Consider the following 288,358-nt stretch of genomic DNA (forward strand, 5'->3'; position numbering starts at 1 on the left):
TCCAAATATAATGATCCTACCTTCTGATTGACAGTTTTCTTTAGAAAAAGAGATAGAACGTAAGACGTCTTTCTGTATATGATAGGGCTCTATGAAATGTCATTTTAACTGTGTAACCTTTCACAGTCCATAATGAATTTCTTGTTCTTTCCAGTCTTTCTGAATTACATGAAACAATTATTTAAAATACATCCTAAAAGATCAATTTTCCTCTTAGTACCCTTAGTATGAAAAATAAATCTTGCAGTGCGTTGTTTCAATAAAACAAGCCAAAATGGTTATAAACCCTTCCCTTCCTAATTCCACTTTGTACAGTGAGATAGACTGAAAAAATAATAAAGGAGCTTACCTTGCTAGCTGCCAAAACACACACAGGGCCTCCCGTGGAGATAAAGGACAGCTGTCTCTGAAGCCACAACAGCTCTTTCTGAGATTGCTTCAGTAACTCCTCCGTGTTGCCCGGCTTCTGCCCCATCAGCCCTTCCTGCATGACAGAAAATTTTCAGTTTCCATTTTCTCAAATATATGGTGATAGTAACATATGATTTGTTATAGGTGAATTTCTAACTAAACAAGAACATCTGCTCGAGCAATGTATCGATATTTGTACCTGTGACTTTGTGCTTAATTTAACAACCCTCTGCCACCTAAAAAGCAAGGTGTCCCTTCAAAGCATCAGCAGCACAACATCCTACACTTTGAGTGCCCTAATATTTCATGCTTAGTAAGCTTCCTCTGGCTATTAATCAAGCCAGATTAGGTTGAAGTAGCAAACAACATGGGCAATTCCAACCTTTGGGAAGTGGAAGAAGTTCCTCTTACATGATATGTTGCTGTAAGAAAGGGCTCAGAGATGCTGCTGGTAGGACACAAAATTAGTACAAGACAATGCTGAGAAGAGTTTGATGCTAGTATAGTAATTACAAAGTATAGGAATGCCACTCAGTTATCCAAAGTACAAGTTCATATCCTTAGTGAAAGTCTTAACTTGAGACTAAACCAGAAGTATTGTGAATTCAAACCCAAACTCTCTTCTACATGTGCTAATTTACAAAATATTTAATATCAATAAGCTATCTGTTTAGATGAAAACTGAGCAGAAAAACATTTTTTTTCTACTTGGTTTTAACACCTCTATGCGTAAACGATTTTCAATGTAACTGTTTACCAGCACAGTTAGATATTAAGAACAGAACTAGATTTTTACCTACCCTCAGGCATCCTAGCTGATTTTTGAGTTCCTCGCACTCCACTTGCAGCAGTTGGATCTCCAGATCTTTTATACTTTTGGATTGTTTGTTGATATTTTGCAGATGCTGGGCCTTAACATTGACAAAGTGCATTTTCTGCTTTAGAGGATGTGTTCTGGTAATTGTTTTTGTGATGACAGCAGTGTTATTGGATGACAATCTCAATGAAGTTGAAGGGCTGACATCCTGGTAAAGAGAAAATACATTTTTCATGTCATTTTTGCTAAAGCTTTGTCTGAGGGAAAAACTATAATTCAAATTCTTTCAAAAGTCATACTGTAAGTGCATTATTTGAAAATTTTCTTCTTCAGATCTTTCATTCAAACAGTAAGGGAATGAGAGACAATCTCACTTGATCAATCACCAGTAGAGAGATAAGGATAACACAAAGAAATGAAAAGCAGACAATTTCTTTTCGTATTTTTTTTTCTTCATTCAGTGGATGCCAGCCAGCCATGATCACTCTGACTATATAGATATCAATGTATTTACCACTTGATGGCAACATAGTGCTGCTGCTTAGCCACTACTTCTGGTCCTTCACTCATCATTGTATCACACAGCTAATTAAGAAGTTACCCTTGCTGCTGAATGTCCGCCCCACTTGGAAGCTGTGCTCCAGCTACATCTGAAATGCTGTATTCCAAAAACGCATGTTTGACCATGCTGTAAACCTGTCATTGGCAATCAGCCGTTATGCAGCCAAACTTGCTGTGTAAGAGTGGTGGAAGAAGCTGAAGCTCCCTTCTGAGACTCGGCAGTTCACAGCTCTATGTCCCAAGTCTTCTTGCTTTACACCCAGTAGTTACCTTACTCCTTGACTCATCCCAATGGGCTCTCTTGTGCAGTAAGATAGTACACCACTTGAGCAACAGTATGAGAACCTACCGCAGTGACACAGGTTGATTTGGCAATATAATACTCTGTGTCATGAAATAAATTTAGTTTTGATTAGGAGGGTCCATCTGTACTGTTAAAGCAAACAGATACTAGGTGCTTCAGTGTGAGAGCCTCACAGTCCTCCAGACATTCACAGAAGTTCTGCTGCTGAATACACAGCCGTTTTGCTAAAACAAAAGGCATTCCTAGAAGTCAGCATGATTGTAACAGAAATTTCCCTTCACTGAATCTATTTCTTCTGGCTTTTTTTAACCCAAATAGTCTAGATATCTCTATGTAAGGAAAATGCATAAAAAGTATTATTCTGTGCAGAAAATTAAGCTCTTCAGGTACCCCCATCAACTACCCAGATCCCATTTTTTGTAACATTTAGCCACCTTTCTCAAAATCCATTATCACTGAGTAAAACCTTTCAAAAAACAGTGTCCTCTATGTTAATTCTACACACCTAACAATTAATATACAAAGGCAGACTCATTTACAGCTCTTTCATTTTACAACTAAGCTCAAACTAAGTCAGGAGACAAAAAAAAGCTAACTTCTTATGACATGCTTGCAAGAATACCACTTCCAGCCTGGTATTACCACTTAAAACCAGTACATCATTTGAACAAGTTACTAATTTTTCAACACAGTCTACATGTAAGGTTGGTGTAGCTTTAATACAGAAATAATAACTTGCCCCAATTTGTGTCATACTCAGCTAAGAATATTAATGTGGTTGAAAACTGACATTATAATTTAAGATTGTGCAGGATTTTACTTATAGCAGTTAAGCATTCTTTTGGTTTCACTTTGCTTAAATTTTGTTCTTGTATTTCACACCTAATTTGAGAGGACAACTGAATTCTCAGTTCATTATAGTTCATTATTCTGTGATGTGCAATCCCCAAAGTCTATAAAGTACATTTTCTTATTTTCGTTATGAAAGATTTACCTGTTTTTCTCTTTTTTTCTTTTTTCCTGTTTGGGCTAGAGAAACAAACACACTCAATGTCATATTTCTCAAACCCACATTTTGATGAAGGCCCAGACACTGATCACAGGTGAAAAAACCAAATGAAACTTTCAACCGAACTGAACTACAGTTTCACAGTGAGAAGCTCCCTTTCTCTGAGTGTTTGCTCAGCGAGCCCATGACATGGCTCTTCCTCCATGTTGAAGCTCAGTGAAGCTCACCCAAAACCCCAGCCCTGCTCACTCCCTCAAGGGGACCAGGAGAGACCCTCCAAGGGCATAGCTGGCGCATCATTGCATCAACACGCAATAGTGTGATAAAGAGGTTTAGAAGCTTGAGTAAGCAAAGTCATTATACTACGCTAAATATTACAAGCCATATTTTACATGTAAAATGGCAGACACTAATATTCAAATAATTAAAAAAAAAAAGGATTCTCTTAATTTTGAATTAGTAACCATTGGAAACCTCTAAGACGAGAACTGTCTGAGGTAGTATTAGCAAAGAACAGCTGTATCTACTAACATTATTGTACCGTCTATCTTTCATGGCTTTTTTTTTTTTTTTTTTTTTTGTATTAGAAGTGTGAAAAATAAGAGGGGTGTGAAGTCTAGATTTCAGGTCTCTTAATGTGAACCTTGTAAACATAACTTTGCCAGATACACATCGCCCAAACATACCCAAACTTGGTGAATACTCAATAAAAATTTGAACATTAATTTTTAATATTATTTACATTTGTAATACACTGAACAAAAATCCATGAACTTTGGATTAGTTCAGCAGGATCAAAATTTGATTAGAGATACCCCAATTTTTAAGCATCTCCTGACAGCTCTGGTACTTCATGTAAAGGAAGACTAACATTTACAGAAGCAGTGGGACGCCATATTGAAAAAAAAAAAAAATGAAAAAAAGAAAAAAAAGATAATTTCTCAAATATTAAACAACCTGAAGGATATATGTATTTCATAAAAATGTAAATATGTCCCCAAGCAAGTCATATCAGCAGATACTCGTATTTTAAGAGCAACCTGAAATACTGCTATAGCTGTCAAATTATATATTTTAAGTTAGATTGTTCAAACATTTATATTAATTCTTTCTACTGCAGTGTGATGTGTTTACCTTGGCTGGCTGCCAGTTGCCCACCCAGCTGCTCTGTCACTCCCGCTCATCAACAGGTTGGGCGGGAGAAGATAAGACGAGAAAGCTCGTGGGTTGAGATAAGACAAGGAAATCACTTACCATTTACCATCCTTGGCAAAACAGATTCAGCTTGTGGAAATTTAATTTAATTTATTGCCAATTAAATAATTAGGTTTGGGTAGCGAGAAACAAAGACAAAAATTAAAACACCACCTTCTCCCCCCACCCTTCCCAGGCTCAACTTCACACCTTCAGTCCCAACTGCTCTACCTTCCCCTTCAAGGAAAAACCTGCTCTGGCACAGGCCGCAGCGTGGACATCTGCTCCCCCGTGGTCTCTCCATCGTGGCTGCAGGGGACTCTGCCCCGGCGCCTGCACCACCTCCTCCTCCTCCTCCTCCTCCCCCTGCTCGGAGCCGGGTGCTCGCAGGGCTGTTTCTCGCACTTTTTCCCTCACTCCGTGCAGCGTTTTGCCCTTTTTTAAACGTCTTTTCCCAGAGGCGCTACCACCAGCCTCGCTGTGGGGCTCAGCCGTGCCCGGCGGTGGGGCTGTTGGAACCGGCTGGAACCGGCTGTGTCCGGCGCGGGGCAGCCCCGGCCTCTCCTCACAGAACCGTCCCCTGCAGGCCCCCCAGCTGCCAGCGCCTGGGCACAGACATCCACCTGGTACGTACATTTAAAATATAGTCCAACAGTGCAGACTAATCATCAGAACATAACCTCTGCTGACATGGTCAGCATTCTTCATCTCCTATAGCAAAGTAGATCCCCGGCACAGCAGCCAGTCTCTCGGGGTGAGGGAGGTGGTACGTAACATAAATGAGATGCAGCTGTGTAAACCAGGTCAACTTGAACTGACTTTTCATTTTTAAAGCCAAAAAGGCTCCAAATTTTGAATGAGGAAAACTTTACTGCCCCAAACTGGAATACTGGCAGATACTTACAAACAGATCCTGACGCTGACCTCAAATGAATAAATCGGGTGTTACTCTCCAGCAAACACAATTTCCATGCTCTGCAACAATTAATTTTGTCATGAATGAAAAGACCTAGAAAACCTGAATCAAACTGTGGTGTGCTATATCTGCTAAATCTGCACATGAATATTGAACAGGCAAGTTTCTTCTATTAAGCATTAAACTGTTGAGTAAATGATACAGTAAAACGTCTGAGAGTTGCCAAACACTTAAGTGGTTATTGATTTTTTTAAAGCAATTTTTATCATGTTTGTATCTACTGAAGGGAGAAGCATTGAAAGCTCTGGAGAGCGAATCCATTAGTGAATAGAAAAGATGAATCAGAGTAAACATCAGATAAAGTTCCCTATCACTAATGCTCCCTAATATCATTGGAAAAGCAGTTTCTCTGTAGATAAAACAGGGTGCTCTGTCTCAGTCACAAGGGCATCCTCAGGTTATCCTCACTGCTTCCTTTTTCTATGCCAGTCTCAGACTCAGTCCTTTTTGGAAAGGTGTTGATCCCCCTCTTTCACAAGCCTCATGTGTAAACCCATATGCTGGAATAATGACAAAAGGAATTTAACATCAGAGTGTAATTTTTTTATTGGAGGATTACTTCAAATTGACCAATATTTTAAATTGGGTATCTTACAACGAAAGCAGTAAATCACTGTAATTAGTAGAGTAAAAAAAAAAAAAAAAAACCCAACAAAAAACCAAACCATAGTGGTGTAATCCTGTAACTGGTTAACATTCATAGGGTAACTCCTAAAATTGCAAAGAGTTAAGTCATTTGTGCTTGACCATAAAACCCAAACATACATATCAGGGAAGCAAAACATGAGATAAATCTCAGCACGTCGTGTGCCGGGGAGGGTGCAGATGGTCATTTCACCTGACATGTAGGCACTTCTGATTTGTGTCAGTGCTGTGACAGCTGTTTCAGCCATTGGCAGTAAAGCCACTGGAAGATTTTAGAGCATGTAACACTCACCTTGCTCTTAACATTTATTGAGCTACTTTTCTGGTTGCTTCTGCCCTCAGATCTGCATTGTGGAGACTTTTCAGATGTCTGTTTTATTTTCTTGCTGCCCTTTTTGGACTGCGGAACAAAATTCATCAATAGCTCATTAAAATATATTACAATACATCTAAAATGTCTCAGTGATTCTGTTAGTCTTAAATCAATTTGTTCTTGCATGGTAAAGTACAAGTTTCAAAGTTTAGACTTGAAGCTCAAGAGGGTTAATGGAACAAATTAGACGTGGCATTCAGTCAACAGCAGAGAACATAACATCTCTGTGGCAGAGCCCAGTTGCTAGTCCTGTGTCCGTGCAGTGCTTAGCAAGGTGTGAACTGTGCTGATGTTACAGAGCGGGAGACTAGATACCACTGCAATCCAAATAATAAGTAATATTATTAGGGCAATTTGTTCCTTGTATGGCATTTTGTCTCTTTGTCAATCTCGGGAAGAATCTTATACTGGGTTTATGTGGAAGATGGATAAAACAACAGGGATATAAGTAGCATGTAGTTAAACGGCAAATGGCATCAGATTACTCAGTCAAAAGAGGGCACTTTCTGCTACATCCCTGGAATTAAGTGGGATAAAGAAGCACACAAAGAGGGACCTTTTTTCCTTCTGCTGTTACCCAATACAGAATGACAGGGTACAGAATAAATATGCAGTATTATTTTAAGTGTGCTAGAGATTTTAGCACTGATTCCTTTTTTAAATCTCAAGGTATTGCTGAAATCACATGTCAATTTTACAGTATACTACATTCAATGTAAGACAGTCTTGTCTCCTAGAACTTACAAACTTCAATAAACAACATAAAACAGCTAGGAAATTGGCCTCATACCATATTGCTCAGTTCAAGGCAGTTCAGCACTCTTTCTTTTAGGAAGGTTGATCCCTCTTTCCTCTGTTCATGGATGTTTAAGGGAAACTTCGTAATGGAGTTTCCTGTTGTCCCTCACTCTGTGTGCTGTCTATAAGCACGGGCAAAGCAGCTGGTTTTTTTACTTTACGTAACATTTAATCTTGGATAACCAAGACCGCTCCCAGAGGGTAAATAAAATGACTGAGATCTCTGTTTTTCCAAACACCACTACCCTTATTTTCATCCTTTCTCTGCTGATGGTGAGTCAGGCTGTCTCTATTTGGCCAGCATGACTTGGCATTTTGTACTATTTGAGGTGTGGCTTTCATATTTGTGAAAAGTTGAACCTTGCAATACCAAGCAAGAAGCTGTATTCGGAAAAGGAAGTTTAGAGTCTATTCTTTTCTCTAATCAGCCCTCAAAATTATCTAATTACCCACCAGCAGAAGATGGTAGAAGAAAAAAGCAACAAAGCAAACCAAATCAAAAGAAAAAGTGAATTGGTTCTAATAAAGCAGATAGCTGCTTGGAATTGAAAAGAAATCTCTTACGTAGCTATTCTGCAATCACTGTCTGTGAACCAAAGGTGGTCATTAGAACTGCTTGTACTACAAACACCAACCATCTGTCACTGTTTTAGCTGTGACGATTTTGCTATATGCCAGGATGCTTGGGAGGGGGGATATATGCAAAAAACCTTACTACACGTGAAATAATAATCCAAAGTGTTTTGATGTGAATTAGACATTTAAAAAAATATTGTCATTGCTGGACCCTGAATAAGATGATCTACATAAGCCCAGTTGGTACAGCAGACAGGTGTTTCTATGTCTTTAGTTCACCACTGTACCTGGATAATAAAACCAGATTAAAATAGAAATAAAACTGAATAAGCTCTTGGCTGGAACCTGAGCTGGTCCCAGGTGTGGATAAAGTCGGCACAGCTCATTGCAACTGATGATGGTGAGGGCAGAAGGGAGATACTGCTAATACTAACAGGAACAACCTTCGCAGCAGCAGCAGTTGGCACTGATGCCACAGACTACCACCCCTAAGAAAAACAAAAAAGTGAAGGCTTGCTCAAGGGGGCCTTCTATTTCCCACCCGTGCTCACACCTTCTTTTTCCCTTTCTGTTCCTATAGCCTATCTCACCTCCCAAGAGTAGAGGAAGAAATGAGAAAACCATTTTGCCTCCCAAGCTCTCATTTCCAAACCAGTGAGGTCTGTGAAACCTCACTGCCCCCTCCTAAAGCTGTCAGATTTCTCTCAAGCTGCAATAAAATAATTCATTTTAATAAGAACATTACATACATATTCATGTTTTTCCCTTTAAATAACCACTATTTTACAGCAATTCAGTTCAGTGTTTATTTTGCTTCTATATGTTACTATATTGTGTTGTGGTGCTACGTATATCAATATGTAAGAACAGAACTTTTAAGATTATAACAGATGGTAATGAAATAGTTTCCCTTTAAATTACAGAAAACATATTTAATGCAATTAAAATAATTCAGATTTACTTTCCTAGTACTAAATAATAAGGAAGTCAATGAGGGCACTTATTTATATCTGTGTAGGATAAAAAGAATGCTCAATGGAAAACCAAGAAAAGCATCCTGGCCTACAGGTCTATGAGTCATTCTGTGTAGCACATGCTTGCCTATAGCTTAGCAACGAACCAACTTAGATGAGAAAACACATAGACAGCAAATACATAATCTAAAACCAACTCTTGTATATGGATACATGAATCCAGTTGGATTACAGAGAAACATAGAGACTTTGCCTTTATTTTCTTCAAGATCGCTTGAAGTTTACAGTAATTTCTGTTATTTCTAGGGATTAAAAAAATATATATATATCAGCTGTAAGTAAAAATACATTTCAACACTTGCTGAATTTTATCATCCTGTGATTTTATCTGTTTTCTTTCTAAGACTGATTTGTTCCATGGTTTTATTTGCCTCATACTGGAAGGAAAATCAGACCCAAAAATACACTAGGGGAAACTGTATAAATGGGAACTCTGACAAAAGCCTTATAAATAGCTTCAAAGTCAAGTGAGTGCAAGTGTGCCCAGCTGTCACGCTTTGGGTCTGAGCAGAACATCAGAGCTTTTCTCCCAGCTTGTCCTGGCAGAGAGTGTGGGTGACTCTCCGGGGTGGATCAAGTCTTCAGGCACAGGGCAAGATTACTGTAACCTAAAATTAGCCTCCTAAATTCATACATAGGCTGTCAACTATCCAACTTCATTTCAGAAAAGCTGATCACACAATATTCTGCTAAGCACTTTGAAAGCCTTTTGTAGAAACTCGCTGTAGTTCTTACAATGTTCTGAACTTAATTTTAGGTGAACTTTTTTTTTTTTTAATTTTGCCATCACTAACTATTGAGGAACTGTGTAAATACATGGTGAGAAATAGCTTTATATTGTAGGAGTAGACTAATGTACTCTTCTACACATGCAAATTAATTTATGTAAAAATAAAGGTACCGCTTGGTAGGCAGCTTAGGAAGCAAAGACTTTTTATGTGGGGAACATGAAAAGAAGATACAATTATTTTAACAATGAATGCCTAAAATGTATGCATCGAAGACCACAGCATCAGTTCACCACAAATGGTGATATCACACGTGGGTAATATAGTTGAAGACAGACCAGGCAAGCATTTTGTATAAACCATTATTTTGATGCCTTGTGGCAAACCCAGGAGAGATAGAGGCACATACTAAACTAGAATTCTTAATGTGAATTGTTTGTTGTGGGGATAAAAATATTTCCTCAACAGATGTGCAAGAAATAGGGACAGATTGAAAGAGCAGCCATGGCCTTCTGGGACTATGAGCTTGGTTTTCAAAAAACTGGATCTACAACTCACTTCAGGCTTACCGGGACACCAAAATTTACCTGCTATCAAAAGTTTCACAAGCTCTAGAGCAACTCTTCTTTGATAGAATTGGCATCATAATTACAGCCACAGAATAACCAAAATACCCCACCTTTGTAGCCAAAGGAGGTGTGTAAATGTTATGACCTCATAGCTCACAAAGAAGCTGCATTCTGGTTGTGCTTATCATCCATGTACTTTCTGCTTAAAAAACCATCTCCACTTTCTCCACAGCTGTCTACCAAATAGTAGTTTGGGTTTTTTTTAATTAATTAGTTTGCATATTAGAGGCATATCCTACAATACAAAGCCTTTTATTAACAAGGCTTTACATAGTTCCTTTTTATGGCAAGATTTTAAAAAAGGCTTATTTTTAAACACTTGCTTATAACCCCACCCCTTCAAAAAAACCCAGGCAAGTCTTCAGACAAATTCTGGCATGTCCTGGATTGGAAATGGTTACTCACCACTTTGTCTTCCTCTTGTTCTTTAGTCAAGGGCTTATCCACTTTCGAAAATGATTGATTTGCCTTGGGGGAATCCAGTACAGAATAGCCATGATCCAGAATGTGACTGATAGCCTTCTTCTGTAATAGACAGAAAAGTGGCTTGAGAGCCTTTAAACTCTCTAGAGAGAAGCCTAAATTGGTTTACAGGACTTCTGCCTTTATTAAAAGTCACCCAGCACCATTTCACTAGTTACAGCTTCAAGGTAACAGACATATTGCTTGGACATTTCTTCTTTCCTTTTTAAATGCTGTTGTTTCCTCCTTCCCTTCCAAAACATTCATGGCCTGTGTTGCATCTTGAATTCAAGCTGTTGAGATGCTGGGTGGGTATTCTGACACGCCTGTAAAGGAAATGGCCTTTCCCTTTCTCCTCCCAGGGATTTTCAAAAGACAACCAAGATATTTAGTCACAGGAGAAATAAGCGTGGCTCAAAGTTTCCCTTTTCCTCTAAGGACTTTTATTGCAGATGAGCAGTCAAAGTGCTTTTGAACCTTGGAAACTAGTGCTTTTAGTAAGACAGCCTCCCAAATGTTTGGTAGGTATTGTGAGACAGTAGGTCAAACTCCTTAAAAGCAGCAGCACTGTGCCTTTCCTTTTGGAGAGCAAGTAGGTTCCTGTCAGTACTCAGAGATTCTCCACCCAATGGCAACGGTGAAGTGTTTTATATCCAGTAACAATAGATTGTTCTTATTTTGGTATTTTTAACAGCTGAGTATAATGTCCATACAAGGCAGTATGCGCCAACTAAAAGCACAGTCATAGATAGAGTGAATCTTACAGTTTCAGTAGTTTTAGAAAGGAAGTAATTTTTGGCCCATCCAGAATTGGGACAGAGGTAAATAACATTCTCTTAGGTCAGCAATCTAAAATATCCATATCAGGTGAAACAAAATGCTGTGCATCAACACATAGCAACATTTTCTGGGGTTTTCTTTAACCGTATTTAAAAATTAAAGGTAAATTTCTACTGAAAACATACACTTGATATTTCAAACTGTTTCAGAATGGGGTAGTCTGGTGGCTGCAAGTTTTGCCCTCAAAAGGAGATGGTGCTTTCCACCTACCTTTCTGTTTTGTTCTGAACTGCAGGCACAGTGACTCAATTTGAGATGAAAAAGCCTAGAACAGATTTCAGGAGAAATCTCTGTACAGACAGAGCATCATGTTTCTCCTCGCTGAAGAAAAGAGCTCAAGAGTGAAAAGAGTACAATACACAGCCCCCAATCAGTTGAGATACATTTATATGCTGAGAAGCTAGTATCTGGCTTTCACTGCAGTGAATTCACAGACTGCTTAGCTTCAACAGCATTTTGCAAAAGACTATTTAAAAAATCCATCAAAAAGCGATTGAAAGAATATCTGCAGACTACATGCAAAACATAAAAACCCCATTGAGTTTTGAAATTCAGTATTCTTTTACTGTGAAAACATATCCAAAAATAAAATGGAAAGTGCATGGGAAAACTGAAAGTTGGAAAAGAAGAAAGAAACAAGGTCTCTTTCCTGGGAAGAAAAAATAATGGATATGTGTTGCAGCAATTCAGTACAGAATCAATGATTCAGTTCGAAAAGAAAAATCACTTCCCTTATCTAAAATCACGGGTCAGGCACCAAGCCACTGAGCCATGTATGTCCAGTTATGAGCCTTGTATTTAAGTAACAGCTAAAACCCACATTAGGAGAAGTTATTCTTGCAACATTTGTACAGAGGAATTCAATCTAAGCTTCCTGCCTCAGTTGAAGAGAGAAAGCAATCAGAAGCGTGACTGCTCCTACCGAGCACCACACAGAGCCTTCTATCTAATGTATTCTGGGTTGCCCAGCTGGGACTGAAAAGCTGGTGTCTACAGGATACAAATTAAAAGATTCATACTGAAGATGCAAATTCATTAATGCCTGTATTGCTTGTTTAATGATACCCTTACTGGCATTCATCTGCAGTCTGTACTTGTATTACACACTTCAGAAGGGCAAAAGGTGTGCTTTCTGTGGTTAACAGAAGGAAAATATTTGGGCAGAATTAGCAGATTTAAATTAGAATTGCGCTTACTGGCACAATAGATTAATGCACAAATTATTCATCTCAGGAATCACAGGTTTAAGTCTACTTCGCATGTAGGCCTGAACCAAGTACCTTTGAAGCTAACAAGAGTATTGCTGTGAATTTCAATAACAGAGGCTGTAGAAGTCCCTCCTTCAGCAGACAAGAAATCCTGCACAGAAACTAGATTGAAGCAGCTCATTTGTACATATACAGGTATTTCAGAAGCTCACTTAGCTGTCTCTTTATTCATAACTACTTGTAGTCTTCCCCACTATTTAAATGCATTATTTTTAGATTTTATTTCATAGCAACCATGTGAAACCCAAGACTATAGTGCTTACTAAGCCTTTTGAACTTTTAACTTCTACCATATTCTAGAATGGTCCCATGTTATGTATTTTAAATATACTCTAGTAAAATTAAAATATACTCCTCCTCATGCTGTCTACTTGCCTCAGAGAAACAGAAGGTAGGTGGGAGATCAGCCACCATTTGCAGCATCTCTTTAAGTCAGTGGAAATATGCCTATAGGAGTTGATTCTGAATAAACGGCCAGTCATACTGGAACAGAAACTCCAAGCCTTTAGGCCCTCCCTGAGATTAAGGTTTTTCTTATTGGTTTCTAATCACCAAGGACTACATCGTCAGCCATTGTAACCTGGATTAGCATCACTGCAGTCAGTGAAGCAATGCTTCATTGGTGTACCAAATGAAGATCTAGACTGTGACAAAAAAAAATGCATCTCCTCAAGGACTATATACTATTTCAGCATTGCTAATGATGTGCTTAAGAAGAATTGTCTATTTTAGCAGCAAGTTCACAGATGAGTAGGAAAATACTGGTGAAATTTTTATTAGCTACTAAAATGCTAATGATGCTATGCAATTCTTACACACAAGTGAGTAAGGCTCTTTAAATAAAAGAACCAAAAACCCCTTACATTTGAAACAAAATTATCATGAGTCCCAAAATGAAAATAAACTGCGAATTAAACTTCACCTCCAATAAGATAAATGCTAACAGAAACATTATTGGATCAATTCCTATATGTTAATACTATAGAAGTGCTCCTATAAAGCCATAACTGCCTTTAATAGGCTCAGCTTTATTTCACCCATAATTTATTTTGTTCCACATCACTTTGAAGAAGCCTGAACCTAAAAGCCTCCTACTCCAACCAAAGTGAGCAGGTGATTCTTATGTGACAAATGATACCCAGAATGAGGGCCCATATTTGTGCATTACAGACAGCTGTGACATTCTTCTAAACAAAAATCTACAAAGTAAATATAGAGGAAATTGTACAGCAATACCCTGAATTATTGAAAGGCTAGCTATGCAGAACAAACATAATTAAAGGGTCTCATTATCTTCTAAATAATCATTGTAAATAATGCTTTAGATAATTACTTCATTAGTTCTCAAAACACTGGCTTTTATTCTCCTCTGAGATTCCATCCACTAACTCTACTCTGAATAAATTGCCAAAAGGGAAAACCAAAAGCAGAGCAAGCATGTGAGCTGGAAATGCAATGTGTACTTGTTGTATGAACTGATTTAAACCCAGGATGTTTTGAAATGTCTTTTGTAAGTTTTCAGAAAGTTAAAAGCGGTTTGTTTTTTTAATGTATGTATTTTTTTCTTCATGTTGCTTTCTGATGCAGTTAGATTCATGTGGTAGCAGCTATATTTATCCATTTAAAGATGGTTGACAGCAGTGTGGATAGAACCAAGATTAGTCTATATCATGGATGACCGTCCTTAACTAAACACACATAATGCCATTTTTCTTCACTTCAAATACCGTAAGGTACGTTCAATAATAGAAGAGACTATGCCTCTAAAAGCAACAGCCTAAACAAAAGGAAAGCCAAAGACCAAGAGAAGAAATGGGTAGAAAATCTAAGACCTGCAATTAGATGGCTCAATAACTAAGGAAGCCCACATTTAGAAAAGTGAGTATCTTTTTTCAACAGAAGTGAGTACTGTCAGTAATTAAAGCAATGGCATGAAAAAGTGGCAAATATTTTCCCGGTCAGGTCGCAAGTCAATCTGTAGCACTGCAGAAGGCTGATGCTTACAAGTGACAGTATTTTAAAAGGCCTTTACCAAAAGTCCGTTAAAGAAATTAAGTAGCAAGAGGAAAATGGTAAGTCTGCAGAGCAAGTTAGCAGTCATCCAATCCATTAGATAGAAAAGGCACAGTAGACAAATCAGCAACACTTGAAACTGAGAAAAGAGAATTAATTTTCACAAAAGTGATTACTGAAATTTTGAAAAGGGAGATCAGCAGCTACTGCCTAGGGAGAACTGAGACACATTTTGCAGAGAGCATACTTTTTTTTTTTTTTTTTTAAATCAACTTATATGCTGGTGTTAGAAGAAAGAAGCAAGTTTTAAGTTCCTCTTCAAAGAGGCAACCTTGAGATACTTAAGTTATTTAAGTTAAAGGACATTATATAGACATTATTTGAGGCCAGACAGCTAATGTTAGGTAAATGTGCATGACTAGACTGATATGTGCCCTAATACAATGCTGCAGTGTATCAAGATTGAAGTAATAAGCATTAAATAGATTGTATTATTGCAAAATTCAGAAGCCTATGCTAAAGATGTTGCTAGGCATAAATCAATCACCACCAAAAAGACCAGAAAAAACGCATCCCAGAAATTGGTTTCCAAACCCTAGAGTAATTAGTAATTTATTTTTTTTTTTTAGGGAAAAAAAAGCGAATAGTAGAGGGGCAAGGAATCTCACTTCTTTCGCCAGTCTTTCAATCACTGTCAGAAGCTGAGTACTGCTAATTATGTTACATTAAAAAAAGACACACAAATCCAATGAAGCATTCTTCTACACTAGCCACTTTTTCTGCCATGTCAGCATTTACAAGCAGTTTCCACACGGCGGCGTATTCCGGACAGAACAGTCCCCCTGCAAGAGTCCCTCACCATGGGAGGCTGGTAAACCTCCACTTGTTTGCCAGCAATTTCCAGTTCTCCTCCTTTCTTCCAGTTCTCTTCCTTCCCCGCTTTATCACACTATCGACCACCTAACGAGAGACCATGGTACTCCTGTAGCGAATGCATAAGACATCAATGTTGTGAACTTACTAGTCTTTGTTAAACCATATTCTAATGGTTATGGTTTACAACTAAACATGTAATGCTATTACAGTTAGAACAAGAGGATTTGACTGCTAACTGCCCATGGGCTTCCTTGTTTGTGAAGTAAAGCTACTTCAACTGAAGCTGTCTACCTGCAGATGCATCTTCATGTGGTACCCTCAGCTGTCAGTACTTCACAGCTTGGAATGTAATACACTGAGACAACCAACCTCTTCCCCCCCACCTTGTATTTATCTAATCACAAAACGAATGCTTCAGTCAGGGCTTGAGCTTCGCTTAGATTTACAGCAACAATAAACTAAATTTCTAAGCAAGTCAGACTACCACTAATAAAGAGGCATGTATAACAAACTGATACTGAATTCAAATTGTTTTGAATTTTAGTCACCTGTGTGCAAATTGTTCCTTTCTTTTAAACATAAGCAACACAATTCATTTCCATGCCAATAGGAGGCATTAGCCCATTACAAAATGAGCTAAGCAGAATTATCCAGTATATATGGATTTAAACCTTGAAAATGTTTCCTTGCATCCCACGCCTATGTAGATGACTTAATTTGCTCATTTTTTGAAGATCTGACCTAGGTAGCTTACACTAGAAAAGTTAATTAAAAAAAAAAAAATCATCAATGCTAATAATGCCTTCATTGGTTTGTATCCATTTCTTCTTGATCTTTCCCATGCATTTTTCAGTGACTAAGCTTTTCATTCAGAATTAATGAAAAAAAAAAAAACCAAAACCCAAACCCCCCCAAACAACCCTTGTACAAAGGTCTGGATTTTTTTGTGTTTGTTGTTTTTTTGTTCGTTTAGATAAAATGACTATAGTAGTAAGGTCATGTCTTGCTTCAGCAGATGTCAAAGGTCTCATGGTATTTGCTATAAATGTAGAAGATACAGCATTTTCTCCTTAGGTTTAAACTCCTCTCCCTCAAAACTTCCAAATCTTCTCACCGACGCAGATCTGCAAGATCTGTCAACTGACCATTCCCCCACATGGCTGCAGCAGGGATGTTTCAGTGATGTACCTGCGCTGCTGCCTGTGACACTTTAGGAAAAAAGGTAGTTAGAAAAATAAGATGCACGGCAGGCATCAACCCAGGCAGGCCTGCTGTAGTACTCAACACAGTTTCAAGCGTACCATTCTACAACCTACTCCCCTGCTCATCGCAAGTTTACCCTTTAACATAAAGCTCTCAGATAAGTCAGAGCAATGAGGCAAGAGACCTGCTTCTGTCAAGGCAGCTGTTGGGAATGCAATTTTTTTTTGGAGCTTCAAGCTGATTTTGCAGAGGGTACTGTAGTTTAATTGCTCACACTAAATACAGTCCAGGTATCAGATCTTTTCCTTAGACTCGAGTCCAGATTGCTAGCTGTGCTTAAATCAGAAGTCCCAGGGAACAGCCTGGAAGAATAAAATTGGAATTAATTGTGTTTTCTGAGAGCATTTCTATCCAGCTGAAATTTACAGCATTAAATATACAAGGTTGTGAGGGAGCTCTAAATGAAAATGAAATGGTTTTGTCCACCCCATTGCCAGCAAAGGATTTGCTTTCCACTTTCCCAATATAAAACCTATTGATAAATTGCAAACAAAATGGGGTTTAGTCATACTTTTAAAGGATAGCACCTTTCATGACCAGCAGCCTGCTGTTTTGGAACAGTGACAGAACACAACTCAACCTGCCAAGTCAAGCAACGTTCTAGCCAATGCACAGCATCTACATTGTGGCCAAATTCCTGGAGGTGTGTGTGAAGCGTAATACTGGAAAACCCTCGTGAAAAGCTCTGCAGAGAGAAATGCTGATTAAACCAATCACATAAAATTGTTCAGAAGATGACCTATGAAGCTAACTAGCATTCTTCCAGACCACTGAATGAATGGGACTAATAGTAAAGGGTTTTGTCACTTTTGAATGCATCATTGATGGAGGATTACAACTAATGAGAGAAAAAACTCCTTCCTGCATCCCTATGTTCCCACAGGACAGGGCACCTCTTACTCCCAAGCTACTTCAGATGCTGGAATGCAAGGTTGCAATGGCAGTTTCTCTTCATCTGTGGGAAACCTTTGTCACTTTTAATGAGGAACCAAATTTAGACCTCATTTACAGCGGTGGATGTAACTCATGACTGCAAAGGGGTACACGTGGTCCGAAGTTTTAATATTGAAAGAACAAAACGTGCAGAAAATTGAAGTGTCACTACTAGTTCTTTCAGTTCAACTTTCTTCCCCGAGTCATTACCCACATTTATAAAGTGCAAGCAATGCTTTCCATGATAGAGTTGTGAATTTCTGTAAAGCACTTTGAAACCTGATATTTTAAAGCTGTCTTCACCAATTTGGACATCCACTACTTAACCACGCTCTAGATAAGAACTAGGCAATCCAACACTGCCAGATAGCTCTGGGGGGAGAAAAAATAAATTAGAAAAAAAAAACCCAAACCCCCAAAAACCCCACAGCTGTAGCAGAGTTACAGATCTTACAAAATCTTACAGGTAATTTTCCTTCCTCTGGCTAACATAATCTCAAAATACAGATGCCTCTTTCAAATAAAAAGTTCACAAAGTTTTACTGTCTAGGAAGATGGCAAAACATAAATCTCATTTAAAATTTTTGACAGTAACAGTAAATGGCATGAATTTTTAGACATTTCCTAGGAGTATTTCTTTTAACATTCTTTCATGCACACACACCAAAGGCAAAGACAGTCTTGTAAGCTGAAATGGGCACCCGAGTACAAACAGCGTGCTCTGCCACACAGATCCTGCGTGATCTTAGACAAGTCATTTCAGTGGCTTGGACGAACTACGACTTAATCTTTAATTCTACACGGAAGCAGAACAGCTCTGTAATAGCTCTTTAAGAGTGATTCTACAGTGACCTACAAATGGGAGCCAAGTAAAGCCTTGAACAGGCTTCCAAATAATTGCAATTCCGTCACTTCGATTTAGCAATATCTGGCTGGACAAAGATGTATTTCAGGTAGTATGAAGAAACTAGTCTGGTTATCTTTGTCGTGAAATACCATAGACAGTCACCCCCTGCGCCTTGTCTAAAGCTCATGTATTTTACATTTAGTCTAGAGTATGCCTTTCAAAATAACCATTTATATCCTTCAGTTAACACAACTTTGTTCCAAAAACAGGCCAAAGAAAAAAATTCTTCTCAAGGCCAGGTTCTCTTCTTAGGAATTTTTAGACTAGCAAAATGTTATTTTGTTTGATGGACTTCCTATAGGAAAATAATTCCTTAATCCATAGAATATTAAGAGATACTGTTCTACTATAAGAACAGTCATGACAGAAAAAGTTAGAGTTTTTTTAAAAAATAAATTCATTCTTATATTTAAAAGATTCAGTTAATCAAAGTCAAAGGTGTTTCAGTCTCTGATGTAGAAGAGTATGAGAAACTGGTCTGATCCCACCAGTGACACTGCTTTCAGCAGGAGGTTGCACAAGATGACCTGCAGAGATCACTTCCAACCTGAGTAATTCTCTGATTCTATGATATATAGATGTATACCATAGGCTCATGTCACAATTCAGGAAAGGAGGAAGCTTAAAAAAGAAGCCAAAGATTTCTTTACAACAAGCTGTCAATATTATTATACACACATTAATTCTTGCATGCCTTCTCATCTACAAGCCTCCACATCTCATTTCAGAAATTTTAGATATAATTCCCTTAACAGATTTACCCTATGTTAGAAACATTGATGAAGATTATAGAATAGCAGACTCTAAAAAGTAAAAACCTTGTAACTACAGAAGTTCTGTGCAATACCAGCAAAGAACCTTATCAAATACGTATTGAAGTTACCTCTCCATTTTCTGTAAGATTACATAAAAGGACTATGAATTGAGTTGTTACATAAACAGCACCTCTGTCAAGTCCGTATTCATTCTGACGTATTCTCTAAACTGAGTTGCACTCTGTTTTAGTTTAATGTTGTCCAGCTCAATTTACTGTCAATTGACAGTAACTGGCATGCGCTGACCCATTAGTCTCATGTTCTGTCTAACGTATGGATATAGGAAATAAAATTTTGTATGTAAAATAATCCTTGTTTTCTTCTGAACCCACAAAGTCTGCTATATATTGTTAGCTATTTGTATCATAACTTAGCCATTTTCCAGAACTATTTACTCTTGAACATCAAAATCCTTCTTTCCCCCTTTTGCAGTAAAATGGATTAAAATGCAGCCAATAAAAGTAACCATTCTTTACAATACATAAACACAATCATTTTTAATTACTTACCATTTCTATATATTTCGCTTCGTAAAAACCTTTATTCCAGAAGTACTTTTGTTCTTCAGAATCTAGCTAGAAGTGCTTATAAAATGCTCTTTTTATTCCAAAATGCTCATTTATAAGTGCTTTACTACTGGCAGAAGGACTTGGCATGTTTGACAGAGGCAGCTAAAAGAGGCTGCAAATGGCACTACATAACTGAGCAGCCAATTACTGTACATGACAGAAAAGACTGAGCTGATTCACAGGTGCAAAGGCTGACCCACTGACTGCAGTATGAGGAAAAATGCCATGGTTATTTTCAGAAGTTGCATACAAGCCACATGAACACAGCAAATCAAATTTAACATTGAGTAACCCAAGTCTTTAAACCTCTATTCACCCCCCCGCCGCAAAAAAAACCCCAAACCAACCCAAAACCCACATCCAAACTGTTCTCTCAAAACTACATTAAGCACAACTGTCTGAAAGGGTGTGGGTTTTTTTAAATAATATCATTTTTATACAGAAAAACCATCCCTCCTCATAGGCAGCAGTCCCCTCATTTCCCTTTGTCTTCCAAATTTTATTTATCAGGCTTGTATTCATCAAAACTCACGTAGTGCTATGCTAAACAAATCCTCCATTGCATAGAAACGTCTGTTCTGCATGTTACACTACAGAGCAAAGAGAAGCAGAATAAAGACAGATTAATTTTTGAAACAGCTTTAGTTCCTTCTATTGAGTTCATTTATGTTCAGATTCAGTGCTTTTTCCACAGGGGGTATGGCACTACTGTGAGAAGCAGCAGAGATACTGGCACTTAAAAATAACCTGAGTGTTTTGGTTGTACAGATCTTTGTAAGAACAGCCATTTAACATTTTCCCTATGCCAAGATTTTACTTTCTTGGTTTGCCTTTATGGACAACTTTGCCTTATTAATTGCCAGGTTCAACATTCTCGCTCCTATCCAATTTTCCCAACACCACAAAGAAATAATCAAACTAAGCATAACTGCTCAATTATCTTACAGTTGGCCAATTTCCAAGTGCTTTGGTATTAACTCTGCATGCATATCCTCACTGGTGTGTTACACCGTTACAGAAGTTGCAACGACAATTTACTTCTGTACAAAGATAGCACCGACTCAAATGAAAGCAAATGAAACCTTGGGCCTTCTTACCTCAAAATTTCTCCGAAAAAGCCCCCACACGAAAGGATGAGCACAACCAACCTTTCCCCTTTCCACTACCATATTGACACCTGCATTGCATTTGCTAGAGCACTGACCACCTGAAAGGCTCATGTACCTCAATATGTGATATAAGGAGGAGGAAGATGAGGGAGAAGAGGCACCAGGAGACGAGCACCAGCCCCTGTGCTGCCCAGTGCAGGTGCCAGCCGTTCCTCCCCACCTCCCATCCCTTGCAGCCACCACGGCTGACAGCTCCGAGCAGGCTGCTTGCTCCTGCTCGCCACTGCTGCTGGAGATCAGCATCGCCAGTGGGATAACACCACTTGGATAACACCGCTCAGTGCCACGCCAGCAAAAAGCTGTCAGGGTGGCAATCTAAACTAAGTTTAAACATCGGCACAGGGGGAGTGACTCCGGTTACCACCTGTACGTCAGAACCCCGAATCCATTCCAGAACTTCCAATTCTGGTGTAGGCAGGTAAGAGAAAGTTATTTTAATTCTGCACTGTGAAAGATGCACTTTTATGAGGAATTTTTGACAATACATGAATAGCTTTATTCAGATAAATAAATCCCATACTTTTCAAGTTTAATATTAAAGCAAAATTCCATGTGCATAGTTTAAATTAATAAATCCCATTAACGTCTTCATAATTATCGCTACACCTACTTTGATCACCTCTACACCTTTTTTGGTAAAATGTTTCAGGAAATACATTACCTTTACTCTAAGACCTAGGTATCGGTTGTTTGACATAAGTCGTTGCAAAAACATACCAGCCTTATTCAAACACTTACTGGAAATATTCACAAACGTCACAATAACATCATGAATACAAAAATAGCCACAAGATACTTGCTTAGATAAATTTATTAGTGCATAGGTTAGAGATTTACTCCCCTCCAATATTAACAGAGAAGTTCATGTGAAAAACAAGTTTTGAAACAAACTCATTGAGGCAGCTATATAACAAGTAAAAGTATGGAGTGGCCTATTCAAATTTCTGGTCTCTATGGGTAGATTATTGCATTATAAATTAAAAAAAAAAAAAAAAAATCAACATGATGGGATTTTGGGGGTCATTTTAGGTAACCAGCTGTTAAACAGAAGAACTGATTTTTTCCCCCCAATCTAATTTGTGTATCTGTATAAATAATATTTACTGATAAAAATCTAGAAAACTATAGAATAAAAATATATTTTACCTAGAACGAGTACTAAGGCAACCAAACTTTCCTTACTTTGCATGTAAACTTCCTCACAAACATCGGTGAGTGTTCTGGACTTAGAGGTAAAGAAATTTGTTCATTAATGAAGCCAAATGAAGACTTCTTTATGGCTGACTTGCAAAAAACCCAATAATAATATTTTTTCTTTTTTAAACAGGTTTGACATCTGAATAGCTCCAGCACATTCACAGTATATTTGGACAGCAAAGCAGGAATAGTCATACATACAATATAAATTGTAAACTTTGCAGAATTTCATTAAATCAGACTGAATTATAGTTTACTGAGTAACTTCGATCTCAGACACTTTCAACAAAACATTAAGTTTAAGGATTGTAACCTTTTAGGACCGAGTTATTGCAGTTAACATTATAGCTGAATGTTTGGAAACATTGACAAGTGTAGTTTTAGACTGTGTTTAAAAAGGCATACATTATACTTTCCTCTAATTCTCTTACAGTGTAAATATATCTACATATCTACATAGATATCCTTAAAAAATGAGAAGTCAAAAATTCAAGTTACAAATATTTTACACACAAAATACAAAAATAACCTGTAACATTAAATGCAGTTATTTGGTTACATTGGAAGTCTTTCAAGCTTTCAAGTCTTGCAAGCTAGCATTACAACCAGTACGCATATACTAAAACACTTCATATATGTTATATAACATAAATTTCATAACAAATCAGTGTCTTAGTTTGTATTATGTTTCAGACTTTTCTGAGGGAGTTTATCCCTATGTGCTATATTCACACATCAACATTAGCAAGCTTTTGAACAAGAAATCTTGACTTGGCTTCATACAGAAAAAAAGTGTGATTTTTGCCATATTCATATGAACAATAAGGCTAAGCTCATCCATCAGTTTCCTTTGCACGAGGATTATTTGTAAAATTATCTGCAGAGGTTCAAATTTGGTGTGCTTCATTACTGCATTCTTTTACCAGAAATGTTGCAACTAACTTTTTATTAGAAAAGCAAGGAAATATTTAAAGCAATTAACCTTAGTCATATTGAAAGGAAAAAAAACCAACAAAAACCAACAACAAAAACCAAAAACCACAACCAACCTGGAAAGTGTAAAAAACCCCCCCCCTTTTTTTTTCCCTTCTCAAGTGTAATGCAATAGGCAGACAGTTAAATAAGTAGTCTTTTCAGGATAAAATATTTTAGCGTTTGTTGGAGAAAAAATTTTTAAGTATAAAGCTTAGATAGGTTACAGTGACTAAATAATTAATACACTTAAAGACAAGCCTACATCTCAGAAAAGTTCACAAGAGTGCTAACAAAAGCAGCACTGGTAAGGTACTAAAATTCATGATTAGAATTATATTAGCAATAGTAAAAAAGCCAAACAGTCAAAACTCAATAGTCTCTCAACTCCCCTATTTAAACTGTTTATAACACTGAGATATGAAAAAAATCCTAAGTTACTTTAGTTCAAAACAATTAAGAGCAAGTTTCAGTCTTACAAATGTATAGTTTATGATGAAAATCCATTCATATCCTAATACATTCTTATCTTCATTTATGAGTAAACATTAAGAGCGATTTTGTTGTCATTTTTAACCATTAGTGATAGGTCATCATCATGGAACAGCGTAAGGCATCATTTATTAAAAAAGGTTTGGTTTTACTGAAGATGTATTTTGGAGTTTCTGAAGGTTTGTAACTCTTGGAATGTGCTTGCTATGATAGTGTTGTTGCTAGGATAATTCCAAGTATCAGAAGCAATACAGTTACACATATAATTATGAACATCAATTTCTGCAAAAAAAAAAGAAAAGTTGAGATTGAAATACCTTGTCAGATACAGAACTGTTTAAATACATGCATAGCCACAGAAAATTAATAATACTGACACCTAATCTGAGTGTTTGGGTTTTTTTTCTGAAGAATACTTACTGCTATTTCCTGTTGCTAGTCTTTCTTTTCTAACATACATGTAACCATAGTTACAAGATAGAGCTATCTGTATAAAATTTTTGTATTTTACTTCACAGAATAATTGTTATATCCAACTTCTGTAATTATCATTACATACAGAAACAGATGCAATAGTGAACATTTACTTATCAAGGTCAAGTCTAAGTACAGTAACATTGCTTACTGCCATCCTCCTTGGATAAATATTTGTAGCCTGCTCAAACCTTTACAACTGTACACTTAGTGGAATGCAACAAAACATCAGTAAAAACACTGTGCAGGTAATAGCTCAGAAAAGCTGCAAGGCGGGGGGAGGAGGGGAGAGATGGGTTCTACGTAAATGCATCAAAGCCTGACATACATTAGGTCAGGTATTTCTGACTATAAGCAATGATACAGTAAATCCTGTTATCTGCCCATAAACCAAAGCTGAGAAGAAACTGTAACATCAAAACTAAAAAATTCAATATTAAAGGAGTGTTAGTACAGAAAACTGAATTCCTGATTAGCTGTCTGAAATAACATTCTACTCATAGCACTTCATATATAGTTTGAAGATACTACATATAAAAGTTGAGTTTCTATTGGACTCAGAAGAGTTAACCACTATTTTCTACTTCGCCTGGCTAGGTGTTATCTTGACAAGAAATGGCAGGTTAGTACAGTGAAAATCTGAACATTGCAAGAATTCTCAAATTTATGTCCTAAAATTCCAGTTGGAATCTTTGCAGCCTTTCTTTTACAAACACATTGTTATTTCCCACTGTTTCATTTAGTCTAGCATTAATAAACAGCTTCAAAGTAAGAAATTTTAGGATGTTCTGCAAGGAGTAATAGCCAACTTCATGGATGTAGACATCTACTTCTATGAAAAACCATAGAAACCCCATTTGATAAAGTTCCAGGTGTAACTAGTATTTCACATCTCAGTGCAGACTGTTTGCTGATGTGAACTTTCAGCATAAAAAAAAATTTCAAAGGACCGCAAGACAATAATTGGATCTTTTGGTCTCATTTCCTTCTGCATTTATAAGTCTTATGTCATGATTGCAGTCTGTAAACTTAGCAGCTTACCACTAGATGTCAGTTTTCAATATTCACATGCACAGCACCTTTATAGCATGCAGAGAGAGAGAAGATCCACCAAAGCATCTCAAGCCTACCCCCTCCAATACTAACTGTACAGATATTAAGGGTTAGTAGAACAATACAAGTTACCAGAGCAAAACAAGAGCAAAATTAGTTGATTAGTTACTTACTGCCACACTGGCAGGAAGTCATGAATGCTGAGGTTATCCAAGCATCACCGAATACCAACAGACAAACCAATAATTAGACCAATTATGGCAATCAACACCAATGACACAATGATAATTATCCACATTTTCTGTCAAAAAACAAGGTGGTATTATTTTAACATAAAGCACATTAAGACTTGCATTTATTTTCAATATTGAATATAGTCAGTTTTTAGATCCACACTCATTTTTATTGAAGCCTGCAGTATTCTCAAATTGAGATAAATTTATCTGTATACTCTTGCTTGCATAAGAATAAACATCTTTAAACAGTGTTTACAGGTAAACTAGTGTGATTAATACCTATATAGTTATCAAAGATAAGAAAACCACCATTTACAAATGCATTAAGTGGACTCTTGACATTTCTTATTTTTTTTTTTTTTAAACATAACAAGCGTGTTATCTATATGTAGATATCTGTCTATCTATGTAAAGATATATTATTCCCTCAAATCCAACTCGCCATAAAAAGCCTCACAAAATTGCACTGCATCTCAAAAAGGGAAATTATAATGTCAGAGGAACACTTCATTCAATCTGCAATCATACAGTTACAAAATATAAATTACTTAGTAGTTTGATTTCAGAATACATTATTTGGCTTTCTGATGGGAAGAAAGATACTGAAACACAAAACAAGTTTCCATGCCAATGGAAAATGCCTGAACATTACTTTGAACTCAACTCCTCCACAAAATTCAGTGTCATGGCTTAACGGCACACACTTTCCAGTGGGAAGATCCCCCTAATCTAGTACTTTTACAAAAGTACAAAAGTAGTTATCTGTGAAAAGAATAATTACAGATGAAATTCTAAAAAAGTAAGTGTGCTTCAGCAAAACTAGTGATTTTATTTTTCCTGCTAACACGGTGATTTTATAGCTATAAATCCAGGTAAGTTTACCAGTGATAAAGATCCAAAACCCTTTAAGATTATTTAGACTGAATAATTTAAGGTATCATGGTAGTTGGTAAGAAGAACTTGTGAATTTATCTACTAGCATAATATATTAATTCTTCTTTTGGATTTTTTACACTTTGTAATGACAGCTTTTTAAGTGGAAAATTGTGAACATAGGTTTAGCTGTGCATTAATTGCTTATCCGTTTTTGTAGTACAAGATGTTTCTCTTGTCCTCTACTGGTAATAGCAATTTTTAATATTAACTATAACAAATAAATCCACATTGGAAATGTTCCGATTTCCTCCAGATTATGGGGGGGTTTGGTTGGTTGTAAAATCCTTTGGTAAATCTTCCTCTGTCACGTACTAATGTATAACAATGTTTTCTACTCCAATTTTAATTATCACAACTACAAGGAAGTAAAATGCATATATTAATTCTACCTTGATGGACTGAATACAACAACAATCAACTGAAACTGACGGTCGCTTCATACTGTGCTAAGTTAATACACTGACTAGCACAATTACAGAAAGATAGCATACCCTTCGTGCTTTACTTTGATATTTAACTGCCTTTTTTGTCTCTTCTTTTGCATGTTCCACGTAATCTGATGCATTCATCACGTTCTTTTCTATGTTGTTGATCATTTCACCCTTAAAATGAAATTTTGAAAAAAAAAAATTCGTTATTGGAATCCATGGATCCTTGGTTAATGAACTTAAGAGAAGAAAGGCTAGAGAACATCAACAATTATTTTAAACAAGTGAATAATGTACATATTAGTGGCTGACATTTTTTCTGCTTTGACATGTAAAGGAAAAAGGGAATGAGAAGCAAGAGCTCAAAGTTCTAACCAAACAAGGAACATTCATGGGGAAGGCAGGCATATTTCTCCCTTTTGCAGGAAAAAATACTGAACACCTGAAAACATACCTTTGAACGTGAGGTATGTTTTAACAGCCAAACTAAAACTGACATACTAAAGAGATCGGAAATCCCTGACGTGCCTGGAAGTGGGAAAGGATATTGACTATTTTGACACAAGGTTCAACAATTGCCTAAGAAAATGCACACATATAATAGCAAGTTCCAAAGTTCCTAAGAATTGAGGGTTTAGAATGTCAATACATAACAAACTCAAATTAATTATGATGAATGAAATGTGGTAATGAAATGGAGGATTGGTGAAAAATTACAGTAAGTCTATTACCTGTGTTTCTGTCCATCAGAAGAAATAATCAGCAGCAGTAAACAGCAAAGCATTAAAGAATGATGCACAAGTAACTTGTGTTCATTTCTAATTCAAAAGAAAACTGCTACCAATTTGCCTTGGCTATATATTTAATAACAAAGCAACACAGGACTTCTAGAACAAAACCCAGTTAAAAAAAAAATAAATAGTCCTTTTCAGGAAAGTTTCTCTCCTGAACATTATTCTTTTCACTTTCCTGCATAAGTCAAAGAATTTTAAGAACAGAAATTAAAAATATTTTGTTAGAGAATTGGTATATAAAGACTACAAATAGAATGAACTTACATACATGTCAAGACAAAGCTTATGAATATGAGACAACTTGAATGACTTGTCAATCCCTTTACACTCGTGTTAGTTATAACAGTAATCATACCTTTGTATTATGTGCAAGTTGCATACACCCTTGCTAACGCACATTTTATTCTACCACAGTAGTCCATTACCATGTCTGTGAAAATCCTAAATTCCCAAGATATTAGCCAACATTCCAAGAGAGTTGCTCTTACTTAAACACGCACAAAATGTTCAAGCATATTGCAATATAAGCATGTTGAAAAAAAATCAAGTATACGAACTCAAAAGAAAGTCTATGCTTAGTTATTCATAGCATTTACGAGTACATCTAGATTGTAAGTTTGTCTAAAACAAAACAAAAAACCTTTAGTGATTAACTTACATACTTTCTAATCACAGTCAAAACCCACTGTAAGTCTGTATTACCTGAACATAAGCAATTGTTTCTGCATATTCAAAGAGGAAGACCGGGGGAAAAAAATCCCACTTACATAAATGTGTTTGAATTGGTTCATTTACCTGAGTCTCAACAAACATTGCCATGTCCATAAACATTTCATGTAGTTCCCGTATGCTAGATTCCAGTTTCATAATATCCTTGTGACGTGACTCAATTTCATTCAGAGCTTGCCTAGTTATTTGAGAGTCTGATATAATCTTCGGGAGAACGAAAAAAGATATGGACATAAATAAGTAGGTGCTGACACACTTCTAAATAGCAGAAGCAGCAGAACAGGAGACATACATAACTGGACCAGAAATACATACATCAGAAGTGAAAATTGAAGGATTACCACTCTCTAACATTTCTTCCAGTTCCTCATCAGTGGTGGTCTTTCCAGCTAGGATAAAAACAACAGTACTTCATATAACATCACTAGTTCATTATTGAACATAAAATTTTACCATACCAGAAGGATGACAATTCAAAGAAAAATCTCATATTGAGTATTTTTCAGGATAAAACAATGTGGTGTTTAGTCATTACTGTCCTGGTTTCAGCTGGGATAGAGTTAACTGTCTTCCTAGTAGCTGGTATGGTGCTATGTTTTGAGTTCAGTATGCGAAGAATGTTGATAACACTGATGTTTTCAGTTGTTGCTAAGTAGTGTTTAGACTAAAGTCAAGGATTTTTCAGCTTCTCATGCCCAGCCAGCGAGAAAGCTGGAGGGGCACAAGAAGTTGGCAGAGGACACAGCCAGGGCACCTGACCCAAACTGGCCAACGGGGTATTCCATACCATGGGACGTCCCATCTAGTATAGGAACTGGGAGGTGGGGGCGGGGAATCGCCACTCGGGGACTGCCTGGGTGTCGGTCAGTGGGTGGTGAGCAATTGCACTGCGCATCATTTGTACATTCCAATCCTTTCATTATTGCTGTTGTCATTTTATTAGTGTTATCATTATCATTATTAGTTTCTTCTTTTCTGTTCTATTAAACCGTTCTTATCTCAACCCACAGGTTTTGCTTCTTTTCCCGATTTTCTCCCCCATCCCACTGGGGGCGGGGGAGTGAGTGAGCGGCTGCATGGTGTTTAGTTGCTGACTGGGGTTAAACCATGACATTACCAAGTGCTATTTTGCATATGAAAAAACCAGAAAATATCAAGTAATAGAAAACAAATGTAGACTCAAAGCTACGATGAAGAATTCCTGGTTGGTGGGAGGTTTTTTTGGTCAAATTGAAGAGTTTGATCAGAAACATTTACAATGTACATATGAACCTTGTTAAGTGGAGTGTTCTTCAGAAGGAAGAACTTGAGATACAGAGTATTTATAGAACATTCAATATTTACCTATTCAATTATGTCACACTGGTGCCTAATTTACTCGCTCCCAACACTGTGTGGCCAATAAAATCTTTACGTAAATTTGATTTTACCAACATAGGATTACATTCATATTCTACACAGAGAAGATGATTACCCATAGTGTACCTTCACTTCTACTTTTCGTAATACATCTAACAATTGATGTAGTTTATTATTGCATGTTTAAGCAAACTGAATCTTATCAATCACACTGGTATGACAAATGCAAGTGTTTTGAGTTACACAACACATTCAAGTGATTGTATTGTAATTTTAAAATTTACATATCAAATCCCTGTTCTTCCCATGTAAAGCAAGCTGAATATCTGTAATAACTTATATAATTCAGTCCTATCAGGTAAAAGTTAGTCTGAATACTACTTTCTGATGTTAATACCCAAGAATGCTGCAAAACCTGCTTTAAAATTTTTAGTGCTGAGGGAAAGCAGAAGGCTCTAATTGGGCCATAACAAGATGAACTTAAAAGAACCACGTCCTGAGGTGTTAGGGTCCCTTCTCCTCAAACATACAGGTAAAGAAGAATCTAACTTGCCTGATAAACTTTACTGAAATGTTGAATTGAACCATTAGCACGAGAGGCTAATGACAAATTTGAGAAGTCCATGAAAAGCAAAGTCTTCTTATAATTTGCCAACTTTTCTGTTTGCATTTCCTATTTCAGCAATATATGTATTTGCTTTTACAGGAGATATTCAAAAAGGCTAATTTTAGGTACAAGATGTTATGGTTTGGTGTTTTTTTTTTCATTTGTTTGTTTGTTTTTAAGACTCTTTCCAAGGTAAATGCTGTAGTTCAGAGTAGAGTTGTGTACCTTTCTGAATACTCCTCATAATAATCAGTGATGAAATAAGTCAAATGTGAGTCAGTCAACAAATGATTAGAGTACATATAACGGCAGCACTGATTTTATGTCAGCTGCATTTAACAAATGTTCATCTTGACAAAAATAGAATAGCATAAAAAGAGAAGTTGTCCTGCTTAGCATGTTAATTTTGGAATGCTTTCTAATAACACTTGCTATCTTCAGAATGCAGCTTTTCTTAATGTTTCATTTCAAGTTGCAACATTGGATATACATGAAACAAAGCTAAAAGGTTATTTTCTTTAATAATTTTCAATATAAAAGAAATTATTCAGTGAGTTTTGTCTATTTTCTTTACAGCTGTTCTGAAGAGTAGTATCAAAGAGTTTATGCCATACAATAAAATTGGTTTTTTCCCCTCACATGCTTCAAGATGTCCAAGATGTATGATGCTTTGTACCATCTTTAAGAAATAAGAAACAACGGAGGTACTAACAACACAATTCCATCTTTTTAATAAAAGTGTATTCAGGTCACTTACTTATCTCTAATTGTCTCTGTATCCGACCTTTGCTGCGTTCTCGAAAAAGAGTTTGGGTCTCGTTGTATTCCGTCATGACCTCCACAAACTTGTGAGCTAATACAGAGTGCTGTTTTTTGAGGATTTAAAAATATGGAACAAAAACGTTTATTTTTTTTTTTTGATACAGCAAATACTACTGCACAACAACTAAAAGTGGTATTTACATTCCAAGAAAACAGAACATGAAGTTCTGAAGCTATTTCAGAAAAGTGAAACTCATTCTCTGATTTACTAGAATCCTTTTATTTTCTTCAATCTTAAGCAATCATACCTGTGTTTTTCTTATCCTGAGGTCCACTGATGTCCGATTAGCATTTTCGCCCTGATCAAAACTTTGTTCAATAGCTAAGAACAATACAAGCACATTATGAGTCAACATTCAGTATAATTATTTAAGTGTAGCTCAGTTATTTTGTAAATACTATTAATTATTACTTTTTTCATGTACAAGCTCCCCATGTTTAACATTTCAGGGGGAGGAGGAAGGTGGCAGTTATATATAGAGAGAGGAATATATATAAATTTAAAATAATTTTGGTAATTGGTACAGATCTTAAAACACAGTAACTACTTCAATACTCTTAAGAAAGTCGCACTACTACTGTCTATTACTCTGGAGAAAGTTCAAAAGGTGTAACAAAATGGGCTGCTCTTAGAATTTAAACAATAAACACCATACCCCAGTGTTTATGGAAGGACAACAGCATATGGTAATTGTAATATAGTAACATTAAAACACTCAATATATTTCAAACCTATGCTACGCAATTAAGACATACTCACAGGGGAAAGCCACAGGAAAATTAGCTAGTCTGAATTTAAAATACAATAGGTGCTCTAGAGCAATTCCCTATGTGGACATTTACGCCATGGAGACTGTCTTTTTGAAGTTAATCTTTTTCCAAAACATCATGACCAAAAAACAGCATTTCAGTTGCAGAATACATTTCTACACAGAGAAGTTACTTTGCATTGTAATTTTCTAGGTTATTTCTCAAAGCAAGCAAGCTCTTTATCCTGTCCCACAAACTAGGCTGTGCTGAGACCTGATATTTATGAGCGGTGAAGCTTGGCAAGGAGGAATAAAGTAGAGGACGATACTGTTACTGACATGGGCTCCACACTAGTTGGCAGGGAGGTGGTTCTCTCTCTCTTTTTTTTTTTTTTAAAAGTTGTACAATACAATTTATGCATATATAATGCAGCTTTTAAAGTTTAGAAGTTCAGCTGCAATGCATTAAGTTTGTAACACTGCTACCATCCTGAATCATTACAAGCGACAGTAGCTTTATTTCTCCCCACAACTTACCCTTTAACCTGGCTCGGATTTTATTAGCAATCTTCTTTATTTCCTCATTTAGTTCTTCAAGTTCTTCCTTTGTTCCTTCAAAAAAAAGGTGTTTTTTTTTTTTTTTTTAGAACTGTTAATGATTGATAATAGTAGGCCAGCAACCATCTACAACTGTACCTTGCAATCTCATAATTGTATTCAGAGCAACCATGGAGAGAAGCAGCTTATTATACTCCTAAGTACTTTAAGTATTATTTTTATAACAGCATACTATCAGATTCCTGCTTCTTATCACAGGTCCTTACACTTGGGAAATGTTACTACCAAATCACCAACTAAACCAGGTGATAGAATATTCCACTTTTTTTTTTTTTAATATAACACTTTCAGGGTAATAATCACTTGCTGGTCAAAATGAAAATTCACCGAAGTCTATCAAGTGAAAATACAGATTTATCTCACATTTTTTTAGTTCTGTTGTTTATCACGGACTCATTGCTTTTACCCTTATTAACAACTGTACCATGCACTACCTATATGTTTTTGAAGAACACTATACAGAGTATTCATGAAGAACTTAACTAGATCTCCGTTACTGGGTTTACCAAAGGCACTAGATTCACAAGACCATATGTTACTTAGAAGCAATGTCATGTTCCTACACAGTTCAGATACATTATTGAGCGCAATTTTTAACACAAACACAATCCAATGAGCTGAGACCACAGATTTTAAACATTCAGATGAACGCTTGTTAAACCTGAGATTCATTGACTGTATATGGTCGTTAAGATAAAAAGCAGTCTGCAAAATCATTTGTAAGAATACAAACATACGCCCACCTATAAACAAAGAAAATAGGGGGAAAAGAAAAACTAACACCCAAAGTTCAGTTTTCATCAACAAGATGATAAATGTTAAGATAGCATTGCAACTTCCACAAAAACACCTCAGCATCTTTTCTTCCCTTTTCTTTAAACCCTGCCCACAAACCCAGGCATGCCTTGAATTAAAGAGTGTTGAGAACAGGAAAGGTTCCATGTTTCTGGGCAAGTCCCTAAACTTTTGAGTTCTCTGTTCAGAAAGCACATCTTTACTTTCAAGTTTTGGGGTTACAGCCTCTAAAAATAGGGCGCCAGCATGGAACTCTTACTACTGCTGAAGCAGCTGGCTGTAGTGGTAGTGTTAGATACAATCTTGCCCCTACTGAAGAGTAAAGAGAAGATGATGGCTCTACCATATGAGCTTCTGCCGACAACTTCAACATTTTCACAAATTAGAAGAAATACAAGTAGCCTCTAAGTTTCTGAAGACACAGTCAATTTCAAGGTACCATATTAAGCTGAGTTTTGGTCTAGCAAAGGTTTGGATGATGCAACAAATATTCTGAAAATGTATTTATTCAAATGAGACTTAAAAAAAAGGTAAAAAATAAGCAAATGAAAATAAAAATTCAATATTAAATATGGAAATACTTAAATAAATTAATTGTGTTACATTCTGCATTCTGAACACCTGAAGTTCTATTCCTATAGATAGCTAAAACAAACAAAATTTATTTCAGAATATCTATCCACACATATCTGAAATCTAAAAAAAGTGATACTCACTTCCTTCAGGATTTGGTGCTGACAGGATAATGCTGTGCTGCTTTTTTACTTCTTCCACATTTTGTGCTATTTTTGCTATATTATTTCTAAGTTCCTCAACCTAGAGGAAGAGAAATATGGCAATAAAAATGTTAGAATAATTCAGGGCAAAGATTTAAAAAAAAAAAAATCTTTGGTAATAAAAATGGTAAAGTATTTAATTGCAACATTTGTATGTATCTGACACAAATCCCAGCAGAAATGTTGACATTTAAACAGGCCGCATTTTTTTTTTTTTTTAAGAAAAAATTGTATTATTAATAGCAAATGTATTCTGTATGTCCAAAAACTTAAGTGCTGCTACTCTTAATAAAAAAGATTTTAAAATTCTGTAAGCAAATTCTTTGTTGATAGGGAGTGAAAAACACTTCCGTGCAGTAAAGACAAAAAATACCCCGAAATAAACATGCTAAAGTGTTACCAACATTTGATTTGGCATACCATTACAAAGCATATTGGGGTGTGTGTGTATGGAGATGAATTGTTAAACCTAATTACAGAAATTAAAAGGCATGGAGAGAAAACTAAGTCTTTAATGCATGGTGAAAACTGTAACTTTACCTGTTGGAAAAAGTCATCCATGAAGTGGTCTTTTTCAACAATAACTGTCTCCCCATCTTCGTTTCCTTTACACTGTAAAAGACAACAAAACAAATCTATGAAATAAAACTCAGGATACTGTTCTGAAACAACTATGACTTCTTCCACATTGCTACTGCATACGCATTTTTGTCAATAGCCTGCAAAGTCAAAAAAGTAAGTTTTCCTTTTATGAGGACTAATCAGAAACCAAATAAGCAGAGAGGTCAAAGAAAGTCACCTGACCACCGCAAAGTTGTGAATGCTAAGGCATGTACTCCTCTGTAAACAACTTCAGGACAGAACCAGTCCGTAAGTGATGCCACAGTTTTCATTACCTGTCATAAAAATTATTAAAATATGATTGTGCATATAAATGTTCTCTCACAGCACAAAGAAACTTCCACAGTGAGTCCCACAGGAACTGAAAATAATATTCAATTTACTGAGACAGTACATCAAACCCTCTCAAAGAATTACTAAGAGGGGTGCTGATGACTGCCTTGTGGTGTAATAAGCTAAACATCTAATGAAAGCTAGAACAAAAAGCTATCAACATCTGCTTACTAGTTTTGCCCTTGGGTGTTTTCAAGGCTGCCATTCCACACTAATTTAGACATAATTATGCTACACTAAACTATACATGCATTACATAATGGATAAACCCTTAGAATAGCAGCCAAGGAGGCAGAAGCTCAAATTGACAGGCTCTCACAGATCTCCAGGGCACACCGCCCAATAGGTTCCCTGAGTCACACTTCCCTAACCCTTGAGCCAGACCAGCAGAATATACAGATCTTGACAGGAACTGAGATTCAAATTTTATCAGAGGAAAAGAGAGAATTAACATGCATCATATAAAGGCAAAGAGTTCCAGCTTCCATGTTCTCTAGTTCCCTCTGTAGAGCACAGACTGTTTGAACTGCACTGAATCAAAGTTAGAACAAAATATTATTCTACTGTATAGTCAATAGGTTATCTGTTAGAAAAAACAAACTACAAGATAGGTATCATTAAGGGATTTTGAAGTCCAAGACTCCTTTTTTCTTACAAACCCCTCTGCCTTTGATCTCCTAACACCCACTTTCTGCTCCCAAACCCTGATCATCTTATCCAATAAGCCCTTTGTTTCTGGTTTTCTTACATTAGGCGAGATGCGTATTATTTGCATGACAATTCTGCAATTTAATCCAGTGTCAAACACTGCTATTATCTAATAAAGAAGGTTATACTCAATGAAGATCTACACATCAAAATCTAAGCAAGCCCTGAATCTTTGAGAAAAGTTATTACTTATACTTTGTGACAGTTCCTTTCCTGCAAATTCAGGGAGTGCATAAAGCCCTATGACAATATGTTTGTCAGAAATCATCTTTTTTTTATGCTCAGGGGAAGCCATAATGCCCCAACTGAAATACAGTAATTTAGATGTTATTGCTTCCCTGGACCACCTTCCAATCACTCATAGCGCTGTGTGTCATTAAAGACTTTTTGTAGTTACTTACTTCGAAAGAATGATTGCTAGAACTCAGTATTAGAGAATCTGTCCTTCGAGACTGTAATCAATGAACAGTCTTGTTTAATACAAGTAAGTGAGGAAGTCTGTGCCCAAATGAAGTCATGCAACTTTTACCCATTCCACAGACTGCAGTACTACACAGCTACCAGTTAGTTAATATTTAAGAATGAGCTACACTTTAAAGACATGTAATTTCATTAACGACATAAAAGAACACCTTCTGCCTATATTTACTGCATAAATAATAATTTTTCTACTTGTTTATAATCACATCCTATATTTAGTTAATTGAACTAAAAATAATGAAAATAGTTTCAGCTAAGAGATTCAGCATGTCAGTTTTTAGTTTGGTCAGAAGATCTTAGTAAGACATTAAACACCCGACTAAATCTTAAACAAATGAAAGATACAAAAATCTTAGTCAGAAGTCCTGTTTGCAGATGCTAGGCTGGAAGGAAGCAATCATGATTATCCACCCTGCAGTCAGTTCCACATTTATTTCACTTTCACATTTGGTTGCAATGACACCATTGACAAATCAATTTGCTGTCTACAATCTGTTGAAGGATTTATGGACAGCCTACTTTGAATATCAGCACTTGAGACACCCGATGACTTGTCAACCTCTGTTCTCTACGTTCTTAAATCATCACTTACCTAAAATACAGCTTATTTGCTAACTCTCTTAAACTTCAGTGATGCCCCTTCTTTTGACGAGCACACAATTCAGCTAAGAACTCACTTTTACCATCAAGTTTAGCAGAAACATATTGTTTCTCCTAGACCTCACCTCGCCAGTACAAGCAGTACCACAAAAAACTGATAAAAAGTTTCACGTCAACGCCAAGAGCAATCTAATCAAGTCTGTTTGCAGTTCATGCCTTGACCTTGGGACTGAAAGTCTGGGCCATACAAATCCATAAACATTCATAGACTTCTAAAATATATCAAGTTCCCTCAGAAGTTGGTTTGTATGACAGAATCCAGCTATTCAGACAACAGCATTTCTCAGCTCCAAGTAGAAGCTATGGTGATGGTTTATGAAACTTCTGACATTTCCCAAGCCTTATAGAATTGAAGGAATAAGTCTAGCTTGAGGTATCTTACCAAATTAATTATTGACCTTCGAAACTGAAAACAACTTTTGACCTAAACCCATGACTATTACTTGCCCTTGAAATTCTATTCAAGGTTAGTTATTTCTCAGTCCAGATCATGCGTATTCCTCTGGCAGGCTGCAAGGATAGTAACTGACCACCATTACCCCAATGAATCGGACCCAAGGAGTGGGTTACAGAGTGTTACAGTTTCTCCTTACAGCATCAGTGTTACCAGAAATTTTTTTATATCACTGTAGTCAATGAGGGCTTACAGAAGGCCAAGGAGATCTGTCATGCTGCTTTGGCAGGTCAATCATTAACATGCGGTTAGTAGCATTACCGTACAACCAGAAAAAAATCATATGGTAACCGTCTACAAGAAATTACTTTATGCTGTTATATCATGGAAAACATAGCTCATCTTCAGCAAATTCCATATTTGAACAAAGACTAATGTAAGAGCTTAACTCAGGAAAAAAAGAACTCAGTATTGTTTTCCTTGTTCTGAAGAGGTTCCTTTTGCATTTTTTTTCTATACTACCCAATTCTACCGATTTTAACTTTTGTGACTTTGTGGTGCTTCACTCATTCCTAAACAGTTTTGGGGGCACTGAGTGAATGCCCAAGAAACAGTTTACAAAAAGTCAATGCAGTTCTGCTCAAGTTATAGGTCCTTGGTTTTGTTTTTTGTTTTATTTTAAAAAAAAAAAAACCCTGCAATCAAATATAAATGTATTTTTCAAAGGTTATGTCTAAGATATCCTCAGTAACACTCGAGTAAAGAAATATAAAAAGCATGTATTTAAAATGATTCACTGATCAAGCAAGAAAAAATGGATTTCAATGGATAGCTCTGCACCCATTTCAGCATAACAAGATGGTAATTTTTGAGCAAATGAACAATGCACCCCAAACTTGAGATGTAAAACATCACGCTTAAGCAGAGGTTTACATATTACCTCCTTCTTAAATGATTTAACAACAATAACAAAAAAGTTTGAATGAGTTTTATTAACAGACCTTTAAAAGAGCATCTGGTTTTAATATCTGACACTAGCTAAATGTGCTGGACTGAGTGTCTGAACACAGATCCTACAGCCCTTTTAAAGCCATTTTAAGATGGACTTGTATCCGTGAACAGCAAACCATTGAAGGCTGGGAAAATATTTTACACAATCATTGCTATGTACTTGCCCTGTCTTTTTTTTTTTTCTTCCCTAAATATCTACTATCAACCACTGCTGAAAGCAGCGTATTGGATCAGAGAGAACCTTTTATTCTTCTTTTAATCTTACACTCATTTGAGCTCAAAATAACTAAAAGCAGTCTGGGATTTGATCAACTGTCCAATTAATTGTATTAAAGAACAATCCAAACAGCTGAAAGAAGTTCATTTTGGTCCGCTTAGAATAATTTAGAAATGACACTAAAATAATCCCCTAGAAGTGGACAAATACAATTATGGCTACTATATTCTGAAAAAGCATGTACTTCACAAGACTTTTTCTAGCTAGAAAATAAGAGGAAGCAAGATTATCTGAAGACCATAAAATCTGCACATCTTCAACAATTCCGTTCTCCAGCAACTGTTTTACTGCCTAAATACTGTGTATTAACAAAAATATAAAAAAGTTATGAGAGTTTTATGTTAATGGACCACAAACATTAATAAGTAACATTTCTCCCTCTTCTTTATAAAGGGAAACCTAGGAACAAGTTACAACTTTTAATGACAAAATAGTTTTCTTGCTGTCAAATAAAATCCAGGAACACACAAATGAGGACATGTATACTTAAATTAACATTTCTGCTAAAGGGAATAGCATATTTCATTAAAATGAGTCAGTGTAGACTGGCTAAAATACTAGGATCTCTTAAACTACTTGTGTACTACATTCGGTATTTGGGGGAAGTGGGGTGGATGTAACTTACATGTAAGGTACAAGCAAAGCAATACATAATGACATTCTTATATTAAGGGAAAGAGTCAAGGCATAGTTATTTCTGAAGACTTTGCAGGCCCAGACCTGTTTAAAAACCACAACATATATGCTCTACCCTTCACTTAATGATTTAGCCAAATATACAATGGAACGACACTAATCAAACTGAAACAGTTTAGAAAACAGGCAAATAAATGTTAATACATTATTTCTTCAGATTGTTTAGTCCTTTTCAAAGCCATCTTATCCATGCGTGATCAAGGATCACTGTTTCAAAGCATTTATGTTAGTAAAGGAAAATAACTTCTTAAAAACATGATCTTTTTTGATATTTCAGATAAAAACGTAAGATGGAAGTTGCTACTTCCATGAGTTCCCTGTGGAAATCAAGTTTTACAAAAGCCATCTCCCTTGGGTATGCAACTTTTCAAAACTTCAAGTCAACTACACACTTTTAAGTGATAAAACATAGACTGGATCTTCAGTAACTTCTACTTTCATTTGATGTTTAAATATTTTCTTCCAGTTAGAAGAAAACTTTAAGTCTCTAAGCTATTTATTAATTCTACAGGCAGTGAAAATTATGTTGATGAACATATGAAGCACTTCGGCAATGCTGACCATTGTGTTTAATATAGTAGCTTGCTGCAGTAATGTTTCAGTTAAAGAAGTAGCTTGTTGCAGTACAGTAATGTTTTCAGATGTCAAATACTGAAGCTGGCTTAAGAACCCCTATGTACGGTTGCTCTAAAAACTTTTAACAATATCTAAGGGGAGGGTTAGGGTTTGGTTAGTTGTTTTTGTTTTTTGGTTTTTTTTTAATTAAAAAACCATACAACAGACCACTGCTGCTTCCCGTCAGTCAGAATGAGGTCTACAAGCTTATGACCATAAATTAAAAAGCAAATTCAGATTACTGTTTGCTGCTTCCTCTTTCCAGGAAGCGTGCACCATCACTGAAATTTGGCACGTATTCCTACAATCTGGACGTGTTTAGAAACAGGAAAAGGGAAGAAGTATACCTGAAAGAAATTACACATTTCTTTGGCATGACTCCAAAACATCTTTCCTGGTAAAGATACTGTCATCTAATCGTGCTACAACTTTTCGGATGCCAATTCATCCCTTTGGAGAGGAAGACAAAGAGACTGGTAATTCCATCACTTGGAGATGGAGCTTCCAAAATGCATTTTGTGTTCCAGAAGACATGAACTTAATTTTAAGGTGAACGAGCCCGAAACCTGTATGCAGCTCAAGACAGACCAGCTTCTACATATATGTGGAGTCCTAGGACTATCACAGGAACTCCTGTGTGTTCTCCATTTCCATTTCTTTTCAGGAAAAAAAAAAAAAGCCAAATATCCTTTTATTTTAACCATATCCTGTTGAAGACAGACACAATGGTACCTCCCTCCAACTCTCCCTTACTTTTTAGGATACTGTTTTCAAAGCACAACTAAGGGAAAGGAAAAGAGCGTATAAACATAAGCAGCTACCATTTTGTAAACACGCGGAAAATAAAATCTACAGATAGCTTTACTGACTCATTACTGGTTAAACAGTTCCCAAGCAGATAAATCTACCCCACTACCCCACGGGCAGGTCGGATTATTATCCGGTTTATCTGTCATTCAACACGTTAACGTCTGAAACGCGCTGGAGGTCAGGAGGGCGCGGGGGAAGGCGATCTCTAAGAACCGGAGAAGCTCGAACTTCGCTGCCAGATCCCCAGGCTCCGACGCGCCTGCCCGGCTCTCGGGAGGAAGCCGGCCCCCTGCCCGAGAAGGCAGCTGCAAAACAGCGTGCGGCGGCCGCCCCGTCCCCAGGGACGCGGCCGAGGCGCTGCCTCCGCGGCTCCGGCGGCGGAACGCCGACCTTCCCGCCGCTGACCGTTACCTCAGCTGGCGATAACGGCCCGCACGGCCCTCGCGCCCCCCCAACCCCCCCCCGCCCGCCTTTGTCCCCTCCCGCCCCGCTCCTCGCCTCAGCCCGCCGCCGCCCCCCTTCCCCGGCAGCCTCCCCGCTCTCCGCGCTCGCCCCGCCGCTCCCGCCCCTCACCCTCACCTCTGCGAGGTCGGCCAGCCGGTCCTTCATCCCCGCAGCGGCTCAGCGACTCCCCGAGGCTTCCCCCGCCGCTCCCCGGTCGCTGCTGAGGGCCGCCCGCGCCCGGCCCGCTGCCGCCGGGGCCGCCTCCCCCTCGCTCCCCGCTCGGCCGGGCGCTGCGGACGGGCCGGGCCGGGCCGGGCCGCGCCACCTCCCCGCTCTCTCTTCCGCGCTGCGAGGGGCAGCGCCCGCGGCCACGCCCACAGGCCGCCCCGCCCAATGTCACGGCAACCGCGGGCCGCGCCGCGCATGCGGGGAAAGGGGCGGCGACGAGTATGCGTCCCGCGCCCTGGCGCGGAGCGGGCGGGCGCGGCAACCGCCCCCTCGGGGCGCGCGCCTCACGTCACGGCGAGGCCGGCAGCGCGGGCGGGGGCAGCCGCGCCGCGGTCCTGAGGTGATTCCTCAGCGGCGCCGGAGCTTCTCCGCTTGCCGGCGGCGGTGGCGGAGGAGAGGCCGTGGAAGAGCGGGCAGCCGCGCTAGTATGTGCGAAGCAGCGTGCGAGAGCGGTCCGGAAGGTACGACTGAGCAGAGTGTTGCCACAGAAATGTTTGAGGGGCGCTTCAAAAGAGAGAAATACTCCGTGTTGGAGAACTGGGGTGTCAGAGCGGTACCACAGGTACTTGCAAGGAAACTCCCAGCCCAAGGAAGCAGTGCTGCTAGACGTATCCCAACCAGAAATTACAATATGCGCAATTTTGGGAGACTATCGTGAAAGAAAGAGTTGCGATGCGATTATTTTTTGGTTGAGTGTTATTTAATTCTTTTCTGGTACATGATGTGGGTAGCCTGCAATCGGCCTTCATGTAATTCATGTTTAGTCCAAAAAGTGTACAGACCGCGTTCTCTCTTTGCTGACGCTTCTGCTCATCACAGGCCACAGACACATCCCTTTGCCATTTCATAATATTAAGCTATGGCTTGCAGCCTGCTGTTCACCCACAGAACAGCTAAGAGTGATCCATATCGTGACTGGAAATTAAAAGGAAGCTGTACGCTCCCGTTCCACGGAACAGAAGGTGACCCATTGACTTACTTTAACTCTTCAACTAAAGCAGGTTGACACACATTGCCTGTTAGTGATGTTTAGGGCTCTAGTAAAACACCAGAACTTTTCCAAAGTCCTAAATCTGTACAATAACAGGTACATCTTAAAGGCCTGGGTGCTTCTAGGAAATAGAGCGTGCACATACTATGGCAGGCAGAAAATCCTCAGTGGTATTGTGTTCATAGGTGCTTGCCAAAAAGTACCGCTGCAGACTGTAGTCAATTACCTGTAATTATTAGTATCTCAGTTCTATCATATATAGACTTTATCTTCTAGACTACATGTTCAGCAACTGTAAATTCTAAAAATGTTAGCTTTGGATACTGAGCGTAATAATCCAGTGCGTAATTTTCCTCATCTATTTCAAGAATTTTATTCCAGTGCTGGATCAGGAATTTAAAAGATCCTGAATTAGCAGTGTAAGCCGCTTTAATGACAGTAAATTGCTGAATTTTTGTTTTCTGAGAAAATTTAGATCTACATCTGCCCTTCATCATTGACCTAGTAGAGGCTTATCTTCTAAGAGTGTAGTCTCTTAACGAAACCTAGAGTCAAACATGTTTTACTTGGTGAAAAAAATGAATAAAGTTTGTCTTTTGAATACATATTTTGATTGAATTTTGCCACTGTATGATCCATTTTATCTATCCATGCTGAAAGGGACTAATTTCCTCTTCAAACCTTTTAGTGTAATTTCCTGTGTCGCCTTGAACACCAGTCTGCAGACCTCTGTTCCTGCTTGAGCTCATATTCCAGAGACATTTCCGCAATTCGCTGCTTTAACTGGGAAGTACAATTATGTTCTTTTTCATTGCTTGCCTGCATATATTGTTGCCTTCGTTTACAGTTTACAAAAGGATTTTGCTTCCTACTAACAGAGCAGTTATATTCAAATATGCTGTTTAGCAACGTGACTCTGTTTATCTCCAGTACTACCTTTTGTACCATTCCTCATTTGCACCTTTAGACACTCGCTTAGTAAGGGCTGCCTTTTACTTTGTGCGTTTATTTGCATCAGTGAGTTGCTAAGTTTGTTCACAGATGATCTGAGTCAAGATACAGGAAATGTAAAGATCTTTTAAAAGTAATTATTCTGCTGATTACCTAGTGATGTGTTATGGACTCTAATCTTTTAGATAGTGATCTAACACTGGTAATGAGCGCTTGGATGTGTTTTGTTGCCTTTGCTGAATGGGGTTATCTGGAGCAGCTGTTTTGTGGATCTTCTGAACTGAACACTTGCTTATATATGATGATAAAACAGATGAAAAAACTAGATTCCATGTAGTAATTTATCTTCATAAAAATGAAATAAATATTTGCCAGGAGCTCAAATGCTATGATAGAGGACTTTTAAATTAGAAATCTATTTTAATTATTCCTAATTAAAGTATCAATAGCATTACCATTTTGTTTGCAGGAAAAAAAAGTAGCTTTCTACTAAATTTGTAACAACGTTGAGAAGTTTCTAAAGTACACCTAGTGTTCTATACACAGTTACAGATTGCTTTTTTTTTTCCCAGAAGTGTTTATATTCTTAAAAACTGCCAAACACCCCTAATATGGCTTTATGGGTTCCTATTTATAAACACACGCCTATTTGTCAAGAAGAGAGGTGGAATTCACAAGGGTTTTATAAAGACAACATTGTGCTGTGAAAAATTTAAGATGAGTTACATGTTCTGAAAAATATCCTTCCTGACACCTAGAGGCGATCAGCAAAAATGCTAAAAGCCCCACAAACCCAACTCGTCTAAAAAAGGGAGGGCAAATTCAACAAGCTGGTGATTTTTTCCAACAAAGAATATCTTATGCAACATTTGGATTGACTTTACACTATCAAATAAGCAAATATTACAGCACAGCGCAGCCACTCTCGTAAAACTTTCCATATACATTGCATCTATGTCTGTAGAAAACGAACAAGAAATAAGCTATGTTTGTATATATCGCCTGCCATGAAGTATTTTCTATGTTAATTCAATCCAGAGGCATTTAAAAAAAAATCTTTTATTTATTCTAGATTATGGGGTGCACGAACAAATATTGTGCAGACCTCATAAAAGTTGTTTAAGTATACTGGAGTAAAAAAATATTAGAGACCTTAAAAATCAGTGTGAACCCATGAACTTGGTATTTACAGACCTATGCAAAACACTTACGTTCTCTGAAAGTCAGTTTTTGAACAAGTTTGTTCCACTTAAGTTTGGACTTGAGAGCTTGGAGCGCTATTCTAAATCCTGGGCTTACAAAAGAACTTTTACTTTCATTAATGCACTCTCTAGTGAATGCAGACCAGTTTGTGTGTAAAGAACTGAAAATAACGGTCACCAGGTACATTCAAGGAAGGTCCTTTTGACCACCACAGCCGTTTTTACCTGAAAGCTGTTCAATTAAAATCTCCTGCTGCTTTTACAGACCGCTTTATTAAACCGCGCCGGAGGCGGTTCAATAGCTTTTCTGAGTACCTACACGCGATTTTTAAACTTTGTCTGCAGGAGGAGTACCGTCAGCTGACTGAAGCGCTTTCTGATGCCGTTTTAACGATGAAACAGGGAGACGGCCGAGTTCCCTGAGCAGCTCGGCGCGGCAGAGAGGCTCTCTCTCAGCAGCCCTCGGGCTTTGCAGCAGAAGGTACTGCTTAGAACGGCGGGCTCAGCCCCCTCTCTGACAGCCGGGGGCTGGCGCCGGGCCGGAGGCCGTTCAGCGGGCCGGAACCCGCTGCGGCCGCCAGCGGGGCGTGCGCGCCCTCCTGCCCGCGCCACAAAGGAGCCGCTCCCTTTCAGCCGGCGGGCTGACTCTCGCCCGGCCGCTGCCGCCCGCGGAGGGCAGGACCGAGCTGCCCGTCCCGCTCAGGGGACGAGCGGCCGGCGGCGGCGGACAGACCCCCGCCAGCCCTCCCACACCCGGGGCCAGCGGCCGAGGGACGGCCGAGGAGCCGCGCGCCTGGCGGCCTCCCGCCCAGCCCCTTACCACGTGACGGCCGACCCCTCCCCCTCCCTGTGGCCGCGCGGCGTCGCTCTCCGGGTATTTGAACCGCGCTTCCGCCATCTTCGCAGCGCCCAGTCACCGGAGGGAGCGACGCGGAGAGAAGCCTCGGGAAAGGTAACGGGGTCGGGGCGTCCTCCTCTCTCTCTCCCGGCAGCGGGCGGGGGGAAGCGCGACCGCTTTAAGGAGCGTGAGCGGTGGGGACGGCGGTCACCGTTAGCTGCCGCCCAGGAGCGGGGGTAGGGGGTGGGTTGGGTTGCGGCGAGGCTGGGCCCGAGCGAGCGTTGCGGCCGCGGTGCCCGACCTGTGCCGCGTCCTTTCTTCCCCTCGCCCCTCGGCGTGGGAGAGGTAGGAGGGCAGGAGCCGCGCTCAGCGCCGTCCCGGCCGAAAGGGCGGGAGAAATCCGGGAGGAGAAACAGCGCGGGGCCTCCGACGGCCCGAGTCGGCGGGGGGGGAGGGGAGCTGCTGCGCGCTGCTCAGTCATGGTGGCCCACGGCGGGGAGGGCGCGTCAGGCCCGCTGGCGGGGGCCGGGGGGGTTAGGCCGGGGCCCGGCCGGGGGAAGGCCCCCGCTGGGGAGCCCCGCGGGACTTGCTCTGGGCTCTCCCGATCGGCAGGTCGGCTCTCGCGAGGGGCGGGTTGGGAAGGCCTTTCCGTGGCGCGAGGCTGGGGTCGGCCCGCGCAGGGGCGTCCGTTCGGGGGCCGCGGCCTCGGCCGCTCCCTCCGTTTTGGAGCCCGAAAGCCGAAGGGGTGCGGCGGCGGCAGCAGCCTGCCGTTATGGGGCTTCAGGGGTGGGCGGGGAGGCGCTGCCGCCATTACCGCGCGCGCTCCCGCCGCATGTGGGGAGACGTGGAAGGCGCTTCCTGCCCCATGAATGGGCCCGGGACCACGCGCGCCGTAATGCCGGGGGGGGAGGGGGGGGGGGAGAGCGGCGGCGTGGGCTGAGCCCCGGCCCCTCCGCCGGCGGCGCTGAGTGGCGCGCGGAGCACGCGCCTTAGGAGGCGGTTTGGGAACTGGAAACGGCGCCCGGCCCCTTCCGGCTGGGCCTTGAATCGGCTCGCCTGTTGTGAGCTCACATGCTTCCATTTCCCCTGCAGACCCAGCATGGCCGCCCAAGGAGAGCCCCAAGTGCAGTTTAAGGTAAGGGAGTGGTTTAGTCGTTTGTTGGTTTTTGGGTTGTTTTTTTTTCCCTTCAGTAGGAAAGTAGCACGAGCGACTCTCGAGTGCCGACGTGGATGGTAGGTTTGGTTTTGAAGTGCTGGTCTTCCCTTAACGGTGCCGTTAGTTTGTTGTTGTGCTGCATATCACTGGTACAAAAAGATTCCGTTGCACCGTGTCAGTCTGGTGCTATTTGTAGTTTGGTGTAATAAATTTTAGTGATGCTTTGCCTACAGAACGATTTTAAAATTTCAGAAGTGAAGCTCACAGCAAAAAGTGCTTAGAGTGAATTGGAATAGTCTGTTTTCTATTGTGTATTAATTGTTTAGGGAAGAAAACTTAAAATGTTTTGGAACAGCATTTTGTGGTGTTTTGTGTGTGGGTGGCTTTTTTTTTGTTGTTGTTATCTTAACAGTCAGAAATCCTTAAGACTGCTTCATGGCAGGTTGTTACTTGTGTTTCTTACCATGCTTGGCTAGAATGTTCCAATTGTTAGTAGTGCAGTTGTTTGGTGGGGTTTTGGGGGGGGGGGTTTCAGTTGTAAGATTACAGTGGGTTTCTCCAGTTTGGGTGCTTAAATGAGTTGCTCTCTAAGTGTGGTCACATTCAGGTTGAAAACTCCAGATATTCTTAATTCAGTCACTTGTAGTTTAGCAGAACCATATTCACAATGCATTGTAGCTTTCAGCTACAGGAACTGGATAAGTGTGGCTAGAGTTAGAGCATGATAGGCTTAACAAATTAGATCCCAATACAGTGAGTCATTGGGAATTCAGTCTTTTGTTTACAGCATCTTGTAGGACTAATGTCTTTGTAGTAATAATTTTTATTTACACTAAAACAACAAATAAATGTCTCTAGAAGTGTATTGCTCTGACTTTTTTGCCTTTATCTATCAACAGCTTGTCCTGGTTGGTGATGGTGGTACTGGTAAAACAACATTTGTAAAACGTCATTTGACTGGTGAATTTGAAAAGAAGTATGTAGGTATGTCTGAAGAAATGTTTGAGATACATGTTACAATTAGAAGTGCAATTCATGACTTGGTAACTGCACTGCTTTTTTTTACCACTATAGCAACGCTGGGTGTTGAAGTTCATCCTCTGGTGTTCCATACTAACAGAGGCCCTATTAAATTTAATGTATGGGACACAGCTGGCCAAGAGAAATTTGGTGGCCTGCGAGATGGCTATTACATCCAAGGTAAGATGTGTGTATATGTGGGAATATTCTGTACCTTTTACAGTTCAATCTTTAATTCTATTCATGTTGGCCACTCTGAAAACTGTCAGTGTGGCTTGCAGTGATGAGCTGGTTTCTGCGTCTTCAGACTCCTCATGTAGCTTCATGTAGTGATAATTTTCTTTGCTAGGCAACTTGTGCTGATGTAGGAGTATTCTAAGATTGTTTCAGTATGCTATTGCAGCCTTTGATATTAACGAAAAGTAATGGTGCACCTTAAATGACAAGATCTTGCTGATGGAATTCAGTGGTTAAGAGATGAAAGTATGTGCTTCAGTTAGTACAAGCTTATATCTGTGTTAACGTACTGTGCTGAGGCAAGAACTTGGAACACACAAACTGTGAGATTTTTAGATACGATGATGTGGTACATCTCCATCCCAGAGTCTAGTTGTCTTTCTAGAGAACTACTGATAGTGTCCCTTACTTCTGGTTGGCGAAGCTCTGTTCTGTGTGTACTTTAGTCACTTGCATATCTTTAAAATTTTGCAAGGGATTATTGGAGTTCAACATTGTTGCTTTTCCTTTAGAAGTATCAGGATCGAGTCAAGCCCCCGTGTTCTTTGAAAAGCTGTTTGGACAAGAGCATCCTGAGATGTGGACTACAAGCTCTCAACCTACCTGAAAGCTTCAGTGTCTGAGATTAGCTAAATAGGTGTTAACTGATTTCTGTCAAATATTTGTGTAAATCAAAGTGGACTTTTGTAATCCTTGCATATTCTTCTACCATGCAACAGCATGTTACTCAGCGGGACAGTTGCACTGATAAAACTAGCTGGTGTTTAAGATTGGGCACTAAAGATGTGAGATGACATGGTCGTGGGCTGAGTTCTGTGGGTTTGTGTGTTGAACTTGCTAACAGAAAATGGCCTCTTGGAACTGTGAAGCTGAGAGGGAAAAGTTAATGCAGACACTTACCCTAATGTGTGATTTCTATGGGTACCTCTTCTGTCTCCCATCTTACAAGCAAGTGCTTACTCTCCTGATGTAACTCTTGACTGTTCTTTTCTTGCAGCTCAGTGTGCCATCATAATGTTTGATGTAACATCAAGAGTGACTTACAAGAATGTACCTAACTGGCACAGAGATCTGGTACGAGTATGTGAAAACATCCCTATAGTGTTGTGTGGCAACAAAGTGGATATTAAGGACAGAAAAGTCAAGGCAAAATCCATTGTCTTCCACAGGAAGAAGAATCTCCAGGTATGTTTGCATGGGTTTGTAGGAATCAAATTTGTTGGGTCTGTTGATTGCAGTTGGGTTCTACACAGTAATCGAGTGTTCTGCCTTTGTCGCTACAGGCTGTAATACTTCAACTTTACATCCTATTGGCCGTTTGAACCTAACTTCAGGGAAAGGGGAGGTGATGATGTTAAAGATGATCATCACTGGTCTTTAGCAGAAGCTATGATAAGTTCTTAAAGAGCTTGTGTGCATTTGGCTTCCACTGCTCAGAATTTCATCAGATGACACAGAAGTGAGACTAAAGTAGGTCAAGTCATAGGAAAAAGATAGATGCACTGTTGCCTCCTGGAAGTTCCATCTGAGATCAGATTGGATCCCTTGCTTTTCAGTTACCAATTTCTGCCTATTTGCCTGAAACTGTACACTTCTAGACACTTATAACTGTTTCTGAGAGCATAAACAGAAGTCATGCGGTCAAAAAGAATACTAAGGTAAAAGTAGAGTTGATTATGTACATGTTAATGTTGATATGGCCTAAATATCAGTTAGATATGTCTGTCTGTTTTTTTTCTTTAAATAATGTATAATATGTACTTTTTTTTTGCAGTATTACGACATTTCAGCTAAGAGTAACTACAACTTTGAGAAGCCTTTCCTCTGGCTTGCTAGAAAGCTAATTGGAGATCCTAACTTGGAGTTTGTTGCCATGCCTGCTCTTGCACCACCTGAAGTTGTTATGGACCCAGCACTGGCAGCACAGTATGAGCAAGACTTACAGGTAAGTGAGAAAGGGCACGAAGGCCAAATGATCACCTGATAAATAGTGTTTGGACTCCTGGGGCAAATAACTGAAGAACAGTTCTTAAGTGTAACTTCTTTGTTCCAGATTGCTCAAACCACTGCACTGCCAGATGAAGATGATGACCTGTGAGGGATGAAGCTGGAGCCCAGCGTCAGAAGTCTAGTTTTATAGGCAACTGTCCTGTGATGTCAGTGGTGCAGCGTGTTTGCCACTTTATTATCTAGCTGAGCAGAACATGTGCTTAATCTTTGGGATGCTGAAAGAGATGAATGGGCTTCGGAGTGAATGTGGCAGTTTAAAAAAAAAAAAAAACAAACAAAACAAAATGGAAAAAAAAAAACCAAAACAAAAAACTTCATATTTTGGACCTGCATATTTAGCTGTTTTCTGGACTGCAATTACTTCCCCTTTTGAGTTTCAAATATAAGACTGCTGCAGTCACATCAGAGTTAAGAGTGTTAAGTGGTAAATCTTGTTTCTGTCATTCCCATTCTTTTTTGTTTAGATAATAAAGTTGTATTTCAAGTATCTCTAAGCAAGTGAACTTTCATGCATTGTTAGGAAAACTCTTCAAAGTGTCTTCTGTTCTTCAATTGAGGCTAATACTTGGTTGTCTACTGCATTTCTCATTCTCTGTTCTCCTTTTCCTTCTTGCTTCTCATGTTATGCTCCTCTTGCTAAATCAGAGCTAACAGTTAACCCTTCCTTGGTTTCCTGAAGCATATAAGTAAAGCACCTGAGGAAAGCTGAACTAACTGCCAGGTAAAACTAAAGCATTGAACACTTGACTGGTAAGTGTGACTGGATCAACATTCCCATGCAAATGGGAATGTTTGTGGTCTGCAGGGTATCGTGAGAGAAAAGTGTGTAGTTCAGCTTGCATATGCTACCATTAGATACAGTCTCTCAACTCTCTAACTTTTAATATGTTTTACAACATGCCTTCACAGAGCTCTGTATTTTTAGTAGCCAGAAACAAATGGCATCTAGGTCTGTTAGGTGACTTAAAAGCTGTATCTTTGCATGGAACATCATTCAGTAGAGCTATAGCTGATTAAAACAAACTCTCTCTAAGCATCTTAAAATTCACTAACTAGAAAACAGCTGTAGTTTGAGCTAAAAAGCTCTTGGCTACAAAACAGCATATTAACTACAACCACATTTATATAAATATCTAGACTTTACTGTAACTGCACCAAGTTCTTAATTTGAAACTAGCGTATTACAGCACAAATGGTGGAAAATGTCAACTTTTAACACTATCTTGTAGAGATTAATCTTGGTCAATATTAGTACTGCTAGTAAACAAAACTAAGTTTAAGATACCATTTTTCAGTAGTGTTTGAGTACATGAAGCCTTGAACTCTTCAGTTTTGTATTTTTGGTTTCTTAATAAAGTGGAGCATTTCATTTATTCCTTTTAACTTGCATGTTTGTGTACATAACTCCTCCTTGAATATTTAACTATTCAACTATTCTGGTACGTGGTTACAAAAACTGTGGACTATGATGATTACTTCTGCAATACTGTTGTAAAGGAATATTTTTTTTTAAGTTGATGCAAGTTGGAGTTCTGTGGTTTTGGGTTTTTTTTGTTATTGTTTTGTTTGGGGGTTTTGAGGGGGGTTTGTTTTGGTTTTTAGCTAGTCAATGAGAAGCTGAGTTGTGGTATTTAGGACCTGAAACTCATTAATGAAAATAAGGAATGTCATACACTTGGTTTGTAAAAAGACAAACTCCCACTTAACATTCCATTGAATCTTGCTGCATCATCTTGCTTTAGCTTCATGTTGTAGGTTCTTGGCTGTAGTGTTTACTAATTTACCTGTGCATATCTTGGTTAATACTGCTAGCTTGACTATCTGCTGCTGCTTTACTAGGTGTGGTAGCTTTTTTTTGTCTTCAAGCTGTCTCACTTCTGAAAACGCAGATTGGTTTAGAAAACTTCAGTAGTCCTGCAGTATTGACATGCCTTAAGAAAAAACAGCAGCACTGAAGTTAGATTTGTATTGTTTCATAGTGTGTGTATTGTTACCTTTACAACTCAGATGCTACACACAAGTACTAGCCTTAGTATGAGTTGCTACAAAACAGCTGAAAAGATTTATAAAAAGTGAAGTAGTTGTTTAAGGACTAGTATAACTGCTATGAGCTTTGCTTTGTAATCTTCAGTGTTACTTCCAAGTCCACAAAACCTCATCTCTGAAGTAGGCAGTAATACTAGTCCTGCTGTAAAGTAATCTCTTCAACTTGAAATGTTTTGGGAGTGGAATTAAGTCCACTTGCTGCTACAGCATTATACTTGGTTTGTCACGTTTGGTTCCTGTTAATTGTTGATTATAAATAATGCAGGTAGTCGTAATTTGCATGTGCAGATTCCTCAGTTGAAGTTTAACTGTAACACTTAGAAGAAGTTTTTCACTAGTTGGGGTTAGGGAAAATAATTTTATCTATTTAGTCAAGTAATGAGGAAAATAAAACTTGCGCTGTAAGAACCTCTGTACTAAATAGTCACATCAGTCTGTATTAGAGCTCTACCATTATTAGGACTGAATTGATGACTGAAGTCCTTCAATGCAATACCTACTTTGTTTTACTTGCTTGACTGCTGTATGGTTAGATCAGATTGATTGTAGGAGTTCTACTGTTCCCTACACACTGTTTTGAGTTTTCCAACACTAAGATCTCTGGTTTCAGATTGGTTTTTAGTAACTTGTCATTACAGACCATGCTCAGCTTTAAATTTTCAAAAGCAGGATGAGGTGCTGGGCCATTTACTGTTCCTAGTTTGTGATAAAGCTGTGAGTTTTTAAGTGTCCAAGCCTAGAGGGTTGTATTAAAAGAGTAGTTGGAGAACTAGTGCATGTGCAAAATAGGTAAGGCAAAAGCATGAGTTTGAGAAACTGTCAGAGGAAATGTTTTGCTACTTCTCACTGAACCTTTAAATGAAGGAGTATTAAAGGCCTCCTTAGGAAAGCTAGGGTTGCCCTTTGGCTCTTTCAGGATTTCAACAGAATCTTTAGAAACATCAGAGAACACTACTCTGCAACAACTGGAAACCTGGATGCCAAGAAGGTTGAAGTCTGCCCTTTGTGCTTGCAAGTTACAGTACAACAGAACTTGTCTTTGTCTTTTTCCTTTAGAAATAGTTCTGTTGTGTTGCTAATACAGTCTTAGTCTAAACTAGTGGAGAAAACAGTGCTGAGACAAATTGTTCTGCCTTCACCTTCCTAAAACAGAAATACACAGTTTGATCGAAGCCAGTTGTTTTCCTGACCTGAATTTGTAGTGCTGGTCACTTCCTCTTGCCTGAGTTTTGCAAACAGTTGATTGGGCCCACTTAAACCAGGATTGATAGCTTTTCAGTTACTTTTAAGAGATTGCTAAATCTGCTGCTTTGATCAGTTTGTTTTTACATGGGTGCATTTATTTATAGGCTGGTTTTGTGTGAGTATGTGTTGATTTTTTTTTTTTTGCACTGAGCTGAAAAGTTTGCCTTGAAGAAGCTTCTTATTTCTAGTGCAAGCTGCTCTATGAGCATCCTATGAAGGAGTTGTTCCTTGCATGTGTCCTGTAATACTTCTGAGCCTCTCTGCAAGTGGCCAAAATCGGGAAACATTTTCAGCTGGAGACTTGTGTTGAGAGAATATGAATGACTATGCTGTCCTAGGCCAGTAGTTTTTTCAGACAACACCCAGGTCATGATACTGGAAACAGCTGTAGTGATTCTGAGTCTTCATTGCCCTCTGGCTTGTTGGTAACTGTCCTTGTGGTGCAAGCTATTGCCTTTCCAGCAAAGAGGGTAAAAAAAGACTGGTTCCTCTTTCTGATTCAGAGCTTGCTCAGCTGCCTGACAAATAATGTAAAGGTAAACTTGGAAGAATTTTATGCTTGAAAGGAAGGCTTAATATGATAACCTGTTTAACAGACTTAGTGGGACTTACTGATGAGCCAAACCATAGCCTCTTGATATATCTAGTTATTGAATGTTGAGACATAAGGCATGTTATTTATACGTAGGCTCTAGCACAGAGCCTGTATCTTCTCAGGTTACAGATTTGAGCATACAAGGCAAATGCTTTTGATTGGGTTATGTGGGTAGTTCTCTTCTAGTTCACGAAGTGAACAGATTGTTCAGTGAGTGAATGACACTTTACCAAAATGCTGGTGTTCTACAAGCTATATCACTGAAATGGGCCAATGCTCATATGGGGGCACTAGTTTAGTATAGGAATAGGTTGCTTGATTTCTATTTTATTTTGGGTAGTCATAGTTGATTTCTGTCTTGCTGAGATCCTGGAATTCTGTCATTAAAAGAATCAGCTTCCCATATTTCTACTACTGGCTTGGAGGGGGGAGGGAATTGAAAATATGAGGACAAATTTCCCCAAATAATGTTACAAACAGAATTTCATGTAACACTAACAAAATTTTCATGTTTGATCCACTATCTCTGAAGTAATGGTTTTCATATATTTAATGTTAGTATTCAGAATTGAATTTCATCAGTATAGTTCCAGGTTACTAGGAGGCAATGAGCTGGGTTTACTCTCGGTTGCCTATTTCCATGTTGACACTTTATTAATAAGGACTGAAAAGGGCAGCTAAACCAAAAACTCTTAAGTGTAAAATAGACAGTCATAAACAGGAAGCTCATAAGGTGGTTGTGATCAATAACATCCAAGAAGAAAACTAACCAGTGTCCTTCCTGTTACGATTGTCTGAGTGACAAAATCACTGATTAAACTCTGAAGCATCAGGATCTTTCTAGATCTAGCTATTTAAGTGTTCTGTACAAAGTGTTAAGCTAAAGATAGCAAATCAAGTGGCTAATATAAATGGTTCTTGTTTGCTTTGAATTTCTTTTTCAGGTAAGAGCTTGCATGAGCCAGTACCACAGTCTGATTTCCCAGTTGCAATACTAATTCCTATTGCTACTACTTTATAAGCTTTTTCACTGGACAAAACTGGTGGTAACTTGCTGATGACTCTTTTTTGCATCTTGGTGACTTTTGAAAATAGTGCTGGAGGGAAGCAATGTGTATTTTGCTTATACTGAGAATATAAGAGAAAGTTAATTTTCCTGTCAGGCTGTTTTGATGGATTATGCAATAAAAAAATTTGTTAAAATTTACATATCTCAAGTTGGGTTTGCAGGGCAAGTATTTAGGGAAAGAGCTCAAGCCAAAGAGGTTTGTTCCATTTATAAATAAAAAGGTGGGTGACAATAAACAGAAATCTGTTTGTATTTTTTGGCATTATTCATTGCCTCTTGATTCTGCATCTAGTATTTTTATTTCTTATTTGTGTCTGGATCTCTTGTTTTACTTGAATACCTAAATTGATGTCTAGTTATAAAACTTATTTCAAACTATAGCAGGTGAGTACAGTAATTCTTCAAATATTATGTATAGAAGAGCTGTTTGAGACAAGTTATCTGCCAGTCAGAAGTGCAGAAGGTGTTGCCATATGTGTGAGGCTTAAACCAGATGGAAGACAGTAGTTCTCGGCTCACTAGCTGAATAAGTCTGATATAGCTTAAAAAAAATCTTTGCTATGGAGATGGTTACTTGCTATGGTTACTGCATAGTTCTTGTCTCTCGCTAGCAAGTAGACTGTGTAGCATCTGAGAAGATGGTAATCCCAGGCTGGAATGAAACTTCGACGGGAGCTCCATGAGGAATGCTGTTGTGGTACCAGTTTTAGCCGCACGGTGGGGCACACCGTCTGCGTAGCTGCTTTGCTCGAGTGAGGTGGTGTTAAATTGAAATGTACCTGTTGGGGTTGCACAAGTGTCGTGTATTCAAGAAGGAAGGAATGTGGATGCTGTAAGGTTTCTTAACAGTAGCAAATGGCTATAGTGCATGTGCAGTAGCAGATGCTAGTTGATAAAAAAATTTAAAATGGAGCAGGTAAGAGTTATTTTGTACAGTGTTTCCGTTTGTTACAAAATAAGATAAATATAATTGGACTTTTAAAAGGGCTATTTTGTCTTTAAGTTAAATCCACTAAGAGTGTGAAATAGACCAAGACAGTGAATTACAGGAGGATTTTTGTCATCCTAATGCTGTTAGCATAGCAAAGCTTAGGCACTGCCATCACATACTTCCTCATTTTTTCCTACTCTTCAGCAAATGTAGGTTAAAAAAAAAAACCAAACACCAGAGCTTACTATATGGAACCAGTCAACATCTTGATAATTGAAATTGAATTAAAGTATAACTTTATCTGGAAAAAAACCCCATCTGTGCATTAAGTGCTGATCACCTAACCTTGATGCAAAGCAAAAATCTGGTGAGGAATATGCAAAAATCAGATCTAGTACAGTACTGTGTCATGTAATTCATAGTTTGATCTTGTAGTCAAGTTACAGTATGAATAATGAAACAAATCGAAAGCTTGAAGGATAGGTGCCTGGAGTATTATAGTTACTCTTTTGCTGTAAAGAGACTGTAAATAAGGGAGAAAGATGTTTTTCCACTCTGACCTTCAGACTTGAAATTAGGATGGCTGGAAGAACTGCTCTGTGACAGTTTAGTTATGCTGGAGAATGCTATCTTTAAAAAGTTCCTCAAATACATTCTGCATATTTCATAGGTGATAAACTGCATCTGTGCTGTCCAGCTGAGGTCCCTGGTTCAGAGTGTGGAATAAGCAATTGACTGACTATTTACACAGACAAATTCCTCGCTGATGTAGTAGTACTCATGGAACTAATGGCAGCTATCACAGGAGATGCCCAGGCAGTGCGGCACAAAACCGAAGTGGCATCTTTGGAAGCATAGCCTAGACTGTTGATAAGAGAAAGCAACAAGCAAAATGTTGCATTAGGCAGTGAGATGACACCTCTGTTGTGAATGGCTGCACCTGTGAGAAGGAATATGAAGGAAAAAAGCAGGAAGAAGAAAGCATACACACAAGTTGGGCCACCAGAAAAGGTATGGAGAACAGATGAAGACAGACATAAATTATGACTAGAGAACAAAGTGCTTATATGCTAATAATGTGATAATGATTAATGCAACATTCCAAAGCATAACTAACTAGTAGCAATTATACTTAATGGAAGTCTGCTATTAGATATCAAACTAAATAGAAGAAAGCAGTAGGGGGAAAGAAAGATGACGATTGGAGAGGGAGGGGAAATGCCAAAACTCTCCTGGCAACTGAGAACTTTGCTAGATGGTTCTCCACTACAGAGAATTTAAAATAAGACCAGCTTGGTATCCAATGAATTGCAAGAACTCCCTGTACCCATGCATGAGAGAGGCTGATCACAAACCTGTGGAAAGCACTTTAGATAGCGCTGATGGGGTGTCATAGCAAAAAGCTTTAAAGAGAAGAAATGAACATAACAGAAAATAATTGGGTTTGTGCCATCACTAATCATTGTGCATAGGTCAGTTGACTTTACTAGAACTTCTGTGATTTAAATGGAAGCTGCCTGAGAAAATCTACCTTAGCACCCTGCAACTTGAAGATTACTTGTCAGTTAGAGCGTTTTGCCGCTTTCTTGTAGGTGAATAAGTTGGGGTTTTCCAGGTCAAGTGTTACTTCAGTAAACAGCAGGGACCTTTATTAACATGTAAAGGATAAATATGATTTAGACATGTAACGTATTCTGCGTTGCAGTCTGAAAGACTTACACCCTGGGGCAAGCATTTTTCCATTACTTGTTTTATTACTCCTTTCAGTTATTTCGGCTGACTACTTTTGCAAGTGCTCTTCAAGTGCTTTTGGTAATAGGCTTTTAAAAGGGTAGGTGTTGTCTTTTTGATATGTGTGGATACAGTGCCTTTTACAACTAAGACCATGTCCTGACCTGGAAGCTTCAGTACAACACATGAAACAATACTTTTATTTTTAATGTAAATCTTCTATATCAGCCTTGAGGAATAAATGTAAATGAAAACATATAGGTATAAAACCTTCTCTTCTGCCTTTGTAAAACTGATAGAAGAAAGTAATGCTATCTGCTTGGGTTAATTATGCTTTCAAAATTTATTTGTATTTTGGTTGCTGTTGACATCTATTGAGTGGACATTTGCTACTAGTGGTTTACCGCTAGCAGAGGACTAATGCTTTTATCTGCTCTGAGCAATGGATAAATCCTACTTGTAAATACATAGCATATATCACTGGCTATTTAAAATCTGACATGGTAAGTTTTGTAATGCTATTTTCACAAGTACTGGCTTGACTACAGAACTGTTTTTCTCATTTAATTCTACAGATGTGAATGTTGATGTGGTAGATATTCCTTGATGATTTTGTCTCCTGCTCTTCATCCCAGGTGACTTTGCATGTGCTAAAAATGGTTTAGAGCCCAAGAGAAAGAAGGGAAACAATCTCTTGAAAAATCAGTATTTCTCACTAATTAAAAAGGATCTGAAGAAGGTCACATCAGTTGTCTTTAGCTGCAAATGACATCTGAAAATGACAGTTAAGGAGCCTATGAAAATCACCAAGACTGACAAATCCTCTAGAAAAAGAAAAGGGATTTTTTTGATCTCCATATGATACCCATTTTCATAGTCAAAATCACATTTTGAGTGGTTGATTTTATTTTAGTTTGCTTTCCTCCAGTATGCATTAAGAACAGGAACAGATACAAATGGGACTTTTTTCTTTTGTTTATTGTTTTGAAAATGTGTTTTTAGCCAGTTCCATGATTCCAGGGTGTGTCTTGTGATTTCAGGATCTTTGGGATGGCTGTTGCAGCCAACAGATGTAAGTGATTTCTCTAGTCAGATTATTAAGCATTACAGCAGAGTGAGGAACAAACCAATAGGAGTCACAGTGGTCAAGAGAGTGCATGGAAGAGAATTTATGCTAGGGTTTGGTTTATGTATTGACCTTCTATCAATGGAGAGCTAAAACTCCAAAGACTCAGTATCTGAAATTGCGGGGCTTAGTCTGGATCTTAATTCTGGAATTCAGTTTTCATGCTTTTAATTAATGGGTTGCATATCAGATTTGATGACTCTTCAGATCTTAATAAGAGTGCAGATTTGGAAGCTACTGCCAACATTTTAGCCGGTGCTCTGATTTCTGCTTTTGCCACTTAGACCTAAAGTAAGAAACTACGGAAGACGGGAACTGTGTTATTCCCCATAGAATGAAAAGTCTTTAATATGTACATCTATAATAGGCTCAGATGTTCTTACTGAGAAGTAATTTGCAGATTGGCTTCTGGGTGTATTCTCCATTTGTGCTAGTAAACTTTTTTCACAAAGCAATTGAATGAAACTTTCATGGAGTTGCTTTTACCCAGAAAAGCAAGAGAGAATTAAGTAAGATTGTAAGAGAAAAACTGGGACAAATTCCAAAGGCGAAACTTTATCATGGTGAAATACTTCTGAATTAAGAAAATCTGACTACCTGAATGACACCAGAAAATATGCGGTTACAGGCACTGGCTTTTGGCAAATAAGATTTGGCTTAATCACATAAAAAAGAATTTGTATAATGTTTTATTTATACAATTACCCAATTTTATGTAAGCTTGATGTTAAGGCTCAGATAATCAAAGATTTGATTAAACTAAGTCTTTGGGATTTGCACAAAAGCCTAAACTCTTTTGCAAAAAATCAAATGTTTTCTTCAGTGTATGGAGTAAGATGTTAAAGGCACTACCACAATACAAAAAAAGTCTAATGAACAGGATGATACAGTAAATAGACAATAAAGAGTAATCCGATAACCATTAATTAGTAATTGGGACCTCATCCAAAGAAAACTTAAATGTATAATTTGCTGTTTGATGTTATTGACTTGCTTACTTGGTCTTTGAATCATCAGGCTCTTAATGTTTTCTTTCAGAAAGAAGATATAAATTAAGTCAGCTTAGCATTACATATAAAGCATGATAAAAGTATTTTCATCTGATAAGCCCTAAATTTTATTGCCAAAAAGCTGTATTTTGTTTTCTGGCACTGACCAGCAATTTCTCATTTTCTTAATTGGAAAAATATTTTTCCATGATAGTGTTAGCCTTGTTGAATTAGCTCCAGGGTTTTTGTTTGTTTGCTTTTTCTTCAATCTGAACTGTTCAGTTTGTCCTTTTCAGTATAATCAACTCAAAGAAAACTTCATGCAATATTTTCATGAATGTGGTCTACTTTCTGACTAATGTTGCCAAAGGATGTGTCCTAGGGACCAGAGTCACACAGTGGCCACTGCCACCCTTTGATCATCTTTTGTCAGTGTTGTGGTTTAACCCCAGCCAGCAACTAGGCACCACGCAGCTGCTGGCTCGCTTCCCCACCCACCCAGTGGGATGGGGGAGAGAATAGGAAGGAAAAAGGTAAAACTCATGGGTTGAGGTAAAGACGGTTTAATAGGACAGAGAGGAAGAAAATAATAATAATAAAAGAATTGGAACATACAAAACAAGCGATGTACAACGCAATTGCTCACAACTTGCTGATGCTGACCAGTTAGTTCCCCAGCAGTGATCTGCCTGCCCTGCCCCCCTGCCTCCACCTGCCCCCCCACCAACTCCCCCCAGTTTATATACTGGGCATAATGTCACATGGTATGGAATACCCCTTTGGCCAGTTTGGGTCAGGTGTCCTGGCTGTGTCCCCTCCCAACTTCTTGTGCCCCTCCAGCCTTTTTGCTGGCTGGGCATGAGAAGGTGAAAAATCCTTGACTTAGTATAAACACTACTTAGCAACAACTGAAAACAGCAGTGTGTTATCAATGTTATACTGAATCCAAAACATAGCACTACACCAGCTACTAGAAAGAAAATTCTAACTCTACCCCAGCTGAAACCAGGACAGTTAGATGGCATTGTGCAAATAAGAACTGTAATGCCTGAAATTCTTCTACCTATGAAGCTTTTTTCATAGCTTTTGTGGTTCTTCATGCATCTGAGAAGCATCTGAGTTGCTCATCAGCAGCAATCTTTGTGCAGGTGGATTCCTACCAGAGTTGGGTGCCTAGTTAAGAGCTCATGAAATAGCTTGTTACATCACATTTGATAGCTGCTCATTCAGCACTATGTTGGTGCTAGTGAAAGTCACAACTCTGAGAAGCTGCACTTTATCAAGAATCATCCTCACATTAATCACAGTAATACAGATGCTAATAAAATCTGTATGTATTTGTAACTGTTTCTTATGCTAGTACAACTTCTGTTTCCCTCCCATACCATGCATTCTTTCAAAGGCAATACTAGCTTGTATAGCCTGGACAAAATCTTTATGCATAATCCTTTCCCATAAGGTCTAGAAGGTCTTGCTTTTATTCTGGTGTTTTGTTTTGTTTTTGTTTTTTTAATTGAAATTGTTCTTTATAATTCCTCAAGGGTTTTTGTGTGGATATTTCTTTTGCTATGTATTGGAAATTCAAATTTATTGTATTTCAGGATTTGCACTGATAATCTTAGTGTTGATGCTAGCCAAAGTTAATATTGTTTTAACTATGAGGAAAAAATGAGAATATACAAATACATCGGTGATCTCAGAAGTCACGGAATCATGGCAAAATACAGTTGGAATGGACCAAAAGAACTAATTTAGCTCATCATCAGGCTGCAAGGTGAGACTGACTGTTTTATAGTATCTCTGACCAGTGTTTGGCAAGCCTGTCCTTCAGGACATCCAATAATGCAGATTGCACAGCCCTTTCTAGCCTTCACTACATTGTTCTACACTAATACCAAGCCTTACTACCTCTTATTCCTCTGCAATGAGTGTGGCAAAACAAATTTGATTCTCTTCGTATGACCTTCTGTACTTCCTGGCTTGTCACTCCTGACCCCTCTTCTGCTGGTGACACCCCCCCACCCCAAGCACACCAAATTATTTTTCTCAGGAAGGACTTGCTTAGTCATCTGTTTCTTAACCTGCATATATGTAGTGAATTATTTGTGTGTTATATTGTGTGTAAATACAGAACACGCATCCATTCATGTTTATTATTTTGACAGTTGTTGCACCTAAGTTTGAGACCCAGAAGAGACTGTTGTTAGTCTAGGCAGTGTATGAACCTTAGAAATGATGGCTCTTTCCAGGGAATTTAAAGCCTATGAGTTCATTTCTGATTGATTGAAACCCCCCCAAAACAAAAACAAAAAAATCCCAACCCAACATCTTTCCAATAGGTGACTTGAAAAGGTAGATATGAAATAAAATTAAATTTTGTATTAGTTCTTAATGCAGAAATAAGTATTTGAGTTCTGTAGCTCAATAATGTATTAAGTATTGCACAAAGAGTAATAGAAGTGAAGCTGTAGTGAGCTTTGGCATAGTGTAGCAACCAAAACCGATTAGATCCTTGGTTATAATAGATCATGCTTGCTGGCCTGTGCCACCCACAGGTTTTTTTGTTTCTGCTACTATAAGGGCTACAGCCACGCTTTTGTTGTTAAGAAAACATATTCTTAATTTTAACTATACAACTTTCTTTTCTCTTTCTAATAAAAATGCACTTCATGCATGGTTTATTCTTTTCAAAGTTTCAATGTAAAGAGAAGCAACCAATGCTGCTGACCAATTTTTGCAGTCCTAGAGAAAACTTACAAACCGAAAAAAACCCCTTCTGTTAAATTTGCTAGCTATTTGGTTGGGAAAGTGCTAAAAGAAAAGGGACCAAATATTTACTACTTTTTTTTTTTAATGTTCAAAGAAAATGGGTACAAGGTACTTCCTACTGTTGTTCACTTGTAGGCATCCACAGTTTAGTACACGGTTAACATTTAAAAGAATGTTACAGAGATTGTAGCAAATGCTGTCTATGGAGAGCTTAGTATGGTAACATGAGATGATGACACATCTGCAAGAATAAACAGTTTTCAAAATAAGAACTAAAACCCCCCTCAGTTGTATATTTTGGGTTTGCTTAGAATTGCAGAGTCTTGAGTTATGCAAGCACAGGAGGCTGTGCAATTTCTCAGTTTAAACAAAACTTACCATAGACTAGATTTTCACTGGTAGTTAAGTATAGCCCTGATGTGCATTATCTAAGGGATAACAATGAAAAGGGGTGTGTAGTTGTTAAATGCCTGAGAACAGACGCCATGTAATTCTTCCAGCACACAAGAAAAGTGCTATAGTATGTTACCACAGCTGTATCTGCGCTACATCCCATGAGGAAAAGAGAGGATTTGTGTGCTGGGAATCTTAAGAAAGCAGGACTCAGCCTTTTCTGCCTCTTCCTCATCCTATACATCAATACAGATTAATATAACGATGATACTATTTAAAATAATAAATTGTTGCTTTTTTTAAACAAGCTGGCAATTTAAGCAACAATCTTCTGTCTTTGAGTGAGATTTGTATTTTCCTGCTTTTCTCTAGAACCAGGGAGTTAGTGTTATGTCTTTTAAAGTGAATCTTCCATAGTTATTTTGCCAATTAGTAATGCTTATCATCATGATTTTATTGTAATACACCAAGGAAGAACACAGGGAAGGAAACATATTCTTCAATCTGTTTAAGGGTGGTGCAGCTGGCAAATGATTTTTTCTTTTTTTTTTTTTTTTTCCTGTATGAAGATGTTATTAAGAATTTGTTTTGGGCAGCCTGGAACAATGGCCATCTTTAGATGGTGTTAAATCCTAAAAAAAAAGGAGAAAATTGTCTTTTTGAGGAAGAAAAGGACTTATTTGCTAAAATTGAAAGAAGCTGCTTCAACAGCAGTAGTTGTTTTAAATAAGCAAAACTTGTGACAATATGACGAATGTGCTGGAACTACTAATCTAAATATTAACCAATGTGCAGTATTTTGTTCTGGATAACCAGTTCACCTGGATGAGCAGTTCTCTTCAAATCACATAATTATTGCCTCCGTTTTAAATTTTTGTTTATGATATAAATTACCTACACTATAAAAATGAGAGCTACTCAACTACGTGCTAAGTCTTTTGAGATACCTAATAAAAGGCATGACCTACATACAAAATACTTCGAGAGAAATATTTTCAGCCAATTCACTCTACTGATCGTTTTTAGTTCCCTTCAAAGAAGAAATGAGAGGTTGGAAAAGGAAAAAACCCAACCCTTCAAACTACGGTGCTTTTAAGTACTGCTAAATGCAAGATGGACCTGTCTGTCATGATATGGGGATAGCTTCTTTTAAAAATCAAAGTAGAAGTTGTAGTCTTAGTGACTATGGGTTGAGCTGGTGTAGACTGAGCCATAGCTCCTTTGAAAGGCTGAAATGAGCCATACAATGGAAGAGACAGCTTTTAGTCTGCATTGCAGACACTGATACCCACAGCCTTTGAATACAGGAGATATAGCTAGTAGAAAGAAATGAGTTTTGAACTCTCTTACCTATAAGCTGTACTGTCAATTTAACTCTTGGTCCTGGGTGTTTATGTTTGTTTGAACTGTGGTAAAGTGGCTTCAGTTGCAGCCAGTTAAACCTTAGAATGGGGGGAAAAAGGGTAATGGAGCAGCTGAGGGTGCAGTCCCTGGCTTAGGAAGGTGTCAGACAGAGGTTGTGGGACAGGGATGTGCAAGTCAAAGAAGGACCAGGTGAATGACACTGATTGCTTCTCCATCAAATGTTGGGAGTGCAGTTATCAGCAGGGACAGGTTCTTTATCCTGTATTGTATTTCGTCCTTGTACAGTAACTAGAGGGAGAGAGGACTTTGTTCACCAAGCCCTTGACCTTCCTGTTGAGTGTGAGCACTGCAAGAGTTTCTAAACACGGTGCCAAGGTTGCTTTTGTAGGGAATATCTCAAACTTGGTCTGAGAGCTAGTGCAAGACCTTCCCATTGCTATAGTCCTGTCCAAGGCCAACTTCATAGGTTTAGGAATGACTTTTTCATCACCAAAGTGATGATAAAAAAAAACAACCAAAACTCTTCATTGGTATGGGCTCACAATTCTACATTGGAATAAGATCGTATGAAGAAAAGGTAATAAACTGTGTTAGAGGTGGCCCCTTTATCTGTGAAACTGCCTCTGCTTTAGAGTTCTGAGAGTAAATAATTTATACTCATTACAAAAATAACTGTGCTGGTATAAAGGTGTGTATTGACAAGGTGGAAAGTTTGGCGCAGGATCTTGTTCTGGTTCCTTGTAGGTGTGCAAATCTAATCCAATTGCACCTATGTACATCTGAGTAGTTCCAAGAGAGCTGGTAGAGTTGCCCTAGATGTTCCCTGTAGCAAAGGACAGCTGAATTAGTTTACAAAACTGTGGGGGGTTTTGTGTAAGTGAATTAAATAGTCAGCTCTACAACTACTTACCTTGGATGTCTGTAACAAGCCAGAAAAGTTAGCACTAAAATTTCAAATTTGAGTGAATGGGTGTTGATATATCAGCTGTAATCACCTTGTTAATAATTTCTATTACTGGCAGAGAAATAATTTGACCAGGGAGTCATTTTAATCCAGAATATTTATTGGTGTATTAGTAGAGACTATGATGTTAGAGTAGTTTTACAAAATCTAGATGTCAGATTTATTCTTAAAATACTCCTAAGATGTTTGTTAAAACATTTCAATCCCAATTATGTCCCAGCTCTCTTGTGGGAAGTTAATGATTCCAATGAAAACAAAGAAAGAAAACTGTATTACAGATTGTTTGTCTTCTGCAGCGTAAAACATTCTTTAAAGGATTATTCTCTCTGCTTGTATTTACATAGTTAGCAATAAAGATTTTTAACTTGAGGTTATTTTTCATTTCCTGGTAAATGTCGGCTACAGCGTTTGCTAATTTTCTGTTTCAATAATATAATCATCCTGCTGAACATGAGGTGAACTGGGAAAGCTGAAACTGAAAGTTAAGTTTAATTATTGCATGATAGGTCACACTCACATTGCTGTGAAAGTGTTGCAACCAACATATAACGACTGATCTTTTATGTTAAACCTTTTCCTTTGAAAGCCTCCCCCCCCCCCCTCAAAAAAAAAAAGGAAAGGGGGGGGAAAAAAAGAGAGAGAAACTTGGGGCATATAATTTCCCAGTGCTGTTTGCAAGCCTCTGATTGCTGCTACAGATCATCAGGCTTTCTGTTCTGTTTAGGGAACTTATTCTACCTGTCAGCAAATGTCCAAGCTCCCTGGCCTTTTTCTTGCTCTCTGCTTAAGTGGGACAGAAAAGCTAGAGGCCTTTCACGCACCCCCCCAGTACTGTAACGGGGGGGTTACAGCTTTCTCCTTCCTTACTCCCTTAGTAGGGCCCCAGGGCAGCAGGGTGGGAGAGCTGAGCTGGGGAGAAACCTCTCCAGCGGGCTCAGCGCCGGCTGCCCAGTTACCCAGCATATGCAGACCTTTGTGCTTTTATTGACATGCGAGTACTTTAAATGAATGTTATTTAATCCACAGGTTCTTCAAGAGCAATCCACTGTGATTGTTTGCCTTCAATGTGTTGGATCAGTTAACTCTGGTTTGCACGCTAGATGCCTGGTGCTGCCTCTGGTCTGCGGTGGGAGCAGTGTGACTTTTCAGATCAGGTTTCCAGAAGATCACAGGAATAAATTCGGAATTTGTTTCTGCAAATAATCTCCAATGTCTGGTTGCAATTTGCTGTTTCCACAGAAATTTTTGGCAGTGAACATGTTTGCTTGGATTCTCACAATTGTTTTGGTAAGCATATTCTTTCCCTTGACAGGCCCCTCTTGGCAAATATTTCAAATTCCTGTCTTTCTCTTTTTACATTTTAGCTTTTCTCAGGATTTTTGGTGACAGCTCTCTATTATTTCTAAGGGTGGCTCTACTTGTCAGTATGTGATGCAGAATTCCTCCTCTTCCTTCAGGATATAGAGGAGTTTGTGGCTAACAGTAAAGAGGAAGGAGTATAAAAAAACCTACAGGGAAATAAGCAAAAGTCAGACTGGTTATAACGAAGTGGGAAGCTGAATTTTTGTAGGAACTGAAATTAAAAATTTTCAAAATTATTTTGTTGTCCTAAATCAGTGTTACAAACAAAATACTCATTTTATTTCAATACTGAAATTTTTTAATGTTAAACTTTGGTGACGTTGAAGCATTCAAGCAGCATGAATGTCTTTAAGGTTTCCAAAATTAGTTGTGATCTCTTCAGTCCTTCGACCCTGGAGTCCCTTCTACTTGCCAGTCATCTGCAAGGAACTAGTTACCTCCAGAACCTTCAGAAGTCCAGTATACATCCGGGGAGCCAGCTGGGTAAATCAGGGCCACAGCTACTATCAGACTTGCTGGGCTTCCAGCTGTATAATCTCTATATAAAGTGTCAGTGGAAAACTGCTTCATCCTGAAAGTTACAATCAACTCTAGCCAAGAGTTTGGTGCAGAAGTTGTGATTAAGAAGTAGGCATGTAAGAGGGCTAATATACTGGAAGGAATAGAGCTAAGAAAAGGGACCAGGCAAATATAGGCTGATATAAGGACCCGAAGAGATGGGACCAAGAGTCATGAAGTGGATGGGAGGGGAGGGAAGGATAACTAGGTCAGAAGATAAGTCCTAGAGGGGCAGTGGCATGCGTGGAAACAGGAATGCATGATCACTTTTCTATAGATCAGTATCTCGTGTGTCCATTGATTTTAGGGAGATGAGCTGCATGAGTAAGCATCTGGGGCTGAAAATAAGATCTAATCTACTGACATAGCTTTTGGCAAAAGAAAAGGTAAATAAAAGAATTTGAATTTTGCTGATTGATAAGCACGGTCTGATTCTGATTTTTAGTTCCTGATCTTGCCTGCATCGCCTTTAAATGGCTTGTGTGAGAATAAAGAAGGGGTGGATATGGAAATGCAGGGGAGAGATGAACAGGGATGGAAAGCTTATCAAATTTTGTTTAAAATATTACTCTTTCAGTTTATTTCACTGAAAATAAAAAAGAACTTGGAGGGAACTGAAAAGAAAATTTTGCCATAGAGGAGAAGATTAAATGAAGAATATTACCTAGTCCTAGCTGCTGTTTCTCTTTTACATATAAAATGATGGTTAATATATGTGACATAGGTCAGAGTGTAATTAGGAGGTTCTTATAAAAATACTTATATGTCATTACGTTTTATTTAAAAAAATGGCCACTATAAAAGTATTTTCCTAGTTCTTTTACTTGTTCTGTTGTGTAACTTTGAGAAAATGTGTGAAATGGCTAATGCCTCAGTTTCCCCTTCTTGATAGAGACGTAGTAAAATTAATCCCTCAGAGTGCCATGTGATTTAAGCAATATTTTTTAAAGGTCACGCTTCTTTAGACAGACATACAGTCAGTTATTTTAATAAATAGATCTTAGTTTTCCTTCACAAATTTCTGTCCAAAACCTGTTTTATTTTTCTTAAGCATTTGACTTATGAACACTTGTTCTGGCTTTGATTCTTCTTTAAGTATGCAGATTGCTAAGAGCAGTAATCTCTTTTTGCTGAACCACATTGACTTATTTCCACTTGTTCCTAGCTGGCTGGTGTTAGGACCCAGAAAAGAGACAGCAGCAACGTGATATAAATAGAGTACCAGAATGGGACAAAGTTTGAGAAGAAAGCATGACATCACTCAGACTTGCTCTCCACCCAAAAAGATCTGGGATGGAGGTGCAAACGTGAGCTGGACAAGCGAGGAGTTAGCAACTCTTTTCAGCTCAGTTTCTGAGGAAATAGTGAGAGTTATATGCCCTATGTGCTATAAGGAAGTACATTTTCTTGCTAGCAGAACTAAAACTGGCTTCAGATCTCTGACAATGTGAAAGTAATTGAAAGGAAAAGACAACCATAGGAAGAAGGTTGAAAACAAGATCTTTTCTTTTTGGCACAGATTGTAACAGAAATACTTGACTTCTTTCCGTGGAACAGTACAACTTTCGGATCTGATGCACATTTCTTTTAATTTTCCTCCAAGCACGGTAATTTATTTATAGTTAAATGAAGAGATCAAAGTGTGAAGCAAGCAAATACTACTTAAAGGGTCTGGAAGGATATTTTGCCACCACTGAAGGAACAGACTTCTTGAACCTGCATGGAAAATGTCCCTTTTAATGCAAAAAGTAGCAAAGGAAAACTTATGATTGAAATCTTACAGGAATTTGATTTCAGTTGTACTTTTAACCTTAAATAGACCATGGAGAATTTATTATCTCTGCTCTGTTGTCATTATTCTTTGCTGATTTTATTTCAGTACAAATATCAGGTAATGTTCTTAATATGGTCACTATTGAGATATATTTGGATTCCTCTTAAGTTTTGCCTCACTATATCTCATTATTTAATGTTTTATGTGCAGGTGTATGGAAACTATTCCCAGCTACCCAAACACCCAGGTAAGGAATGTTCTATTTACATTTTATGACAATGTGCTTAAATATTTATTTGCTTTTCTGGTTTGTATTTTTCATTTTCTGGTTTGTATTTTTCATTTTCTGGTTTGTATTTTTCATTTTCTTAGTAGCTCCAAAGAAACTGTGATCCTACGTTTGAATGTCAGCTCTGTATTAAAAATGTAATAGTGTAAAGTATCGTACTGTCCCAGTTATTTTAAATTCAGTAACCTACCTGCTAAATATTCTGCATAGAAATGTATTTGGAGAAAAATGGCTTGTATTTGATATGTAGAAAAATCCTATATACACTGTTTGTTTATTATTACTTTTTTTGAGCATGAGTTTCTGAATCAGACCTCTACACAGACTATTTTCTTTTTTTTCCTCAATGTCTTGCTGTTCAGCATTTTCAATTCAATCATTTACAGTTAGATATGCGAGCTTTTGTATACTTTGCAGTACTTTGGCATGGCTTCAAGGCATCTACCCTCCTCCCAGCCTTCATGCTTAAGTTTAAATCGGTTATAGAGCATATTAAGGATCTATCATCTGTTTTCAGTGTAGAAAAAACTTACTCAAAGTTATTTGGGGTCTCTGTGTGTAACTGCAGAATTCTTGTGTTTATATAAATAGTTTAACCTCAAGCCTCATGGTGGTGTACGAGTACAATTTTACTGCTTTACCAATTCATGTATTGCTTTGTGCTTTTAAGTTTTAACCATATGTAATTATTTTCAAATAAAATACAGAACAATGCGGAAAAGCCATATTGTCTGCTATTGCAGTAGCTTCAGCCCGATTAGTTTCTTTTGTTCTACCTTCACTCAAAAACAAAGAAATACAGCCTCATTTCCTATAGATGAGGATCACTAGCTTCTAGCTGATGGAACAATAATGGGGGAAAAAGCCTCCTGCTATAAGGGGGCAAGTTACCCAAAGTTTATTTTGTAGTATAGCGTGTGTGTGTAGGCATAACTGCGAGCAATGCTTTCTGGATTTGAACTAGGCTGTAAACAAGTCCTGTGATTTTGTTCTAAACACAGTGTGGTTACCTATTGAAAGGATATTGCAAGTATAAGTTGAATTCAAAGCAACAGGTATTTGTTTTCAGAGGTCTTCTCAGGGCTGATTGGCTGGAAGTGGGGTAACAACATGGCTTTATATAGTTCAGAACTGGGAGCTGGGAAAGCCACTGACATGCAGCGTGGCTCTCAGCAAGGCACTTTGCTGTATATCTATTTCCCTTCCCTTTTTTTCCCCCCCGTTTTTGTCCAGCTTTTAAATGTAAGCTCCTTAGAATATGGCTTCTCCTTATGAGTTCGACACCAACCATGGTAATGACTTTGTCGTGATGCTGCAGCTACTACTACTACTAAAAGATTTGTGTCATGTTGTGATGCAGTTTTTTGGCATCAAATAATTTTCTCCTGGGATTTTTCTTTTCTATTTTTCTCAGTTTTTTTCCTACCACCTCCCTTAACTTTAATCCGTACCTTTCCCTGATACAAAAGGGAGATGTTAATGGGAGCAAGAGATATTTGCATATAAGTACGCTGTGAAACAGCAGGCATGTTCTGTGCTCTGGAACTGGTAGTTTGATGAAAGTTGGGTGGAGGTATATTAGCACAGGTAGCCTATGTGGATGCTTTTAATACCATAGAAATTAATAACTTTCATTTCTTTTGCAGCAGCCAGGATATGTTCTTTGAAGATAGAACTAAGCACGTACCCAGATTTAGTTTATGTAAATGCAAAACACCTTGTTCCTATATCCCATTTCCTCAATGTGCCTTGCCATGCTCAGCTTAGTTGGGTTGCTTGGAATTTTCAGATGGGTTTTGTACATGCTTGTTCTGTATCATTATTCTCTTATGTTGTCGGTAGCTTTCTGCTTTTTTTAGCAGTTGTGCCTTTCTCTGTATCTTCCAAATATTCAAAAGAAACATATAGCCATAGAATCTCATCCATTTCTCTAAAGACATCCTCATCTTATCTATTTATGCTCATGCTAGCTCTCTGCAGGAAAACCTCTATGACAACTACAAACATTTCTAGTTAGGTGGGCCAACAACAGATCCTGGTCAATTATGAATCATTTCTTAGCTATCTTTGGTATAGCTGAGCTTGGAAGTAAGTCTAAGTAGTTCGTGTATCTTCACAAGATGCAGAGCTGCTTTTAGTTCCGTGCTCTCAGGTCTACAATTGCTTGTTGTGATGTTTAGCAATTTTCTCAGGTCTGCACTCTTAAAAAGAACCTTAGGGTTCTGTCCATCACAGCTCTGAAACTATACCACGAGGATGGAGGACATCAAACTGATCTCCACTGTTGGGGCTAGGCAGTTTAAGGATGGAAATAAAATTTTTGCACCTTCATATCCATAATAAAGAAATCCTGTTTGTAATCAGGATGTTAAAATGATAGAATAATTATCAAATATGCAAGCTGTTTTGATCTCAAGAGTGAAGAAAGGTGTGGGATAAACTGTAAATGTCAAAGGACACTGCTTGTGATTTGTTTCAGCTTGCACACTAGGTGTGAGGAGCTTTTGTATGTTATATGACAGCTGAAGTGGTTTTTAACAAACTTACCTCTATCAGCTTCGCACCTCAGGTTCTTGAAAGATTGCTTGGGAACGAAAAATGATTATAGGGCAAAGAACTACAGATACGGTGTAATATAAATACTTGCTCTCTCTGTTGTCTGATGTGTTATGCACTGGTTTTCCACTGGGTTTTGGAGAGAGGATAAGATTCCTGGGAGCTCTCTAGCATTTTCTACTCCCTTGAACTGCAGAGCGTTGAGTTACCTATGGAGGAAGCAGGAGCAGAAGTAGTATGCTATAGAGGCTAAACATTCCCCTGTGCATTCACTTCTCGGTGCTTCGTACTATCCACAGTGTGTTTAAAATCCTGGTAAAATCTTGAAATTACTCTTGAATGACTCCTCAACTGTTACTTCAACGAATGCTGCCTGATACACTAGCAGAGATTTAGTCGGAGATTGTTATGCATTTTAAGTGCAATTACAGTAAAAATCAGCTGAGTTTTAAAAACAAGTTTTCGGCAGTGGTCAATCAGATGATATATGGCTTTAATCTACTCTGCCATTTTGATTTATGATCTCGCTTATGTGCCATACTTGATTTACATAAAATACCTTGTTTTACTTAACCTATTGACCTCCTTTATTGTTCTCTTTTGTGGAGACTTATTACACTCCTTGTTGGTCCTTACTTTAACAACCTTTTCATCTGTGTTTCTTGAAAGGGTTCAAAGTTCTCGCATCAGCTTCCCATTACTGGCCACTGGAAGATGTGGATGGAATTCATGAGTTTCGGGATACGAATGGAGGTAGACAAAGGATTCGTTGACAATGGCAATAACATAAGTATTTGTGGCAGTTTGTAAGCACAAAGGGAGCAGGAGAAATGAAAGGGGTTAGCTTTTCTACCACAGCAGTTGAGATTTTTTTTTCAGTTAATGTTTTTGCAGTGCTCCCATTTCCAAATGATATTGTATTTGTGAACTGATTTTTATAGAGTATTCTCAGACACTTTATGGGCTGTCTATGCATTGTTAAGGTTATAAAGAGAAAAGGTTTATGATCCAAAGAGTCATTGAAATCACATTGTTATTAGTTGGTTTGGTACATGCATAACATGCACTAATACACTCAGTGACTGAGATCTTTGGCTATGCCAGCAGTGAAGATGCCTGCTTCTTTTTGCTTTTAGGAAGGAGTTAAATGCCCAAATTCTTCATGCAATTCTGAAAATTGCAGGTAGTATCTGTAGAAAAAGAAGTGTAAGCTCTTATCTGAATACTTCTTACTCATTTTTATCTGCTTTTGGGTGTTTCCTTAAAAGCAATATTGCAGCATTAGTTCAAATTCTTTTTCCAATAGGGCAAAATCAAGAGAGTTTTGGTAAGGCAAAACTCCCACTGGTTTGAAAGAGTCAGTTGTCAGGACTGAAGGATCCCAGAGGGAATGATATTAAAAGGCAGTCTGGTTGGATTCAGCAGTTTGCTGGTTCTGATGTTTCACATTAGGACCAAAAAGGGGGGTGGGGCTTCCTGGGGATGTGCAGGTGATGTAATTAATGGAGCTTCGACTGAACCACTGTATCCCATTGCAGCATTATGGGCTTGCAGGGCCATTCCTTTCAGATGAAATTTTCAGCTATGCTCTGCCTCCTTCTGAGGCTCAGAGGTCCCTTTAGTAATTTTCACACGAACTATTTTTTCTCTTCTGACATTTTAGCCAATTCCAAGTTAGGCTGATGTATATTCCCCAGTATTTCTCACACTATGGCTGACCACCTTGGCAGTTGAGCTAAACTGGTTTGTACTAGTGCAAGGAATAGCTGCTGTGTTACTACTGGTGACTGTAATATCTTCACCTGGAAAGATCACTGCAGAAGATTAAATCAGGATTTAGACCTTTACAACCTTATATGAAAAATGTTACAAAAGTGCAAAGTTATTGCTATTTATTGCACAAAAATGGCAATATCAATCTCTGTTCCTAAGTGGGAAAAAGTTCCATAAATATCTAAAACCTTTTATTCCAGAGGTGTTCAAGCATTTTAAGCTTAAACTTTGACACATCTTTCCACAAAGTTTCTTAAAGGAATGAAATTGGCTGACCAGAAATAAATCTGGGCAATATTCTGCTCCTGTTAGAGGCTGATGGCAGTATTCCTATTGACTTCAATAGAATCATAATTTTTCTTACAAAAGGTTACCATATGAGTTCTCTAACAGTGTGTTAAAGTAATTTTCCGACACTGGACTTCACATGTTTTCAAGAAGAGTAAAGCACTCCATATCTAGCACTGTTTTGGCACTCGTTACAATGAAGTTGTTTTGAAAGTGCTTGAAAGCGATATATAAAATATAGCTCTTGGAAAAATGACAATTGATGTTAGATTATTTTTCAAATTATGTTAAATTTTACATTATTACAGCAAAATTCAGAAATCTTTTCAGTAGTATCTTGGAAGAGATAAAGCAGAACATATAAAGTTCCTGATCCTACAAACCTTGACTTAGAGGAATGGGTCTGGCTCACATGAGCAATCTCCTTTGACTCCTATTATGACATTGTGTTAAATAACTTCATAAATGAGCCAGCTGCATGACTTTGCTGAAAAAAGTTTGGAGGACTTTGTCTCACTATTATTTGCAGAGGATGCCAGTAGTCAAAAGTCTTTTTCTCTGCAGTGCAATTCTGACAACATTGAATTCTTTCCTTAATGTTGTAGTGGATAGTTCAAATTCTTCTCAGCTGCTTATGTTGTATCTTATAATACACAGATATTATTTCAACTGCCTCCAGCAGAGGTTTTATGTATCTATCTGATATTCGACTTTGATATACAAGTAAAGTTTTCTTTATTGTTGTAATCTAATGCAAGTGACAATTTGCTTGTTTTTGATACCATCCTGATTACACAACTCTTCTGTTTATTGCTAGTCTTTCTTGTTTTCCCACTCATCATATCATGCAATTATTTTCATTCCATGTTCTCCTCTTAAATCCTTGAAGCATCATAATCTGTCCGTCATGTTAATCCATTTTATTTGTTGAAGTCATTGTGTGTGAAGCCAGATTTATATCTCTCAATGCGTTTGTGTTGTGAGAGTGTCAGCAAATTAATTTTTTGGTTATCTCAGCAGTAGAAGCAATTGAAGGGAAACAATCAACTTAAAATATAGCAAATAAAAAGAGATGTGGCCGTGTTCAGGTTTTTCATCTGACCCCCTTCCATGCATTTTTCTCTTGAGGTTTTTGGGTACATTCTGTTTTTTAAGAGCATTTGCCTTTCCCTTCTGGAGCTCAGTTGATCTAAATCCCAAATTACTGTCTCTCTACTTTCATGGGCTTTCCATCAAGCTCTAGTTGCCTGTCCAGGGTAAAAAATTACAGTGCGCAGGATACTGTTACATTATCAAAATAAGAAAAAAAAAAAGAGAGAATAAAATTTCATTGTCAGATATAAAAAAGTTGGGTTTTTTTTCTTACGTTTGTATGGAGTTTCTTGTATTTTAATTTGTGCCCATGGCCTCTTATCTGTTAACTAGATACAACTGAGGGGAGTGTGGCACTATCTTTACACCTCCCATTGGGTGTTTATACACATTGATAAGATCCTGAGCCCTCTCTTCTGCAGGCTGAGCAGTCCCAGCATTCTCAGCCTTTCACTGGACTTGCTTCAGTATGTCCATATCTCTCTTGTACTGGGGAGCCCAGAACTTGACATGAGACTTGAATTGCCCATAGCTTTTGCACCAGTATAATGATTTTTTTTTTTCTAATTGCAGAGTTCCTTACCAGCATGATTATATTTCAGAGCCCTTCATTTGCAGTTGTATTTTTTATAGGTTTTTTCTTCCTGGTTACTGTAAGAAAAAAAATGTTTTAGTGATACTGTATTTACTTAACTTGTGTAGTTAATGAGTGTAATATTCACATGCATACAAGTTCTTGGGAGAAGTGGTTGTATGATAATTTTAAAGGCCACTTGTGATTTGTGCTATGTTGAGAGATATGAACTGGTCAATTCATTACTGATTGTGTTTATTCATTGTTTTGCTTATTTGCTTATTTTCTTTTGTTGTTCCACCCAGCTCTAAGAATCCACAACTTCACTGTGCTTCCTTCCCATAACTCTACCTTTGTATATACCAATGACTCTGCCTACTCTAACTTCTCTGCAACTGTAGGTGAGGATTTACATATTTTTTTGTTCTGCATTTGTCAAGCTTGGATAGTTCTTGTAACATTGGATTCAAAGTTAGCACTGAGTTTTGGTTCAGGTGGTCAAGTGGTAACGGTCTGTTTATGCTTACATTGGCATACATTATTGAAAAAGCATTCCTGCAGTGTTACCTGAATTACTCTCAACTGCTGGGAGAGGTATCCCCATGCCAAGCAGCCCAAGGGAGGATGGGCCCCAGTAGTCCTCCAAAACCTAAAGTATTTGTATTAAACTTAAAAGAAACAGAGATGACATTTCAGAGGAACATGTAAGAACGTATAGGTTGATTTTTTTTCTTGTCTTTCAAGGTTAAAAGGAAAAGAAGCCATCTGGTTTTCACCATTTCATAGTAATTTTAAAAGGACACATTAAGAAAGACAAATGCAAGCAAATTTGCAAAGCCTGGAAGTAAGATCATGAAATCTTTGACTAACAGGTTTTTGGCTTTTTTATAGAAAAAGGCAAGCAAAAATCTGCATATATATGTCCTTTTAATGATTTTTTTTTTTTTAAACATCAACACAGCAGGATATAAAAGGGAGAATAGAAAATGACAACTTTCCGTGTAGAGACCTGACAGATTGGAAACTGGTTACATCTACACCACCATAAGCTTAAAGTCATTTAATTTAAGTCACTAGGATTGATACTTGTGTAGGTGCAATAGAAATATGACCTCTTCTCCACTTTACAATTAGATATTAACTGACATCTAGTTGCTGGAAAATCTGACCTAAGGAGAAGGATGGAAATGGTAGAACTGTCATTTGGGCTGCCCAGATACTAGGAGGTTTATATTGGAATACTAAACCCAATATTTTTCTACTCTTTAACAGTAAAAGTATGCTGGCAAATGTGAATTCTATTAATAATGAACTTCAAATGACCCTACTTCCTTTCAGTCCTTTCTTATCTGCTTTATAGACCATTTGCATAGTTCTCACATAATAAGATATGTTCAATATGAACATTAAAAAGAATGACATCAATGGCAAAGGAAATGCTATGGAAACAGAAATGCCTTACCTTATGGAATTTATTCTGGCTAGATTAACTTAGAAGTCAAGTGACTCAAGAAGAACTTAGAAACATTTGCTTCACTCCATAATTCACACTCAAATTTTTAAAAGAAACTAAATTTTATCTGTCAATTAGAGACAGAACTTGAGGACTTCTTTTTCAAAGGGAGGGGAAGATACCTGAAAACTGTGATATTTGTGTTGAGACTTGGAATGAACTAAGAAAATATTTGGACATACATTCACTGAAGGCTATGCCATGCTGTTGCTGTTTCCTTGAGTGGCATTATCCTACAGATGGACCAGCACTGTAACTGCTGTCCTCATGCCTGATGGTTGTCTACACACTGAAAATGAGATGCCCTTTTGCCCGTGTCCCCATTGCATAAAGGGATGCACCATCCTGAAGCAGTGACAACAGTATTTGTCATTATCACTCTAGATAGACGGTCTGTCCCTAGCACTGACTGCGCATCTTTGGCATGACTTGCGCTCTGCCCTGCTGTGCAAAAGGCTTCTGTTAAGTCAGGTAGGTATACAGTAACAAATACAGAGAGAAGTCCCTTATGTCCCACCCTTCATGTGTTTTAGACCATTTGTGTGCCTTCCTCATTTCCCCTTATGATATCGTTAGATTTTCAAATATTAAGCAGCACCTAGCTGGCAATTTCTGCACCTCAGAGCAGGGAAAGATTGTATTCTCATTGCTGGTGTTTCCCTTGGAGCAACTCTTCTCCTAACACTTTTTCAGAAGAAATTCTGGTCTTAAAAAGAAGGGTCTTAAAACCAAGGTCCTGAATCTTCACAATCCTTGCAGAATTGCCATCACAAGCAATGGTATTAACATGAAATTCCAACCTGAACAGTTACATTCTCTCTGCTCAGAAATAGATGATAGAATATTCTGTGGAATGCAGGCTTTTTAACACAGCGGAATTTTTTGATTGTGATTTCCTATTGTCTTCATTGTTAAATTTAGTCCCTCTTTTTACCTTGGGACAAATGAGATGAACTTCCCATCATCATCATCTGCCAGCTGGACTCTCAGACCTTAGTGAGGTTTCCTGTAGTAAACAAGTGTCACGTTCTTTTAGTATTAAGGCAGCTGCTTTAGCTAGTAGGACATGAATCAACGGTGCTTTTCTTTAGGAGGGAACACAAGAAAATCACAATCAAATCACAAGACAATTAGTCATTACCCATGTTAGACAAAGAAATAGCCTTTCCAAATGACAATGATGCCATACCAAAGGATGTCTGAAAAGGATACATTTTCTGCCTTTTGAATATAGCTTGTCAAGTATATTTCACTGATATTTTTTTTTTAATGAAAAGTGGCTTTTGATGACAAAATTTCCCTTTCTAAAAATGGAAAAAAACACTATTCTGTTACATTTTTGATTGGTTAAAGAATTTCTTCACTAACTCAGCCTAACAGTAAGACAGAAATACCTCTGTGATGTGTCTGGTATTCAGAACTCTGGAAAGCATAAGGTTTATTCAGATTACTTTGAAATAATTTTTGGGTGTATGGGTTCTGTTGAGCAGTCTTAGTTAATCAAGAATCTGAGTGACAGATATGAGTATAAATTTTACAAACTTGAAACTAAAGTTATCTGTATGGTTCTTTAAAAAAAACCAAACAAACAACAAACCACCAACAAATCCTTGCCAAACTCAGAGAAACCAAAAAGAAAAACAACAAAAAAACCCAAACAAAAGCAAACCTATAGCTGCGACAAGATAAACATATGAGGTGTAGGAGTCTATTAAAATCATGTTTCCAGGAAGTTTTGATTTATGTAAATGTTAAACTATATTTTGTTTTTCCTTTAGATATCATAGAAGGAATGGTGAACAAAGGAATTTACGTCACTGAAAAGAAAGGAGTTACCTTTCTCTTTTTTGGAAGCTATCAAAATTCATGCATTAGTAATCCAGAAGTTTGTGGACCTGAAGGTTAGTAAATTCATTAATTACTATTCACCTTTCTTTTGCTGTCAAATTATGTAATTTGATAGTCATTGTTTCTTTCTTCATTGGAATGAACTCTAAAATTCTAGCTTGACACTTTATTGACTTTTAAAACAATTGAGTGTTGATTGCTGAAAATTTAGTCTTTTCTAACTGCATTTTAAATTAGAACTAATCACCAACTACTCGGATCAATGATCTACAGTATAATTAATTCAAACTAAAGCAGAAATAAGCTTACAGTGCCCAAAATCTTGTCTGTGGCACCAAGATTAATTCCTACAGGAACTGCAGTTTGACTAACAAAGAAGTTGTCCTACAGGTTTCAAATTTAGGAGACAGTTTTTCAGTATGGCCTCTTGGCAGGAATGTTTTGGGGTTTTTTTTAGATTTATCTTTGGAGATAACAAAATTTTTAAGTCTCTGGTGTCTTGGAATCCATTCGTCCTTGTAGGTGCTTGAATCTCTTCATTCTATTTCTCTTCCCTTTCTTCTTCTTGGGCTAGGGTCATAAAATGACAGGTGGAATAGGGGGGCACAGGCTTGATGACGTGTCAATTATAGAAGATGATTAAAACTGTATATGACTGTCAAACCAAACATACAACTAGTCACTAGCATAAAACATTCACTAGAATTTTAAAATTCAGTAGAAGTGGAAGGATCAATTGAAAATCGTGGCTTTCTATACATAAACTCCAGCAGTCCCTAAGCTTAGGCAGTATTGTTAACATTGAAATTTCTTGCTTTTATTGATTTTGGCCATTTTTCAAATGGGTAACATTACTCGAAATAGGTTTTTTTTGTTGTGGGTTTTTTTTGTTTTTGATCTGCTAGAGCAAAAGCTGTGTATGAACTTCTTAAGAAAGCAGGAGAAACTCAAGAGAGCAGATGGTACACGGCTATTACCTGAGAGTATTAGAAAAAGTAATTCAGTATCCTACTGTAGGTATATTTTCTGATACATGTTGTATCTTTTCATGCTTTTTTTTATACCACTGCAAAATAAAAATCATCAGTAAGTCATATTATTTCTACATCTATAGTATAACATAATAATCGGAATAAGTTATTTTTATAGTACCAGAGAACTCCCAGTATCTCACAAACCAGAACATTAAAAACATAAACCACTGAAAAGTTTAGCAGATAAAATGTGAAGAGAAGCAATCATATAAACAATAAATACTTAATCACTGTAGCAGGTATTAAAAAAAAAAAAGCACTGACACCCCTTTATATAAAGACAGTGTCTTTGTTTTCCTACGAATCAAATAAAACCTGTGGCAATGGTAAGATGTAATTTTATTCAAGCCTCCTATTGCTTAAGCATGCCTTGATGTTTATTGGTTGCATTTGTGTGAAACTGGTGTTAAGTACATTTGAGCAGGGAATGCTTTCTGAAATGATCTTGGGATCTTTTCAGATTAAATATTACAACCTATGAAACAAAAATCCTAGTATTTTTTTGGGGGCTAAATTTGATAACATTTCAGAACTGTTATTTTGACTTAAGAAAACAAATTCTTGTTTTTTGAATGTTGAAACTTTTTTATTCTCTGCCTTCCTTCACTCTCAAGTAATTTTTTAACAGTGGTTTTCTGTAAGCAGTTTTGGGCTCATTAAAGTGGCATTTTCAGGGAAAAGAAACATTTGTGAAAGATGCAAGAGAACATTCTCTTAATCATTAGATTGAACACACTAGGAGAAGTTGGATTTAGTCAACATATGTGAAGCTGAAATAAAAAAATAATAATTAAAAAAGCAGCCCTATGTACCACATAGCATTCAGTAAAGCTGTGTGTTTATTGTGTGCCTTACTTAAATTTTTATTTTTAGTTTTGGCATTTCGTGAACCCAAGTGCACATAAGGAGGATTTAGATCCACAGTTTTCTTGTGGCTACAGGATGATCAGTAGCTACAGGGTAGTCCAATAAGATAGACAGTCAAAAAAGGGGGAACCCAGCTCCACTGCAGACATGCTGTATAACTTAGTCTCTATCTGCATCATTTAAACTTCATCTCTCAGCCTGTAAAGAAGAAGTAACAGCAATTCCATGCCTTTCAGAAGTGTGGTGAAGTGCTGGAAAAAGACTGAGAGACATTTTGATGGAGGAATCGCATTAATAGCAGTAATAGATTAACATGGTCAGCATTGGTCGCCCTTTCACTAGGGTGGTGAAGGATGGTGTGCAGATATAAGGGAAATGCATGGCTTTCTGGAAAGAGGGTTGGATCAGTGTTTCAACCTGTTAAAAAGTGTGGTAAAGAAGCTGAAATATGAACTCAGGCTTATCTGCTGATGAAGGTATTGCAACTTGCTTACAACAGACCTCAAATTCTTCAGTTGGGAGTTCACAGCATTTATAGCTTTAAACCCATATTCATCAAGATCTAGCAAACTGAGACTGATGATGTTCATATATTGATTGATTTCTAGGAGATGAATGATAATTGATTAGCATTTCCATGGTGGCTGTTTTATTATGTATAAAGCGTTTAGGGAATGGTATGTAGATTATGTAAAGTGATGGGTGCTATCATGAGGATAAACAGAAAGATCAGTTAGACAGGAAGATACTACATGGTTAAATTATTTATTCTGCAATAATATAATTTTTAATTTTTCTGCTGAGTTAATGTGAGAAAAACATGTGAAATAAAAAAAAATTATGTTCCAGAGAGTAGTGTGTGGGGGAATATTTCTGATGACTGTAGTGAGCTGTCTGAGGCTTTTCCATCTTTAATCATAAAATTATGAAACACATAAAAAAAAAATCTATGGTTTTAACAAGAAATGCACATGATGGTTTGAGGGCTTTGTTAACTTTTGCTGGGCTATCTGGTAGTAAATTGGCAATGTTCATACTGCCTGGAGGGCCTGCAGAACTGCTAACTATAAAATCATCCAGACATATTCTGACTACATGTCAAAATAGCATAGTCAGCAGGTTCAGGGAAGTGATTATGCCCCTCTGTTCAGCACTCATGAGAGCATATCTGAAGTACGACGTCCCGTTTTTGTCCCCTGATACAAAAAAGATGATGACAAGCCAAAGTGAGTCCAGCAGATGACTTAGGGGGCTGGTCAATATGACATGGGAGGGGAGGCTGAGGCTTTTCCTTACACCATGAAGAAAAGAGAATGCTAAGGGCTGTCTTCAACTACCTGATGAGTGGTGATAGAAGCAGATGGAGCTAAACAGTCTTGGAGATGCACAATGAAAACGTGACAGGCAATGCAGGCACATTGTAGCACAGGAAATGCTAATTAGATCTAAGGAAAAAAGTTTCTTTGCAATGTGGGTGGCCAAGCATCGGGATGGTTTGCACAGAGAGGCTGTGCAATTGCATCCATGGTGACATTAAAATCCCAGCTGAGCTCTGAGCAACCAGATCTGTCTCTGAAATTGGCCCTGCTTCTAGCGGGCAGTTTAGACTAGGTGATCTTCAGGATCATTGCCAATTTAATTCATTGTGATTCTTTGTGGCAAAACCTCTTCCACTTCTGTACTTCATAAACTTTTTCTCAACCTGCTCTGAACTCAGATTTTATTGTTAGCACTTTGTACTATAAATTCCGAGGTGAACATTTTTAGGAGCTGTTTAGCCGAGCTGTTTTCTTTGTAATTGCATTTGACTGCAGAACCTCTACAGCAGAGCCACTATGAACTTTTTGAAGTGTGAGGGAGGTTTGATTTGCTACTTGTGTTTCAGTCATGCCTATTGAGGTAACCTTCATTAAAGAAACAAACCATCTTAGAGAAATCATATTTCTTCACTAATGTGCAATCTGAAGAGCCCTTCAATTTTACAGTATAATAGTAAAATTTACTGTGAATTGAACAGGATTATTTGTGGACAAAGTTAATCACGTGCACTTGTGGGATTGCACTTGCATTTTGGGAAGAATTCTTTGATTTTTGTGTAGGTGGCGACCTCAGAATTTTGACTGTGGCTCTGCATATGTTGCTATCCCTTTCTTTTACGTTGGTTCTTTGCTTTCAGCACTTATTGGAGCACTGAAGTGTGAAAACACAGGTAATAACACGCTTAGAAGAATTAAAGTGTAATTAGCAATGGATGCTACTCAATAAGCATGGGCATGCTGGCAGCCAGTTAGCACATCAGTAGCTTGGAAGCAGTCAATGTACTATTTCTGGCTCCGCTGGCATTTGGTGAACACCAAAAAAAGATGTAGATGCTGGTGGAGGATATGGAAATATGAGAGCAACCTGTGTTTTGAAATAAGTGAAGTTCACAGGAGGAAAAGGGGATCATCGCAGGAGGATGAGAAGGGTATGGAGACTGGAGACATAAGGCATAAATCTGTTAAAAAAAAAAAAGACTTCATTACTTTTGGTGCTCAAAGATCTTTAGTTTTAACTGATAGAAGCTACTCAGGCAGTAATGATTGCTACTATGTCCTGGGTATGAGCATGTGATGCAAAACCAAGGAAGAGATGTTTGTTTGGTTTAAACTGTTACAGCATTGTTGATTTTAAAAATGCTGTCCTTGTTTATGCTAGCAGATGATCTCTCCTCAAAAGCATTCCCACTCTCTGTATTCTATAGATTTGGAAATTTTTAATGGCACTTGTTTTCATTAAAATCTCCCCTCACTTGCTTTCATCAGGAGTAACATTTTCCTTTTTCTGGAAGACTCAAGACCAGCAAGCTAAGTTTCTCCCTGCCTCCGGTGGACAAGTAATTTCCAGTGGTTTCAAAATCTGTTCAAATGAAGGTGAAGGCTCAGTGGAATTTTACACCCGTGGGAATGCAATGATGAAATGGAAAGCAAGCTTTAGTCCGCCAGGTAAAGTTTATAAAATTTTGTTTTTATTAATTTCTTTTTGTTATATTTTACTTTATTCTTGCAGAGAGGTGTAGTGGTAACAGCACAACTTCAGGAAAGAAGTGGATATATATAAAATGACTACAGAGCTCTGTGCTTAAGAATTTTTTTGATGTGGGGAGAGAGAGATAAAGTATGAACTGAAAACCCAGTGACATTGTATCATAGAACAGTTGCCATTCAGTAACAGTCCTTGGACCCAACTTCCAGTTGTTTCTGAAGTGGAATTCTTATTGACATCAATAGATTAACGAGTGCTTAGATGGAAACATAAGCAAAGAATGCAGGTTAATCCCTGACAGTTCTCAGTATATTCTAAAACTGGATATGTGTGCTGTCCTCTACTGCCTCCTAAATTAAGACTTTGTTTAGTAACTCTTTAACTGGATGTTTAGTGCTTTGGTCATTTTGTTATCTGTTGAGTGTTAAGTTTTGTATGCTATGTCATAGTATTAATAAACATTTTGGTATATCGCATATCTTACTGCTTCTATCTAAACTGTGTATCGTTGGGAAGCGGTATTACCTAGTGACTGGAACAAACTCTGGTCTTCTAGTAATGTCAATGACAATCACTAAGTCTTTTCTTGCCGTAATTTGACTACCTGTAGATTGGTAAAATAGGACTTTCTCACCTTGTAGTAGCAGAGTTTTATAAAGCTTAATAAATCAGTTTAGAAATCTTATTTTAAGAGAAAAGCTGCTGAATGGTAAGAATAATTCCACACATTTGTGGATTATCCAATCCAAGTGAAAATTAATATTATGTTTTCAGCCTCTCAAGTATAACAAAGAAACTGTGGCAACTTTTAATTAGTCTATTTGCTTGTTCTCCAGTTCTTGCAGTCCTTATGCAGTTCTTGCTGAACTGAGTTTTGAGACAGTATTGAAGAGACTTCAAATCTTGGCCAATAATACTTAGCAAGTGTAATTTATGAAACTGCAGTGAGCCCAAGTGAGAGTTCAAACAAAAGCTAACAGGCATTCTGCCAAAGTATGGGCTTCCCCACGGGTATAAAGATTAATATACATGACATCAGCATTCCATAATTCACTGTTAGCACTTCCAACACAGCTCTATAGCATTGCACAAGTCAGCAAAAACATCCTGAACAGGAAAGGCTCTAAATGGAATTGATTCATGGATTTTGCTGTGACTTTTAATGTTTTGCAGGTCCTTATTGGACTCATATTCTCTTTACTTGGAAATCAAGAGAAGGACTGAAAGTCTATGTCAATGGAACTCTAAACACAACTGATCCAGATGGGAAAGTTTTCTATGATTATGGAGACCCCAGTGCAAATCTACTGACTGGGACACAGGGGGATCAAACTAAGCGCTATGTGAATGGGGCATTTGATGAATTCATTATATGGGAAAGGGCACTCACCCCCAATGAAATTGAGCAGTACTTTACAGCTGCTATTGGTGAGTATATGCACTGTTGTCATAATTCATCTTCTGTAAAGATGCTGACTTAAAAATGTTTAGTGTGTAAGATTTGTGTGCATTTTACATCTTGCAGCTACTGAACGTAATTTTTAGAGGCAGAAAAAGTCAGGTATGAATGTCACTGAAACGCTCAGCTGTCTTTAGATGTGCAGTCTTTTCATCCTGGGTTCTAGCTCCTTCAAAATGTCATCAAAAATTACAAAGACCAGAAGTATCACACCACTGTTAGATCCCATAGGAGCAAGAGGAGAGGAGCAATAATTAGACTTGAGGCAGAACAGTATTAAGAAAGACTGACTCTGGATTTCTAACCTGCACTCTGGTTGTTGTGTAACTTGGATCCAAGTCACGCAGTGTATTCTAGCAGATGTGGATAACAGTGGTTATCCCTCCAGTTCCTGGAACGATAAAGACTTATTAACTCATGTATGCTTGTGAACTAGAAAGAAAGATAACAGCTGAAATGTAATGTAAAAGGCAAAGAATCGGGGATTAGAAAAAAGTCTTAGAAGACTGGCCAGTAAACCCTGTCAGTTAGTTGTTCTATGGATCTTTATTATAAACTTTTCACTACAAGAAAGACTGTTGCTATTAAGTGCTTGTGTGTGAGTAACAATTGGAAAACATCCATCTTGGGAATAAAGCTATGGGGCATCTGGAACATTTGGCTTCACTGGCAGTTTCCCTGGTTTCATTTATTCTTACTAGGTTACTGAGAGCTAAAGCAGTTACACCCATAACTCTTGTGCTTTTAAACCCATGGGAACCATTTTCACAACGTAAACTCTTTGAATAACACAGAACTTCTGATGCATGCCTGGAAAGGAGAATGTATGTGTTTGAATTCTAGGTCTGATTATAGCAGTCAAATATATACAAAATATATTTTTTCAAAAAGAAAATAAAAACTAGCTTATGTAGAATTGAAGTCACTGAAAAAGAAAACCCTCCATCTAGTATATAATGAAGCAATCTATTTGCTTTGCCACACAAGTAATAACAATTGTGCTCAAGCTTTTTATTTTAAAAAGTGATTCCTGTGAAAGCCTTAAAAAATTGTGATTGGGAGAGTATTCACTTGATACAGGAAATAGTTTTAAAATCTTAAAAAAAAAAAAAAAAAAAGAAGTTTTATTAACTTTATAATGTTCCGGTCATGTTGGAAAAATGCTTTTGTATTTGGCTGTTACATCTTTTGCAACAATCTAGGGTTACTATAACACTATCCAACTCAAAGCTACCATAAATCACATTCTTTGATTTAATGCAACTCAAGAAGAATGTTATGTTACTAAACTCAAGAGCAGTAGATTTTCAAATTGACCTGATCCATCTATATGTGTGCTCTGTTTCACTGTCAGAGAAGTATGACTTATATAAATACAGAGAACTCTTCCCCCCCCCCCGCCCCCCCTTGAATTCTTGCGAACTCACAGCAACCATCCTCTGAAGCCCTCTGCCCTCCCATCTTCACTCTAACAAATAATCAAGGCATCATGGAAAGCTCTTTCTACGAATGCAAATCCTGTTCAGGACTTAAGTTTCTACTTCTTTCCTCTACACGTTGGTTTGGAAAGAGTCTTACTGGGGCTCAAAATACCTGGTTTCAGGACATTAATGCTTGTAGCTAGCTTTTCAAACACTGCAGAAACAGTTGGGCCCTCAGACTCTGCTAAAGTCTAAATTTTTAAAGAGTTGTACAGAATTTTGCCTATATCCTACCTTTCAATCCCTGCTGATTTTTGGAAGGCTGTATAGCAAACTCCCTGATTTATACATTGAGATGTTCATACTGTGAGCTTTTATGAGTTTACTGCAATTTTGCATTGACACTAGATGTTTTTTTTCTTAAATCCCTAGTTAACAGGTTTTCAGGGTCATCTGGAACTATCAATTTTCTGTGGAAAATAAATTTCTAGTCTCTTAATTGAAAGTGAAGCTTGATGTGTATTTTCTAGGGGCTTAGGAATTAAAATGTAAAGGGATGCCAGGTATATATATATTTTTGTAAGTGTGAAGAATTTCAAGCCAATGTTATTTTAAAGTGCTCAGGTGATTTGGAGCACTTGAGAAATGTGGAGTATTGATTTTTTTTGCTTTTTCCTTCAAAGTAGTAGACCTATCAGATTTTATAAAATTTCCAATTTGATGGATGAAGTTAGAACATTCTCACAAGAAGCACTGGATATTACAATACTAATCAACATAGTAAACAAAAGTTATTCTTGGTATCTGTTTATTGACTTTGGAGGACTTAAAGCAGGGTTGAAGCTAGACTAATGTGGTTTGACATAAGAAAATTAACAGGACAGCTTGTTTTTTAATAGAATGAATAATCACGTTCCTTTTGGATCCATGAGAAAAATGTGTCCTATATATGCAACTGCTGTTTGATTGTGCTGAAATACCACACTCCTGGCAAATATAAATTCTTGGTAAGACATAGATTAGAAGAAAACTTTATTTCTCTATCACAAATGACCAATAAATTCCTTTGCACAGAAAGGAATCAATATTTTTAAAATGGAGCAACTGGAAACCATCCAAAATTGAGTTTATTCTTTCTGTCTTGACAAAACATTTATGGCATGTTCATACGGTAATTTTCAATGTATATAGTGCTAGTGGGTGACATTAGTAAAGCCTGTCTGATTAATAGCGACCTCACTGTTGCTTGAAATCAACTTACAAACACATAATAGAGACATTATCTATAATGTGCTCAAACTACCAATGAAGGTTGTGTTTTGACTCCTTGACCCCTGTTACTTGTTTTATGCAAAACTGGCATGACCCAAAAAGCTTTAGTATACCATCATTTCTACCAATGTTCTTTTATTTGAGGGTGCCTTAGTTTTGCTGCAAGTAACAAAAGCATTTCCATTGGCTTTGTTTCTTATAGATTTTTTTTTTTTCATGTGGAGAAGTCTTTCTGAACTTGCCTTTATGGGTGTGATTTTATTTGGCACTCAAGCAATTTAGACTCAAGATAAAAGTAAACATTAGCATTTGGACATCATAGCTGAGGCTTAAGTCTCATTTTTTCCAGTGCCTGCATGTTCCCAGTCTCAATTTATCACATACAGAAATACAGCAAGCTCATATATGAAATTGCCAGAAGTGCCTACAGGTGATTATTTATTTCGGATAAGACATAGGATTTTTTTTAAATTTTCCCTAAATACTTTGCATAAATGTTGGGGGAAGAGCTAGAGAAGGAAGACGGATGCCAATGTTTTAATTGTATAGTTGTCCTTTTTTTATTGACATATAACACTTGAAATTTCCTGTTTGCAAACAGAGGTTTAAGTCTTTAAGACTTAGACTAAATTGTAAGGCTTATCTATATAAAGATGACAAAATAAAATTGATGAGAGAATCAGTAAACAAAATGCTTTAAGCAAGCCTGTGTAGCTACAGTACTGCAAATAAGTAAAATGCACAGAACAGCACATAAGTTACTTTCAGTTAGAACTGATTCAACATGCACTGGGAATATCAGATTTGTTAATACTCTCATTTGTGTATGTATTTTCCCCAGGTGTGCAAGTCTGGCTTTCTTCAACACTTCCATGGTCCGTGATGACAACCACTACAAAACCTGTGGTAGGACAGTCCTCATAACTCTTTTCTATAATGTCAGAATGTGTATATATTAGAGTTACAGACCCTCCTCACTTTACAGTTTTCATTAATGGCACTTATTTTAGTACCCCAATTATAAAGTTTCAGATATGCATAGGGAGAATTTTTAGCCGCTGTGGGAATATAGGAGTACCACAGAACTCTTAATGTAGGACAGATAAAGGGAATTCATTGTTAAATAAAAATATTTTCTAGATTAAAAAAAGGGAAAAAATGTAGAAACTTCTGAAGTATTTCAATGAACTTTGAAGATATAGGACACTCAAAAACATTTTGCTAATTTTTCCTCGTTTCCTTTAAAATTGAAAAAAAATTCCCACCACAATAACAAAATTAGTTTTCACCTGTTTAGCAATGATGAAAATTTAATTTTTCATATGCAGAATACATACAATTAGCTGTAATCAGCCTGCTGCAGTGTATTTTCACTTTCTTGTGATCTGCAGTGTCAAAGTTCTATTAGTTTTCTTCTTGTTCACAGAGGCTTTCAGGAAACCATGACAGGTAGGACCTGAATTGCTAATGAAGAAAATGAAGCTGTGCCTCTATATTCGGTTTATCCTATCATCTATCTGTGTGCTTTCCTTTTCCCTTAGCTTATGTAGTCTCCTGTGTGTAACCACAGCAGTCTGCTGTGCCTCAAACTCCCTTTTGGGCTAAAACAATAAATAATGACTGCCCTATGGAATAATATCTGATGAGGTGTATCTCTCTCCTGTAGCTCTCTACAAATGCCTATCGTCCCATCATAACTAATCTGACCGAGGAAAGAGGGAACTTCCGCTCCCCCGACACCATGCTGGACTACCTGGAGAATGTGTCCTTCAGCTTGCCCAACAAATCCTTGTCAGAAAACGTTGCTCTAAGCCTCACAGAGGTAAGTGTCTTTCACAACTGCGTGTGGAGCCAGATGACCCTGATATTCCTCCAGAAGCTGGAATATTGAATGCAGCTTTGAAAGTTTTTGCTGATTGCAGAAAATACACAAGAAAAAAGCAGTAACTGTTTTAAGGAGTAGCAGAAGGTGAGCTTCAACCAGAGAAAATACTTTAAACAGCTCATTAGTTCTTGGGGATATTGCTTAATGCATAAATTATAAATACCTGGAACCATGGCCACATGTCAAAAATGATGATTTAGTTGAGCAGGAAACAGAGGAGGAGAAAATAATTTGTTAATTTTTTTTCAGCTTCAAGTGTATCCAATGAAGAATATATAATTCTGGAAAAAAATTCAGCATTTCTCTGTATGGCCCAGCTGATCGAAAGTGCAGCTGAGTTTGACAGTAGTCTGTCAGGTGCAGGACACAAAGACACTGTAATCAGGGTCATTAGGGTGGCGAAAGGGAGGCATACACGAGCTAATAGCAAACTAACCAACTTGGATGCAGGGAGCATTCTAGTTGTGGCTGTACCAATCTGGTCCCGGGTAACTGCCCAAGTATAAACTTGTAACTTCTTATCTTTGAGATTCACACCTGCACTAGAGAGTTAAAAAGTTATCAGTTAACTGCTGTCTGCCCAACCTTTTGTTAGCATTTATTGCTCCTGTAGTAAGCAGAGGGCAAGTCGTGCCTTTCCTCCGCTTCTCTTTTGCAAAGTCGTGCATTATTCTTGTTGGACTCTGCAATGGCAGAGGCACACAGCCTGCTCTGCCAGCTCTGCTTGGGAGGTGGAAAGCTGTGGGAGAGGACCTGTTTGTGATGGTGATGTCCTTAGCTTTTGTGAGTTAATAGCTTTATCTTGCACCGGGTTCCAGTCACAGCCAGGACTCCGGTGCAGATATATCACAAATCTCCACTGAAACTGGTTCATGGAAAGATCAGGTCCAAAGCTTAACTGAGTAATTTATTTTTGTTTAAGCTAATTCACAAAGGGAAAAAAAAAAAAAAAAGGGTGTTTTCTGCAGTCTGAGCTGAGGACAAGAGGTCATGTTCTGCTAACATAGTCTTCTGTAAAATACTGGGCATCTAATTCCCTGATTTCAGCAGGGTAGAAAGCTATTATTACAGTAATCAGCTCTGGCCTCAGTAGTGATTGTTCCTTTAAGCCTGCGGGTAATACCAGGGTGGCAAGGATTATTTACTCAGACAAACAATATAAATAAATGCTACTGAAAACTACATGGACAGCAATTGATAGTTTGTGTTAGAAGCCTGGCATCTGCAAACTGTAAAGCTTGGATTTCATGGATCATAGTTTAATATGTAGCAAAAACCCTTCTAAAAAGCTCTAATTCATTGTTTCCTTTGTTTTGCTCAAAATTTTGTGGGGGCTGTAAATTGAAAACGGAGCATCATCCTGTCAGATATCGTACCTGTTTCCCACATCATTTCGGTTGCCATTTGGTTGCTCATTCATGCTATCTGATGCTGCTTTGTGTGCCATGAAAGTGATGTGCAGACAGAAATGTAGGACATGATTATCTTTAGCAAAGCTATTTTGGGAAGTAAACACAAGAGAGTCCTGATCATACATACAGACTCTGTCATTTGTCTGATTGATGGTTAGGCTTTGTATTGTCTGCAGCTAATTCCCTGAAAGACGGGCACTGAGCATGCATGTGCTATTTACTGTGAAGTTATCTCTGTCCTGTTTGTCATATACCTCACAGCACAAGAAAATTTGATTTAAGTGATATGCAATAAACTTTCCGATTACTGACACTCATTTATAAATGCATTGCTTCTGACAAATCTGACTTGTGTTTTCTGTTATAATGCTGCTCTGCTCAGTAGCTCCAGCAGTCCTGCTTTCCCTCCCTTTCCAGTGGTCTAACACATCCTTTTTCGAGTAAATCTGGAGTGATGGTGTGACCTGAAAAGAGATGCTCACTGAATGCTCTGGGCAATTTGGGCTGGGTCCTGGGTTTAGGGTAACTTCTGTGCAGGCCAGGTAGAATTCTGCACTGAATGTTTGAGAGGGGCTGCAAGATTTGTGCTGCCCAAAAGCAAGCTCATATAGCAAAGCTCTATACATACTGCTCTATGTATTATGGCATGTAAAATTATGCTCAGAAAACTCTTGCAGCTTTCTTCCACATTTCGTGGTGGAACTTTCCTATATTCAGTTGATGTCTTAAAGACGTTTTAACAGAGAAGTTTAAGCAGGAGATGTCATCTATTTGTCATCTTCAGCAAGACTCCTTAGGACAGGGGCTGTATCGTGCTAAGCACTTGAACAGTGCCCACTATGATAGATCTTGACCTCAAAAACAACCTTTAAGTGCAAAAGTTAAGCAGATAATGAATTGTACAGGCAATGGGACCCAGATATTTATCTAGTGCTGTTGAAATATCTAGTCATCTAAGAATGAAAGAGGTATTAATGTCGTATGAGTTCAGATAAAATGGGAGAATAAGTTCACTTTTGTCTTAATTCCAGTGTTGTCATCTCAGCTGTAGGATAATGATTGCAGTTTGGGAGTTTCACAGTGGTGTCACTTCTAATAAATAAAGTATTACTTTAAAACTTCACCATACAGAACGTGATGAGAGTGCTGGCAGGTAGAGATGAATCTGTGACTTGAATGAAAATGGGCTTGTCATCTTAAAATAAACCTAAGAAAATCCTAGCAGAGATCTGCCTTGGATCCTTACCACGACATGTAGCTGATTAATAAAGAATCAAATAATATATTTCTATTTATCTTTTAGGCATTTTTAAAAGCTATTGAAGACTTTCTTTTATTGCCCAACTGGGTTGATGTACCAGAGGTAAGAGAAATGGGCTTAGATTTGTAGGTTACTTTGGTTGCATAATTTCACATGGATAGTAATGAAACTGGTTGCCTCTATTATTCATCTTGTTAGGACTTTTTGGCAGTATGACTTCCTTATTTTCTCATATGTCACTTTCATATTTGCAGTAAAGATCCACAGACAAAAAAATTATGTCATTTTCTTTTATAATGTGTTTTTGAGGGTTAAAATAAGTGAAATTTATCTGCTGCTGTTTCCACATATTTCAGGATGAATGAAACAAAATTGTATTTATAAAATAACAGATATTGTCACTAAATAAGTGTTTAATCACTCATTTTTAACACTAAACTTTGATATTTAAAAGTTTATATTTGTTTTGTAGACTGATGTTTTTCAATGGATGTGAAACAGGCAGTAGTGCTTACCTGTTTGGTGAACTGAAGCTTTGAGAGAGATTAAACCTATTAGAGGGAAAAGTAACTTGTATCAATGTTCCTTTTCTTCTAGTCTACCTTTTAGAGTGCAGAGAAATACTTGCAGGAGGAACACAGGAATTTCCTGAGATTTTAGTTTGAATCTTAAGGGAGCACAGATTTCAGAACAGAGAGACTTTAAACTGAGAGAAGGTGAGGCTAAAGTAAATTAAGGTCTCACTGAAGCCTAAAATGCTTTTAAGAAAAAAAAAAAGTCTAACTGTTTTAAGTTCTTAGCTTAAAATCCTTGATCATCTCTGATGTAAATAGATTTCAAATAAAATAGATTTCTTTTTCATTGAAACATGCATTCACTCTGAGATTTTATGGATCAAGTTTCAACCTGGAGGGTTGTTTTCCAGGGGACATGTAAACACTTTGAAAGTAGCTTTATACTGGGGACCATTTTAATAAAAATGAAAAAAAGGCCAAACTGTAGTGTCTCATCTTATGTTCCAATAAAGATACCTGATTCAGAGACCTGATACCAGTCTTTATCTATTGTCAAAATAACCTGCTCAGTTCTTGGCCTCATTCTACTGAATCCTGAGTATAATTCACTGTCAAATACTGGTGGGAGCGGAGAGTCATTTGGAGACGTTCTGTAAAACATAGTATTTTATAAGGTCAGGCTCTGGCTGGCATCAATTTGTGTAACATTTTATCCACTATATGTGGAAAAGGTTGTGGAGAAATTCACATTTGACTTTGGGTGGTTGAATGATGAGTCACACAGGAATTTAACATGGCGCTTTGGCATTTTGTGCTATGAACTGCAGTTTCTTTTGTTGTAGAGGCTTCTCTTTCTTCTTCCCCCAGACTGCTCACATATTTGGAAGCTTAATTCAAACTATTGACAGCGTGATGGCTCACATGGCGCGCAATCTGGATGAAAACTTGTTACCTCTAACTGTTGAGGGCACATCATCTGTGGCAGGTAGGATTCAGCAGAAATATTCTTTCTGGACTGTCTGGATGTCCTAAACTCTTCTGTGCTTGCAACTCCTCCTTTGCCAACATGAAGGAGGAAATCAAACCAGATAATTTTCTCTTTTGAATACAAAACAGTGTTTCAGTTGTAGAAAGATGACTGTGCAGTTAGTTGAGGTAATCAGCTCTGACTACCTGAACTTCCTTGAGGTTATTTGGGGAAGGGTTTAGAATATGAATTCTATGAAATTTGTCTAGTAATACTGTACTATACTAATAAGCAGTTAAAGAGCCTAGAGCTCTTATGCAGCACTTCGAAGTTGCAGATGCCTGTACGCTACAAAACCATAATTTTGCAAGGTTTTTGCAAAAGATTGCCAATAGTAGGAATAGTTTTGACCTTTTAGGAGAATTTTATTTTACTGCTGTTTAGCATCCTAGCACCCTAATTTCATCCGTGTCTTTGGATGCTGCAGGTAGCAAAGGTAATTTATCTGTTCCGGCATTCTGCTCTGCCGTGCTGAGACCTGTGCAAGACGGCAAATAACCCGAGCAGTCACCAGTACCATTAATCACCGCAGGTACTCTTGGACACTGGCATTCTCAAATGAAGCAGTGGAGGTCTGAAATAATGTCTTCAAATGTCAGTGGAAGAGTGTGTTATCAATCTGTTTTGCTTGCCCTGGTAAGCTCAGTGTTTGAGCATGGGTGAAGTGATCCATGGTATATTAACAGTACGCGTACCACCTTCTCTGTCATAAAGGAGACAGATATAAAAGGCAATTTTATACTCGGGAATTTACTATATTTTCTGCAAACATATGGGGTTTTAAGTTCAATACTTGCAATAGCTATTAGGGAAGTCTAGTTAAATAGTCAAGTAGGTTGTAGAGGCTATTGATTTTATCATATTTTTGTTTGGGTTATCACACAGATTACACCTTGGTCAAAATGCATCCTCAGACTCTGAATTTGTCCCACTATCGATTTCCATCTCAAGGACAGAGTTTTATTTCCATTCCCAGTGAAGCTTTTCATGAAAAAGGTAAGGAAAAATTTAAAGGGAGGAGCAGACTCTTGTGAACAGGGTATCCAAAAATTAGTTTGCTTGAAAACAGGTTTTGGTTTGCTTTGTTTTTCCAAGTAACCAATTTGGTCACTGGCTCTAAAGAAGCAGCAGTTGTCCTGTCATACTAACGAATGATTAATGTGGTAGAAGTTTTGTATTAATCTTGAATAACACAGCTGGGCTACAGAGACTGAAGCCATTTAATTTTTACATCTCTTTACGTAAGGGAAGCCATAATTTCATAAATTATTTTTAATCATCTGAACTGGTTATTTTTAAGAAATTCCAGGATGTCAGATCAGGTATTACTTAATACTTCATGCAAAGTCGCTCTTAAAATGTTGTATGAAAAACCAAAAAATGACAGGTTTAAGCAACAGCAGCTACAGAAACAGAATGAAGATGTAAACTAGAGTCAAGGCAAAAAGGCACAACTCAGAAATCCATACCTAGGCTAAAATTTTAATAATCTCAAAAGCAAGGTATGGCAAGAATCCAAAGCTTTAGTTAAGACTCTAAAATAACAATGTTTGAAGTCAATTATCTATGTTTTAATCAGGGTTTGAAGGAACCTATTTACAAAAACATCTACTTGTGTCCTCAAATCTTTGAAAATCTACCTCTGCGCCCTAAATTCCAACCCACAGAATTTATACACCCAGAGATCTTTCTGCAGTCACCTCTGTTGAAGGAAGGTTGGTCCCTATTCATAAAGTGCAAAGTTAGCTGCAGATAACCTGCAGTGAGAAATACTCTAATAATTACTGAACTGTCTACCTGATTTGTGATGACAGCTTTGTTTCTTTGCACTGGCAGGGGGCTCTGGCTGGAGACTTCACTGCAGGTATTCTGAGGCTTGAATAACTATAATTGCAAACCAACTTGTAATGCCAAAAATAGCATGCGAGAGGACTTTTTTTCCTATCCTACTTATAAAGTCTCTCACCATGCAGATTTTTTTTTTTTTTTCTTCAGAACATTATCATGCTTGGTATCCTGAAATGATCCAGCCCATTAAATGTTTAGCTCTTTTTCCAGCTAAAGCTCACTTCTGAGTAATTTCAGCCTTCAGGCCACACTTCTACACTGTCCAAATGAGCTAACCTAAAAATTTAGTATTCCACCTTAAACAGTTGACACTATAAATACTTGGAACCCAACAAAAGGGATTGTAAAAGACATCTGTGTGGCTGACACTTAGAAAATATGCATCTGTTTCTTCACTCAGATGCTGGAGAACCCATAAATACTTGGAATGCAGGCAGCAAACAGACAACCAAAGTGGAAACCGGTTGCCTGTGTTTGAGTTTCATAAACTGCCAGTTGATGTAGGTGGTGGTCAAGTAGCCTTGAGATTACTGTAGCTACCATTGAGACACTGACTCTGGTATGTCATGTGACCCTTTCTAGTGCTATGTGGGAGGGATTTAGAATTGACAACCGAGTGCTTTAACAACTTATTTTGGAAGTACAGTTGCACAGGGGAGGCATCCTTCTCTTTTACTTTTGATATCTGTCGCCTGTGCCGTACTGCAAGATGTTCATACTTTTCCACTTAAAAGAATAATCAGAAATCTGCTAAAGCAAAGATATAAAACTGTACAGAAGTCAAGGCTCTTAATTAACATGGAGTTTCAGGTCTAGGAGAAAAGTGTCTCTTGCTTACAACTGTTGCTCTGAGGACTAACCCCTGTTCCCTTTTTACAGCTTGGATTACCATAGTTGGCCTGCTTTACCATAACATGCATTATTTCTTTCATAATATCAACCCTTTGGATACCAAGTAAGTATCTTGGACGTCTCATGGTGTAACAGCTTATTTAGTACCTTTGTGATATACCTTTATAACAGTCAAGTCATTATCAACTGTAAATAAATTACAAGCCATAATCCTGATTCTGCAATATTGAGGACATGTAGTCATTAACTGGAGAGAAATTAAAGCTTCCATTAGAAGTTTTATTTAATGTTGTAGTAAAATAGATTCCCATAGCAACATGTTTGTCTTTCTTTGTCTTCTCCTTCTGTTCATCAGATCTGGTACTAGAATTTCATAATTTTAATCTGTCTCATGAAAGGAAATTACATCTTTTCTCCTGACAGATATAAAGATAAACCTTGCACTTAAACAAGTAAGAAAACGTAATATCCTTCTTTACATAAAATGTGAATCCTAATCCTAGAAACCTGTAAGGTGATTTTGTAACAGGAGACCAGGGAATGCATTAAAGACCTTTTATTTTATATGCTGCATCAATGAAATCATTAGCAGATAAGATAAAGTAAATGCAGAGCTGTATACCTCTCGGCAATACAGTTCCCCATGGAATTTTGCAAGGCCATTCATGTAAATCATTACACTTTCCTTTTAAGCTAGTATGACTTTAGGTTTCTATTTACTCTTCACCGGGGTATGTAGATTAGTTTACATTTTCTCTCAGTCTTTTCCAATCTGTGACTTTTTGCTGTGGTGTTTGTGACAGCAGAAGGAAAGATGCAGCATCTCAGCTGTCATGAATATCAAGGATTGCCTTCCTTTCTATACATACAGTTACACGGAAGGTCATGATCATGGGAACTCATTTTTGAACTTCAGGGTAAAGAATCCTGGCTTATGACCAGACTGATCACACTGAGATAATCACACAGCTATTACTAAATAGCATTTTTAAATCGAGTAGCAAGCTGTACTGTTGTTTACCCTGCTCTCTTGAAAAAAGTGCACTTAGCAGGTGGCTGTAAAGGAACCGTGTCATTAGTGTGCAATATTTCTTACTGACATGAAGAAATAGAAGCAATAATTTATGACAGCATACATTTTTCAAATAGGAGGATCAGTGCAATTTATTAAAATAATAAACTAAAAACTCAACTCCTCAAAGAGAGAAAGAGAATTAATGTGGTCTTGACTTAGGTCAAAGTTTAGCAAACACCATGTCAAATGTATTCTAATGCATTGTCATAGAGTCTACAGCTCCTGGGGCTCTGATGTAGCAAAATAAAACAGTTAAGTCATCTTTGTGTACATTCTCTGAATTTTGTGGAGTAGGACAACCTGGAGACCCATTCCTGTTCCACTGAGTTGTGTGTGGTTTTTAGCACTCATTTTCGAGAAGGAAGGATCTGGCCCTGCTGCAGTGTTAGAGAGAAACACAAAGACACTGGAGAAGAAACATCTCCTGTATTTCTATAATTAATCTAAGCTACCTGAACAGTTTGCAGTATGTAGTGCACTACAGAATCATGTCTATAAATTCTAGATGCAGATCTGTCCAAAACAGCACGTAAAAACCTGGTAATACAGGGAATGCTAGCTTGGCGATTTTCCCCTGTGGTATCAAACCCCAGGTATTAAAAAAATGTTTTAAAAATAAGTATGCACTTCTCTTCTGCTTGGTTTTCTTTTTTGTGCTGTACTATTATAACTTTTTTGCTTACATTTCAGTAGAATAACAAAGTTTTCCCAGAGCAGTTTATTTCAAAGACTTTCTTTTATGTTCCTTCTAGCACTGGGCTACTTGAACACCTGTAATTTGAGGCCTGTCCATTTTCTTCTTAAGTGCAATTTTTTTTTCTTTTGTGGTAGAAATCTAAAACCAAAACTCTTGGAGCTTTTGTGCTGTACAGGCAGATGACTTCTATTTTCAGACTACATAAATAGCAGTTTCTAAGGGGAGTCGGTTTTGATTCTTTACCAAAAGAAAAAAAAGAAATCAAAACTAAAAAAGGTTTTGAACCCAGTTCTGCTCCTGCTCATATAGAGTTTGTGTAAATCTGTAGTAATCCCACTGAAGGTAATTGGATGACAGACTTACTGCCATCTAACATGCAGGTCCACAGCGAAGAACGGCTTGCATATGCAAGCACGAAACACAGGAACACTGTTTCTTGCTTGTGCTGAAGTTTTTTCATGCTTCAAAATTCATCTAGCTCTCTAAAGTTAAAATGGCAGATAATGGGTGTGGAAAAAATGTCCATCCTGTTAGTCTGTGTAGGAGAAATCTCAAAATGTTGGATAGTGGTCTTAACATTACGAGTCCTTCTCTAAACTTAAACTTTCGTATCAGAGTAGCAAATTCTGCCCTCAGATGAATAAATTCAATTCACATGCTGGTTACTGGGAGCAGAAGTAATCTCTGATACTGATGGGTTTTTTTGTATTCAGAACCTGCGGACTGGTGCTTGGGGTTGTGCTAAATGAGTTCTTTTTTATTTGACCTTGCTGGGGAACTGAATGAAGTTATTGTTATGACTGACATGAAATTTCTTTTTTTTTTTTTTTTTTCTGAAAGAAAAATAAGAAACCCTTGCAAACAGGTGGCAGATGTAAATAAGGTGTTTATTAATGTGCTTTGCAAACTGGCTCTTTCCAGTGGTGTGCTATGTTTGGAAACCCACGCTGATGGTTAATTTGCCATGGCTCATATTTCTCATAGTAAATACCATTCATTCACATACTGAAGAGGTGGATGAGAGAGACCATCTTACTCCTCCACAGTTTCTTACTGATAGTGCAAAAAATTTTACCGTACAGCCAAATGGATCTTAGTTACTCCTAAATGTGCGAAAATGCCAAAGTCATAAGTTTTAGCTGAAAGCACAAATAAGAGTTCGTAGGTACTGCAAAATTACTTCAGCCTAGGAAAAAAAGTTACCTGGACTAATCAGATGCTTAGTCAAGTTCAGCTGTTTGTATTGTGACCTGCCTTACTCTCTAGCAAACCTAACAGGACATAATCAATTTTCCAAAGTAAAGCAATAAATTACTTCTAAATATATTCCTATGTGTATGTTTATATGCATTATATATAATGTATGTGTCTTACACGCTAATATGTATGTTTAATTAGACAGCCTGGACACCCTGCAAGTTTTCTCCTCCCTTAGGTTGCTTTGCTTAGTTAGATTATTTTTAGGTCCCTTACTTAGCAGGATTCTCTCTAATTATCTAAAGCATTTTCAGCAAGGCTTGTAAACCTTTGCAAAAGAGGAGCAGAATCAGGAATACTTATGGTATCAGATCTTCTAATGTCTAAAAATGTTCCCTATACTTTGTAGCTGTTGCTTCTAGTCTGTAGGATCTTTTGGGGCCAGATCTTGCTCCTCTATAGAAATTCATTGACTCAAATGGAAAAAGGAGGTCCTGTGTTCCTGTTGTTGTGGGTATTGTGGATGAACTAAAAAAATTTTGTTGTTCTACTTCTTTAATATATTTGTTTCTTTCCAAGGATTGCTGAAGCTGCTGCCTACAAAGGTTATATGATCTCAGCAACCAGTTATCTTATCTCTATCAAAGTGGAACCTCTACCCAAGTTGTCCCACTATCTGTCAGGATCTCCTCTTATTACCATCCAGCTCACCCACAAATTGGTAAGTGATATGGAAACTACCAGTTTAAGCTATTGTTAGGGCTGTTCAAAACTGGTGTCTGTGGTGACTTCTTTGTATTTCTCTTGTAATTTTTGTGGGCGTTTTTAGTAGCAATTCAGATGGCATTTGTGATTACAATATTATGTTTTTTCCAACCATTACACTTCTGTGACTTCTGTTTCCATCACTGCAGAAGGCTGATTAGTGCGCATGTTGAAAAAGAAGGTGAAGTGACAAGTATAGCTTTAGGCGTTTCTATACATATTGTTCTATGGATGTGTTTGTGCAATCTACAATAGGTTGGTATGAATTACTGCTTTCTTATTAGAGCTGTCAAAACCAGGAATTCACTAATGGTTTTTGCTTTTGGACCTAATCCACACCGAGATAACTGAGGTGTTTTGAATGTTCTCATGAATAAACCCAGAGAAGGAACTCCTCCAAGGGCAGATACAAGTATGATGCACAGAGCATCTCCTGGGATAGGAGTGGAGCAGGTTCGAATCCCTGTTCTAACGTGAACTGCCCTTTCTAGAGAGCAGAGCATTCTGAATCTGAGAAACAAGAGACAAGAAATATGAGAATCTGAGAAAACTTTGAATAAAACTTGTCTCCAACTGATCAAAGAAATTTCAGTTTCACCAAATTAGCATATTCCAGCAAGAAACTGGAAAAATAGCTGGGCTTGTTTGCTCTCGGAGAAACAGACATCTCTTTGTCTTGTCAGTGGAATGGAGAATAGTTGAGTTCAAACTCTGAGGTGCTGGCATGAGGCATGCAGCATCTATGACCTACTTTACAGCATTGAATGGAAATGGAAAAGAAAGATTTCAATTTTTAAATGTTTCCTAGAAAACATCTCTTAGATGTTCTTCTGAATATGTTATCATATTTTTCTTTCAACGGCTGTTTTCAAGCCAGTTTATCTTCTTCCCGTTGGGATTCTGATAAAGATGGAGTAGGCTACAGAAAACAAATATATGAAAAAACCCTAAGGCATAGAAATGAAAAGTGTTGTTTTGCTGACAGTTTTTCAAACTAAGGACTCTCCTGAATGTCCCCATTGGCCTCTTAGAGGCGGGCACTTGCGAAGTGAAGACTGTATTTTGTGTAGATCATTTATAAAAGGTACTTGGCTTTTTTTCATTCAGGTACCTCCTCACGCTTTAGTATGATGATTTACTAGCAGGTTCTTAAACAAACTGCCTTTTGTTTTTTTATGCCTGTTGACTTTCACTGCGAAGATCACTGGGATCTTAGTGTACAGATAGAAATTTTACGTTTATCATCTGTCTCTTTCTCTGTTTTAGTCAGCAGAATCCATGAGAATGTGGTATGAACATCTCTGTCTAAAGTATCCTGTGTATAACAGATACAGGTTGATTGGGAGTTTCAGGCTCTACCTAGAGCAGTGTGTGCTTTATATTGTGCATTAGGGGAGTGGCTGTTTTCTCTCACAAAGCTCTTACTGCTAATTGGCAATGCATTCACAGGCAGCCATCTATCATCTACTATAATATTTCTACAGCTACTTCCATTTTGGGGAATGATCAGGTCTTACTAATCATGCTAACACCTGTTCAGGTGTGACTTGGTTTTGGTTTGTGGTGGGGTATTTTGCATGTCTGTGTTTGTGTTTTTTTGGTTGGTTTGGTTTTTTGTTTTTTTAATTTTATTTTATTTTTTAAAATCTTCACGGGAAATGGGAAAACTTATCCCATTGTGTTACCAGCATAGAAAAAGTAGCTCAGTGCAGTCTGAAATCAGTCCCTAAATACATGTCAATACATTTGCATTTAAAGTTCTGAGAATTTTAATTATAAGGGGGGAAGTATTTTTAAATGTGTAGTGAGCATGAGCTTAAGCTCTGTTCAATAAACTGTACTGGGTTAATAACCGTGCTAGATTTTGCTCTTGGGCATACGACCCTTAAAGGAGATGGATAAAGCACAGCAGGTGCACTCCTCTGAAAGACAGGAAGCCCTTCATCTGCTTATTTACTCCCTCCAGTAATAATCTGCTGCTGGCTTTTACATCTTATTAACTGGTACCACCCTGTAACTTTGATGAGAAGTTTAAGAGGTGCAGTGAAGTTTTGCTCTACAAGTACAGTTAGAAAATTCACAACAATCTGTGGACTTGAATTAGAAACTTGTCCAATGCTGGACTAAATATCCATTTCTCCAGTGTTTTTCAAATCAAAACTAAATGCAACTGCATGAGATGTTTTCAATGCTTTTTCCAGAACCTAATTTCAGTGTTATCTGATGGCAAAGCACTTTGTATATCTCCTAGCTTGGTTTCTAAAATTCCTTTTAAAATTCCAAATCGGATGTAAAAAAACCCAAATGCTAAAACCTTTCAAACACCAAAACATTCTGAAATCATCAAATGTGTTGAAACAGAAAATCTGTTTTGACATCATAAAATATTTTATTTAATTTGTTGTTTACCATATTTCATTTATATTGTTTTCCCAGTGGAAGAGTGTAATCTAACGTCAGAATAAGTGTTTAAAAGGAGAACTATGCACAAAAGTTTGTAAAGAGAATTAATAAAGCTATAGTATGAGATCTGGGCAATGGAAATACATCTAGTTTTCTGTTCTGCTTTTCCTGTATTTTTTTGCTGCTGGTGTCAATTTGCTAAAAAAAGCTATTAATCAGGGAGCAACAGAACCAACCCAAATGCCTCTGGGTATCTTGCATATGGATTCCAAATTCTGTGAGTAATCTTTGGAAGCAAAGATATAGCTTAGATAGAAATACAGTGAATATTCGTCTGTGGGGAAGATGCATAGTAAGGAGTTAAGTAGAATGTGTGCAGCTCTGCTGAAGTGGTATATATATTGAATTTGATAGGAAGACTGCTTGCCTCTGACACCTATGGCTTTGGGAATATAATTTCTCTCCTGGCTTTTAATTAGCGGGTATGTTTAATATTAAGGAATGGGTGAATAGAGTATACCTTCCAGTTGTGCATAAGTATGGCAACAGTGGGCCAAATCTTTTCTCTTTTACACTGCTGTCTCTCCAGTGAATTCCATGGAATAATTTTAAACAATGTAAATCTAGACAACTTACTTGTGAATATACTTAAGTAAATTACTTAAGTAAATTTACAGAAGTAAATTCAAGTGAATTTACTTGAGCAGATTGGGAAATGACTGCATGTCTCTGAAAACTTTCATATGGTAGCAGTACAGGTCCTTTCTATAATACTACATATTTTTTCACTCTCTGAAGTGGTTTCATTTGATTGAGTATAATCGCTCATGAAATAGAAGTAGAATTTAAAATGTAAAAGAAATTCTGGCTGCAAGATCACTGTGTTAAAATATGTACTTTAAAATAAAGAGTAACAGTCAAGCTATTTATGTAAGTTTATGATTGAATATAATGATTAAACCAAGAGCATAAAATCTGCCTTAGAAACCTGTTTCATCCATTAAAATACTGCTTGCTTGCTTGTAATAATGGGAGAAACATTTGAAGTGGATACCAATCTCATTCTTATAGTTGCCTGTTTGTTCCATGTAATGTTCTTAGTTTAACAGAGGAAAGTGTAATAAGAAAAAGTAAAAAATAAGTCCAAACAAATAGTTTTTCTCTATTAAAATTTGAGACTGACTTTTTTTCAGTTGATCAGATTTAGTTATAGCTACTCCAGCGGAGTCTACTGGATGGATTTCACAAGTATAAAAATGCAAGGAGTGAAAAGAGAATACGGTTTCCTGTACTGATTGTAATGATGCTTGGCCCAGCTTAATAAAAATTTTAATTCTTTTTCTTCTAGTGTGTATAGGAAAAATGGCAATCATTGAGCAACAGAAAACAAAAGGGAGTAAAATAAAACATGTCTATTTCAGGAAAAAGTTACAAAGTGAAGGTCTGTGAACTGAATATCACTTCTTGAATCAAAACTTCACAGAGTATTTATCATTCCATAGCTGAACTCACTGTTGGTTAAATCTTCTCTTAGGCAAGGTTTCTCTGAAATTGTCTGCTCTTTTTACATAAGCTTTTAGGAGCTTTTGAGATGACTAAATTTCTCTTTCTTTTTGAAACATTGAGGCAGTACAAACTGATGCTAATATCTAATCAATTAGGTAAGAATGCAGGGAATATTTATAAATGACACGTTAATGCGTCCTTTTCTAGAGAGCACTGTGGGGCAGTGGGACTAAGAAGAGGACGTCAGTAATGACAGCCTTTAGGCCTTGATGCTCAGGCTCGCAGCTGGATTCTCATGGGAGCGATATTGCTGGTTGACATTCTTTCTACCAGCAGAGCAGGCAGAAAATTTTCTGGTCAAGCTTCCATTAGTGGAAAATGGTTTTCTGACTTAAAATAGAAATTCTCATGAATCAGGATGAGTAAGTCATCCCAATTTTTTCACAGGATAAAAATATTACTTGTTCAATTCTTCTTACAAAGTAAAGACTCCCTGTGGATAGGATAGACATGTATGTTTTACTTCTTATTGTATTATTTTTGTTTTAATTGTCATTATTCTAACAACAGTTCATTTTGTTGCACAATCCCTGAAACTGTTTTTTCTGTTACTCTTTCTTTTTCTTTTATCTGATGAAAATATTAACAGTTTTTAAAATATTGTTTTGCAAGAAGACTTCGTGAAGGATTTAAAATTACTTCTTTGCATAAGAACATACAGTGATGAAGTGTTTTATTTCTGCCATTGAGGAATGTTTATCCGCTCTTTCTATCCACAGTGTCCACTTTTATAACACAATGATATAGCTAGGGGCAGAAAGCAATTCTTATTTTCCTTCTCTGTAGATATAAGAGCTTTTCCTGTGATATTTGGAGATCATTGAGGGCTTTTTTGCTTGAGTCTTTTTACATATTGAAGAATTACATTCATGGATCTTTTTAATGACCGTCCCCTTTAAAACTACTGTCTCCAGCAAACAAGATAACAGAAATCAGCTACCACCTTCAGTGTGGGGGCGTTGATGTGAAGGCTGATGGTAATTTGCAGCTGAAAAAGGCTTAATCTTGACCTGTCCAGATGTTTTGTAATGAAGCAACAGTACATTTTGTAAAATGATTATCCTCCCAAAATTTCTGTTTCTAGCAAGATGTTTGTCATAGCAGGAGCAACTAGAGAAGAACTAACATTTCACTTTTATGATCCAAGAAATTACAGCACAGGGTAGAAATTTAGAAGAGATGAATATCAAGGCTGAAATGCATACACAAGATGCTCTGGCAAGTGTCAGAAGAGGCAACAGAGGGAGAAATGGTGTAAAATTGCACCAATATTTTGTAAAATCCATATGACTATGTAGCACAGACCTTGATCTTTGACCACCACTGACTTTTTGACACTCTCTTGGGGACAAAGTAGCTATAGAAGGCAGCTGGCCATCTTTCAGCACGTAGAAATACCAGCTTGGTGTAAATCCAGGCATATTTGGTGCAGAGAGGGTAAAGGACTGACTAAGGTGATGAGACAAAAAGGGAGCATTCATACCCTGGATGAGGCACACTGTGCTCACTGATCTTCCCCTACCCCCTACTGTTGACTGGCACCATTGAGAAAATTCCCTTATGGCTAGAAGAAAACTTTTTGTATGCTAGCTTCAACGTCTTTGAGGCTTCTGTATTTTTCTCCAGGGCTTTATTCTCCCTTTCCTTTTTGCAGAAGGGGAACATGTGCAGCTGCAGTTTTGGAGAATAATAAACTTCTGACTGTTACACCGTCTGTGTGAGGCCCTTACATGAAGATTACATGCAAATTGGAAATTCTTAATGTAGCTGGTTTTTCCCCAAATATGTTTAATGCAAATGCCATTTTAAGGATTTGATTCTGGGGAAAAAAAAAGTGCTTTACTAAGATACTACCAAGTTAGGACTAATTTAGCATTGTTCCATCTCATTCCTTTGCTCCATGTGGTTCATTTTAAGAAACATAGTGCTTAGGGAGTTGTCTGCCTGACCATGAAGTGTTAATCTTTCCTACCATAGTATTGCACTGAATCATTCAAACAGCTGCTTCTCTCCTCATTTTTTGACCTCTCTCGATCATTTCTCTGCTTTTGCTCTTTTACTTTCTGCAGTGAATGCTTCCCATCAGAACCCCACAGTAACCTGTTTCCTCTATGCTCCTCGCTAGAGTGCTTCGTCAATGAACCTTTATCAGCTTTTGCTGTTAATCCCATCTCATATTCTGTTACATTGCTTTCTCAAATCTCCAGAACCAGGAGTCATATGAGAGCACCAGCATTCGTTATTGTAAGTGCAGCCTGCGTGGCTGGGAAGTACTCTCTTGGGGTACTCCTTCAGAGATGGTAAAGTGCAGGGAAAAGACAGACCTCCTGCTCTCTTAACTGTGCTCCCAATATAAAAAAGTGCTGGTAGTCCTCTTGCAGTTCAGGGACATAGAGACAAGGTTAAGGAACACTTTCATCGGCCTTTAATGAGGCAATGGGACTTTTGCCTCTAAAAGATACCTGGACATCATCCTCTGTTGTCTTTTGCCTGGCCAGCAATGTGCCATATCCAAAGGTTTGTTTAACATTGTTACTGATGGGAAAATAAAATGAGAGAAGAACCAGTTCCCGTTTGTACACAAATATTAGTGCTACCATGAGAAAGACAAATCAATGTGAAGCCAATTTATTTTTATGGCAAGTTAAGTGTTGACTAATTCATATATTGATCGAGGAAAAACAATGACTTTTGCCCACATCTGCAGAACAAAGGTATAATTTTTCACTGGATGGACTTTGCCAGAAAAACTTGAAAAAAATACAGTTTAAACTGTGACTCTTACAGAGTGTACCACAATTAAGCAAAAATAAAAAATAATAATAAGCTTGTAATTTAAAAATGCGAAGTTTAGCACTTTGTTATGCAAGTTAAATCCTTGCTCTAAAGAATACAGAAAATCCATTGAGTTCAAATGAGAAATGAACATAGTTGCAGCTAATTTTCTTGCTCCTGGGCAACCTTAAAATACCAGTAGTCGTTATGATGATATACAGCATCTCTTAACAATACAGCAATAGTTCTGTATTGTTAATGTTATTAACAGAAACATCCCAGGACTTATTTTTTCCCAGGAATCCATTCTAAAAGCCTAGAAAGGCGCAGTAACAAAAAATATAGATTTTCATTAAGCACATTGAAGATTGCCTGTTGTAAGAATCAGGATTGCATTGTAATAAGCTGTAATTCATAGAAGGTTTCATTTCCACGTCAGAACAGACTTAAGCCTTTGGAGGCACAATACTTCCCCTGTTATCGCTCATTTGTTATGAAACAAGTCCTCGATATTTCTTTGTAAACGAGCCCTTTGCCTTTGAGGTGGATATTGCAACAGGAGCAAGGGCATCATGGAGTGATTGAATGTTTTTGGAAGTGTGCAAGTAAAGTTTGCTTTCAATTTTAAGTTTAGTTGCTGACTTTTATTCTTTGGGTATGTGGGTAATTTTATATGCCAGCTTCTGCTTAGTATCTATAAAATTACCTCTTGCCTAAAGAAAAGAGCTACTGGTGACTGGAACCAAGTGTTATCAATCTACAGCAAAAAGCATCTGCTTTTTCTCTTTCAAATTTCTGCTTGCAGCTGACAGTGCATCAGCAGTTGGAGGTCAGTCAATACCGAGCAATAACCTTTGAAAAATCTTGCTGACTTATAAACCCAGAACTGAATTCCACAGTTATCCTATTTTACAGAACGGTGGTGTCTTGTGCTACATCACTCTCTGCCTTTGATTGAACATTTGTCACAGGAGGAGAAGAGAAAATTGTGGGGTTTATATTTGACATGATCAAATCTAGTCCAGTGATGTAGATTTCTGTCCCAGCTGCAAACACAATTTTTAAATTCAATTTAGTTCCTCTTGTTTAAGTTCCTCATCAGTGACTACATCCTCAAAGCATCCCTGCATGTGGTGATAGCTTATTGCAGGAGTTCCAGCTAGTTGTGCTACATTTAATGAACTGTCAGGGTTTCTGCTCTAAAACATTGTATTTCTTTGCACAATGTTAATAGGGATATATACATATTTAAATGTTAGAAAAAAACGTTACTGAAGAGGTGAAGTAGCCAACATTCAGATGTTAATAACTTCGATGTTTAAAATTATAAACAGAAAAGTAACAGTAACATACCACCAGTCCCTAATCCCCACTGTGAGCATGGATCCTGTAAAATCTCTCTCAATGAGGTCAAGCTGTTTTGAAGTGGCAGAAGTAAACTGTAGCATTTAAAATAGCAAAAAGCTGGATTTACATTCAGAATGCCTGAACTATCTTTTTTTTTTTTTTTAAAAAAGGTTAGAAATAGTTTTGCTGATTGAGAATTTCAAATTCACTAGTGTCACACTTGGAGAAGAGTATGTTTTCAAAACTGTTTTGTAAAGAGATATATTAAATATAAAGGGTAAAATTCTGATTTAATTACAATCTGTGGTAGAACTGCAGACTCCCATGGGGCCAAGCTTTCAGTACTCACTCTAATGGTGTTCTAATGTTGCTTTCAGACTGGTATAACTCCGTTCTTCATTATTCATAACGATTTGAAGAGAAACAGAATCAAGTCCAAAGACTAAAAATAAAGATTTGTTTCAGATAGTTTGTCTGTTGATTGTACTGGCAGCCAGTGTTTTTTAGTGAGTAGAAATCTAATGCTAATGCATTGCTATCTCTCCATTAGCTACATCTTGAATAATCTATGTAGAAGTAAAAAGAGAAAGGACTTTCTGGATCCTCTGGACCCATTGACTTAACTCTAGGCAGGTTCAACTCAGTTTGTCTTCCAGATCAATGTGATTAGGTTTCAGATAAGTTACTGTGGTGGTGGGAAGTTTGAGATGTTCTTGTCTGTTTTCCTTGATTTGTTAGTTTGTTCCTTCACATTTCAGCCATGTCACATTGTACATCGTCTGGGAAGTCTTACACACACTGGCAAACTTTTAAGATCTAGATTTTCCTAAGCTACTTATCTTATTTTTTACTGTGTTCTCACATATGGCAAGAAGTAAATCAGAGTAGACCATGTACCTAAGTGCTGAGAATTGCTCTTAAGGCAGTTTTCTGTCTCTAACATCTTAGGTGTATCTCTGAGAGGCAGAATTGCCATGATACCACTTGGTGCACAGGACGAATCCTAGCACTTAAATGGGCCTATATTTGAGGAATACAGCAAAGACCCTCTGTACAAATAATTTCTCAAAATGCAAAGTTCTGTCAGCACGTATATTAAGTAAATAACCAGTAGAAAGTTCGCTACAAAATTTCTCACTAGTTATTTCAGCTGAGGTGCCATCTGCAACTCTATATTTATTTAATCTATTTTTTATTGCTTTCAGTAGCATGGGATCTGAATAACCTGTTGTACATTCTCCTTGAGATACTTTGGTGTAACTGTTGCCAGTTTTTTTGCACCAGTGCTGACTCCAAAATGTTAGCACTAAGTATTGAGGGAGCTAGGCTACTTTTATTAATTGTGCGTAGTTTGAACTCTGCTTATGCTCTTTTGCCTTTTAGATTGTGGGTTTACGTTTCTCGCTTGCCAATCCAAGACATTATCACATGCTTGTATTCAAGTTCCTAGACTTCTGGCATGTCTGCCCATGTCTCTGTGAAACCTCTTAAGCTTACAGGAATGATTTATATGGCATGAATGACCGATATTTAAATGCATATAAACAAATGATGCTTCACTCAGAAAATGGTAAATATACTACATCTATTTTTGTCTTCCTGATTTATGTTTTGCTGCCTTGGAAACATACGCAAAAATGTACTGAAAATGATAAGGTAATGAAAGGCTAACTGTTGTGAAGATGGAACATGTTTTGAAAAGAACAGGGTCTTCTGCGCTTACTCTGATTTCGAACATTGTTATAGAGAGGCCATTGGTTATTTTTTTTAATCCCTTGAATCACTTTTTTCTTTTTTTTTTTTTTGTGTGTGTGTGTCTAAAAGAATGCAAGATCTAGAAGGATATGGGTGGTAACAGGAAATTTATTCATTTGGATGTACTTCTAAATCATAGAATATTTAAAGTTTTTGAACATGAAGCTCCTCTATGTTGGCCTGCAGTTAAGAGGGATGTGACTAGGAATTTTTGAAAGTTTCATATTGGCACGTTACACACATTAGAAATTAACGATGAATGCAAGGGAGTCCAGTATGGTTTCGTGGAACTGAAAAAGCTTAGTTTGTGATAATGAGGGTTGAAAAGTTGTCTTCAGTTTTGCTGTTCTGTTGATAAAGAAGCAGTGGGCAGTTTCCAAATGGAATGAATGTATAGTTAGGAAGAAGAGGATTTGAAAACTCTACAAGTCCGCTTAATGCAAATTGATCCCCCCCCCCCCCCCCCCCCCCCTTTAAATGTTCATGATTTCTGCAGAAAAATGCTGCAAATATTGCCTTGGACCACTGAATGGGAAAACTAGAATATGATCCACAATCAGAGTGGAGTCCTCACAGCCAAAATAGAAAAGCGGGGAAGGTTGAGGGAGAGATACCAGTTATACAGTCTAGTAGAGACAAAGATTATTGCTCTGCTGCTTGTGACAAGCAGCATTAGTACAGAAATAATTGCACTGATTTTTGGAATTAATTCTACCCTTTTTATTAGGCTCCTGAGCTGTTGCATTTAACCAGCAATGGAAAAGCAAGGCACCTGCTCAGCACTGGTGTGATCTGCCTTTGCCTTTCCACAGTGGCATTTCTTCTAAAGCAAAACCAAAGTCACCTGATCCTGCCTTGTGGCTGTGACCGTACTTATTACAAGGCAGCATTATGGCTAAGTATAGGCTGTGTTACAGTAACATCACCAGTCTAAAACAATGCTTGTATTTAGTTCACACAACAGAAATGAAAACTTTGGCTTAGAAAATAGTGTTAATTTTAGCTCAGAAATGGCAGAGGAGTCATACTTTAGAGAAATTTGTGGATGGTAAATTTCTGGTTTTGCTTGCTTCCCTTCCCACTGATTGTTGCACTAGGCATTTTAACTCAACTCCCTCTGCTTTGCAACAGAGCTGGTAAGTAATGATATTAACAGCTACTAATAGAAGCTTGGAGTTGTTTTTCTAGCAGAAAATGTGCAGCTGCTAAAGAGGGATTTTCTTTTTTTTTTTTTTTTTTTTTTTTTTTTTTTGTTAAAAAACCTGGCTAGATAGAGTCCTTCCCAATATAAGAGGCTAACACAAGCTGGGTCAGCAACAAGATTCCTATTGGGACAGGGCCAGCCAAGAGGAACTGCATTTCAGTGACTCACCCTGAAGCTAGCTCTGCATACCTTCCTCCTCTGCAGTGACTCGCAATAAATTTCAGTAATCTTGATCTGTTCAAGCTATCATTTAATGACTAACATATGCTTTGAAGGGGAAAGTGCATTCTAGATGAAGGCAGGGTTTATATGATAACACTTTGAGTATGACAACCAGAGCATCACAGTTTAGGAGGGAGAGCGAAGAATGTAGCAACATGTTTTACAGGGTTTACTCACGTGATTTGAATCAAGCACATTGCTAAGTGCTTTGCTGAAGTTGGATATTAGAAAATGCTAAATAGGGAGAGAGAGAAGATGTGAAAGTCATAAATAGACAAATCCCATGAACAAATAAAATGAAATAGAAAGAAATTTAATTAATTTGCTGTAAACGAAATTTGGCTAAGTTTAAAGTTCTAATTCCAAGTATTAACCTGTTCTTCTAAAACAAATAATTCCTCACATTCTGCTTTTTAATTTATTTCTTTTTCCAAGGTTTTTCATTTTCTAAGCACTTTTTTCTTTGAGAATTGTTTTCCTCAGATTATTGGATTTTGATGTTTTGCTTTTATTTGTTCTTCTAGGGTTGAGTCTGGAGATGTTTCATGCATATAACTAATGCAGAGGGCTATAGAATATGCTTTATGTAAAGATCAGTTTGGAAATCCTTATGAAGATAAATGTAGAAAGTAATGTCTCAGAGGCAGAGATATTTTTAGTAAAAAAGTTATTGGTTAATTTCAGAGAAGGAAATAGATAAGTATTTCCAATATTGGTTAAGATAAATTCTCAGGTTTAGTTAGAGCGAATCTAATCTGGTCAACTGGTTGGGTTTTGTTTTTTTTTTTTTGCTTGCCATATCTGTGTATCTATATATCTATCCTAATTTAGTCAGCTTATAGCCTGCTGTTTATATATTTATATGTATGCTTAATGTTAATAATAAACTCCATATTGCTGAAAAATAGGCAAGACCTGGAGTGCTGTGCCAGGTAATGTGGGGCTTTAACTAAGCTGAGTACTTCCATAGAAGGAAGATATAATGCTTCTGTCCTAGAATTAAACCACTCCTTGTATTTATATTATATATGTTGCACTGTAGGAAGATCTTACGGGATTAGGCTCATGAAATGTACTTTGACAGATCACGTAAGGATTTAGGATGGAATTAATCCCTAGATACGCAGCTTATCAGCTAATGAAAAATGTCTAGTCACTAGCTTTTAGTCCAATGTTAAATTATTAACTTGATTATTTTGTATTCATGTTAACCAAAGAGCTATGAAATAAATTAATCCTGTATATTATGACTAAATCTCTTTGTTCAGTGTAATGATGTAATAACCGGTGATATTACCAAAAGTTTGGAGATTCTGCTGTGAGCTACCTCAGGACTCCCATCCTGTATAAATAGGAGGAAAAGGAGAGCTTGTGTAAAGTATCAGAGCGCCTTTTCTCCATGCATTGGAGAGATTGTTATGACATGCGTTACAGGTCGGTACGAAAAACCTCCATAAGATCTAACATTTTTGCAGTGTGCCCATGAGCAGTGGACACTTTCCTTTCATAGTCTCTCTGTGGCTATAAGGTAGAGGATGTATTAACTGAATGCTTGAGAAGATTTCTAATTAATAAAGTTACAAGGGGAAAAATATCCTGTGGCACTTAAGAAATGGATTGGTCCATGTTAGACTGCATGTGAATTATTCTGCTCTTTGACAACGATTTTTACAATAGACTTTTTATTAGCCTAAAGATGTTTTAAATAATTTCAATAGCGATAATTGCAGGAGCGCTGCTGTCTGTATTTTTCATTCCTTGTTTCTGTCTGCTGTGATAATTGATATCAAATACAGCTTGAATAGCCAGCAAAAGAATAAATTTGGAGAAAGCACCAGACACACCAGGGAATTTGGTTTTCCTGAGCGATGTTTGTAATTATTCAGCTACACTGATGAGATCTTACTGGTTCCCACTTGTTATTAGGGATGACAGTTCTACCCTCAAGTTGTGGAAATTCAGGTTTGGGAGAAAGTTTTGGTGGGTTTTTTTTTGTGGTTCCCCCCCCCCCAAAATAAATTTTCTTGATTTTTTGCATATGGCAGACAAATGATAATTCTTAGTTTAGGAGTATTCCTTAAAGAGCCTCAGAGCTGCATTGATTTTTCTTTGTCAGGGAAGTCAGCCTTGCAATGTAATGCCATTAATTATGCACTCCAACTAATTAAAAAGCTAGAACAGTATTGGATTTTTCAGTTTCACTTTCTATCTAGTAGTTGTGTTGTGGTTCATACAAAACTTTTCCCCTAGATTTACGTCAGTGTTAAAGTCCTGATTTCCACTGATTTCAATACATGAAACTGTTATGATGTGATGATCTGTTTTCTACTTCAATGGTCTTGTTTCTTCTTGCTCAAACTGGGGAGAAATCATGGTTATAGAAACTGGCTAAACGTTTAGTGGGATCAGGTTCTCATGCGGAGTCAGTCAGCAGGAGTTCACAGAGGTTAATAAAATGTCAGTTTGTACTAACTGAGGGCATCTGCTCCAGGAAAGACATTCTCAGACTTGGCCACAGTGGCCCCCCAAACGTTATTGTACAGCCATCATACTTCCAAAAAACTGCTAAAATTTGCAAAATTGTGACTACTGCAAACCTGTTGAACACTACCAGTAAAAATGTGTTTCACACCATTCTTTCAGACTGGCATATAAAAGCTTTGAAACTTAAAACTAACTCTTAAACTGAAGTTGTTTGATGAATGGCAGAGCACACAGACAGAGGAGATCAAAACGTTCCCTTTCTTGGTCCTGTGAATGCAGTGTTGAGTCCTCCTAAACTGTCACGAAGGAGCTGTGACAGCTTCACACACTTCTCCTTTGCAAGCAGTTGGGCTTTATGCAAATTCCTTCAAGGAGCAGAAATATTTACATTGAAAATCTGCCAAGAGTTAGACAAAGTGGTAGTGGGGGTAAAAGAGGGGTGCGTAAAGGAAGAAAACCATCCGGGGAATAATTTAATATAGCAGGAGAAAATATAGCACAAACACCAGTTCTGTTTCAGACAAGCATTACTTTGCTCTTGGGAACAGTTACCAGTGTGAGACAAATAGGCATAAATTCAGCATCCTCTGTGGGACTGAGTTCTCTTGCAAAATGGCCAAGTGCTGTCGACTCATTCACTTCAGAGCTTGGCATGTGATAAAGTTAGGTTAACTTTTAATCTTTCAGGTCAAAGCTTTTACTAAGTCAGGTTCAGTTAGATGCTCAAGGCCCATTTATTATTGCATTCGTAGCCAAACTGGCAGGAGCAATGAAGGTGCGTACCCGTACAGGCTGCATTCATACACAGCTGTGAGAGGATGCTTCTCAATGCAGTCATCCCCTTGGCATGTGCATGTTTCTGCTTGGAGTCATCGGAGCCAGTGTGCACAGCTGCTGCACCAAGCACAGGTCTGTGTCTGACAATGAAATTCCCGCTCTTAAATCCTAACTAGAGGTACGTAATTTGTCTAGCAGGCACTTTTCTGCCTTATTTTCCTTTGTAGATTTCTCTTTAGCGTTAAAACATACAGGAATGAAAAAGCAGCATAGGAATGACCAGTTGGGGGAGGTGAAATGGGATGCTGTGTGCAAATCATTTAGTATAAAAGTCCCCCACAATCCTCTGAAGGCAGCACAGAGGGAACAAGCTCCTTATAAATGTGTTATTAAGCCTGATTATTTATTTTAAGAAGTGTGTAACCTCACACTTATCTAATCACCTTGGAGTATGTGATGTCACTTTAAATCATGTATTTCTCGGCTAACCACACAAACATCAAACTCCAGTATACCCTGTGAACATCAAACCTGATGGAATGTTAGAAATATTTCCAGTAAAATGTGTAAAAAGAATTGCAGAGACTTAGCACTTTATTGTGGTAAAGTCTGTACCCAAGGGAACAAAAGCACAACTTCAGTATATAGTATATTTCTTTATTGTATATTTCCATTCTTCTGGCATAGTCTGCAGACTGTTGACTAGCTTTTTATTTCCCTCAACCTGAATATTTTGTATGTCCCAGAACTAGATTTGCATATTTTAACTCATTCTTTGGCTTTCTCTTGAGGAAAGTTAGAGCTAGGTAAATATTATTTAAAAAAAAAAAAAAAAAGCAAGCTGTAAATATTATTCCACTTAAGAAAAAAAAATTAAAGTTTGCTTCCTGCAACTATCAGCTAGCCAGCAGAAAATAAATGTACTGGCAAGAATATTTAGCAGAGCAGCAAATTTTACGTGGTTACTGAAGACTGTTCCTGGAAGGCAGACACCAATAAGCCAGATTTTTAACTGTGGCTCTTGACTTAAAATTGTGCTGCTTCAGTGAAGAAAGAAAGAATAATTCATGACTTTGGGGATCATCAAAGGGATTGGTATCTTGAATTTTACATGTTGTTGAAATGCTCAGAACAGATGTATATTCTGAAAAACCCATACAGTAAAAAAACCCAGAAAACTCAGCCAAATCCTGAATATAAAAAGAAAGAGTTACCCAGTAACTTGCTCATTGCTGCTTTGAAAGTCTATGAAACATCCCAAATTGGTTCTTTTATTATGCCTTAAGATCAAAGGTGGTGGCTGACCAAGCCACGATTCTCATGCTGTTTGGACCTTACACTGCCAGCCTGCAATCTCCTGTCTTAGTGGGAACAGAGTCCATGGAGACTCCTTATCCTATCTGAGAAGACCTAACAAGACTTTCTCCTTTGGTGTTAGAAAGATATTATTTATATAGTAATGATCTTAACCAATGCATAAGTATTTTTTAAAGCAGAGGTACGATGTATTACAGAAAGGCAACTTTTCTGGAGCCACATTTGTCTAAAGTAGATGTAACATCTTCAAGTTACAGGGTAAGGAGAAATGCTGAATTTTGCATTTCTTGCAAGCTGTGACATTTTTTCTTGGGTATCTACTATTTCTTTATGTTTTATACATATTTGCCTGACTCTCTGTCTTCACTAATGACATGTCAAAACCCCAGAGATTTACTGGATTGAATATAGTGATCGGTTGTATAAAGACAATCAATACAACGACTCTGTACCTGTACTCTGAAGTGCTACTTCTAAAAGAGCGCTTTTCGCTTACGCTTTCTTGTTGCACACATTTCATCCCTATCTTTGCTGGTGTGCAAGTCTTGCAGAACATAATTTTATTATTTGATATCTAAGCTTCTATGACTTTATCATTGTATTTTCTTTCAGATCATCAGAGAATTTCACTTTCATGCCACAGCTTTTTGTGTTGACTTTTGCAGCGTGCATCTTAATGCTAGCAAAGAGTTAGTTAGCTTCTGAATTGTAGAATATTAAGCCAAAATGTTAGAGGTTTATTTCCTGTCCTTCACACTAGATGAGGAGCAAGACAAAACTCTTACTGGACCTTCCAAGGGTCAAGAGATGGCAAAAGCAGTCCAATGACCGGGACATGGAGTTTCACTGACTGCTTTTCCAGTGGGTCCCTACAGCAATTCAGGAAAGGGGTAAGGCCAGATCCGTAAAAGTATTTGGATATCCAGTTACCCTCTATTTGGATGAAGCTCGCACCCTGTTTGCATTTGAAGACATGGGTCAGGGTGTGTTTCAGTAACACTTTTGTATTTTAACATCCTATACAACTGACATCTCCATGTTTGCTCAACAGCCCAGACTATCTGTGCAGTTAAGAAGAGATGTTAGTTCTTCTAGGATACGATGCATCTCATGCCAAAGTATTTGTTTAAAATGTATTGGCCGAATTAATCCTATTTGTCTCCACTGATATGAAGGGAACCTGGAGTGATAAACGCCTAGATTTGCTCAGGTAAAACCCACCCTATGTGTCTTACTTCAATGCAAAGTTATGCAGATCAGCACTCCGGGAAGTTCTCTGCGGTGGGCAATATGGTGAGGGGAGCAATAAAGATACATTAAGAAATTACAGGTACTATTTGTGCTTAGTGTAAAGACTGTACAGATGAGATAGGGAGATTTATATTTGTAATGATTGAAGTTTGGATTACTTGCTGAGAAAAACTTGCCCCATTTTGGATTTTCTGTAGTGTGCAATATTTAAGCCTAATGAATGCATTTGGAAAGATAGAGAAAAAATTTTTAAAAGGGAAAGGTACTGAGACTATGGAAGTCCTTTATTTTTCCTCATATTCTTTCTTGCATGACTGAACCAGATTTTATATGTTTTGATGATACTACAAATGTGACATTTCAGCCCAGAGCTATAGAGCCCTGAAAATAAAAACGTGTCTTGGAACCACTGATGGATCACTGACAAGGCTGGAGCTTCCAAACTAATGGGAAATGATGACAACCCCTGCATACAGATTAATTGTTTCAGTCTGAGCTGCAGTCTCTCTCATTTGTCTGACAGTATTCTTTATATGACATTGCCTCATAGCACTGGGTTTCTGAACAGGGGATAAAGATGTATCATCTTGCTGTAGTTTGTGCTAAGTTACAGGATCCAAAATTCAGTTACATAACTCCCGATGAATGGATCAGGGCTTGGATGCTGTTTTTTCCCCAAAGTGAAGGACCAGGTAGGAACCAGACTGAGCCTACCCTCTCAGCTGGATTCCCCTTTTGCACTGGGCCAGCCTGGGCTGGTCAGATTGCATTTGTGTTAGCTTAACCGTGCATGGTATGTGCCTGCCCGCACCGCTCGGCTCCCTGCAAAGGGGGAAGAATCTGCCCCATGCGAGGTGCCACCTCCTCACACTGCTACTGCTGGTACGTAACGGCAGCTCTTTCAGAGCAGAGAGATGGTTCTGGCTGCCATCCTAGCTGGCCCATAGCTGACATGCAGATCAGTAATTTATACCACAGTGATAATACGTTGTAGTGCCAGTAACTTTTTATAACACTCATAAAATTCCTTATTCCTGTGGGGAAACATTCATCCAGCGTGGGCAGTAAAATGATCACTTTCAGATGTCAGTGTGGACTTTTACACTGATATGTTGCCAACTATATATTAAGGTGACCAGATTTTCTAGGCACCAAGTCAAGGAGAAGTAGTTTGGAGAGATAGAAGGAGGAGGAATGTAGACCCCACCTGGAATATCATACAAGCCTTCAGGCAAGCCAGGAGTCCCCTCCTCTTTCTCACGTCTACCACCTACTCCTCCGTCTTATCTTGAAAGTCAGATGCTAAATGACCATATCCAGTAGCCATCACAACCTGCTGTGTTATTTCTTTTAAAGTCACTCTGGTTTATAATTTAATCTTTGCCCTACATTCCTTTGGTATAATCTGTGTAAGTATTTTCCAGGGTTCATTCTGTCCTGCTCATGCCAGCTACAAAAACTCCAGACTTTAAGAAAATGTTAGCAATGAGTCAGTGCCTTCCAATACAGTTGTGCCTGGTGGTGCCAGGCCAGGCTGGGGAAGGAATGCACTTGATGGAGAGCACCAGGCAATGGAGATTTTTTTTTTTTTCCTCCTGAAAATGTTATCACTGGACATGTGTGTCGAATAAACCAAACACAGCTCAAATATCACATCTGCTTAACCATTTCAATTCTGGGTGGATCAGCTAGTAATAATCGCCTTCAGGAAAAGATACTGGCACAACTAACTCTTTAGTACCCTGTTCTTTTTCAGTTTTCATTATGAACAGAAAGCCTCTTTTGAAATCCTTTTTGTTTCCTAGTGTAACAGAGTAAAAGCTATTTATGAAAACTTTAGGTTTCTTGCTGGGAGGTTATAGAGGCACAGGAGTCTGCCTGCTCTTAAGATTCCATGGTCAGTCACTCCTTTGAAATTTGCTTTTATGCTCTCATTTTTCTGATATTTTTAAGGTGTTTGTAAGCTTTTTTCTGATATTCTGCTAAGTGATTTCCTGTCTTTTCCACCTGAAAAATAAACAATTACAATATTATTGCAATAACAGATGTGCTTATTCCTACAATTAAAAATTGAAAAATAAGAAGCAATTTTGGACTGAAAGCCTACAACTACCTCTATTTAATTTCTCATATAACTAGCACCTTGAAGAGTTATGGTCTTGATTCTTGGATCCAAACTATAACTTAATTCCTTCTACTGGGTTTGATCAAAGATGGTGGGTGGGCTGTGATTGACTTCAGAGGATTTGATTTAAGCTGTTATCAATACACAGTTTTTGAAACCAATGGAAATAAGATCCATGAAAGAGAATTGCCATCTATATATAGAATATATTAAAGATTGTGGAATTAAGAAAGGGCTTTTGCAGTATCATTTGAGTAGACCAATACTGAAATAATGCAGCTAGTGTTCCTGTTTTGTTACTATATGTATCAATTCCTCACAGTTAATGTAATTACAGATTACACAGATCTCCTTAGTAGTATAATGGCTCCTCTCTGTTAATGGCATTTGAAACAGCAGAGCATCCTTGTGAAAAATCTTGTAATATACTGTGCTTTGGTTTTAATTAAAGATTACTCAAAGTTTATCTCCTAAAAATCATGAATAAGTAAGATATACATGATGTTTGATTTGAAATAGAAATAGCATCATTTTAGCATCGTCTGTTGAAAGATACATGTACATAATTCTTTATGGGGACAAGATCTAAGTTGGTATTTCGTTGGATTTTTTTTTTTTTTCAGACCAAATATCTACATAATATAACTACTATCAGATAGCAGTTAGCATGCTTACTTAATTCAAGTTAAGGACAGAAATAGATTGAGGAGTACAGCTCTGGACTGGCTTTATTTTCATTCATAGATATAATATTCCTAGCAAGCCATTATGTTGGAATCTTTAAGTATTGAAAAACTTGGCAAAGTAGACAAAAACTTAATTTATTAATAAGTCTTCATATTCCAGTACTACTGGCATTAAATTTCTTTTAGACAACAAAAGCAAATTAAAAAAAAATAATGTATTTTTCTACAGATGCTATAGAATGAAACTAATCTCAGGAAACAGCACATCATAAGGCTGTTAAGTTTATTGAACATGCTCATCATGAATGGCCATTATGCAGTGGCAGTCACTCAAATGTAAATTAAAACCAGATCTTCTGAAAGAAGTGCCTAAAATACAGCACGAACAGAAACAAGATGGGTTTTTTAAAAGCAATGAATATCCCAAAAGGAATAACATAGGAATATACTTAAACATGTCAAAAATTTCCTGAAGCTGGGAGTACTATATTTAGCATTTGTGGATGAAAAATACAGCAGAGGTTGAAATTGGGCTGAAAATTTGGATGGGGGGTATTTTCAGCCCAACTTTAGAACAACCACGTAAAAAGATCATTTCACTGTGAACCACGTTCCATGTTAACAATGGAACTGCATAAGAGACCCAATGTCTCTTAATCCTATACATTCTTGTGTAAGGTAGAGGAAGATGTTCTCTGGTTGTGTGTGGTCAAAATGTTGGCCTAAGGTCTTTGTTCTGTAGCCATGTTCTGTAAAACACAGAGCCTCTTCTCATCAAATCTGACAGCTGTTGTTTGCGAACAAACAAGGGCCTTGTAAAGTCTGTCTTAGCATCTGCATTTCATTTTTTTTTTTTCCTAAAACAGAAAAATACCCTTAAAGTTATATCAGTTGCAAAAGAAAGAGAGAAACTCCCTTCCAGGAATGTTCTGTCTTTGTGGCGGGTGGTAGCATATGCTGCATGCTGTCAAAATACGTTCTTGGAGCAGGAGGTGTAAACACGGACTGGTGAGTCAGCCCTGAATCTGACGGTCTGAATCTGTGCTTCCTCCAGCTAGAGGTGGAGGCAGGCAGCCATGCTCTGGTGGCACTTAGGAAATACCTCAGCTATTGTTTGACATTTGCCACTTTTGCTAGAGTATAGTAGGAGACCAAGGTCAGCTCCAACTCTTTTCTTCTTTTAGCTGCCCTAAAAATGGGAGTATTTACCTAGTTTAGAGAAAAGATCAGTTCAGACATTGTTTTCTGAAGGGATACCCATTAATGGTTGTGTCTCACCTTACATGGACATATTACAGTTCTAACATGAACATGTATTTCGCCAAATTTATTGTGACCTAAAGCACGTTGGTGAAACCTTTTCTTTTTTTGTCTTATGTTGGCATGACCTGATAAGGACTTTGGCAGTGGAGGGGTTGCATGAGAATTAGGTCTTTCCAATTAGTTCTGCAAAGAGACCTAGGTTGCTCGTGATGAATCTGTAAAACAAAGGACTTTTCACTGTGGTATTATCCTGCCTTTTTTGTAGGTTTCTTGGACCACCCACTGTGGCTAGAGAGTTAGATTCTTAGATGGTGTATTGGAACTGCAGTCAGATTGGGCTAAAACATCTGGAAAAAAAAGGTCCCTGGATAATTACTGAATTTTGAATAATTACCCACTCCATATTGTTCTTTGTATTTCCACCCGTTTGAACTGTAATGAGAGATCATCTCAAAGGTACAAAGGATTTTAAGACTTCCAGTGGTTCAGACATTGCAGGATGTTTCCAGGATGCTTAGTCTCGGGAGGCTCTTGGTTGAATGTGGGATGGCAACAAAAATTGTAAGGATTTTTTTTATTGGTTTAAGAAGGACAGGGGAGGCGACTACTTAAATACAAAGCTGGGAAATTAAGAGCAAGCATGCAGCCTGCACTATGGTGTGGAAGCATTAGTCATAAGTACTGCAGTTCTTTTTAGTCTCTTAGGGTATATGAATCTTTTGACTTTCCAAACGGGCACTAAAACATCTGTTGCTTCTTTGTTTATCATCTGTATTGTTCATCCTTCAGGTCAGAAAGAAAAATAATGAGGGCAACTTTTCTCAGTCTGGCCAAGTTCTGCCTTTTCCAGCCCTTGCAGTGAGAAAGACTTAACTTTCCTTGAGAAGGAAGCCCTAAGAAGTCTGACTCCGGGATGTGACAAAAAGGCACCTTGATTGGCACTAACTTCAATGTCTAACACTTGGGCATGCACTTCACCTTTTTGTAAAATTGTCACTGGCCCTGCTCCAAGTTCTTCTTTTATTGCTGGGTTTTTTTTTTAATCCAGGTGCCAAAGAACTGGTAGTTTTGTGTAATATACGGATGTACCCGCGCCACTCTGGTTCACCTGCAGATGGGAGGACATCCATCATCTTTCCTCTTATTTCAGGCCAAACCCCTTAAATCTAACTAGCTGTGGCAGAAAATCACAAAATACCAGTCCCTGTTTCCACTTAGGTAAGAAGAGGTATTTAGGCAAGGAGGGCCTGTCCACATCTCCTGAACTGTGCTGTCATGGAGGCCGTGGGACCAAACTCCAGGAACTGGAGAAACCAGTTATTGTGATAAAGGTGTTAGGCGCCCAGTGCAAGGAAAGAATGGGAAATATTTGCAAATAAAGATGTCAGTTGTTCATTCAGTCATCTATTTGCTTGTGGCAGAACAGGATGCAATCTGTTTCGTACATTGAAGTGCCTGTTCCCAAGGCACCTCACTCATTTGTTTATAAGGCAGAGCACATCTGTGGAGCTATACTGGCCCCCGGATAGCATGATTTCATCAGGAGTGGTGGAGGAAGGCCAAATGGGCGCTCTTGTTTTGCAGTCAGCCTGCGACTTTCCTCTTGCAGATCAGTGAATTCAGCTCTCCCAAGTAGGGTATAGGTTAGCTTTTTAAGGCTTTTCATGAAATCTTTCTCATTTGACACAACCAGCCACTTTCAATTACATCTGCACCTGCTGTTGAGAGCACAACAGCAAATACATGTCAAACAAAAAGACAAGAAATTACTCAGAAGAGCAATAGCCTGTCATGTGCAAAGTATGTTTGCTTCTTTACATCTCTCCATGCACTAAAACATTTGGGGGGGCATGGTCATTACAAATTAGAAATAATTTCAGGGTATTTCTTAGGAACACTTCCTTAGACAAATGGGTTGTTTGCTCATGCTAAAGTAATTTGCTATGTCCAGAATACATATATGCTACTGGGAGTAATGTGTTTCCATAAAAACCTTTGCATCACAATTTTGAAGGAGATTGATGATAAATTTTGTCTTTCATGAGTTTTACCTCAGTGTACTAACAACTTAGCTATTTGTTACTTCTATTTTCCATGTTGTCATATGCGGACATAGTGATAAACAAGGACAAAAAAATCCACAGTACCGAAATCACTACTGTCTGCAGGAGTCATGTACCTTTGTGAAGAGGGGATGTAAGACATAGTACCCTGATTTGAGCAAATGCTCCATCTGTTTTTCACAGGTGTAAACAATGGCATGTAGAGTAAGATTTTCAGAAATATTCTCTATTGGTCTGACTCTTCTCTGTATTTGGCCTGTGCTGACAAATATAGAAAACCTCTCTTTTTGGTGCAAGGTAGAGAATTCAGAACATGTCTCTGCCCCAGACAATGTCGTCTTCCATTCCTCCCTTTGGAAAAAGTAAGCTGGAGAAATATCTGACAGTGGTCACTGGGGAACGATATGGTCCAGGTAACCAGTTCTTCTGTCTCTACGCCACCTTAACCTCAGGAAATTTAAAGTAGAGTTAGTGTGCAGGATTATTATGGGGAGGGAGGTACATTCTCTTTATACTTGCTTGCCTCTGAGTCCACAATTTATAGTACAAACTGTACAGCAAGTCAGCAAAATGAATGTGTGGCATTAATTCACATGGACTAATTCTTTTCTAAGAAACTGGATTGCGCTTTAATGCTTCCTTAACGATTATCCAAAAATGTTAGTGATCCTGGTCAAAGTCCAGCTCTGACTAAAGTGTGAAATTAGCTGAATCACAGACCATTTCCAATAATTTCTAGAGCACAGGAAAAGATGTACTTGGTTCTCAGAAATGTTTGGGCCAGCACCACACTACTGTCATTTGCTCTTTACCCCAAATAATAACTGTTGTGCAGGCAAGCCTGCCTGTGTCAACGCAAAAACAGTCTATGTCATTCAGGGACCTGGGTTTGCTTGACTGACTAATGCTTTTTGCTGGTATAAATGACACCCCTATCTACTAGGAAGTTCTGGTGTCAGTGTCCTGGCAAAACCTTTTCAGCGCGAATGAAGTTGTCATCCTGAAATTCATGTTTACTGCTCTGCTCTCCATGCCCTGAAGCCCAGGGGCTGAAGTACTTCACAAAAAAATTTAAGAAATCTCCCAGAATTATGTTTCTCTGTGTTGAAGCTCAACTAAGATCCCTTACTTACGTTGCTCAGCTTAAAAGAAAGATTATACTGAAAGGAGCTGCCTTTTTTTTTTTTCTTTTTTTCTTTTTTTTCTACTTTGGAAAAGAGGAGTAGGGGACTTGTAGCTGCCCCGTTTTAATAGCCTCCAGAGGTCTTTGTTACTGCGCCCTCTCTTGAATAACAGTAATGCTTTTGATGAGCCGAGAGGGTGAGTTTTGGAGCTGGGTGGTGCTACCTTGTGCAGGAGGGGAGCAGGCTCTGCCCAGGTCAGAGCGGCAGGACCAGGGATGGCAAAGCAGCACAGGGCCAGAGGGTGATGCGGAATTAACTGTGCTATATGCTGAGGAAATGTTTTCCTTAACTACTCTTTTGTTCACTGAAACTCCTAAGTTTGGATGGGCTGAATTAGCTGTCATTTGCGCTGAAAGTATTGAATGGCTCTGGCTAAGTATTTATAAACCTGTGTAGTGTTTTTAAAATTGAAACATTTTATTTCAGTATTTAAAGATGGAATATATATTTTTGTTTTAATATGACATATTGAACCTGAATGTTTTCAGAGTGTTTTCTGCCTCAAAAATGAAACAAGATTGAATGTTCTGTTACATGCATGTAGGGGGTCATTGTATCAAAGAAGAAAATAGATTTTTTTTTTTTTTTTTTTTTTTGGACAATATAGAATCTCTCACTACAACGCCCTGCCCTGTTTGCTACTTTAGTCATTCTAACCAGACTCCTCAGCTCTTTGCTACACTTTGCTCATTCTCTGAGCTACCTTCTACTGGTCTTCAGGAGTTTCTGCTACTTTTCTGTTTCATGTTCCATGAGCAGCAACCAGAAAATGCTTGCTGCCTTTAGAAACAAAATGCAGACAAACCTCCCGAAAGGGCAAAGTTTGCAGGGTGTGTTTTTATTGTGATATCCAGATTTATAAAGATGAAATCTAGTAGGCATCTTTTTAGATTACTTTTGAGTATTCTTTGTGGGTCTCTGACACTTTGGATCTGGTTTTTTCTGCCATTTTCTGGGAATTATGATGGATTTAACTGAAAGCTATACTGAAACAAACAGTTTAGTAAGTGTTTCCATAGTATTTTTTATTCACCTCCAGTCCTTCTTGTCAACCTTGAGACAGCATGTTCATTAAGTTTGGTATATATGTTTGAAAAGATAAAATTAGTCTATTTGTATTGTCTTTCTTGCTGCTCCACATATAAAATAAGTGACTTCTGATTTTCTTAGCAGGACTTTTAAAATCAGACTTCATTTCCTGTACTGCATACAAGGATCTAGTCTGTATCAACAATAGCAAGTGTATAAGATAACTCGATTCTTGAATTAGAAGGTACAACATAGAAACAGTCTTTTTAGAGGTAAATAGCATGAAGATTACTGAAAGTCTGTTCACAACTCTGTGGAGGATATACACTAAATCTAGTTTGACTTGTTTATCTTGAATATTTGCTCAGAACAATACTAACCGTCTTTTGTCTGACATGTACATTTGACATCTGATTTCATACTAAGAAGAGATTCCACACTTGGAATGCAAACTAAATGAACTGAGCAGTTGTCTGACAGTCCTCATTGGGCATAGCAGACTGTTACATAGTCACAGGGATAAAGGAGCAATTCTGTTGTGGGAGAATTCTTCCGGAACTATTAAGTAAGCAAGATAATTCAGGAGAAATGGGGAGTATTGTAACCAATCCCTGCTGTCAGGAAAGGACTAGATTGATTAACTGAGATGGATCAACCTATTCAATGCCATCTGTATAAAATTACAAGATGGATAGGACTGAAGGAATAATAGAATGGAAAATAAAACCCAGTAAGGTGTAGCAACCCTACAAGGCCAAAACTTTGTGAAAAGATACATAATAAAGAGAAATGTATGTGGAGTTGAATATATTTCCACTGATCAGTGCTCATATTTCTGTCTGGAGTTTGCAGCTGTCAGCATCTTCAAATGTGTTCACCTTTCTGTACCTTCTAAAACAGGCTGAAACCTGTATGTATGCCTGCCTTTAGAGTCAAATAGGATATTTAATATGTCATCCCACAGCTGACAACCAGGTCTAAGGTGTTTTAAGGCACCAAAATGAAAGCTTAAAAACTTGCTGTTTACCAAATGCATAAAGAAAATAGTGAAGATTAAGTGGTTATCTGAGGAGTAAAACAGTTCAGGACTTTATGAAAAGAACTGGCTGTCAGAGCTGTTGGGTGGGATAAACCAGGCAGGCTAAAAGCTGGGAAGAAACTAGTCGCTATATGAGGTGTACAGAACAGCGGGCTATTGAAGAAGGTGACCTACTAGATCAGGTAAAGGTGTGTGGAGTGTATCCGTAGAAGGCTATTTTAGAAATTAAGAGCTGGTGGGAAATCTTGTGTAAAAGATATAGTAGGCCTGTTTCTTCTACGGGTAAATCCAGTTTCTTTTAAAGTATTATCCTGAGGTTGGTTTTGTCTGACCCTCTGTAGCTTATTGGAGATGAATTCATAAACCGCTTTGAAACATGATTTAAAAGAAGAGCAAAGAATAGTTACTGAGAATATTGTAGGGCCCATCAACCTTTTCCTTTTCTGTCTGCATCATCTATCCCTGAGGTGCCCTGCTATTCCTCCAGCAGAGTTGCTTTGCATCTCCTCTTATGAATACTTCAATTAATAGCCAGCTTTGCTTCAATGGCATAGCAGAGTAGTATTTTTAAACAGCATTTCCATATTGTCATCAATGCTTGTTTCATCAGATGTCAGTCATGTGAACTGTTATTTTACAGGGAATCATCAAGAGCATTTAACTTTGATCCAGTCCCCTCTTTGAGACTTCAATTCGTATCTAGGAGGAGTAAGCATCTGACCTGGGGACTGTTAACAGCACTAGCCATCACTACTGTCCCCTAACAATTTTTATTGTTAATAGTCGTTCATTTAATTGAGGTGGTGTTCTCTCTGTCTGGATGATCATCAGCCTTATTTATCCATGTAAAGGAGATAACCGAACTAACCTTTTTAATTATCATTCTCTTTCCCTCCTTTCCACTTTGTCCAAGACTGTAGCACAAGTTTGTGCATGGGCGGTTGTATAATTATAATGTACCTGTGGTTATCAGGCAGGTTTTCTGCCTTTCTACTCTATAATCCCTGAGTTCCCCAAGGGTCATCAGAGATCTTTCAGTGAGCCCCTTCTCCTAAAATCCCAAACATCTGGTTTACCAGTGAACAATTTTCAGACCTAAACACAACAAAAGCATTTAAGCTATGCTTACAATATTCAGGTTTTGAGGGCCTTTTGCAGTTTTTTGTTGTTAGGCTGGGGTTTCCTTGGGGGAAATTGTTGCATACCCTGCAAGAGATTCTTGGATCTCTACTTTACTGCAAGAGAATTGAGTGTTGTGCTTTGCTGTTTTGCTGACTCGTGACTCCACGGGGCAAATTCGATGATAACTAGGCAGTGGCCCTTATTAGGGTGTTTTGAAAACCGTACACAGTGTAATTCTGAAATGTTCTGACCTCAAAGAAGAACCCAAACAGTGCTCCAAGAATCAGTGAAGAGCCTTGGGAGTCAAGGATTAAAGGCTTTTCTGCTCTCAGCATTTCAGATTAGGCAAGTCTTTCTTTTCTCTCTATCTCAAATACACATGCTCTAACTGTGCCTTCATTTCTGGTGCAGTGGCTTACTCCCTGGAGACAGTATTCTCCCTGATGCAAGAACTCAATTGGACATCAGTGAGTTTTGCACGAAATCTTATGTAGGACAAGTCTTCTGGGCTTCAGTCAGTCAAAACTATGCAGTTTATTAATATGATGTAGTAGTGCAGGAATTAACTATAACAGTGTAAAGATTTTGTATCACCTTATTCTCTTGCTATTTAATATATATATATATTTAATATAATACCTTATGATGTAGACTGGATTTGTCTTCAGAGGTGTTTGGACTGGAACAGAGATGGATGAATCTTGATTCCAAAAAAGAAATGGAGAGGATTATACTCAAGTAGGAGGGTCCTGATTAGTGTACAGCTTCTCAGTACCTCCTCTTTGGAAGGCAGATGCCTACCCATCTCCATAGCTGCCTGCCTGCCTTGGCCTGTGTTGGGCAGCTGGTGCCTGCAGAGGACCATCAGGAAGGGGTGGGAATTCTGCTCTCTAGACATGTGGCAGCTATTTCCAGCATCGGTGGTATCAGAGGAAAATAACTTTTTTCCTAAATTATGATATTTTGTGACTTAAGTCTATTTGCGTGCGTAATTTGTCATATATTGTTACTGTGTTTTTTCTTTTCTTTAAGACTTTCCAAGATCCTCTAAGCCTTAGCTTGTCCAGTTGTTCCCCTGTTGCTGCTTATTTTAAGAACACATATGACCCATCCTGAGGCTGCGTTTGGGAGACTGAACTTCAGTCCCTTGCACAACCATCCATCTCAGGCACAGCTGCTAACTTAGTCTTCCTGCTTCAGCTCCTCATCCCTAGCATGAGTATAACTAGATGAGATCCCTGGCTTGTGTTATAGGGATTAAATGAAATAGTAGTTTTGAAATGAAGAGGATCTTTTAAATAGCTAGGTAAGGTCTTTTCTAATAAGATGGCATAATTCGATAGCAACTAGTATGTTGAATTCACATTGCACAATATTAGAAAATAAAGATCATGAGGGAGAATAAAACCCCCACACCCTGGTCTTAATTTATTTTAAACAGTAAAACAAATGAAACCCAATTAGGCTCATAAGTCATAGTGTGAACAGAGTCCAGAAAAATGTCAGTTTCAATAAATATGACAAATAAAAGTATTGGCATAAGCTCCAAGGATTTATATAATTGGAACCACAATAAGGCCTTCTTTAGTTGATCTTGAGACATGACTCAAAATGTGAAGAATGAGAAGATAAATACAAATAAAGGGATTTTTTTTTACTCTAAATGCTGAAAGGGTTATTTTTAACACAGTAAACATTTTCATTTTAAGTTAATGCTAGCTAGTGCATTTAGAAGAACTTCTCAGTGGGTTAGGACAACCAGCTGACGTATTAAAGATAATCTGTACTGAACTGTCATGGAGCTGCATAAAATAGATTATTATACTAATCAGATTATAATAACCCAGAGCATGGTTCACAGTCTTCATAATCAGTTCTTGGTAATGAGTTCTGCATTGCTGTTTCTTAGATATAACATTTCTGGACAGAGAGAATTTATTGTTCAGAATATAAACTCTACACTTTTTTTTTTTTTTTTTTTTTAATCTAGGCTATGATAGCAAAGTGATTGATGCACCAAGCAGTGGGGGCCAACTCAGAAAGTTTGTGACTGTCTTTTCTGAGAGCCATTTATTATGAGTGAAATACAACCCATGCAGATGAGTGCATCAAGGAATTACTTGTGCTTTACTTAATTGCTTCAACCTACAGACCTGATGGTTGCTCTTTCCAAAGGATATCACCTTTCTGGGTGGCTGTGGGTTTGCTGTTACAAGCTGCTGCACTGGCTTCCTGACACTAGTGAAAGAAAATCAGCTGTGGGCTTGGCTCTGTGCTTTCCCCTGTGTGTAGCTCCATGAACATCAGCAAAACTATTTTGGAGGTGTGAGACTCAGACCTCAGAGGCTGAAAGACCCATTCCAGAAAAGTACAACAGCATATATGTAGAACAACATTAATTTCAACAAGTTTTTGACCTGAAATACTTGAGATATTTTTCATCCTTTAATTAAATAACATCGGTGTTCAAATAACAAATGCTGCCCGTGAAAGAATACATTTATAGTCATTCAAGTGATCTCCACCAGAATAATTGGCCTACAGTCAAGCTGTAATTTGCCCTTTCAAGTAGATTGAATGATGTAGATTGATTTAAAAAATGGAGCTCCTTTTATTTTAGAAAATAATAGATGTTCATTTCACATTCCACATTTTAAAAAATAATTAATCATGAAATGTCATTTGGCTAATCTGAAATAGCTTCCTACAAAAATAAAAGGATTCGGCATGTAGCTTTAAGCTTATAATAGTGGGTGTGAGAAGTGCATATATGTAAGTTAATTACAGTCTCTGTGGCCTTATTTACAGTGAGATTTGTCTTGTCTTTGACTATTTCAAACTACATTGAGTTATTGCATCCAGAAACCTAGCCACAAGGTAAATTGCTCAAAGTGTCCACATCAGACTGCCTTCTTCAATTTCTGGTAGCGATAAATTCCCTTATCCAAATTGCCTCATTCCTACTCTGATGCCTGCTAATTGATAGAAATATCTGGGGAAAATTCCCATGCAAGAAGGGTCTGTGGTATTTTACAAGGTGGATTGCCCTGGGGTCAAGGTTCTCGGTGAGAGTAAACTGCTATAAAATATGCTGAATTTAGAAGAAATTGGCTTTCTTACACTCAGTTGAGAACATGGACCTTACTTTCCATTGCCTTGCATTTTGTGTAGCTATGTACATTGAGTACCGGTGCAACTCTATTCCTGTTTGGTAGCGTTTGAGGCTGGCCTTGCAGATATGAAAATGACTAGACAAGGCTCTGGGTATTTGTGCCTTTGCAAGATTTGGCTCATTTTTAGTCCTGTAAATATCCTATTTTTTTTTTTTATCTGCCCTTTAAATTTCTGTATAATCCTGACTTTTATTAAATCTCAGTGTTATACAAGACCTCTCCTCAATAGAAATCTGTTTAAATTGAAGTATTTAATTTGAGAAAATCATCATATTGTAGTGACCCAGAGCAATGAGAGCAGGAAAAAAGCTGACATACAAATGGCTGTCTTATAAAAAGCTAGGAAACGTACAAAAAAAATACGTAGAAAAAAACCTAAACCAAACAAAAGATTTGGCCAGCAAGTTAAATTATAAGGGTAAAGTTTAAACACAGCTGTTCCAGAAAACCTTGAAGGTTTTGTGGAATAAGGCAACTTCTTCAGTCCTGAAGGACTGACTATAAGAACTTACAAAATTTGAATAAAATTAATAAAAATGAAAACTATGTAAACCTTTGCTCAAACTCTGAACCAAACAGTACCTAAGTTTTACTGAGGTTCAAAAAGATATTGTTAACTTAAAAATACAGTGTAAGACTTCACTTCTTGATTTGTGTTTGAACTGGATGTAAATGCTATGAAAATAGCTTTTCATGTGGCATTTCTGGTTCGTGGCTAACTAGGCACTACAGCGAATCTAATGCAACTGTCATTCCCATGAAACTGAAAAAGATGCAGTTTGTGGGCCAAGTTTCAGATATGCTATAAGTAAACCATGCAGTTTTGGAGCAGTGTCCCAGATTTCTGAGCTTTCTGAAGTTAAAATAAGAAAAAAAATTGGAAATGATCTGCTTTTGGTAGAGTTCGTCTTTCTGCCAATGCACCGCTGTTCATTATTTTCCCTTTCCTATGATATGCCCACTCCAATTTTAAATTGGCTTTGTGATATAGTTGGATCAAGCTGAGCCATCAGAAAATCTGTCTTCACCCTAAGCAGGCGTTAGGCATCTGCCTGTGATACAAAACCAAACACCTGGAAGTTCTGGTTCTGTGGGGAGAATTCAGATGCTTTGTATCTTTCCAACTAAGCGTATAACTTCTCATAGTCTCTGGTTTGTTCTAACTCTTAGAAACAAAAGCACGGATGGTCTTGTGTCAAGCTTATTCAGTATTCACTTGTTTTTATTCATTTTACCTGCAGTTTTCTAGAGTGTTGTGGAATTAATGTATAAATTGCTTTTGTTCTTAATTGAAGTCCTGAATATGTAATCTGCTTTCTGTAAGGATAAATACTAAGATGAATCTATTTGCATAAGAAGCTTATCTTCATATATTTACTACATCCTTTTACTGCCTTTAAAATCCTTATGTATGGTCCCTCAGTTAGGGCTGCTGTGATACCTTTGATCGTTATGCTAGAGAACAGCAGCTGTGTAAAGTGAATGATTGTAATTACAAAAGGAGAGTGAAAAGATAGATTGACACTGACGAACCATTTGATATCTAAGATCAATTTCTGGATCTGGCATAATCTGCTTCTGTAACTTTAAGCAAACTATTTAAATGTAGTTGGTTCACTTAGACGAAATAAGAGGAAGTATGATGGATTATCTAAAGAAAGGAAATGCTCCATTATAATTCAGTGGCTCAGTTTTCTGTGAAATGGACACAATGATCTGTAAATTTTTTTTGTTCTTAACCATTCTTTTCTATTTAGATATTTGACTCTTCAAAGCTGAAACTGTGCACTCAGTGCTTGGCATATTGGCACTTAGCACAAATAAAGACTTGGAAAAGAGATTTTAGGATATATTGCTGCTGCATCACTCGTTGAAATTAATTGGCAGATAATTTATAATATTGTTTTTGAGAATTCTTCCTGTTCCAATACACATATTTAACAAAAACCAAGCAACTTCCCACCCCTGCCTTCCAAATAAGATCCAAGGAAGCCGCATTCTGGTCCCGCTAAAGTCAATGGCGAAGTTCCCACTGACTTCAAAGAGACCAGGAGTTGGCTGTTTATGTATAGATATTATTTTTCAAATAAAAGCAAGCGAAGCTGACTGAAAACAACTTGGGCAGCTCACATAGTTGCTGGTTCCCATATGCCACAAATATTTTACTATTTGGTTTGTATCCATTTCTCATCATAAATTTGAATCAGACATTTATTATTCAGCTTGCTAGTTGGATCTTTGGAGAAGAAACTGTTATGCAAAATAAATCACTAAGTTCTGCCTAAAATAATTTTCTTAATGATTTCATGTTTTTATCTAGACCTCTTGTATACCATGTCATGTGATAGGAAATAGCATACATCAAAGCAGCAGCCTCAATTTTCCTCAAGTGGCTATGTGCTTAGTTTCTGTGATTCATATAGGATTCACATATGTTTTACTTTATTATTATTATTTATTGTAACTTTGGACTCTTGGAGAAACTTCAGGAGAAAATTTATTCTTCTGTTGAAGTCACCATCTCAACAGAAAGATTTAACTTAAACTGAAAAATCCATTGCACTCCTCCTAGTTTCTGCTGGAAAAATTTATCATCTTTTTCTCTTTCCCAACTATTATTTACCCAGATAAAGAACCTGTATATTTTTATAGTGGTGACTTGTTCCTGCCTGAGCTCTCTGTAGGGAAATCTCAAGTGCTGGTGTTTCAGAGTTATCAGCCATACGCTCTGGTCTGTGACTCTTGGGCTGCTTGGATCTCGAAGCCCTACAGGAAATCTTTTTTCTTCACCACGTGAATCTCTGGCCATCTGATCTTACTGTGTGCCTGCTCTCATTCTTCACACTCAGAACAGTTCACAGGGAAGGCATTTAGAGACCAGGTGAGCTGCCCAAATTAATTTGTTTAGTTTAACTCAATTTTACTGGAAATAAAGTCCTGGCCAGCAACTGAACCAGGGGGGGTGGAACCTTTCTCCAATCCAGAAGTTTATAATACCTGTTATTTTAGTCCTTTTTACTGCCACAGATGAGATTGTTTAACTTACAGTTTAAGAGAAGTTTTGGGAGAAAAAGCACTATATATAAATGAAAGATATTATTATTACTATTACAGGGTTCTCCATAACTTTTATAGTTCATAGGCTGTCAGCATTTTCTTTAGAAACCCTGTATTTTAGGTGTCTACAGTTTGGCCTTGAAGTTGTCCTCAGAGTCAGAAGTTGAAATACTAGAAATAAGCTCAAAGCAAAGTTGTTCCCCTCTCTCCTTTTCTCATAAAATGAAAACAAGCATTTTAGAAACCTTTACATTACAAAGACTCAGATAAATAAATGACCCTGTTGGCTTCAGTCTTTGACATGCTCTAAAACTAAAAAATAACCTGACAACAAAACTCCCCTCCCACAACCAACCAACCAACAAACCCCAAAAGCATTGTTTCTCTTTTATTTTAATGAAAATCTCTGGAAGTCATCACCCCAGTGGGACTGATCTTGTAGTTTACATGAATTTGGTGGGTCTGGTCCTCTTGCCACCAAAATCAGTGAATGAACTCCCTATATTGGAAAAGAAAAAAAACTTGGGTAAAGCAGTAGGGTAACAGGGGAAATGTGCAAAAAGAAAAGTGACATGTATGACCTTAGAAATGTAGGTGATAAAAATGCCTGCAGGCTTTTTAGCTTATATGCTATGGAGAAACATGTTGAGCAGTTATGTTGTCAAACTTTGGACTGTGATAATGAATACCTGTGAGATACCAAGATATGTGTTCTGGACAAAGATTTAGTATGATTGAATTTAATAATTTGCTGTATTATATATAGGCTGAAAAACAAGAATGTGTGACACAGAAGAGAGATATCAAAATGTTTTGAAAATGTCATAGTATTTTTGTTCAAAATTGGGGACAATTGTTTATCACTCAGTGATTTCTTGGAGGAAATGGTATGGAAAATTAGGACGTTTCAATATTTTAATATTTAGAATTTCATGACATTTTTATCTTTCCAGTCCTGCATTAGACCAAAAATGGAAAAAACGAACAAAATTAAAACAACTCCTCCTACATCCAAAGAAAAGGTAGAGAGTAATATTTGTTTCATGTAAAATTTCAAGAAAAATAAGAAACAATTCTTCATGAATCTCTGATGAGTTTTCTGTCCGATGAATGAACTCAGCAATGGGTAATTTCACGCCACAAAACAATTTCATGGACAGGCATACATGTGATTTTCCTCTTCTTTGCTGTGTGTCTATGAGAAAGCTATCCAAATCTCCCTGGTAGGTAATATTATATTTCATCAGGCTTCTGACTAGACTGAGCACAGCCTGTTTGTGCGCTCAACATTCATAGCTGTGGCTCTTTTTTGGATGTGATCCTTTTTACTATCAGATAAACTGGAGTCTAATTTAATCTAATTGGAGAGAGTTTATTCTGTGAACAGAATGTATCTTCTGAGACTCTCTCTCTTTCCTGTGTTCATCCACGTGTTTGCGTAATTTCCAACCACAGTCAAAATACTGCTGGCATTGTCCAGAGAATGTATTTTAGTTTGCAGTTGTGTGCTGTGCCCAAACACATTATGTGTTTCAGCTTTAGAACAGAGTAAAAAGCAACACTATAGACATATGAAGGTAGAATTAGATGCCAATAGTTCTGTTTGAATAATATCCACCCTCTTTCAGCCTGACATGGAAGTATTCTCTCAAAGAAATTTTTGTGATCTCGAGGAGTGTGGGGAAACATTTTCTTTTGTTTTCATCAAATGGCCCTCTAAGAAAAGTATGTTTAAAAGCCACAAACAACCAAGATAAAATAAGCTTTTTTTTTAAAGGAAAGAAAATTGTAAATGTTACAATCAAAATGAATAGAAAAAAACCATTGCTTTTAATTGCGGGAAATCTGCACACGTTAGTTTTCTGAGGATATTTTAAACCTTGCCTCAGTCCTCAGCATGCCAGCAAACTGCTTTATATAGCTTGTGTCAGAGGAGCTGTGTTAGTAATTGATGCTGGGGAACTGGACACTGCCATGTCAGTGTCTCATGATTACTACGTTTGTTGGCCTGTGTGCATTATTAACGGTTGGATAGCAGTCCCCTGGTGTAACATACATTAAAGGCTGCTTGTGTTAATTACTAGGAAGAAGTCAGCGAAAGTAGGTATTTGGGATGTCATTTTTTGTCAGCTGAAGTCGGCGAATCCAAGTCTAGCGAGTGCTGCAACCTATAATATCCATATACCACATAGTTGTATGCTGCAATTTGCACAATATCTATAGCCACCTACAGTAATTCTATTACATGGGCTATGTTGCTATGTATGCTTTAATTTTTCTTTAGATTTTTCAGTATTTTACCATGTTGCCACAGAGGCAGAGGGATTGTTAGGCATCCAGTGAAAAGAATAGAGAGGAGCCCCGCGTTCCAATTCTTCAGCATGTGGTTGATAAAAAGATGCAATCTAGCCGCAATCTCATTTATATACAATACATCAAGGATGAGAGTAGATTACTGCTGTCTGGACTGCCCAAGGCTGGAATTAGTTTCACTGTTCCTTCTATTAAATTAAAAAATAATGTGATTGTTGTTATGATTTCAGTCCTTGAGGGCAGGAAAGACAGAGGAGCTAAAAGCAGTGCAAGTGGCATGAGGATTTAGGGAGAAACAGTATTTTAATAGCCTTGATTCTTCAAGCGTAAGACATGCATCCGCAATACAGATTACATCTAATAGCCCTCAATAGTGCATCAAATAGCTACTCAGTACGTCTGAATGTTTACATTTTGCCTTCAGATGTCTTCACAGGTATTTTATCTTTTTGTCTTCTCATGCAAGTTCTTGTGATAGTTATGTTGCATCCCCTAAATATCTCTGCTAACAGCAAACAAGAAGATCCTTATAATGGTGCAGGCTAAAGGACATATGTAATTTTGATGCCTAGGCAGCCCCTTCCTTTCTTTGGGAGACTCAAGTGGGAATGATGCTCATGTCTTTATGTGATGCAGGATCAGTCCCTAGGTTTCTCCTCTGTGATGTGCAATGCCTAAGCTCAGGGCAGATGGTTGAAATGTTCTCCAGCAACACTGCAAATTCCTTTTCACAGAAAAGTAGATTGTACTTTTGGGAAGAGGATACAGCTGGAACCCACGGAAGACATTAGGGAGTGGGAAGGGCCATTGCATACAGCAATCGCTTTTCTGTCTTGAACATTCCCTTACACAAGTTGCTCCTTTGAATACAGCAGCTCACATTTGTAAGCATTAGAGCAACCAGTATCTGAGTCAGTCAAACCCAAAATACTAGAAAATAGCGCAACCTGGAAAACCAACAACAACAATTAAAAGCAAAATGTACCTTCAAAGCAGGCCCCGCCTTTGTGCTGTTAAGGGCTCTGGTGCTGGAAAGCTCTTGTTGGGCTGGCAGCACTTTCCAGTAATGAAGTCTGACGGAATCTAAAGTCTCTGAGGGTGTTAATGAGGAATTTTGCTAGTCCTGTAATGGAAACAATGATCCAAAACTCCCTTAAATGCAAAGAAAGACTGTAACCGGCTTAAATGGGTTTGGGATTAAGCCATGAATTCCGTAGTGATGCTCACTTTATAGGCAGGTTGGGTTGGACATACAGACACTTTTTGATTTATGTTACAGTTCAGTCTCAGTTACAGCTGCGCTTACCCTGAAGCTCCTTATAGGTCCAGTGCAACATAAAGAGACTAAGCATGATGATGACACGTCTGTTTATAAAATTGCGTTAAAACTCCTTGCATTAAAAAGTCATACTGAACACCCTTAACAACCAGATTGTTAAAAGCTGCTTTTACAGGTAGGAGACATTAAAGGTTATATATTCCTGAAACATATTGACTCATCTGAGACATTGGATGTGGCCTTTTGATTTTGTTGCTCTTCCTGCTCTGCTGAGGTTGAATGTGGAGAGAACTAGGAGAGTTTGCCAAGGCAAACAATGAGAAGAGAAGTAGGAACAAAACTCCAAAAAAAGTCTGGTTGGATCGATATTTTGCTGGTGGGAAATAAGCAGAAATGAATCACTGCTGTGTAAAAAAGAAATAAGAGGCCTGGCTGTGTTAGTGAAGTCCTGCTGCAAGTGCTTAGAAGATTCCCTGAGCTACTCTTTGCCCTCCACTGTGTGCACTGTATGCATCTTACTTAAAATGTACCTAACAGGTACTGGGTAGCACCAGAGGTAGCTGACTGTTGGGCAACGCAGTTTGAAGAGGCATCAGTGGTAATCCTGTTGGTAAATAATGTTTCATATGGGGTTTTGCTACTTTTGAAAGTTGTGTTTTCTTTCATTCCTTTAATGTGAAGTACTTTTAGATGAATTACAAGCTCATCGTACACATGGCTGAGTCCAATAGGAAGAAAGGGGTGTGTTTTCCCTTCCCTTTTCCCATCTTTCTGTCCCCTTCCCCAGGCTCTTCTGCTTTTTGCTTCTGTGTAGCACGAGGAGGCCATAACGAAAGGCTGGCCATAAACTAGAAGGTTGCGTTTAAATTCTATTCCTTTTCTTTGTATGGAGGCTCAAGGCTGTTTCACTCTGGTGCTTTAAACTTCTGATTTATTAGTGGGCACAGCCTGGGCTATCCCCTCCAGTGATCATGGTCCCCACTAGGTAAATTGCAGCCTTATGGTACAGTTTTATGAGAGTGTTTGTGTGGTGTTCCCATTAACTGCAGCAAAGCCTTTTGTGTGTGCAGGGCAGTCCAAGAATTCCAGTGATAGCATTGATGCCCCTGATAACTTGCTGTGCTGAAGAGAATCTAAATACATCTCCAGGGAAGGTTGTTTTTCCTCTTTCTCCTATTCTTCATTTTTAGAAATACTCGATTTTGAATTACTTACCACAAGAGTTTGTGAAAGAGCCTCTCACCTACATAAGAAATTACTTTGCATTTTTTTGATGAACCACTTTTTAAGTATTCCTAAATAAGCAGTAGATGATATGGACATGGGATAGATGTGCATAGCATGTGTCATTTTGGGTTATGAGGATACTAAAAGTTCTTAACTTATAAGTAATGGTTGGAAGGAATCTCTTGACTTATTTGGACTGTGTATCACTGTGACAGGTTAACCATCATCTGTTTATTAAAAAATACATTTTTTTTTAAGGCTGCCAGCCATTTTTTAAAGTATTTATAAACTATAAAAAGGAAGTCTTAATTGGAAGTGTTGCCCCATTGGAAATATTCCCATGAACACTAGCAAGAATGTTTCCTAAAATAACATGTTTAGCAAAAGAAAGAAATCTCCATGCTCCATGGCATAAAGCATCCCAAACTGTCACCCACATGACACTGAAATAGTTGCTGTGATGTTCTGAGACACTGTGTTCTAGAACTGGACTGTCTTTCTTTTTTGATAACTCTTAATCACAGCAGAACAGGAATATTGTGCCTTGTACCTACTGAAGTCACTGGGAGTTTCCCTACTAGTTTAAGTGGGAACAGAACGGGTGCCTCTGAGCCCTATAAAACTACTGTCATGCAGCAGTTTGCTGAAGGCTTTTGGGTTTTGGTTTGTAATTTTTCTGAAGTTCTATAGAATTATCTTAGTAAATTAAATTTTGCAGTCAGCCATTTCTGTTTGTGTATGATTATAGTTTTATTAGATCTACAAGCAGTTCCCCTATTTAGGTAATATATTTTACTTAAAGAAAAGAAGAAAAGAAAAGATGCCAATTGATTTACAGGGTGCCTGTGTCACAGGAGCTTACTGGAATATGGCACTCTGGTATGTTGCTTAACTACTGGCCACTGCATCTTGTCAAGATGCTTAAAAATCCAGGTTACCACACAGTGACATTTCACTCAAGTGCAAGAAGGAGAAAGGAAAGGGATGTAGCAGCATTTCCATTGAAGGGAGAAGATAAGATTTCTCATTCTTTGCCCATTTTAAATTGTTGTACTAAGTAATTGACAAGCGAGATTGGAGATTTTGCAAAGCTCTAATGACCATAGCTGCATTCCTCAACCCATTAGATCAGTTTCCAGAGGGCCCTATTGCTGATTTCAGGAATCACGTGGAAAAACTGAGCTCCAGACAAACAGCACAAACTGGAAGCTGAGTAATTATGGAGGTATTCGAATTTATGGCAGAAGACGCCTTTATGTGGCACTTTGATATGCCCGGATGAATCAGCTGGCAGGCAGTAATACTTTATCGGGCTTCTTGTTCCTCCTCCTGAGCTTGCTGCAGTGTGCTTTGGGTTTGCTTTGCCCTCTTTCTCGTACAGCCACACACACTTCCTTTGGCTGAATGTTCGTATAAACTTTTAGCCGAGGAAAAAGAGGAAAAGCTGGTGCTATCTGCGAAGTGGCAACAGACTGAAAGGTTGAATGTACCCCTACTTTAAAACTTTCATCCTGGTTATCCTGGAAACACCCCATACGCTGAAAATTCAGAGCTCCAGCTTCTCAGAAGTGCTGCATTTATCGTGCTTCTGAAAACACAGCCTTGAAGTTGCCTTTGTATTGTTTCTGCAGTCCCAAGGGCTCCCCGGCTGGCAGGCAGAGCGGTGTGCCCAGGGCTCTCCAGCCCCTCTGCCAGCCCAGGCTGCCCGGTGCTCCCCGAAGCGCCGGCGGAGAGCGGCTGGCTGTGCCAACGCCGCAGCCTCTTCCCACTGGCCTTGTGCAGCCCATAGTCCTGGCAGGGCCAGGGGCCCTGGCTTAAGTTACAGTTGGTTATTTTTCTGTCGCTGCTGTATCAGCAACAATATCTCTATCTGCGTTATGTCTGGAGACATGCACAAAGCACCACTAACTTCCATTTTCTCCTCTGAAAAACGAACTCAGTGGCTTAGTCTCATATTACTCAACTTTGTAGCTGGAGTTAATGGACCAGGCCTAATTCCAGACTGGTTCTCAATTCGTTGGATGTGGCTGATGCACAAATCAAATCGTTCTGGCACTCTGACACTTCTTGTGAATGAAAAACGACACTAAACGAAATAGTTGTGTGAATTTCATCCCCATTCATGTAACAGACTGAAAGACAACTCATATTTGGCACGTGTACAGGAATGGGAGAAAAGATTCAAATCAGAGGAAGAAAAATGTAAATGATCTTGAGAGAGGGTTTGGTTTTTTTTTCCACAATGAAAAGGATGGGGGGGGGGGGGGAAGCAATTCAAACCCATGAGCTTAATCCTAGAAAGATCTAGTCAGGAGAGTATAATATCTTAATGGGATGTTAAGGTCTAAGAAATAGAGAGTCTTGTAAGAGGCAGTGTTACATCTCTCTGCTGCTCAAGAAGCATTACAGAAGAGTATTTTTGTCTCAAGATGAGGATTAACTGTAGACCCAACTGGGTGCAGATCTGGGTTGTATCTGAACAGAGCAGTCCTGCTCCTGTCCTTGCCTCCTTTGCCATGGATTCCTTGTCTCATTTATTGACTGTAGTTCTTAAGACAGCAGCTGTAGCTTATTAGTGTGATAGAAAACTTGCTTTTTTTGTTGGGGTTAATTTTCTTTTTTTCAGGTCATTTTAACTCTGTAGCTATATGTTTGCTAGAACTGGAACAAGTGAAGCCGTGGGCATGTATCTCCCCACCTGGAGTTTGGGAAGAGAGAAGTCAGGGGAAGAAAGCCCTCGGGTTCCCCAGGTTCTTAAGGAGGTATTCAGATGATCCACGGCTGTTATCAGAAAATGCCACAGTATTAGGCTGTGCATGAACACAGGCTTTCTACACTGGTCTTTGCAGACTTTAGCTGGATTCCCACTGTGCAAAGCATAACAAAATACAGGAGTCATATTTTAGTCTGAGACATTACAGACTAAATAGGTAGGATAATGAATGTGAAATGAAACACATAGAGACAGGAAAGAACCTGTGAAAAGTCACATGGGGAAAGTGAGTTTGGGAATAAAACCAAGTGTTCTGAATCCAAGTGATTTTTTGATTACACAGAATAAACATTCCCTTATCTCACCTAGTGGGCCTCAATATCTTGGCCTTAAGCAAGCATAAGTTTTTCATAATATTTTCCAATCTGGTTACAACAGTCTTATCGTAGAAGGATTGTGCGCTATATCTTTCTAAAAGTCTTTGTCATTACATGTGGCATTGCAACTGGAATGTTTATTATACTCTGTCATTATTTATACTCCATCGCTTCCATTGACTGCCTGTCCCACCCGCTCCCCAGAGATTAGCAGAGTCAGAGAAAGGATAAATGATGATTAGCAGCTAGTCAAGGGATGTAAGAGCTGAAAGGGTCAATATAAAACAAATGCTGCCACATATAATTCACAAAGAATGTGAGGCATTGCTTTTGAGAGGCAACATTCACATAGCCAGGATTTTAATGAGAATGGAAAATGCTAACATATAAATCCAGTCCTAGAAAAAAATATTAGCAACAAACATACTGAGTGGTAAATATTTTTACCATTAAGCCTGGTACTCTGTTTCTGACGTGAACTATTAAAACTCCTCCTAAAGCTTTCATCAAATCACGTCCTCAAAACACCCTTTAAAACATGGTCCTTTGTTTGGGAAGAAATGTTAGCAAAGGTGACTCTGCAAAAGTATGATGATAAACCAACTGAATATCTTACAAAATCTTGGTGTTTTTCAAAGCGTGCAATGCAGACCTGACCAAACTCTCACTGAATCTGACGAAGGGGCTTCTGACATCTGAAGAAGCTGGTGTTTTTCTTCAGGAGTACAATTTTACTCATATTAGCATATCTGTGTCATAAACCAGAGTCCCATTAAGTTACCTGCTGTGCACACACAAAACAAAAGGATTTTTGTGCCTGTCCCTTGAAGACCTTGCTCCTTGGGTGCTCACTTAGCTCTTGCTGCTTTGCTGTCACCTCTATTCCCCCTCATCAAGACTTGCTAAAGCCCTTGCTTATGCAGGTTTGTACATGGGAGACAGGACTGTGCTTCAGCTGGAGCCCTGGGTAAAGCCTCACCGGCTTAACTGGGCTCCCAAAGGAGGCTCAGGGAATCTTCCCCATAACTAGCAGCCCTGGCCCCTTGCCATATTCCTATTCCCATGGTGCCTTCTGTCTTTATCCTGCTTCATGGGCCTGTTTTGGCCATATCAGACCTCTTGCATGCCCAGACTCCCAAAGTTACCCATTCCCAGAAGCTAATTTTGCCCTTGGAGGTGAAGTGCAGGGCACTGAAGTCTTTATAAAGAAGATAAATGCATTATTCCCAGTTATTCCATAGACAGTCTATTATTCCTGTTATTATCACGCAGAGTACATGAAATCTTAATGTTTCACTGCTCCAGGCTGTCAAAGTCCTTGTGCTCTTCAAAAATAAGGATACAGACTTTGTTTGGTCTTTGTGCAGGAAAATTAGGACATCTTTGTGCTTTTTCTTTTTGTCTACTTAGAAAAGGTAATACATATTGATTCTTCGCTTGGAAATCTGTCTTGGGCCAACTACTATATGCTCCTTGTGTGAAAAATTGCCTAAATAGTCTCTAAAACCTCTTTCATAATAAACACAAGTGAATATTGACCGATCCTTCTTATAATTATGAGTTTCAGTCTTGTAGGAAACAGAGATGTTTGCTAATTCAGACTTCATTTGTGTTTTGGCAAAGTAGTATGTAAAACTGAAACCAAAAAGTGTCAGTGAAGCTTGCCATTGCTTTTGGGTTTTGTAGCTTTGTGTTGTTTTTTAATTCAGTGCAACTTCTTGCCGTTGCTGTTGCTTGTTATTTGTAGGTACCAAACCTCTGTTTTGCAGGGCTTCAGTTTCAGCTGAGCTTTGTGAAATCTAGTTATCAAAAAGCCAGGCATGTCTTGTTTGGGATATGGGTGACTGTACTGTGGAAATTGGAGCAAACACTCTCAAACACAGACTGCCTTTCTGTCCCGCTGCCCTCCATGAGCTGTGCGGCACAACGGGCAAAGTGCCCAACTCCTATCCAGCTAGTGCTGAGTTGTCCCAATTTCTTGTTTCTGATTTAAATTCTCCGTGCCCCAATAGCATGGGGACTGCGAATCACAACTGCAGTTTAAATGCTAAATCTGAATGTCTTGAATGGTTCTCATCTGATGCAAATGTTTCTCTTCTTAAAAAAAAAAAAAAAAAAGCCATCAGGAGGAAAAGTCCAAGCACTGTTTTGGAAACTAAGAATTGTGGAAATATTACCTAATAGGAAAAGTATTCTTAAAGCTGATTCTACTCTGTGCATCCCTTTAAGGGATTATGCTTTATGCCTGCCTTCTGGTCCCTGTCACAGCTCTTGTCATTACCTAGACATTGTTTCCTGTTACAGAGCTCTGCATTGGGCCTGGATAGTTGTATGGCAAAGGAATATATTTCTGCCTATGTCAAAATACTACAGGTGAATGCTGGGAAAAAAAAAGATTTGTTTACCTCTTTCATTAGGGTTCTGTTGGATTAGAAAGCGTGTCCATTTTTAAATAGCCTTTTCAATATCAGTCAGACCAGTTGTTTTCCTTTAGTAGTACTTTCGCATGAGTTAAGAAAAATAGAGGAGATTAAGAAAGGGTGTATAGAAGGAACATCTGCTTCTCGTTTTAGAAAAGCAAAACATTTTTAATATAATAATGCAGAGTAGCAGAAAAAGGCATAGCAAAAGGAAACAAAAAACCTTAAAAAAAGACACTGTCATCTATTTCATTATGCAGTTTTGGAAAGTTACCGTGAACTTGTATCAGCATGACCACAAACACTACTTTATTATGCTGATTGTAAGGAGGGTGGGCAAAAGCTGAAATGATATTTCATTCATCTATCCAGAAAGGCCTGTAAGCTTCTAGCAGCGTATGTGACTGGAATTTTGCAAGGCTGGTGGATGGTTTGCACATGCACCTTTATAAGTATTTGACTTTATTTGCATTAAAAATAGTGTTTTCAAGGAGCCTAGGAGTGCAGAGGCAGCATAAAGCAACACAGTCTTGGACCAGAGGAATGAACATGACAACCAGTTGCATTAATAGCCAGCCTTGGCAAGTAGTAGCTCACAAAATTAATTCCTGGAAGAGCCAGGCCAAATGCCCAGGTTTGGGGTAGTTTTGTATTTTTACGTTTGCTTCATCCATGCTCAAAGATTCCTTTCAACCTGGCCCATCTAGCTCAGATGTGTTAAAACAGATCAGAGCATAAAAGGCATAAACAAGATCTTGGTTAGGGGAGAATGGCCCCATGGGATTTGGTGTTTATGGCCTCTCAGGAATCTCCACTTCAGGCAGGTCTACCAATGAAAACAATGATAGATTTCCTTTTATTTCTTTATTTGTCAGTCTGACAAACTCTTCTTGAGCCCTGGAAATCAAGCTGCGTTTCTTCTGTTCAGTGTGAAGTTCTGGTAGCTCTGAGTGTGTGCTGGCTGCGAGGGGAGATGGCAAAAGTAGAAAAACTGCTCTGCAGGGCTTTGCATTACACGAAAATAAAATAAGGTCTTTTAAGCAATGAGCAATGAGTAACTGCTTCAACAAAGGCACCTTGAGTGAAATAACTTGCATTTTAAATTACCTGATTTAAATTAGATCTCTTTGGAGCCAGACTGCATTCATTATTTTTGGAGAGGTAGTATCTAGTTGGAGGTTACGCCCTGAGTCAACTGGAGGCAATGTGGACTGTCCCAACAAGTTTGATGACCCTGGCTCCGCGTGAAGAATTCTATCAATAACACGCAGGAAAGAAACTAGCTCTCACTTGCGCTCTCATTTGAGTTGACTTACTAACACTCAAACGGGAAAACACGTCCCAGGTGTTTCAGTATCAGTGACTTAACTTTGCACTCCTTAATCCATCCTTAGATGTCTAAATCACGTGCAGGTTTAGAGGGCTGTGTATGTATAATTTTTTTTTCTTACATATGGATATAACTGTTTAAATGTAAGGACATATTAAAAACATCTGACTGCTATATTGCTATTTACTTAAATGAGACTATTTCTAGAAAGAGAGTATTAATATTTTCACTTTGTCATTCTTTGGAATGAAACTGTGCTTTAAGGGACATGAGAAATCATTTTCTCACTTAAGCATTAAGGCAGCTTTTCATACAGATCATCAGTTCAGTCCTGTGTTTATTGGTGCTCACATGAGGAAAGGCTGCCATGCTGAGCCCCGTTTCTCACTGACTGGCATTTAAAATTTTTAAACATCAAATATTTACTGATGTAACTTGGTTGCTGCCCAAATTGAATTTCAAAGGTCCTTATCCTGCAGTTTCTATTTGTGTGTGCCTTCCACTGAAGTCAGCTCCATGCATCTCTAATGAAAATGAACCTTCTTTCTGTGGCTATTTTTCAACCTTTCTGTGCTTTCCATTTATTACCATGATTTACAACAATATTGCGAGTATTATTAATCTAGATTACAGTCAATGGGAGTTTGGCATGGTTTTACACTGCAGTACTGCATCTTAAATAGTTTTGGCTTCCAAGCTGAAAGAATTTGGCATGCAACTACTTGTCACCGCCCAGTGTTTACAAATACGTACAAAACACTCATCATGCCCATATATACCCAGGCCAAAGAGAAAGAAAAATGGAATAAATATATTGTTACATATTTGAGATCTTTGAAATTGAGGAATGTATGAAAGCATAGTCCATAGAGGATACGTGGCTTAGTACTGGCTGAGCAAGGTACTTTGTATTCAGCAATTCCTGAGTCCAGGCCTCAGCGCTGACCCACTGATGCTGTGCTGTGTTAACTGCCTGAGGGAACTATGTGAATGTAACTTCTATGTTAGGGTGGGAATTCTTTTGCTGTAAAATTAAAGAAAAGTCACTTGGGAGCTGTGCATGTGTGTTAAGGGAGATTATAATTTTAACTCAAAGGTTGCAGTCAGTTTCCATTGCCAAAATTGCAGCTTTCCTCCAGCAGTTTCATAAACCCCTGACTTTTATGCTATTTAGAACCCAAAGCCAGAAAGAAGAGCTATTACTGTTTTAACACTATCATGACATTGCACTTAGAGTACATTTAACAATCACTGCCCCAGCTTTTCTAGGTGCCATGAAGCCTACCTATGCTATAAGCAGGTAACTTGAAGTGGATCAAAGAGACAAGCTGAAGAAAGATGAGCACCAACTAATAGTTTCAGTTTCTGTAGATCATAAGCAACTGTTTTACAGCTGCATAGTGCCTGACAGCCCACACTGAGATCTGCAAGTGGTCAGATGCTGTCTTGGCAGCTGTTGGATGAAGCCTCTTGTTCAGTGCCATAAGAAAGATGGGATCCTGTTAAGAGGATGGCATTTTTATTTAAAGGGCTGCAGACTTGCTAGTCTAAGAAAAATAGCAAGATCTTCTGATGCTGTACACATTCAGAAGTAATCAAATTTTTTTGCTATGCACAATAATTAAAAAAAGAAAAAAGTACCAGGACAATTTCCTCATCTATTCCCTCCTCCTTTTCTTTCTCTCTTTAGAAAAATGCTGTGTAGTAGAGCAGCCAAGATATTTTTCAGTCTGTTGCTCACAGTTTTTTTCATTACTTTTTTTGTTCTCACACTGCTTGCCCAATACAGCAGCTGTTAAATGGAGAACTCTGAGAACTGGGGAAGGCTATTGGTGTAGCATTTGATTAACAATATTTTTGCAGGAAATTTATATGTCAACTATTTTTAACCTTGGGCAAAGGAAGGATCAAATCCAATCCATATTCAATTCCATATGGCAACCTTTTCTAATTTCGGATGCCTTTATAGCCTCTGATATTTCACTGTTTTTTTCCTTTATATTGTTGTCTGTCAGAGTCTTCCACCCTTTGTGATATCATGGGATTTTTTTTTTTTTTAACTGTATGATTGAGCCATTAAGAAATACATTCAGTGAGCTTTCATGTTGACCCTGGGAGCCTAACGTGTTTTGCTTGTTGCTTCAGTAAGCGTGTGTTGGCATAGCTCTGTTGACAACAATGAAACAACTAATGGTCTGGCTTTTATGCATAACACACTATAATTCCCTATTCATAGGCTAAATTAATTTTTGTACAATTTGTAACATTTTTTTCATTACATATGCTAGTTCCATCTTAGGGTGAATCAGTCAAACAGACTCTAAATTAAAATACTTTGGTGATCTAAGCCCAAGGTCTGTTGCAATGCAGTTTTCTCACAGCTTGGAAGAAAACAGCCAATATAGCCACTATAGAAATGCGTGTTTATTCTTTCTTTCTCTTTCTTTCTGTCTGTCTTTTTCCAGGGAATTGAGTAGATGAATGTAACCTTAAAGTTTTAATTTTCTAGGTAATTAGGAGAAGTAGATCATATAAGGTGGAAAGTCAATGAACCATGTGGCCCTGAATAAGTCACACTAACAGTCAGGATGTCAATGTGAAGACAGGAAATCCTTAAATTAGAAGCATCATTTTAGTCTCTAATTCAATCCATAAACCAGAATCAAAGGTGCTTTTGATTCATACACCTGTGAGAATATTTCAGTGGGGCTGTGAACTGCACAAAAGACACAAGCATACTGATAAGAGGCTTGTTTGTCTTAGTGCCTTTTCTCACCACCTTTGAAATAATCCATGTTATTCTTGAAGGTTAAGAAGACAAGGCTTCAAAACCTCTGAATTAGACAAAATGCTGTATTTTGTAAACAGAGACAAGTGAACTCCAAATTTAACTCAATAAGGTAAATTGTCAACTGCTTTGGACGAGAGGAAGTCCAACACCCAACACGTTGGGCTTGGAGCTACTGAGTTGAGATCAATGGCACAGCTGACCCACAGATTTGTCCTTCTTCACATTGGAGAAAAATACATGTTGAATTAGAAGGTGCGCACCCTCCTCCCTTGGTGGCCACCATTATGTAGCTAAATACTTGCTTTTTAAATTCGGGGGAGGAGAGGAGAAACAAGCTAATCTCACAAAGGTTCACCCCACCCTCTGCTTGGCTTCTCTTCCTTGGCAAGCCTTCCCAGCAGCAGCTGGCTGACTGTTTTCCTTCTGCAATTTTGTTCACGACATTTCCTGCAACTAGGTTTTCCTGAAGGTTTCCAGCAGTCCTTTCAGCCCCCCACCCCCCTTTTTTGGCCTCTTCACCCACTAACCTTGGCCTTGTCCCTAGTTCCCAGCAGTGTAAGTACCGTATCCCCATCACACATCCGTGCATATCCTCTGTATGCTCTCAACACATACAATGAGTTTCTGTGGTTTGCTTGTAAGTCTGACTAATTTACCGAGAGTCAGTGGTTAGTGTAAGGGATGCTGAACAGCCATGATATAAATAGAGACAGTCCTTCCTCGAGATCCCTGCTCCATCAGATTGACATAGAGTTTGCACTGTTCCTCAGTGACAAGAGGTTGCTTTCCTCTTTTAAGGTAATTCTGTTTGGAAGAAGCTGCATGTACTCCTCTCCACGCAGAAGGACTGATATAAAGAACCTAGATTAGGGAGAACTGAAGCACACATCCTGGATTACTTAGTGTGCTGGTACTTTCCTTCTACACACTACTGAAAGCTGCATAAACTGTCCTTTCACAGGCTTTTATAAACACTCAAGTGACTCAATCTTTTAGTGTAAAAGCCTACTTGTATATTAAGCTTTCTGTTATCAATGTCATTAAATCAATATCCTCAGTGCTACGGGATCCAAGTCACATCTAAGCTGTCACACACAGTTTAACTTAAGAAGTGCAGTACTGAGGTACAGTCAGTTCATTTTTCATAGACAGTGCTTTGAAGTAGAGCTGTTGAAGATCACAGAGGGTTTATTCCTTGTTGTAGCCAGTTTCTTATATGTTGGGGGCTTTCTATTCTAATGACGGTTTTGTTGCAGAACTTCAATGAGGTCTGAGAGGATGAGTATTTTATGCAGTTATAAATGGCACTAAAAAGCCTTGTGAGGTCTATGTCGTGTCTGTTAAAACATGGGACATATTCTTTAAGAGAAGTAAATAGGCAAATTGGCATGGACCCTTCTTGTATATGTATTATTTATCTATTCTTTTTCCATGTGGGTACGCACACAATTCTGAACAGCTCACAGACTATAGCCTCACTTGGTGTAGTGTTTTGTCTAATGAGTGACATCTGCGTTTAGAGTTAAAGGTGCAGAAAACCAATAATTTGTCTCTTGCCATAGATGCTTAATTGAGGGTAAAACATACATTTTGAAGTACTATGTCTTCTTCCAACCTGACCATGCAGTGCCCTTTCCATTTAGAGCATTAAGAATCAAGGTTTATCTAGAGATACCTTACAAATCAGAAATGACAGTTATTGTACAATCTTATCTGTTATAACAGCAGATCTCTCTCTCTCTCTCTCTCTTTCTCTCTCTCTTTTTTTTCTAAGCCACAGTTTGTCTGTCATAGAAGTGAAGTAATTTGTAATACAAACTGACTATAGATTCTTCCAATTGCTTACTTCAGGAAAGCTATAGACATGATGGACATAACATCATACAGCATAATGGGCAAACATTATGCTACATGCCCTTGCTGCTGGTAAAACAGAATGAACTCCGCCAACAAAACTCTAAATTAACTGAAGTTGTGGAAGGCAGTTTTCTAGCCATGGGTTATGGATCATTAGTCTTCAGCAGTTTCTGAGCTAGTGCTCTTCAAGAATACTCTGAGCAGCAAGAGATGGCATTAAGGGAAGGAATCAGTTTCAGAAAGACACGCTGTATTTCACAGGTGGTTTGTGATTTGGAAGGTGTGCAGGACCCCTGCCATTGTTAAAGGTGAGGCTCGTGGTGGGGCACTTTCTGAAAGGAACGGGAAGTTTGGAATTGGTGGATCTATCAGGGAACATACCGGTTTGATCCCGAAGCCTTGCATGGGGCCTTCACAGGGCAGCCAGCGATGGGGAAGGGCTTTCACAGGTGAGGAAGGTCTCCTCTGTATTAATTAATGTCATATTCTTGGGTTTACTACATCTCTCTCACCACAGCTGGAAAGAAAGTGGCATGAGCAGATTGGGGATTATATCAGTGAGAGATTTCCTGGTGATAAGGGATGTGAATCTTGTCCCATTATCACTTCCCAGTGTGGCACCCTTGTGAGAGTGTGAGGTTTTACTGTTTGCTTTGCTCCCCTCGTGGAAAAAGCCTACAGGATGTCACCAGAGTCAAAGGGGAAAATAGAGACCCTCGGCAGATAAGTGGCAGTCTTTTCTCTTCACAAAGCTCTGCTTCTCTGAATACCTAATTTGCAATCTCAGCTGTTTCTATGGTGAAGGCTTAGAGAAAACAGAGTGAGCCAAGGAACTAGAAATTTTGTCTGGAGATGTTGCTCAAGCAGATAAGAAAATTCCATTTATGTTATCCAGAGATGTGAGTTTAGAAGTAGTAAATGGCCTTATCTACAGCATAGCTACTTGAAGCATGTGGAAATCCAGTATGAATGTGTGAATGTCCTGGGTTAGGCAGAAATGCTTTGTTATCGCTAGTAAGGAGGGATCTGTGCTACCTTGTGCCTGACACTTGTTGGACTTGTGGGAGAGGACAAGGAAAATTGCATCAGGTACTTCTTGTACTTGGTTGAGTTTCAGCATGATGAGGTGGTTGGGTTTTTTTTTCTTCTTTCTCTAAAACAAGGAAAGGAATGCTTGCTTATCTTTCAGCTTGACAGCAGAATTGTGTTGCAATAATCCTAGGGCTGTTAATTCACCAGTGATTTGTTTATGTTCAAGATTCCTGTAATTAAAAAATTGCCTTTAGGTGGGGTCTAACACGATTTGGACTTTGGGGATTTACGTATTAGGTTTGAACAGATCCTGGAAATCCTCTGGTTTGCATATTTTGTCTATAACAAACTATTACTTCACTCCAATATAATTTTAATTATTTTGTCATGAAACTGGTGTAACAGAGTAGAGAATAGGGTCTCCAAGCTTCCTGAATGGAGGAGATTGAGTTAGTGGCTACATCTGTTTATGGAAGGTAGAAATTATGTCATTATAATGCTAAGGTATGTTAAAATAAAATCTTGAATTATGGCACTGCTCTTTCAGTTTGATTGTATGTTTTAAAATAATCACTATTGTGGAAAGAAAATGTCTGTGAGTTGGTCATTGTAATGCACATATTTCAGTGTTACTAATCCTAAAAATGTGAGATTCTTATTACCCAATGAGAACAAAAGCCAATGAAACCAAATATATGCTGAAGAATAATGCCCCAATCCTGCAAAAATGAACACATATATGTTTTCTTATATACAATAAATAATCCTGGTTTGCTATTTACTTAAATGGGATACAGATTTCTTACTCAGTGACATGAGTTTAATCCCAGTATTTAAAATTAAGACTGAATACCAGCCTTTGCATGTTTGGAGGTTGTGTTAAAGCCATGAAGACTGACAAAATTTGCTTTCAGTTATGGTGTGTTAATCTAGAATAAGTCTAGTGAAGTTATTATAACAATGAAAATTTAAAGTGGTTGAATAGTGGAATTTAGTCCTTTTTAAACATTCCTTCAGGGTTTATATTTTCTTTCTTGCAGACTCCCAGACAATACAGCCAAGCACTAAATAAGAGTAACAGAGTTCATCTTTACTGTGCATTTCTGGACTATAGGTATGTTACATAATTTCAAATTCTTTAATATGGTTTAATTAAATTACATATAGTTTGTGATGCTATATATTCTTGTTCTCTTCCATTCATGGAAGTAGTTAAAGAAATGGAGCCACTGGTTTACAAAAAACACAGTCTCATAGTGCCTTCTTACCATAAATAGGAGACTTGTTATTCTCAGACCCCGTGTTAGGTAGGTAATTGAGAGACTGAAAAAATTTTGGAATCAAAACAGCAAACTGATAAAAATTGTGCTTATCTTGGTTCATGAGTATGTCCACTTGGGCAGATGCTTGGATGTTTTAAGATGGCAAACCTCCAGCAGAGCCATTGTTTTCACTGGATCTGTGCCTATGTCACAACACCATGTGTGATCAGTATTTCAGAGCTGTGAATTTTGGCCAATGCATGCAACAGGGAAATATTATGCCCCTGAACGAAAATTAGAATAAAAGGGGCATAAATATCACCTTAAATTTCACTCAGAAAATAGGAACTATGGAAAAGCAGTAGCTTTTTTTTTTTTTTAGCTCTGAATATATTTAATCTGGTTTTGATTTCCAAATATGCTGCTCTTACTGAATCAATTCAGAAAGAATACAGATAGTGAATTTTGAATTTCATGGGTGTTAACAGTTTTTGAGCCATAATGGTATAAGCTTAATTGATGTAGCAGTGGCCCGCTATGTTGTGATCCTTCCTATCCGGCATGCACATGGGAAGGTCACTGTAATTGTTTTATTGAAGTTTTGTTTCAAGTATGTTGAACTGTCCCAGCTGTTGGCAGTTACTCGTTGTTATGGTTACTCACAAATTACGATAAATTAGGAACAGGTTTTACCGAAGCGAATTAATATGGTTGGGCCATCGTTCCTATACTGTTTTCCACTGGGGCTTGGGCCCTTGAGGCTTTGCCTTGGGATAGAAACTGAAATATGAAATCTGTCCTTCCAAATGAATTTTATTTGTGTCAAGATGGTCTTATTCCCTAGTGCATGGTTGTTAAAGAATAAGCAGTTGGTTTCTGACCTACAACAGACTCTCTCTGAGAACTCAAAGAGGTCTCAAAGGACAGAGGAATGGTAATACCTATCTTTAAAATAAGCACCAAGAAAAATACAGATCACTCAGTGTAGCTTCAGGACCCAGAATAATATCAAAAGTAATAAGTGGTTAAGAAGCAGGTAGTTTGGGTGGGTGACCCACGGTACCCGAGCCCCCTCGGATGTGTGGCTGTGGCTTCTGTGTCCCCACTCTGCTGCAGGGCTGTGAGAGCACACGGATTTCTGGGTTTTCCTGGCTCCAGGAAGAAGCAAACCCATGCGGATCACTTTCCTGTGCAGCCCTGGGACCAGGACACACCGTATCCTCAATGGAGCAGGAGCTGCTCTGGCTACCCCTGAGGATGAAGTGACAAAACCCAATTGACGTGGATGGGTCACTAGAAATCACTTTGACAGGATGAGTGGGACAGTGGATAAGGGAGAGGCATCAGATATGATACACAGACTTTTTTGACTTTTGCGAGATTATTGACTTGTCTGATATTATCGTTCTCAGAATACAGAAATTTGGGTCTAGGTGAAATGCCATAAATGGGTTGCACAATATAAAGAAAAAATGTAGTTATCGTTCATTGGTTATAAAACTGGGAAGAAATCTCTGGAGACATTCATGCAGGGGTCTGATCTGGGCCCTGTTCCAGTCAATATTTTCCTTAACTATTTTCATGATGGAATTGAGAAGACACTAGCAGTGTTTGTGGATGCTTGAGCCTGAGATGGCTTTCAGACCTTTTTATCACCTGTATAGTATAATGCATGTCAAATTAACCTGGTAAGATGCATTTTGACAGAGATTATGTTCCATTTTTGTGTGCTTTGCAGCAATGGAACTGGTGTTTGGTCTAATGAAGGTTGTGTGCGTGAGAGTGGGGACCTCAACTACTCAGTGTGTCTTTGTAACCACCTCACTAACTTCGCCATTCTGATGCAAGTGGTGCCTCTGAAGGTAAGATTAAGCAAAGGAGTAAATCTGTCTGTTAAAAATGAAGCATAAATACATCAGTTGCATCCTCACACCACATCAGCAAGTGATTGAAACTGGGCTCATTTTTGCCCAGCTCAGATTTATTCCGCATCTTGCTTTCTGGGATGATGTTTCAATACTTCTTGACTATATTTATGTTTTAAAACTTTTGGGAACCGAAATGGAGCGTGAAATGATACACATCTGTGGTAGGTGGGAATTCTCTTTACTTTATGCTCACCCTTTTGGCATGATTTCTTAAAGTACTAGGCAGGAAAAGCAGTAGAGGACACTGTACAGCTGACCCTGGCTTTTATGATTCGTTTTCAAGACAGAGACAGCTGAGATGTGGCTGTTTAAGGGTTTTGGTAACTAGATTTGTGAAATACGGACAGCTGAGCTTGAAGCCCATGTGAAGCAAGCTCTGCTGCCAGCTGGCCCCTACCATTGTCTCTGCCAGCTTTCCAAGTATCTCCTCACTGCTGTTTCTTCACCTTGTTGCCAAGCAGGGGCTTGTGTGGAAAGAGCATGAGAAACAAAATGATGCTTTAGTGTTGAGTGAGAGTGAACCCCTTATGTATAGTTTTCTCTATGCTCAGTTCCTTTGACCAAAGAGTTATCAAGCAAGCCTCTTTTCAGCTGGAATACGACACTTTCCGTGTTTATCCAGGACCTTATGCTTCTTATGCATACTCGTCCCTGGTTTCAGATGAAGTTTTGATAGCAAACGCATTGCTCTCCTCACTAGACGTTTTCTTCTCTTCATGATACCTTACAATGCCTTGAGATTTCCTCAGAGCTGGAGCAGAGTGTCTGCTCCTTGCAGGTGAAGTGCTGGTTTGTCCTGTTGAAGGAATCCCTCTCCAAAACTCAGCACCAGGCAAGGTCAACCCCATCCTGGATCTTAGCAGACAAACAGACAGCAATGCCATGAGCGTAAGAAATACGTCTTTACCGCTTTAGTTGGGTGTGCTACCATCAGGGAGGATCCAATGGAGGTGGTGATGAAACCCTGCTCAGACAACCCTTGGTTAATAAATAATGAATGTATAATAGAAATAATTTACAAACCGTACATTTAAAGAAACGTTGACTAATTGTCTGTCAAATTTATACTCTCTGGTACATTCTCAGCTTTCTACAGACATCATCCTAATAATATAAATTGACAGACTGAAGAAGACCTTCAGTAGGAGTCCTACTGTCACATTTATCACTGTGTGCTGCTAACAAGCGTTGTGTCCTCTGTGGTACAGCTAGAGGGGTTTTGTCAGCGCTGTTGACATGGATGCATTGACTACATGGCCATGTCTCAGCATCCTGTTAATTGGTTTGAATGACAGGTTTGCTCTTCTTTTAGGCAGTAGCTTTGCAGAGCAGCTGCTGCTGCAGGATGGGCTGCGTGTGCTCGTGAAGGCGGCACAGAGGTTCCTGCAGCTAGCTACAAAAATCAGCTTATAGTGTAAGGGAACTCTAATCAGGGTTATACCACTGAGCAGCACCAAAGTCTTTTCAAGGAATGAATCATCCCAGACTGCTCTTAGTAGTTACTGATTCAGTAATACTGTTAGCACAGCTACTCACCTGGTAATCCTGGTTAGATGGTGTAATGCCATCAAAGTCAGGGTCACAGTTTAGAACAAGATGGTCTGCTATCCAAAGAGCTTAATTAACACCCGCAGCCCTTTGTATTACTCTAACCACTTGAAGATGGGGGGTAGCTTGTTCAGGTCACCCAGTTTTTATCTAACTGCTATTATCTTTATTAATTGTAAAGCACCTAATGACCCAGCTGGTTTCCAAGTATCATTTTTCTAGGAACTCTTCCTACTGATAATAAAATACAGCTTTGCCTGAAGAACTTCCCATCTTGTGAGACAAAAGTAGCATGGGAGAAATGTGCTATTATTAACCCTGTTTTAAAGAGCAGTATACGGGGATTTAGCCAGGATTAAACAGGGCATCCACCAATTAAATGCCATTTAAAGATTAGTCAGTTCTCCACTGGGGAATAGTTCTGAAAGGTCTAACTTCCAAATAAACAGATTTGAGATTGTCATGATTAATGGGATGCTGCAATAAGTTTTAATATTATGCAATATTAGTAATCGGAGATCAAAGATATTTCATATCAAAGTCTTTGGAATCAAGCTTTCCTAAAGAGATCTGAAATGCATAACTAGGAAAGGCTGGACAGGAATGGACTGTCCAGTTCCTCACAGTCATTTAATGGTTCTATATCAATATTTTCTACCTTCTTAACTTTTTGGTCTAATGCATTTGCATCTGCCAAAGTTTGTGCAGAATGTTTTTGCATTGCTTTTTTTTCCCTTCATGATAATTTAGAAAACAAAATGAAAGTGCTGCTGAGATGTTATGTGGATGTGCGAGACACACAGATAGTCACTTTGATGCATAAAAATCTTCCATATGTGACATAGTACTGTAGAAGTCTGTATAAAATAGTTTGGTATTTTTGAAAGGAAGCTTAATTCCCATCATCTTCTGTTGTATTTTGGCCCCTTCCACCTAACATCCCACTTCTGAACAGCAAAAAGAGGGAATTTATAAATTTTTGGCAGGAAAAGTGAAACGCTGAAGGGTGAGAGGAGTATTTCCAGTATAGAGTCCATATGTTCCTAGTGCAAATCCATGACAATTCAAAACGCTTGCTGCAGATTTCAGTGGAAGATTGTGCAGGCTAGGGAGAAAATATGCATTCATTTCTAACCTCTTAAAGTTCACCTAAAACCAATTTTTGCATGCACCTCAATAGGCAGAATTTATAAATGCATTGTAGTACGGAGAAATTTGGGTTCACTGGTCTGAGGAGCATTGAACCTGAACCGTGCCTCAACACGACTGCTTTGCACTGCCCTCCCATCACCTGCACAAGCTTGATGTTACAGCGAGGTGGCAATGAGAGTGGGCCCATGTGGAGTCTCAGGTAATGTTGCCGCTAACAAGCCAATGAAGGATGCCATCCCGTCAATGTGCTTTAATTCCAGTTCCTCTGGTCTGGCGATTATGTAGTCCCTCTCTCAGAGTTTATCAGAAGATCTCATCCAAATCTTTGATCAAGACATACCCTTTAAATTGACTGTTTAGGATTATCTTGTGGTACTAATTTTTTTAACCAGTGAAAAAAATCGGTATCTTCATTGTGTAATTGGCATGAAGTTAAGATTCGAGCAAAGACAAGCCGCCCGGCTTTTGAGCTATACAAGCAGACTATGCTCCATTACAAATTCCTAAAACATTTGCTAAGTATTTGCTTCACATGTCTAAGCAATAGAGCCTACTGAATCAACTAGACAACTGGAAACTTCTCCCAGGCGTCCTTGGAACCCTGTTAAGTAAATGTTAAAATGCTGTGGATTTTAAACACATATATATGTTTATTCACCATGTTCTGAAATTCATGAGCCAAGGTTCAAAGGGCCCATATAAATCACCCATTGGAATACTAGATTGTCAGTGCTCTAAGAAATTGTTGCAATGATGTTATATTTGATCTTGAACTTTTTTTTTTTTTTTTCATAAATGGCAAGAGAAAAGAAAAAGAGAGGGTGGGAGTATACAATTGCCTACATTTGAACAGTTCTATTTATATAGCTATTATATATCTGTGGCCATATAAATAGAACTGGATGAATTTTTTCCATGTGAACACGATTTTTGACAGAACATTTATTTTTTGTCTAGATTCTGTTTCTTACAAAAAGGGGTCTGCTTTTCATGAAAAATATAGATAAATTATTGGAAATGGATTGCCTAAAAACTGGAGAGGTTTTCATCAAAAGCTGTATTTTGGTACAAAAAACGTGACTTCATTCTTCATGGGAATTCTACTTTAGGTGCTTTGTACTTCCATTCTCCTATGGAAAGTATCATTTCCCTTTCTCTCCATCGTACAGATAAGTGCAGCTCTCAGGGTAGCACAAACAGGCAGACACCCTCTCCAAGGGCACCATAACAGCCTTTAACCGAATGCACAGGTCAGCAGAACAGCAAACCCAGGTATGAATAGTTCTACCACCCCTTGCAGAAAGGCAGGCAGATGTACAGAAAACAATAAAAAAAAAAGAGGTGGTTATTGACAATTCTAAAGGGAGATAATGCAGACCAGTATATATGCAGCAGCTTCAGACCTGGAAGAACATCCCTAGGGAGAACACTGTTGATGTGGAAATCCATGAACTTTTGAGACAGGTTCAGTGAGATTAGTGTTCTGACTCTCTCAGCTCCCCTTCATGAGATTGAGTTTCTTTTTTGCTTAAGCTCCCCCCCTTCCCCAAACATAAGCTTTCCGTTAATGAGACATTGCAGTTTTTTAAAGTTGCTGTTCACAACCAGAGAGTACAGCATACTCTCTGAGTTCAGAAGGAGCCAAGGTGTCTCTAAGCAACAAATACTGAAAATAAGTGACCTTCCTCAGAAGTAACTTGCCACATTAAATATTTGTTGGTGAGCATTTCTACTGACCAGAGAGCTGAGCTTGTGTGATAACTATTTGTCAAAGAAGGTGACATTTTCTTCTGAGTTATGCTGAATTTGAGCAAGAATCTCCTTGCTTAACTCCCTCTCTTTGTTTCTTCACATGGTTAAGTCTAGCTTTATGCACTTACAGAACAATAGCACGATCTGGACCTTGTCAACTTTGATGCACTGTGGACCTGCCCCAGTGCCTCCCTTCCTGCTAGTACTGGTCCAGTTCATTTTCACGCTTTCACCAATATCCAGCAGATCTCTATGTATGTTTACACAGTTTGTGCATTTCTTGTGGGCATAAAGGCCTTTATGTATTCTCAAGATTCTTTATTATTGCAATTTTATTATAAGGTACAGTACTATGTTAATAATTTATGCACCTGGCTTGGGGAGGAATTACAATGTCTCACAGAGATTTCCTTTTGTTTCGGTGAGACATTCATAGGAACAAAATTGTAGGATATCTCGCATCTGACGGTGCTTTCTCTTGAATACTTGAAGTATTGCGAGATAAGGAATGCTGACAAATTGTTAGACGTTTATGGAGCAAACTGTCAGGTGGGTCTAATTTCCAGGGAGCATAGAAATGCAAGAAAGTTCTTAAGAACAAGCTGCGAGTTCTTGATTTTTCTTCTTGATCTTTACTCAAAACAGGTTAGATTAATTCATTCACTATTCTACTGTATGCCAGCTGGAAGTAATCTCCAGAGACTGAAATCAGCTGAGATGAAAAAGCATTTTTATTCCAATATTTCAGAGAAAGAAATTGAAAGAGAGAGGTCACAAAGAAAAATTTTAAATTCTGGAATTTTAACTTAAATGTGAAAAATGAACCTCCACTCATATCTGTGTGCTATACAGCAGTGTGTGGAAAAAAAAGAACTTTGAATGCTGTGAATTAGCTAAATCTGAGCTCAGATTACAAGTGTAGTTGAACACTAATCCAGATTTTATATTAGTTTCAGCAAGAGCTTGAACGCACTAAAGTCACAGTGATTGTAAAAGAACAGTATGAACAATACTGCTGATTAGCTTGAGAGCCATGTATGCAGTTTAGCTGCTTTCAGTGATGCAGGGCATTTACAGTTGTAACAAGTTTATTTCAGGAATGAAATAACCATCTTGGAAAAACTTACAACCATGTGGAGCTCAGATGTCAGCCTGGCACTGACCTGTTAGCCTGCTGATGAATTGGCCCATGTGGAATGCCGAAATTATTTGTGTCTTTATCACTCTGCTGTTATGTCTGTATCATGGCTGGCCCAAATTCATGCTTGCTTGCTGAGATTCATTTATCATGTCGGTTTTAACTTGAGAAATGGTAGTATTTATTTGGAGTTTTGGAGATTAGTGATCATCAACTGGTTTAAATGAATAAATAAGTTAATTGAAGGTAAATTATGACTGAAGATGAGCAGAATGTTCCTGTTCAGCCAGCCCTTGATTACCTTCTTGAAGTTGCATGGATGTAATTAAGGTCAGCACACGGTCAGAATTTGGAAACTCTGTTGAGAAGTCTTTTCACAACTCTGATCAAGTTAGTAAGATTTAGAGTTTTACAGTTGCATATCCCCAACAAAACATGTCAGTGGGACGTTCAGAATAGTTGTGCAGCTATTAACTAATTCATGTACCCCTCTTCTGGGAAACTCATTGCGCTGACCAAGCTTCTCTTTCTGATGCAGGAAACTGAGGTAGAGTAAAAAAGTCCTTTATAGAAAATCATTGCTAAAGCTGCACTCTTGGGGGTTCATGTCTGTCCTTCTCCTTCCTTGATCCAGAGAACAGTGTTCCAGCTTTTGCTTCATCTGGTGCAGCCAGAACAAACCTGTACTGCCAGCTGCCCTGCAATGTTATAGTTAGGGAGACAATGGTGCCTTAATATCGCTGCGGTAGGAAAAATAAATAATCCATTTAGTCTGATGTGTTTACACTGTTTTTTATTTGCTGCTTCTGGAGAAAGTCCAAGCAGAGGGCACGCAGGGTGATATGCTCCCTGTGGTGCTTTTCTTGTAGTACTGTAGTACAACAGTCCTCCGCTGTGCTGCAGGCTTGAACCTGGACAGGAACAGCAGCGGATGGGAGATGAGATGTTCCCTCAAGCAGGCATCCTCTGCTGGCGCAAAGCCTGGGGAGATCTCAACCTGCAACGCCATCTCCTGCACCCAGCACCCAGCGGTACCTCCTGCTGGAGGGGAAATCGCTGGGGGAGGGAGAGGTCCCGTTCCCGCGGCAGGGGGGGACAGATGAAATCCAAAGGAGAGACGTGAGCACAGTCAGACAGAGGGATGTCACAAGGTGCTTCCTAGACAGCAGGAATCAAACCTAATGTGGATTAAGCCACATTTCAAAAGCATTTCAACTCCAAAGAAAATTCAGACGCTATTATTTTATTTTGGGCAGCTTTACTTCCTCTCATCAGTCAGTGGGGCCCTATGCTCCTGCCAGGAAACATGCCAGCCATCTGGCAGTTTTTATTTTTATAGTGATCCAACAACCACAAAGCATGCCAGGCTATTTGTACCATCTGCCACATAAATGTCATTTCAACAAAAGGATGGTGGACACCTGGGGACCCAGAGTTCAAAAATCATTTTAAAGGGGAAATCATTGTCTTCCACAGCAAAATAGAGTTTGAGGTTTGTGTCCCCCTCCCCCAAGTAACCAATGCGGGACACAACTGTAATATTTATGGCTCTTAGACCATTCTCTTAAATTGTTTTGGGTTTTTTTTCTCCTGTTTTTTCCTCTTTCTGTCTTTTCCAACTGTGAGGATATAAAAATGACTAGTATAAAGTTCACATGTGGATGGACATTTCCAGCAAAGTAATACTGTTGTACAATCTGTGGTAGAAATTGTTCAGGTTTTTAAACATATTTTCTGCATTTCTAAAGCTAGAAATGACTTTGTTTTTCATCCTGTTTGTAGCTCTTGTTCCATAATTCAGAAGGGAGGATCAATCAATATAGTTCAAGCTGCCTACCAATGGCCCTGAAAGCAGAGAAGTGTTTATAAAGGGAAAAATATTTAAGAATGTCTGATCTTGCTGCTGGAGCTATAGAGACAATCCACAGCATCTTTAGGGAGCCCAGGATTTTGAAAAGGCTTGTGGATTTGGCTGTGAGGTTCTATTTACAAAAGGAAAGACATCCCAAATTTCTTCTTTGGGGCAATATGTGGTTTTTTATTTTATTTTTCACTGTTAGAGCTGAGTTTGACAGCAAGTTTTGACGATGTATGGCTGACAGAACAAAATGCATCTATCCATGTTTATAAAGGCTGTTTTGAAAATGTCCTAATATTGTGAAATGCTTTAAAAATATGGGGGATAGGTGTGTAATTTGTAAGTTTGGAGCATTCTTTTCATAAATCCAATATTGCATTTATTAATCAAACATTGCACTCAGGGGGCATTAAAATAGCAATCTGAAATGATAACCTTTTGTCTTAAATTTTTCAGCCAGCTGAGGTTTAGATTATACACTCTAATAGGACAATGAAATGGAAATAATGTGGCATTCTCCGATTTCTGCTGTTTTGTAATTTTAGTATAATTACTTTTCTCAGCATGCTTTTCATTGCTGGGAACATAAAAAGAATAATGCCTTAGTCCAGTAATTTTTCTTTTGTGTTGCATATTTAAAAATTGGATAGGCATTGCAATTTTTTTGGTCCTTGTTTTTTACCATTGACAGTTTATTTAACTGAAGAGATCTCTACAGACAGTTTAGACAGCCCTTACCCATCAGATGAACAAAGACAAATCAGCCTATGTGTTTATTCTAGAATTGCTTTGTAAACTTTCTTTGCTCTTTCTCACTCTCTCCACTTCCCCCTCCATTTTATTGCAGTGAATGTTGTCCCCATGGAGGAACACATCCCGCTGATGTGTTCACAGTATGATTGTGCATCATATTTCTTTTGTCCTTCCTATGCTTATGCTCATCTTTCCTGAAAATTGAGCACTCATCTTGATTTTTAACTCAGAGCCGTTGTTCATACTTTTGCTATTCCATTCCTATGCCAGTACAGCTCTGTTGATTTTAATGGGAGGAAATAGGAGACTTTTTGGTTCTGTCCTTAATCCCATAGAATTACATGGGAAAAGTTGGACTAATGATGCAGGAGACTAAACCCCTCAAATTCCTTAGAGAATTGTTTGGCAGTTACTGAATTTCACTCAGCAGAGAAGAATAAAAAATGACTTTTTATTTTGGAAAAGGACAAATATTTAAGAGCACTGTAATGGTCAAAAGAACTCTTTTGTTTGAGGAGCATGAAACAGGACTCTATTTTAATCAGAATACTTAACAAAATAAAATAGGCTTCCCTTCTACGGTGAAAATGAAAGCACTGAGCCATTTGGCAGCTAGGTCTTCTTCCTGACTAAAGGATTTCCCCATGCAGTATAAAAATGTTATGATACTGCACCTTTATCCATCACTGTTCTCTGCTGAATATCTTTAGACAGAGTCACTCTGTACTCTTGAGTTCAGTCTGTCTCCAGTATTGGCCTTTTTATACGCTTTCTCCCCAAAGCGCGCTGTAGGGGAAATTCAGGGCTGGATACCTGGAGACTCTTGGCTGCAGTGCAAGCCACAGCTAAATGCAGTCCTGAATAGAAATGGACATTTCTGAATCAAAGCCCAAGCCTGGGATGAGGGAGGTAGACATACTAATTGTCATTGAATTTTACTGGGAGCTGGGTATTTAATTATCCTCAACTGCTCTGAAAAATCTCAGCCTCAGAGCCTGGCAAGAGACCATCATTTCTCTGCCTGCAAGAGCCTGCTGGACCCACGGTGGGTTTTATTCTCCTCGTAGCCCTCTCCGATGGACTTTGGTTTGGTTGTTAATTGGAGAATAGGATGAGTCTGCTCTTGCTGGAACCAAAAGTAGAAAACAGATGTAAAAGTCTTAGGTGTATGGGCAAAAGTAGCTCCTTCAGTTTTCAGTTTCACAGAGGATAGTCTGCTGTAAATATCACGTTTGCCATTTCTTGAGAAACACTGCAAGTCTTAGGCCTGAAATGAAGGCAGAAAAACCACACTGCTTAGTGCTACACAAACAGAGATGATATGAGGAAGAACTTGCAAATAACTGCTTTTCTGATCCCCAAACTTTATTATAGTACCACTTCACAACTTGAGTCCTTCCTCCCTGCCATGCTTCCTTCAGGCTTCATTTGAACTAAAAACTTGCTGCATGAGATTTATAATGAGCAGATTACCTACTGTTTGATGACATCTTGCCCAGAACTACTTTAAAAGACGATGTGGGCTTTTAAAAATACTAATTAGTACCTTGGCAGAGATCTTTGGAAAATTCTAAATTTTTCATGTCACAGTGAAAAGTTTTAAATAGGCAGCCACCAGGCTGGGCTGGCTGTACGAAAACGTACCTTTAATCCTGAAAAGCCCCTTTTGTAGCACTTTATTGCTGATCACTAGGAGTAGTGGAGTTAATAGAGAATGGGAATTCAAAAGCAGTTCTGCTGGAAATGGCTGATAAAGATGATTGCACTGCAAAGCGTGACTCTCAGAGGCCTTTTTTCTCTAAACTTGCAGTATCTGATACATTGTGGCTTGAGAAAAGAAGTGTCTGAATTAAGTTAGACTTTTTTTTTCTGTGAGAAGGGATTGTGCAGTGCCATTAAGTATGGCCCCACCAAAATTGTTCCTGTGGTCTCAGTGAGTAGACTGAGCCTCCTGAACTAAACACAGATGTTAATTTGAAAAAACCATAATGTTATGTACCTAACAAAGTGCTTGGCAAGCTGAAGGAAAACAGAGATTTGTATTGTTATTATTGTTTGATATATAAATAAAGGCCTCACTGGACTGAAATTGAATTTCAGCAGCCTTTCTGGAGGCAATTAAAACCATTAGCTTCATCAGCCAAGGCCAGCGTTTTAATGTCTCTGAAACACTCAGGCTGCCAAAGTTAATTATTCATCCTTTTCTTAATTGGATTCAGATTGCATTTTAAAGGTGCAGCTTCAATAGGGTTGGCTGAGCCTTAATTTTTCACTCCTACATCTCCTCCCTTCCCTTCCCCCAAGAAATGTCTCATAAGATATTGTTTCAAGCCTTTGCAGAAGGGTTTGAGAGAAGATTTCAGCCCAGGCCAGCGGCTGATTGTCTCGTGGCAGATCTCAGTTGGTTCCATAAACAGGGTAAAAAACATACATCATTGTAAGGAACTTCATGGTAGGAATGCTTCTTTGAGATGGAAAGCTGACCAAAAGGGACAGTAAAATATAACTTGCTCTTATGCTTGGACTTAGGGCAAAATACAATTGCCATGTTTTACATTTCCACCAGTAAACAAATAACTTTGGTTTCATAAAATGTATACAGTATATAAGCACATGCAAAAATACCACATTCTGTGTTCTACCAGTAAGTAACAGTAAAATACGAATGATAGGTATGATATAGTCCTTAGAGTGCAGGCCTCTCTTTTTAAGGCTGTGAAACAAGTTTTGGTTCAAGAACTTGTCTTTTTGGGGAAGAAGATGAACTGCTTTTCAGAAAGGAGATTTCAAAAGTAGTTTAGACAATGAAATTACTGCTTTCGATGGCTAAATTGTGAAGTTGTAATTTGGTATACGGACAAACCCTTTCAGGATCAGCTATGACAAACCTTAAGTATTTGAACTCAGCCCTTTGTCTGATGTGTTGCCTCTAAAGACAGACATAGAGGGATATTTTGCAATATGTAAAGAAGAAAATTTTAGACTAGTACTTCCCCAAAATGCCCCTTCCTCTGGAGAAGGCCAAAAGTAGCCCCTTTGCAAAGCAGAAAACATGCAGTCAACTGCCTGAGAGATGGATAATGAGAAAAAGGGACAGGAGTGCAAATTTCACACAAAAGAAGGGGATGCCTGGAAGGGGACACTGAGCAGAGAGTGCCCTGTATTTCCCAGACAGATGCTCTGATCTGACCCGTTGCTATTTTGTGTTCCTGTAGCCCATCTAGCTTTTTGATGGGTTATTGTGCTGTGTTGTATATACAGTTGCTCATTAATGTTACGTAAATAAGTAGGTTTTCTGTTCTAGATACAGATCAAAAAATTTTACATGTACTGAACAAGACTTTCAGCCTCAGCTGACCTTTTCCAGATACTCCAGAGATGAAAAGCACCATCCCATTATAATACTATATTTTCATCTTCCTGTGCAGTTATTTTTAAACAGAGGAGTTAGATGTCACTCATTTTTTTGTTATTAACAACATCATCATAAAGGAAAAATATATATTTGGAGTCTGAACTGGTATCTTTCCAGGATCATTTCTCAGGCCATCCGGTTGCCTGCCAGTTTCCAAAATAAAAATGTGGAGCAATGGACTACTTTTATGAGGGAGAACGAGGGCAAGACAATAGACTATAATATTGCAGATGGATGTAACTACTGAAACCATCAGATCTTTGTCCATTCTATTAGCGACACTTGCAAGGTAAAGGGTGTTACAGCCTAAACTAAAAGGGTGGGAGCTTTATATGGAATATGAATTTTTGATTTGACTGTTTGTCAAAGGTGAAACTGAGAAACATCTGCCTTTCAGTGTTCCTGATTACTAACACTCATGACTGCATGAGCTTGTTTCCTAGCTTTTCAGCTTGCTGCAGAGTAAGAGAACGACCGTATAAACTCAAAGAAGCAAAACCTTTTAGAAGAAAAGAATAATTTAATGTAGATTGGGACAAGCGTGAGAATCAGGCTCCTGGGACTACTTCACAGATTGCTCAATGTTTTATTTGGTACTTTTTAATGCGTTTTTCTTTAGTAATAGCATTACAGCTTGATTAGCATTTTTGTGCTGACTACAAGATCATCCCAAATTACTGTCTTATATTCCATGTCATGCACAAAGTCTGAAAATTTTCAAAAAGACAAGCTGAAGTAAGATGAAATCAGCTCATATCAGAGCATTGGAATTTATAGGAAACTGTTTCTTAATTGATGATGCACAATGCTTTGACAATCCAGGTATTTCTAAAAAACTGCATGCTTGTTATCCTTTACAATGTGAACACAGACACACAACATCCAGCTGTGTTGTAACAGCTGGGTTGTGAGAAGTTAGTAGAGACCTGATATTTTAAATACAGGTTCTCTTCGCTCCTGCACCATATACCTGTATTTAGAAATGAGGCTCCACACCCTGGAAATCATTCCAGGCCTTCTTTTCATGCTGTATCCTTCCCCCTGCAATTCATATCACCCATAGAAAGGAGCTGGTTTCACCGTCTGGAGCTGCTGTAGACAGGGACTGCTCTCTTGTACCCCTCCAACTTGACAGTTCAGTTTGAGAACAGCTATCGCAGGCTCCACCTTCTTCTTAATACACAAAAAATGGTTCAAAACTACCTACGGGCTTTCTGTCCCTCACAGTAGGCAAGATGAGAATGTGAACTACAGTGACGTTGCTTTTGAAATCATCGTTACCAGACTGATGTGGGTGTTGATTTATGAGCGTCATTCTTAAAGCATCATCAGATTTTGGTTGCATTTACCAGAGCAAGAACAATTTCCAGTTCATAGATGCAGGGACCTATGTAGGTTATTTTACGTTTGAATTAATCTTCTGTATTTTGTTGATAAGGGATTTTTTTTTCCTTTTTCGTTTCTAAGTAATACAGGCTCCACTTGGAAGACCTTGATTCATGTCTTGTCTTGCCCTGCAGAGGTTTCTGGAGGAAGACTGAGCTAAAACCCAGAGAAAGACTTTCTTAGAGGCATGTTAGTTATGATAGAAATTAGTTAGAAAAAGATGTTTGTGTGATTATTATCTTCTCTTGGATTATTACGGAAAAAACAAAGGCTTTGATTTTCGCCCATTTCCACTAGATGGATCCCCTGTATCTTCTGTACTTGTATGTGATAGAAAGACATTACCTTTCTTTTGCAGATCTTATCCGCCTTTGCCAGTGCAAACACTGTGATAGACCACTGTAAATCTAAATGAGCACTGAGCAGCTTTGACCTCTGTAGGGAACATTTTCTGGCTGCAGGTGTTGGGAGTGAAAGGAGTGAAAGAAAGCCTTGAACTGCTGAGAAATACTTATTTGAGTGACTTGAAGCTGGAAAAGCTTCCTCTGCTCCCCTCCTCCCTCTGTAGAACTGCAAGCCACCTGTAGCAAGAGAAAGGGATGTGTAGTGGAGCAATCAGGAAATAAGGTCCATGCATTTTGGACATGAATATCCCTGATGAGGAAATCACTTCTAAACTGTCCAATTTACCACACAAGTTATTCCTATTACAGGAATAATCTGTGAAGAATGGCTATACATGGCTTCTCTGGGGGATGAGGGACGATAGGAGCTCTTTTGTAGAAATTATATGGACCTTTTAAGCTGGTCCAGCACACAGAACCCTTTTGTTTCTGTAACTGATGCTATCCAAGTCAGGGAAAAGAAATGTGTCTTTGGCTGAAAGAGAAAAAATACTAAAGAGCTGCATCATATTTCCTAGGAACTGTAACACCATAGCAACAGTTGTCTTTCAATGCTGCTGCTGCATCGCTTAATAGTTCTCAGATTGCTAAGCGAGCCACAATCTATTCTGCTGTAAAACTTACTGCACGTGAGCCGATGCTCTTGGCAGATAATTACAAGAAATATGTACATATAAACCACATAATTTTTGTCTATCTTTAAAATTTTTTTTTCTCATAACCACATGGCATGTTATTTCTCTCCTTTAAAAGAAATTTTAATGGGAAGTTTATTGGTAGAACTGTTGAGTTTGATAATCTCTAATGAAATACTTTGTTTGGGGGGGAATTTTTATTGTGTGTGGGGAAAATAATAGAAAATCCCGAACTGTGAGAAAGGATTATTTTTTATTAGAGAGAGTTACTGTAAAAAAATTGGAAAATATATTATTCCTTTTGGTATTTTTCAGAATAAATAAATATTTAGAATGAGTTTTCAGCTGGGAATTTAATTTATAGCGAATAGACATTGAAATAAAAACATAGTATTTCAAGCATCAAAATTAAAGCTTTTTGATTGACCACTTTTTTTTTTTTTTTCCCAAATGTTCAGTTTATGAAAATGTCAACTCCATCCAAATTCAAGTCAGGAAAAATGTTTGAAAATTCTTCTGAGATGAGAAAACTTTTTCCTGCCTAGCTCTGTTCTACTTATTATATATTAATACTGCTTGGCTCCCTTTGTTGGGTGTGGCTTTTTTGTCATTCTTTTATGAGAACTTGCATGGAAAATTAAAGCACACTTTCTGATTAATTTAGGATGAATGATCAAAACACACTGCCCCTCACCCATTGAATCTACCCAGGTTTTAACATAGATCCTGGTGTTGGGCACTATGGAGTTAAGGATCAAATGTTCATGAAAACTGAATTACTCTACAAAAGGTGCCTGTAGATAAATAAAGAGGCTGAGACGGGAGGCTTACAACCTGACTGCTCATGCTGGGTCTTTTCTGTGGTTTTCCATTCTGCAGATGTCAGTCCAGCTCCTTCAACAGGCACTGAAAACATGATGCATTAAACAAAACAAGTGGGCTATAAATGGCCTGTGATTTATGGGTTACCTTGGTGTGTCTGTTCTCACTGCTGTGAAGCACTTCTGGTATTTGCACAATGATGTAAATTATTGCAGCGTGAGCGCATTAGCAAAGTGCCCTGTGAGCTGTGAAAGATCCCATTGCTGACATTGTTTGTGCAGCCCTATAAGACGCTCTAATCTCAGGCTTGATGATATCGCAGCAGCAAAGAAACTAACATTCTGAGGAAATACTGATTTATGAAATAAAAGAGACAACCAAAATGCCATGGGCAGGTGGATGCCCTGGCTGTGCGACTGAGTTTGGAGTTGGCTCTTCAGTTCCTGTGTTAAAACCAGCAGCGAATGATTGTGAACATCAGCTTATATATGGGCGGATGGAGGAGGAAACGTGATGTGCAGGGGGGCTGACCTGTGGTTCTGTAGTGTAATAAATCAATTAATAGTTTTTATTTCTTTTTTTTCTTTGTGTACAGCTAACAAGAGAACACCAGGTGGCCCTCTCCTCCATCACTTACATTGGCTGCGCTCTGTCCATCTTCTGCTTGACGATCACACTGGTCACATTTGCTATATTGTCGTGAGTAATTTTAACTTAATACCTGCTGAGCAACTATCGTGCAGAAAGCCAAGCAGTGCATTTCAGGCCACTGGTTAGGATCCCTTCAGGTGCTCAGGATAAAACAAAGGCTATTAATTCTACAACCTTCCTTAATTAGATTCTGCACATGTATTTGTAACAGTTGGTTGGTTATTTCTAAATTACTTCCATTTCCTGAAATGGGGTGGTATTTATATAGCAAGCTATTTCCATCCTGTGAGGGATTTTTGGACTTTTTTTTAAACTCTCCATGTTTTGCTATAGTTCAGGAATCTTGCAAGGAGACTGTAGGAAGGCTTGGTCTGGAGATCAGAGCAAGTACAATATGAACAAGGACTGCAGGATCACCTCCTCTTCCCCCCCTACATACACCTTTGGATTGCTTGGAGTGTACAATCAGTACTTCTTTCTGCTTTTCAACTGTCTTGTCTGTAAGGCAGTGTGTTTATAAAGGTATGTCCAGAAAGGAAGGCTCGGTCAACATTATCTGCCTCACTTCTGTTTCATACAGCTTGTACGCAATTACATCATATAACCCACATTTATTTTCAAATATCTTGCTGTTCTCTGTTAGGCTAGTTTTCTAATGTGTTGCTTTAATAGGATGAAGGACACTACAGGCAGTGTGAAATTCACTCCATGGCTTATGTTTAAATCCTCTGGATCTCTGTAGCCTCCTGCCTGTAACACGGCAGCCCCTTCGAGGGATCTCTGCGCTGGGAAGGTTTCTGCCACAGCGCACTTAGGGTCTTTATGCCTGTTTATATTCCAGCAGTGACAACTGAGTTTGAGGCCCAGCTAGGCTTGATACAAACACTTCTTAAAAAGCTTTCGTAGAGGTTTCTGTCTAAATAAAAAACAGAAAACCTGACAACGGGTGAAGTAACTTGTCTGAGGTTGCAAAGCAGATTGGGAGCACAGTGAGGAATGGGATTCTTGTCTCCTTTCGCACACTAAACCATATTCTTCCTACACAGAAGTTCAATTTTTGATTTCTGTGTCTAAGCATGTCTTTTGGACATCCTGTTAAGAGGCCAGTTTCTAGGAAAAAGGGCTTGCTGAAACCCAGTTGCAATGTTTGTTTGTTCCAAACCCCGTATTATTTCCAAGTCTCAAGATCTGTGTTGGTCATACTTGGATTAAGTGCTAACGCATGGCAAAATCCACTCTAAATAAGTCCAACATCTGCCTGTCTGGCATTGCGCTGTTGGCGTGTTTAGGCTAAAGGGAAAAGGGAATGATCTGCTCCATTTTTGTCAAAGTGCAAACCTGGATGTTACAGTCTTTAGAAAGGAAAAAGGAGCAAAAGGAGATGGTATCGCTGCAGCGGGGCTGAAAACTCAAGAAACTGGAGGCAAACAGGAGACTTGGAAAGAGAGCTTGGACCCAGCTGACTGTCACAGGGTTAAGCACTCCACCTACATACAGGACCATTCAAACTGCCAATTAAAAATAATTTGATTAGGTTTTCACTGGAGAGCAAGGCCTCATTAAACAGCTGAAGTGAAATTTTGCAATGTAGTGTTAGATGACCATGAGGTAAGCGGAGAGGAATCTGGCAAGTTCTTTGCTACTTCGCGTACTGGCAATGACGGCTGCTTCCCAGGACGGCAGTTCTGATTGCCTTCTGGGTAACGATGTTCCAGTCTGCAACTACATGAAGTTCCTTATTAGAAAGCCATTGGCACCAGGCAGCACAACTTGTCTCTTTGAATTACTTTTAGGACATTGATACTTCTCGTTGTCTCCCTCTTCACTCCCTTCTAATGAAGCACTGGCTACAACAGTGCTGAAAGAGCAGGGCTGACAGCAAGCCATCGTCTGCACTGTCGTCTCTGTCACCCTGCTGCAGGGGGCACGCACCATGTGTCACCAGCAGTTGCAAAAGTCATCACCATCCAGTGTGACAGGACAAAAAGATGGGAGTGCCTACCGTTGTGTGGAGGAAGCACTGCCATTCACACAGCCAAATGGTCCAGGTCTCCTGAAATGATTCAAGCTGATGGGAGGGGCTGGCAGGCAGTAGGGATTGAAACAGAAAACCTGTTATCACTAGTACTGTTCTTTCTTTAGAGAGAAGAATAAAATGCAAAAGGCCTGAAACGTTCAGATAAATGTTTTTGTTTGCTTTCTACTTCCTATTTCTGGATGAGAACAGAAACACGAGGTCAGAAGACTCCCAGGAAAGCATGTTGTTGTCAGATTTCCAGCTGGTTTTTACAAACCCAAGAGAGAGATGTTCAAATGATGCTGTAATCAAGGTCAGGTCTCTGTCAAGATAGACACTGCCCATCCGTATAAGTAGCTCTAGTTCCTGTGCTCAAAAACTGATAATAGTAAATTCAATATTGTAACCAATGTCTTTTCACGTTCCTTTATTTCTAATATAGGCAAATACCAACAAAATAAAACCAGAAACTCTGTGGCACAGGGTAGGCTAGATGGTGCAAGGTGCAGTATACTTTCTGCGAGGCGCAGATCTGACTTCCTTAACAGTGCAGCACCATTCAGGATCAAGCCCTTTGTTAATATTCTGTCACAAGTCATTAGCAGAGCTAGTTAATGTGCAAATCAGTCTTTCTGCTGCCTTCAGGATGGCAGCAGAATATCAAGGAAACCAGTTAGGTACCACTCCATCCTGGTGGAAGGAGTGCTCAAAAGACACCCTGATAACCCCCTGCCAAATGAATGACCAAAAGCCAATCAAAATGCTTGCTGATATTTCATAAATACGTTTGTGCTTCTTGGAATACCGTTTTATTCATGTGTCTTTCTGTCTTCTGTCAGGTCTGTCAGCACCATCCGCAACCAGCGCTATCATATCCACGCCAATCTGTCCTTTGCTGTCTTGGTGGCTCAGATCCTGCTTCTCACCAGCTTTCAGTTCAGCCCTGGAACGGTAAGTGCTAAAAAGAGTGACTGGTTTTTTGTGAGGCACCTCCACGGAATGAATGCCACGTGCCACGGGCAAGAAAGTGTCTTGCATGTGAGGTCTCCTATTTTTTAACATGCCTTAGCCAACAATGACATCCTAAAACACTGGATAAAGCCTTCTGTGCATCCAAATAGTGTTATCATAGCAGCTGGCCATGTGTGGAAGTTTGCAAAACTGAAAGAGATATGCACCCATCAAATGGAAAAAATCACCATAGTAATGGAGTACATTTCAGTTGTGTGTTCAAATAGCATGGCTGACTTCTGCCTGACATGATTTATGCTTTCTCTCATTAATTCTCTGTATTGAAAACTGTAGAAATTCTGTATTGGAGAAAATGGTATGAATTTTGTATTTAGGTAAGGTATTTGTATTTCTGTTAGGGTTTTGGGTTGTGGGGTTTTTGGGGGGGAGTGGGGATGGTTCTTTTTAGTTGTTTATTCTCTGCTGTGGTACAGTTTGCCTTTTTTTCCCTCATTAAAAAGTCATCTTATTCCTTTTGGAAGGTAATGAGCTTCCCGATGGAGCTGTGGCAATTTCTTCTTCTTTCTTGGAGAGCAAGACAGGAGGTCTTTGGTTTTTGCTCATAAAGTCTTATTTGTGCGGTAGAATATGCTGTTTTTCTGAACAGCAGATTTATTGATCATGATCTCTACTCTGGAAATTTAGATGATTTTTAAGTATCATCCATGTTTATTTGACCTGAGTAATAATCAGTGAGAAAGGTATAGCAACTATTGCTTAATCAGCCAGAGGTGGCAGAAAGCATTACCTCTAAGTATCGCTGTGTAAGAGTCTAATCCGAGATCCTCAGTATCGTAAAACATGTATATACTTCTCTGGGCATCTAAGGCAACCACTTAAGCAAATGACAAACACCTTCATATTGCTTATGTGGTACTTAAGCTCTATGCATGTATAGGCTTTTTCTGTCTGATCACGTAGATCGGAACTTGAAATTACAGATTGATTTTATGGATCTGCTACTACAGGTGGGAATTCCTTATACAGAGTACCAGGATCTAAACCATTAAAACTGGTGTCTAAAACAGCTGGGTTAGATGAAGACAAATATGCCAAGTTAACAGTATTACATACCGGTAAATCCAATTTATTTCCACTGTTGTGTTTAAAAAATGTTATTTAAAGTAACATAAGGTCTGTTGATGGAAAGTCCCACCTGCAAAAAGCAGAAACAAAACCTGATTTTAAAATAATCTTCCAGTGTGCTCTGTTTTTGTAATGGTCAAAACTTGGCTACTTTAGTGACCAGCTGTTTCTCCATATTACTTTTGACAAGCAACGAGCAGTTTCTATTAATCTTTTATTCTTTTTTTTTCTCAGTACAAGTAAAGATGAGGTTTGCACACTCTTCGTTTTGCAACAGCCACTTTCATTTGTATTCCACTCAAAGGGGATCCCTTGAACATCTGTCCAGTTTATAAATAACAATAATGTCTGGTTTTACATAGGCTATTATTACCTGAGGATCTAAAAGCACTTTGTAAAACTAAGTTCATACTCTTTTGCTGCTTAACATTCAGGTAGGCTCTGAATGAGTAAGGTAATGTGCAAGGGAGAAAATGGCAGGGAATGGTTTAGAAGGAAAATGAAATAGAGACAGTGGAGAGCAGCAAAAGATATAGCTTACAACTGAAGACAATGGAAACCTGGCATTAATTGCTGGAAGGACATAGGCTTGACGGCAATAAAACGTTCACTTGGCATAACAGGGTGTCTTATTCTCACAGTTTTTCCTTTTTCACCCATTCCAGATTTTCAGACAATCCAACTGAGTCACTTCAGATAACGTGTAAAAGCCTCTTTACACCTTATCAAGGCCAGGGTCACCTCCAGTCTTTTAAAATACTATGAAATACTAGTTGCGTTTCCTGTTTTTAGTTGGATGTAGGTAGATCCAGTGTTCTCCAGAGACCTGTCCCAGTGTCCACCTACATTTATAATGCGCCTTGTCCACACACAGATGTCTTGCTTGTTTAGCTAAGCTTGTGAAACGCTCACATAGACTTAAATTGCAGCTTAATAGGTGCATATTTTCATTTCTCTTAAACCTACTCAAAACTTACTTTAGTTAAATTGAAACAGTAGCACACAGAAAGCAAGACTTGTTTTATACCACAGGCTTTCCGAAGTGAAACACTTCACAGAATCCATGGATATTTCAGCCCTATCTCCTCTGTAACAGCAGTAATTGTAGGGCACAATACTGTAAAGATCTTAAAGTTGAAAAGCATGATATACATACTCTCTGCTACAATTTTATTTTTATTGTTTTAACCTCTTGGGATCAGGGGTGTTGTGATTCATCCTTTTATTAGTCTCATGTCCTTATCTTCTGCATGCTCTGTTCTCACTAGCTTTGACATCAGTTTTAATACCTTTAATTGCTTCTCTAATTGGACTGCTAAATGGTAGTTTACAAAAAGAGGGAGGCAGTATTTACACTAGAAGGTATAAATTTGTTAATCTTGTGCCTCTGCCAAAGGTGGGTGTATCTAGTGCTAAACAGTTTACAAGAGCCCTTGCTTGAGAGGGCAAGTGGTACCAGTTTGCTTGAGGAAATACAGTGCAATAGGGAATGGCATCGTAGAAACAGGCCCTGAGCTGGCATCGCTTTCTTGCGTGACTGCCTTTAGACTCTCCATCCTTTTCCCATCTCCGTCTCTAGGGGTGTTTAGTTTTTGATTCCGGTTATGGCATACAGTATTCCCCTGGTAATTTCAGTTGTGTTATTTAATCATTTACACTTTATACTACAGCAATTTTCCTTTTGTAGAGTAGGAGTAATTTTTAACCACAAAACTCTATTATTCCTGAAACCAGGATATCTTTCTTCTAGAGAAAGCAAATATCTTTGCACACAGCATTTTCTTCCTATACTGCCACGTCCCTAAGATATCTTTGCTATCCACGTGCCAGTCTAATGACTTCCTTTAGACTTTCAGCAATAGGTGGATTTGTTTCTTCAGAGACGTTTGCTGTCTTAGTTACTTCCTCTCTGCTATAGAATAGAGCGCACCATTTTTTTTTAACAGAATCCCAAACAGCAGTGTGCATTCAAAAATAATTAACCATCTTTAGGCTACTGAAGCCTTCCAAAGACCCGAGCATGTTTGTGGGAGAAAGTGAAGTATTATTTAGACATAGGAAAATTAAAATTGAAGTATAGTGTCTTAGGCAGTACTGTGTTTTTCCAGCACAACTGGAAATTTTAATGTGTCTACTATTTGCAGTTCTGCATCAGTGTATTGAGCTGTTTCTCACTCAGTACTCCTGCACGGCATTGCTTAAAACACTTCCAAACAGAGAGATGAAATGAGCTACTTTTGTTTATGATATATGTATCTGCAGAAATTCAAGACTGTGTATCAAAGCAGCACACAGCTTGCAAGGAAGGGCATTTTCGGAGGGTTCTGTATAATGCAGTAAGATTGCCACTTAAATTAAAACACTATTATAAGTTGAATTTAGAAAATTTACCTATCTGTTTTAAGACTGTCCTCAGTAAACAAATGACAATTATTTTCTGAGAGTCTGCTTTATTTTCTCAACAACTATGACATGATAGGCCTTGCTACTGGCTGGACTGATTTTTCTATTTCCACAGACTCACAAGTAGTCAACTGTAAGAGTAACAGTAATGAGATCTGTCTTTTTACAGGTATTCTACCAAAAGTAGTGTGCATTGTGTGATACAGCAAGGGACACAGGCTTGTTTTTAATATGAAAAGCCTCAGCTTTTCAGTGCCTTTTTCAAGAAGGCAATTCTGTCATTTTAGAGTATCATTTTAGAGTATCTTCAAAGTAATAATTAAGGCACAAATACAGAATGAGTAACAACTTTGCTATGGATTTTATGTAAAAATCTGCAACTCGGTATTATACAAAATTATATACAGACCAGCCTCCTGCTACTTCACTATGTTTTATTTTTCTGCTGGTTTGTGATTCATATTATTTCTCTACTCAAAAATTGGAAAGTATCCATTTGACAGAACTAGTTTGTAAGTCAGCTTTATGTTGCATTTTTATTTCCATGGACTAATCTTCTTGTAGAAATCAAAAGGCATTGAAATGGATTTAGCCTTATGATAAAATTAACTGGAAAGGTTTTTACAGTTTTTGTCAATAAGCAAATCTGATTTAGTTATATGTCACCGAACATCACGACATACTAAAACACTTACAGATCACACTTAGATGAATTAAACCCAAAGTTGTTGCTTTTTAATACGTGTAGTCACAGTGGGTTTGCATTAGAATGTTCTTGCACTAGAACAGAACCAGCTGAGTACAAGTGAGAAGGTACGGGAAAGCTTCAGTTTGCATTATACTATCAAGTCCCAATGTTTTAATTTCCATTAGTGTACAAAATCCCAAACCATCAACAAAAAGAATAAAATGCCAGCACAGGGCAGCTAAGCTAATGCAACGAATGGAACTAATGATTAACATCTGAAGACCACCGTGGCAGCAAACTGGTTCTTACTGGTAATGTTTCCTCAGCACACAGACTCCACCTGCCTGGATACCTTACTGTGACTTGTCCAGGTAAGGAAGGGAAACCTTGAAGGAAAAAAAAAAAAAAAAGTCTTCCCATTTACATGGACTGCATGCAAGCAACCCCTCTGAAATTCTGTAGGTGTCACAGAAGGGATGTTACAACTACAGAGCAGAATGACCATCATCAGTATGCTACAGGATGCAAAACTGAGATATAGCTGGGCCTCGTTCCAAGAGCATGTTTAAAATGTGCCTTAACTGAAAGCAAACCAACCAAGGTTATCTTGTGGTAAGATCATTGGCAGTCACATCTGTTCAATTACTGTATGATGAGCGAAACCACTTGTGGTGAGACATCCTCGAAAAGCAATTAGTGGGGAAAGGAGAATGTGCTGTGCAAATACGTGAGGAGTGGGGAAGAAGAAAGGATTAGGTTTTCCTGTTTTTGTAAGGTAGGCTGATAGGAGACTTAAAGAAAAATGTAAAGATCTCTTTGAGGAACACCTTAAGGAGAAGCCAGGTCTGAAGTCCAGACTGCATTTCCTGTAGCGCACAGTGGGCCATAAGCACTGAGGCGGGTGTAAACAGGACTCAAGAGGATGTTTTTACTTCTTGCTGCATGGCCTTAGTCATGGCATTCCTCTCTTTTGGGGCAGCATTTGTTTCACTTCAAAACATGTTATAGTTTAAATTGAAACAGATAGTCCCATTTACACCAGGTGGGCTCACTTTCTAGATGGTATTCTTCTGTTGCTTCAACAACAGAGTATGTATGTGTTGTATTAGCTCCTATTTCCATAGTCTTGGTAGCACATAGTGAATAAAGAGCTATCAAGGAGTATTCAAATTGTCTGTAAACACCCTACAGAGAAGACTTTCAGTTCTTCGCCTTATTCACTAGATGTGTTGTTGTCAAATATGACTTCATATACAGCTGGTACATATTTCAGTCTATGGGAAATTGAGAATTCAAACAGGCAGGCAAACTAGATGCCCACCATAGAGCAATTAGGACTCAAGAGGCAATGATAGCTTGCTATAATTTTTTGAAATGTCTATATTAGTATAGCTGATGGAGGAGCATAGGAGACTTTTACAGAATTCCTAACCCAGACAGAAAGACACTGGAATACAATGTGATTTAATTTCTGTGTTGTCCTATTTTTGATATGAAGAACAGCCAAGCAGTAAAGCCATATGGCAAAGTGTAACTAAAGAACAGGTTCAACATGGCACCTTGTTTTAAAATTTCCATGTTTTGCTCAAGCTTAATTGATCCACTGACTTCCTACCAGTTCTTCACAGAAAATGAGGATTGAACTATGCTGTTTTTTCTACCATCACAGAACAGGGAGCAGGGTACAGGACAATGCCTGTACCCCCACTTCTTTGACTCTCCTATATTTACTACAGGCTCAGCAACAGGATGTCAAGCCTTCAGTTTTGAATTCTTAAATACTTTGTAGACTTTAGTAGGAGTATTACTCCTTGTTTTATAAACAAATAATCAGTTGGGATTTCCACATCATGTTTGGCAATGTTTTTTGGTTTTTTGTTAGAAGGTAAGTGGATTTGTTACTCTGAAGCTATCTGAAAATGCTGTAGAAAAATGAAATTCTCTAGTGCTTTGTTTTTAAGATTGTTTTGCTCCAGTGATTTAGCATTTACAGTGTAAATGTATACAGAAATAAAAAAAATAAATTGGAAAAGCAATGTGACTGCATCACAAAGAATTAATGTATTAATTTTTGTTCTCAATTTAGGTGCCTTGCAAGATCTTGGCCATTCTCCTTCATTTTTTCTTCCTGAGTGCTTTTGCATGGATGCTGGTAGAAGGATTTCATCTTTACAGTATGGTGATCAAGGTATTTGGGTCAGAAGAGAGCAAGCACTTATATTATTATGGAATTGGATGGGGTAAGCATTTAGTAGCTGCTTGTTTTAAGCCTCCTCATTGTAGGATAAGATTATATTCAGAAGCATATGTAAAATGGTCATCTTATGATCATAGTTCGCCTTACTGAGAGTAGGTCTGTTGGATAAGAAAATGCATAATTTTTCTGACTGTAATCAGACTTTAAAATGTAGAGTCTCTAAACCTAATTCCACTGCAGTGAATTGCATCACCTCACTAGGCCAGATCACATCCTTAATTAACAAATCAATAGCAAGAGTGTGGAGGGAGGTCTCACTGCACTGATATGGTCTTTTTTGGCTCTAACTCACAACACTGGCTTATTCTATCTGTATTCTGCAATCAATACATAAAAATTGGTGCAGTAGCACAGGAGTATCACAAGACTTCATCAGTTGATGTTTTGTGCCTTGAAATCCTTAGATGAAAAAGGCTGCACGGAACATCAATATTATTATTAAGAATAAAAATGTAGTCCTATGACACAGGAATCTCGCAGATAACAATTCACAGCTTTTTAAATGTGGTAATGAAAGCATAATCTGTGTGCATATTGAGGAGTCGAAACTGAGTATTTTGTTCCAGACTCTTCACAGCAGATGAAAGCTAGCTTGCTTTCACTGTCCTGGAAGAACAGCAATGATGCTTGACAAACATTTAGAAGAAGAAGAAAATCTCATACACTGAGTCAAAAGGAGAGATGTAAAAAGATAGCAAAGGAATATATAAGTAATGACAGATAATTTCAAAAAAAGTTAAAACATGCATTAGCTTTCCCCCAAAAAATTCATTTGGAAGCTGAATGAAAACCAGTTATACCAATAATACAGACCCACTGCAGTCATAATTGGAATATTTAATACCTATTGGCACCATGCAGATCTGGGTGATAGTAATGCTGTTCACTTATATATTTCAACAGCTGCCTACTTGTCCTTTTTTTAACATGGCCTTTTAATTCTGTACATCATTCCTCTCTGTTTTAAAATCTCCTGCTTAGCAGTTCTGTCTAAGGGCCATTTGATACAGCCCTCTGGTGAACACAATATCTGCTAGATTGAGGGGACAAACTGCAATTTGGTTAGAAGTCTTTTTCTTTGCCCTCATTGTTTCTCTGTGACAGGTTCAAGAGTATCATATACATGTGTCCTTACCCTGGTTGCTTTAAGATAGTTTTTTTTTCTCTTAAGGAATGGCCGGATTGCATGCCAAGAATACACACCTTAAAGATTTGGTTGCTGAAAACATTTGAAAGCTGTTTTGCTGAGTTTTTAGCAGAGCTGTGTAAAATAGTTCCTCCCCCCCCGCCCCCGAACCACTACTCAAAACAGGCTAAGTGGAGTAATTGATCTTTTTCATGCACATAGACCCAAAAGTAAGAGAACCTAGACAGGCTGAGGGTTGAAGGCATTGGAGATTTGTAGGTTCTTCTAGCTTCAGTACTAAATGTAGAGAAACCTGCTGATGTTAGAGAGGTTTCTTGTGGATTTATTTAATCCAGAGCTCATGGAATACAAATCCAAGCGGATCAAACCAAAGAAAATGTTCTCATAAGCCCCTGAGAACTCTTTCTCCTTCAGAAATAATATGTAAAAAGTCACAACTGTTAATATAATAATTAAGAACTGGATTTTAATTCACTGGGGTATTTGCTTATAGCAGATGCTTTGATTAACTCAATTTACAGTCAGTCATTAATTACCTTATGAAAGTAAATTAATGATTTATATGTTCCGCAATGCACCTTTACCCTTTTTTTCTGGCATTTTGTGTAAGGTTTGTTTATTGTAAAATAGCAGTGATCTACAAAGTGATTTAGAAGACACAAGGATAAACATGGCATCTGACTGTGATAGACTAGTACTAAATGTTGCATTTTGCCACATTTTATTGCAATATGATTGCTACCACTCAATTAGTAGTAATTAGCACAATGAGTACATAGCCTGTTGGTACATAACTCAATGGAATGTTAAATGTGGTTACTAAAAAGTCTCTTCAGTGGTATTTTGAGTAATGCTTTGGAGGATAATCCCTCAGGCCCAACAGTAGGTATTTGTCATCAAAATAGATGTATGTGGCAAAATACAGGAGGCACCAGCAGTAGAAGGTTCTATATCAGTTTTCTTGGCAAAGATTGTGTAAGAAATCTGGTGGCATGCTCTGTTTCTTAAATGTAGCAAAGGTACTGTTGGAGGCAGATAGTGGAAGACATTATCCGTATAACAGGAATACATTTCTCTGTGTAAACCTTTCAAAAGCCCTTTTTCGACAAATATTTTAATTTTGGAAAGCATGTTCCAATTATTATTCCTACAATGTCTTGGAAGAAAATATGTTTTCTGAAATCCAGTAAATCTACCATGTTGCTGGGGAAGTAGCATGTATTGCTTTATTTTCTCCATATAGCTCAAAGTATTTACATTTGAATTAAATATTGAATTTCCTTAATCATATCTGACATCACGTCATTGCTGCAAGTGTGTCTAAACATTGCTGAAATAATTTAACTAGGCAACTGTATTCCAAATTGTTTATCTCTTGATAAGTATCAGGGCAACCATCATTCAGTCAACAGCATCGCAACTCACTGTCTGGTATGTAACTCTAATGCTCATTCAGTTGGTAATGGTGTTGCTGAATAATGATGTTTTTAGAGATAAAATCCACATTGTAGTGTTCACTGCTTCAATGCTTTAAAGGACACCCAGGTTTGTCAGTTCCCAATTTTCTCTTTTGTTACCATATTGGCACTGAATATGAATAGAAAGGTTTAAGTAGAGATCAAGCGTCAGTACTGCCTTCAGCAGCAATGTGTGCTCATGTTCTATGGGGTACAGTTTGGGTTGTTCTTCATGAACTTGATGAAAGTACAATAGAGAGAAGTTATATATATTCCATAAAATTCCCACATCTAAATAGAAGTCTTGCAAGGCTGGGGAAAGAGGCTAAAAGGGTTTTGTCCTAAAATTATTCTGTTTGGCTCTTAAAATGAGGGTAAGTTTGCTTTGAATGCAACTGTCAAAAGGAAGCAGAGCATTCTTGTGCCATCCAGAGACCATAATAGATACTAATTTTTCAGTATCTAATAAAAATGGCCATTTTTCTACACTTTGGCCTAGCTAATTATTATACTGACCAATGATGGTTGAAAGAATTTGAAGACAACGTCTCATCTCATGTTAGTCAGAACAGATAGTTCATTTCTTCGTTCTTTGCTTTTAATTGAAGTGTGAATGCATTTGACTTTTGCAAACTCATAGTTCCTGGAATAATGACAAACCCCAGTCCTGAATTTAAAAACCCAGACCCACCATTCTTATTTAAGCAGAAACACTGGGCGAGGTACATGTGTAAAAGTTTGCAAAGTCTGTATTAATGACAAATCGAAACTTGAGGCAATGAGAGGAGATAGGGACAAGGAACTCTACACTGAGTATCACTGATCTCCTAACATCTGTTGAGATTTCTGAGAGATAGTACTCCTGTAAAATGAATTCAACAGTAATCAGAGAGACAGGATACCAAATGTGCAGAGTTGATTGAAGATCCTGTGGATTATCTTTAGTCCCAAGGGTGCTAAAATTACCTCAAAGACTGCAGTTGTCAGAAATCCAAAAGAAGAGCAATCTGAGGAAGGTGATGGTATTCTACCTTTAAAACTACCTTGAGACTGATTGGGGGACAAAAAAATACTTTGTTGCCTTGGTGATTCAGCATAACACACACAGATTATTGTAGCAAAACTTTTCCCACCTACCCATTTTTAGGAAACTGATGATACAGTCTGTAATACTGAAGATTTTGCTGTGGCACTTTGGCCTTAACATGGTTTGCTCTTTCAGACAATCTCCTTTCCTTTAGAGACTGCCTTAGAATGAAGATTTTGTTCTGAGCTCTCAAAAGACCTACATTTCCTTATTTGCTGTTTCTTGATGTAGTCCCGGACTTCTGCATAGATACAGTGTAACGCAGCAGAAGAAAAAGTAAATAATAGAAAATTAACTTCTACAAAACAAATGGGAATTATACTTTCCCCCCTCAAGTAAAGTACATCTTTTCAGTATTGGAAAGAAATATACTTTCATTTGTGTCTAATGCTTCATCTTTCTCAATAAATTACATATTTAGCATTTTAGAATTAATGTCCTAAAATTGCTTTGAATTGTCTGCCACAGAGTTTCTGTAGCCTGTCTGTTTTTTTGCTATGTATAGAAGACACAGAAGCTTTCAAAATACAGAATACAGATTTACAAGCATTTTCCATTTTATTTATCATTAGTGCCTCAGAAACATAAAGCAAGTGGATTAGATGTGAAGTTTAATGCTGAATAAGAGGACGTAGCTGACATTCTTTGTAGGCTTTACCCTAGTGACTGTATATGGGCTGTATTGAGGGAGAATTCTGTCTGAGCAAGGACTGTGTTATCGGGCTTCCTGTGCCAGGTATTAAGAGTTTACACCTGCTATGCAGGCTGTATTTTGATGCCGAGTTTGGGAGGTAGCTTTAAATTAGCTGGCTTGGGGACCCAGAGAACTCGAGCCGCAGCAGCACAGGGCTCCATGTGGGTTGATTTACCCCGTTTGAATGTGATGCTGTATTGCTCTAGGACTACAGAGACATGGATGACACCAGTGCCATAGATCAGCTGCCAGAAAAGTGTGCTAGAACATTTTCATCTGATATTGTGCTCTGGAAGGCACAGTCTGTTGCATCATAAATTTGGCTATTTGGAGTAGGGTTGGTGAGCATATTTGTAGCATCTACTACCTGAGAAAACATTCAGATACAGTAAAAACCCATAACCATATTTCTTTCATGGATGATAACCAGTGCCATCACAACATTAACATTACCTGTTATGGGTGTAGACTCAACTTCACAGCTCTTATGTGATTATTACTGACAGAAGATTAAGCAAACACACTTACTTTTGTGTATAATATGTAACGCATATGAATTCTTCAGTCCAGATCAAATCTTATGATCCCCATAGGCTACATGTATTTTTTTTTAACCTTTATGGAATTTATTGCATGGTTGTTTCTTAAAGAAAAAATACTCCAATTTTACTGTAACAAAACCTTGATTCTGCCTCCATTGCCCTTATCCATTTAATATCTTGTTAATGCAAAGAAAAGGCAAACACTGCACTGTAGGCTGCAGACCATTTTATTCTCACTGACTTAACAGCTCTTTTTATGCAGATGACTGCTCTATGCTTCATCTGCATAAGTTTTATTATCTTCCAAAGGAAGTCTGTATTTAATTTTCTTCTTCACTGCCATTTAAAATGGATAAAGAGTCATGCTAAATCCTTTGAATATCCAACATTTGACTTGGAAAAAAGAGGCAGACTGAAAGTATAAGGGAGAGTTAGTTGGGCACAGGTATTTTTGCTTCTGTGACAAAGTCCCTGCCGTGGGAAGACAACTTGCACCAGAAGACAAACAGTGCCAATCAACAATGTCTACTCAGCAACCAAAGATGTGATTGGGAATGTGTAGGCATACCTGTGGGACCTTTAGTCCAGGTGGCTCACATATCCATGGCAGACCGAGTTTCAGCAGATAGGCTTACGTCTGTGCTTAATTGCTCTGTTGAATATAATTATTTTTTATTTTGTTCAAATGTGTGTAGGAATTGCCTTTCTTAAATAGACAAATGTGACAGTAAACTCAAATCTTGCCTTTGCTTAGGTCTTGCACAAATATTACTTACAAGGAGTTATTCCTGATTTGGACAAGCATGGGAGAGCAGAATCAAGTTTATGGGACATAAAACTCCATCCTGCAGATTGGATTTCAAAGTCTAAGACCTAAACAATGCCTGTAGATGCTGCTCCTGAACTACTGAGTATCTTTCTTGTTTATAAATACAAGGTGCTTCTAACCACAATCATTACAGAATGAAAATACTTCTTCCAAAAATTATAGTTCTGTCATTACAGGAAAATTTTACAGAATTTTATGGGGATGAAATTGGTAAGACTAAGCAGAAATTGCTTGTCAGAGAATTTTGCAAAGCCTCATGCAGAAAACCTGAAGAATTTAAAAGAAAATTGAAACTTTAAGCTATCATGTCTAATACTCTGTCTGGGACCTGGTTATTAAATTCCTTAAGATGATAAACCCCAAACCTTCACATTTTATTAAATCATACGAGAATTAACAGACAATAATTTAATATTTAAAGGGATGAGGTTTTACTATATTCAGAACTGTTGGCAAGAAAAACCTCGCTTCCTCTCCAGCTCCTGCCCTGGAAAGCAGTGTGAAAGTGGCACCACAGCATATCGCAGTGCTGAGGGCCAGAGACACGCAGCTCGCCCTGACAGCAGGACGTAATTGTCTGCCTTTGTATAATTCCTGTGTAATTCTGTAAAGCACTCCTCCACCTCCCAGGATGCAGCACACTGGAACAGTCAAAACCCATCTGGAAACATAGTCTTATTTTAAACACAGAAATCTTGTAGAGCTATTACATATTTATGTCAAAATAAGACTTGGTTGGGCATCTGAGTGGGATCTGAATTTGCTTCTGTCTCTTCATAACTGTCTCTTGCTGCTGTGTGTGATGCTCTAGATAAGTCAATGTTGCCATTTCTGTCCTCTCATCTGCTAGCCATGCAACCCTCTGAGAAACTCAACTTTTGTTTTCTAGATTGTTTTGAATTCTTGAACAAGGTGCACTTACTTGGGGGGAAGGTGGTTAAAATAAGCCTGATACTGCTCCACAGGATATCACTGCTTGAATAGCAAGAGACAGAAATGACATAAACAAAAAACAGGCTGAAAAAGGACTATGATTCTCAATGAAATTAGCACTAATTCAGTATGACCATTAAACTAGTGCTTTATTGAAAAGTCATTTTGTTTGTCTGACATTAATTGATTAAAACATGTTGTATTACACAGCTGCAGGAGGATGTCAAGTTAGACTTAATTCTAAAATTACTCTGAGCTTGCGTGGTTTAACCCCAGCCAGCAACCAAGCACCACGCAGCCGCTCACTCACTTCCCCCCCACCCAGTGGGATGGGAGAGAGAATTGGAAGAAAAAAAGTAAAACTCGTGGATTGAGATAAGAACAGTTAATGGAACAGAAAGGAAGAAACTAATAATGATAATAATAACAATAATAAAATGACAATACCAATAAAAGGATTGGAATGTACAAAACAAGTGATGCACAACGCAATTGCACTGACTGATGCCTGATTAGTTCCCGAGCAGTGATTCCCCCCCCGGCCAACTCCCCCCAGTTTGTATACTGGGCATGACATCACATGGTATGGAATACCCCTTTGGCCAGTTGGGGTCAGGTGTCCTGGCTGTGTCCTCTCCCAACTTCTTGTGCCCCTCTAGCCTTCTTGCTGGCTGGGCATGAGAAGCTGAAAAGTCCTTGACTTAGTATAAACACTACTTAGCAACAACTGAAAACATCAGTGTGTTCTCAACATTCTTCTCATACTGAACCCAAAACATAGCACTATACCAGCTACTAGAAAGAAAATTAACTCTGTCCCGGCCGAAACCAGGACAGAGCTGTTCCGTTGTCCACATGAAATTTAGCTGAACTTGCAGGCTTTACTTGAAGACATACTTTTGTTACTAATATTGCCACTGACTTTGCCTTTTTGCAGGCTGCCCACTGGTGATTTGTGTAATTTCTACAACATCATCCCTAGACAGCTATGGAGAAAGTGGCAAGTGAGTATGAAGATGTCTTCACTCCATGTGCAATAAGGATAAAAAATCTGATGGGGAGAAAAATTCATAGATCTGTTACCAGGGCCGTAAAATCATAGAATAGAATCATAGAATCATTTAGGCTGGAAAAGACCTTCAAGATCATCGAGTCCAACCATCAACCATGCCCACTAAACCATGCCCTGGAGTACCCTGTCCGCTCGCTTTTTGAATACCTCCAGGGATGGTGACTCAACCACTTCCCTGGGCAGCCCATTCCAATGTTTGACAACCCTCTCAGTAAAAAAATTTTTCCTAATATCTAACCTAAATCTCCCTTGCCTCAACTTGAGGCCATTTCCTCTCGTCCTATCTCCAGCCACCTGACAGAAGAGACCAGCACCCACCTCACTACAACCCCCTTTCAGGTAGTTCTGCAAGATCCTGCTGAGGAGTAGGGGAGATAGCCTGCAAAAGCACGACTGTTGTATAGGCATATTCTTAGACCTAGAAGCCTCAGGTTTGCTTTTCACTGCTGAGATGATGCACAAAAAGCTCCAGAGATGTTTTGCCTGTTTTTCCCTTTTGCTGCAGAGGCATAAGGCCTCATACAGTGAGCTCCCTGCTTACCTCATGCACAGAGTAAAGCACAGACTGAAACATTTCTAACAAGATGACAATAATCTTTGATTAAAGATATTTAATCTTTTGAAGAAAACTGCCGTTAGAATAGATATTGTTAAAATTTTTGAAAATTAAGTTCCTTTCTAATTTGGAAAAAGAAAAGCAAATTTATCTGAAAAAACACCATAGGATTCAATTCTACCATAATGTAAGCAAGGGATTTGGAGCAAGGGCTATTTCTGTGTGTGTGGTAAACTGGTTTATATTGTCACTGCTGTAGGAAAGACGCGTGAAGCTGACAGCATGTTTCCCAGCTTCTTCCTCACCACCAGCCAGGCAAGGCAGGAAGGGCTTCAATTTGTCTCTTGCTACAATGACAGTGCTCACAGCACTGAAATGACTGCCTGTGATACAGGGTACAAGAACAACAAACAGCAAATAAAACACTTCCTTTCTTCCCATCTTTCTGCCCCTATTGCTATTTGAAGACGTGCTGGGGCAGATAGCTGTCACCGACACTCTGCAAGATACAAATCAAAATGAGATCCTGCCTCAGATTCCCCGAGTGTGAGCGGAAAAGGAGCTCCTTATTGATGCTCTATCCTGTCTCTTGCTTTTAAAATTCATCCGTCTTTTTGCACCCTCTTTTAGTCTCTTTTAATGAAGAACATTACTAATTAAATGTCCGTGTGTTTCAACTAAAATCATTCTGATTTTTCTCTGCAGCTGCTGGCTTTCGCTAGAGAATGGAGCAATCTGGGCTTTTGTGGCACCGGCGTTGTTTGTAATTCTGGTAGGTAAAACCACGGCTGCTGCTGTTTCTTGTTGCACGTCTGTGTCAGCCACACAGCAGGACTAGCTGAAGGTCTGATGTCAGTCCTTGTGCCAGGCCAGCGAAACATCAGAGATGAACGGTCCAGAATCACTTTGCTCCTCCTCTGATTTTTGTGTTGTTGTGTATTAGTTTATGCATATTAATTCTCACACTATTCATTTCGCTATTCCAAGAAAATAATACAACCTAAAATACTGGGACAGCCCTCTTCTGAAACAGCCCTGTTGGGGCCATTAATAACTGAGTGGAACCAAGTAATCTTCGGAGTTTTAGTAATTCTCAGATCCCCCAAAAGAACAAATTCTGTGGCTTGTGTTTCATATACACCAATAAAAGTTGAGAGGCTGATTCCACCCCACTGGTATTTTAAACTTTTGCTTTTGCAAGTGCCCTCAGTGAAGATGATCATGAGCAGAGTTTGCAAGCAGTCAGCAGCTAGCAGGAATTGGTTAAAACAACGACATGAGCTGCCACACTTTGGGTGAACTCTGCGGAAGGTAACAAGCTGCCTCCACGCCTGTCTTCTTACAGTGATAAGGAATTTGTGCTAGTCCTCTGATATTGCATTCGATGTCAGGTACAGCAGTTTGTGTGGCTGATCAAGGCAGGGCTGTTAGGATGAGTTTGCCAGGGTTCGGGTGGCTGCTGCAAAGACCTCTGCCAGCTATAATGAACATCGTCTTTCCAGGGGAGGGTGCAGGTTCATGGCTCTGATGCTGATACACAAATGCTCTACAGCAGTTTAATTATGCCCACACGTTAAATTACAGTGAGTTGTAGCATAATCACTATGATTACTTAAGGAGTCAGGGGTGTTTGCAGGGATTAAGTGGGAGATTATTCCTCTTCAGCACTGTTTCCAATACTTTAATCGATCAGGTTATCTATGATTTTTTCTGTGGGTTATAATGGCAGAGTGACAGTATGAACATGGAATAGACTCACTGGTTAGTGAAATCAGGTTGTCTTTAAAGCTTTACTTAGATTGTAAAGACACAAGCCCAAATCTAGACCAGAGTCTGTCTGCTGTGGTGTTTAAGGAGGGTAAGGTAAAATAAGATCCTGACTACTTGCATGGAGGAACATCAAAAGGAGCCACTGTCTGTACCTTGTAATTCCCTAAGAAAGCTAGGATTTCCATGCAAAGCACAAAGAAACTCCCCCAAATTTCATCACACAGAAAAACCCCACAAATCCTGCTCAGAAGCCAAAGGAAGGGAGGAAGGAGAACTATACATATAGAACTAGTGTTTACCATTGCATATCTCTATAACTATTTGGCAAGCAGAAGGTGGCTCCTTGGCTGACCTTTTCCATCACAGACAATTTTACCCTGCGGCTGAGTGGACATCCTAACGTTTGCCTGGGAGACAGAGAAATCAGCACCTCTTAGAGGCAGCCCAGCCCAGTCCAGCGTCTTCCACCCAAGATACAGCCTCTGAAAAACTAGGCTATATAAACATATATTTAAACCCCAATGAAAATAGTTGCTATATTGATGTGACAGAAATTGTCTCATGTTAGCATTTTAATCAAATTATTAATGGCAAGACTGAAAAGTCCCTGTGCAGTAAGGGCAGAATTTCTTTTACCTAAGTGAAAGCGTGTACCTGTAAATAAGAAATGTTGATCACTGGATTAGAGCTGGCTAAACAGCTCTGGCCTTTGTTCCAACAACCTTAATTCCTTCTTGGTCTGTACCTTGGACCTTCTGTATGTGAGTTTATATTCAAAGATATGTAGATATCGATGATTGAAGAGCAGTTAAAATAATCTAATATTCAAATGTCTCCTTCTCGCATTAGCACTTGCTTTCTGGCCAGTGTTCAGCAGCAAAGGAGGAAATGAGATGCAACCAGTAAAATCAAATCTTTCCCAGCTGCTGTCCAAAGATGGTGTTAATCAAAACATGCCAGAGAGTTAAATGCTTACTCACCTGAGTGAGCATAGCTTTCAACAATTTGCATGCGTAGCTGCTTGCCACTGAAAGTAAGGGTTTAACTGTCTGGCTCTCACTTGTGATATATAATATTTGTGTAGCTCAAGTTATATTGTTGCAGGGATACAAATATTTTGAGAAAGAGAAAGAGTGAGCTCACAAGGTTGATCCATGTAGAGCAATTTGTTAAGTAGTCTAAACCAAGCCCTGCCCAAAACAGCAGCAAGCTAGCTGACAAATTATTCTCTCTGGGCATTGAGTATGCTAGCTGAAAAATGTGTTAGTGCCTATAGGGAAATAACAAGGCTAAACACTATTTTGTGTGTACATGTGTGCCTGTGCTCTCTAAATAACGAATTAGCCACTAGTTGCAGGAACTAGTGTTTAGCTCTGAAAATACTTCTCAAAAAGCAGTTTTTGACTACTTCCATCTACAGTTCCTCTCTGCCAAGAAAAAGGATTATGCTGTAAAGAAAACAGGGAGACTGCTCTTTTCAACTCCTGCTCCCTAGAGACTAGGCAAACACAGTCTACTTTTGTCCTGTCACAGCCTCACAGGCAATATAGACATCACGGAGCCTTAAACCAGAATGATGTGGTGGGAGTGTGACTGGGAAAAAGTACTCACACATACTTTTCTCGGGAGTAATTCACAGAACCTCCCAGCCCTGTATGAATTCCCATAACCAAAGTGCTCTTTCCTTGGAGTTTGAGTCAAGGGATGTGATGAAGGAAATAGTTCCTTCTACGTGTAGGTCTTTTGGCTTCTACCTGCATCTTAAGGTTTAAAGATCACTCTCCTCCATCCCCCAAACCACCTCGCCCAAGCCTTTATAGCATCCTCTTAAGGCAGCTTCGCAAAAAAATTGTTGCAATTAATTTGAAAACCAAACTAATCTCAGCCAAAGTTGGCCTAGGACATGTCTTCGATGGAAAAAACCCAACTTGACAAAGCACCTGAATTCTTGGAACAAGACATTAAAACTTCTGGCAGAAGGTTTTGTTTGTTATCAACCATCTGCTGCCTTGGTGTGTTTCCATAGATATGGCAGAATTAAGGAAATTCTGCGGAAAGCATCTATGTACATGGAGCAGTGGGTGTGCTGCAGATAATCCATTGCGGGGGGCGGGGAGATATAGGGCCGCAGTGGCAAGTCCTTTCTATTGTTTTCCATGTAAGTAGTTATTTTCCTGGTGTTTTTTTACAAGTCTTTTGGATAAACAGCATTTTTATGGAGCTAAATGATTTTCATTAGCATATTGCTAACAGTTCTGTGCTGTGGGGATGTCAGCTTTGTAACCAGTGTCTTTAGACGGGACTCCATGGAACTTGGGTCCCAGGCTGAGATTGCCATCACTGTCTTCAGTTGGTACTTGCTTATGAATATTCAATAATAAAAAAATCCTCTCCCTTATACCTGCTGATCATACATGATTTAGTAAGTTCTGTTGCCTCATGGTATTTATTCATACCTTTATGTACCAGTGCAGAATTAGGATATTTTCCATACATTGAACAGTATCTTATTCTGCAGGTAGGCCCACTGATTGAAAAGTGACAATTTGAGTCCCTTCTTAGACATCATTCATCATGGGAAAAGGTGACAGAATTGGACACATAGTGTTTAAAGGCCCTGAGACAACAGGATTCCTCAGAGTCATTGAAATCAAGTACATACTTAAGCGCTGTGGTGGATTAGGGCACAAATGAACAGACCACAGCTGCTAAGCTTCTCATTTTTTCTTATTAGCACTCAGTTATGAGCACTATTACTATTTTAAAATTAAATCCTTCATTATTTTAAAATTAAATTTCTTCTTACTTAACCAACAGGAAAGCATGCAACATTTTTTTGAACAAGGGGACAGATTGTAAGAAATTAAAAATTAAGGATTGATATTAGGAAAGAGTAGAAGTCAGGGATCTGTTACACTTGATATTTATTATTTATTTTCTTGTGTATTTCCTTTCCAACCTTGAAGTTTTGCTCTGATATTCAGCTCTGACTGGTGTGATACTATGTGCATTAATATGAAGTCATGTACAAAGAAGTCTAAAATAACTCAATTTAGTCTATTCCATCTGTAGTTGCTCTGCGATAGCTAAAAGTGGAATCAGGCTGTCCAAAATCATTCTCCCAAATTTTAACATCAATCTACTTTAATCGACTAGCTGTGTTTGGAAATGCATAATACCCAGTAGTGATTTCTGATGTGCCCTAGCAATGGGATTCAATTGCAACAACTTGCAGTGTTGGTGTGCTACCACTGATGTCATGATAAGGATCAAATTAACTCACACCATGAGAGAGTATGTTAAACCTCGGATTGGAAGAGTCGGTTATAAATCCCTGTACCATTGCCCGAAACTGAAGCGGAGCCTAAAATAGTTTGTGGTTTTAGAGGAAAACTGGTCAAGGGATTTAATTAAGGCAATATGTTTTATCCTTTTTTTTTTTTTCTTAGTTCCTCTGTGCTGCCAAGCCTTTTCTTGGCTAGGATGCAGCAAACCACATCAGAGGGTTTTACACATGGGATTTCTGCACTGTACTAAAGAAGAAACAAAAATCTCATGAGACTTGGAGGAAATCTAGGTGACACCCCTGCAAAAAAAACTAAGTGAGGGAAAGAATTTGTCTCACTGTATCTGGTCTGAGGAAATTTTTATGGGAAAAGATTTTGAAAGAGGTCCTTTTTAGTCATTTAACTCTCTTCCTGATCTGACAATCTTTAGTGAGATGAAGTTGTCGCTAGAGCGAGCCAGAGCTCCCTGATGTCATTGGGATCTTTCCATGGGCTCTGGTGGGCTTTGGATCAAGCCTACAATAACGGGAACTGGCAGCTCCTGCTGATTTCGCAGAGACTTGCGAGTGCCTGAGGTTGGACAAGTTGCCTTGAAAGGAGTCCTGTGAGTTAGGAAACAAGCACTAATGTTACTAGCTATGGTTTTTTTAGAAGTAGAGTGTGGCCAGTACCTGCAAGCAAAAATACTCTAAGTTCCTGTGTAATTTTAAGGCAAAATAACTGCAACGGTCAGGTAATCTGGCCTTTCAGAAAAGTATAAAATAGGACCTATATACAGTTCCCTTATCTAAATGTTTATTCTCCTAGTTTGAACATTCTGATATAGATTAAAGCATGATGAGTGTTTCATCAACTAAGCATTCTCCTATTCAGCTCATTGGCAAAGTATTTACGTCAGATGCCAAAAAAATCACTGGAGGAACAATTCAGTGGCTGTATTTTTGTTTCCCATTATAAGGGCAGTGGAAATACCTCCATGCTTTAATTACTGAAACATTAACAAAGGAAGACATTTGTAGCTAATCTGTTTATTTAGGCTGGATGAGATTACTCTAATTTCTCAAAATACCTAAGCAGTAATTTTAAAGTGGTTCAGGAAATTTAAATATAGAACTTCGGGACTTGAGTGTAATGGTTCGTTGCTAATTTTACAAGTACCTTGGTTTTTATCAGCAGTGAGATCACAATGTTTCCTTCTCATCTTTTAAACATATTACTAATGCACCCTGGAAATGCACACTGTCTGCACGCGAGGAGAAGCTCAAGGCCTTTTTAAATTTCCACTTTAGACCATCCAACATACCTAGGAAATTAATTTCCAATTTTATTTCTTTTATATAAAGAAGTTAAAATTCAGCTAGAAATGCTGGATAGTTTGTGCTTTAGAAAACCATCTAATTTGTCTCCTTTGAGACTATCTTGCTTGTGCTGTTTTCATGACCACATCTTAGGGTTCATGTCCAGTTTGAGTGAGAGCTTGCAAGATTCTCAGTATTCATTTGTCGGTGCTTATTGTTCATAACTTTCATTGCCTGTTGTAATATGTAGGAAATTCAGAATTTGAAGAATGAGGTTTCATCTTTTTTTTTTTTTTTTTTACATCATTGGATTTTTGGGGGGAGTATTTTAATACACGTTATTTAGGCATAATCTGCATATTTTTAAAAATGCTGTGCAGAAAGCAAAATCTAGGTGTGCCTAAAAAGAATTAGGAATGGTAGAAAGCTTTAGGGTTAAGCGCTTGTGAGGCTGGCAGGAGTGTGCTGTTGTCTGCAGTCATCAGAAAAAGGGATCATGGAGCAACTGTGCCAGGATGAACCTGAACTGTCAGTGAGACATCCACGAGGAAGTGTCAAAAGGGGAGACTGGTATTTTGGATAAAAGACTAAAAAAGGCTGCTGAAAGATAATGTGTCAGGAAAGAAGTTAAGGGTACAGAGAGGCATTTTCTGTGTAATTCCCATGAAAAACTGGAGTAATGATGATGATCATTTGGTGGACATGCAGCAGAAAATTGGAGAGTTTGGAGGAGAAGAGAGAAAGAGAAGAGAAAGTGTAATTTGTTGATGTTCATTGTTTGCTGCTTCAGTCAATGCGTATATTTAGCATATAAATGGGTTTCTCAAAAATGCTCGTTACCACCTCTAAGAATTTGTAAAAGTTATTTACAAAATATGATTTGGTGGGAACAGGAAAAATGATCCCAAGACCATTGAATTTCACCTGTTATTCGTCTCTGTAAAGCTGACTGAACAACAAGTACACTTGTAATTGAAAAGCTGTCAGATTCCACAGGGTATTCTTTGGACGGGCTAAAAAGCCGTGGCAGAAATGAACTATAACAGCCATACTCCTACTTTACACTGGGTGATGGTCTGCCCTTGGAAATCTAAAATTAAGAGAGTGGTCAGAAGGTTTGAAAAATACCAAGGAAATAATTATCATCGAAGTAAAACATTCTTTAATTCACTCTCTCATCCTTAGAATTAGAATATTTATGTCAAAATAGAGTATGATTATTGAATTTTAACTGAGCAACAGCACTAATTTGAAGTCTTCTCTTTCTTCTTGTTCTGTAGTTCAGGATAGTTTTGTTCTGCCCTTGTTCTTAACTTGATGCTAAATATCAGCTTTGTAGCTGATGTGTAACTTTGGACAGGAAGGGGGAAATGAGGGTTTCACCTTCACATTCTCTCCTCTTTCTTTTTTTTTTTTTTTTTCCCTTTAAACCCAAGGTCTTTGCACAGCAAGACAATCTTTGCCACATATCCTTTAAGTGATAAAGATTTCCTTCTTTCTTCACCTGTGGCTCGAGAGCAAACTCTCTTTTGTTAAGACATTTTCAATGTTAGTCTTTTCAAGATTTCCTACTTTTCTGGTGGGAGTTCTTTTCATTTCATTGATGTTTCTGCTGGGCCTGACATCAAAAAGAGCAGGGCTTTTGAAAAGCAGAGTTCAGGCTTAACATATTTTCCTCATTGCTGTTTTAGAATAATCTTGTGCTTAAATTGCAAGCAGACTTTGGTGAGAAACAGGAATTGTACACTGTGAAGTCTGGCAGGAAAGGTGCTTTCTGAAGTCTGTGCAACATGCAAGCACAAAAACAAAGAGCACGCAGACACATGTCCCTGTTCACTGAAGTTCTTGTCTAATTTGTCAGCTGGTAGTAGATTATTAGGGTATTTATTTGTACAGTAGGGATCCTGAGCACTTCTTTAGCTTTGAAGCAATGTATCAATCGAGCCTTATCCGAAACAGGCAAGGATTGTTCCTGAAGGAAAGAAAGCACGAGCAAGAACTACCCACTGTGGGAAGAGGGAAATCCATTGACAAGGGTCAAACTATACCAGTACAAAATTGGAAACCTCTGTTGCTGAATAAATACAACACACAAAGTTCCTATTTTCTGTTGTACTTGTACAATAAACTCCTAGGGCAGTTTGCACCTCTGACACGGTCAGTACTTACTTTTCTGACCAAGTCTTGCTCCTTCTCTTTCAGGTCAATATTGGTATTCTCATTGCTGTCACAAGAGTTATCTCAAGAATCAGTGCAGACAACTATAAGGTCCACGGAGATGCCAATGCCTTCAAGTAAGTTTTTCTCATCCAAATTATATTATAACAAGTTAATAATATCACACTAGCAACATTGTATCATAGAGATCTGTATCATGGACTTCTCCCAGAACACTGATATCATTCCTCTTTAATAAAAAGCAAATAATGGTAAAGGTAGCATATCATTCTCTTGAATGCAGCCAGTTAACCTATATTTTATGAAAGCCAAATGCTGCACAGGATGAAACCTGCAGCTCAGCATGAACTAAAGTGTTTTCCTACTTATTACAGTCTCCAGCATTTGCTGATTCATGATTTTCCCTTCTATTAATGGAGACTTTCCTCTTCCTGCTATATTCAAAGATACATCTCACAGAGCATGATTAATCTGTACTGGGGTATTGCAACTATTCTGGTCCTTCAGAGGATAAACCTTGTTTCTAGCCCCAGTTCAGCATAATATTTAGGCATATGCTTATCTTTAAGACTCTCTTGATACCGCAAAGCACACAGACTTATGTCGGATTTAAATGTGTGCTTAAATTCAAGCGTGTCTTTATATCAAGGAGCCTTGAGACTCTTGGGATGGTGGCCTCTCTAAAAGCGTATCGTCTTTAAAATGCTGTGCCAGCAAGGTTAGAGGGGAAATGTAAGGTAGACACATCACTACATCTGAATACACAAGGACAAATTCTGATTTCTAAAATCTATAGGAATACATATGGGTAGCTAAGAAGATAATTTAATATACTGAGTTTAAAATAAGATGCTGAATATTCCATTTTGTGTTTCCTAAAGATGCTTTAGTCCAAATGTAAAAAGGACACTGTGTACAACTCAAGGAATATGAAACTTAGGTAGAAGAAAAACGTGATGATGGTTTGTGTTTAATGTTTCTGAGTCACAGGCTATTGTGTGATAAGGATTTGGTGTCACTGCTCTGAAATGGTATTATAAAGAATAATTTTTATGCTTGGATTACTTATGTAATTTTTAAAATGCCATTAAGTTTTAAATATTGGTGACAGTCACCTAATTGAAGTTAGTTTAGTTATCGTATACTTATCCAACAGGAAAAGAAAAAAACAGTAAATAAGTCTACACAAAAATCTATAAGACAATTACATTGTAGAGAAATGAAAAGACTGGGAATTAAAATAACTGTTTCAGGTTTGGCTGTGTCCCTGTGACCGTCAGAAATACAAAGGAAATGCAGAACATTAGGAAGCAATAACTGCATATTGTCAATGCCAATTTGTATACACTATTAGAATTATGAAGGCAAAGGAACAACCTCCATAAGTAGAAGAGGAGCTACACAGATTGCTCTATGTACTTAGATATTTCCTTACTTCTATTACAAAGAATTGATTCAATACACACTGTACCCTGCACACTAATATAAATTAATTTTTTAAAAGAAAACTATGTGTGTGTACATAAGTAAAACAATTTATGAATTGTTGGTCTAGGAATAAGGTGAAATCCATTTAATCAGGATTATGTGTTCTTAGTTCAAATATTATCAGCTGTAGATTTGGAATGGTGGGGCTCTGTACTGAAAATGTGACTTCTCCAGACACCCTGGCTAAGAGATGCTCCATGTGCCAAGTAATTTTTACAACACAGTTTTAGGATTTGACCTAACAAAAGTGATGGTGGTGGAAAAAAATGATAATCAATAGGAAGATATATCTGGAAGCATTCAATTGTTAAATTATTGGTTAAGCAGAAATATGCTGTGCTAGAACAGCTTTCCTCATAGAACTAAATTAATTCAATAAAATATAATTGAAGGTAAATAGAACATACAGAATAGATCTTTTTCTGTAGATACCATTGCAGAAATGGGTCCTCAGAAGAAATTTGAAATGAGAAGGGCATAAATAGCTGTTCAAGTTAGATCTTAGAGAGTATTTATACCCTGATTCAACATAGTGGTGAGGCATGATGCAATAGAGTTTCATGTACGGAGGATGTCATGGAGAAAGTAGCAGGTCTGTTGGAAAAAAGAGAAATATAAGGCCTTTGTAACACTGGATTTCATTTTCTTGCCATCAGTATTCCTTATACAGGTAAGAAATTTATATGTCTAGTGTGAAATCATTCTGTCCATGTTACTGTTTTCCAAAAAAAAGAAGAGAACACGTAAAAGACAGTTCTGTTCTGACAGCTGCACGGGAAGTGTTTATCATAGTGAAAAAAACATGCCTTCAACCACTAAAGGATCCTAGGTGTTGATTAGAGGTTGTTAACATGTGAGAGTGGATAAGCACAGCAAAACAAATCAGTAACAGAGAGCCCAGAGAAATCAGAAAAATGCAATAAGCTCTGTAGTTTCTGTCAAGTCACTGTCAGCAAGTACTACAAGGTAGGTTTTGAATCAACAAGTTCAATTGGCTTAAGAAGGAATCACTGACGACTGCAAAATGCTTTGCGTAATATGAGCCTTAAATGGAGGGCCTGTCAGACATCCATCTGAATAGTGCAGTTCATTTGATATTAGCTATGGGGGAAACTGCAATCTGTTAGAAAGAATTTATCAAGCGCTGCTTAGAAACACAGCTGAATTAAAATAGCACAACTTGATTTTGGTGAGACAAGAAAGCACTTTGTCACCATGTTGCAGTTGTTTGCTGCAGTGAAGTGGTACATAAGGCAGAAGTGGGTTTTTTAGGGCTGCGTTCATGGTTTCAGAAAGCCAAAGACAGAAAATGAGAACTGCAGTGCAAGGAGCCGTGGAGGGCAAGCCTGCTCAATCCAATAAACTTGGGAGGGGAAAAAAAGAGGGATTTCAGTGCTGGCTTTTCAAGCTGGAATGAAATTTAAGTGGAAAGCGCAATGAGAAACAGTAAGTTGCTGTCTGCAACAATTTGGATGATAGCACTTAAAGAGCAGGGTTTCGAAGTTTGCAAGTGATAATGAACTGAAAGGCATAGGAAAAGTGGCTGGAGAATGACAAAAGTAGCTGTGGCAGAAGCGTGAGGGAGGTTCCAGCGCCAGCTTGCCTTTCCTTGGTAACTCAGGCCAATATTTATATCTGCCTTTAAGCACCTGACTGAGAGGCCTCACACTTGCAGCTGTTGATGAGTTCAAATACGAACAGCCATTGTAGTCTGAACATCCCAGCCTACAGGTTTTACAAAACAGGCTTGTCATCAGGCTTGCCTCTTGCCAGGCTTTGCGGCCAAAGGAAAAGTTTAATCATGCTGACAAGGACTTACTTCCATTTCTGCTGGCAGCCTGGATGGGATGCCACCCGACCTGGGTTCATCTCCCCTAACTTTAGAGCTCAGAAAAGCTGACACCACCTCCACCTGAACTCCTGATCCATGGAGAAATGGGTGCTTCGACCATGCAGTTGATCTTGTCTGTTAAGTGTTCATCTCACTTGCCTTAAAAGTTCTGATTTCTCCTCAGTAACCGTGAGGGTAGCCTCGACTGCCCAGCTGGTACTCAGATACCATCTCTGTGCATGTCTCAATCCAGGTGTGATAACTCACACCTCCTAGGCATCAACCCATAACTGAGCAGAGATTACCTTAGGAAATTGTCAGAACAAAGTTGCAGTTATGAGCCATGATGATATCAGTTAGAAAGGATATTTATTGTTAAAGAAGTGCTAGTACTGTACCGTATTTAGTTTCCCTAAAGATTAAGTTACTTGGCAATACAAGCGGGTATTACCAACAAGGCTTGTTTCCCTTGGCAACAGACAGCAATAAACTGATGTAATTATTTAGAATTGTTCCTGATTTTCCATATGCAACAGGTCCTCTCAAATGCTGACTCAAATGCGAGTACAGAGTATGTATCAGGGTGAGCCAGTGCTCTGAAGGCAGCATCCATTGAACTTCATGTTTAAAGGCCAAAATAGAATAGAAAGTTGTGAACAAAATTCCTTTTTTATCATAAAAGTAATTAATTATTCATCTTCCCCATTCACATTTCGCCCAGTATAAAGTGCAGTACATTATGGGCTGATTGACTTCTTCAGGTTCAGATGTTGCTTGTCACAATAGAGATATCAGACAGCATCTTGCTGAACATTTTATTCTAGTTTCAGACATACTGGTGTGGATGTGTCTGTTTGTTAGTTTGTTTAAAGTAAATAATAATAGCATCCCTAAAATAAAAGATAGGATAAACTGAAGAAGCAGCATAAAAGGGTATGTTTATATGATACATAAACTGCAAAATACCCAATAACTTAAGGCAAGATGACTATAAGTAATTAATCAGCATATGATCAGAGATGCTAATTAATGCATAATAGATTCCTGTGACAGTCTGAACAGTAAGTATTTGGTCATTGTAGGAATTTTTGTGTGTGTGTGAAAATGGTCACTTTTTTAGCGTCTGGAACGTTAATTCTGTGAGAGCAGTTTACTGGTAAGAGCTGAGCAAAGAATTATTATCAGCCCCTATTTACTACTTGAATTTACTTAAGAACATGCTTGTTGTATTGTTTTCTGAAGCATATTGAACACATGTATAGAATATGAGCTGTTTCACTTAGTTGTGATTGATTATATTTGAATCTTTTATTAGGCGATTAGCTATTGACTATCAACAAAATAATTTTGTGTAATAATTCACATGGTGCTTTCTGAGAATGTTTTGCATCCAGGGAACAGATTTTCCACCAAAAAGCTAATTTGAATGTTTTAGTTTATAGAATGCTGAATCAGATACCTTGAAACATTTAAATGCATACATACAACATTTGTTTGCATTATCCATTCTTGACTGGGCCCTCTTTTAGGGAAATAATTAATCATATGTTTGAGTTTAAGCATATGAGTAGTCTCTCTAAGCTTAATGCAATTAAAGCAGATTAGTTTAATGGAATTGCTCATGTGCTTGAAAAAGCACATGATTACATTTCTGAGTTATGGACAATTTGAACTCTTTTTCTTACTTATTTCTGCTGCATGTAAAGTCTTAATTCCACTCAGTGCATTCATTAACTCTTATTAGGATCTAAATAGCTTTTTTCTTGCTGCTCTACCCCTTCAAAGTCTGACTGCTGTGTTTACTTGGGAAGTTACTTCTCTGTTACAGTGAGAAAAGATATCTAACGTGAGTGTTTTAGAAATGAGCACATTTCACTACCCATGGGGAGAACTCTTCCCTGATTAAGTCTGTCACAGGTAGTCCTTTGATTACATGAGTTACCTAGCTCCTGGATTACAAGGGTTAAAGTTTACTACAATTTTCAAACAACTTAGTTTTGCACTAACACTAATATTAATCATAGTAGAGGAAGAAATGCAAAGCATGTCTCTGTTGCAGGAGTAGTAGTTTTAGTCTAGAAACAAAGGTACCATACTTAGCCATACCACTGCGCTTTCCCATCTAGTTCACTTTTGCATTGCATTGTCCAGAAGAGACAGTTTCATTAACTTTTCTTGAATAAATTGCCAAGTCCAACTCTTATTGAATACTTTCTCACTCTCGCTCTGAAGTGGTCCAATGAGTTGGAAAAAATCTCTATCTTTTTGATAAAGTGTACACTTCAGAAGCTGGTGAACCAGAAGTGATAGCTATCATAATCATCCACGGAGAAAGCAATTACGACAAAATTAGAAATATTTCTTAGCTTTTTACCCCATTCTTTCTTTCATTTTACTCATTTCCTTCATCCCTCAAAGCTCAGTGTTCACTCAGTAAAACAATAAAACAGCCTCTTAGTTCTCTATTGAGTGTAGGAAAAACATTTTTTCTGTTTAGTTAAATTAATGACTGAAAATTGGAACAAATGGCAGTAGCTGCAGTGCATGGGAGCAAAACAGGGCTTAAAGGGAAGCTCAGCAGGGCAAGCAAGTCATGTAAGGTTTTGTGTTAGTTCATTCAGCATTTTTTAATATAGCATAAAGCACTTTGCATAAAACTGAAAACAGTATGTAGGTTTAATGCAAACCCATTCCTTACTTTGGTTATTTGAAAAAAAAAAAAATCTGTACAGAAAGATATTCCCTTTGACAGATAGGAATACAAGAGGGTTGTTCTCCAACAGGTCATGATGCTGCAGACATCTGTATGGTTTAACCGTATAATTGACCATTCCAAAGCACTTTGCAAAGCCATCCATTATATTCCTGCAGCACATCGAATGTACTGTGGCAAATTGCTCATCCATTTAATCAATGATCTGTTCCATGCCATGACTCTGCATCAGTATTTTGCTTTGTTTATAAACATACCGCCTGCCTTTCAGCCCAGTCACCTTTTGTCTTGGATATCAATCCTCCGAGTTAGTGCTGATAGCTTTGGTGATTTTAACGTCAAGCATTGTTCTGCAAGATACTGTGTATTTGTTGCATTTTGTTCTTGTAATTCCATTCCTGTTTGATGTCATTTGGTGTCCAAAACCTTCTCTTTCTAAGGATTATTTGCTGCTGTTCATTTTCACAAAGCGTACTTGTCAATCGTGGCACTTGAAGCTCTTGTGAGAGATCTCCTGCCAAATGAGATACCATAATCTTCCTCCATAACTAAATTCCACCCCTTTGTGATACCATTAGAGAACTTCTTTTCTTTTTAATTCCCCTTCCAAGAGGTGTGAGGAGCAAGTTACAGTCTGCAAACTCTTCTGAACGTCTACGGGGATTCAAAATCCATAGCACTAGAAAATCCTTTCTGTGCCTTTCTTGGTGGCAGATGCTGCAGTGCAACACTCTGAGAAATGGAGCCCCTGCTTTTGTGTGCTCTGTTGGAAAAGAAAAGATCTTCTCCCATTTGCTGAAGGAGAGCCATCAGTTAGAGCAGCGTGGCAGGCCAAATCTGCTTTCAGCAATTCCTTTTCTTGACAATTTCTAATTGTGTGTAAGGAATCATGTTCATTGAACATGGCTTCAAACAGCATGAGTGATGTACCTCATGGAAGCTCTTGGAAGGAGGAGAGTTGACTGGCAATAAAGGAAATAATTAAAATGAAAGTATTAAGCAACGACAATTAGTGAGCTGAAGTGCTACTGCCAATGATAATGTCTTCAACCTAATTAAATTTTTGGCTCATTGAATATGACAAATACAAATGCAGTTTGGGTATCTCGTTATTGGCTATCTCTATAGACTCAGAGTTTTAGACTAAAAATACATGGGTTTGAATGTTGCCAAAGAGAGTATTAATGAGGAAGTGCTAATCTTTTAGGAACCATAATGACAGTAATGGCAGTGCTTTCTTTACCACAGATGCTAAGAGTCATAGCACTGGAGGAAGGTTCTAGGCCACGTTGTGATTTTTCAGGCGCATTTCAGGCACGTTTTGGGAGGAGTAATAAAAGCTTGAAAGTATGTAAAACATAGCTGCAGAGAGGAAGCTACTCTGCAAAACCACAGAAAAAGGGACAAATAGTAATAGGCTTAAACTGATGAAAAAATCAAATATCTTTAAGCTTCCAATAGTGGGAGGGGAGTTGCAAAGCAACGGAGTTGATCACCTGGAGAGCTGCTGAGCTTTTGTTTTTGAGCTGTTTTCAGAAGTGGTTGCACCAATGTCTGTCACGGCTAATTCTGGTGCCAGGAGCCACAACTGATCCTGTCTCATGGCTAAGCTGAACAAGATGACATTGTGAGCCTTTCCACAGCTTATTTTTTTCTTGGTTTTCTCCTTCTAAGCCAAAATTGTCCTTTGTGGGAATTATTTTCCATCTGTCATTTCTCCTTAAACAGGATTTACTGCTCAAGGGTGATCAGGGCCTTTTGATTGTGGGCTCCAAAGAAACAAGCAGCTCTGATACTCATGTGCCTATTTCTTGTGTTAGGAAGAGCAGTAAGACACAACATACAGGTACAAAATATACCAGGAAAACTTGATATGTAAGAGGTGCTGGATTTTCTGAGTATAAAGATATAATACTTTTCATTAGAGGTGCTTAAGCATGTTTGGTTTTGTATCTGAATATCAGGATAGAATGAGGTTTATTAAAACCTGGTTATTAAATCCCTATGATGAAACCTTGCTTTGAGCACAACACAGTCTGTAATGGAAGGGAAGGTTATGAGAGAAGGGGCCATACCAAGCCACCCTTCAGCTGTTTCTCATCTTCAATGGCTAGAAACCTATGTTGTGCTTATTGATCTATGGTTGAATCAATTTCTTGATTCCACCTTATCAGTCCCTGATAGACACTAAGAGCAGTCGCCGCAGGTGAAAGCTGTTCTCTGCAGGAGCTTGAGGGTGCAATACATTGACACGGGGCCTCTTTAAGTCACATCAGGATTTATACAGCATTTAATGAGAACAAAATTCTCTGCTGGCCCCATGCCTAAGGTTGGGTCATTCCAGATGAGTCTTTTGTGGTATACAAGGTGCCAGCATACACAGCAGTCAGGTCAAAGATGCTGTTAGCGATATGATATTGTGACATATGGGAACAATGCAGGTGTGGTCTCGCCTCCCTCTACCCCCCGCCAAAGTTGTCTAACGAAAGCATGTCTTCTTTACTTTAGAATTATAACAACAGATAGTTTCAGCTTTTGAAAATCTACAGTGAAAAACAGCTTTGGAGTTCACATTCTTTTGTTTTAAAAATGTCCTAGTTGTTTTTAGGCTTCAATCTTTTAATATCTGATTTTAAGCCATGAAAATACTGGTAGGAAGAAGACAATGTTATGAGTCATAGCTTTATGCCTCGTACCAGAGTAACAATTAAATGCTGGTCGTTCATCATGAAATGGTACAATTCACTGGGAACAGCAATAACTTCAAGAGTTTGCTTGAACTGCTGCATTTACATCCTTGGTCCAATTTATAATCCTAGAACTCTATGTCAGCTTTATGCAGAATAATAAGACAAATATTATAGTTATGCCAGCACATAAAGTAAATGCTTATTTAAACATGCACCTTGTGCAGAGCTCTAGGCAACCTTGTAAATCACTACCCAGTCTGACACAGCTCTTAGCTAAATGTGATTTACATATTTTCCCAACAACGCGCTCTCAAAATAAAATTAAATAAATGAAAAATATGGGTAATTGCAATAAAGAAAAGGTCCTATTTTAGAATCAAAAGTCCTTTTTAACTTTTAGATACTATCTTCAGGTAAGTAATAAAATGTCATTACCTATAGATATGTTACATGTGTTTTGGAAATAGAAATTGGAAATTATTCCCAATTCTTTTCATTTGAAAAAGATGCAAGGCAGAAACATATATTTTAGTGAAAGAAACTGAATAAAAAGCACTTTTCTTTTGGAACAATATTAGAAGTAATCAAAAAGGCAGTTAAGTCAGATGGTAATTGAAAGCATGAGGATGTCAGGGATAGTGAGATTTTCAAAGTGAGATGCTGTCATCACCCATGAAGAGCCATGTTCTTTAACTCTACTGTGTGTATTATCCCCAGTGAGTCTCACGTAGCCTGCCCAGCCACCCTTCCAAGTTACTTGCCTCATTTTAAGAAAGATATTAAAAACCTAGGGAATATCCAAATACAGTAACAGAACAGAGAAGCCTTGGGTGTTCTCATGTGAGTAGAGATGGTAATGATTCAGATGACTTGTTCAAAAAAGTAAGCAGTAATAAGACAGGGATAAATATGTATGGAGCCACATAAAGGAGCTTGTCATGAGCTATTGTCTGAGCCCGCTGTACAGAATGAGAGAATCAGCAAATCCTCAGCTCAGAAATTAAAAAAATAATTGACCACAGAGTCTATTTTTCATTTTCATAAAGTATATGGAACCACAACCGTACCCAATACTGCAGCATCTTACTAAAGCAAAGGGCTTGAGATGGTTCCAAAAAGCCAAAAGAGCCTCGGATACAAGTGCTAGTGTTGGGGCAGCTCCCCAGCAGCCATCTGCCTCCAAGGCTAGCCCGCACCCCACGAGACAGCTGGCTGGCAGCCTGCAAACCTCCTGCTCCTGGAGACCTCTAGAATATTGCAAAGGAGTGAGGGGGAAAAGAGGAGGGGACCGGAGCCTGGCACGACAGAGCCTGGATGCTGTAAGGAGGTTAGCAGGGAAGTACGCAGATTTTTCCATATTTTCCATTTGCAAGCAGGTCCTTGGGAGAAGGCAGGAATCAAACCAGTTAGCAAAACATTTTGATTTTGACAAATTAGAAAACGGGGTTTTTTTAACTTTTCTGACTGGGCTTTTCTGCAAGTAATACAGCATCAGCTATGACATTAACTTTGATAAACACAATAAAAACCGTATGTTGCCTGGCTTCTTTAATGCCAGCTTAATAAGAAATCAGGTTCCTCACATTACAGCATTGCATAGCTGAATGCTTTTCTGCAGTTTGTGTTATCCTCCAAAGCAGCAGTCACTAGCAGTTTTTAGAAACCAGACAGCAAGGCAGCGTGATTGTAGTTGTACTTCAGCAATTCTTTTTTTTCCCTTATGTACATTTGAGACAGGCGATCAAGCAAGTATACGGCTATTTATTTGCCACTACTGCAGTTAAAGCTCGTATGAACCATTACACAGAAAATTACTTTTCTTTCTCAGTTTATATGCCTGACCTTGATAGCTTTGCTGTTCAGTGGTACCGTTGCCATGGAAATGGGAGAATGATCTTTCTGTTGATATCATTGCATAATTAAGGGTCACTGAGACTGGTTAGGTCAAGAGATCATTTTCAGAGTTCAGCTCCTCAGGGGATGAATGTTATTCCACAGAAATTTTGTGCATGGGTTTATGTGATTGTTACTTTGTCATCCTAAATTAAACCAGGAGCCCCACTGACTTTAAGCTAAGAGCCAGAAATATTTGCCAAAACTACAGATTTCCAATAAACCCTGTCTCTGTGAGGCTGCTTTTTCTGGGTGTTCCCAGGCATACAGAACTACCAAGCTATGAAGTTCATTGCCACTTGTCAGCTGAACAGTGGAAACTGCCTGTGTAATTGCTCTTGACCATCTTGAATTGTGTGTAAAACACAATCACTTATACTGGTAAAAGCCTCTGGGGATGGAAATTTGAGTCTCTCCAGGGTGTAGCTAGCTCAGAATTTTTTTTCCTAATGGCTTCTCTTAAAAAGCTTGACATTTCTACAAGGGCAGTTTAAGAAAGGACAAATAGCAGCCTGTCCTTCTCCAGTGCACATAGACAACAGTTTCTTTCTTCCCCTGCAAACTTTATACTGAAAACCTGTACCATTTTTGACAGGCCACATTTTCTAGATTACCAATCATTTTTGTTGCTTGCCTCCAGAGTCCTTCCAGAGAACCACACTTTTCTTGAAATCTGATACCCAAACCCCAAATTGATGCTCCAGCTCAGACATCACCAGCATGGCACACAAAGTAGGGGCTACTTCATATTTTTAACATATGATATTCCTGGTTTGACATCCCAGAGTAAGGAAAAAAAAAATTGTAGTGGGGTTACATCACTGGCTGCATGTTTATGTCTTAAAAAAACAGTTTCATAAACTGTATTTCATTATTATTATCATTAATTAAATGAACCGAGCTCCATGTTAACACCTAATCCTGTGCTTTGGACAACTCTTGAGATGTTTAGGGAAAAAAAAGGCCCCATCACATTAGCCTCCTGGTCTGGCAAGCCAAAATAGACGTACGCTGCCATACTGTTCCTGTTTCCTTTGCCTTTATTTTTACACAGAGATTTTTGAAATGTCTGCCTGCCTATAGTTTCTGGCTCTCTGAGCAGGTCTACATTTTTGATATACCCTTCCTTTTTCCCTGCGTGTCCTTTCTGAACGAGCCGTGCCCTTTCATATCAGTATTCCAGTCATGTGAATTCTTCCCTCAAATCTCCTGTTATGTAAGGAAAAGCGAACAATATGAGGTCCTTTTCATAACTTCTGTAATTTGACGATCCCTCTTTATTAGCACTGGGTCTGTCATCTTGGTTTACTGCCGGGAAAGCAAAGATTTTCACCGCATGATATAATGACTATAAAAAGGATTCAGATGGCTGTAAATAGCGCAATAAGACTAATTTTCAGTATATTGTTTCAAGATGACTTGCAGAGATTTAGCCAATTAAAAATAGTAAATGTTGGGCTAATGTAGATTCATGCCTCACACAGACAATATACCTAGGGATAGTCTATACAGAAAGCTGTCATGAGCTGGAAGAAGTCCTGCATTGGGAGCTTTGAAAATGGATAAAACAATGGAGACTGTAGTGGAAGAAATAATTAGGTGCAAATGTTGGAGAAAAGTAGATGACATCTAGCCTGGTCCATCTGGCACCCACAGGCAGGATCTAGCCCTTTGGGACATTTTCATTGCCTTGTCCTTGGAAGAGACAGGTAATGAGTTTTCTGGGAATAAGCTGTTGTAACAGATTCCTTCTCCTGGGCTGACTCCAAAGCAGAGCTAGGCACTAGGTCCCCGTTAGAAGAAGGGGGGGGGTCTGAAGGAACATCTGTTTTCACATATGCAGTGCATCCAGAGCAGCCAAGGTTAGATTGTCCTATTAATATGTTGCTCCTATAACTAAGTTTATGGTCATATTTGGCAACTAATTATTTAGTACCTTTGTCTGGTCTAGGAACAGAAATAATACCATAACCATTTTGAACCCAGGACTAGCTCATGGCTAACTGTATATGGATAAAACCAAATCCTCCTCCATAGTTTTTGTTGTCTGGTTGTGAGAAAAAAATGCTGCTCTTTTCTTTGGTGCTTGCTCTGTAAGGTGTAAACTGAAAAAACAGGAGGACTGTTCCACCTTTGGAAACAAACCAACGCTTAATAATAGCATGCTATATAAAAAGACCTGACCCTTTAGAACATTGTAATTTATTTTCTTTTTAAAACAACAAATTAATCCCTCCAGACTTCCCAGTCAATCTGCTTTTGTGAGACTATTAAAGAACCCCTGAAGTGGAAGTGGGTAATATTTTCTTGTCTTTTTTCCCCCTCTTAAGTCCTTTAAAGTAATTCCAGGATCAGCTTTTAAGGGAGAACCAAACACTGTGAGAAATAGGGAAGTGAACAGTTTGTGTTCAAGAAATCCATAAATCTCCACTATTGTAAGGATCAGGGCTTGTTCTTTTCCTTTTTCTTTTACGTTGCTTTCATTTTCTGCATGGTTTTCTGAGAATGTGATTATGTTGGCTTCTTGCCGTGGTCGTCAATAGCAACTGCTGGGAAATTTGTTCTGTCACCCATTACTGGAGTCTCCCCAAAAACTTTTTCAGCAGCCACATTTTTTGGACTTCCAAAAAATTTAACATGTGACTGCAACAAGCAGTCAACCCTTTAGTCTACCTGCATTTTAATGAAATGCTCCATTGATTATGAATTTATTATAAAGCATTGTACGCAAAAGGATTGTATCATTGTTCACCTATGATGGTACTCAGCAGATCTTAACTGATCGTGTATCTGGAAATATTTATACTGCATGTTCTTTTAGAGGTTGCTATGGGAAAAGAGAAAACATATTCTGTTACACTGGGGCTGTTCCTGAGGTTCAAGTGATGCTTCAATAGAAGCAGAGCATGAAAAGAAACAGAGACACAGTGTTTTGATGATAAAGCACAAATACACAACAAGACTATTCACTAGCGAAAGCTCCCAATCACCTTTTAAAAACAACAACTTCACTAACAGCAGAGAAGCTTTTGGGTGTCTTTTGGGAATGAATTCACGTATAACTGGGTATCCTGCGGTACAAAGCCTTTCAGTGCAGGTACTATCCTTCCTCTTCCAAACCCAATTATTAATAGTCCTTGGTTAGATGTGGGACATTCTTCTACTGTGAGAATAAGCTGTTGTTATTTTCTTTGATGACTGAATGGCAAAGTTCAGTGGAAAATTAGCTCTAACCTTGGGCTTGGGAATTGAGAAGCAGAGAATGCTGTCTCAGCAGCAGTGCAATGAGAGAATTAGTGTCAAAAAATGTTGGAGAAAGGAATTTTGGAAAGAGAATGGAAAAATCCCGCTGAAAATTCAGTTCCCCTGGGAAAACTGTAACCACAGAAAATTCAGCTTTCAAGGAAATTACATTTTAATTCTTTATATTCTTTTAATAGCTTGCATTACAGACAAGGAGAAGGACAAGTTTTAGTTAAGTACTCACTACTTTCTTTAGGAAGTAGGTTTTTTTCCTTTTGTAGTTTTAGGATCAAGAAGTGATGGAGGTGACATGGGACTTGATCTGTGGGATGCCTTAGCAAGGCATGGATTCCTAAATCCCTGGTTAGGTGCTGAAGTCAAAAGTTAATGCTGCTAGCCCCTGGAATTGCCTTCTCAACATTAAAATTCTTAAGATACCCCCACTTCTGGTCATGGCCATTATTTTGTCAGGCTTGATGGGGGTTTGAAGGGAGACTTGGATTTCAGTCCCTGCTCCACTGAATATTTAATATAAAATAAGAAATGTTAATAAAGCAAGGATTAGGTAGGACTTCTCTCTCTCAGGAGAGTGCCTTACGACTAATCTGTGGAGTACATCTTCTCTCTCTGACCCACTGAACATTTAATTATTTAATGTATGTTGAACAGGTTCAATAAGCAAGAATGAACATCAAGCAGGGAGTCAAAATGCTCTTCTGGAAAAAAGGGAACTGCAATCCCTTAGGCAGAAGAGTGATTTGAGCCCAGACCTCCTATATTCTGGGCAAATGTTGTATCTACTAAAGGCAGCTGTAGCTTTTGGGAAAGACTTATGAGAAGTGGCACTGCTTTGGCAGCATCTGCCTTCTTGTGAGGGTCTGTGGTGAGAGGGCTGGGTATTGTACACTGAGCATAACAGAAAAGGAGTAATGCCACTCCCCTTCCCACTCACATGATAAAAATCAATCTGAATTTAGTTGCTGTTGCTGCATAGATTTTTTTTTTTTTTTCCCATAACTACAATACTTTTGACTAGCAGCATCTTCCCTGGATTATAAATGGCACCCACTGGAAAGCTATGATCTGAAATGTCTGCAAGTATTTCTTATTCAGTTTCACAATGTCACTTCAAAGGGGCAAATAACATTTGGGAAAATGGGAAATGGCATCTGCAGTTACCACTGGGTTTGTGGTTCTTTGGGTTTGGGGGTTTTTTTTGTAATTTATTATAGTTGTGCCTAGAAATCACTCAAGATTAGGCTAGGAATGGTGTACATGCTGATTAAAAGACATTCCTTGTGCCATCAGCCTTATTGTCTATATAGCCAAGACAAAGTGTAGGAGGAGAAAAAGGTGCATGTATATTTGCAGGAGTTCATGAGCTACTGCTCAGTGGCAGGAGCAGAATTAAAATCCATGTCTGTCCTTTCTGAGACAAGAGCTCTACTCCTTAGATCAAGATGTCTAGCAGAGATCAGAGTAATTTCATTCTGAAAAAAACCCCAAACACTTACTCTCAACGTCACTTACATGCAATGTACGGAGTAAATTGGTTGCTAAGTTAGAAGGGGTCCTGAGGGATTTGACTTTCAAGCCTGTGCTTTGGCTACTCTACTGAGCTGCTTCTACCACTCACAGTGCATTACTCTACTGTGACTTTGTTGGTTTTTATTGAGGAGTGGAAGGGAGCTTGATCCTGTAGACTCCAAATGATATCAGTGGCTTTGGACTAGCCCTGGAGACTGCTGTGTATGTTTTCATTGCTGTTCACTGCTTAGTTCACTAAAAAAGATGAGTCGTCATTAGTATTCTTCCATTTGTCTATTCAATGTCAGTGGCAACTCACCACCTAAATAGCTTAGTATTGGTTTTGCTCCTTGGAGAATCAGGTAACAAAGTGAGCAGCAGCCCACAGCACTCCTGAATTCCATGGTCAGAAGAACTGCCATTCCTCAGACACCAGCAGGAATGAAAGCCTGAGTGCTGGTCAGAAGGCATAGACAAGGTGTTTGTTAGAAGCACTGCTGAACTTGAATGAAAAACATTTTCATTTGTAGTCAGAATTGCTGCTTGTGGTTTCCAGCAGCTCTCCAGCTTCCAGCTTAGAGGTTAGCGAACAGCACTTGTAACAAATGGGAAACTGAAGCTAAATTCAACTTGTCCCAGCATTAGTCTGAAATGTTAGTTATTGCTTTTGGGGTGTGTTTATTTTTTGTATAGAGTACAAAGGATATTGCTGACAGTGGCTAGTGAAGAATTTAAGAAACAAGAGAGAAATTTCAGTTAAAAGGCCTTTTTGTCAAGGTGACAATTTTGCTGAATTGTTGTGAAGGATTTTTGCTTTTTTAGACAGTGTTTCCTCCAATTATTACACAATATTGGCTTTTGGTTCTGAATTTAGTTCTTACTTCAGCAGGCATCATGACAGAAAAGTGGATGTCAGAAGCCTCAAAAGGGTTAGTGCTCCATATATAACCAATAAAATTGATGTGTGAATTAGGGGTCCCTTTCACAGAAGTAATAAAGTTTTCTTTCTGCAAGCAGTGAAATTTCTTTCTTGTAGCTGTCAGTGTAGTCGTTCTGCATCAGTGTAAGATATCGACAGTGTGCTCAGGGCAATAGCAGAAAAGGGCAGAGATCAAATAAGGGGAAGGGAGTAATCTCAGTTGAGTAGAGCCATTCGAAACCAATTGCAAATATAATAAAACTATAAGGCCCAACCCTGCTCTTGGAAAAATGTTCCTAGTAGCTTCAGTAACAGTGCAATGATTTTATATGGTGTTGATAATGAAAATACGTCTCAGAGGTGCCAAAACCTGTACTTCTTGCACACTGGGACTTCAATACAGCTATGATAATTATCCAACTCAGAAAACTTCCCTTCCTCTGCTGATTGATTAGTGCACACTTCAGGATCTCAGCTGGTGTAAAACACTAACAGTCTGTCTCTGAGCAAGATACACAGAAAATATCAAAATCCTGCACTGAAGTGAATGCTAAAACAAAAGCAACCAAACAAAGCCAGTTGAAGAAATTTGGAGTGGAAGATTTCTGGTGAGCAAGGTTTACTTCTCAGGAATTAGAATTAAACTGTAAGAACAGGAAAAGGGAAGAAAAGTACTTTTTTCAACAGGAGATTTAAAGGGTGAGTACATGTTAAGTGGACAGTTTGATTAACAATGAAAAAAGTTAACGCTGTTCTTGCAAGAAGAAAAATTTCCTAAGGATTTTCAAAGGACTCCACCCTGCCCCCCCGACAATGGGATTCATACACAAGTGCTCAGGTGAGTGGGATGATATATGAAATTATAAGGACCAGCAATGTCTGCAGAGCAGCCTCTGCAGATCTGATGGCAGAGGATGTGGCACTGTGCAGTACTAATTCATTGCTGCTTGCTTTTTGCAATGAACAACCATGCGAATCTGAATGAAATCAAGTCATGCCAAAGTGGTTCTTGGTGAGTGCTGCTTCAGATGTCTCTGCAGCCCAGCTGAAGAGATTGCTAGTGTTGGGGCAGCGTGAGAAACAACCCTAACAGTAGACTGAATTGATAGATAGGCTATGTACAGCTAGTAATATCCCAAAGGCTATTCCAATTTAATCAGACTCGAGATATTTTTGTATTTTCCAGTTGTCTAAGTAATAACAGGTACATACTTTAAAAAAAATATATTGGCAAAAGGAAACAATAGAAAGGAGAAAAGAAAACTTTTGTGCTGGTTTTGCTTTGCTCCTAATTAATTCCAGGACTGATCACTCAGTGTGTATAGATGCAGAGAGACAAAGAGCTCACCAAAATTAATGCTATTAGACTGCAGAAGAGTAACAATATCTGAGCTTTTAAAAGTGTATGTGAGAAGCAGGCTGTTGGGTTGCTTTAATTTCAAAGGCCAGAGCATAAGAAGGGGCATGCAGGAGAAATTTAGAGGGTCCTTCATAAGGCAGTGGCCATTTTATTTTCTGACACATTAGGATGCAAGGACAAGGAAAGATCTTAGCAAGGTTTATGAAGTCCTGGTGGGGCTGGACCTTAATATCTGCAAAGACTTGCTCCTGCCCCAAAGTATTGCTTCTTCATGTCACCAGTTTCATAGACAATATAAAGTTCAAGCAACAGTAGTGACTTTTTTTTAAGTCATGAAGTATTCCTTCTCCAAAAACAACATGTATTTGATTATGCTTTATATCTTAGTGTACTAGAACTAATCTACTAAAATATTCACGTAGCAAAGAAAAATGGGAATAAAAAAAAGTAAAGTATGTGTAGTGTGTCGGAATTAATGTGCCTAGTGGAACATTAACTTTTGTATTTCTAAGATTTTTTAACCTTACCACCTTAATGGTGTTCTGACGCAGCATTTTACATTTAGTATTTTTCTTTTTTAAAGTTCAAAGACAAAATAAAATAAGGATGGGAAGGGGAGGGGTAAGTGGAATAAAATAAAAGAGGACCAGGAATAATAGAGCTGAGTCCTTTGGTCAGTGAGTAAAGCTCATAAACACCTTGAACTAATAATTTCATAGGATGAAATTCAGAGCATACAAGCATAGAAAGCTATGCAATAATTAGGCAAAAAAAAAAAGACTTAATGGGATTTAAGTGATACACATGCAGAGCTGACCCTTAGATAGTCTTAAATGAATTTCACCCTCATATGGCTGCTCTTCTAAATGGATGTGCATGAATCATTAATACATTTGCAAGAAAAATCCGACGTCTGTATTTTGTTTTCATTTTTAGCTATGTATTTCTGCTGCACATGTGCTAAAGCCTGTGCTTAATAATGAGCAGTCTTTATTAATACATGATTTTTAAAAATATATCAGGCATTTGTGATGTTAAGGGCTCCTGAAAATCCAAACTGTAAGAATGATTTTGAAAACATTGAAATTGAGTACCTAACTCTATTCTGCCCCCAACTACAAATTACAGATGAAGCTTTTTATGCTCTGCCTCAAAAAGAAATAACAAAAACTTATTTTTTGGCAACAAACCAGCTGGGGAAAACTATATTCCAAACCACAAATTTTATAAAAATTGAGAGTGTGAGAACAAAAGAGAAAAAGAAAAAAGGGTTGTTTGTAATGAGGACAGTTTTACAAGTGTAGCTGTGTTGGGCATACTAATGACCTCCTGTATCAGGTTAGAGAGGACATCTAAACCATCATGGAATCTGAATGTGCCTAATCCATCTTCCAGGTGTTCGTGTATCCTGCCCCCCAGTCTGCCCCGAGCCTTGCACAGATGCATTTTCCTGAAGGCACAAGGGCTCTGTAGGATTATACAGGTCTTTCTGCACAAAGTTGATTGCAAGAGGTGGTCTGCTGGCTGCTCCCCAGTGGAGCACATCTTATGTTAGAGTTAAGGTGATGAACTTTAATCTTAACAGAGAAGAAACTCCAAAGCATCCTTGATTCCTGAAAATAAACTTGTATCTGTTTTTTTAAAATTGTATCTTTTACAATGCATTTTTTTAATTAAATAGGAGAACTCAAGCTTTAAGGTATTCCTTCATTTTCTGGCTGAACAAACTCTTTGCAGAATTGAATTCAATTGTGCAGAAATATTCATGGCCAAGGACATAAAGATATGAATCAAAACAGAAAAAAAAAAAAAAAAAAAAGAAAGATTCCAGATTCTTCCCCACCCCAGATTTCCCTATAAACCTGAAGCCTATGCAGTTCTTCAACATACACTTTTAATCAAGGATATAACGAAGTGTGTGCTCAGGTCACTGAAATGAACAAGATGTATTGTCTCTAAGTTTAATTAAAAGATTTCTTCATTGAATTGTGTTGTACAAAATTCTCATTTATTTTATGTTTGTTGTAATTACAAGTGGTCTCTTGTCATGCAGCTCTATGCACTTCTCTCCTGAACCTATACTTTAATCTGTACAAGGGGGTAAAAGGCATAGGTAGGACATTAATCTCCCTAAAACAACTTTCTCTATTGCATAGGTTTCCAGCTAAACAGAAATCCGCTAATTTCTGAAAAAATGTACCTCTAGGGAGCATGGACTGACCTTTAGTTTCTCACTAGCCCTGTTCCCTTTACTGCCCTCTTGGCTTCTTTATCTATAATCGTACCATAGACTAAATTCACTGAAAGATTTTAAACACATATTTAATTGTAAGCATGTGCTTAAATCCCGCGGGCTGCAACAGGAGTTAAGTAAGTGTTTATAAGTGCTGTGGTAAGTGGGGATTAGATCTGCCTTGTTGGTTCAGGATGTTTCAAATGTGGACAGGTCCCTTCTGTGTGCTTTCTGTCTTGTACCACCAAAATTGTACTCAGCTGCCCAGGAAGAAGAGTTTGTCCTCTGATAGCTGTCACTGAAAATGTGGTGCCTGGGTGTGCAAGGGTTTGACGTCTATTCATCTTTGACAGGCAAAATTGTACCGGGCTGTCGAGTTAGTAATGCTTTGACAGCAAGAATGTTTTGTCCTGTGGGATTCACAGGGTTTTTTGAGTGATTACAGAGTGGACAGACATCATGAATGCTTTTGGGTTGCCCAGTGCTGTGAACTAGATGTATAGCACTTACTGGGAAAAAAGTGAGTGCTGACTTATTAACTCCATTATTGGTCACCTGGCCCTGCTCTATTTTACACCTGCCTTTACCTAGTCAAATTGATGTGAAAATGAGCTGTAGAGGTGTTTATTGTTTTAATCAAAAAGCCAGATGGATGAGGCTAAGAACAGAAGGACTGCCATCTCGGATTAAACCAGATGGGCTGGGGATCCATCCAACCCTGTATCCCCACTATAAAGGTCAAACAGAGTGATTCTTCTCTGAACACATACTCCTACCTTTCAGCACACAAAAGACTAGGGACTTCCTGCACAAGTGGCTGCATCTGAATTGTCACATTCAACAATCCACAACAGAACTATCTTCCGTGAATTTATAGGATCCTTTTTAGAGTCCATAGCATCCTGTGGCAAGGACTGCCATAGAGTGATCCGGTTGTCTTCTGTCTTTTTTTCTGTGATTACACTAGAAACACTCTGTAGGGTTCTTACTACGATACTCTTGAAGTCAATATTAGAGGCTGTATGCAGACACAAAAGTACAATTCTTTAGAGCAATTCATTAGCATGAATCAGAGATGATGCTCTGAGGGCTTCATAAGGAGAAGACGATTGTGTGGAATAAGCAATAATCTTTGTGAGTTAAATTTCGTCAGTTGTGCCTGTCTTTCTTGGAAGTGGCTGAGTGGTATTCAGTTGCAGAGAGAGATATTAGCAATGTTTACATCAAAGCAGAAAACAGATGTAAGTATTGCCCATACCTCTTCTATGGGGTCCTGAGTGCTCTGTGAGGTTTGTCTGCCCTTAATTCCTGTTGCAGATGAAGGAAATAAGCTCCTCGTAGAAACTTCTTTGGTGTTTAATGTAGAAGACTATGAATACACTAAGGAGACCTAACTGCGATCTTACAATTCTAAACGCAATGCCTTTGTTTTCTCTGTGGTTCCCTTTGTTTACTCTTTATATAAAATCTGGTACACAGAATTCAGCTGCTGCAGAAAGCTTTCCATGATCATTTAATTCTCTGGTATACTACAATTTCCTTCTGTCTTCTGCTATAACAAACATCCTGTACATAACTCATTAAGGCAAAACAAAAAATCCCTCTTATTTTCTCAGTGCTATTAGCTTTTCAGCTGTCATACCACCTTTTATTGAAATTCTGCCAAGTCCTCCAAACTAAGCAGAGTGAAAGTATATCAGTAGGGACCTCCAAGAAACACATGCTATTTCAATATTTGACATACGTTTCTCTAAATCAACTCTGAACAAAGCAGAATAATACCAGCATGTTAGAGGATTTGCATTTGGCAGAGGTACATCACGTTTCTTCCCATTTGTGGTGACTAAAAAATCCCAAGTCACTTTCTATAAGAGAAATACTGTGTTGTCTTGACTCAACTGTGGTGCTGAGCAAATGTATTTTGGATGTACTATATAGTGGGTTTAGTTTTTCCACGTGATGCTGCATTTGTTCTCAGTTTCTGCCCTCTGTTTTTGACTCTCACATTTGACTCCTCACTGACAAAACGATACTTCACTGTAAGCTGAAGATATGACTGCAGTAGTTATATGACCATCTCTCCATCTCTTCCCCTGCACCCTCAGTTACTGAAGTTCTGTTATCCCCATTTTTATAGATAAGGAATGAGTAATTAAGAGACTTGCCCATTAAAAGAATTTTATGGTGAAGAGAGTCATACACACACTGCCTTGCTGCCAGGATATAATTGATAAACTCCCTGGTGTGTGGGATGAAATTTGTTTAACTGTCCCATCACATTTCCTATTTTCATTTTCTCTTTCAGACTAACAGCTAAAGCCGTTGCTGTTCTCTTACCAATCTTGGGAAGCTCATGGATCTTTGGGATTTTGTCTGTCAATGCCCACGCATTAGTATTTCAGTATATATTTGCTGTTTTCAATTCACTACAAGTAAGTACCTGGTGGGAAAGTTTATGGCTACTGAACTGCTGCTGAGATCCAATAAATGGATCATAAGCAATGTTTTCACATGCTTGTGTTTATTGGATTTTTTCTATGTTCCTTTCTCTATCTTTTAAGTCTGTGCTGACCATACAGTGCTGGCAATTGTTTAGTCTCTATGAACAGAACTTTTATCCCACTCCTTAGTGTTTCCAGTAGCAATAATTAAATAAATGAGACAGTAAGCTTGAGAAATGAAATTCATTCTTCCAGCATCATGTACCACAGCCAAGATTCTTCAGCAGAGATACCAGAACAGTTTTTCAGTGTCAGTTTGAGGCTTCATTACTGAGACTAAATGAAAGCGAAGAGAAGTCTGTGGGAAAGGTGCATCATAAGGAGAAAAGTGGAGCTATTCTGCATGCTGCACATGACTCTTGCATGCAGGCAACTAGACCCTCATCTTCTTAATACACCAATCCAGAAAAATAGCTCTGTCCAAGAAGGAATGTAAGCATCTGCTTAGCCTTAAGCAGACATTTCAGTAGAGGCATAAATCTATAGGTGTGTTATTATTCTTTCCTGAATAATGGTTACAAAGGGGAAGAAAAAATGAGCTCCTGTAAATCCTTTTTTTGTCTCAGGAACAAATAGCACTATGGTCACAAAAAGAATGCAACAGAGTTCTCCCCATAAACTGATAAGAAAAGTTCCAATTTTCATCCAAAATAAAAACATGTTTGGCTGAATACTCCCCAGAAGAAAATAAAATTATCTGGGGAGGGAAAGGGGATGGGACCTTTTCACTTTCCATTGGACAAAAACCCCAAAGATAGCAAAATTCTGTTGTGCTAATACCTTGCTTTTCTACTGTGAAAAATATTGATCTGGTGTTTCCCAAAGAGCATCTCCCTCTGCCTTTATCTTTGCAAGCACAGACAAAAAGTTCTCTTGTTGTCATGAAAACAGAATTCCTGCTTCTTTTCAGTCAGATTTCTCCTTTAGCACCCCAAAGTTTAGGAGGTGCTGTTTTACAAGAAAAGGTCCAGACAAGCCTCATAGCAACCTAATGCTGCAAGTTTCTCCAGTTTAACATGGGGCAGAGTTTGGCCTAGTCTTCAATATTTATAGATCTCCAGCTACTCGATACCTGCTTTATACAATACTGCAAGAAATAAATTATTGTATTTCATTCTTCACAGTCAGTTTTCACCCTTCTCCTTTTTATCTGTTTTCAGGGATTTTTCATGTTCCTGTTTCACTGTCTTCTGAATTCAGAGGTATGTGACCAAATGGTGTTAACAAATTTGGTGTTGCCAAATTCAAGTCACACGAGTGTAAAACAAGAAAAGGCTTTCCCCATTATTGTTGCCTGCTATGCCACTGATTTCTTTTTTCTTTCAATTAATACATGACTGTTAGTGGCTTTGTGACTTGTGGCATTTTGACCCATGCTTGACATTTATTTTATTTAACATAAGAAAGGTTTAAAAACAAGAAAAAGATAAGAGAAGGCAGCTCAAGACTAAGCCCCTCCTGAGGGCTGGAGGGGCTGGGCAGGGCATGGGCTGTGCTGCTAAAGGAGGATGCTTAAATGTTGGGAGCAGGACTTACTCTGGCAGTCCCCGTTGGGGGGCCTCCGGCTTTGTTACATCTGCAGTTCCAGAGAGGAAAATAAATATTATTTTCAGCAAAACATACTTTTGGATGTCGCTCATGCAGTCCTTAATGGGAAACCAAACAGAGTAGAACCTATTCCAGGTATTTTTCTTGGCAGGAAGTTCAGGTTTTTCTAGCAGACCAAGAGGCATCTTTTTGCATTAAGGCTGTCTCAGAGCAACTGGGGTAAAGCCAAGGCAAGGCTGATGTAAATGGGGCTTGTGGAGACCATCTCTGCTGGGCCTGGATCTTGCAGCACCCTCTCCTCCCATGGCAGATAGCAGAAAATGCTTAGCAACATGTATTACTGATAACAAAAGTTTCTTATGAAAACCACTTCCAGCATGCTGGCGGAGGGTGCTGCTCAGTGAATACCCACATAGCTTTGATTCTCCTGCAGCTCTTTCTTCTGGATGCTATTAAGTAGCTCTGCTCCATAGCCTGCTGCTTCTTCCTATGCAACAATAGCACTCCAGCTCTTCTGTGGAGATGTTATTATTTATTGATATTTGCCAACCTATTCAGTCGCAGAGCATTGATATGAACTTTGCTACAATCAGTTTGGAGAGTCAGGACTGACTATGAAATTCTTGATCTTTATTGAAATCAACTGATGTTAAGCAGGCAGGTTAAAGGTAAGGAGGAAAGGTATTTCTTTATTCTATTCTGCCCCAGGCTTAGAAAGCTTTCTTCCTGCTGTCAAACTTCAAATGTCTTACATCAAATACAGATATTTGAATTGCTGCCACTTTTCCAGGAACCTCACGAGAAATTAAATTCGGAAACTTTTCTGAATTTGTATTGCCAAAACCCAGTTCACATATAGCTAATATGAACTGCCATTTTTTAAGAGCAGGTCTTATTGGCTCCATCGTATGCTATGCATATCTAAAATAAATTCTTCAGCTAAACTGCGAGAATTCTTCTTGAGAATTTCGTTCTTACCATAGAGGTAAAACTCAGATACTGTAAAGAGAAACCTGCAGATATTTCCAAGTGATTGGGTAAAAAAAGAGATCTTTATTTGCAGTGTGGCTGGACAAGAAACGCACACATGTTATAAAGAAGCACAGGAGAATGGGTCTGATGGGGACCTGAGCAGCCTCTCCCTCGGCACACGTCCAATGCACCAGTGTCACCCTTGACAGCTCGGTCATCAAAGCCCCTTGACTGCTTTCAGCAATTTGGCTCTGTGCCTCACTAGCCTCACTACTGCCACTCCTATATTGTAGTTTTCATCATTCTTACTGCAGTCTGATCTTCTTGTTTCCTGTTTTAGCTACTATATGTATAAAGAGTAGATAATTCCCTTCCTCTCCAAAGGAAAGGGAAGACTTAAGACATACCCTCTCTTCCCCCAGTCTCCTCTTTTGATTAAACAACCTGAGCTTCTTGTAACATGTGTTTGCTTGACCTGTGATCACCCTCACTGCTCTCTTCAGGGATGTCTCCAGCTGGTCCCTGTTTTTCCTGGGATGCTGGACCCAGTACTGTTGCTGAGGCCATGCTAGTGTAGAACAGGGAGGAAAGATTACTTTCAGAAAGATTTTTCAGACTATGCTCCTCCTGACAAGACGTTCTTTATCACAACATCTTAACGCTGGTCAATCACTTCCAGCCAGTAGTCCTTGATAAATCTCCCCTACTTGCCTAAAGAATGATCGTCTCACCATCTTTTCTTTATGCAGCTGATTATTTTCACCTTGGTGCAGAATCTTCCTACATCTATAGGGAAGTTCATCCAGCATCTTGAAATAATTTCAGTTTTCAAAAGGCTGGCAGCTGGCTTAAGTCCTTGTGGCATCTGGACACCATCAGGGCTGCATCAGCTCCAGGGCGAGCCTGCCCAAATCGGGGAGCTTGTGGTCCAGCCTGGGTGTGCTGGTTTTGGCTGATGTGCTGGGGTTAAACCACGACACTGGGGCTACATATTTAGTTAGAAAATGTGAAAGTGTCCTAGTGAGCTGCTGAAAATCAATATAATGGCACTTTATGAAATCGTTCAAACCAGAACTGCAAATACTGGGGGTGTATGCTTATATGCCCTGCAATTTGGGTTTTTCTGCTTTTATTATTTTTTGTCTTTAACATGATGAACGCTAATACAGTCATAACTTGGACATCTAGGAGGATGGGATAACCCAAATAACATGAAAATGAAATGAGAAACAAGTGAGGTTATACAATGCTTCCTATTTAAAGTATGGGTACTTGAAAAGTAAAGTTAAATTTTAAAATAAAACCATAAATATAAAGAAAAATGTGGGAGTGGATTGTTTGCTGTTTTTTAATACAGCGATGTTAATGTGGAGGAAGGATAATGGGGAAATGATTGTAAGCTACATGTGTGAAAATAAACACAACTTTTTCAAAAGAAATCTTCTATCTGGTTTCATTTTTTCCCCCAAAGGTTAGAGCTGCCTTTAAGCACAAAACCAAGGTCTGGTCCCTTACCAGTAGTTCGACTCGCAACATCAATGTGAAACCTTTCAATTCAGACATTGTAAGTATTCCTCCTTTTTTCTTTTTTTTTTTTTTTTCCCTATTGTACTTGATAGTGTTCCACATTAAATTCTGTTAGAAAGAACAGGACACAAGAAGGCACCTAAGTATTTTTAGTACCTAACCTAACGTATGGTATAGACAGGTGGAATCAGCAAGTATTAAGTTGGAGCTACAATATCTGTTTTGAAAGCAAAGGACAAAATTCTGCCTTCTGGTAAATTATCAAATAAAAGTAAACAAAGGTTTATGAACTCTGGAGTATGGTTCAATGAGACTATTCTCACCAATTGTCATGGACTTCATATTATGCATTCAAGCAGCATTTTGGCAATGTATTTGTCTGATGATGATGGCTTTTTGATAGGGCGCTTTTACATTTAAGCCCGAGGAATAAACTCTTAAATAAGTCAACACGTGAATATGCTTTTCTAGCTCTCCTTAAATTGTCTTGAGGCAAAAGACATTTGTTTTTTATAAAGAACCAGACTTCTGAAGTGATAGGTGTTATTAAGTGATCGCTGCCAATCACCTTAGATCCTGGCAATAACTGTTTAAAAATCCTTTATGGCATATGCTCTCAAGACACTGACAACGCTGTAATGTGAATAGATGTTTTCAAGCTTTTATTTCATCCAGACAAGAGTGGTTTAGCAAAAGAAATAAATCTATTTTCAATATTATTTTGTTTTCCAGATGACTGGGAACAGGCCAGGCACAACCCCCACAAAGCTGAACACCTGGGATAAAAGCACCAATTCAGCCAACCGCATTGATTTATCAGCAGTCTGACAGTAATACCAGCTTCTCGGTGCAAATCAAGCCATACATTCAGGAGCTCTGACACAGTGTACACCAGTTTTTTCTCACTGTTAATACCAGTAGAAAACTGCTTTTTTAATCACTGCCTAATAAATGGGAAGTTGCCATATTGTTTCATTGAGTAAATAGCCCTCATCTGCTTGCCTTCAAAACTGTAACACATTCTACCACCTGGCTATTAGCAATATCTGTAAAAATAACTAGCACAAATATACACTGGATGGTTTTGTCAGCAATGATGAAAACACTAGGTACGCAAAAAGGGCTTATTGCTATCTGAATCATTCCAGCTCCCAGAACTGAGGAAAGGCAACATACCTCTGGAAAGATGGATTTTTATGCTCTAAAATGAAATGCTTCCCATTGTGATGTTGTAATGGGGCTATTCTGGTCTTGCTGTGCACTTTCAGTTTACATTTATTACCTTACAGAATCCAATTATCGAAGTGAAGCTTATTCAAAATACATAGTGTGATGATTAATTTAAATGCTACAAGGAAGCCAGGACTTGAGGGAAAAGCAGGTTCCAGCTACTCAGCTCCCAGCATGGGCGTGGAATTAGCAAAGCTAATATATACGTATGTCTCTATGCTTATAAACAGCATATGTAATGTAATACTTCTATACATGGCCTATCAGTATTTTAGATATTCCTGTTTACATCATATCTATAAAAGGCAGAAAAGGCTAAGGTTGTCCTATAGCAGTCCACAGCATTTCTATCGCTGATTTGTGACTGCTGACATATCGCAATACAAAGTATTTGTATTGCTTTGCCTGAAGCTTTTGGATGCAATCAACAACTGTCCATCAAATGCATTTGACAAATGCACTGTAGTTTTTGGAAATCAAAACCTGGCACTGTGACTTATCTTTCTCCTTTTACTGGTCAAATCAAGACACTGAATTCCAACCACAAAAATGTAACACAATGATATACTGTGAAGACAGCCAGACTACAAATAAGCCTATGTATTGTTACCTACAGACATCTTTTAAATAGGTCTCTGCAGAGTCTTTTGTGGTTTTAAATTCTGCTCAGCACTTAATAGCTTCTGCTTTAGTACTGCTATGAAGTATCTTTAAGGAGAAAAAAACACTGTAATTTTTCTTTTGACCAGTGTTTTGTAGGTTCTCAGAAGTGATGTTTGGAGCACAAGGGGATGCAATCTTGGCTGTGCCAACGCTGCACCTTTCCAGCTGGGGGTAAAGCAGACCATAAGCCCCGGAGGTGGTCAGAGCCCCTAAGTATGTGTCTCGCTCTAGGATTTACTCAGCAGCCAGGGTCTCCAGAGCAATTTCCAAAGATGAGGCCCCCTTTGCAGAGTGGCTTTGCAACCATGTCTCCTTATCCCCAGCTCTTCCTTGTTTGCAGTAGCTGTCTCCCTAATGGACTGCGTATACTGGTTTTCAGGAATCACCAAGGTAATTAGCTTTCCTAATACACTGGGCTATCAAAATACTGCATAAGGAGGGAAATATGCAAATCTTCAACCTCATTTTTTGCTAAGAGGTTTTGTGTTGTTTTTTTCTTTTCTTAATTAAAAGTTTGTATCTTCAGCAGCTCAGACCATTTCTGGTCCCAGTGAATCTGGCAAGCTATCTGCTATTGATTTCCAAGAGAAAAGGTATTTGCACCCTAATGTGCAGGATGGAAATTGTTTATCGGATAGTGGATTTGTAAAAAAGAAAATAAAAGTAAATTGATCTTTAGGGAACAGGAAACATCCATCAATTAGGACTGAATTTAGTGAAGTGTTTCATCCAAAAGACAGGGATTTGAAAGTTTAGAAAACATCAATGCATTTCACTTTTGACTGATCCAAAACAAGCTTTCTCCATGTTTCCTTCCTGCACTAAGAAAAAATGATCTGTTTCAGTTCGGACCAATCTTTTCTGCCTTCTCCCCTTCCTGGCCAAGACTTGTTGGTATAGTCACCAAACTGAAATCCCACAGTCCACCCAAGTTTGTCCATGGCTACAAATGAAAATATTCTACAGAGATTATCTTAGTTTCACCAGATATATGCTGGATATATGCAGCTGGAACAGAGCAGAATGTGACATACTGCATATCACACATATACATGCATGAAATATATAGGCTTCAAATCTTGTGTTTCCTATTGCTAAATAACTCAAATTGTTGACAGCTAACTCTAAAAGGTGGGTCAGTAAAAGCTAAATATCTTAATGGCTATGTCTTTATTTTGGCTTTCACGTATGGCTTTTTCCTAGCCTTTTCTACATGGGACTGTCTTACAGCTGTGCAAATATATGGGCTTTTCATGGCCTGAGAAAGATTATTTTTTTCCCCCAAAAGACACAGTAGAAGGAGCCCTCGGAATGTATGGAGGAGATTGTAACAGAACAGTACTGTGATAACAGAGTTCAGTGTTTGTATTGTGTGCAGACAACATATTTAAGTGTATTTTTTATACTGGAGCATGCGGTTTTTTGTTGTGCTTTTTTTTGTTTGGGTTTTTTTTGGTTGTTGTTTTTTTACACTGTGACCCTCCTTGATAATTTCTCTTACAGTCATTGTATTATAGCACAAACAGTGCTGTGAATGAACCAGAGGACATATAAAAGCATTTTTAAAAAAAAAAAATCTTAATTTTTAAGAACATTCCTCTCTACACAATTTTCATTGCCTTCATTTCCTCCTGTCCTGATGTATATTGGTCACCTGTGTCACTTACCAAGGTCCACTTGAAAAAAACGTGCGACATACAAATGACAGTACCAAATGACAGTAGTATAAAGGGCTAAATCTGCTTTTCATCCAGGTATAAAATATTTTAAAATTGTTCAACAAAAATAAGAAAAGCATGAAAATGTTTTTGGTTTTATACTTTAGAATGTGACATAGATGTATTATATATTGAGGGAGCATTTATTATCTTGCATCTACTGAGATCCACTGTGGATAACCTGCATCCCATGCTTTAACTTTTGAACGTTACTTGTGATGAAGCAGTTTATCTTGTTGTTTATGTCAGATGAGGTTAAGAGCTAGAACACTGTATTTATAATATGAGGTTGGGGATGGGGTTTCTTCTGTTTTTGATAAACTAGTAAAAAACCCATGAAGTACAAATGTGTTCCATTGCCATCTAAGTCCATTCTTTTTGTTTGATTCAATGTGTTTTTGTTGTTACTGAATGCCGCAAATGTACTGAATAAGAAATGCTCAAATGAATCTTTAAACAATCTCTTCCTGTCCTCAGTCTTTTGAAGCCTGAAAATCTTGCAGTTTATTTATGGGCTTGTATATAGCAGCTATTGCAATATTTTTTTCAGGACAGCATCATTTTGTCAATGGTATGAAATCTTAATTGAATGAGATGTGAGTTTTAAAATAGGTAATGTAGCAAGAATGACTTTGCCAGTAAGTAGTAAAATAATTTAGGTTTGTTGTTTTTTTCCCCCAAATAAATAAGAAATCTTAATTTCCTAAAAGAACTTTGTATTTGTCCAAATTATTCTTTTGACATGAGTTACAAACAACAGCATAACAATTATGGCTCCCTATGAGTACTATTGTTGTGATTAAACAAGCAGAGCTTTACTCATATGAGAAGTCCTACTATATGCGTCAGGTATGCCTAGGTAATGGGCAGACAATATTTTTGTATTAAAGTTTATACCCACAGAATATACCGAGGAAAATCATTCCCTCCCCTTTAAGAAAGGAGCCTATCTTACCAAGCAGCTGCTGCAGATTATTTCTTCTAACACAACTTTTCCAGCAACCTGGTCAAGGTCAGTTCCTAGGTGAAAAAATGACATTTATAGATGGGACGGATTCTGTCTCAGACTTAGAGGGGAAACTTGTCATTCTACCAAATCTCTGAATATAGCAGCTCTCTACAACTACCTGAAAGGAGGTTGTAGCGAGGTGGGTGTTGGTCTCTTCTCCCAAGTAACAAGTAATAGGACAAGAGAAAATGGTCTCAAGTTGCCCGAGGGGAGGTTTAGATTGGATATTAGGAAAAAATTTCTTCACCAAAATGGTTGTCAAGCATTGGAACAGGTTGCCCAGGGAAGTGGTTGAGTCACCATCCCTGGAGGTATTTAAAAGACGTGTAGATGTGGTGCTTAGGGACACGGTTTAGTGGTGGACTTGGCAGTGCTAGGTTAATGGTTGGACTCAATGACCTTAAAGGACTTTTCCAACCTAAATGATTCTATGTTTATATATATATGTGTATATTTATACACACACACACACTTAGATATATACGTGGACACACACATTTTACATATATAAATAACACTATAATTAAAAAATATATATACATCTTTCAGAAGATGTATATATACCTCATATATATACCATATATATATTTACCACACCAGCATCATCTTGTCCTCTGTTTTCTGTGGTGGGGGACAGACAATTTGCTGGATCGAAGAGGGCTGCACACACAACAGTTAACTTTCCATGGCAGTTTGCACTCTCCTGCAGCCAAGTAACTGTAGCAACCATCCACCGCCACCAACTATCCATGTTTTGGATGCCTGGGAGCGCAGGCATGGTCGGAAAGGATGGTGTTTCAGAAATGCCAGGGGTTTTGTCATTGCTCTGCTGTTACCCTACTGTGTGACCTTCAGCAAGTAACTTTTCCTGACTATGTGTTTATCCCATTAGTGAAATGAAGATAATGATACTGCCCTCTTTTTTAAGTGCTTTGAAACTCACAGTGACAAACAGAGCGTTTATTATTAAACACTAATGCTACAGAGTAAGTTTTGTTCTTTCACCTGTTGCTGGCTCCAGTGCTGAAGACAAAAGCATTGTACAGTGTGGCCCCTAACCTTCGCCCTGTCCCCCCAACCACTGCATTACATATTTATGCTCTGCTGTGTCCTGTTACAATGGAAAGCATCTGTTAATTGCTACAGCATTAAGACAGAGATTTCTCCACTTGACTTTTTTCTAACAGCTGCAGAGATGTCCTTCTTACTGTGCCTGCAGAGTCTAATGTACACATGGGAGCATCCTGGCATGTGGAGTAAGTAGGGCTAGCAGGTCCACCTGCCACATACGCTGCATCAGAGCAAAAGCAGGGAATGACTTTGATGATGCCTCAGAGCTGCATCAGGTAGGTGGGATTCCTCTTTACCTTCAGGACAGCCAACTTGTAGCCTTACCAGCAGAAAGAGATCATCTAGGATTTAGTACAGTCAGTGCAGAAAACCAGCACAAGGTTCAGGCCTCACTTGAGTGGCTCAGAGACTGAAGCTTTGGCTCTAGGACTAGTTTCAGGCTATAGCAGGGCAATGGGTCATAATGAAGTACATTACAAAACTTGTGGGTTTTTTTTTGACTAATGCATATTGCATTAAAACTTTATTACTACTACACTTTTATCTGAAAATGATCATGTATATCCAGAAATGTTACATCTCAAAGAACAAACAGCTCCAAAAGCTTATCATCATAGAGGTGCAATTCAGTAGACGACGTGTTTTCAAGGTTAAAGCTAGTTCTATTATGATTAATAGGCTGCCAGCTGCCTCCTCTATGTTCCATAGCTGTGTAGATGTGGTGGGGTGATGATGGGAAGTTAAATAGGAGGGGAATTATGTGATGAAGAATAACTAAAGCAATTATATCCTGAAAAATTAAAGATTGGAATTTAGATGAGAAAGGTGTTTCATCATCTTTCAATACCTATTACAAAGAAACCTTCCTCCCTTTGTATCCCTCCAAATCATGTAGCAAGCCATACCTAAAAGAATCTTTTCTTGCTATTCTGTGAAACGTAGAGGGTATTTTTAACATTTATCATTCACGACAGAATAATAAATTAGATAATTTTGGCACTGATTTACATCATGTTTGCCTTTAAAATATTTTCATTATATCTATGTTATGCTTGGATGACTCAGTGTAGTATGTCATGGATAGTTATTGCTATAATTGCCCTTGTTCACACAATTTTCTTTCTCAATAATCCCATATGTTCTTGGAATTCGGAGGCCATATTTCATCTTGTCAAGGGTGATTACAATACTGAATGCACCACTGACATCAGCATATTCACCAGGTGCTGACACATGACAGAAATATTGAGTCATAAGGGTGGCTTTGAGGCATTGTTCAGTGCATCTTTACCAAACAGCTTCCTTGACCAGTTGCTAATTTACTAAGGGTAATTCCCAATATAGTAGTTTCAGGCTGTCTAATTTACCTGTACCAAAGGCAACTGAAATTTTCTCTCCCCATAGTATTTTCTGGGGTTACTGTACAAAAGCAGGCTTGACTGGGCATTGCATGTGTTTCTTTAAGCATGCTCCAAGCTAAGCATTTGTTTATCTCTACTTACAAACATGGAACAATGCATAAAATAGTTCACGCCAAAAAAAAAAAAAAATTGAAGCACAATAAGCAACTCTGTCACTGCAAAAACTTTAAGTTTTAGTTTGTGCTCATAATTTTCTGGAGGAAAAAGCACAACAAACAGAACAAAATTTTTACCCTCCCAAAGTGTCTCAAGTTAAGCAGCAAAGATGGAATGCTCCTTGGAAAATCTGGGATTTTGATAACTTAAAATTCATATTATGTTGACTATAGCATGTTTCCTTCTGGCATTTGTCTTTCAGATTCTGCACAGGTCAACTAAATGTGAACATGTCTTCTCACTTAGCCAGTCATGTATTCACTAATTTGTCATATTTTGCCATCTCCAAAAGAAAAAAAAAAAAGGAAGGGGGAATATGGGCACGTGCTCATAGAGGAAAAAGGGCAAAGCTCAGTCCTCATACTGACCCGTGGGTCTTTCATACTTTCTGCTGATGACTGCATGGGAGGCTTTAGGATCTGAGGCTTAGCATCTGTGAATATTTGTGCAGACAGCTTTCTGCAGCAGCAAAGATCATAAATATAAAGAAAAAAGTGTCTGTGGGCTATGTTTCACAATTGGTGAGCTGAATATTGTGCATTTAGATTGTTTATTATGCATTAAAATCTCAGATGTGTAGTTAATAGAATACACTGCATGTTTACATATCAACCCAAAGATGTAGGGATATTTTTCAGTCTTATGTTTTTATATGCCTAAAAGGCTGCTCAGTATTGCCTGATAATAACAGCAAATCAACATACAGCATGCAAAATGTCTCTCAGAATTAGTTCTTAAAAGCCAGACTATCCATTATTTGGTGATGTTATAAATAATTTCTTATACCTTCAAACTAAGGGGATATCAAAACTGGTTGCTGCTTATCACCTGGCAAAAAATTAGTTTAATGTTGGGAACTCTCTAAGCAGCTTGCCTAAGCCTTTACTGCTCATCAGTTGTTAGGAACAGTGTTCAATCACAGTCTGAAAAAGAAAAGTTAAAGATGTCAAAAGTCCTGTGTAGGGCTAACGGTACACAGAGGAGTATCACCATGCAGGAGATGTACTTTGTGTGGAGAAGAAAATAGTTTGAGTAAAATGTTGATAATACCAGCAACTAATAATTGCCTAAATCATGACAGTGTGAAGGAGCCATATCTGAAGATCCCATATCCAGAATGAGTTGTTCAGTGCTCTGGAAATACTGACAGCCAAATCTCCTTGCAATATTCGTCTTTCGAATATGGTGGTTATACACACACACACGAACCTCTACTGAACAGAAGAAATTTTGCATAGATACGCCCATCAGCTTCAGTGAGTCTTTGCAGCAGTCTGCTGTAGAAAACATTTTTCTGCTTTAACTTGCCCCAACCAGCTGGGGAGGCTCTAATATTGGATGCAGCTCCCAGCAACACTTTCATCGACCTCCCCTCGACGCACCGACTGTCCACGCATCGGCACCAGATCCCGTGTGAGTGCTGACATTCTCACCAACCTCCCACATGCCTTCAGCCAGCAAGCGTGTGGCAGAGCACAGTACCACACAGTGGTTCTCACCGAGAGCCCCTGAGCGTTACAGCTGCTATATGGTCAGCACAAAACCCCATGAGACGTTCCTGCTGCCAATCCTGGATGTCTGCAGGGGTTTCTGCAGCACGCTGCGTTGTCAGCTGTGCACACACAGAGACACTGGGCAAGACAGGGGAGGTCAGATGGTGACCCCCTCCCATTTGTATCAGTAAATGCTTCATCATTACCTCACTGAACAAGCACATCTCATGTGCAGAGCTGTGTTTTTGTTCACAGTATGTGCATGGTATGTATTATATTTCCTGTATTGTCCTGTTTTCTTTCACTGCTTATATCATCTTGAGGAGAGACCCTCCCCCGGTTAAAATCAAAGATTGCCCCACAGTAGATGGAATTTGCACCGCTTACATTTTGCAGGGGAGAGCACAGCATTTCATTCTACAGAACAGCTGCAGGGCCAGGATATTTTACATGCCTTGTACCTCCTCTCTGCCACAGTGTGGTTGCTGCTTCTTTCCATAATACTATCAAGGAACTTCCTCTCTCTCAAACCCATTAAGGAAAATGAGTAATCACAGAAAAAGTCACGTCAATGCATTTGTCACAGGCAAAAGCCACACAAGTGAAACAGTGCGGTCTTTTCTTTTTTTCCAGTAGGGGAGCAGGAATCACCCAGAGTGTCACAAATCTGGATTTCTGCATTCTGTTCTACAATGTAGCTGGAAAAAATGTGTGAAAGCCACTCTCTGCTTGTCTGAAGGGTCTCTAGTGTACAAGGCATTTCTGTCAAAATCAGTTATTATTTACACTTACTGAATTGCCTGCCTCAGACACTCAATACAGGATACATTTGTGCTGCAAAATAAAAATAACTCATGCTGTGCTCTGCCATCTTAAGAGAGAGCTTATTTGGATCACAGTAGCCACTTAGGAGGATTTCAGTGGACAGTAAAGGGTAATAGTTGCACCATGACTTCAAGAAAGTCACTTCTATGAGTAATTTCTCTTTGAATCCATGGCAGTTGAAATCAAAGGACCTTCCAAAATAACTTATTTTCTAGTCTATCAACCGACTAGACCCATGAAAGGAGCAGGCACTACCAGCCCAGGCACTGAAGAGCCTGTAGTCCAGCACTTGCTGCCTTGTGCAATTACAGCTCTGCTCTGGGGCTCAGCCTTGGATGAGAGCAATGCACAGGTGTCTAACAAAAGTCCTCACAAAAGCTTGCACAAGGAGAGGGACTTGTCTTAGGCAACTGGAAGAAAGCACGAGGCAAGGAAAACATCCTTAGGTGTTTTTTCTGCAAGCACAGCAGTCTTGCATTCAGGCTGAAGCAAGGCTCCCCACCTCGAGCGGGCTCTCCAGTCTGACACAGCACCAGGTACCTGCTCTCCTGCAGCAGTGCAAATGGTGGCACATCGCTCACTCACCCACACCCTGCATCCCGCTCTGCTGTCCTCTTCCTTCAGCCACCTACATCCTTCTGCAGAGCTCACGTGTGTGCAGAGCAAACTTTGTGAAATAACAGTCTGTCTTTCCGCTGTAACTGTTACATTAGCCATAACTCGTGATGACAAAAACCAAAACATTTTGTAGAGCAACTTTTAATAACATCTTCCCATTAAGAAAATGTTTGGTCCAATGAACATCTAACACCTAACTGTTCTTTCTACAAGAAAAATGCAGTCCCTCCTGGATGTGCGTCAGTACAATAATTTAACATGGAAAGAAATATCAGATAATTTTCTTCCTACATATCAAAGCTCTTCATTTAATAGAGCTATTTTTCAGATAACAGCCTCAGTAATGGCACTGCAAGAAATGCTCATTGGGAAGCTCAAAACAGCTAAACTCCAGTTTCCTTCTGTGTACTATAATTTGTGAAACATTGTACTTTCCAAGATGAGAAAGTAAGAACTTTGAGATGCAGTTTAAGGAAGAAAAACCCAGAAAACTGCCATGCAAAATGAGTAATACAAAAGCAGGCTGCAGCCTTATTCTTTGTTTGGGCCAAGGGCCATGGACAGCAACTCACTTTGTAATATGGAAGTGATGTACAAAGTACACCCTGCATATACACATCTTCAAACTCTCCCTGGTTGCCAGCACGGTAGGAGCCTGGCCAAAAATATCTGATTTCAGTCAAGAAACATCCCTGCAGAAACAGTGAGACACACAGGATCTGCTAATGGGTCAGAGTGCGCATTAACCCCTCCTTTTCAGAGGAATGGAGCTACCTGCCTCAGAGGGGCAGGGGTGATGGGAAGCGCCAAAAGGAGCAATATTTACTCTTCTGCTAAATAAGAAATTGCCATAAACCACAGTAGTGTTGGTCACCTGCTGTCATGGCCAAAACCACTGTTACTCCTTCAAGTTATTCCTGCCAGAAAACAATAAAATTCTCATACATGATAACAGTGATACCAAAGCATAATAACACATCATCTGTATAACCAGGACCTCTCTGCTTCTGTCTAGGACATAAGCACACCATTATCCCTACTATAACTGTTTCTAAAGCTATTTTGTTTCTACCATTGATACAGTTCCAGTCAGAGAGCTCCTGCCTACTTCTGACTTTGAGTGAGTTGAAAAGTATAAAAAATTTGTAAAGTGTGTCTCTTTGCACCAATGAAGTTGCAATCCATGTTAAACCACCCTTGTTCAAGCAGCCTTCAAGAGTGAGTGCTGTTAAAGCCCTAGTAGCTTGATAATTGTTTGAGAGCTAGAAAACGTTGAAAGAAAGGCTGAAAGATTTGGTGTGTTTCATGTTACTTCAATGTTCCTCATAGCTCCATTAATTACTGTGCTTAGGTCTGTATGATTTCTCTGCAGAGCACAAGGGCTGGACTAGAACTATGGCCCACTTTTTAAACTGCACAAATGGACAGAATCCTGGTTTTGAGCAATTTGAAACCTAAATTTATGATCTGACAATTAGTTGCAAACATTTTTTTAATCCTTATTGCATTTTCAGTTTAAAGTGTATGTTTAGTTCATGACATTTTAAAATAAACACATTTTAAACTCCCAAATTCCAGTTATCTATTTGGCAATTAACATTCTTTGTAAAGTGCATCACTACCACTAGGCACCTCCCAGACTGCTTTAAGAAGAATTTATTTTTTTAGTCACTTGTGTGGTCACTCCCCAAACTCTTCTGTTTCACTTACTTACCTGGCATTACCTATTCAAGTGAAGCCAGAGCAGATGTCATAAACTATAAGCATTTATCTCCTAAATGGTCTACAGGTACTGCTGCTTTTGCAGTATTAATTTTGGGACTGGCATAGGGAAGAGGTTGTACTACCTCCACTTCTACCTTCTGCTTTTTCTTCCTACAGATGGTGGGTTTTACACAATGAAATTAATTACAAGTCAAACTGTATTTGTCTAGGGTGTGTGAGGCAGCTGGTGTCTGCTCATGGTAATCAAATACGTTCACAGGTCTTGTTCCCTTCTTCATTCTTTCGAGCTGGTTACTTCCCTGTCCATAAATACCTCTTCGGTTTATTTAACTCCTTAGGTATTTCTTACTTGGTCTTGCCAGCACTTACATCAGGTACTGTAGATGTCCATTTCTGCAATGCCTACATTTTACTTTTTCCCTTTAGCATCTAACATTGCTCTGCCTGGCTGGGGAGACTGAGGTTATGTGATAAAGAGAAATTTGTGGCTATCATCTACAAAGCCCAGGTGGTAAGTGGCTTACTTGTAAACACTTACTTACAGAAACCCATACTTGGTCGAGAGCTTTCTGAAAACATCCTCTCCATGAGCCCAGATGGCTCCGCAAAGTAGATCCTGAAGTGCTGTGAATTGGCACCAATTAAGTTATGGCAACTCATGCAACCTGAGGGTCTGTCTCCGGCTGACTTCTCTAACAGCTAATAACCCACTCTGCAGCCCTGCTGAGAGCTTTGATTCAGTCCTTACCTCCCCTCTCTGCTTTTTGGCTCAGCATGGTTCTGGCCCCCTGCTTCTTTCTGGGCTGGCCTGGTGTTTTGGTAGGCGGCTGCTGGCTGAACAGACCCTCTTGCTGCCTTACTTGCTTTTATGGTTTGAACTTGGCATGTGGTGGATGTTGGGGCTCTTAAGATACCAGTTTCTATGGAAGGTATTTTTCCCATACAGCTAGATCAAGGGTACAAACTGATAAGTAGCTGGTTTGAATTTATCAAAACTGGTTTGCTAACAAGAGAACCAGTGCATCAGATATGCACAGTTGTAATCTGCTGCATTTTCATCCAAGACACAGAACACGCTCAGTCACTAGTGAGCACACAGGGGCTGCTCCCCAAGTCTGCCTTGTTCTAATGGCAGGTCAGCCATCTCCATGGCAACCCAAACTGAGAGCAGCACTTAAAATTGATCTTCTTATTAATAATTTCATTGGCATTCAAGGGAAATAAAGAGGCCCCTTACTGAAGGTTATGTCAGGGCTCCTCTGACATAAGCTACCAGAAAAGCATCTTTTAATTAGCAGCTTGCCCCAGGCCAGCAATACTCCACCTCCTACCACTGGTTGGACTCAATTACCTCCAACTGCTAGCAGAGACCCCAGCTTTCCTGCTCTCACATTAGTCCTCCGTGGGCCTCAGTCAATAAGGAATTAAGTTTCACTGTTCTAGGAGCCAAGGTACCATAATAATAGGCACGACAGAAATGCCTTGATGGCTCTACAGGATGATGAATGCAGTAAAACCCATCGCAACTCAGTCAAAAATTCATTCACTTCTCTTTAGCATTTGAGGAGATATCAGGAGATTTAGTGACAGAACAGTAAACTGTGCCCTAATCTGTGAAAAGTATTCTCTTGAGCAGTTTGTGTGCAGTATTTACAGTGCTTACTTGCTATTCATTATCATTATTATTGTAAATACAAATAATACTGTTGATGACAGCAGTGTTTAGGGGCTAGCAAGAAACAAGGCTGCATAAACACAAAGTAATAGCTGGTCTCCTTGCTGGTAAGTAGGGTGGATGTGGAAAGGCAGCACACAAACTCAGTGAACAGTAAACAGTAAAAGCTTTCTTTTGTGATACAGCTCCCCCTGAGTTTACTTGCTGGTCCTTGTGCTGGCACTATGACTAACTAGTAAGAGGAGTTTCTGGAATTGGCTCTATAACCTATTTTTATTAATCACAAGTATTTATACAATGGAAGTGTCTAAAGGCCAGAATCAAAACCAGAAACCTGTGGTATTGGTAGCTGTATGTACCCTCAAACTTTGGGGGTCATTTTCGAAGAGGGAATATAGTCTAAAGGGACATTCACACTGCCACAAGATAAGGAAAAGGTGACAGGAATCCAGACCAATAGCAGAAAGACTTTTCTTCATACCATATGTTAATGGTATTGCTTGAAAGAAAGAGATTTTTAAGGGGAGGGAGGAAGAAATAATCATTTACTAAAACATAGTAAAGGAATGAAATAAACTTACTACCTAGTAACCCTTTTTCAAAACATGACCAAGAAGACTGACTCCATGTAATGCTTCAGTTTGTGTCATTATAAGGCAACTATGAAAACAATTAAAATATCCTATTCTTTTTTCTCTCCTAACAGGACTGAAAATTTGCTATTAAAGTTTTAATTCAGGAATTACCAGGGAATTGATAACCTGTGAATGTCCATGACTGAAGTTAAATCGCCTGGCCCTGGATTTAGTTCTATCCCCGAGTCTGGTTCCTTAACAGATATTCCTGTAGACAGTTGTGGAAGGGAAACCAGGGAAAGTGGAAAGCAAAGAAGAAACTGTTGCTCTGGAGAGCAGAGCGGAGGTTCAGTTCTCCAAAAAGTAGATGACAGATATTTAATATATAGACACCCATCTTAAAATCTGGTTTTCCTTCTTAATATTTGGGCTTTCTTTTTTATGCCCCTTTTCTCAGCACCCCTTGCGCTGTGTCGTCCACTTCAGAACCTGCTAATATCAATCTTGAAGGAACATTTGAGCATCTTCTTTTGGAAGCTGCTCTTAAGCAGAGCCTTAAGCCAGGAATCCTATGCAAGCACCCAAAGCCCTCACTGTACAGGAATATTCCCAGCCTTATTCGGCACCAGTGGAAGGTGACAGAAATTTTTCATATTAACAGCCGTAAGCTTTGTATCAGGCCTTGACTCACACTAGTATCACCGAAAAAAGCCCTCTCTAATTTTCAGTAAAAAAGGGAAAGACAACATGTTAAGACAACCAGACACTGCGGTCAGAAATGAAGAGGATAAAATGCTTTTGTTTCTGCTTTTTCTATAGAGTATGAATAGTTCCCAAATCTATTTTGAAACACCAAAAAATTCAGAACAAAAGAAAAATGTCATCATAATTTACCAGCCATTATATTATTCAGTGTTCCTGAAAAAAAGGCAGTCCTGGTTTATGATCCAAATTACAGATAAAAGCTGGCAACAAAGCAAATAGAATAAGAAATGTTCGTTTATATAAGGAAAGTGGGAGAAAAAGCTTGTGTTTTTTACCTTGCTCAGAGCAGCCCAGTTCTTTCTCAGAAACAATCAATCAGCCTTATGAGGAAAAGTAGACAAAAGAAAAATAACAGATGAAACAGACAAAAGGTGGTTGAGGGGGAAAAGAATATTTTTCACTCCCTTCTATCTGGAAGGCCAAACTGAGGGAAGTTGCTATTCTGCACCTAGCACACGTTTAATTTTATGTAAGCACAGGTTTACTAGAGGAGCTAAGGAGGCTGTAACCCTTCTCTCTCTCTCAGCTATTGCTGCGTGGTGAAGCATGCATCCTTCGAACACTGTGATCCTGAAATGGATACATGCAACCCAACTCCACTGTCCAGACTAGAGTAGCATCCACCTCTCTTTTCTAACATGTTTAAATCTAAATGAAGTTAAGATGCTAATGCAATGTAAATTAAGACCTGCCTATTCCAGGATAAGAAACAGTTCTGGTTCCCACTGCAACAAGTTTCTCACACCCCTATCTGGTAGCACCTGAACATGTAAAGCTAAGTAAAGTGCATAGTGTTGGGTATCTGCATGAACACTATGCCAGTATTGAGGTTAGAACATAAGAATAGTATCCTTTGGATAAAAGGAAAATTTACCTATATCTTTCACTGACAGATCTGATTGCACCAAAAAGCTTGTGTAGCTATTGGTCTTGAATAGGATACTCTTTCTATGTAAGTCACTCTACTCAGGGCAGAAGGTGCCTATTACTCATTGTCCTGGTTTCGGCTGGGATAGAGTTAATTTTCTTTCTAGTAGCTGGTACAGTGCTATGTTTTGGGTTCAGTATGAGAAGAATGTTGATGATAACACACTGATGTTTTCAGTTGTTGCTAAGTAACGTTTAGACTAAGTCAAGGACTTTTCAGCTTCTCATGCCCAGCCAGCAAGAAGGCTGGAGGGGCACAAGAAGTTGGGAGGGGACACAGCCAGGACACCTGACCCCAACTGGCCAAAGGGGTATTCCATACCATGTGACATTATGCCCAGTATATAAACTGGGGCGAGTTGGCTGGGGAGGGTGGATCACTGCTCAGGAAATAACTGGGCATTCGTCGGCTTGTGCTTAGCAAATGCATTGTGCATCACTTGTTTTGTATATTCCAATTCTTTTATTATTGTTGTTGTCATTTTTTAATTGTTATTATTATAATTATTATTTTCTTCCTTTCTGTTTTATTAAACTGTTCTTATCTCAACCCACAAGTTTTACTTTTTTTTTCCCCCAATTCTCTCTCCCATTCCACTGGGTGGGGGGGAAGTGAGCGAGTGGCTGCGTGGTGCTTAGTTGCTGGCTGGGGTTAAACCATGACAATTTTCAAGTGTTGCAACTTACAGACCAAACTGTTTATAGACTCCAGTTATAGAAATACACCAAAGAGGCAAAAGTTGCCTTTTTGTTCTCCTTCAGATAAATAAATTCGATGAGATAAATGGACTGTAATAACTTAAATGTTTAGTATTATTAAACTGGTTCCCCTTTTTCACTATTATATTTATTCCTGATAAACTTGCAACATTTTTCCAATTTTCTAATTACTGCCAGCTATAACAAAGTAGAAATTTCCTTTCTTAGAATTTACACCCTTAGGATATTTGTTGCTGATGATACCCTTTCCCTTACAGTTAAGAAGAAGAATTAAAGACTTATATCCAGCTGAACATAAATGAGTCATATACATTGCTGTCAGAGTCTGTCTAAGGAGTGATTTGTGAGTACCCTTTCTCCGCTTCACATTCAGGCAGAAATCATTAGAAAAGATTTAATCAAGAAAGTGTAATGAACTTGATAGAGGCTGGCCAGACAAATGAGAAAATCACTTGACTTCTGTGAAAAGATGCTGGATTTTTTGAGTTAGACCCTACATTTTTTATTGAGTTAATATAACCTCAGTTGTCTATTTCAGCTGAACTCCTGTTTCCCAACTATAAGTCAAATTGTAAGTCAGATGCAAGTCTGCTATTCTTTAGAGATCTCTGTATGCACATTGGTATATATCAATATTTATACATAACTTTAAACTTGTAGATTTGAAAATCTGAGCTATTTTGGCCTTAATATCAGACTTCTTTTATCCGCAACCTTGCTGCAAACTGCAAATCCAGAAGATCAGTCCTGTCTTTGAAATGTCAGGATGCCTACAAAAGCTGCCAGTACTTAGACATTTGTGACTTTTTCAAAGAAATGAGTCTTAGGAGGATCAACAACCAAAGAGAAACAACATTAACCAGCACAATACAGCAGGGCAGCCTGGGCAGTATTTGTACTATAATGAGCACTGATTCAGGTGATACCAGAACTACACTTTTTTATGAATGAACCCAGCACCTGAGAGGGAATACCTGTTTCATGAAGATAATTCAGGTTGCTAGACCTGATTATATCCTTGCATGATACCAGCAGTGCTGCTTTTTTGCCTCCGGAGGTGCAGGGGCTGTCCTGGTGCATTGAGGACATGGACGCTGCCCACATAACATCTGCTTGGAATGTCCAGAGTTGTAGGCCTCGTTTGCTTCCACCTCATTTCTGCATTAGCAGCATATGCCTGGTGTAATCATTTAAGATCATCACAGAAAGTGAACAGAATTTTTTGGGGGGGAAAAAAAAGAAAGAAAAACCAAGACAGTCTTTTTAGGACTAATACCAAAAATTATGGAGTCAATTAGAAAGCTACAGTGGAATGGCAGAAGCTCTTCCATCATAAGTCAGTTTTAATAGTCAGAGAAATGCAAGAAGGGTCAAATGCTACTCTTGTATAACAGCACAGATTCAAAAATTATTATTTTTATACGAACTTTTATACAAAATTGGAATCATATGCATGAGAGTGATAAATAATGGCTACATCTAGGCTACCTGAAATCTACTGTGTTTCTTCCTCTCAAGTACTTGTCTTTCTGGATGGTCAATAGCATGGAAATTCTGAAGATAATATTCTCACAAGCATGCTGAGGTTATTGTATCTATCTTATTTGAGAAATGCCCCAATTCTCAAAAAAAAAAAAAAACCCCAAACAAAAAAAACTCCTAAAACTTGACTAGAATTTTATCTTGCATTTGCATTATTTTTAATTTCCTTGTATCTCTTACCTTCCAGTTAAACAGAGGAAAGTGAAGCAGAAAAAAACAGGTTGCCACAAGACTGTCATAATTTGACTGGCAGTTTACAGGATGAGAAATTTTGGGATTGAAGGATTTTGCTCATAGAAAAGCTACAGATATTTTGAATAAATATAATATCTGTGGCATTATTCAAAGATTAAAAAAATTATTAATAATATGCTACAAGTGATACAAATAACTGAATACCATCCCATTAGTTGGTGAGTCCTCCAATTGGAAGTCTGATGTAGTAAATTGTTTGAAAGTCTTCCAACTACTTCAGTAGGATTTATGTCATGTCTTATTCTGGAACTGGATGAGACATTGACATTTATTAACTACTTCACAGTAACTACCATTCTTCAGACTGTTTGCTAAAATCTTGTCACAAATTTTCACAGTTTGTCATTCACATGCCATTTTTAGTTGTATGAGTTAGGTGGAAGTGACTAATTGCAAAAATATTGTATACTTACAAAAATGGAATATTACAATAGAATACACGTTGTGCCAGCTAGAAAACATTTAGTCACTTACTGGGTCTGTTTCCTCATTTGATAAAACATGCAATGAACTATAAAGACATGTATCAAACTTTGCTTCTGTAAAAATTCCAACATTGGAGTAAACCACCCTCACACTTCCATGACTACTTTTTGTGTTTAGGTCAAACACTCAAACGTTCTTAGGAAGCAAACATACAAACCCCCTTCAATCAAAGTTTGCTGCTGAATTCAAGTAAATAATGTGATAATCTTTTGTTCCCATTGTTCAGCTCAGTATATATTTGTGGTTCACTAGTCACCAGTAAGGAGTCCTGAGCAAGTCATGATTGTTTAAGAAAGACATTAGTTTACAGTACGTGCCATTTCACTTCAAAAAGAAAAAATATGAAGCCTTTATAGAGAAATGCAATTTCCAAATGGAAATGTAAGAACAGGAAGAAAAATATTTGTGGAAAGCAAGCACAGATACTGTATCTTCAGAGTATTTCTATTCCATACCTGAAAAGAATTCCTTTCTCTATCTCAATATTGTGTTTTCACATCTCCTGGTGTGAATCTTATTCTGGTTCTGTGCCACGCTGATCCATCCACTCTCTAATGAATACATTAGGGACATTACAAGACAATCTGGAAATATTGAGGGGAAAAACCTAATGTTTTGCTGCAAGGTATATATTCTCTGAAGTGCAACCTCCTCCTCATACTGCATTTTATCATGAAGAAAATTATGCTTTAGGAACAAGGCCTTAACTTTTTAAAAAAGCCCCATGAGTTATACAGCAGTCCATCAACTTAAAACATCTACCCTACTCTAATGACTCTGTCCTGAGAACTATTTAAATGAAATGCTTCCAATAGAAATATGAAGGGTATGGCTTAAAGGCAGGTCTCAAAGTAGTAATAAGACGGTCACTCCTGCCCCTCTGCTCTCGCTAGACTCAAAGTGGGACGAAGTGAACTGAACAAGTAGCATCAGTCTGGCATAAAGATGATTTTCTGTCAGTGAACTGTACCATTCCATATTTCCTTAAATTCAGATGTAAAAACTCTCATTTTGTCTATTTGTTTCAAATTCAAAAGATGTTTTCTATCAAAGTTACAGTGCCTTGACTTATTTCAGAGGTGCATGGTCCAAGAAAGTACACAAAGACGTCACAGTGACCAAATGCTTGGTGGTAGTTACCCTCAGAGAGCAGAAGGGGAATTTGGGCTGGTTTCATCCTGAATGGTTGAAAACAGTTAAAAGGCTATTGAAGATGATGCTACTGGTAGCATCTTCTGCCACAACTATTTATCCAAAAAAAGTTTTGTGGCAGGACTTGTCTACCCTTATGATTTTTTAAAGCACAACCATTTAGTTTTTCTCTACCTCTGAGCTGTCCTGGATTATGAATAAAGGAACCTTCCAGAACAAGAACAATAATGCTTTTCTGTCTCTCACAAGATTATTTCAAAGCAGATAAAACAATGACTTTATCATTGACTGCACTAGGAACATCATTGACCCTGGATTATATCTCCACAAGATCATTCTCATGAGATTCTTTTCTCTGTCCTGCAGAACAGGGTAGTGAAGTGTGAGTTCATGCCTCAGTGTCTTTTGCTAATAACACAGGAATATAGGCCTCCTTACTTCATACTGTCATAGTACAAGAACTTCCTTCATATATCAGTGTTTCTCTAATCAGAACTTGTCAAACAGTGTAAGTCTTTTTTATTCCCAGAGCAAACTGGAAAAAAACCCCCACCTTGGTCACATTATCCAAGCAAGATGTTACAAAACAAATACACTGGAGACTTGCCCAGTCCAGCACATTTTGAGGCAAAAAGCGAAGACCTTACAGCCAAGAGCTGTAAAAACTTTGGAAAAGTGGGTACCTAATGTTGTTACAAAATCTAAATGGAAAAGTCTCATGGAAAATAATTTCCCTTCTGCCCTCTCACAACTGCAAGTCTTGTGAACCCAGTGAGGGTGATTCATCCACAGATCACATTTCATTTCTCACAAAATACAACATGCAAAAATAATTTAAAAAAAAAAGTAGGAATTGAAACAAACTGCCACCTTTAGTAATGTCTGTTACTTACTATTCTTCCATTACCAGTGGTCTCCTTCTCTTACATTTATTCATTTTATCCCTCTCTAGCACCTAGTTTCAAAATGCAAGTGTACATTTTTTGCTAGAGCATCAAATGTTTACTCTGTATATGTCCTATGTGCACTTAGTACTCCAAATCCTGATTTCTGCTTAGTGCCTTGTGGTTCTATTGTAATACAATAGTAAAAACAACTGTAATAATAATATCAGAATAATTACAAAAGGGCATTAAGAATGTATCTCTAGAAATAATATTGTTATTGGTAGTTCATCCACAGTTTAATAGATCCCTTAATTTCCCCTAAAATCACCACTGTGGGTGTATTGGCTTTGTGTGGCAAGGTTTTGGGGGGGGGCGGTTACAGGGGTGGCTTCTGTAAGAAGCTGCTGGAAGCTTCCCCTGTGTTCGAGAGAGCCCATACCAGCCGGCTCTAAGACGGACCCGCCGCCAGCCAAGGCCGAGCCCATCAGCGATAGTGGTAACGCCTCTGTGATAACATTTTTTAAGAAGGGAAAAAAAGTTGGGACAGATGGAAACGGCAGCCAGAGAGAGGAGTGAGAACATGTAAGAGACACAACCCTGCAGACCCCAAGGTCAGTGCAGAAGGAGGGGGAGGAGATGCTCCAGGCGCCGGAGCAGAGATTCCCCTGCAGCCTGTGGGGAAGACCATGGTGAGGCAGGCTGTCCCCCTGCAGCCCAGGGAGGTCCACGGTGGAGCAGATATCCACCTGCAGCCCAGGGAGGACCCCACGCCGGAGCAGGTGGGTTCCCGAAGGAGGCTGTGACCCCGTGGGAAGCCCGCACTGGAGCGGGGGGGGGGGTTGGTAGAGAATCCGGGAGTGAAGTTGTGCCAGGGAAGAAGGGAGGGGTGGAGGGAAGGTGTTCTGAGATTTGGGTTTATTTCTCATTACCCTACTCTGGTTGATTTGTAATAAAATGAGTTAATTTTCCCCAAGCTGAGTCTGTTTTGCCTGTGACGGTAATTGGTGAGTGATCTCTCCTGTCCTTATCTTGACCCACAAGCTCTTTGTTATATTTTCTCTCCCCTGTCCAGCTGAGGAGGGGGAGTGATAGAACGGCTTTGGTGGGCACCTGGCATCCAGCCAGGGTCAACCCACCACAGTGGGTCAGGTAGGAAACAGAAGAAAGAACAAAAACTTTATACTACCTTACATATTTGACTCAAATTTGAGTTTCATCCTCGTAACAGTCTTGTAAAATGCAGTCTTGTCTAAGAGCTGAGGAACTTGGAAAATCCACCTTACTCAGGGTCACACTTAAACCAGTAGAGCTGAGATTTGAGCCCAGGTCTCAAGAAAGGCAGGTCTTTTGCTTTCCATGAAGAAGCCCTTCACTCTCCACTACCCTTGTTCTGTGTGACAAGTCCAGCTAAGCAAGTACTGGGTGCCTGCTCATCTGCACAGCCAACCTTGCCACAGCCAGGAACGTGCTGCCAAGGCATGCACGCAGACTTTGGCCATTGAAGTGGATGTGAACATTTCCAAACACAGGGAATTTAGGTGTGGAAGAACCTTGAAAGCAGCAGATAGTGTGTGGGGGGGGTGGGGTGTTAGGAAAAAACAAAGGTAATAAGTACTTGCAAAAGATTCCTCTATGGTGACAAATGACAGCTAATGGTTTGCCTTTCCCTTCCTGACCACTCTTAATGATCTTCCCTCTGACAACACTGGCATTTCTGAAGGTTATGGCACCCATGTCTGACATTATCAAAAGATCTAGAAGGGATAAAGCAGCTGTGTTAATGCGTTTAGATCCATTCAGTTCCTTAATCTCCTAATAGGCTTCAAGCAATGGATGGGTTTCAGTTAAATTTTTGATAGTGCCAGAGAAGCTAAATTTCAGATGTTTTATTAAAAGGAAACCAAATTGTTGACAGCTCACATTAGTTGACAGACACTGTAAAGGCAGGCATCTATTTACCCACTCAGGCTAGATTCCAATTTACATAAAACTTCAGGATTTTTGTCAACATTTAAATATCTGACTCAACCAGAGAGAGAGACGTAACCCTTATCCAAATAATGTCAAACTTGGAGAAAGATGAGAATAAACTCAATGCAATCATTGAACACTGATCACTCCTCTAGCATTAAAAACTGATCAAACCCTCTTCAGCTTCAAATTAAGAGTGTGATTCTCAAATATTAATAGGTGACTATGACCTACATCTCCAACTAGCCAGGTGGCTCAAAGTCACAAATGGAATACATCATGGTTATTCTCTTTCTTCCAAGTCCCCACAAAAGGCCGGAGCAGTCCATGGGAAGCAGACTATCAGAGTAGCAATGGAGTTTCTCCAACTCATTCAACAGGTCCCTGCTTTTCATTTCTATTCTAAACAAAAGAAGGGGGGAAAGCACTAAAGACTGTATATTATACTCCAAAACACAAGTATACTGAGATGCAACCTAGAGTTTTTTTAGTCAAGTGACAGTCCCTCTCAGTCCTACAAAAACCTTTAGAATAAAAGCAGAACTCTGCAAACAGCTAAATGTTAACAGAACAATCTAAAATCTACTTTTATTACTGGGGCAAAGAGCAAGCAGCTCCCACACTTCCTGACATTTTGGCTTGAGACCCTTCTCCCAGGCAGGCATGAGCAATCAAGACTGTTATCAACAAGAAGAGTTGGAGTACTTGCTGGCTTTGACTCTTCTAACTGCTAAAAGCAGGGCGGTTAGGGTTGGAGCCCAGTGTGTAGGATACAATGTGATCTGCTCTTAAGCACTGCAAGCTGCTCCATGTTGTACTTGAAAAGAGCATTAAGAGCTAGTCTCTTCGTGCCTTTTATATGGGACATGAATGGGTGGCATTATCAGGTGGTGGCACTGGACAGTCTCAGGAGCACAGGATGCAGATACTTTCCTGCGATTATATACACATTTCAGCACAATGCACAAGCAGAGAATCATTCCTCATTTGCAGAACGATAAAAGGCATTTGATCGCTATCTCCATATACTAATTAGACCCTATTCAATGAACAGTATGGGCACTTTTGTGATTTTTGCTTAAACTGAATTCAAGCCTAGCCTGTGTAGGCATTTTATAATATGCTGCTGACTACTTAGCTGTATCTTCAGGCAGCCAGGTTCAATTTTTTCATGCCATTGTACTAAGCATCACAAGGTCTAAATGATTTGAACAGCTAAATCCTGCTTTCATAAGTGACTAGGCAGCTGGAAGCCCAAGTAGTAAAAGGCATTGAACAGGCCTTAAAGCCTAAATCACATAGGCACAGACATTAAAACATATTTAACTCCTCCAATCCAAATGGGTACCTAGCAAAAAGTTCAAAAAAGCAACTATAGTCCAACTTCTACTTTCAAAAGATGTTTTTGAAGGTACAGCTATGTGGTTTTGGCCCCATGTCACTTAACAGACTTAGATTCCTAAATCAGCTAGAAGCTTTCAAAAATGTTTCCTTTTTCCTTTCTGTAAAATGCAATTTATAATAAGGGGGGGGGGCAGGAGGAGGAGGTGTTTCTAACATAACAGGTGTTATTTAAACTTTTAATGTATTATGTCTTTACATGGTTGCATACAGTTACAGCTAGGTAGCAACAAACTCCCCTCTATCAGAGATTTTGGTGCAATATTTATTTTGTGTGTTCTTGTATTTGAATTTTTGTCTCTAAACCAGTACTAGTCAAATTGTTTTCAATATTCTCTTTGCATCCTTGCAAAAGGAAAAGAAATCTCATTCAAGTCAAAATGGTTTTTATTGTCCGTTGATCTGTATAACCAAACCTACAGCAACTAATTTCCCAGATTAAACTAATAAATTAAGATTGCCTCACTAGAATCCTGACTGTTGCAAAAAACAGGCACTAAAGGAAAGAGATTTACTGAGATGAAAGAAATCTCCATTTTAGCTACATTTTCATAGCTCCGTTGGTCAGGATAAGCTGACAGTTATCAGAATCCAGGATAAAGATATATGATGTTTAGAAATAGCATCTAAGTTATTATTCCAGAGAACGAGCAGAGTAAGTGTGTTATTAATCCTGGGTTCTTAGGCCAACTTAATTGCTGTCAGTAAATCAGTAATTATTTATGTAGCTTCTTTACAGTGAGTAACTAAAGGATTGAAATGATTTATCACACAGTTGCTCTGCCGAGTAAATTCAATAATTATTTTTTGCTAAAATACAGTGTATGAGGGTACCTTTACTTGGGGAGCTTCTGTTGTCATATAGTGCACTGTGGTATATTGTACTCTATGTTCTATTTTGAGTGAAAGTGTTAGTTACCAACCAGCCCCTGGTAACATGAATTCTTCTCTTTGCATGAACCAGGCAGAACAGATACATATATAAAGCTGTTGGTATTTAGTACATTGCAATCCAGTAGGGATAGGTTCCACTTTAAATTAGAAAGAAAATTAAGCTTTAATTTGAGAGGTCAGAAAGTGACTTGGATTCATCTGCCAGTCAGAAAATCTTGGCAAACTTTCTGAATTACTACTACCATGCTGGCTCCAGCATCACTTGGCTGTTGCAGCCAGCCCAAGCACTCCTGTTCACTTTGCATTCGCAGGAGAGCTGAGGCCCAGCATCATGCAGTGTCCCCCTGAGGAATTTTGTATACAACAAAAACTGGTTTACAGCTTTCACTGTAGCGGTCACCATCACCCACTTTTGTGGTTGCAACATCTTGTCCAAGGTTAGGGCCAGTTCCTACTGAGATGCGCGGATTTTCTATCTCTATTTACTTGCCACCCGCAGCAGCCAGAACAAAATTGAAGAATCTGTTAATATCTGACTAACATGCCATACACAGGATTAAATTCTTAGCTCTTGAACAGTATGAAGAATGAATTGTCTGTACTATTCACAAATTCTCAGGCTAGGGATCTCTATGCAAGTCAGACGATCAAAAATAGTAGGAAGTTCAGGAGGATTCAATATATATATATTTAATGTTACAGCACTAAAACCAATTTCTACACTTATTAATTTGAGCAGATGATATAAGAAATAAGGAAAACTCCAGATTGGCAAAGGCTGAAGATGATGAAAAATGGAATGTTTTTGGGGGGCAGATGAATTAAATATAGAAACTGTAACAAGAACCTGTAACAAGAATGCAACAATTCAGACAGCCAAGATGACCATTTTTTTGCAATCCCAATTTTGTAGCTATTTCATAGAAAAGAAAATCATATCAGAAACTTGAATGTGTTGAAATCCCTGTCATTGCTGAAGGAGGTCAAGCCAGCTGTACTGTTATTGCTTACCCACCTGGATGTCCACAGGCCTAGGAGATATATCATGGAGGGGGGCATGGCTGCAGCACAGCTATGTGTAACAGAAATATTGACCTGATCCTATCTTGCTCTTTTGTTAAAAAAAATAACATTTTCGAATCACAAAAGAACAGCCTGGAGACTATATAGACATGAAGTGCATCAAACCCCATAATGACACTAAACTGAATGTCCCAAATAATATGCAAATTACCAGTAATAAACACTTTACAAGTATAGTGAACACCTATGAATAAATGGCTGTAGAAAGTGTAACATACTAGAGGCTTTGAAGATATGGACAAGCCTTCTTATTCTTAGCTCTAAGACTGTAGCAGTAATTTTCAAGAGCTGAGAACAGTCCCTCTAAAATCTCTACAAGCTTTAAGTTAAAGAGACTCCCTGTTGTCCTTCTTTTCAAACATGCAGTTTACTCCAGTAAAAAGAGGCCAGGAACTCCTGAGGAGAGTCTGCCAGAATTGCTGCAGGAACTAAGGCCTGCCATTTGCCTCGATTTTGCTACTCATTGTGAAGAAACTATTAGAAGGCATTAGTTACGCTCTGCAATCATGGAAGCTATTTTCCAGCCAAGATTTAGGAAACCAGCAGCATCTTGCAGAAGCCAAGCTGGCATAGCTCTTGGGAAGTCTTCCTGAAGGCCATCTACATGGAGGGGGGGAGGGAGGGAATCTGCAGAATATCATCTGGATTTGATTAAGGAATTTAGATGTGGCAATAAATGAATAATAACCACTACAGAACATAGTAAGTGAATAATTCTGCTCTGCGCAAAATCCTCTGTGTGTCTGTTAAACATTTAAACACTATGTACTTTTCATTTACATTTAAATTAAACTGGAGTCATTCAGTTCTGAGGCAAACATCCATGAAAGTTGTTGAGAGTTTGCAGTACTTCCAAATGCAAGGTAATAATAGTATTGTCTTGCAGAAGTACTACATGTTCCTGGAAATGGTAACCGACTGTGATTTCTTTAGTGATCTAATTGGTATGCCATTGCCTCTATTATTTCATTTTGCTCAGTATGAGCATAACCAGATGCTGGGTTTTCAGAAAAGAAGAATGATGCTTTAGATGTGTCAAAGTGAAGGGTTGGAAACATGATAAAACCAGTTCCCCCAGGAACTGGTGAGAGCTCAGACCAGAGAAATTAAAGAAAAGTTAAATGATACATGTAAAACTGTTGTCCTTGAGATAGCGTACAAGCCTTGGGAACCAGACTACAGCCCAGTCAAAACTGGCTTGAATTTAAGATTCATTGCAAACTGGAAACTCAAAAGAGGTTAAAAATGGGGAAAAAAAAAAAAAAATCTTGGTTATGTTCAAGGCAACAAGGTCCATTTTCACAAAAAATAAAGCTCCTGAATGGCTACATATTGAGAATAATGTGAAAAACAGTATGGTGTCACACAGAAAGGTTCACAAACACAACCGAAGATTGAGCCTACTCACAGAAATACATTTGCTACTAACTGGGAGTAAAGCAGGAATTGAACCCCTGGATCTATTATTGTCTGTATCCTGCTATGAAGAGCAACACGTCTACGCTTCCAAGATAGTTTACCTCAGTTAACTGCTAGCGTGGTTCCCAGACTCTTACGAGGTCACCAACAAATGCCATGGACTTCTGGAAATTTCCTACTTCAATTTTTATTTCGATGTTTACATGTGCATTCACTTCATGGTTTCATTAGCTCGAAGAAACAAGGATTCTTCCAAAGTAATTATATAACATGAATGTCTATCTGCTATTCTGAGTAGGAGCTATAATCCGAGGGCTGTGTGGCCAGGAGGAACACGTTGCTTCTCTGTCATTAGGTGGCCCTGAACAAACCTCTTGCCTTTCAGCTACCAGGAAGCAAGAGAAATTACTCTGTGGACATGTATAGCACCCAGTCCATATTTCACACTACCTTCAGGACTGTAGCTAAATTCAGAGTCATAGTTAAATTCAGGAAGCAGAGCAAGAGGGAAGAGGAAAATGTATACAATTACATGTTATTTTAATGAGCATCTCTGGATGTAAATCTAATCAAAAGAATTGTAAATACTGGTGAATATGCATAGCATGCATATCAAATGCAAAGAGTGATGCCATATCCTACCTGCTGCTGAGAGCGAAGAGCTGCAGACAGACTGGCTGCTGTGATCACTGAGTGTGCTTTTACCTTATAACCCAAGGTCTTAAGCTGCACTGAAGCATCTCACATTGGCTCAGGCTATGTAGTTAACTAATTTAACTGACATTTTATTTTAATTTCTTTGCTACAAGATCAGCCCCTATTGTTCCTCTGTGCCATCTGCAAGTACAAAATGTTATCTTGTCTTAATTTTAATTATTATAACAAGCCCATTCTTGGTATAAGTTCTGGCAAAATTTCAGATCTTTGCAGAAGGCCAGAACACCACTTATGGCCAAGTTAAATCCCACTTAAACTTGGTGAAGTTTTGAATTGGATTTAACTGTGGCACAGACAGTCTGTTACACCCTCTGTTCAGAGTAGATAGATATACATTGCATGGGATTCTACGCTGCTGCGCAAATATTTCCTATCTTATAGAATGGATCAATTTTCATATCTAGGGTATATGGTCTCACATCATAAACTTTAAAAAAGTCAATTCTTCAAAAAACATAACAATTCTGGCTGCTCAGTTACTCTGTAATCACACACAACACAGGATAAATGCATAATGAGGATATGCAGATATGGGAAAACTGGCGGGGCACTGATCTGATTATTAGCTGGCTGCTGGTAATCCTTGCAATGTAATCAAAAGTGAGAACTGCTGCAGATCAGCTGCTAAGGCATCCATTTTAGTGAATGGTGTTGGTGGGTTCCTGTTGTGTTTTTGTAAAAACTTTCTAATGGGAATTTTTAGTCATTCAAGGTGAGGGTCTGATTTGTTGACTGTTGTGGTCCTTGAAGGTTGGAGCAGCTCAGCATCATCTGTCAAGCCCCATGTTCCTCATGTAGCATTGGTACTCCTCAGCTTGAATTATACCGAATTCACCTAGAAGAGATGCTCCTGGTGCCATGACTGTTCCCAGCAGCTGTCCTTGCAAACCAGTATCTTTATTACAATGTAATTTATTTAGTTACTTTCTTTTTTTTTTTTTTTTTTTTGCTTCTTCCCACCCCAGTGAGCCAGCAAACTGAATTTGTTCACAAAGCAAGCAGTGTTTTGTGGATTATCTGTAAAGTTTAAACCAATGTATCTAAAGTGGTGCCAAAAGCTGTATGGACAGGCTACTATTGGTGTAACTAACTGGATTATTTTGAATATTAAACCTGTTCCTATTCAGTCTAAGCAAACCCAGAGATTGCCTCTTGAGCTGTCTGAAGTCTGCCCATCTGAAGGCACACCAAAGCAGCTCCAGTGCAGCTTTCTCACCAGCTTTTATATAACAGTTGTGAACATACGCAGAAGTTATAGCCATGCTAATTCTTCAGCAAACTAGTCTCTCCTGCTTGTGGACTTACCCACAAGAGAACACGCATTCTCTGATAGAAATCTAGAGGTTTTATGAACATTTTTATTCAAGTCATGTAAGGCAGAACGATCTGAGCAAGAAGTAAAATCTGATGGTAGATGAAGGCTTGCAATGTGCTAGATCACGTAAATTGCTTAAACTACTATGATTAGCAAATAAATCTATACACAATTCAAAGTATACTTTCAGACAATTCGCCAAGGGCTATAATCACACTGAGTTATTCAGTAAGTTCCAATCTGATCTGTTCAGAGCTTTCTACAAAGGACATTATCACGTTACCTAAGCCATATTCTTTTAGTTATCAGTCCTGAAGCTCTTTTTCTTCCAAATCTAATTCTCACAGTTATAAGGGTTCCCCTCTGTCTCTCCATCTGCAATTATAGTGTAATAAAATGTATTTTATTTGATCAATATCAAGAAACACACTTTTCTATGTACTGCAAAACAGGAAAGAATGATATTCCCAGCTGAATTATTCCCAAATGCAAAGCATCAAACCCATTCATTTTGTGTCTCTGATTTTATGATAAGCTAATTCTATGTATTTCTTAGTTTAAAAACATAACTAACCTGTTTGCATGTGTAGATACCTATGGAACCAAATGCACATTTTAGCCTAAATAATCAGGAAGTCATCACATTTCCAGGCATGTCAGGGAAGAGTTTGTGAACAGAGAAGAGCAGGACTTACCCACAAGAGCCCTGAAAAAGTCAGTAGGATAAAAACCTCACACAATATGTAACCATCACTGCAGGTTATCTCTAAATTGTCTGAAAGTCTAGTGCACAACACTGTCACAGTATAGAGAATTAAACCGATTTGAGCCCCAGCCTGCATTCCTGATGGAGGCAGTTGGCTATACCTGTTTAAGGAGAACACTCTGCATAAGGTATCATATTGACATGTACAAATAAGCTGTTTAACATTGGCTTATGACTTTCATATGTAAATCTAAAGAGCAGAATTGTTTCTGATCACGTGTCAGGCACTTGATACAATCAACAGCATTTCTTCCTTGCAGATTCTCAAACAACAACAACAACAAAAAGAAATAAGAAAAAAGAAAAAAAAAAAACAAACCTCATGATACCTCACAGGACACCATCATTTCATTCATACTTGGCTTCCCCATGAAGAAGTGATAAAGGTTCATCTAAATGACATTTTCTGATCAGACGTTAGCGATTGCATTTTGATGGAGGAGAGGCAAAGCATATAGAGATATGCACAGGACAGAGAAGATGCATAGCTGGATGTTGCACGAAGGAAGGAAGGGGCTTACGAGAACTTTGGACATATATTTGGCAGCAAACCCGGTTCTCTGCAAGTTAATACAGTGATGAAAAGGATGATGCTAAACACTCAGCATTGCATTAAAATTTAAGAATTAAAATCTTATTTCTACAAGTTGTCTGACAAGGAAAAAAGAAGTTTGTTATCTCTAAGATATGAGCTTTGTTCAAGACAAATCAGCTGGGGAAAAAAAGCAACCCAAACCAATTTTCTGATGGACAAAAAGACAATGTGTTTATGTTTCAGATCTGTCAATTTTGTTCTCCCACCTTCAATTATCTGTAATCCTCCCCCCACCCTTCAAGATAAATGGAAGCTTTTGATTTTACAAAGATTTATTTTTATACTTGTTCTCCAGTCGAGAAAGGCACCTGTAGCCCTGACAAATGTCTCCAGGCCTCACTAATCAGTGCTTTTGTTTTCTTTACAGCAAATTTAATACTAAGGTCGACGGGAGAGTCATGGAGACTGATAACCCCCGGTTAATGACAAATAGGAACAACATCAGGAGTATCAGCAGCAGCTGCTCCTCACTGATTAAACAACATGCTCTAAGCCCAGCTGAGGTAGCTCATTTGTAAGGGTGAGAGGTGAATTCAGCTTTCATGTCCATTTAGTCTTTGGTATGTCTACCTAGTCTAAAAGCACAGGTTCCAATTAGTGACATCCATCATCCATCCCACTACTATTATTTCAAAACAACACCCTCATTTTTGATAAACCACAGAACAGTCCTAGGTGGTAGCAAATAGATTGTCCTTTTCACATTTGGAGTATGACTTCAAAATAATATTTGTTGTAGGTGAGAAATATTTTTGACAGATATATCTGAGAAATTATCTGGGGGAAAAAAAAGGTTTAACTGTTGAGACTAAAGTGCTGAACGTATTAATTAAAATGGACTTTGATGGATATAATCATTATGTATGAAAAAAAGGTGCATAACGAGAAATGGTAAGAATAAAGCGAATACTAACTGATAAAGCTGAAAGACTGCTGTAATTATGGGCTAAAACAACTATAGATAGCTGATCCCAAAGGACAATTTTGGAGAGAACAGCACTGAAGATTAAAAAAAAAACACATGCATATTCCTCATCTGTTTTTTTAAAACCTGTCCCTTAACTTGGACCACAGGCATTTCTGTTTACTAAGGCCACTTCAAATCATATTTTTAAATGATATTTACAATTCAGTATCTTTTCCCTTTTCTTCCCTTTCCTTCACTCCAAAATACAATAAAAGATATCTGGAACATGTGTTATCCGATGAGATACATCATTTATATTCACTGATAAATTCTATATAATTTTATCACACTCTAATATTATTTCCATTAAGTTAAAAATTTGCAAGACAGAGCCCTTAGTTCACACTCAATCATCTGATTTGCACCAGAGGAAACCCTGAATAACTTACATCACAACAAAATGTACATCAATCTGAAAAATACGTTATTCAGTGAAAATGTAATTTTTTTTTACTTGGGAAATCAGTACACAATAAGCAAAGCAGTTACTCCACAGTCCGTCCTGTCTGAATGCAAAAATATGCAAAATGCACAGTAAGAGAGCCCCTGCTGGAAGCTAATGAGTTTACTTGTTACTGTAAATTCATGCTGTCACGTTTTTTTGTAGACCAGCCGGGAGAAACACTTCATGGTATGGCCTTATAATAAAATGCCCCAGTGTGCATTACTGAAAACCTAAGAAAACTGAAATCACAACTGTGCAGATTATCTAAAGAAATGAGCACAATGTGGTTTTGAAAAGCAGTGGGACGTGTTCTCTCCAGATCTTCTAGTATATTCCAAAATGTTCCTCTGAACTCTCTAATTTTGAGACAAGTGGTCAGACTGGCTGAGAAACAACGTGCCTCTCTCTCCTCCCCCTTCCCCACCTTCACCTACACACAGGGATGTGTCTGCCAGCACATTCGTCTCGGGGACAAAGCTCCTCTGCTCAATGCAGGGGTTAGCATCTCTTCTTTCTTTTTCCACTAAAATTAAAATGCCTTATCTCCTGGGTTTTTATTGATCTTATTTTTCAAATAATGCAGCCACACATTAAATATTTTGAAATAATCTAAATGCAGACCCCTTTGACTTTCCTGTTCTACTTCTTCGATAACTACAAATATTAATACGGTGCACTTTACTCTCTCTCATACGCTCCTAGAGTATAATACCAAACTCTAATGAAAGTCCGAAAAACACTTGTCAGGCCTCAAAAAAGGAAACCTTGCTGGACCTTGGCTGAAAGTCTGGCATCAGGTTGCTACAAGATACTATGAGGAATGCCAGATGATGTCCCTCCTGCCTACTCAGTCTTAACCTTCAGGTTTCCCGCACAGTGTTGAATCTGTGCTCCTCCCTGAACGACAGAGGAGCTCATAATCATGTTAGAAAGTGAGGGCTGAGAAAGCCCATTATAAAGCACAAACCACCATTCACTGCTGCACATCATCTCTTGGTAACTAATGCAAAGGAGTCCCCAAAGATGTATTTACTGAACCAGACAGCTGTACAGGAAAGAAATGGCAGCTTATAGCTTCTGCCCGTAGGTGATGGTAAAAATGAGTTGCTTTTCATAATTATAGTAGTGCAGATTTAAAAGAGAGGAGAAAAAAAATTGTTCTTTGCTGAGGCCTAAAACCAGAGGTTTTAAACTCTTTCCCATCATGATGCTTGGCAATAAGCCAGACTAACCAGAAGTGGTACCTAATTGATCTGTAATGCCAGCCCATATCAATGGCATTTCTTTAAAACAGAGAATGACATCAAAATGTAGTACATCAAATCAATGTAATTAAAAAATGGCAAAATATTATAACCCATTACGCACAAAGTGATTAGGACTGTATGCCTGCAACACAGCTCTTTGGCAGCGTAAATGGCACGCAAATGGCATGGTGTCATGCAACCCTGTGTTATAAAACTTCAACGCAAACTCTTTGCTTGAGCCATTTTCCATCCCCAAAGTGTAAGGAGGTAGATGGGGAAGAAAGCCTTTGCTCTTTGTGTATCCACCTCTACTTGCTCTGTGTGGGAGCACTTGAGCTTAGTGGACTAAATTCTCTGTGCAATACTTTCAGTGTTGCAGCTTCACTGCCTGGTATAGATAAGATGCAGCTGTTAGCCCTCTTATGTGTACTAAGTTTCTAAGGGTGGAAAAGTCATGTCTTGCTGGAAATAAACTTGGCAACACTAATCTTAGTGAACTATATAAGGACTGAAAACTAAAGACTTGCATATGTCATTGCTTTAATACAAATATAATGATCATAAATTATTTTTATTTATCTTTCAAAAGTGCTTTTCATCTTCTTGGCCTCAAACTGTTTTATGACCACTGACTGTGATTCTGATTTTATGAAGCATTTAAACTAACGCTTAGCTTTTAGCACATTTCAGCTCACCTGAAATTGGTACAGCCATTTAGGACATGGTTGATTTTCACTGAGGCTGATACCTTGCTGGATTAGACTGAAAACCTTCAGTGCTTGAGATCATTTGACTGCTGCTGAGATGCTGAACATAATAAAGAGGCTGTGGGAAAAGAATGGAGACTGGATGATACACAGAACTGGCTAATGCTCTGCAAGTATTTCTCAGCTGAGGTTTCACTGGACTTTTTCCTTATTAATTTTCCCACTTCTCTGAGCCTATTCTTTGCAGGAAGCTGGCAAGACTAATAGCTTAATGCATGGCCTCTAACATATCTGTGTCAAACAGTTTAGAAAGCCTCTAGACTTGTACAGTTTAGAAGAACAAATAAAACACGTAACCAATACACAAAGTCTAAGCTAATTTGGAGAGAAAAATGCAAAACCTATTATTTGACATAAGTATTTAATGTCCTTAACACATCAGTACCAGCATTCAACATCTACTTGTTTGGTTTTTTCCTCCTCAAGTCTTGGCTTCAGCAAATGCTAGAAACCAGCTGCAGATCACAATTACATCAAATTATTTTACTAAGTAAACACTGGGTCAATCCATTTTCCAAACATGTCAACAGAAATCTCTCACATTTCTTTTAAAGAGTACCAGGCTGATTCTAAAGCAATTATAGTCATGACAACTGTATCTCATATTTTTCTTTATATTTTTAGCAGCAGTTTGACTGGAAAAGTCTGAAAAATCCCCAAGGCAGCTTCAAATATTCCTCTTCTGACCTTATTTTGCCAAACTTATTTAAAAACAGAAAGCAAACTATTACTTATTTCCATACTGGTTTTTGTTCTTGTCATGTACTAACCTGAAGACAAAAGGAAGTTGATGCTTTAGCAATCATAAATCCTAACTCACTTCATCAACAAGTGCTTCAAAGTCTAGCAACTGATTTGAGAGTAGATCCAGAATGAGTGATAAAGGCTGTGTGTCATTTGCATTTTAACAACAGCTTTGTCTACTGATTTTTAATGTATGTTGTGGAGATTCATTCTCTGAACCACCTCTGTAACTGGTCTTCCTTTTCTTTTCCCCAGTTGTTTCCATTCGGATCTATTGCAATTCTCCTGACTTCACTAGCAGAAGAAACCTGGGCTTTTAAGCTATAGGATGGTAATTTGGGGAGTTCCAGTCTCCGAACACAGCAGGTGGTAAATAATTTTTGAGTGCGTGGGTGAGAAGTATTGCTCATGAAAACTAAGGAGGAAACCCTGAGGAAACCTGAAGATGTTTTCGAATAGGAGTTTTTGCTGATGGACATCTCCAAGACAGATGTCCAAATTTGGCACACTGAACTATACAGATGGCAGGCAGAGCCCTCAGGAGCAAGGAATTGTTTCTTTGCTAACGCACTGCTGGACACAGAATTGTGCCCTTATCTATAATGTAAGTAACGTCTTCTCGAAACAGGCAGAGGAAACCAGATCTACTTACTGTAGGAGTAATTGGTATGCATTATAAAGAAAAAAAAAAGCCCATTTAAAATATAATTTCAGCTACCCTCTAGCTCATGCCTTGGGGGAAGAAAATTCTAAGACTTACATGAAATTTTCCCTTACTTTAAGGAATGCTTCGTTTTGGTTTCAAAATTATTTGCAGCCCACATTAATCTGGTGCACTCTCAGTTTTATTGCTAAAATGTAGTTACACTAGAAATAGCCAGGAAACTGCATTTTGTATGTTCCAGTAGAAAGAAATGGATGGGAAGTTTCCTTAAGTTTCATTTGTCATATTTTCAGGTTTTGAGTCAGCTTTATAGGCATTTAATTTTGACTGTTGTTTAATCAGTTTAATTAGTACTTTCCATTCTTTCCAGCCTTTTGAACATACCTTAAACTTTTAAGTGCCAAAGTCCAGTTTTATCCATTATGAGCCTGGCTACTTTGAAGCTTTAATCTCTTGTGGACACATCTTGCTACATTATCATAAAAATTTTCTACAGGGAAGACAGTTGAAATTTTGTTGTTACAGTTACTGGTGTATGACTGGCACAATGCCATCATATGCAACATCTTCAGCATAGGAAAAAGGAGGGAAAAAGCCTAGGTAATTGCAAATGCAAGTAAGATAAATTGATAAATTAATTATGTCCTTGCACGTTCAAGACACCTTTCTTAATATAGCTCAGTATTTGGGAAGCAGAGTGTATACTTAGCTGAGAAAACATAGTGTTTAGCAATATGCAGAGTATTGCATTTTCATCTTTTCTTTTTCAAGAATTTCTCTAATAATATATTTGAATTATGATGGAGTAGGAATTTAAACTACAAAAGGGATCCCTGAACAATTTATGACAATACTCTTGCTTGACCTGAGTCCACTTCTGAAACAGGGCCTGGAAGAACGTACCTGAATTTAAATATCTGCCATGCAGAAATCAGAATCTGAATTTTTGGCTGAGATACCCCTTATAGTCAAGGGAAAGTAACCAGCATTTGTTATCTCAGCCTCACAAGGACCTCTGAGGTGGGTGAGGGGAATCACACACTAGGAATGCCTCTCTCTTGCCACTGATTACTCAGATGACTAGTTCAGATGCAAACACCTACAATGTCACACATTTATAATTAGGTGACATGAAGCCTACCAGGGAGCCTGTAGACAAAATTATTCAGGAACAGTTGTCTCTTGATGAAAAATGCTAAAGGCAGACAAGCCCTGAGATCTGGGAATAATTAGAGAAGGGATTGCCCTCATGCAAAATCTGCTCTGAGTTTTGTATTATTTATATTTATAGGCCCATGACACTCCGGGAGTTTTAAGGTACATTCTTGCACCTGCAGTACCATAAAACCACCCTCTGATGAAAATACAGAAAATGTTACTGCCTATTATGATTTACATGATTGCAAAACAGAGAAAAATGCCTGGGACAAGGATCATCTTTCTGTAATGGCTTGGAACTGGCCTCTCCTACGTTAATCTTGGGGAGAATGGGAGAATTACTCAAATAATTCCTTTCTAAATAAGGTCTTCCAGCATATAATATTTTATTTAAAAAAATAGAGGCATTTTTCTCACCTTTATCCACTCGGGACTAAACTCTTTATTACTTCTTTAGAGTCATTTAGAATATAGCTGTCTTTTACACAAAATCTCTTTCTCACTATGTTGGCAGTTTAAGAGGATCAGAAAAAAGCAACAAATAATTTACTCCCAGTTTAATGCTCCTTTAAATGGCCAGAAAAGAGTTTCAGTACAAACTACAGTCAGATCTATTGCTAGTACCCAGCAGCACATCATGAAAGAAGACATAGCTAAGATTAAAAATAATAATCATAAAAATCATCTGTGGAAAAGAAACCATCTAAAGTTGTTATTCAGTGGCTGGCACAGAAAACGCATTCCCTACCTGAGACTAGTAATGAGTCATCTAAGCAACTTGAAATGAAAAGCATATAGAAGGGATATTGAAAAAAAAAAAGCAGAATTTAGAATCCAAAAATAAATAAAGAAGATGATTTCAGCAGGTAAATACTTCAGTAGATTACTGAAAAAGATGGGATTAATATCAATTTTATCTCCAAAGCAGAGAAGTTAAAAGTACATCTGGCAATCTGCTGGTGTTATCAGTATAAAAATTCATGCTAAATGACAGACAGGAGATTTGAAACAGACCCTCCCCCCCCCCGATAAAGAGGGTCTGAAAATAAACAATAATAACACAGTGTGTGAAAACATGGACTGGCAGAAAGGTGAAAGTACAAAAAAAGGAATTTAGGTCTCCATGAAAAATATATCTATATGCAAGCTTCATTTCACATAGTTTTAGAAATTAAGATTAAGGTGTGGGATGCAGGGTCATAGCATTCTGGGTGCTTTGAAGCAATATACTGAATTACATTGTAAGTCAAATTCCTCCAGAGACAAGAGATAAAGTCATCATCAAAAACTAGAAAGGACATTTGAGAAAGACAGGCTAAAGAAATCACATTAACTAGGCAAAAAAAAATGTATAGGTAAAAAAGAAGAGACTATTGGAGAATATTAATGCTTACATGCTATAGCCTACACGACAGTGCCAGGGGAGGGAAAGCAATGCTAATGGCTAATTGAAACTAGATGTAGATACAAGTGTGACATATATGTTCTGCAAATTGCGGGAGGTGTAGCCAGAAGATCCTGACTTATCCCACCACGGAGTTAGGGGTTGTCAGTAAATTCCAAAACCAAATCCAGGTCTAGACCTCCAATACATTGGCTTCCATCTCATGGCTCTGGGTCCAGTACACTTCTTATGTTGAAGAAAGTAAGAAAAGATACCCGATCATAAGAAAATGAATCAAGATAACGAGAATAACCAGTAACTAAGACAACAGGGCTGCCCTTCTGAGACTGCAGAACATTTAAATTCAGAGAAGAGAAGGATTCCCAGATGGTGAAATATCAAGGGAAATTGCTCTGTCTGTAGAAAAAAGAGGATGAACAATGTGTCAGACAATGGCTTTTCTAAAGGTATGATTATAATTAGATCAGAAAGCAGTATGGTACATGATATGACAGATTTGCTAACATTTATCTACGACAGATCCATTTAAATATGCTAGTTGATGTGATGCTGCAACGTGACAGCACCCACCCAGTGCAGACTCATGTGATGAGTGGTGCTCTCTGGTGGGAAGTGGGATGACTGAAGCATTTGTTCAGTGTGGGCAAAGTCCTTTTTGCCACAAGCCAAGGTGCTGCAGTGTAGACAACTATGGGACACTGCAAGAAGTCTTTGCAGGATGCCACAAGAAGAAATGGTGGCTTCGTCCAGAGTGACCAAGAAAGGTAGCGGGCCTCCATGTCTTGAAGCCTTCTGGTTCAGAGTGATAACTTGGGCAAAGATCTGACTTAACCTAACTCAAGATACTGGGCTCAATGAAAGAGTAATAGAGTGAAATCCTATAGCCTGAATTAACAGTGGCTCAGGCCACATGATGTCAGACTCCCTTCAGTAACTCCCTCCCTAAAAATCTATGAGGGAATAATAAATTCAGCACAAATATGGTAATGGCAGAGAAAGACTCATATGAAGTGGTTTTAGCCATGAGAACTGAAGCTGGGAACATATTACTTAATGATCTTATGCACGAAAGAAGTAAAATGGGAAGAGAGGTTGGAAGTCATAAGAAGAGACAACAGAGAAAGATCAACCTACCATGGGCTTTTTATGTAATTATATTAGATGGGTCAGAAAGGTCTCTAAAAGACAGTTCATTTGTCTCAGACAGAATCAAAAATGGCTGATTTACAAATGAGAAACAGTGGGACAGAAAGATTTCCTATTGTATTTTTACCAGTTTCCAATTTTTGCAAGGCAATTTTTGAATAAACTTTTTTGCTGTAATCAGGTAGATCACTTCATGGGATTAGGGCCAAGCTTGCAAACCTCTGGGTACGTAAAGATGACCATACATGTCTAATTGGGTTTGCAGAAGCTCCTAAGCAAGTCAGATAGACAGAATGTCAATGAGGAGTTAGGCATCTGCTAACACACTTTGGCACTTGGCAAATGTCAGCAAGTGCCTATCTGAGCCTTCAGGTGCTTAATACTCTGCAAATCTGACCCGACAACTACTGGCTACTAAAGCCAGTGATGAGCCAGCGGGAGAGGAAAGCCAAAAATACTATGTCCTACAACCTTATATTACGCTGTTTGAATTTCACCCACAGGTCTAGATCCTTTACATTATTTTGAGCTACACCAGATGTACAACTGCTCTGTGTAGCAGTAATAGCCTGAAATAGTCCAGCAATGCAGCTAAATCTGGTTCATTTTCTAAAACTCACAGTGGTAAAGTGAGTAGTATGATGCCCCTGAAAGGTTTCAGTAATATAGACCAAAGCAATTCAACATCTAGAACAGCACATGTGCTTTTGCAACAGACAAGTCTTGGTGGAAAAACAGGTAATAGCGACATCGGTGCAACAAAAAAAAGCATCTGTCCATTTAAACATACACATATACTGTTAACATTCCACATAAATCTGTTTAAATACAGGTATGTTGTGATAGTTCCCAGCTAGACCTCCAGCCAAAATCATTAAAACCCATGATTATTTGTATTTTAACTAATAAACTATAACCTCAGAGATATATTCATTAAGATTTATATCTGTACAGAATATATAAATCTATCTATGACATACAGTGGTAATTTATAGCAAATAGGAAAAAAAAGAGTAACAAACATCCTAAAATAACAATTTCTGCAGAAGTACTTCTAATCAACTTCAAAATCCATGCACTTGAGATATCCTTGAGGAATTTAATGTGCTTCTTGTACTAATGATATTTTTTCTGTAAAGTTAATGTAGTAATTTTCACATCATTTTAATGTGTTGGTACTGTTCATTAAAGCAAAGATTAAGCTGCCAGATGATAGCATGCTATTAAGTCCAAAAAAAATGAAGAAAAGGAATTAACTATTTTGACACTAACTAGGCATAATTAATGGCCATCTGAAGTGGGTTTCCAAATAATAGTACACAGCTTGTTGACAGTGGGACAAGAAATTCCATGAGAAGAAATGTGTCAAATTGCATTTGAAGCTCTTTAGATGTTTGTATAAAATATACATAAAAATTATGTGATGGAAATTTGAACTTCCAGCTCTTGTGATTGCAGCATGGTCTATGTAGATGTATCAACTGGTGTATCAACCAACTCCTAAAGCCTGCTAAGCAATAGGGAGAAGGAAAAAAAATATTTATAGCTAAGTCATGCACATCTGAGAAAAGAACAGGTTGAAACTTTTTTCAAAAGACTTTATGGTGTACTTGTAAAAAACAATGATGCCTACAGCAACACCTAATAGGCATTTTTCTCAGCTACCATATTTAGAGAAAAAAACTGTCATATGATTGTTCTGCAGCCAGAAATAAATGTCAAGAGAACTCACTGGGGGGTGGTTGGATGTGGCAGTGCCAGTACTTACTGGAGAGAGAAAAGAAACAAGTCCTTCTGATTTTGTTTTAGGCCTGAAGCATCTGTGATACCAAAGACTGATTGCTCCTTTGTTATTTTTAGTGCAGTAGACAAATGTAGATACATAGATCATGTAAGCAGTTAGTGCTACGATTTACAATGCATCCAGGTGTTAATCACACATCTAAATACAAATTCGAAACAAAACATACAAATTGCTACCAATTCCAGTGCTTTTTTCCTGCTTATATTGTATAAATATAGGTAAAAATGACAACAGTGAAGGCTTGTGTGACTAGCTGCCAGTAACTAATAAGGAGAAGTCAGGATTCAGGCCCCTTACTATCAAATGTATCAACAGTAAATTATTATATCTGTCATGATGACAGACAATTAGCAATGCTATTACACACATGGATGATTTTCTTGTAGAAATTCATTTAAGTAGAGCATTTCTTTATTTCAAGTTTTGATTCTGAACGTGTACACAAGGGCAAAGAGCCAATGACAGGATGCAAATAATGAGCCTGTATCTTAGAGCACGGTGTAATAATAGAGGAAATTGGGTGACATACGTGAAGTCAATGGCCTTACATATCTGCTTTAAAATGAATGTATGGGCTTTGGATCTGCATTTTATACCAGCTACTCAGTTCCAGCAAAAATCTTCTGCTCTTTAGTTGCCAAGCTCTGTATCAGCTTGCAGGGCCGGAGTAATGAACAGCACAGATACTGTTAATGTATCTAAGCTTTTCAGCTCCACTTCCATGACATACAATTTTAATATTTCTTTGAAGTACTAAATGCCTCTTATACCTTTTTTTAACAGCAAAATAATCCATCTCAGACCTATTCATCCTTCTGATTATTCTCCTTGTCAGGTATTTGTACATCTTTACCTTTTGTAGGAGTGCCACATGAAAGAATACACTTAATAATAGAGAACATTAATAAACATCCTTGCGTGCCTGGCTTTTTCAGCTTCTCTAATCTGCACTTTGTCCCCTCTTTTAAGCAAGATACTACACAAGACTCACTCACCAGAAACTATTCAATGTAATATCATATAGGTTGACTTTGGAGTCAAAGCTTTCCTCAGCTTCTGCCTCCCTTAACTTGGTGGAAGTTATTCTTTTTCTCTTAGCAGTAATTCTCTTAATCAAGAGCTTAATTAAAGAAAAGGGCCTCTGTGACACCCCCTGACCCTCTGCCACCCCAGACCCCATTTCAGTGAGGTGCCTGGAGCACACACATGGCTTTAATCACACACTAGTCCACACAGTAAGCAATGGAAGGCTCACATCTTAAATGCTTCACTGGCCTCAGTGGCTTAAGAAACATTTAGAATTGAAAGAAAAATCTTAGAAACCGTCTTTAGAAGGCAAAAGTTTTCAAAGGTTTCTGCACCCTCCTAATGGCACTTTGATTTGGCTGACTTTAAATGAAATGCCATGGTTGCATGTTGTTGGTTGTCCTGGGTGCTGGTGGGGGTGTTTAGTCTCAAAAGCAGTGTTTAGTCTTGTCGCTCTTTGAAAGCAGCTCTTTTCCACTCTCCCTGCCATAGCTCACAGCTATCACTGCTGCTCTCTGTAAGACGAAGGAGAGAAGCTCTAACTTGAATTTAAAGCTAATCAGAAGATGACCTTAAAAGGAAACAAAGAATAAATCACATTAAACGGGGAAGCAGCCAACATCTCTTCCAAAAACCAAAGGTGAAATCTCAGCCCCACTGAAGTTTCTAGCAAAACTCTCCTTGATTTCAACAGGATTAAACTCATCATGAAGATAAATCCTTCGTGGCCTATCACTTTTTTGCCATATGGAATGAGACTTGAAGCTGCATGAAAAGAGAAAGCTCCAGCAGACACCTACAGAGATCTGTTTTTCCAGCATACAGTATTATGACCATTCCTCTAAGGATCCTTGGCTTTATTGGTGATTAGTTTTAAAATGTGCTTACAGAACTTGAAAATAGGCCTCCTCATTGAATTTAATTTCTCCACAAAGTGTTCTTAATAGTTTACAAAAGTGTTCCTCCCTAAAATGACACAGGAGAGGAAGTAAATGCATTGCTTCCTGGACAGCAAGGGAGGAGGGGAAGGAAAAAAGAAAAAAAATTTAAAAAATAAAAAAAAATTTAAAAAAAAGGAAAAAAGGAAAAAAAACCTCCAAACCAGCAACCCCCCCTTCCATTAAAAAAAGTAATCAGTAAATGTTTCTGTGTTTTCCAGTTACAAATTTGATTCAATGGGTCACTAAATTAAAGCAAGGATAACTAAAATCAACTGTTTGTGCAAAAGGATGAGATAAAAGAAAGTACAAAGCTCTCTGATACATCAGGTTTGTTAATCATCTAGAGAAAACAGATTTCCAAACCACCTATTGTACCTTATGTGAATAGCAACTCGCTTTCATTTAGGTAATTGAGAAATGGCTTTAGAGTTATAAAGACTATCTACTCTTCACCAGAGGGACTTGGCTAATTATTAGGCGTATTCAAGCTAGTAATACTAATGAATCTAAATCTGCCTGGCACTGTAATTGCCCCAGGCTATTTGACGTTACAGATGTTTTATGAGTTGCTAGAGGAACCCATTTCTTCGTATGCCCAATGTAATGAAGAGATGGGGCTTTTCTTATTGATCTTTGGAAAAAGAATTTTTAATGAAAACAAAACTCTTCTTCTATCCTTTCGTGACCTGAATATCCTTTCCTCTCTAGGCGAGAGAAAATGCTGAATTGATTCAGAAAGGAAGACATTTTTATAGGCAAAGAGACACTTTTACCTATCTTCTAGTACCAATTATTCACATCCAGCTGATTGTTATAGCTTTGGTTTCAAGAGGATGGATTATTACTAAATGATTTATGCAGAATCACAGTTAAAAATGAATACTTATTCTAAATTAAATTGAACAAGAAGGATAGGCCTACATCTTAGCACTACAGGGGATCTGAGATCACTTCCCCACTCTCCCACATACTAATCTGTGCAAGGAATTACACTGTTCCATATCTCACTTCGCTGTGGTATGGGAATGGTAACAACCCTTTTTCCCAGCTATTTTTTGCTTCTTACATAAGAACTGTAAATGCTTTGGGGTGGTGATACGCATATACGGTTCCTAGCAGAGCTGGCCCCAGTCTTTGAAAAAATCTTTGCCACCACAATATAGTAAGCAATAACATCATGCAACAAACCTGTACACACTTGGAGAGACCAAGAATACCTTATCAGAAATAAGTTTAGATACAGGATCTGCAACACTAATATTCCCTTCGGAAACAATGAGGAGAAAATAGTATTATAGCTATTGTAGCTGATCAGCCTTTTTGCCATTAGACAAATGAAAACATGTATGAGTTTAGTCCCTACAAATCTCTATTACGTTCACTGAGCCATTAAGTCATTAAACATTAAAAGCTGATCACCGGAATATGGAAACACTATGCCTGTATTAACAGTGGTTGTTACAAATTGATATTTTAACCAGTTTGCAATACAGCTGAATTCCAGTAAAGTATCTGGTTTGCATCACTTTATTTGGATCAGCTGAAAGCCTGAAGATCACTAATGGGAGATTCTTCCACAGACAAAATGCTTTCCTCTGCCATCAGAGGACAGGAATAGGCAGTTGTTGTAATACTGACTTACATGGATGCTTGTTAATATTTTACTAGAAACACCACAAACTCAAGTTTTATTTGCATTAAAATAAAGTATTATTAACACTGTATAAAGTTTCATTTAAAAAAAAATATCAGTAATAGCCTCCTCTGAAAACATAGCAAAGAAAATATCTTTCAAAAGTGAAGGCTGAAGGAATGAGATGAGAGTCAAAGGAAAAAAAAATTGGTAATTTTGGAGTATGTAGCTTCTGGAGTCAGTATTTAATGAATGCCCATTACTTGAAATCCAGGGGAAAAGTGGAATTTTGATCAGCTGGGCACATTGCTCGATATAATTATGAGTCAGAATCCATCTCCTCCTGTTCATAAAAATCATATTATTGAAAATATCATGTGGTGTAAAGTGAGTTAGGGTCTCTTCCCAATAGGTAACTCACAGTCTCAAGTGAAATCTCCAAATTAATTTCTTTGCAAATTTGCCATTTCCTTTCACTGGAAGACTAATAGTTCTGTTGATCTCCCAATGAATCAGGCTTCAGTGCAGTCACACAATCTCCCTGATCCCTTCAAGAATGCAGACAGGCTGGTATTTAACCACATTAGTAATCCCATTCAGCATCTGCAGAAGTCTCTGTTGAGTTGGGATCTACATTTTACCGTAGTTAATCATATAATCTCAAAACAAAAATAGCATGTGACAAAAACATACCTCTTCAGGTAAAGAGAGCTTTTTAGTGTTGTTCTTGTTTTAAATGACACTTCTATTTCTTGCCCTTTCTCAATTTACCAAATCATTGTATTTAATTCTTACACATCACAAAAGCCTGTGGCTCTAGCTCAAACTTTGACATTGACTTTATGAGTTCTTAAGCATAAAGTTCTTTATAAGTGAGTTTCATATCTGGGATATGAAAATAGATTACTCAGTGTTAGCCCATCTTTTGCTGTAAAAATAAATATACCAACAACACTTGAGTACGAAACAGCTGAATTAGACACTAATGTTCCGGAAAAATAAGGATACTTGAGCAGAACTTACAAATGTCTCAAAATATGGCATATTTAAAAAAAAAACAACAAACCACTTTATATCCCTAATACATTATACTTATTGAAATTTGTATCTTTTTCCATTCAACCGGTTGTCGAGTACTGTTAAGTGCTTTTCATTATAATGAAAAATACAAATTATAATCAATTCACACCTTTACTATGTGAAAGATCTGAAGTAAAATAAAACATTATCAGCTCGTATGACAGTGATCGCTGACTTTTCAGAGAAAGAGGGCCTTGGGAGGATCTTAAGACAGTCTGTTACTTGTTTAGCATAACTAATGTTTTCCTGTTGCTGCTGTAGCATGGACCACAGCAGGCTGAATTAAATAATTCTGCTATGATCTGCAGAGCTGGATTTTTATACAAGTGTGTGGATGAACCACATGAATTTGTTCATGTCAGTTTTCACTGCTGATTTTTGGTCTATAAATGTGGATAAAAGTCTATCTTCCTTTGAAATAAAGTTTGAGATCTATGTTTAAAATGTCATTATGATTTTGACACAAAGGTAAATGCAAGAATAGCCAGATTTACATTGTGGACTTTGAATCACAGCTTAAAAGAACTATATGACTTGATAATCATCCTTGTAATACGAATAAAAAAATCAGCAATAAAAATACAGTCAGTTCAGAGAGTGACATCCCAGTTAAACCATTAAAAACTTTCATCTTTTCATCCTCCCAAAGATCACCTTCTCGATTCCTGAATCCCCTCAATGACTTTCTTAAAAACTCGATTCTTCAACCAGTTTCTGGTCTTTGCCAGTGTAAAATTTGAATCTGCTTTGATTTGAAGTCCAATCCTTCACACACTGAATGAAACCAAATGGTAGTGTGTACATAAACGCCTTTACAATGTATAATATAAAAGTAGAAAAGAGCCAAAATTGCATTAGCATTTCTCTGTAGCTTTATATACAGTTTTAGCAGTTAACTGAGCCTACTGTGATTCTTTTTACATTTATAGAACTATAAAGTGTGTGGTGTGCCTTGTTTCTACCTCCACATGCATTTGGGATGGGTTAAAATTATTACCTTTAAAAGACATTTTTTCTGTAGTGTAAACTCAAACCATACAAAGTTTTCCTCTTCTTGGGAAGACTAGGCCACACACCAGAGACAAGATACTCCGATCGGTATCAACTTTGCCAGCACAGGCCTTTAAATGTTGAGGCCCCAGGTCCAATTGCCATGGGCAGTGACTTCTGGAGAGGTATGGCGCTGTATATAGCTCAAGCCGAAAAAACTGAGTGAGTCTCATGGGAAAGCAGTTGAAAAAAAAGGCACCAAAACTGGCAGGAGAGAAATTACAGTTACTATCTACAGTTGGCAGTCTGATACAAGCTGGACTTCAGACAAGTTGGAGCTTGTCACTGAACAACTGGCAATAATAATAGCTGTATTTTTCAGATGAATAAGACAAGATTAATGTTTATCTGAAAATTGGGAAGAAAATAGCATTTGTTTTGTTAGCTCAGCCTATCCTATTATAATATTTGCATTTTCTCATGTTTTCATGCACTTGGTTTTCTCCAAGAAAATATAAAGTCTGCTGCGGATGTTAAGGCAATGAGAGGGTGAGACAAGATAATACTGGAAAGAAGAGTATCTTACCATTTCTTTATTGTTGGCTTTTTCCTATACATGCTGCAGAAACAGATGCCCCTTTTGGAGCACGGATACTTTGATCCTGAAAGGTCAGAATTCTAATTCAAAGTTATCTTTGTCTATGGAAAAAACAGCAGATGCTCAGCTAAGTGATAGAAGGATCCCGGAGAACATATTCAGAGCAGGAGCCACAAAGATAGTTTAACTAGGATGTCATACACCCTGTACTGAGATGACAGCCAAAAAAAACTAGTTTCAAATACCACAATTTAAATGGAGACAAACTCAAATATGGGTTCTGTTGTCCAGGAAATATTGGATTCATTTTCTCCCTCATGTAGGATATGCACCATTTTTCTGGCTATAAATGACACCCCCGGATTAATCTTATGCTACTGCATGGCATTACTATGGACATACCCATTCAGAATAGGGTTAATCTGGATAATCAGTAACAAACCATTTTAGTCATAAAACTTTCTTATCTTAAAAATTTTCCCTTCATTATCTCTTTTTTCTCCAGCAAAGTCAATAGCTCTGATTTTCTAAAAGATGAAAACGAAGTGTCTGTTTTATGCCTGAGAAATGATGATGCTTCTACTGTGTGATGTTATGTTATTATTATAATTGCCTGCTCACTATTAGCGAATGCTTTCATTTGGATTGTGAAACTCTAGAAACAACCTTCCAAACTAAGAAAAATGCCTTTAAGCATATATCTATTTTTAAGTTCTGTGTAGACTTAATGTAAGTCTCTTGCAAGAGGCTGGAAAGCAGGCTGGGGAAAAAAAAAAAAAGGATAAAAAAAAAAAGAGACCCACTCCTCTAGATGGGCAATTAATCTGTTAAGTAGAAGTGGGCCCATGTAGTAAGTAGATCTAAGTGACAGGAAAGAGGACAATATAGAGACAGAGAAATGCTGCCATTACCATAGCAACAGCAGAATAGCAATTATGTGAAATACCATAGACAGTTAGGAAAAAAAAAAAAATTACTTATTTTCTTCTGGATTCTCATATCCTATAGCATATTGTCTTTAGCTCTAGATATTACACATAGCATCTGAACCTTTCCGCTTCCCCTGGTCTAGTCTGAGGGCTTTCAAAATCTATTTTTGTCCACCAAGGGAATTCTCTGTGCAGTTCAGTTGGAGGACACTATATGCCCAGGCTGTGTTCTGCTGGCAGTCCACGCAGAATGGGCTAATCCAGACCAATATGCACTTATCCAGTCCAAACCACATGATCATACCTATGTGGTATTTTCTAACCTGACTAATTGTCTAACTCGTCACTGGACATTATCTGCTTCAGCCTCCTGAAGCATTTTTACCTGCTCCTTTTCTGTTGCTTTTTCACAGCTCTGGGATGAGGAAGGAGCCTCAAAAATCTCTCTTCATACTGCCAGATGGCCTCAAGCTAAGTGGTGTTGGGGGCACTGAGTGTGAGGACAGCCATCTATAAAAATCAGACTTGTGACAATCTCTTAGATAGAGAAACAGGCAGCAAAGCCAATTGGATAGACAGGATTTCAGTGAATGCAGAAAACAAATTCTGAGGACAGTCTGCAAGACAGATAATAGCACATCCAGCAGGATCAGAAGGATGACCATATAACGATGCTGGTTGCTGTGGGTAGTCCCAGTTCAGCAGGACCGTTCAAACATTAGAATAAGAATGAAAGGGATAGCAAGAAATGAGGTAGAAGAACAAGGAGGAGATCCTGGGCCTGAGCATCTTCTCATAACACAATGACAGTATCTTGGAAAATATCCTGAAATTAAGAGCAATCACTGGTTATCATGAACCAGTGTCAGGATTGCATTGTCTTCTGCAGGGATTAGTATCTAGAATGTTCTCTTAAATAAGGAATAATACAGTGAAGGGTATTGTACCTATGCAGCAAGACCTGCTGTCAAAAAAAACCAAAGGCAAAAAAACCCCAAACAAAAAAGAAAACAAAGAAGAAAAGGAAGGAAGGAAGGAAGGAAGGAAGGAAGGAAGGAAGGAAGGAAGGAAGGAAGGAAGGAAGGAAGGAAGGAAGGAAGGAAGGAAGGAAGGAAGGAAGGAAGGAAGGAAGGAAGGAAGGAAGGAAGGAAGGAAGGAAGGAAGGAAGGAAGGAAAGAAGATAGTTGTCAAAAAAGCTTCAAGTAGGAGTCAAAAACCTCCACTTTGCTTGACTAGTTTGCTTGACGACTACTCCATCTCTTCCTTGCTTTGCATCTCTATGTATGAAGAAAGATTAATTTCTAGCAAAGAGTATTTGTGTGGGTAGTAAATGATGAATTGTGGTGGCACATGTTGCTGTAAGGATATAGAACAGAGGTTATGCTCATAAACTTTACAGTGCAATGCCCCAAAATCCAAGGACAAGAATGGCACAAACATATATTCTGTTTTATTGGGTGCTTTTTCTCATGTTGACGTTAGTATTAACATATTCTTGGAGGCAGGCCATATATTATTGATTATCAATCAAGAAATTTATTTGGGGTTCATGTACAGACGAAAAATTAATGTGCTGTTGCGTGGCTTTTCAGAGCCCATTTGTGAATACGTGCAGTGGTACAGAGCTGGAGATTGTCAGCAAGAGATTCCTAGAATCACCAGAAAAACAATATATTACTTGTCCCATGGAAAGCCCTTTTGTTGTGCTACCTCCATGGGCTGACCTGCTCACTGCAATATATGCAGAGATGTTTCATACTCTGTACGGTACATGCTTTGACCCATGCCAAACGAAGGAGAAGGGCATTTAATTTTGACAATATGAATTAATTCCATGTAACTTAGAAAACATAAGGGGTTGAGCTTTTTTCATTCTAGATGGATTCTTTACTTATTTTAGGCTTTTTATTAGCTTTTAATTTTTCCCAGCATTGCCAGATTGATTGCACTGGATCTGGCCTTTCCCCAAGAGCAAGTCAGGTTAAAACTATGCTGAATAGTGGCAAAAACAATGCACTGTGCTGAATCACACAGATAGTTGGATAGAGCACCTGGATGCCAGAATATAATCACTCATTATAGTTCTCTTGGCCAACATTTTACATCATTATGATAGCTTTAACAGAACGAGGACATGGAGACATTCAATCCACATTAGCAGGCTGCATTGTACACCCATGCTCAGAAGCATCCCTCTAGAAAAAAAAAATGTGATGACTAAGTATTATCTTACTGGATTGACATTAGGGGGCAAGTTATGGCCACATATGCCATCAATAACTTAAAATTGTTGAGGACGACAGTTTTCTCTAGTAAAGTCAAATGGATTTATACTGGAATAAAATAGCTATGAAACAGTCTCATAAAGTGATTTTTGCAGTAGCAAATGCCTCAACTTAGCTTCAATACTTATTTAACTGGAAAGAGCCTTTTATAGCTAGGTAGATTCTAACACATCATCAAAATTGCTGATAAATGCTAGTTTGAGCATGAAAAATTCTCTCTGTTATAATTCCATAAATCAGTATATCTTATTGTACTAGAACAGGGTTGCAATCACTGTTAATGGAACTAGAGGAACAGCGCTTTCCTGGTGGAAGTAAAATTGGGAGGGAAATACCCTAACCATCAACATCTCCAAACAGCAATGTAGCACTGCAGAGAGAGGGGGAAAAAAAAAAAAAAAAGTTATTTTACTGTCCCGCTGGATTAATTTCTGTCATTCAACCAACTATCCAGCAGGTTGACCTACATCTATTACTGTCTTTCCTGGTTAAAGAAAAAAGACTTCCGAGCCTTTGAATAACAACACATGAAGTCTGCATTCACTTCCAGTGGAAAACATTACAAACCCTAACCTGTTTAAAACATTCAAACCATTACTATCCACTTCCATCATTCTTTCCATATTCTGTTCTATTTTTCTTGCCAAAACGAAACCTGTTACATAAGTTTTTATGCCTCGTTTTGTATGTTCCTTCAAATACACTTCTATCAATTAGTTTCCCTCTGCCTTCCAAATTTAGCTGATGCCACTTTTTTTTTTTTTTAGCCCAAAACTTTTTGCAGTCTGCTGCTTTTCTGTTTTTAAATTAGTTCCTATTTGACATTTCCAGATCATCCATTTGGCTAGCAATAATACACATTTTTAACAACTGCAAGGAAAATAGCCTCTCCGCAGGGAGCACTGAGGGACAGAGAAGGAAATGCTGCAGCATTTGCAATGCCCAAGCAGCAGGTTCTATGCGACTGCAGTCAGGCTCTGTCTCTTCAGAGATCCTTTTGAGTCAGCACCAGTCACACAATATTACCAGCTCTTTCCAATTGCAATACTTGTTTTCAGCCCTTTGGGGTGAACATCAAATGCTCTAAAAAAAAAGACATTAATTAACAATAAGTCTGAGTGGACACAGCTGAGGAGGAAGGAAAGAGTCACCGATACGCCTATAAATGTTTAGAGTTCAGTCTGGCTTATGTAATTCAAAAAATGGAAAACTTCACTCTGAAATTATATAAGCTCAGAAAAAAGATGTAGCTTGTGGTTCAGGATAGGACTGCTTCTGCCAGAAGTCAGGGGTCCCAAGAAATCTCTTAGAAAATTTATGTCTTGGTCTGACACTGTCAACATGTTCTTTCTCAAATACCCATCCCGTTTCTGTGAGGCAGGAGGTTAGATGGATGACTTCAAAGAACATAAAATATTTTGTGTCTACCTCTTTGCACAGGAGTTTGAGAGTGTACTACTAACAGATAAATGACCTTATGACAAATCCTCTAACTTTGGGAGTAACCTGAATAACTTTTTTCCCTATCACAACAAGAATGAGAAGAAAAGACGTGAAGTCTTTGAATGTTTTCACATTTTCATAGTGCAAAGTCTTATAATACACTGAGTTAGAGGGACAGAGGTATACATCACTGATACTTCTGCACAGTTTGGAACTGGGACTAATGGAGATAATCCATCCTGAGTCAGCCTGAGTTCTGGCTTAGATTTGAGAGCCTCATTTTCAGCACAGTCCTTATGCAAACACAAGTTTATGTTCACTGAAGTGTTAACATGGTAAGCAGCTACATTGCAATGACATACAAGTCAACATTTCCTCTCTGCTTGCTTCATTCATTTTTGTAGATATTGCTATGCTTCATGGAGAAGAGCAATGTGCCTCAGGCAATATTTGTTTCCCAGTCTGCTGTAGGAAAAGTAGTTCTCTCCTCATACAGGGGAAGACACAGTTCACTATCTGGACCTGAATGATTAATTTTGCCTCCTCATGAGAGACTGGGCAGGCTGCTATTCCCAGTGGAATTAAGCCCTGTGGTAGCCTCTACCCCCATTAGTCCAGGTTTAAAAAGTACCATTCAAGGCAGACGTGAGAATTTGTTTATAAATGGAAAAGATTTGGGCATTAAGATTTAAATACAAACCTACACTAACACTGCAGTCAAAATATCCTGTACTGTTTTGCTGAACTGAGGCCTCAACAAAAGGCCTTTTCTTTGCTAATCATACTTATATCTTCTCAAAAGGATTGGTGATCATTCCCATAGCATCATTTAAAATGTACTGCCTTTGTTTACAAATATGTAGATGTTTCTGCTGGGTTTCACCATCTGTCCATTCATAATTATTCTAAAAATTCATTGTCATCTTCACTTGGACATTTTCTTTTTCACAGTGCCTACTGATTTCGGTACTTACCATATCCCCTGCTACAGGTGAGAACTGAGAGAAATAAAAATACAGTAGACTGGGAAACACTTAGAGGCTTAACTTTTTTTGCCATCAGATTTCTGCTAACTTCTGAAAAACAAATCATACCCCTTGGTAATACATCACCAACTCTCAGTGTTAGCTAACAAGAATGGAATGAGGTTGTTAGATGATGGAAGGGTTAAACTAGGTTAAACAAGATTGCTGTCATTAGGGATGATGTGATCTGTGACAATCAAAGACTTTGCAGAGGCTTCAATCTGCGATCACAGCAAATTTTTCAGAACTTGCCAGCCCTCCTCAAAGTGCATGAGAACATCATCTTTCCCAGCATGAAATCAGAGCTGATCCTGTTGTTTCTCTGCATCAGTTACCACTGCAGCACATCCTCTGCCTCATTCTTTTCAAGGACATATATTTCCTCTTGCTGGGAATTCACATTAATGAACCCTTTGCTTGTGCTGAGTCTCTCCCTTTACATTTCCCCAGGGTTACACGTAAGGTTGAGCACCACAAGGAAAGGCCATCCAAGTGAGTTGTGTTCCCTCTTTATGGGGAAGCACACGCTCTGCTGTCAAGGTCTCTGTACTACTGAGAGAAAGACACAATGTTTATTGCTATTACTCCTCTGCCTTTTAAGCCTTTATTTTCTAAGGTATTCCATACTTAGTGATTTGGTCTCACATTTATATAACACAAGATCTAATAAAAGACTATCCAACCAAGAAGATAGGGCTTTTTAACTACTGTTTTGTAGAAAAGCACTCTGCAGAGGAGGTAGCAGTGCTCTCACTATGTAACCCTACTTCATCAAACTGGTATTAAATAATGTCTCAGATAGATACTAAACTTCCTGACTTACTGACACCTTTAGTTATTGAATGCTGGACAGGTTTTTTTAACATCTTTCATCTTTGTACAGTCGTGTGTTTCATCTTCACTATTCTCAAGTACCTTTCTCTAGATGATCCCTTCTGTCCCTCGTTATTCTTCATTTGAGATCTTCTGTCACTTGTTTGACAGCAAAGCCACCAATATATAAGTTGTTGTTCTTTTAAATGAAAGTACACTATGAGAGATTTTAGTTCCTGTTTATTTGAATATCTTCATTCTCAAAAAAAGCCTAATTATTTTATGAGATTCAAAATTCTTTGTAGCCCCCAAACCATCCAGTAAAACAGTTTATGTCTCCTTAACAGCTGTAAAAATGACCTGCAATTTCTATCCATATCTCTTACACTGCCTTATTGAGAAAAAATATGTGATTAAACTTGATCAAGTTCTTTATATCTGACAATATAACAGCAAATAATATAAAACCAACAACCAGTGATTAATAAATATGTGCAACATGTGAAATATTTATCTGTGGAGTTTATAGAACTATTTATAATGGAGAGGAAAATCAGCAGAAAAAAATTGAAGTGGTACATTAGAAACAATTTCCTAAAATCAAGTCCTCTTACTGGAAGAAATCAGGACTCCAAGCTGCTGTATAATGTTTTTCAACCAGGGACCTCAAAGCACTAATAAAGGATGTTAATAGTTTCTCCTCATAAAGGACCACCTACAGTGCAGAGGAGCAAAGTGACTTGCCATAAGATAAAGGCCAGATTGGCTTCTCATCTTAATATACCAAAATATACATATTTTAATAATAAAATAAGACATTAAGTGAAACCTGAGCTTGTTCAAGGCTACTTAAGGAGGCCATGACCCATGGATAAATGCCTCATTTTATTTTTAACAACATTATCTTCTATAAGACACAAAAACAATATTAATTCACTTAAACCTGACCTGGACAAATAAATGACTAGTAGTCTAATAAAAACAGTCCTTCTCCTGTATGTACAAAATGCAAAGAAACAGATACAGTGTAAAAATACTGAAAAGACCCTGAGCCATCCTTCAGCTTTTCTCTAAAGCGTGTTCAGCTATGTATCCATCCCATCGTGCCTTCTGACACTTTGAGAAGAGCTGAAATGAGAGAATGGGTGGTTCTGACTGGCAAAGACAGTTCAAAGCTAGAAGTGTCTGCTTCTCTACTGATGTTACCTAAAATGCTAACCCTGTCTAGGAAGAACCAGCGACTTTGATAGTGTGGCACCTCATAGATCTAAGGTGTGCTGTTTCTCATCCCTTGGATGTGAGATGACATTAGAGATGTTTGGATAAGGTTGGCTCAATAGCCCATTAGTTACTGAACTGTACTCTTAAATAAATAAAGCTAGAGCAAATACAATATGAAGACTATTCACTAGATTAAAAAAACCAAACCAAACCAAACCAAAACCAACCCCCCCCAAAACAAAACACAAACCCCATTTCTTTAAACAAATGAACACTGAAGAAGTGGTGCGGGCTTGGATGGTGATTTCAGTGATTATCAGACTGTGGAGTGAATGCCTTATTTTGTCAGAAAAATATCATCATTATATAAATGATAGGATCTTTATTTTAACAGATCCATACTCATTTTATAGTATCCTGATGTAGAAGAAATCTTTTGTACTTGAGATCCCTGGCTGCCCAGCATTTGCAGCATTTCATGAGCTGAAATGTAATATCTACCTGGAGTTGCAGATACAAATGTTATGCACAGTGGAGATTTAAGGATAGAAACTATTTATTCTATTGAAGACAGCCAACAGATTCCTTCTGACCACAAGGAAAAACAGATTATTTCCTACAGTATCAAATCAACCTCAATCAGAACAGTAAAACAGCCGAAATTTCAAACAGCTTATTTCAGATCTGTTGGGTAGGTGGTCAGGAAGTTCTTCCACACCCACAGGCTGTGGGGAGAGGACAGGGATCAAGAAGGAGGAAAAAAAAAACATAGCCCACAAAGTTGTAATAGAAATACATTTTTGTATAATTCAAAACTATAATGAGATCGTAAGTTAAGATCTGTGTAAACATATGGACGTTTTCCCAAAGTAAAGAACCAGCTTTCTATTTCATTCATAGAAAGGAATATATATTTGGGCAGGAAATCATTAGGAATAATTAATATCTATGAACATGCATTGTAATTTGTCTGATTTGGCTTTGTAGCATTAGCCACTGCAAAATAGCACTCAAAACAAATTAAAATGTTCAACTGAAGCTGCAATAGGCATTTTTGGAAAGTACATCATTAAAATGCTCACAAGGTCAAGGGAATCAGAGACACCTGAATGAGAAAGTGAAGCTTTACTGTACTCAGGAGGTTGAGGAAATTACATACACATATCCACACACACACAGAGGTATTGTATCTCAAGATGCTTAGGGACTCAATTTTTCTAAACAGCAACTTCAGCTGCCATTACAAGTAGTACTGAAGTCATAGCAAATTCAAAAGCAATTTTGATTTTCGTTTCTCAAGTCACACCATGTAGCTGTGGGATAAATTACTTTCAGATGCTTTAAACGTAATTTAAAACATACCACTTGCAATAAGGAAAACATTATTGTTTATGAATGTTTTATAATCATATTATGGAAAAATCCATCTTTGCTCAGATGATGGTGAAAAAAAAAAAGACTGAAGAAAATCTTTGGAATGATAATACTTGCCAGGTTACTCCCATTAGGTCAGGAGACTGCAATAACTGTTTTTATTTATACCCAGAAGTACAGTTAGGAAAATGACATCAACTTAAAATGTCTTTAATAACTCCAAAAATTATTCTAATTGTTTTATTACAATATTAATAATTAAAACTTACTTCCAAAAATGGATCAAATGTAATTTGCATATCTACTAAACTCTGCAGGAGCTGGGAATATAGAAAGAACCAATATGCAAAGAAATTAGACTTAATAAATTTTGTAGCACTTTATTCACCTCAGTGGAGATACTAATAGCACAGATTAGTAATTTATGATTATTTACATTTATTTCTGGACAATATGATGAAATGGCAGAGGAGGACAGCCATAGCATGAAGGAAAGGTTTGTGACCTGTGCGACCAGCCTGGCTGGGCTCTGAGACCAGACAAAGAAGAAGGTGATTTATTTGTGTGTGTGCTAAACAGGTGGCCCTGGACTAGAGGAGTCCAGGATCCATCCTGCCAATGTCCCAGTGGGTCCCCAGGGCCACCATGCTGCTGGGGGCAGAAACCTCTGGAGGCTCAAGCAGGAGTCAGAGGGCTGCAGATGTGTGAGGACTCTGCCTGAGCTCCTCTTCAGGGCAGGACTCGTATGGTTTAACCCCAGATGTGCACACATTGACCCTGGATCAGGGTGACTGTGGCTGCAGAACCACATCCATCACCTGAGAGAAAAGGCCTGAAACAGGGATGGAAGGGGATGGAGCATCACAGCTTCTCCATGCACTACGATACCACAGGTCTCATTGACAGATCTAGCCACCCTTTCCTCCCTGCTCAAACAGCTTTTTCTAAGAACTATTTTTATGAAAGAAGTAAAGAAAATGGCTCTATTGTTGAGTGAGCTAAGGGAGAACGATGCAAAATCTGTTGCCTTAAATATCTGCGTTACCTACTTCATACAACGGTGCTTTGGCATCCCTGGGTTCTGGTATTGACCAGTTCGTTGGGGCACAAAGTTTGTTTTAACTTGATTTTGTTAGTGTACACACCCAAATGATAATGCTGTTTTTTTGTTTGTTTCCTTTTTGGTTTTGTTTTTGTTTTTTAAACACAGAGAAAGATAACTCCTTTTTCTTTTCCCCAGAGCAAACCCAGGTAGTCTGCTTCTTTCTGCAAACTCTAATAGTACAGAAGAATCATGTAGTCTTTCTTTATAACCCAATTATAAAATTAATTTCCCTTTTCTTGTACTTGTATTCCGAAATTGTCATCTGACTGAAAAATCTCTCTAAAGGCAGTATTTCCCCTCTACTCAAAATTAGAAAAGCACTGGATCTCAAAAGAAAAATCTCAATTTTGAAAGCTTTACTGACGTATAAAAGACCATTTACAAGTAAGATTTTAAATATTTTTCTGTGGAAGCAAATTCTCACTTCATCAGGAGGGAAGCTGCAGCAAAACACGTTTGCTCTGAGAAGCCGCCCTGCCCCAGGGCAGCTCTGGTGATGATCTGAGGGAAAACCACAAGGTATTTGGTTCCTTTCTCTGACGAAGAGGAGGCCATGGGCCTCCTGCTCTCCCCTTGCCCTGGGACAGGCAGAGGGGATGCGTTCGGTGCCTCCCCTCTCCCTCCCCAGGCAGGCTACAACCAGGCAGAGAAGCCAAGGAAATGGGGGAGGAGGAAGGTAATAAAACATCGGGTCATATCGCTTCCCAGAACAACAGCCTTATTTATCCTAACGGAGAGCACCCGTAGCAGTGCCAAGGAGGATGATGGCATAATGCAGTGTCATTTATCCTCAGCTCCTTACAGGACAATGCAGGAGACTCATTTGATTAAAGAGGCAGCTCTGTACTTTATGGCTCTTGATTTCTTTCTTATTCATGAATCTGTGGATAAATTCAACCTACTTTCCAATATCATCAGAACAACCTCAGGAACATTTGAGAGCTAAAGCAGTAGTGTGATGTAGCAGAGATATACCTTTAGCAGCCATAGTATTGTGCTGATAGAGACTGAGTATAGACATCCCCTTTAAAGCCTGAAGGGAGGAGAAGCACTGATGTTTCTGTTTATGAAATTAATAGGTCCAAAAAGCATAGCATGCTGAGACATCAGGCTATTAGCAGGAGCCCTGCTGGCAGCCCACTTAGGAAAAAAAAACCAAACAAAAACAAAGCTGTGACAGCAGATTAGGTTGAGGAGTTGGGGTTTTTTTTTTCTTTGTTTTTTTTTTGTAGTATATAGAGAAGTCAGCAACCAATTTCAATGATTGCTTCCTCCAAGTCTAAAAATAACACACAACCCTATACATCTGTGGTCAGTCAACAGCTCAGGCCAAACACCCAGTGGATGTAAATGGCACAGCTCCCTACCCATGGGGACAATGCAGGACCCGACTGTAAACAGCTTGGTGGCAATGGGCAGACCGATGGCTACATGGATACACAATCACTTAATATTTAGTCCTCTAGCAGAGTAGACTAAAATTGTGACATTCAGATACACTTTATGAGACCTGCTGAGGTCTTTCTTTTTGAAAATAATTGATCTGTTCATTAATTTTTCCACAGTAACTACCAGAATTTGGGGTAACTGCTTTATGGCAAAGTATCAAAAAGTAAAATGAATACACATAACTGGTCACCAGATGTCACTGTCTCGTCATTCCAACATGGCGAAAAAAATATAAATCCATCATCAGAAAACAAAAACAGACATACAAACAAGAGGTAAGAGAAAATCTGGACTATGAAGAGAGACAGACTCCTTGTTAGTCAGCAGAACTGAAAGAACAAGATGTCGTGGTTTACTTTATAACAGCTTTGTCAACTCTGTTATAATCACTGATTTATTACATTAATTTCCTGGGGTTCCCCCCTGCCGCTGCCCTTGGTAGATGTCACTGATTACCTTACAGTTGTAGAAAATTAGAATGATCCGTGATTCTGGTGTGAGCATGCTTCCAATGAAACCAGACAGGTCTTTACCGTCAAGATTACAGTAAGCAGTTCAGCTGTCTTTCTGAGTAGCTTCTTCCACTGCACATCTTTTAGGAAAATCCCAATTTTGTGATTATGTATATCTGGGGTTAGAGGTCTTCCTAAGTGATGCTAAAGTTGAAGGAATTTCAGTAGCTCCTTGTCAAATACCACATCATCATTAAAAGTACTTTACAACTTGCACATTGCTTTACTCCCAGTTGCTGTAGGGAGGCATAGCTATACTATCACCTTGTCCTGGGGGAAGCTGTGGTTCACATCATAGGTTGTTTTGGGCAAGGGCAGAGCTTTCTCAGGTTTTAAACACTACTGCTCTCCATGAGAGGAATGTTTCACTGGTAGAATCAAATCCCCAGGAATGTGTCTTTGAGCTCTGACGTATTCTTTGCACCATTTTGTAAAGTGTTACATAATGTTTTCAAAGGCACAGGGCATAGTGTAAGTGGGACTATTAGACTGAAGTCAGAAGACTAGAAGGGTGAGTGGGTATCTATCTGTAGTTACTCTTATATTAGATAACATGGTCAAATTCACACTGAAAGTTTTTAGAATATCTACTTGGGCAGCAGGTTCTTTGGGGAAAGGAAATGGTCCTTTGCATTATTTAAGAGCACCACACACCTCAACCCTTTCCCACCTGCCCCACAAATTAAATGATTCATTTTATTTGAGCTAAGAATATGACTTCTACAAAACTGTTTTTCTAGGTAGGGGGTCTCTTTATGCGAAGTGCTTTAGCAACACAGGGTAAAGACAGTCACTCTGATGAATACCTTGGAATCTGAACACAAAAGGCAGATGGAACGGAGATTTAATCTTTTTGAAAGAATGAAAGAATACAACATAGAAAGACTAGTGATCATGTTTCCAAAAGGGGTCATCAATTAAAAATTCTTTCCTGTTTCCAATTATTTTAAAGCACCTGTCCTCTAGCAATTTCACTAAGATCATATTGCAACTCCTTGTTAAAACTGGCTAGTTTTAATGGGAATTCTGAGTCCAATAATATGCTATCTACTTTTAATAGAGTCCTTTACGTTTGCAAATCTCAGAATGATTTAAAGCAAAGTCAAAGATTTAATGTCCATTTAAAAATGGGGATTGAGACTTCTGACTGATTTGCCTACCATGACCTAGAAGACCAAGGGCAGGGCTGGGGATTGAATCTAGTTTTCATGACTCACTGTCTAGTGTTCTGCTCAGGCCAGCCTTACTGACTAATAATAGCATTGTCTTCCTGAATAAGGTTGACATTTTATGGACTTGGAATATTCTCATGCATACCAGTACTCTATTCTTCCATAAAGATGGCACATGGCTACAATATAATAAACTGCTGAAAATTTCCATGTAAATACTGCATCTTACAGCTTAGGAAGCCTGTAATTTATCTAATTACAAATATTTTTTACACTTAAAACTGCAAGAGGTATCATACACGGAGAATGAATAATGCAATGTCTCTGCATATGTGCTGTCAAAAAGGCAAAACAAAAGCCTCCAAAATTCATCATGATGCACAACAGCATAACCAGCACAATGAGAGAAACAGCACGCCTCTAAACGAACTAAGTCATGTGCATTTTCCCCAGTGTTACAAGGCGTGTGACAGCATTATCATTCAATCTCTGTGAACAAGCTTTTCTCATTCCTTGCTTTGCTTTAGAGAAGTTGTTGCTCTAAGGGAAACACCTGAAGTGAACCAAAAAGACTTGATAGTTTGTGCTTGGGAACTCCCAAGCTTGGCTTGACATAAGGTCAAGTGCTCTTAAAGCTGCCAGATGTACTACTAAAGGCTGCCGCCTTTATCCATTTTCAGCTGCTGCTTTAAAAATTGCTTTAGTTGACTCTTCAGTTGACAGATACCTGTATACATATGTAATTAATTCAGAGGCAGGTAGATGGGGATATTGCTTAGCCACTCAGCATGAGCATGTCTACTTTGGGCTTGCCTTTTTTTTTGTTCCCCTCCTTCCAGTTTACTCTACGCCTCCTTATTCCAAAGAAAAAATTGGTGCTGTATCCAAATGAATTTCATACATTTTTATATAGTGATGATATTGCTTATACTGGATTTGTATAATGTTACCATTACAAATTTTGGACTTGATCATAGATTATTAGGACAAAAAAAGAAAAAATCTTCTGCTTATTATTTAAAGTTTTGCCTGAGTAACAATTACAGCTTCAAGGCTTCTTTGGAATTAGGTATTATAATTTTTAGCATAGCTAAAGACTGTTAACATTGGTCCTGTAAGTTTTCTAAGTGATACCTTTGTGAAATGTTTGCTGACACTAATAAACAGTTGCAAGTTAAGTCTTCTTGCTTAGGACAGGCAATAGTCAAGTACTTTTATAAAGGTACTGCATGTTACTACAATTCAGAGAAGCTATGACTGACTCAGAGTGGAAGACTTTAAAAAGCTGAGAAGGAGCTGAGACTGTATATTAATTTGAGTTCTTATTCTGCAACAAAGTAAAAGCTTTCTGGCTTGTAACTGTTACAGAAATGCATGCAATTATTTTTTTTTTTTTGGTGACAGTTTTACCTCCATTAAAGCTCTGGAAAAACCATTAATATTTGCTAAATGGAAAAAGGCTGAAATGCTAGAGAAAAATGTATTGAGCAATTTGATAAACTATGAGGGGAGAAAAGCCACCAAGCTTTTCTGATTATAATTTTACATTCAGATCTCATAGTAACACCTAGAAATTTCAACCAAGTTACAATCCCAGCATGATAGGCTTTGTCCAATAATATAGCAAGTGACAGTTCCTGTCCCAAAGAGATCAGTATATTAATATCACCCAATTTAGAAGATGCAGTAATTACATTAAGCATGAAATTTGCCCTTAATGCAGGCAAGACCTATGCATTGATCTCCAAGGAATGAAATTCTGTGCTAGTATTTAGTCACACATTCTCTATTGAATGCATTTGTGAACTATGGATATTCATGGTGTACACTAAAAGTAATTTCAGATGACCTATCTTATTTTCAGACAAAAAGCAGATGGAGTAGTTTATTTAAACAAACTCATTGGGGCTGAAAACCGTATTTCCTAGTAGGGCCACTCAGAAAAAGACAGTATCCCTGGGGTCCTAAAAGTGGTCTTGCATAGTCCAGTGCAAGCTTCATTGAAATCTAATTGAAAGTAACTGGACTGAATTAGATTACATAGAATCTTAACTAATTAATTAAATGGCTAAAAAAAAGGAGTAGCTAAGCAACGAGTGTGTGATAGAAATGCCCCATTACCCTGTCACTTGGAGTCACATAGAGAACAATAAAAAATTTAAGTGGCAATGCTTTCGACGATGTTGAATCTTATCAGTGGGGGTTTAAAAGGGCTTAGTGTTTGTCTCCTCTTCCACTGGGGCCAACAAAAGTCTCACCCCTGTCAGTGCAGATAGAAGTGTCCCCACTGGGGGGGGTAATGGGGACAGATGTGTCATGTCTGTCCATCTGTTCCCCCCCCCCCCCCAAAAAAAAAAAAAAAAAAAAGTACTTCGTCCCTTTGTGGAATGAGCAGTGATGCCAGCCTCAGGTCTCAGGTTTTCAGGGACCTACATGAAGACTCTTCAGCCTCAGCATCTCCTACCCTCTTTGAAAATTCAGGGAACCAGTGGCTCACAAAGTTGCTTATGACAGCATGGGGATTAAATGGCTTGGAGTAGACAGCAAATCACAGCAGCAACCTCAGTTCAGCACAGGATAGTCCTCACTTCAGCAGGACTTTAGAACTTGCTTAAATGCTTTGCTATCCTGGGGGAAAAGTAAAACACAAGGCAGAAGGGGTAATTTTGCATCAAAAGGTCAAATTCTCTTCTGTCACAGGCACCATGGCCATGAGCCCTCTCCATTGGGGTACAGAGGGCGATCTTAAGAAAAGTTGGGTTCTTTTCCCTTATTCTAATGAAATGGCTGCTGCTGCTGCACCTCAGTGCTCTGGTGGATGGGAAACTGCTTCTAAACTGCCCATCTGAAAGTATGAATGTCTTGTCTATATCTATTTATTTTTCTATCACGATTATCCTTCTCCCTCCCTCCATTTTTATTTATGTATAGCAATGATGTCCCTATTCAGACTTCATTCTATGAGAATGAATGAGACAGCCCCTAGTTTCCTCCTGTATAATCAACTTTCCATTCTCCTGATTATATTAGTAATCTTTTTCTCCTTTTCTGATTTTAGCGCAATCTTTCTTGAACATAAATGAATAGGATTGCAAATATATGCCACAGGAGACCATATCAACACTTTGTTCAGTGCCTTAAAACTTCCTCTCTTTATCAGGAATTTGTCTCTGTTACATATTAAGTTTTAATGTACTTATTCTGCATGATCTGCATGATGCTGTAAAGTACCAAGCTCCTTTTAAAGCAGGAAGGTGGAAATTAGTACTTGCAGGAGGATCCAGATGTGGAAATTGGATCCAATTTGCATTATGTTTTCACTTTAACTCTGCTTCTCTCAAAAGAAACTCCCCCATTAATGAAAAATAAAACATGCAAGGAAGGGGAAGGAAAGTATGTGAATTCTGGTTTAATTTAAAGTACTTCTGAAGAACATGGGCTAAAATGTCATAATATTTTCTTTAACACCATTAAACATTCTAAGAATTCAATCAACATAGTAATTGTAATTACATAATTAAAACTCAGAACAAAATAGTATAATTGCTGTTTTATGGCCATCATTACATAATGAGTGGTTTTATAGCAATCTTAGCCAACTCTGGACTTGGGTAATTTTAAAAAGTTGTTGATTTCCACAGTACTACTCATTATTTGATCCAGAATACTTCAAAAAAGAGGAACTCTTAAAAATGTTGTTTGTGGTTTCTTCTTTTAAAAGATATGAAAGGGGGTTCCTTTTGAATGGGTTCGATAAAAGCTTAAAAAAATTGGAAAGTGTAAAGTGGATTTTTTTTTTAGAACATAAACAGCCAGCTTTGAGCTGATAAAATAATAGAAATGTTCAGCTCAAAGTGATTTTTAATGAAGACGATAAGCCCCAGAAAATAACAATTTATGGGCAATATATAACTTAACTTAAATCAGCAGCTCAATCATGGAGTCTCTGCCTCCCACACACCAGATTACGTGCTGTGCAGCTCAAGATCTGAAACATAAAAGACACAGCCTAAGGAAGAGAAGAGGAAAAAAAAAAATTGTGTGTTTATTGTGCCTCTCAAATATTGGTTCAGCTTGAGAGGCTTTCTGTCCTACAGTTGCCTCTTACAGCTACCCAGGAGATGCTCTGCAACTCAGAGGCTTTCCTTCTCCTAGTTTCCTCCTGTCCCTGTGCTACTCCCACCAAGCACTGTGAAGGTGATGGAACACTGGACAGCATATGCCAAGTCTGCCTCATTCCTACTTTGTGGGAGTTGCTATGGGACTTGTTAATCCCTGCAGTTTTAGGTCTGTGTTGCTTAAGAATATTATAAAGAGCTCCGAGAGGAACGGTAGCAATCAAGCAATGC

At 38.4% G+C, this 288,358-nt stretch overlaps 3 protein-coding genes and 1 long non-coding RNA gene across 7 annotated transcripts; 2 read left to right on the top strand and 2 right to left on the bottom strand.

The window, feature by feature from the left end:
• Positions 1 to 7,528: 7,528 nt before the first annotated feature.
• On the bottom strand, positions 7,529 to 20,375 carry LOC128145491 (uncharacterized). Its single transcript, XR_008236489.1, has 3 exons — positions 19,942 to 20,375; positions 10,461 to 10,580; positions 7,529 to 8,940 (listed from the first exon to the last, which is right to left on the bottom strand). It is a non-coding gene; the product is annotated as an uncharacterized LOC128145491 (long non-coding RNA).
• A 1,588-nt stretch (positions 20,376 to 21,963) lies between these two features.
• Positions 21,964 to 41,542, bottom strand: STX2 (syntaxin 2). Of its 3 annotated transcripts, none has more exons than XM_052795672.1 (11): positions 41,392 to 41,542; positions 34,748 to 34,819; positions 34,148 to 34,247; positions 32,556 to 32,630; positions 31,518 to 31,591; positions 31,205 to 31,313; positions 28,797 to 28,870; positions 28,548 to 28,685; positions 27,022 to 27,132; positions 25,611 to 25,659; positions 21,964 to 24,113 (listed from the first exon to the last, which is right to left on the bottom strand). In XM_052795672.1, exons 1-11 carry the CDS (start codon positions 41,419 to 41,421, stop codon positions 23,980 to 23,982), a joined length of 966 nt encoding a protein of 321 aa, XP_052651632.1. In that variant the 5' UTR covers positions 41,422 to 41,542; the 3' UTR covers positions 21,964 to 23,979. The 3 variants fall into 3 exon arrangements, with proteins under 3 accessions (XP_052651632.1, XP_052651629.1, XP_052651631.1); XM_052795669.1 differs by having other exon boundaries at positions 25,532 to 25,659; positions 41,392 to 41,539; XM_052795671.1 differs by lacking the exon at positions 25,611 to 25,659 and having other exon boundaries at positions 41,392 to 41,538.
• A 3,891-nt stretch (positions 41,543 to 45,433) lies between these two features.
• On the top strand, positions 45,434 to 51,262 carry RAN (RAN, member RAS oncogene family). Its single transcript, XM_052796783.1, has 7 exons — positions 45,434 to 45,580; positions 46,559 to 46,601; positions 47,522 to 47,606; positions 47,697 to 47,822; positions 48,877 to 49,064; positions 49,654 to 49,824; positions 49,933 to 51,262. The coding sequence occupies exons 2-7, from the start codon at positions 46,566 to 46,568 to the stop codon at positions 49,975 to 49,977; spliced, it is 651 nt and encodes a 216-aa protein (XP_052652743.1). The 5' UTR covers positions 45,434 to 45,580; positions 46,559 to 46,565; the 3' UTR covers positions 49,978 to 51,262.
• Positions 51,263 to 68,239: 16,977 nt separating this feature from the next.
• Positions 68,240 to 227,274, top strand: ADGRD1 (adhesion G protein-coupled receptor D1). 2 transcript variants are annotated; one of them, XM_052797694.1, is made up of 26 exons: positions 68,240 to 68,923; positions 69,017 to 69,053; positions 72,321 to 72,404; positions 75,684 to 75,779; positions 78,670 to 78,792; positions 83,445 to 83,624; positions 84,838 to 85,092; positions 88,658 to 88,722; positions 89,483 to 89,638; positions 92,417 to 92,476; positions 93,757 to 93,874; positions 94,802 to 94,912; positions 96,644 to 96,719; positions 100,165 to 100,306; positions 152,572 to 152,645; positions 154,532 to 154,655; positions 170,180 to 170,283; positions 173,092 to 173,203; positions 179,527 to 179,680; positions 187,324 to 187,390; positions 188,720 to 188,786; positions 196,572 to 196,663; positions 218,750 to 218,876; positions 220,106 to 220,147; positions 222,937 to 223,029; positions 223,725 to 227,274. In XM_052797694.1, exons 1-26 carry the CDS (start codon positions 68,855 to 68,857, stop codon positions 223,818 to 223,820), a joined length of 2,724 nt encoding a protein of 907 aa, XP_052653654.1. In that variant the 5' UTR covers positions 68,240 to 68,854; the 3' UTR covers positions 223,821 to 227,274. The 2 variants fall into 2 exon arrangements, with proteins under 2 accessions (XP_052653654.1, XP_052653653.1); XM_052797693.1 differs by lacking the exon at positions 75,684 to 75,779 and having other exon boundaries at positions 68,242 to 68,923.
• The last annotated feature ends 61,084 nt before the right edge of the window (positions 227,275 to 288,358 follow it).

This window comes from Harpia harpyja, chromosome 9 (assembly GCF_026419915.1).
Source record: "Harpia harpyja isolate bHarHar1 chromosome 9, bHarHar1 primary haplotype, whole genome shotgun sequence".
Classification (NCBI taxonomy): Eukaryota; Metazoa; Chordata; class Aves; order Accipitriformes; family Accipitridae; genus Harpia; species Harpia harpyja.

Coding starts and splice junctions, on each gene's coding strand:
- STX2 (XM_052795672.1), bottom strand. CDS start 41,421: ATGAAGGACCGGCTGGCCGACCTCGCAGAG. Junction 31,314..31,517: donor TCAGGATAAGAAAAACACAG/GTATGATTGCTT, acceptor CTCAAAAAACAG/CACTCTGTATTAGCTCACAA. Junction 27,133..28,547: donor CAATGTTTGTTGAGACTCAG/GTAAATGAACCA, acceptor TTTCATTTTAAG/GGTGAAATGATCAACAACAT.
- ADGRD1 (XM_052797694.1), top strand. CDS start 68,855: ATGGAGAATTTATTATCTCTGCTCTGTTGTCATTATTCTTTGCTGATT. Junction 69,054..72,320: donor CCAGCTACCCAAACACCCAG/GTAAGGAATGTT, acceptor GTTTCTTGAAAG/GGTTCAAAGTTCTCGCATCA. Junction 93,875..94,801: donor GGGCACATCATCTGTGGCAG/GTAGGATTCAGC, acceptor GTTATCACACAG/ATTACACCTTGGTCAAAATG.
- RAN (XM_052796783.1), top strand. CDS start 46,566: ATGGCCGCCCAAGGAGAGCCCCAAGTGCAGTTTAAG. Junction 46,602..47,521: donor AGCCCCAAGTGCAGTTTAAG/GTAAGGGAGTGG, acceptor ATCTATCAACAG/CTTGTCCTGGTTGGTGATGG. Junction 49,825..49,932: donor AGTATGAGCAAGACTTACAG/GTAAGTGAGAAA, acceptor TCTTTGTTCCAG/ATTGCTCAAACCACTGCACT.